The following is a 236,634-nucleotide window of genomic DNA, read 5'->3' as shown; positions in this document are numbered from 1 at the left end:
ACTAGTTGCCTCCCAAAATATACGAATTGCCTCCCGTCCTTATCGTAAATAAAAAGGTTACTTTACACTAGTTGCCTCCGATGACCAGATTGTTCATAATTATATACGAGTTGCCTCCCAAAAAGTTTCACACTAATTGCCTCCCATATAGAATTAAGTAGTGGTTCATAAACTTCACCAAACAGTTCCACATAAATAGATAATGTTTATACTTTATTCATTATTAAAAATATCAGACTTGGTTAAAACAATAATAATATAAAAATAATCAATACAAATAAAACATATTTTACTACTTATTAAAAATATATAGTGCAGTTAAAAAACATCAGTCAAATAATAAATCAATAATTTAAACAAAATAGTAAGTAGTACCTATTATTAGTCAATAAAATAAATGTATGGTAATAATAATATAATATAATATGCATATAATGGTAAAAAATTATTTATAACATTGTTTAGGCTTGTATTTTTTAGCCAATATTTGTAAGTACTCAAAATTTGATATTTTTTTTTTCATTTAGCTTTTTTATTTGGGTATTAATGAAAATTATTTTGTTTCTAATTTGTAATCGTCCATGTAGTTTAGGCTTATGAGAACTTTGTATTAAAATTACAGTCTCAGTCTAAATTAGTTTTAAAATGTCAATAAATTTGATTATATTAGGATGCGGAGACTCAAAATAACTATTACATTTGCTATGAAAGGATTCGCATGCATTGGTTGTGCGATGAATGCTGGAACTTTTTTCTGCCCATACATGATGTTTGAAAATGTTTGGAACCACTTATATATTTATTACCTGACTAATGGGATGCAACTAGTACTAGACCCTTTTCGTTTATGATAAAATTTAGGGTACGTCAGGAGGCAACTCGTATATAGCCGGGAGGCAATTCGTATACAAATTATGGGCCTTTTTGACTTCGGGAGGCAACTAGTGTGCGCCCCTGCCGTCGTCGTCTACGCATCGTCAACGGACGTGCCAAATTAAAATGAAAGGCGTGAAGATCTCCCCACTGCCGCCTGCCATCAAAGATATACAAACTTACTTAATTATTACAATTAAATTAAACAACGGCTTCCGATTGCGAAAGCCTTCAGTGGTTGTTTTAAAAGTCTCCCTGCCAGTCACCTCCCCCTCTCATTATTGGGCTTAATTCTACGAAATTGATTATTGTGATTTTTATCTACGGACAGTTGAACATAGGCGCTCGTGGTGAGGTCAGGGGTTGGGTTAAAGTCTCTCTGCTCTTGCAGTATTGTCTGAAATTCTCCCGACCACAATTTTTTTGGTAAGTACCTACCGCCTACCAATTTGACAAATAGACCTGTGAAAGTACTTATATAGCTTATTTTGCATTTTATAGAATAAATAGATTCAATTTTCTATTAGAACCCACTGTCAAAATTGATGATCAAATTACTTTTTCCACCGTATGAAATGTACACTATAAATAATACCATAAGTCCATAACACAAAAAAAATCTATCCGTACATAATAATCTAAATAACAATACTTCACTTAAAACGAGTATGTCAGCATAATATACAAATCGAAATCTGAGTACTCATTAACATATTATAATATTTTACCTACACGTACCTATGCACCTAATATTATGATTTATCAACTGCCATATTATAAAATGGTCATTGCGGTCTTCAGAAAGGAAGCCAGAAAATCCTATTACCGCATGCCGATCGATTATAAAATGATGAACGTATGGTACTGGCTGGCTCCGTCGTTTGGAAGTAATTTATTAATTTGTTCGGTGTCGGACGAATGCTGAACATTCGTTCGTTTGCAATTATTATTCAACATCACACATACTACGAGACGCACTGTTATGTCAAACGAAGATATCGAAAATCGAAATACCATCGAGAAGGTACTCGAAGAAGTCATCACTGCTGTGACTTCTGACTACTGACTCTTGCAAAGATATCGACAAGGCCGCCGAGGAGGTTCGGGAAGACGTCGACAGGTGGTGTCAAATTCCAGCAACCAAATCGAAACGATCGTCCAGGGGGTGCTCCAGGACATCATAGCTACCACGGATTTAGGCAGAAACCATCAACTGACCAACATCGTTATAAATAACGACGTTATATACGAATGATGGTCGACTACATCGTCGATTTACCGGTTGCAGTAACCCAACCTTTTTTGTAATTAATGTTGACAGTACTTTTGATATTGATTGCGAATATGAAAATTGAATAATATGCGATTACAACTAACAAGTATTTTAAAAGTTACAATAAAAATTACGCGAGGAGTCATGAGCACTTCTATACGTAATACGTGCATGTCCGTTGGACGTACACATATCCCTCAGGGGCTATACACAAATTGTAATTTCAGGACTTCTAATGGGGGGGGGGGGGGTAGTTAGTCATCTAAAATAGGCGGGCGACGTTTTGACGGGTGCATAACCGTGCTGATTAAAGTATAGCAACCGACAAGTAGTCACTGCCTACGCCCGTTCTCCACTACTATGATGCGGATTTCTCTCTCTGGGTGAGGATTCGACCGCCAAACCCTCCGGGGATCAAAATAGCATACATAAAGAGGGTCACCCCCTTAATATTCCCAAAAAGGGTGAAATTAAAATGCTTTTTGGTGCGTAATTTTCATCATAAAATAGCCGGTTTAAGTGGTTATGGGTATGTATGTTCATAATTTTATACTATTAATACGGGTTACCTTTATTATGTATTCATTATCATATGTTATATCTTATCATCCGGTGACCACCAGCAAAACTGCTTTACTAAATTGGCTTATGAACTGTTGAAGTACCTATACCTGGTTGCTGGTAAATTTAATTTCTTAATTTGTCTCGGAAAATTAACTCCATCGACTTTGTGAAAAATGACAGTAAAAACCTAGGTCATTTTAGAAAAGAAAGCTACACGTCGCACTCCCATCTCGTGCGTATACACTATACAGCTATTTATAAAATGGAGTATGGACATAAAGCATGTTCATGTTATTGTAGGTATAATGTATTTTTTTTTTTAATTTTGTCAGTAATTTGTATGTATTGTAATGCGGTTTCAAACAAATGATAACAATTTTGTAACTTTGCATATTTTGACAACATTTTGTATTTATTGGACACCTATTGAAGTAAAAAATATACCTATACTGTATTTGAAACCTAATATATTTGTAAAATAATATTTTGTAGAGTGAAAAATTCTAATAATAATAATTTTATTAATTTTCCGGGTATGCGGTCGATCGTTTTTGGGTGAACTAACATAAATTATAGTTGGTAGGTACATCGTTTTCTGAAGTTAACTATGTCTTGCCTGTAATTTGGTGAGGCGATTCACTAAAAAAATATTATTTGTCCATTATCTATAATTATAAGATAAACGATTTAATTATGTACATTTTATTAAAAATTGTTTTGTTTATTTTCACGACTCTTACTGCATATTGTGATTATTTTTAGTGAATAAAAACCCGCGCTCAAGAGTCTAGATGACAAATATGGACTTCAGATATTTGTGAAAAGTCAATAATGAAGAAGATGTAGATAAAAATGTATCCTATAGTTATGATTGAATCAAACAAATGTTAAACTTAATGTCATTGGAAGATAATGACTATTGAACAAACTTACGTACGAACTTCATTCGTTGGACCTACAGCGTCCGTCAACCGAAATAATTAATGATTAATGAGTAATGATGACCAATGTTTGTCACACCTAAGTTACTATGTTGCTGAACCATTTATGACATATTTTCTTGCCATGTGATAATGCAACTAAATTTTTAACTTCTTTGAAATCGTTTTTGAATACAATAAACTTGTTAGTCCAAGTACCCAAATTATATTCTCATTTTGAGTTATCGATTTAATTTATGTTTGTAGATCGTACTTAATACTTCTACTGCAATTTCTGTAACTATAAAGTTTTTTTTTTTTAATTAGCTTTTGTTTATCATCATAGCTTTGCAACAATAAATTACATTAACTATTTAGTTATTAACTTATTATTGTTCACAATACATAGTATGCATATTGTATATAATATTTTGTCTGTACCCACAAGGTTTTATAAGTGGACAAATACAATAATATCATTAATATCAATAACTTAACATATTTTATTTATACTCACAATGATTAAGTAACTAATATTTTAAATACAAATTTAATTAAATTGAACGGACTTTGAAATAAAAAACACGATGAGAATAATACAAATTTATAATTATAATGAATATAAATAACTAAAAATCATTTAATATAATATATTATGCGTAACATATACATTATACATATATATATATATAAAGTTTATATTTATCTATATATTATTCACATAGTATAACAAAAACATTGTTGATTTTCTAAAACTATAATAAATCACTTTGAGTCAGTCTTAATAACAACTATAAAGGTATAAATGTCAATATCTAATACTACGGTAATAATAATATTATGGTAGGTAAAGTAAAAATGCCATAAATATCGTCACAGCTTTCTGACGTTCAAAAGCACCGAAAACAATACTTAATCGTAGTTTTAACAATAATAATATTATATTAAACAGGTGTTTGCGACACGTGCACGTATTGCAACGGGACACGATGTCAAATCGTTACAAATAGTAAAAAAAATTTAAAAAAAAAATATATATAATATTTTCAAAGGAACTAATCGATGGCGATATTTCCTCATCATCGGGGTGTTGGGTTTAACACAACCGTCGCGTCGTCGAGTCTTCACACGATCACACTGGCCTTGCGTTTCGGCAGATTGAAGACGATATCGGGAAACGCTAATTTTTTGTTGTTGTTGCATTGAACTGAGGCTGTGCAGTCTGTGGCGTTAACGTTGAGGACGACGGGTCTTTTCAGTTTCTTCTTATTGTGGAACGACTCCTCGATCTCCTGTAGGGTCTTGTTTTTGGTCTCCGGGCAGAAGTAGTAGAAGAATATGGTGCTAAGTATAGACACGACACCGTACACCGCGAACGTACCCGGCTTGCTGACCAGCTCCTGGAGCAGAGGGTACGTCTGGAGCACGATGAATATGGAGAAATGGCCGACGCACGTGGCCACACCACCGAGCATGCCCCGGATCTGTCTGGGAAACACCTCGCCGATCATCACCCACGGCACGATTAGATAGCCGATCGTCGAACAGGCGTAGAACACGAACAGGCTCATGATCGGGAACCACGTGGCCGAGGCGGACTGCCCGGCCGCCTTCCAAGCTACGTTCTGGTACATGTATCCGGCAAAACACAGCATAGATATGCCGCACCCAACACCTGTAAATAAAAACATATAACATACACTGTATACCGTTACCGTGGTTCAAGCATAGACGGATTCTCAAAGCCGTGTTTCTTGGCGGAGTACCAGTTTAAGGACTCGATAATATGTGAGAGGAACTATTATAAATCGGTTATTAATCACGACTTGGAGAAACATAAAATATGGAAAAAACAACAGGGATTTGACACGGGACTGCGGGCTCGGCTCGACTCGATAGATCGTATACGTACTGGATATGTAGGAGAGAGGCTTCCGGCCCAGTCGCCACATCATCATGCAACCAATCACGGTGAATACCAACCGAATGATTCCCAGTACGACGGTGGCCACGTACTTGTCGATAGTTGAACCCGAATCCTGCGGAACAGTGATTAAAGTCAAGACGAATACATTAAAATAAAAAGGCACCTCTAATCATGGTGCAAAAACACGAACCCGTATTACGTCGACCGCGTAAAACGTGACCACGTTCAGTCCCGAAAACTGGCTCAGCAGGAAATAGATGGAGACGATCACGAACGGCTTGTACGCAGACGGCCGGCAGATGAGTCGGACCTTCTCCTTGAACGAAGTCGACTCGTCTGCTCTGGAGAACATGAGCAAGTCGTTGACTTCGGTGTCCACGTCGCACTTACTGTCCCGTACCCGTCTCAGGCTGGCCCGGCACCGGTTCTCGTCGTTTTTGGACGATATCAGCCACGACGGCGATTCCGGTATGAAGAAAGCCAAGACCAGCGCGATCGCGGGCATCGTGGCGTTGAAGAACGCCAACGTGTCCCAGTCTAATACTGAACCGATCAAATACTCCAACATGACGCCTGCACCGGTTTCACGACGAAGTCATTAAATGCAGGGCCGTGTACGGGAAAATTCATAGACGAAAATAAAAACTAAACCGTTGCTCACCCAAAGACGTGCCCACGGATGCGAACGCGGACAACACTCCACGAAGGTGTGGCTGTGACACTTCCGACGTGTACACTCGAGACGGCGAGCCGATCATGCCGGAACTCAGGCCCACCAGGAGTCTTCCCACGTAAATCCACTGGACTGTGGTCGCGGAACCCACCATCAGCCATCCGACGATGGCGGGTAACTGCAAGGCGATTAAGGTCTTCTTGCGGCCCAACAAGTCGGTGAAGTAGCTGGCCAGTATGCATCCGCACGGCGTTCCGATGGTCGACACGCTAGCTAAATGTGACGAAGATAACGTTAATGTTGTTAATCGACATCAGCGTTAACGTTATGTCATCGTCATCATTATTATACAATCGATGATGCGACCACCCCTCAAATATTGACCTATTCGGAACTCACCTATCCAAGAGGCTTGGTGCCTGTCGATCGGGATCCTGGACGTGGCCAACATAAGTTGGGGTAAGCTGACGGCGGTGTAACCGAACACCAACCCAGTGTTTATGGTTCCCCAATTTGCTGATAAGGCGACGAGGATCTGAAATAACGATTTTTATCATCAAGTGTGATGTGCCACAGCCGGCAATTAGTTATAGTTCGTATATGGATACGCAGTAATCAACTAATTACGTCATCGAGCATGAGATATTAAACTGTGCAATTATGTTATGTTTTTAGTTTAATTTTTTTACTCTACTCTACTATTGTAAAGGCCAAGTTTTAGTTTCCGAATTTCCAGCTAATTACAGTAAATGTTTGTGCGATGCACGAGACTTGCAAAATTACGATTGTAAGTCACAATATTTCATCGATTCTATGGCTATAATAATAATATATAATAATATAATAATAAATATAATTTATACTATGTATATTGTATATATATATATATTGCATATAAAAAACTATAAGTAACTTAATTATTGCATTACATAAGCTATTTATTCTTATAGGTGCTCTGAACAATTTACGCGGTATAAATTATAATTACTTTTATAATAAATGAGATTCGAGTCATTAATACCACGCCGATAGTTCTTATCGAGTTTTTATAACCGATATAATTATATTTTTATTGTTTTGGCAATCGTTACTATAGTTAGTGTTAACGTTATAACGTTATTGTCATTTTAGGTTTTGTATTTTGAAGGTGATTTCCTATAGTGACTTAGATTTTTATAGCATATAAGAATTGTATTGAACACAACAACTCTATAAGCACTCATAGGAAATGTTTTTTTTTATTATTATTATTTATTTCACTAATGTTCGTACCTATATATATGTCAACATTCAATGTACGTACAGCGTTCGTAATGAAATTATCATCAATCGTTCATCATTTATTGTTATTTGTAAAATAGTGTCGGGCCTTTTTTTTTTAAAAAATACAAGTTTACGCTCATTTAATTGAACTGCTAGATGCCATAAAAAAACAATATTATTCTTATCTTTGTCTCGTGTCATTTATGTAAAAATATTATTCTTCGTTATTTATTCATTCAGATAATATTATTTGATATAGTGGTTAAATACTGAATAGGTAGTAAACATGACAAATTTGTTTCAAATTAGATGTGAAAATAATTTATAATGTTTATACATATAACTTAATAGAACAAAAAAAAATATATTTATGTAAGTAAAATTATGACGAGTCTTAAACGTTGTCGTTGCTGCATAAATTGAAGTTTTAATTTTTTAAATTTTTTTTTCGTTTAATTGTCACAATACTTTTGTTGAATCGTGGTACGTGATTGAAGAGAGAGAAAGTAAGAGACAGACAAAAAGAGAAGTCTCAAACACAAAGGTCGTAGTTTGCGTTTTTGAATTTTGCACTTAAATTACGATCAAATTGAATACCTAATGATAAAAATGAAAAAAACACCTGTTTAAGCGAACTGCCTTTAGTCTGTTTCGATGGTTCAGGTGTGTCTTCTTTCAACAACGGCTCGTCCTTGCTCGGCATTTTTACGGCAATCATCAACTTGGAGCCCATGATATTCTCGGCGCTGCACATTTCCGAGCTGCAACAACGATGACACGTGACAACGGGGGATGATGGTAAAAATGGGACGAATTAAAATATACGCGACAGTCGTCGTGTGCACGCTTCTTTTGTTTTGTTATATACTATTAAATACTTACATCGCCATCGCTGTTCTTTATATTAAAAATCAAACGCTTTATTATAGTATTGTGTGTGGACGGTCGCTAATTCGAATGTAACTTTTTCAAAAAATTCGGTCGACCATTTCATAAAAAAAAAAAAATCGAAAAAATCAACAGATCATATGCAGGTACACGACGACGCGCCTGTTGCAGAAGCGAAAACCAATGTCTCGAAATCGATATAATTTCGAAAAAATCTGTTTTCTACCGGAGCTGCAACGTTGCGCATCGGAGGCGTTCGACACACTGTCGTAAGTAATCGCCGCGGCGCGCACTTAAACTCGACTGCCGTAGTGCCGTCCCGAAGTACGACGTTGAGGCTGGTCTTGACGCCGCCACCGGTGGCAACGCGCACACATTATTATTATTATTATTATTATTTTTATTGCTACAGAACTATCAGTCGTCGCAACCGCCGCCGCCGTCGCCGAAGCCGCGGAGGTGGAGGCTGATAGAGAGACGGACGTGCGGAGTGTGTGTGTGTGTATAATGTATATATGTATATTATGTATATATATTTATAATATAATATATATACGAGAGTGTGTGTATTGTCTTATGTGCGTCACACGTGCAACGCTAACGCCGTTATAATAATAATATATACCCGATCGTTGTCCAAACGTTTGTTTTTCAGTCACAGTAGACGGTGTCAACGTTTTAGTTTTGACCATCCTGGGAGATGGAATTTCGCGAATTCGACCCGAATCCAATTTTTTTTTCTCTAGGTGTTTAAACTCCATCTCCAATATCTGGTTCCAACTATTTTCATACTTGAATAAAAATGTTCAAATAAAATGCTGGCACCTATAAAATTTCAATTTTCAAATTTATAAATATTGACGGATTGAAACTGGCTTTGTCCACGATTGGAATGATAATTGGAAAAATATACTGCTGTCGTGGGTACTCGAACTGCCTACTGAAACTATTCGAGTTACATTTTTTTCAAAGTTCTTAAAGTTTGAGTCGCTTCAGAATCAATTGCAATAATTTTCCACAACGTTGGTAACATCCGCTAAGTTGAGTATGAAATTAACGAAAGTCAATTGATGAAATGTTAATTTTCCGTTAGGTTCCTATTCGAAAGTAGTTTAGTGGTCAGAAGTGGGCGGGTTCGCCTTGGCGAAATGGTCAAACTGATGGTCAACTTTTGCTCAAAATGAATAGAAAATTCAAAACTTACATCGTACAAAATACATATGTCTTAATTTAAAAATTATGGTAATAATATCTAAACATTTTGTTATGTTCATATTGACAATATTTTGTGAATTTATATCATTTTTTATTATTTATAAATTCTATGTATAGTTTTCTCGTTTGTTCAAAAATTATTGGAGCTCATATATAGTTAGAGGTGAAGGCGCGTGAAATGTGTGATTGAATTTAGGGGATCAACTTCTGCACTGAAATATTAATAATTATTCTATTAAATTAAAAATGTTAAGCATATGGTTTATACATTATACATAAAGTTTAAATAATCATAAAGTGCAGTGCGGTAAGATATGTCTTTCCGATCCCCTCGCCGAAGATATAGGTCATGCTGGCTGCTGGATAATAATATGGCCTTTCGCTGCTCTCACGAGTGGTTTTGATTGTAGATTGTATTTTTGTGATACCTTGAAAGTTGAGCCCTTAGTAAAATAGACCGATTTACGCCCTTGAAGTGATTGACACCCCGATTTCATCAATCCTAGCCCATGGCGACGATCTACAGATTAAATATTGATGTTTAAATTTAATTATCTGTATCTCAATGTTTAATACCTATATACTTGCTTTTATAGTGTAACATGGAAAACAATAAATAGGTATGCGTCAATCCAAAAAAACCATTTAATACACGTTTGAGTATGATTCATATAATTTTTATCTTTACCTACACATATTATAATATTTAAATATTTAAAGATAAAAATAATAGAAACTGATATTATATTTTACCTACCAATACCTACACGGCTACACTCTTGTATACAAACACTATATGTGTACATGTACATTGTACATAATATAGTATTATATATTATATCAGAAAATAATACATTTAAACTGAAAAAAATTCTTGTAGTACCTAGAACTTCTTTGGTAGGTATAAAATAAATAGCAAAATTATTTAATTTTATATCACAACATCATAGTAATGCATAAATTAAACTAATTCGCTTAACTATGTCGTAATGATATGTTTACACGATATAGTTCGAAAATAAGTATACTTACCTATATAATTAAATAAAAATGTTTTATCTGTATCGTTCATAATATGCTGTATTGTTGTTAAAGCAATTATTTACAATTTAATTATTTTAAATTACATCATAATGTATGTATTATGGGCGATTTGTTTTAAACACCGAAGGACTATTATAATTTACATATTTTTGAAATATTAGACAAAATAGGTTTATTATTAATCGTTTGATATGCAAATATTAATTAGTATATCGCACATATAATGGATATATTTGAGTACATTATACAGATACACACTGCGCGCGCATTACAATGGTTTAACTACATATTTAGGTCGCTCATACTCAAATAACGTATGCATGGTGACATAGATAGGTTTTTGGTCAACAATTTTCCACACTAGTTGACTGTTTTTCAAAATAACCGTTTGATTTTTATTATTTAGAGTTTAAAGTATTTTATTATCAATAAATACATACATTTGTGCTATGGGTGAAAACATACCATAAACCAACCATTTTACTATATTACAAGTTTATAGTGAAGCTATAATGCTTTATAGGCTCCCTTTCATAACAAATTAAATCTCTTCACAGTTATATTAGGTATGTATTTTGCGTATAAGTTATTACCTGTTTTAAAATTTTAAATATGTTGATTCGAGACACTATAAAGACTCATCATATTCGGTACATAAAATTATATTTGTTCATATTTTGTAATGCAAATTATAAAGTACATTGTTATCATTCTTGAAAATAATATTTCCGTCTTATTTTATTTAGAACTTGAAGCAAACTCTCAATCAATAGCTGGGCATTAATGAGTTTAAAAATTATACCAGTTTCAAAAATCTGTTAACCTGATTAGTCATTCTCAAATTTCAATATGCGCAAACTAATAAACTTAAGAATACAAAACAAATTATTTTTCCACAATTTACAAAATAATTATACAATATGTATAATAATGGGTATAACAATATGTACATTAAATACCAAATAGTAAATACCTAGGTATATGTTATTATATTATGAAAATTGTACAACGCTTAATAAATGCTCTTAACTCACTTTTAAGTTAAAATACCGGAAGAAATTTTGAGAGAACACAGATAGTTTTGTTATCATTAAATTTAATAATATGTTAATCCACATTGATATTAAAACCAAACGAGAACTGTTGAATGTAAATTTGGTATATTATGCGCTTGGGTGTCACTAGACAACAATTTAAATCCTCTATTCGATTTTTTTTTCTATAATTTAACTTTAAACATTTAATGACATTTTAACTTGAATAAACACTTAACGTAATTTTACCTTTTATTATAAATACAATAAATCTTATTATTTATTGGTTACCTATTAGGCAAACGTGACATATTTATTTATTTTAAGTTGGCTAAGGTAGGAATAACTGATTTAAATAATACATATTTTAAACATACCATTGGGCTTGATTTAAATCAAAGCTTAGCTTCAATTAAAAAATATTGAACGTAGCCTGAGGAATAAAATTGCTAATAATAACTACACGCTGAAAAATATTGCTTATCATTTTCACAGTTCAACAATTAAAAATGATTATATCTAGTTAAAAATTACTTATAATTTATAATTATTATTATTTATAGAACAGACATTTATTTATAATTAACAATTTCAATGCATTTACTATATATTTCATACTATTTATTATATAATAATTGTACCTAATCTCTAAATTAGGTTTGGTATGAATTTGAATAAAACTAGTGATTAACAAATTATATTCACTCGATATTTATATAACATTTGAATTTGAGCACTAGCTAGATACTTCATAAAAAAAAAATCATAATATGTGTACCAAAAATCATAGTAATAGGTTTTAAAGGTTTATTTCAATAGTATTTTACTTAAAATATAACCTAGTATACTACAATAGTCCTACGGGTGACAAATACTATGGTATATTAGTATTTTTAATGATAAAATTAATAATTATTTTTTTACAATAAATTCGACTGTTTAAGACTAAGTGGAGTAAGAAATCCCTATTGGTTTAATAATGGATTTTTTTTATCCATATTGATAAGCAATTTTTTAAGTGAAAATGTAGTGCTCGAAAGTTTTGTGTTACTCTTAGTAATATCAAACTGCAACTGCTGAAAGTTTTAAAGAAAATTAAATAACCTTGTTTAGGTAAAATAAGCAAGAGCAGATTTTACTTTTTTGAGAGCTCTTTTGAATGCATTCATATATAATATTATTTACATTTTTTTATAAAGATATCTCAAAACCTTAAATTACTAGAAAATATTTAATATATACAATATACATATTATGAGTACCTATGCATAATGCATTATATTTAATTAGTTCCTATACCATAATTACATCACCGAAATATAACATGAAATCTTAAAGTATAAGCATGACAACTAGAGGCGATATATAGTCTATCACGCGATACTTGGAAAGAGTTGAAATTACATCATGTATATTGATTTTTAGAGTTTATAAATTTATTTTATCTTTTTACCACTCTATTTTCTCCATTTAAATATTTCATAAGCTATAATAGCTTCCGCAAAAATATTGAAGAATTATCAACATTTATGTATGAAACAAATGTTTTTTTTGATATTTCTTATAGGTAATTATGTAGGTACTGATGTAAAAACGTATCACATATCGATAAAGTAATTGTAAAGAATTTTCAAAACATTTTTAACACGTGATTTATTAACGAGCCCTTTATGTACATATTACATTAAATAGTTGCTATACAGTATTGTGTAAAACTGTAACTCATTTTTTGTCCTCAACATTTCTAATACATACATTGTTAATGCTAGATTTTGGTCGGATTTATATACCTCGAATGTTCGACAGTAACACTCCACTGAAACGACATTTACGAATTAAATAAAAAAAAAATACAGTTTACTATAAACTTTCAAATTTACCTGTTAAACTTCATAATATATAAGTTATATAATACCATTTAATTTATATGAAGAGATAAAGAAATAATATTTTTAATGAAACAATTGACATAGAAGATAGCATTATAACGCCGAAACATTTAATTACAGAATAATAATTTTAATTAATGATTTATAAATGCGCGATTTATACGTTTGTATAGAATCTATTTCAAATACCCGATCTTGCTTAGGTATACGCAAATAAATTGGAAATTCTTATCAATACTTTAGTGAACATAATTTTGTTATACTGACTGTCAAATCACGAAACCTAAGTACGTCCCATGTTCTACAAACGATGTTCTCTTTCTTCAAACGATACAATAAGCGCTATAATTAATATATTTCAACCTGAGTATCTGTATTCCATTGCGATGTGTCACACATTTCGTTGCTGACCAATCTGCCATCCGGCAATTATGATAATATAACACATAAAAAAATTATAATATGGCATATTATAATATTATGTGACTATAAAACAAATACAAGTACGATATTGTACACACACTATAAACAGTCATATTAGTCATAATCAATCTGCAGAATAAACGCTAATTTTACAGCGTTGGTTGCCGTAAATTGGTGTTATAATTACTGAACATCATGCGTGTACACGTTTATAGGTATTGATAAAGCAATTTATTATAAACTATTTTTAAACATTTTTTATCACGTGATTTACTAACGAGCCCTTTACGTACATGTATATTATATTATATAGTTGCTATAGTATAGTGTTCAATATTATCGACACAATATTATCATGATAACGACGATAAAAAATTAACAAAATCAAGGCCAAGCCGTGTAGAAACCAATCCCATAATGATACCTACGTGAATATGGATAATATTTTAAAACAAATATTTTGTTGCACCAATAATTGCAGCTGTTTAACGATAAAATAATTGTTCCCAATAGTCCTGATGTTCCGTTGTCCTAAACATAGTATGAATTATGATATCTCAAAAATCACAATACTTAAAATTGCATGTATTTATCTGAGTGCGAGGTAAGTGTAAGGTTTTCTGGAGGATATGAACGCCAAATTTTAGCTAATGCATAACATGTATAGATACTATATTATTATGATGCAGGTAACCACAAAATAAAAACATATTATTTCAAAATGATATAATAATATGTCTATCAAAACGTGACGAACGCAGAAACAGAATATTATTTTCCTCGCGGAAGATTGCGTCCAACGTCAATATTGTTCAAACGAAAGATTAAATTTTAAAAAAATATGATAATAATATTACAAAATACGTCATACCTAATAAGAAAATGTTAATAAGAATAATTTAATAAAAATAAAGAGAAAACCGTTGTTTGAGCACGTATGGTCGTCTTGATTGTTGATATATTACCAGGAAAATACGATCGTATACGAACAATAATACGGGTGTATGCAAGGGCACTCATCAATCAGAACCTAGGTGGGTGACAATATCGTAAAAAAAAAACTAAGAACCAACAAAATTGTTTTTATTCAATAACAGAAAATATATAACACGGTTAAACGATGTACCCACGGAGTATAATAATATATCATCAGTAAAAAAAGCTATTTCACCCCCTTGCACCCCCTGATATGCGACCTCAGGTATGCGGGACACTCGAAAAACGTGCATGTGAGGTGATGCAAAAGTGATTGTTAGTAAAAACAAGTCACAAGTAAAATAATATTATTATAACATCGTTTGGGCCAGAGGCCGAGTGCAATAAAACGTCAGATGATTGCACTGATAGAATTGCAATACAAATATATTTGATAAATCTTCTGATGTTATAAATTAATTATATTTCGTATAGACTAAATGAGTGATTGAACATAATATTTTCCTTGACCCGAAGCGGTCGCTAATCGAGTTCAATGACGGTTTTATATTTTAATATTAATATAATATAATATGAGCTATATGGGTACCTACTTACCCAAAGTACGATTTTATTCCAAACTTACTCGAACTTTATTTACTATACACAATTATACTGACGTACATGTGCCATCGATAAGTTGACGTTTGACAAATAAAAATTATGAAAACTTGATTTGTGATCGATGATAAAACAAAAAAACTAATAACAATATAATATTTAATACCGATTATTTTGTTATCTAATAATATGTACAATTCAGCTACGTTGGCAATTTACACTCTAATTATAAATGATACGGTGTTCTTATTAAATATTCGTAGTAATTATCACTGAATTCAAATCGACGTATGCATCGAAAAATTTTAACTAGTATAAATCATTGATTACTCCTAATAATTGTAATTATTTGCTGTCACAAAACTTAATATTTTCTTCTACGTCACATATATATATATTGGATCAGATGTCAATGACCCAGTGGTGTACTTAGAATTTTTTTCATGGGGGAAGATATTGAAAACAACAATTTAGAGCTTCTCTTGAAATTTGCATTTGTAACTGTTACTACCTACCTACAAATTCCTATAAGCTATACAATTCAATATTTCAATATATATTATACAGGTATATTATTCGATATTCGATGTGGCTATAAATAATGTTTTTTTTTCACAAACAGATTATGTATACTTTGTAATTTACATAAATCAATAATAATAAATATTTTGTATGAGAAACCTACGTATAGATTTAATCACCTTAAACCAAATTAGAACGTTTGAAAAATAGTGTAACCGAGGTAGATACATCATAATAATATCCGCTTGTCGAGGTGCCACTACAATGTTCACAACAAAATTTTAACAAATTTATAACAACTAACGTTTTCCAAAATTTTTTTTACGAATCTCGATGTTCTTTTAAATACAGCAAGCTCCGAAGGATTACATAAAAACAATAACATTTAAACTAATGAATTAATATCTTCCATTAATGACCTCAAATAGTGAGTGTTGTTTATAGTTAAATGAATGCACAACCATACAATACCAACTCATGTAATTCACATAAAATATATAATACAGTATAGTATTATGACACAACGCACACCTCTAAATAAAAAAGAGGTATAAATATTGTGTACAGGTATGATTACAGTTGAAACGCCAAAACAGACTAAACAAAAGTATAAATAGATACCTTATCTCATCGTAATAATATGGCTGGTGGCTATACTATATTATGTACCAAGACGAAATGCGTGTGCAGAGAAAACGAATAAAAACATAAAAACAATAATTATTATTTGATATTAAATAAATGTATTTTATGGAATAGATTATGTGTTATGGTCATTGAGTTTACTCAAACGTATAATTCACTTAAAGGATAAACAGTCTGCAAACAGAGTTCATAGATACATTAAATGCATTAATTAAATGCATTATCATCGTGTACATATACGTATATATCAAATACCAGGACATCACGATGTCTGTAAGTGTTAATAATGAAAACAATTATTTGTCTTATTGACAAAGGGGCTAATGAAATATCGCGAATAGATATTCATTGCGGGCCCGATCTCTTACGTATTCACATTAGGGGGTCATTGTTGAGTATAATTGTTTTACTTGAACAACGGAATTCGCGTATACAACTATTTTTAAGTAATAACAAAATAATCGATCGAACTTATTACGCTTTATTTATAGTAATATTATTAACTGATTCACCTCGAGTAAAATCAAAATAGTTCTATCGCCATCTTAATCACCTTATATTAAGTCAAGAAGATGCTACCCACGCGTTTGTCGTCTCCGTCTTATCAACTTGCGACATAGCAAATTTTTCTTTCACTAGTTTGAATAATGTGCCGCCAGTTTTGATATTAGAGTGAATTTAAGTATTATCAAAGTTTTAGGTAAGAATCTATGGGGAGATTCAAGCGAGATATGAGCATTTTTGATTTGTGTTATTTCACATACTCGTATCTCGCTTGAAATTGAAAATATCCAAAAATCTGCCGACGGTTAAGCATAGACAATGTTCTTACCTAAAACTTTGATAATAGGTCAATTCACTCTAATATCAAAAGTAACGGCACACTATTCAAACTAGTGAACGAATATTTGCTATGTTGTACGTGTGTAGACGGAGACAACAAATGCATGGGTAGGGTCCTCTTTAGTATACGGTAGGTAGGTAATTGGTACACAATACACAAATAGTCGTAAAGATGTAAAAACAATAATTAGACTTCTTTGCTATCGCAATACATTTAATTCAATATGGATTTAATAAGCGTTTTGTTAAAAATGAAAATATATTAAATTAAATAACCATTAAAACGCTATACTCCGGTACCATTATAATAGGTATTTGTTGGAGAAAAAAAAACTACGTTAATGTCTTAACCTAAAAAAAATTGACCGGATGGAATATCAATTAACGTTATCCGTATTGCCCCAGGACACACGTATAACCAGACAGTGGGTCGCCATTCGCCAGTATGAATTACATTCACTTATAAGTTATGCTGGATGCTTGTAATTTAATATTAGCAGACACATTGTACTTTTTAAATTATGATTAGTTACACAGTATCGTAGAAATTACTAATTATTAGGTTAAGCTCAAATTGTTCAAACCCGAATATCTGGTACAGTAACACCACCCTCCTGGACTTTCTACGAAATCAAGGTTACTAAAAGTATAATTTATTATTAAATCTACAATGTTAGGATAAAGCCACAGAGGTATATTATTTAAAAAAAATACAGTATAAAAGTATAAAACACACACGTGTTCCGTGACCCTAGTCCCAAAACCCCACAGTACCACAACCTGCAGCAAATGGCCTCAGTTGCCGAAGCTTAAAAAAAAATACAAATATAATATTTTCAATAAATAATTGTATCCCTCGTCGTGGTGTTAATTTAATTTAAATAATTGTTTTTTAGTTGAGGGTATAAAATATCCAACTATATAACCTGGCATACTATCATGGATTGATTTTTTATGTTACCTATCGTTTTATTTGTAAAAATAACAATTATAGTAATAATGAAGTCCTAAATATTACTATTGACTTTTTTGTTATTTATTAGTGCGACATTGCTATGCCATTTTTGTTTCATTTACCAATCAATTGATATGCTTGGTATTATAATGATTTACCGTGATAAAGTCTTTCACTTAAAGAGCTTCAACGTGACTTCAAAGATAAACAGTACACACATACTACCTAGGTACCTATTAATATTTAAAACGTTTATCAAATCGGTGTTATGCATAAATATGTTTGCAAAAACAACAAACTACAAAGGCTTTCGACTCCATTCCACTCTATATTTACAAAACCTTATTTTTTTTTTGCGTGTCATCCTTGCGCAGAGGCCATGCTAATCTTCTCTATATCGTTCCAATTTTAGTATATGTACTGCCGAAGCAAGTACAAAGAAATTTTATTGATTAGTATCTGAACATATTATGCAAGCATTCTGGTAGAAAATAAAATAAACATTGTAAACATAAAATAAAACAAATATTGTAAGAGAATCCTATGCTAAATTAGTTGTTTTAAAATAACATGGGACACTTAAAAATTAAAATATTTAGTTTGAAAACCAATAAACAAATTTCTCGTCATAAATCGAGTCCATTATATAGGTAGGCAGGTACGAATTGTTTATAAAGTCAATTCAGCCAACTTCCGTTGACTGTAATACTAAACAAATACAGTCAAGAGATAATTATAAAACCTACCAAGCAACAGAATTTTATCATTGACTATAATTATAGTTTCCGCTATTAGATTTGTACTTTATTAAAAATTATACCAATAGACTTTAATTAAAATTATTTCAATACTATTATCTAACGATTCAGACAAGTCTGGTTTAAAACGTTACGTCATAGGTACTGTAACGCTATAATATTATGATAATCATATTTGTCTATGATTACAAATGTGATCAAATAGTTAAAAGATCCACACAGTATAAAAAATAAAAAATATATTCACTGATACAAGCGTATATAGTCACTTTCGGCAACGAACTTTTGGATAGGTATATTTATAGCTCATACACCGTATATATTATTATATTTATATTAGTATGTTGAGCACAGAGCGAAATTAAAAATATTCTTAATGATGGCATAATAATAATACCAACATATAGTCAACTTTCTTTGACATTGCCAATTCATATCTCACAAATTATTGGACTGAATCCGGAAGAAAATATATAGGTAGGTAGTTACTCGAAATTCCTTGGCTCATCCGTAATGCATAATATACATTATATACAGGCTGGTCAAAATGTCACATAAGTTGTGTCATGCATACTTTTACATTTAGCCAACCATCAAAAGTAGTACAAATTTTGATTTTTCAAGTATATTTTATTCGTAGCTGCATTTCAATTATGCCCTATATTTGGGGACCGGAACCGTACCGAAGAGAATTGGTTCTACGACGGAAAATCCTACGAAAATATTGCAACTCAAACCTCATTAGAATTTGGAACCGATATTGTGAGAGTACTTACTATATAAAGACATATATTTCCATGTTGAAGGCTTTGGTTGTTTGGATTTGTTGTTTTTTTTTTATTGAATTATGTACAAATTTTATTGAGACTGATAAAAATCTAGAATTTTAAAGACATTTGAGTTTTTTCTAAGAATCACACTGAACACTAAAAAAACCATCGATCCAGACCGCATTGACTCCATGCTTTGAATGCTCTTTTTATGCATTATTTCGAAAACCATTTTATAAATTGGAATAGTTCTACACTAATATACCACATACAATTCAGACAATTCAGTTTATCTTTAATGAAAGTGTTAAGTCTCGGTACAAAAAATGACATTTTAGATAAAAAAAAAACGAAAGTTATAAATTTAAAAATTAAGTTTTTGCAAAAATGTAAGCCATACAAATTATAAAAAATAGGTGTAGGATTTAATTTTTAAATCTTAAGTATCTTGAAGTATGAATACTAAAAACTTGAGGAATTTTCAACTGCAAAATAATATAAACATTTTCGTGATTTTGATAAATTTCCTCAAAATTCTATTTTCAAATGCTCATAAAAAATACTTTGGATTTACACTCAATTATCATTTTTAACTAGTAATAACAATTTATAAGATCCTTATATCGAATTGCTAAACTTTTTGACTGGATGACATATCTATGAATATCTTTAATTATGAAACTATAACTAGTTAATCTATCCAAAGACTAAGAAAAAATATTTAAACATAATGTCATAGAACTCGTACACATTATAATGTTATCATGTTCAAAAATCGTTATTACATTTTTGCATTTTTAAAACGAGCATACCTAGTGCCTACATATTTTCATTCGAATGACAACAATGACAACCGTCAACAATAGTGTTAAACAATTTACAAAAGATACTATTGGCTATTCAATCACCTAGGACTTGGGAGACCATATTATTATGGAACTCGTCCAAAACTATTTCGATTTCAAAACACAAAATCTATTTTAGTCCACCATTAGCCTAATCATTTCACTTAACAAACGGTAAAAACAATTAAGTACTATTCGAAGTTGAAAACAATTTAATTTCTCAATATTTTAAATTTTGTTCCTATACATTTCTTTAATGAGTAATGATTTTCAGTTTTCACCATAAGTATTTCTAACATCAGTGGATCTATTTCATAATAGAATATGACAGTGTGAAATAAATAGTGTGTTTGTTTCTCATGATATTTTTTGTGAAAATTGAATTATTTTAACCATAATTTTACATTTTTACCGTTAAAATAAATATGAAACAAAAAACTAAGTACAAAAAACAAGTTACGACTTTTTAAATAATGAATTTCAAAAAGTTTTTATATACTTTCATTTATCCACTAAAAGCGTATACGTATGCATGTACATTGCACAGTGTACCTACTGTACCTATTAGACTGGTAGGTAAGTCGCATGTATAACATGAAATATACGAATTTGCTCAAATAAACTATAATTGTATATTTGTGCAAGTATATATATATATATATATATAGTATATAGTAGGTATTTAAGTCTTTTGTACGATGAAAAAATCCTTGATTCAAGCAGTTAAAACAAAAGTTGTACATCATTTGTGTCATTACATCAGTTTTTCTTTTTATTATATTTTAATCTTAGGCACCTTTTTAACTAAAAAGTGATTTTCATAATCACTTTTTATTTTGAATAGTGAAATTTAGTTTTAAATCAGTATGAAATGCGAGCACTTATACGTGTGTGTGCGTGTGTGTGCTAGGGAGAGTATCATAGTAACATATTATGTAGGTAATAACAATGTGTCGCGTAATATATTATGTGATATTTATTATGCTACTGTATATTATTAAGTATTAACAGTGCAAAATCCTCAATCAAGACTGGTGACCGCGTTGAATGCAACTCTAAAATCAATCGACTGCAGTGCTAGTCAAATTAATCATTATTTTTTTTTTCTTTATCAAGGTCCTTTTACCTGCGTTGAATGTTACATAACGAAAATGTGACGTTTACGTCACATTAATAAATTCACGAACAATGTTGGAAATGCAGTAAACTATAATTACAATGTGTCGTATATATACTCGTGTTAGACAAGGTCAATAATATTATGAACAACAATAACAAGTATAAGACCATCTGGCTGGTCGCGTTTTTGCACGAGCACGCGTGATAATGTCAGACCAATTTCCATCAATTAAAAAAGAAAAAATATTAATAATGTATTCACCACTTCAGGGAGACCGCTAACATTTGAAAAAAATCTTCACCAACACGTATTAAGTTACCACCTATTATAGACCTATTGTAGACGTATAGAGATAGCTCATGTAATCTGGTGATCGTATAATATAAGGGTTATCCAGGATTAATGGTCGCTATTGCGTAGGTTTTGGGATTGACTATTAAATAATAGGTAATTAAAATAAAAGACTTATCAAATTTTCACAAGTGGGAAGACACGTTTTGTTTCAATTCAATTGTTATTGATACTGTTAAGGTTGTTAGTACGTAATTATAACTTACACACATTGAATAACATACCGCAATAGTAGGTAATAAAATAATAAATATTTCAATAATAACTGTTTACAATACATTGACAATAAATACCGTTTATAAAATATTTGACAAGATGAAAAAAGTCGCAACAAGTACTTACACATACAATATGTAAATTGTTTTTTAGAGGAAGGTTTGACATTTTATAACATTCGGATATTCTGCAGGAAAGGTTTATTTTGTTATTATCAATTGGCTTGGGTGTATTGTAATTCAGTTCGAAAAATGAAACTTATTATTTTAAATAAACATTTCCCCGCCCCCCTTTATTTGTCCAACCTTTTAATCATGACTTTTCGAGTTACTGGACTCCTGCAGCTCCTTCATGGAACAAATTTGAAATTTATAATTTTTAGTTTTTATTATAACAACTAATGATTGAATTAGATTACTCCTCTGAATTATGTATTTATATGCATAACGCATATTTATTATTTATAAATATTAATAAAGCTTATACTAAACTGTAAATTGTTTACAGATAAAAAAATTCATTTAAATTTGAATTATTTTTTAAAGAATTTTTAATAATTTATATGATTATGTATATTTGTTTGTGTATAGGTGAACAAAGTAATATACAAGTTAAATGTTAATATGTAAAAGTGTTAATATAAAAATGTAATAGTACATGCGTATTAAGTAGGACATTAAAAATTAATATTGGATTTTTTTACCGGACTTTTACTATTCCATATGAATTTTTTTACCGGTCATTTAAGTATATAATAACTGTGTCAATAGATAGTGTGATACTGTGATAAATGATACGAGATATAAGACACGAAATCGATAATTTTCCGAGGACCATTAAGTAGTCAGTAATAAATTATTATAAATTAATTCATAAACAGACTTCTAATTATAAAAAAGTAGTAAATATAATATAAATATTTTTTCAAACAAACTTAAACAAAGTAGTTAATAATCAAATAATAATAATATAAATAAATCATATTTAATTAGTATACAAAAAATATCATAATTTAAAATATATGTAATTACAATGTAAATTAATGGCCTAGTAGCTGATGTAACTATGATCAATAAAAAAAATATATTTGCATTTTAAAATTATGTGCAATAATTTCTGTAAATAATTTTCTGTAGGTATACTTCTATTATTATTGCCACATACTTTTTTAAGTATTTTGCTGAATAATTTTATACTTTTTTTGATGGTGATAAATGTCATCGACCTTTGGTCGATATGTTACTTGACTTTGGTTATGAGGTAAAAAAAAAAAGTCGTATCGAGTGGATAATGGTTTTAAGGATAATCTTGTTCATTTTTGTGCTATTTAAATTGAAAAAATAAAAAGTTATACAATTTCGATATTAATACTTACTTATAATTAATAAACTCGAAATAACTGAGCTACCGTTTCGAGGACTGAGTGTGTTGGTAAAGGTACTTCTAGCTTTTACTTTCATCTCATTGACCTTGATTTGAGCTTCAATTTTTGATTCAATTCTTTAATTTCTAACGAGATTACTGTTTAAGTGCTTTAAGTCTACCTATGTATTTCATTTTTTCACCATTAAATTAACGAACTCAGCTCCTAAATTTTTTTTTTACCGCCAAATATTTTTTCAGTTACACTTTGTTACCTACATGTAACCATGTTACTGTAATTACTAATTACACTGCCTTTAACTCTTTATAAATCGTAAATTTTTAATGTCATATTTACAATGAAGTAAAGGGGATTCGTACCGCGCGTGATTTTCCGTCTTTGTCTAACACACGCTTGATATAGGATTTTATACATGTTTTTTGCCAAACGTATCAATTGATCTAATGAAGTGATACGATTTTTAACAACAGATTTGAATTTGTCGTCAAGACTTCTTGAGATCAACTTCCCTACAGTTTTGATATTATTGCTATATTAAAAAATTGTAATTGAAAAATTATCATATTTTGATTTTTGGAGAAGTTAAAATCAAAAACGTGGGAAAGTCGATCCCAAGTAGACTTGACGGCAAATTCAAATTTGTCTTCAGAATTCTTATCGCTTCACTATTTGAATTGGTTTGTTTGGCAAAAAACACGTCCAAAATCCTATACCACGAGTCTGTTAGACAAAGACAGAAAATCATGGTATCCAATTCCCTTGACTAAAATTATAAACATAAAATAATTAATCAATTGAAAACAATTATAAATTTTAATTTATGAAAATACAATAGTATACCAATATGAAAATATCACATCCTATCAGTTGTCGTAACCTATAAATATTGCCGGACACAAAAAAATTGCCATCACTAAATGTATTGACTTCTATCTACTGTCGCGCTATCAACTAACCACAAGCTATTTTTTGAAGGTACCTATAGAGTTTTTTAGGGACATCGATATCTATTGCAATAATCCGGAGACCCGGAATCGGAAAAAAATATGTGCTAATATTTCATAATTACATTTTTCTCTTTACGTTTCAAGGAACCTAATTAATAATTTATATAGGTGATATATTTTATTATATTTATAATAGCGTTTTTATAGTGTTGTTTATGTAGGTATTTAAATGTATAATAACCGACGACCGAAGCTTATAAAGAAAATAATAACTCAAATGCTAGTAATTGGTAGCCTATATAATAATATATGAAACGTACGTACCTATATTATAATGCTGAACGTTTTTTTATATTATAATATTGTATTATGTATAAGGTACGGTCTAAGTAATACAGGTACACACATGAAGGAATAATGTTATGTAAAATCCCAACACGGCAACACCTATTACAATTATTATTGGCTTGACCCGATTTCAATTCATATTTTAAACATGCCATAGAGTAACATTAATGTTCATACAATATTCGGAAATATTACGACTCGTTATGTGAGGTTTTAATTCATTGTGTAGGTACTTATTTAGTATTTATTATGATATATGGACACGATTTATTCGTGACAAGCTAATAATATGAACGATTACAAATAATTAACAATAATTACAATAACAAAAAGATATGTGTATAATTGGTATATTATATATATACAATATAAATAAATGTAAAAAAATATGTTGCACGCTAATCTGAAAGGAAAACCTTGTTGTATTGATTAACGACAGTGTTCTGAGAATCGATACAATTTATTATTATAGAATACATATAGGAAATCAGAGTTGTTTGATAGTAAAATATTATTACAGCTTATAGACAGAAAATCCATTTCTACATGGGTAGAAAATAGTATTAATTATAATTAGTTTAGATAACTAATGAAATAAAGTAATGAGATTAGAATAAGTTGAATTTATTTTGGAAATCATACGCATAAATGCTAAATATGTTTTTTTAAATTGTTATAGTACCATTATAAATTTGTTGATTTGATATAATTTATAATAATTTTCAGTTGGATAAATGTTTGCTTAATGGTATATAAACATTAAACATGACATAATGATAACTATAATATAAATTTTAATCGTTTTGATTAAGCGAACGACAAAAATATTGTTAACTAATCGGTATCTACAAAGTGTAATAAAATTTAATACCTATGTCCTATACAATATAGTTTTTACACTACTTTAAAACAAATTAGTATTAATACATAGGTATTACATAGTATTACACTATTACTTAATAATTATTACTTATTACGTGTATATACTTAAGCAGTTTTGTACTACAGTATAAGTCACTTACCTAATGATATTTGTATGCATGGCAAAGCCATTGTTATCATAATCAACTTGTTGTTCTAAAAACAAATGTATGTTAATTTATGCTTGTCAAAAAGTATCAAAATTAAACATTCAAATATCTAATATATATTTTACTTTTTATTCAATTAATTACCTATTAATACATTTAACAAAATAAAAAAAAGTTGAAGTTATCAAAACATGCGGTAAAAAATAAAATGAAATAATTAGATAATGATCAGACAATGTATTTAGTATTTGTATATTCATATTACATCACATTACTCAATTTACTTTATTTAAAAATTCACGATCTATTTCTATACCTAACTGTTTTATTTATGTTAATTTATTAAATATTGATATGATGCACAATATAGACAAAAATATAATTTTAAATGTATCTGTGTGTATATAATCAACTATAGGTATCTATCAAAATATGTAAAAAAATATAAACTTTATATGAAAAAGAAATACTTCATTAAAAGAAATTTAATTAAATGCACACAAGTATCCAGAACGATAAATCTCCCTTAAGTTTGGGGGATCATTGGAGGATCCAAAATCTCTGTACGAAGGGGGCAATTTAATTAAAAACATTAATACCATGCTGATTTTTAATAATTATCTAGTGAAAAATCATATAATATTTTTTTTGTGTGAACGGCAAAAGGCACTTGCAGCAAATGCCCCCCTGGATCCACCCTTGTTGGGGATTCGAAAACATGAATGAATTGTATTTTTCCCCTCATAATATAAGTAGCGTTATGGCACAGCAATTATGTGATTTTAATTTTACAATGTATTAAAATTGATAGACAGTTTAACAAAAGTAATTCATAGAGCTGATTCAAACATTAATACATCATATTATATCTATAAGTGTCTGCAGCTGCAGACAAATCTATTTATCTGACCATGACATTTAAATACTAATTAACCAAAAATGAACAAATTGTTATTATTAAGCATTTTTTAAAAGAAATCACGTATAACTCCAAACAATGCCGTATTTACAACAGATTTTATTTTATTATTCTAAAGAATAATACCGAGAATAATAAACTTTGCATTCATATCTTCCATTATTTTCTAGTGATACCGCTGCTAAACGTGACACACGACTTTCGTGATTGTAATAATTCTCAATGGATCACATAATTACTGGACGACAAGCTTAGATAAGGGATGTATTCACACGGCGGTAAAGTATACTAAAACAAAACATAATAAGGATATTTTAGATATTGTTCTGTAGACTAATAAAATAAAAATAAAAACTGCAGCAAATATTATGAAGTTATTTGGAGTTATAGGCGATTTCCTTTCAAAAATGCTAATTTTTGCCAACTTTTTTCCTTTTTTAAATTTAATAAAATAATTTGTACATTTCTGGTTTGCTCGCGTATATTAGACGTTATTTGACAGTAAGTACAACAAAATAGCTTTAAAATAAAAAATAAAATCACAAGAACGATTTAAAAGCATTGTCTGTACATCTAAAATGTGCAGTAGGTTCCGTTTTGTTAAACTCGAATGCCCATAGCTAAAAAAAGAATAAAAATGTTAGAACCACTATTTAAAGGTGTTTTTTCATAACTTGAGGTATACTACCGCGTGAAAAAATAGTTTATTTAAATGAAAAATAATGGTTTTGTAAATAAGAGTTTAGTCAAAAATTGTTTATGAGCGTTTAAAGTTAAAATGTCATTGGTTCATCAAACGATTAAAATAAATAATAACAATTTCTCCTCAAACGATTTTAGTTATTTTGTTTTAATTTGAAAAATATTAATCGTAGAGACTTGGAACGTATTACGTAGATTATTATTCTTTTATAAACACTTAAATTTTCAAATATTTAAAATAATTTTGAGCTATTTATATTTTATACCACGAACGACAAACCTATTTATGCCATTCACTGTACCGCTGGTATTGACTTATAACGTAGGTATACGCAATGTTTTAAGAAAAATAATTTCAATCTACTGAATAAATAAAATACTAATAACAACATAAAATATACTACGCATATTTGAAATTTACTCGGAAGACAAACTTTATCCTAAATAGACGCTGATCCATCCACTTCCTTAGCTCAGATTTGTTTCGTATACAATGATTTATCATTGAATTCAAATTCAACATATCTATGATTACAGAAACCGACAGTATGAGGAGGTGCACTCAAAAATTACCAAGTAAGCGTGTTCCCAGTTTTTAAGTTTATTAGTCAAGTGACGTACCTAGTTAAAATTACAGATCTGATGTAATCGAGAGCATAAAACGTAAAACGGGGGAAAATGAAGAAAATACTCGTAAAATAAAAATAAATGTTACATATATAACTATTAAACTTTTTTAATAATTACCTACGAGGCAAAATACGGTGTTTTTTAAATGCAAGATGTCAATAACCGGTTTCACTTGATAACATTTGAATATAAAATTTACATTATATAATTATTGACATGTTGACTCCCTAACAATTTCCTAAAAATCACATCTGACCTTCAGATGTTGTTGGTGTTTAAATTCTTACAGTAATCTTCAATATTACGGGGTATTTTAATTTTTAATGTGACTGGACATATTGATGATTTATCATGGTGTTTTGAAACTACGACGCACCAGACGAATTCAGTTTCTTAGTATTAGTAGCCAAAATCGCCGAAGGAAAATAAACCGTATAAGAATTTCAAATATAACAAAACCGTGTAATCTTTGGTTTCTCATAATTATTTATTAACTTTTTACATTAAACTTCCCCTGAATTACGTCTCCCGTCATATTTAGGTATTATCATCACTATGTTACAACTTTTATTTTTGTTTTTGACTAAGAAAATGAATAACTTTGATAAACATAAAATATTATTGTAACTAAAAAATTATATCCATTTATAAAATGTATTATTATACCTATAATATAACAATTAAACTAAGTGGTCGATTGCCATACAGCCATACAAGCACTCACAATAAAATAGACGAAATATATTATTAATACAAATAAATATATCGATGTGTATGGTATACAGGGTGATTCATATTTATTCTATTTTTTAAAAAATAAAGCATTTAATGTTAAGATGAGCAAATTTGTAATAGACCAACAATTTGTTTGGTCCCTACTCCTGTGCCACTCAAGTCAGTTCATCTGAGATTTAAATGCCTACTTATACACTTGTGACTCAAAATATTACATTTTTAATTTAAGTTATTGTGTGGGTGTTTATTTTTAAAATAATTACCCAGTATGTTATTGTATACGTAGGTATAGTCATTAAATACTTGATTTGGTTATAACCTAATAAGTTAAATAACAAAATATATTTACAAAAGAAAAGGGGTATACAATTGTTAAGCTCGATTTTAAAAAAATATATAATTTATATTATGCATATTCACACAAATTAAATAAAATATTAACAAATTAATAATTGTTTAAGGCCAAAAAAATATTATTGGAACCTTTGCTCAAACAAAATTAGATACAGCTTCTGCATAGTGGATTGAAATCAAACCATAATAATACAATAATGTAGTATTAATTTACCTTGTTTATATGTTGTACAAAGGATGAAGAATTACGTTGTCTTTTAAAAAACTGGATTTATATAGTATTCGTGTAGGTACTTAGTTACTAAAACCTAGTAAACATAAATATTCATATTTCTATTACATTAAATATATTGAAACTCTGCCAAGACGCCACCGGTTTATTTTAAGTTGTTGCAGGTGATTAATCACATTCAAAAACACAATAATAATAATTTAATAATAATAATAATATATAAACACTATCCCTACCGTTGGTTAAGATATTAGATTGGTTAAACCTTAAACCTACGTAATATTGAAACATAGTTTTTACAATTATAACTGTTTTCGTTATGGATAGAAATCAAAACTTTTAAATTTATTATAGCTATCCATTTTGTAATTTGTTAAAAAACATTTCAACCAATTCATCAATGTATTACAATTTGTATTAAGTAATAATAATAATATTACTCAATGAATTATATTATACAATTTTTTAACTATTCAAGCAAGGCAATATAATATTATACTATTAGTGACATATCACGAAGAATTAAAACATTTGCTGTAAAATCTAAACCTATTGGTGGGCTAGGACTCGGAAATTGTTGCATTTGTATATTTTTTTTGAGCTATTACATTAATGATATGTAAGCTAGAGATTAGTTTCAAATATTAAAAATGTGTAATGCATATTTTATGGTTTCTAGTTTTAACTTTTTAAGGTTATTTTATTCTTTAATTTTACTATTTTTTAAAGTATTTTTGATGAATAATGATAATATAATTTAGAAATTTGTAAATTCATGTACATACTAGGTATGCATTAGTTTTAAGAGATTTAGGTTTTCACCTTGCATAGTAATATTAAATATAGTAGGTATAGAATTTTTCAAACACCAAGTTGGTATAAAAAAGCATAAAAATATAAAATATTGTAGAGTTAAGTTTTGTATGGATTATACTCTAATAAATGTTTCCCTTTGTTCAATTTCAAGATGAGAACTTTTTTAAAGCAACTTAATAGTAGGATTTTGCTGATTTTCTGTTTTTAAAATTTATTGTGAAAATGATCAACAAAAATTAACTGAACTTTTTTTTGTGATTTGTGGTATTTGGCTTAAGTTATTTTACCATATTATTAATATTGCTGTTAAAATATTATAATCTTTGGATTTAATTAATTCATTGAATGCGTCATGTATACATTTTGTAGAGAAATATTATTAACAATTATCAGTTTAGTAAAAACAGATATGCTTAAACTTGATTTAGTTTTTAAATATATCCACGCATATTGGCTTACGGTATACTTTATAACAAAGTAACAATATGCAATAATAAAAATTTATCAGCTAAAAAAAAAATTTACGATAATGTGTATAATTAAGTTTATTATTGTGATTATTTACTAATATCATTGATTATAAATACTAGTACTTATTTACAACCAATGATAATAACATATATAGCATACAAATTTCAAATTATGATAATATGATATAATAATTCACGTTATTAAACATTATACTAACTTTACTATATCAATTATAGACAATATTATAAAGCGAATTACAGTGATTTTTGTATTAAACAAATACATAATATGGGTACCCATGGACCATAGGTATATTTAAATGTTATTGTATAACTGCTATTCTCCATAATTGTTGAGCTATATTACTATAATTATACTTACAAAAAGCTAGTGAAAAAAAAAACCCATGGGTATTATATAATGTCCTTATCAAGTGTGATTTTAATATCATTAAGAAATATGAATGACGAAAAAAAATAATTGTTGACGGAAAAAAACTGCTGCATTTAATTATAACAGGTTTGTAGTTCGTACTAGTATGAAATGTTCATAAGTCACCTTATTTCTTATCGCTAAAGAAAATAACGAATTTTTTTTTTCTCTAAGGTTCTGTCGAAAATTTACTAATTTACCATTATAATTTTACATTTATTTAAAATATAATAAGTTCCAATAGTAATAAATTGACAGTTGATATTATATTGTATTGTAGTTCGTTTGACTATTTGGTGGCTCCTAGGCGAATATGCTTATATACTTTTATACTTTATAATTATAATAATAATAATAATAATAACCGATAATGCATTAAACCCAAAAATAAAATTATTTTTACAATTAAGAAATGAATAAACAAATTTTCCCTGTCATCCCCACACTTATTAAAAAAAAATGTTGAATGTCTTTATTTTGTAATGAGCACTAATTTTATTTAGACATTGTGGTATTTTTCAACAGTGAAATAGTGTCAACTTATTTATTTTCAATCATTCTATAAACATTTGTATTAAAATGTGTACTTTATTATTTATTAATCTGGAATAAAATTATAGAAATCAAATAAACTACTATACCAGTATAATATCTATATATTTTATAGCAGAATAAACAGGCACCTAATCATTAAACAGTTACCATCAAAGTGGATAATTTAATGATATTAACCTGGTTTAAAATATAATTAATTAAATGATAATAATATAATCATTATTCGTTAATCATTGGCTGTGTACAAAGATGTCTACTTTGGCATATTTGTGCCTCTATACGTTACACTAAATTGTTCCAAAATGTAAACAAGTTTAGAATACTTATAAATTTAGGGCTCGGAAGTTGTATAAGCATGTTTTTTTTGGACCGTTAGATTTATTGCTAAGTGAGCTAGAAATTCATTCTAAGACACTACGAAATAGTGTCATTTCAAAAGTGTATAGTGCATATTTTTGCATATTTAATGATTTTTAGAGTTTAGAGCATATTCCTTAATTTTACATTTTTTTAGAGTATATTTTATAAATTATAATACATGAAGATTCGTAGATAAAAAAATTAATAGATTCATATTGAAAAAATTTATTAGACATTCTTGTTTCGTATTTTTTAAATTTCCATTTGGCATTAAAAACAATGTTTTTCCTCTATTGATTAATATAATGTATAAATATTTATAAATTATAACTACAGCTTGATTTATCTAAAATAGAATATTATATAAATATAAAATAGAAACAGCTGCAATAGAAATACGATGATTTTCTTATAAATACTTTTCTAGGGAAAGAATTCAATAATTATTGTTGATGGGCTGATGGCATTAATAGACTTACTGCCGAGATATTATTGTCAGTTCCGACTTATACGTATTCATTTTATTCAAGGAACATTTTGGAGGCATTTTTATATAATTTTTTTTTGTTTAAATTATGATTAAAAAATAAAAATAATTTTTATTACTTTGCTTTTTCCATATTCATAATATAAAATATTTCTGCAAATTAAAATTTTGTTTAAAAAAATAAAATATAAGTGCATATTTTTAGAGCATATTTGTACTTTTTTAAGCGCATAAGAGCATGCATATATTTAGTACTTTTTAAGTGCATTAAGTTCCGAGCCCTACGGCTATAATATTTGAAAAAAAAAACAGGTAATTATAATTTTATTTTAACACATAAATTGTCAAATAAATATCGTTACGTACAAAGATATGGACTACGAACTGATAATAGAGAGAAGATGTCCGGGGCCAAAATTGTTAGAATAAGATACGATACAAGGTATAACTTAAAGTCCTATGGCCGATTCACACCGTTACTAAAAACCTAGATAACGACAATTTTAGAAAAAGCTAACACATTACATTTTAGGTATTATGCACGTGTATTGACTATAATATTATCTTTCTAACAATGTTGGGCGTTGGCTCTCGGAAAACTATAGCAGATTATGAGGGTGTTAACAGTCAACATGTCTATGCCTGCTAAGGATTCGATTTCATTGCAACATTTAAATATAGGAAATTGTAAATTTTTTTAACTTTAAAATTTTTAATTAGATCAACTGAATAATATTGTTTTATCTTAAATTTAAACATTGGTCGGACATGCATAACAAATTGTGTAGATGTTAGGTATTGTTGTATAGTAATAACTACTAATAACGTGTTTCAACTTACAACTGGCTATCTGTGCATACTATTTTATATCAACTATATAAACTGTCTATAATGATACGCGATAAAATATAAATTTTGTCTTCGACATAACCTTTGGTTTTTGATAACAAATTAAAAATAAACACAGCCATATCTACATATTTACACCGGAGATTTAATTAGACTTAGATCACTATAGTTTAGAACACTATATAAAATAATGTACGATATGATAAAATAAATTAATATTAGGTACTTAAATTGTACAATTGACCTTTGCGTTAGTATGAGAACGAGAAATGCTTGTGTTGTTCTCGTAGGTATTTGTATTTTTTTTTTAAATATTAATCGATCAAAAATGTAGGTTGAATTGATAAAATGTATATCGTATAGTAAACTTTTAAATCACTTAGTAAAAAAACCTATACATAAATCATATTCCTGGTCATAATATTTCAAAAACAGAATTATTATGTTCCTACATAGGTAGTGATCGGTTTTAAAAATTAATAATACCATACAACATTAGAACCCAAAAATTATATATTGGGGAATGGTGTATCTACATTCAGAGCTTACACCCTCCTTAGACCCAAACCTGGAGCGTTTTGATCTGTATGACTATAAAAATATAAAATGTCCGTGATCATTATATTTTAATGGATTTCAATTGCATAGTTGTCATTTACATGCATGTTAAAGAAATAAAATGCAGGAGTTGGGTGAAACACTGAATGTATTTAAAATAGGCATATAATTGTATATCCAACTTTTAAAATTTAAAATATGACCAAGTGGAACTCAGACAGCCCTATATGATATATATGATCAATGATTTGTCCCTAATTGGATGATTGGACTTTATACTGTGTATTATATCTTCAATGAAAAATCAATTTGAAAAAATGTATAATTTGTGATCTAGATAGGAGCATTATAAAATATAAATTGCATTGACATTTTTAATAGCTCTCAAAAAAGGCTCATTGATGAAAACGTTCTTCGTTTTCATAAAATCAATAAGTTCACTCAACATAAAAAAAAATTGTAACGATATTAGTATACATGTATATAGTCTATAATTCTATAGGTAACTGTCTCTTTCTTAAAAGCATTGTGCACAGACAAGGCTGCACTCAGACCAAAGTGCCAATTTACTGAATGTCAAAATAATTGTAAATATACGATAAAATAATTAAATTAAAATAATAACATAAAAATAATTTTATTTTCCAGATGTAAATCAATACCAATAGGTAATTAACGTTATTTTATAACTTCTAACAATGATTTGTTAATTTGCATATAGAGGCATATGTAGGTTTTCCCAATAATAATATTCCCAGTATCCATTATTATTTATTAATGATATAAAATTGACAAGAATTTTTATGTTGCTATCACAAATTAGTTATAAAATAATTAATTCAAACATAATAATATGCAATTATTCTTTACAACTACTTTTTATTGAGAAATTCAAAAAAGATAATTTATTTTATGAAAGTTCTTATAACCCTGAAGTAATATTATGACAACATGACATCATTGACTATATTATCAGACATTAATACATTATACACTTTTCAAATGGTATTAATCGCACAAGAATCGAATTAAAGTTTAATTACCCTATAATAATATAATATCATCATTATTATTTAACTTAAGGGAATATTATGAGAACGAACAACGAACATACCAACAAGAGATTATTACATTTTTCTTGAAATTATGTTTTAATATTTATTATTATTTATTAATGATTATAAACTTGGACTAACTATACTGAACATAGCATATTTTACATTACATACCTATTTTAATATTTGATATTACTAAATAGTGGCTGAATATACGAATCCAGTTACACACTCCCATAGTCCCAATACAACATTTTTAGACAAATTAAATCTCGGATCGATTTAGGTATGTAACTAAAAAATACTAATTGATTCCAAGTTCAAATACGCATCCATACGATTACCTATGTAGAGTTTGTTTTTCGAATATTATAATTTAAGTATTAAAAAATGTTAAAAATAAGTACTGCAGTGCTGAAAATATGCCCACTCGGACGCAACATAGCCTTTGCAGCTTTCCTCTGACGTAAATCACCTACGAGGCAAAACTGCAAAAGCCGCTCCGTCTGGGCGCCCCTTTTAATAGGGGCAAGTAGAGGGGGCTTTAGGGAATATGGCTAAGCTCCCCTCCCCCCAATATCAAACGTTATTTGTAACTATGATTATTGTATTATGTTCTCGAAAAGTGAAATAGCTTGTACAATTGTACCTATATCAGTTAATAGTTGTATACGTAAATTTGACAACATTTTTGTATCATAATATTATTGTTATAGTCATCAATAGGGCCCGGATATTGAAGCCCCGAAAAGTCTATAAGACGAATAAAAAATGCATCTATGACATAAAAACACATAAGAAATGTAAGTGGTAATGACTTAAATATAACGGTCATAAAATTGTTAGTTATAATTTATAATCATAAGTAAAGTTGTGGTTTTTTAAGATTTATGGAAATTATAAAATCTATATAATAATGACAAATAATTAACTAGTAGTTTTTCTTTCAATTGTTAAGATTTTGCTGCATTTTAATTAGAAAATATACAATAAAGCTTATTGAAAGAAATATTTTAAGACAAACTTCAAAACACTCTACTACCTTAGAAGATTGGAATCGATATATCCCAATATAATTGTATCTGTGTGGGCATGTACAAAAATAATACACAGACAACTTTTATTGATTCATCTAATTATTTAACACTTATTCGATCGATACGTCATTATAAATTCAACTATATAGGTCACACGTCATGAGTTAGGGGTATCGTAAATTAATTTTTTTTGCGTAACCATCACGATGCACAATTTTAACGATATGCAGATACAATATACAGACATTATATTTTATTGTAAGCGCCATCGTATAATATTTATATTGGTCGTTAGATTTTTTCAAGTGTATATATCAGATACATATACCGTTCTATGAGATTAAGTGAGCTTTTAAGTGGATTTATACCTGATAAACTTTTTTTGGAAAGCATTTGATCTTTTTAAGACGTATTGTGTTTATTTAGTTTATTATTCTATTCACATATTACTTACGATCGTGTATCAAATGATTATTCCTCGTGAAAACCGCCGTCTTATAACAAACCTATATTGAAGTGAATAATGAACAGCGTGTTATTTATTGGAATATCCAAAAAATATATTTAAAAAAATCCATACTTATATACTTGTGCATACATAGAAATCTTTAAATATCATACATTAAAATTAAACAAATAATAGTGAAATGTTTATTTAAAGGTTTAAACTATTAAGACAAATTAATACAGTGCACTGTGTTTTATGTGCATTATGTATTTAGTTATTTTATTGTGTATGACTTGTTTATACATTTTTGTACATAACGTGAAATTTATTTACCAACTTCACAAATCTTATCTTTGAGCAATAATATATACAATATATTGAAGGGTTTTTTGTTTGTTAATACAAACATTTTGGCTTGGTCAAAAATCTTGAAAATTAAATACAATGTTCCTTATACATTTCTCATATAATAATTTAAATATATATATAAAATACATATTACTTATGCGATTTTTTTTTAGCATTTCAAGTAGGAATTCTGACGAACTTCGTCAAAATCACGAACATTTTCAAATTATTTTGTAGTTAAAAACTTATAAAATATAATAATATTCATTTCCAAGTTTTGAAAATGTAATACGAATTTCCTCATAAGTTTTTATCATTGGAATTAAAAAAAACAGTTGAGCATAATCCCAAAAATATATTTTATGAGCGTCTGTTGTCTGAAGTTAAAATATTGACGAAATTGGATATTCAAGGGTAAAATATTTTGTTTTAATTCAAAAACGAATAACCGTAGATATATCATACATAATATCACACCCTAATTTTGATTGTTGATTCTTGAGTTTGAGAGTATATGAATTACATTTAATATAATATGAAATAATCTTATTTCTACTCATCGTATATTTTCACAACATAGGTACCTTGCTTATAACATGTATTTAATATTTAACACAAAACGCGCATAACAAAACGTGATGATAACGAAAATGGAGAGTTATAGTATATTTTATTATGGGTACATAATACATATAAGTTATTTGCTTATTGTAAATTTATTCGAGACAAATAAACGTACTAATTGAATTAAATCCTTTTTTGACCCAATAAAATATTTAATACTTTAACCTAATTAAAATCCGTTTGTGTTAATTTCATAACACGCACCATATTATGCAAGTAGTAAACCCGTCAGTAAACACTAAGTAGTAAGTACGCGTATTTAAATACATTTTAAGACGAATTATAACACAATGTCGTGCATTTTTAGAATAAATGATCCTAATTTGAATTTATTATCGATATTGGCCCAAAATCATATAAAACATTGAAAACATTTTAATCTTATTTCTTTATATTCCATATTATTATAATCATAATATCATTCAGACCAATACCAATAATCATAGGTGATATTGGTAGGTACAAAGCAGTTATTATAATAGTAAAACTCTTCAACCCAAAAATGACTAACTTCAGGTGGTGTGTTAATCTTTTGATAATAAATTATTTATATAATTATATAATTTGATGTCGTTACATGACAATATTCCTAAAATAATGTTTAGTCTTTATTATTTTTTTAATACGTATCCTTACTTTTTTAAGGGGAGAATAAATTTTTTATTTCACATTCCAAAACAAAATAATTTTCAGAAAATGTCAAAGTATAAAAATTGAATTTCGGACTAGTAAGTAATGAATTAGTTATTATTTATAATTTATAAAGTATTTAATGTTTAGAAGTGAGGTGTGGTACAACATGGTACACACGGATGTTACCGTGGTGACACACAAAATGTTTGTCTACTACTTTAAACTGACTAAACTTTACAATTAATGTATACAATGAGTTACAAGTTTACAACGAATTAACTACTCCTATGAAATTAGAATTTTATAGATAACATTCTGTTTAGGGCTGTTTCTAAAAATAAAAAAAGTGCATGATGTCATTCACAAAAGTAATAAAACTTGTTTTAATATAATGCGTGTTAGCTCTTAAAATAATTACCTTAGGTAGCTTATAATTAAGGTACAACCATTAGAATATAAGATTAAATGATTACCATAATATCTTAATAATTGCTGTTGGTTTTAATATTATAAAATAACATAATACCTATAAAAGGTTGAAAACAAATAAATACACGTAAGTGGCAAAATAATAGTAATTATTTAAATAATTAATATATTATGTAGGTATCTTATTTGGAAAGAAAATGAAAACGTAAACTATTTTAAAAAATGTATTGGTTTACGTTGATTTAAAAAAAATTAATATTAAAGCTCAATTCAACAAAAGCTTTAAAAGCAATATATTCACTTCTTTCCCTTGGTAAAAAATTGAAATTAATTGTTTTTAGTATGTTGAGGTATTAAATTTGAAAGCCGAGTAATAACCTCGGGTTACTTAAATTTATTCTTTTCTGCAACACTTCTGTCCATTATTTTCAAGCTTTTCTTTATTATTCATCTATTGTTAGCTTATAAAAAAAAAATTTTGGTTACTACCATTTCATTCACGTCCACTTAGAGAAAACAATGAGGAAATAGAAAAATTATCTTTTCAATCTATCAAAGTACCAAAAACTCGATTTCTAATGCACGAAAAAGTATTCAAGGGTAAATAAAAGTAAAATTGTTTTAATAATATCTGTGTGACAGAATTGAATTGTATGTTAAAATTTTAAAATTTTATATTAAATTTACAAAATATGTATTAGGTATTTAAATAGGTAGGTTCTGTAATTTTATAAATGCTACATGGGAGCAAGTATTGCGAAAACAAAACTACAGCCGAAGATTGATTTTTATCATAGAATATTTCTTCAAAATATTTAATTAAATGTTATTACTTTATTAGATTGTATTTTTATACCACTACTACCGCGAGTATGGATCATCGTTCCTCTATGAATTAAAAATATATTTGGTGAACAATAAATGCTACAAAAATACATGTTTATTTGACAACCTTCTGTGAACAGTCAAAAAATAATGAGTAAATAGAAAAGAAATTAAAACAAAATACCCTTTGACTATAGTTGCAAACTTGTCTATTGTGTGATCAGTATACCCGAGGTAACTTCTTTATCTCGATTGACCGTTGTCTGTTTAAATGTATTTCAATGGTAATGCGTAACTTATAAGTTTATATTTGTTAATTTTATTGACATTCTATGTAGTACAAATTACATTTGTAATTTATCCCTGTGCTTAATACAACTTTCAAAATCACCGAAAACCTAAATGCATTACGAAAATATTTGATCGGTAATTATAATGGCAATTTAATATCATATTATACTTGGCAGTACTTCAGAGGTTTATACACGTCATATTATTATCATAACCTCTAAGTACCTTTTGGATATTTAAGTATTTTTTCAATATTTAACACTGCTTAAAATTTGATTATAAATCAATATTTTTTAGAAAAAATAATATCTATTTGATGGTTTAGCTGCTTATTTAGGCACGTTTTCTTGACAATTCAGAGAATGGACCTATAATAATTAATAAACTATATAATATATAGTTAAATTTATAAATGACGAACAATAATGCCAGGTACATAAATTATACATAGCAATTTATGCATAAGTGATTAGTACCTACATTCTATATGTGCAAATAGGGAGGTAGACCGATCAATTTGTGAATCAAATTTTTTTTTCGCTTTGCTTGAAAACTGTTAAGTTTATATAAACAATATGTGCAGGTAAATTTAGCATTATACAGCTGCCAATTCTTTATATTTTTGTGCTGCTCATGTGAAGATAAATATTCATAATTTATCATAATTTTACAGCATCCACGCACGATGCTTTTGCCCAAATTAAAATCAAAATTCTAATTTCAAGAGCGCACAAACAATTAGATGAGTACATTAAAAAGGCTATAACTTTAAATTAACAATTTTCCAAACTAAAAAAAAAGCGTTTGAAAAGGTGTGTATACTGTATAAAGACTCTTAACAAAACAATTTTTTTTAATTTTTAAAAATTACTTATCCTCAATTATTAAAATAAAACTAATAAAACTCAAAATTGTTTTATGCTTATAAATATCTCAAAATGAATCAAAATATTTTGAATATTGTAAGGTGTAAAGACAATTCAAATCTTAACTCATTCGGTGAAAATTTCACCGGATTTATGGTAATTTTTTTAGTTATACCGTAATTGTTTTTTTGTTTTTGTCTTGACACTTCACAATGTCTGACAGTTACCGAGTTAATAAAAAAATTATCTTAAACGTATTAAACAGTTATGAAGTAATAAAGTAAGCTTTAAATTATGTCCGCAAGTTCACCAATGGTCTTTTCAGTTTTCATACAGGACCAATGAGTCAATACTAAGTCACTATAACGAGAAAAAAATTTAAAATGAATTTTGTTTTTAACTTTGAACAGGAACAATAGTCGATCATGCAAACTACAGACTACAGGTCACAGTTGTCACCTGCGGGCTGTGTAATCTAACCATACATAATTTTTTTATAATATATAGTATAATATTGACATAATATAATAGTAATAGTGCAGTCCACGCAATCGTGCAGCTATGCAGTCGTCGATACAGATAGGAGATACAAGTCCCAACAAATATTAGGACCATTTTTAGTTATTACAATCGGATTGCCTTCTGCAAAAATAAATATAAAATTATTTGACGAACGCCTAGAATTTTTAATTTTGACCTTCCCCGAATGCACCAACTAGATTCACTTACCCAGTGGAAAAGATACTTGTTGAAAATCGAAGCGTTATTTCGACTACTTATCAGTTATCATGTACACAGACACAAATAAAAAAAAATCACTACTCACTTTAGTAATTGTTTATACTTTGAATTGAATAAATAGTCTTTTCAACTACTATCAAAAATATAAAATTCTTATTATTTGACATTCTTCATACAAATGGAGAACACTTTTAATGGTGATTGGTAATCAATAATTACGAAATGGCTACAACGATGATATTAGATTTTTTTTAATTTTTTCAAAAGAAAAATCATCTGACTGATGAAATTATTTGATTAATTAGTATCACAAACAAATACCTAAACAAAAAATATTTTAATCCAAGAACGGTTGTCTTATTTCTAAACTTGGGAATATATTAGAATTAGGTTGAATTGATTAAATAAAAACCAGACTGTTTCAATTCACACCGAAGTTTCAAGTCACTATCAGGTTGGCGGTATTAAAATATTGTAAAATTAATATTGAACAATTTATAAAAACCAATAGAAAGGTATAATTATTACCTTGTTTGCGTTATTTTATTATACCTATTATAATCCTATATAATAACTTGTAAGTAATAAGTGTCAAGTGATCCAAGTAGATATTTTACATGCGAAAGTGCTGTAGATGGGATTTTCTTTTTTTATTCTAACTATATAACATAGTAAATATTGACTAGTTAGACTTTTATTCATGTTAATTGATCGTAAGTATCTACCTTTTTAATTACTAGATGGGCTGAAGATTATGCAAATCAACCATGGATAAAACGTGTATTATTGTATTAATAGAGCTTATGAGATATATTATGAGCTATAATTGTGATATATGACTATATGAGCTTAATTAAGCAGGTAGGTACTTGATCAAAAATATATTGTTAATATTTTAAACAAATTAACAAAGCTTAGTGGTTGAGTGCGCAATGGAATGATTTGCGGATATTCGCAAAAAAAAAATTAATAAATAAAAATCTATTAATTTAATCAGATTGTAGAATGTTAAAAATTGTATATATATAACCTTGAAAGGAGTGGTTAAAATGAGTGTAAATTGAGAAAAGTGGGTCAGAATCTCAGTGATTACGAGTTTGATCTTCTAATCAATTAATTCATACGCTCGAGGCATTTATTTGTCATTTATTTTTGCAAATCAAAGCGGTAAATGCATTTTCATAAATTTAACTTTATCTTAACTATATCTGGAGTCAATTAGATTCTATACAGAGTTAGTTGGAGCATTGATTACAAATAGTAAAGTTTTTAATACGTTTAGTGGGTAGGTTTATAATTAATGGTAATCGCCATCAGATATTTACACCAAAAAAGACCAGTATGTTGACGACTTTATACAGGGAAAATTTAAAGAACGATTTATACATACCATAAAGACCGGCGACGAGGCCTGCGGGCCCTTTAAACAATTTTGTGCAGCCCTCGTTAAAACGGAATTTCACATTCTAAAATACAACATTCTGCAGTTATTATATTACCTGGGAAATAAAATAGTTATTATGATTGGATATATCTATGTATAATTTTAGATCTGTATTTTATGTTTGATCAAAACTACCCAAACAGTATACATATTAGTGTACTTGTCTATGGACCCAAATGACAGAGTTAAAAATCTGTATAGCTTACATTTAATAGTTCAAAAAGGGATAAATCCACTGGTATTTTTTAATTTATCTCGTGTAACGCCGTGCACTGCTCGGGATCAGCTTTCAGCTGTAGTAAATTATAAAATGTTTGAATAGATAATATATTACGACATAGTCTGTGTGTTAAGTGTTTGTTCATCAATTCATCATTCATCATTGTAAATGTTTTCAGTGTAATCCGATAAGAGTACCTACTTGTTAGCATTCGCTTTTAAGGTCTACCTTGTATAGCAGCCGGGGCCATAGGCGTCTCGTTTTTTATTTTGGATGTATGTCCGTAGGACCGAGCTCCCGTACATTTGTCACACTTCCTAAATAACACAATAACTGCAATACTGCATATTCTATTGCCTATATTTACCTTTAAAAGGGTTCTTATAAACATATTTTTCAGATATGATTCAAGAATTCAAATAGATAAATAATAATTATTATTATTGAGTTTATACTATATTAAGTATTAATCACTATCAGTAATTATCATAAAACGATATTTATTTTTCTATTAAATAGAATAAAGCCGGTATGATAAAATATTAATCTATAGTTATTAATGTATTATCATTGAGTATAATTATAGGTAGTATATAATATTATACTTATTACTCAATGGTATTATTTTTATATAATGTTTCAAATTATAATTGTTTATAAATTATTTAGTCCGAACTATGCATAATGAAGTATAATTTTAAAAAAAATACGAATACATGTTATTCATTGTTGTAAAAAATGTAGATAGTTGGTTTTAACTTTAAAAATTATTAAGATGAAAAACATTGATATTTTAAAACGCGTTGTTGGAGTAATTCATTGTCACGAGGTCTTTTATTTCGACTTTCGAAGTACTTGTGAAATAATTGGAGTACAGACAAAATATAAACGATGGTAATCATTTGGAAATATTAAAATTGCTTCATTGCTTAATTTAGAGCTGAATTCGACCTTGTGTTGCAAGCAAATATTGAAAATTATGGTGACAAAAGAAAAGGTAAAATGCATCTTACTTATTGAAAACAATTTTTGAGGAACTAATTGTTGTCATATGTCTTTAAAAGTGTTCGACGAAATTATTAAATCAAATTATTTTGATGTTCGCACTGATGAACTACCCTAAATATTACAGTGATTCTAGTGTACTACCACTACTAGTACAATTTCTCAAATCGAGAAGCATCAAGAGCGGACTGACCTAGCGGGACGACGGGAGATTTCTGTGTCGCTTGGCCCGATATTTATATTCATGGCCTGACTGACTCAGTTTTTTGGTAAAATCTTCCAAGCCTGCCCAATAATATCCTAAAATACGTCCCTGAGTAGCATTGATACTCCTAATAATTGTTAAGCCCAAACTATCAAACTTATGATAGTAATTGGTAGATAATTAATAAGCATATTACATACTGGCTACTGCCACATATCTGGTAGAAATCGAGGACTACTGACTCAAATTATAGAACTCAATAAATTCCCATTTTATGGACGTATTTTATTTAACTTATGACAATATAACAAACTTTTTTAGTTTTAACTAAATTGGATGATAGTGATGATAATTTATATAATACAAATTCTACAACTAGTCGTTAATCACTGATTGTCAGCTATTTTTAAATTGTATTCAGTTTTAATAATGAATACATGTTTTAAAAATTATCAATTATAATTTGAATGAATTATTTTTATTTATATCTCTGTTATCTAAATTGTGAAGTGTGCGTCAAGATAACGGTTTAGATAGGTTATAGCTGGTACCTATATATTGTATGTATCTTATATCATATATATCTGTACTGAATTGAGATGAAAATGTGAAATTATAAATATAATTGCATGTATCATTGAGCACCAGGCCTAGGACTGACACTGTGGTTTGCCAGATCGGGTGATTGTAGCCTTGAACAGCCGCGTGGCAGTAAATGTTTCCACTAAATAAAGTGATTTGCTGATCGAATGTCATTTTTATATTATTCTATGATCTACAATTGCACCGGTGAGCACCAGTATAATTACAGTGAAAACTGTCTAAAGCGGACCCTGAATAATACGGAAAACTACCCAATACGGAATTTGTCCATGGTCCCGGCACGTTCATATAATTTTATATAGACGCTCGACCTCAATAAAACGGAACCTTCATAACGCGGAGACGGAACGATTTCGTAAGTCCCATGCAAGTAAAAGCCTTGCATAAACCGGAAAAATGACACTTGAGTATCAAATCTAAACCAAAAATAAGGTATGAAATATAGATATGCCGATATGAGTATGTATAATGTACATCGTTAAATAGTGATCGACAAAGAAGATAAAATTGTTCTATAGGTACATATTCGTACAATATATTATTATGTACATTGTACATACAATGCATTATCGCATTATTATTATGTATTATTACATCTTAAACGATACGAAATTTTTTCTTTGTAACTGTGAAACAGTCGTACGTACACTTTTAATTTTATTTCATCTCCCGTTCATCGCATTAAATATTAAAATGCCAAAATATAAGTGTCTTTCATTAAATAAAAAATATCAACTGATCGATATACAAAAGGTCATTCAGTAAAACGATTACAAAATATATTTAATTGTGGAAAAACTCAGGTTTACCATACTCTTAAAAATCAAAATAGAATTAAAGAAGAATGGTTAAAAGGTTATTTTAGTTTAAATTTAATGAATTATAAAACCTATATTTTAGTTTAATTTTAATGAATTACATTATTTAAAACAATAATTTGAAAAATATTCTTTGGTATTAATTTGAATTGATTAATCCGAAATTTTTCCGTTTTATTGAATAAAGCGGAAAACTGCTTAAAGCGGAATTTTTTGTTGGTCCCATGCGATTCCGCTTTAGACAGTTTTCACTGTATTAACTGTTTGAATGCGTCCTGGGTGCAATGTGCAATTCTGCGTTACTGCAACAGTGCAATTATTGTGAAAAGTCAAAGTGTTAGAAAATCAACGCTATAGATACGATATATAGTATCTTATATAGTTGTATCAATGTTTCAATAGCCGCGACGCCGTGTGTGGAAATAGGAGATTAATATTTCGACATTACTTATATATATTTATTATATTACTTCATAATGTTATGTTAACATCATAATATTGTTCTTGTGTTATCCATTCAATAACACATTTTCATAGCCGGTACTGATAACCATATTTTAGCTCGAAATCTTATAATTTGCCATATAAAAAGCTTGTTACTTAATTACAAAAACAATGCAGATGAACATGAACTATACGATTTAATATTGACTACATTTAAAGGAGAAAAAAGGGAAAACTTTTTATCAAAAGATTCATATAATCCTAAGCGTAATGCTCATATCATAATTTAATGAGCACGTTACAAATAAAAGCCCAGGGAAATATAGCAAAATGTTTTTAAAAAAATATCAAAAACCGATAGGTGGACGCCCATAAAATACAACTTCAACTTTTTTCTACGAAACCTAAAAACAAATCTAAAATTACTAACGCTGGGCCCAACGAGATCCATGGGAACGTTTCGAAATCTTAACTCAACACATTTAACAATTAAAGAAAAAGAAATAATTTTTTTTAAAACTTCAACTTAAGATAATTTTTAAAAAAAATGTTTGTTTCAATTATTATATTATATAACACCATGATTGTATCTATAATCTTTATGTTATTATATGCATGTGTATTTCTTTAAACTTTATATAGGTCAATACTATCTGTTGACTGTACTTGGTAAATTATGTTAATTGCGTAAATGCATTTCACGAGACAAAGTCGATAAGGAACTAATGTTTGGGACTATCAGCAAACAGCAGCAATACTGCCACCAGGTAAAGTAACCAGCACGAAGACATGGCCTAAGAGCAACTAGAAAAAGACAAAAAGTTATTGCGAAAAATTAAAAAAGTGTAGGTTAGATCATATTCAATCATTTTTGCCAAATCAGCATCTCCTGATGGCCTAGTCATTAATGTTTTAGTCAGAATTAAATATCCAGTATCAGCGAAAAGTATTAGCCCACAAGACGGAATCGCTGCAAAAAAAAAATAGTTGGGGAATAAAACACGGACAGCTGCATCTCAAATGTAATCACAGCTACTATTGCCAAGTGCAAGGATAAATGAGCAATTATTGCACATTTCGAGTGAATTATACCTACAGATATTTTTGCATTTAGCAGCCTAAAGGTTTGTGAATATATTTTATGTGTGGATACTCATATGTTAAATATTTAAATTAATAATTATGTATATTTATATAATTACCTATAAATGTTTGATAAAATAAAACACGACGACAGTTTTTGGATTAACAAAATGAAAATTCAATCATAATAATTTGCATAGTTATTGAAGAAATGAACTAATTATTACAGTCAAACCTCTAAATACAGGACAGTCGGTCGCTGAAATTTTGTCCGCTATTCGAAGGTGTCCATTACCGTAGGTTTCACTGTATAATATAATATTCATAAGGTACTTAATTTGTTTGTGTCATAATAAGGTTGTAAAATATTTTACTATAAAAAATAAATGTAACAAACTAATGGACTTATCGTTTTTATTTTATGTAAATTATTTTTTTTATGGTGTGGGCCAATATAATATATATATGGGCATGGGACGAATATACTATGAATGAATATTTATAGAATATAGAAAAATAGTACCAAATACTATAGGAGTGTTTAAAATATACCATGTCATCGTACATCAAGGGGCCCCTCATCATCTCACCCATGTTTTAATTTAATCATCAGATGCAAATCAAAGCACCTACATGGCTACATATAGATAATTCAATGTTTAATCATTTATTTTTTCTGTATGTAGTACCCTACAATACCTTACGGTGCCCCCTCCCATTTAAAAAAACCTACTATGAGATGTCATAGATAAATAAAGTGATCCGCTAAGTTGTTTGGTATATGCATTATTCAACTTATACAATGTATAAACATTAACATAAACTGTATTCATACAGATTTAATAACAACAAAAAACGTCAAGAAATGAAAAAACTTACCTTCAAATTTATCTCCACCCGATGTGTCACTGTCTGAATTCGAACTACTAGCATAACTTACTACTCTATAACAATTGCTTCAGTATAGGATAGTAAATTTTTATCGTCAGTCGTCAGTAGGAATGTAAAACGTTGCACAGCTAAAAGTAAGAATAGATAGATGTATAATAAGTTACTTAGAGAATATTGAAAATGTCCTATAATAACAAACTGACATAATATATTGATCATTGCTAATTTTATGTTATTAACAATGAATAATTTGAGTCGATTACTTTCAATGAGAAGTTGAACAAAGTTTGCAGAGTTTATTACATCAAGTTCGAGGTTCGATTGTGTTAGTGCTCCATTGCTGGGTATTCCACAATTAAACAAAAAATGAATGGTTATAACTTATAATATTATTTGTACGAACACCGATATAAAATATAATTAGTATGAAAAAAACTTACTCTGCTTTCTGCTTCAGCTTCACAAATAACGAATACATTACGAGTTACGACTGTCGAAAGATTCAATTTATAAATAGCACGTTGGGTACTTGGATTTTACCTAAAATTAATTTTATAATATACTAATATCAGTTATATTATACAGTTATATAATAATTAATTAATGTAACGTTGTGAACCAAATAGATTAAAATGTACAATTAGGTACCATGAACGACGTACAATGAAACAAAAATTATTCAGAAATCAGAATTTCAGAAAATAATAAATACGAGTAATCAGCACGGATATAGATACTATAATAGATTCTGTGCAATAGAACGTATACCACATTTCCACGGCCACAGAAGTGCACTAAAGACTAAACTATACTAGAAAGTAGAGAGCCTAGATAATATTTTTTTTAAAATTAAATTATAATTAAATAATTGTCTATGGTCTCTACTTTGTTATATACTATGCAGAATTAGATTCTATCTTAAACCGTGATCTGTGCTGATCAGTAATGTGGTCAATTCGTGTAAGAATACGAAGACCATACCACCCAATAAATCGAGGAATAAGTTATACCTACTGGCTACTACAACTACTGTCCACGTTTTAAGAGTTTCAAGACAACCGTAAATCGTGCAATCACAGAATCATGAACATTAGAGCACTGAGCAACTCAAAATCTCTAATGTTCATGAGCAAAATAATAATAAACGATTTTCATATATTCTGTGGTTCTACGTCTAACACGCCACCACGGACATAGACACTATATTATATCTGTGCATGGTACTATTCTTGTTGTTCCTTCCTTATTGTTCTATTCTATAATTCAACTTTCAAGTACTGATAATTGATAGTACGGGCACAGAACGATACGGTACGGAACGGTACGGTACGGTTACGTCCATCGAACTAGGAGGGTGAATGTCGCGCGCCTGGTGGCCGTTTTCATGTAGACTAGGGGTTCTAAAAGTTGTATTCATAGAACTCAGCCGCCATGTTCTCTCGGCTGGCAAAAGATTTCATTCATTACATAAAATGAATTAGGACTTACAATAGGTATAGAAATAATAAAATATAATACCACATAATTACATAAATAATATTATTACTATATAGAAATCTGTGGTTCAATAACCACGATTTAAGATAAATATTATCTTAAATCATATTCGATATTAACACAATATCATGATAGTCGGTACTGAATAATGATAACAATGTGGACTACCGTCATTCAACACTGATTAGATAGTACTCACAATTTACAAATATTATGCTAGAGTACTAGACCGACCGACTGATAGTCATAATATGGAATTTTAAATATGAATAGTTAAAAACGTAAGACATTTAAAATTTAAAGATTTCAAATGTTTGTTTAGTTTTAAATCAATAAACAAATTCGCACCTCAATATGGAGTCTAGTTTTAATATTAATGGATCAAACAGGGATAATAATATTTATATTAGTAAGATTGTTCATGAAGTAAGTAGCTTTTATATTTAAAAGTACTTGATTTTTAAATTTTAGTAAATTGTATCATAATTTTATAGCACCCAATATTAAAATCATTTATTGCCGGTTCTGCATCTGGATTATTCTCTACAGTTTTATTTCAACCATTTGATGTTGTTAAAACAGTCTTACAAAACCCTAGAAAGTAACTGAAACTAAACTGTTTGAAAAAAATATGTTTGCATTTTAATTTAACTAACATTGTATTATTAGTGACAATAAATTAGGAATAATCAATGCCACAAAGTCAGTTTGGCAGCAAGAATCGTATTATGGATTTTGGAGAGGACTGTCTCCGGTGAGTACCTACCTAATTATATTTTATATTTTATTAAATGCTTCTATATTTTACTTTGTCTACTTATATTTAAAATACTCTACTCTGTAGAAATTAACCATACAATTGTTGTATTCTTTAATAATTTTTGGTGATTTAATTGAACTATAAAATAAATAATACATAATAATAATACCAAAGTAACAATTTTCAATCAATAACAAACAGTTATAAATTTTGGTAAGTAAAAACTAAATATTTTAGAAATGATCAATTTAAAATCAGGTTTGGAAGCTGCATCGAATATTTGACATCAAATTCAGATCATTAGAGAAAATGCTAATGAAAAATTTCACAAATTATTTGCTATCATTAATTTTTTTAGTAAAAATTATTATAAGACAAAAGTCAACATACCTAGTAGACAAAATTATAATTAAACAATACGCGATCCAGAACATTTTGATAAAATGTATCTTCCCCTTTTGCTTCTATTCTTGCATCATGCAAATATACAATACGACATAATACATTTATTGTTTTTTATTTTTGGATATTTCATGTTAATAATATCTTTTTGGTACATGGTTTATACCTTTACCAAAACTTGTGTCGCGTACTCGCGTGTGATTAAATCCAAGTGATAGTACTTAGTTGTTCTAATTACGGCAATCGGTCAAAACATCCAAATTTAGAAATTTAGATAAACTTTTTTATAGATTATTACAAACATAAAAACATTTCATTATATAGCCAAATGTTATAAGTTAAAATATATAATAATACAATTACGTAAACTACACTATTTTCTAATACAATTAGCAATAGCATATTATTTTAAACAACTCGGAATATCCCTAAATTATATAGATTAGTGGTATATGGATATTTTAACCTAGATTTCTTGTTAATAGGTCACTATTGACTTGTTAGATCTCACATTCTTACCAATTATGCACATTCCCCATCAGAGGGAAAAAAGGGTGAGAAGCGGAAACGCCAATAATTGTGTTTGTCGCCAAATGTCGTATTATTAATAGCGTAATCAATTTTCGTAAAATATTTCGTTTTATTACATTTTATTTCGTATCTACGTCTGTGTTTTATGATAAAACCTTATCCATCACCAAAAGCCTCTTAAAAATTAAAATTATTTAGTTTTTAACTATTTTTATTACCCAAGGTCCTAATTACAACCAATTTACTACCTTCCTAAAAGTTGAAAATCGAAAATTGTTTACTGCTCCAAAAGGCAAAAAAAAATGACAAACTAAAAAAACCGCATACCATTGTAAAATCATGCCGCTCTAAATCTAACACAATTATAAATGTATAAATTATGAATATACATTATACCTACTTAAAATAATAATCATATAGTAGTTATAGCTTTTTATTCTATACACTTTGAATTGCTAAATTTTTATATTTTTAGTCTCTTGTACGCAATATTCCAGGAATTGCCATTCATATATCACTCACACAGCTAATATATTCATATCTAACAAAAAACAATCAAACTTCAATGGTGAAGTCTGGGATAGCTGGATTCAGTGCACGATGTATTACTGTTTCTGTTCTAATGCCTTTCACTGTTTTAAAAACTAGAGTAGAAGTAAGTAAGTAATTGCGTACATATATCCATTTTAATTACATTTTTCGATCATACTTCTTACTTAAGAAGATACCTAACTATGACATTTATTTTCAGAGTGGTCAGTATAGCTATACGACTTTAATCCGTGGCCTATCTGATATTTATAGGTTGGAAGGTTGGAAGGTATTGTGTCGTGGATGGACACCAACTATTTTACGAGATGCTCCATTTTCTGCATTATATTTTATGATTTTTATCAAATTAAAAAATATACCGTTATTAGAAGGCAAGTATTACAAAATTAAATGAAGTGAGAAATTTGTTTTAAATTTTTTTATGTGTATTAAAAATGTTTGAAATAATATTTATCAAACAGTGGCTTCGCGAACTTTATTTTTCTATGAAGCAGCTACCTTTAATAAGTACCCACCTACCAATTTTTCACACATTTTATACGCATGTCTTATATGACTATGTGTGTATAAATTATAAACTAGTATAGCCCAGTGGCGGATTTACGGGAGGGGGCGGTCCATGGGGTCTGCCCCTCCCTAAACGCTGATATATACATTTATATATATTGTTTAATTTATACAATGCACTATACACAGGGTCTAACCCAGTAGGTATACCTTGTATAATATATTTATATTATTTCAAAATTTTAAATAAAAGTAAGTAGAATCTACCGAAATAATAATAATAATATTTTACCATCGTATTTTTATAGTTTTGATAAAATCGTCCGTCGTAACTTGAATTCCGCGATGTTCGGCTGTATTGCGATAGTGAGTTTATTTGCGTATTCTCCCATAATATTACAACGCTATTTCTGTTATTTCTTACCTACTATTAAAATGTATTGATTAGTCGACCGCCGAAAAATGACACTGACACTATTTTTTTATAGAATACTACAATAGGAAATAGGCGATAGCATTTATCTAAGACGAAAAATTATAAGTGAGTACGAATTTATTTTTCAATAAAATGCCGTCTAAAAACAAATCGTCGATCTGAAAATTTTTTTTTAAAATCTATTCAAACGTCAAATATTAATCAAACTTATACCTTAAAAATACCTAAGTATGGTTTAGCAACTTCGTCTTCATCCTTAATTCATAATAGTTATGATATTAGTTTATAGTGCAACAAAAGCCTTTCACAAAATGAAATTTATGACACACTCAATAAATTCTGGACACCGGCTAATCACTTATAAATTTAAGATATCATCAATTACTTCTAGAAAAGACCAAAAAGTAAAAAATCTTAAATTTCAATATTCATGATTTGTGTGATTTTCTTGATTGTCGTATTCAGCAATATAAGATAGGGTCGCCATAAAAGTTCAAGTACTGACCGGGACATTTACAAAAATAATTTGAACCTTTTTTTTTTTTAATATTAAAATTTAGAACGCAGTGTAATGAATATATATATATAATATAGAATAAAACAATAATAGTATTGAATTATGAAAGACATTAAAATTAGAAGATACATTTGATTAACGAAATATTATTTATTTATTCTGAAATATTATATTTTTCTGACTTTTTCCCCTGTTTCAATAGCTCTGGTTTTCCCATAGCGTACGTATGAAATTCGACGTGAAATTCTTGGTTTTAGAATACAAATATAATTTTTATAAAAACATAATTTATTATAATTATTGGTACTAATATTATTTACACATAACCGGGACTTTTGTAGGGTCTAGTGGGACGACCGGGACAGAAGTCATGAACTGGTGACATGTCCCGGTGTACCGGGACGTATGGCAACCCTAATATAAGATGATGCATTTTGCAAATTTCTAGTAGTGTTTTCGAAATCTCATGGACCATGGTGATTGGTGGACACGATTCTTAATTGTTATGTAGTCTTGTGTTAAAAATTTTTTTTATCTGGAAACACGCGGTTGAAATACTTACAAAACACACATCTCTAGAATATCACCAAAAATATTTTCTTGATGCTACTTAATCTAAATATAAATAATAATATTTAGGTCCACATAAAATACATAAATACAATATGATATAATACATGGATTAAAATTCAGTTAAACCTTGTTTTTTTTTTTAATAAAAATAATACATTTGAAATACATATTATTTTTTAGGATTCCACCCAAAAAATTTTTGAAAATCCGCCACTGGCATAGCTGTCTAGGTCTTGGCGACTGGAGTCATTGTGATACCCATCCCCACTTTAACATGAGGCAGCCGTCTCAAAAATAGCTATTCACACCGACACTTCCTGTATATACCATGTTTAGATGCATCATAAATAATGTATTGAGTGTTTCATAAACATGGACAAAAATTATTTAGAAATCAGTATTAAAGCAGTTATTTTACAAAAATATATACATAATATATTAATGTCTTGTATATTGCCCGCCTTTGCTCTAGTGCGAAGCATGAATGAGTGAACGACACATTTCCTGGACTTATAATGCGATTTAATTGCTGAAATGCATTGCTCGACAATAAGATGTAGCATTAATACGATTCACCAAATCTCGTAAACCATTAAAAATCTCAAATCAAAAGGATGTAATAGATAAGAATAAAAATAAAATCAGAGCTGCCATAAAAAAAAAAAAATATTATTCATTTAAACTTCGTCCATGTTTATGAAACACCCAATACAAATGTTAAAATTATAAGACCACTGGCATAGAGTTGAGTAAGAGGAACATGCTCTCCCTCCTTATTTTATATACTTTAAAGTTCGTTGAATGATAAGTAATAACTCTTAAATTCTACAATCAAAAATGACTCAAAAAACTAACTCAATGAATGGCTTCAATAAATATAAACAAATCTCAAAACTAGAAAGTTTTCAAGTTTATTGAAAGTATAAGATATTTGTTATTTTGACAGATTTTTCAACATTTAAACTTAAAACGCTCATTAAAAAAATTGGGTCTATGTGTTTTAGATAATTTTTAATTATTATAATAAAAGCTTATGATTTACCTGGAATACCTTGAATTACATTTTCAATCATTTTTATCAGGAATATATTGTAGTCCGTCCCCTCACAAACATACATATAGAATTTCAAAATTCTGGACCTACCCCTTTATTGTGCTGCTTCTTAAACAAAAATCAAAAATTAATATATAATAATATAAATAATTAATCAAATATTGTAATTGTTTTTTTTTTCAATTAGAATTAGACAACAAACAACCATTTTATATTTTTGGATGTGGTCTTCTAGCTGGAGGATTAGCATCCTGTATAACTCAACCATTTGATGTAATAAAAACTAGTCAGCAAGTATCAAAAGAAAAACTTTTTTTAATTGATGCTATTATTTTAATTAAACAAGTAGGTACATACTATTATTGGAATTAATTACAAAAAATTCAAACTATTTACTTGTTTTCAGAAATATGGAATACTTGGCTATTTTAAAGGACTGTCTCTTCGAGTTTTAAGACGATCTTTAATGGCTGCAATGACTTGGACTGTGTACGAAAAATTATCTTAGATGATATAGATTATAATATTTCTCATTTAAGTTATAATGCGTCTTAAATTTTTACCTATTATCTTGTTGAATAAATATCACAATTCTTTAAAAATAGGTGTCCAATATTATCATATCTTACTTTTTTAGGATTCAATTAAGAAAGCAATACAATAAAGACTAGAAACTTGAACTTTATTCTTTAAAATTGTTTTTAATGTATAATTGCAATATTATTATTAAGATTTAATTAGACTGAAATATTTTAGCAACATAATATATAGAGTGTTCCTTGAAAATTTACCCATTGCAATATATTTTGTGAGATAATAAATATATAATAAATCTGTTTTTTTATTAAAACACAGAGACAAGATTTTTTTCTTTTAAAGAAAATTTATTTTCTTAAAGTTAAAAACTTAATTTTTTTATTTTTAAACAATTAAAGAAATATTTATAGTTAATTTTTCTGAAAATGTTAACCTTTCAACATTTTATTTTCATTAAAACCCGTGTTTTTGTCCTGGCCTCTACGACTAATGTGTATATCCTCAAGGGACACCCTGTATAGAATAGTACATTTTTATTTTAAGTTCTCTAGTCGCCATAGCAGTAGATTTTTAAATTGTATTCATAATTTGGTAGGCTTATTAATTTGTGCACTGTGGTTTTTTTATTATTTATATTATATATGAGGTATTAGTTATATAAATCATTTGTTTTTCATCTAAATGTTGAATTATAAAATAATTTTTGGTAACCAATTATAGTTTTTAATATGTATACCACTGTAACTCATATTAATACTTGAAAAATTGTTTATTCAATAAACTAAATGTATAAAAAAAAACTTAAACTAGTTTTGATTCAACTAATTGTAAAGAAGACAGTGACAATAAAAAACTTTATTCATTTTATAACAAATGTCATAGTATTAAGTACTATTATTCCATCAGATACTGGCGTACTGTTACAGTTAAGTACCACCTTACCCATGGTTGACTATTATAATAATAGTAGTTGATTGTATTAAAGGAAGTGTACGTAGACAATTTATTAGGTATCTTTTTTTTTGATAAATTGTCTTTATCAACTACTCTGTTATGACTTCGATTTAAGGTATCTTACATTGTGGTAGCAATGTTTAAAATAAAATTTCTTGTTTTCATATATAAAAATCAGATGTTTAACACGTATCACCTAAAATTATTAAGGTTTAAAGGTAAATGATAAACATTTGAAAATATTGTCCACACTTCTTTCATTTTTTTATATACCTACTTATTCACTTATTATTTTTTTTTCTTAGAAATCAAAATGTGGGTACATTTTTTTTTGTTGGAAGTTGCTCAGTTTCACTTTGACATAATTTTACTAATTAATAAAAATCAATAAACCAATTTATGTTGTTCTTTTATTCCACTTCGATAATCTCATTTTTTTGATACTCAATAATTTAAGTATTTTACTTGGAAAATTTTTAATTTGGACATTCTCATCGCATATATTTTAGCATAGAGCAATCATTTTACATTACCTAAACAAAGTCAACAATACCTAATTTTGTCATATATATATCTGTGTGGTCTGGGTTGATCATATGTTTTTTTTTATCAATTCATGTTATCGCTTAAAATTTCGAAATATAACAACAAATAACGAAGACTAATTATTAAGGTCTTTCTAATTAAACAGCCAAAAAACTATTTTGAATTTTCTTCGAACAATTTCGACATTGACGTAGGTTAATGGGATTATTTTGTTATAGATTTTCGAAATGTTTTCCAGACATATTTCTGCAGTTGTTGGTATTTCAAGTTTTTGTCTTGGAATATGGATGGATAGAAAATATAGGGAATTAAATGCGTTGCATAGTATACCAGGATTTAAAATATTTGATGCAGTGTACGCTGATGGCCTTGTGGCCAATAATCAGGAACTAATTGTTAATAACGAACAGCGAATATCTCAGGTAAAATATGCATATTTGATTACGTTTAATTATAATTCTTTTTATCTACCATCTAGTATTTAAATTATGTTTTTTTTTTGTTATATTATAAATTTAATTACCTGTGCACATTTTGTATACATATGTATATATTTTAAGATCATGAAATATGGATTTCCGAGTTTGGATAATGTACGTTCGTATAAGAATTTTGTTCTTTCTTATGATCAAAGGAATCGTATACCCCATTGGGTTCTAGAACATCTCACACCAGAAAGCGTACAATATAATCCTAATGTAGATAGATCGTCATGTGAATTTTATGAAGATAACTCATTTCATGAGTTTTTTCGGTTATTTTTATCTTAATATTATCTTATAACATAAAGTATTAATTTAAAAAATATATATATTTTAGAGCTACAAATAAAGATTATAAAAATAGTGGTTTTGACCGTGGGCATTTAGCAGCAGCTGGAAATCATAAATCAAGTCTAGAGTTAATAAAACAAACATTTGTCTTGTCAAATATTGCTCCACAAGTTGGTAAAGGATTCAACCGTTCAGCGTGGAATAATTTAGAAAAATATGTTAGAAAAAAAGCAAAACATAATAAAAATGTTTATATTTGTTCAGGTCCACTTTTCTTGCCTAAGTAAGATAATATTATGTGATTTAAAATTTAAAATAATTATACTAATCTGCCCATAAATAGGTATTAAGTATACACTTAATTAATACAAAAATATTTTTAGAAAAGGAGAGGATGGAAAATTATGGATCAAATATCAAGTAATTGGTGACAACCACGTTGCTGTACCTACTCATTTTTATAAAATTGTTGTGACTGAAAGTACAGAATCTAAATTTTATTTAGAATGTTATTTAATGCCAAATCAAGTGATTCCTGACGACATACCGTTAAAAGACTTTCAAGTAATTTATACATTTAAATTAAATTTAGTGTTTGAAAATAAGTTAATAGCAGTGTTGGGTAATACTCATCTACAAATTTGAATCATATTACGAGGAACTAATGTCTATTGAAGAGTGCATTACAAGTTTATTATTTTGATGTTTTTCAGATGCCTTTGGAAGTAATTGAACGTGCATCAGGATTACAATTTTTTAAGCGTTTGACCCTTGATAAATTTACAAAACTTAATTAATTATTAGAATCAACATCACTTAGTATTTAACACTTAAAATTATGTGTGGCTTAAATATAGTAATTGTATGAATCATAATAAAATTATATTTTTACCTATTTTTCTTCTATGAGTTTCTATCCACTTCAAAAGTTAGATATTAAATTAGCAATGACTTTCCTGTCAAGTGATGCCCAAAATAAATTTTTTGTTTACTACTAAGTACTAATTATAATTTTATACCCTGTTGTAACCTCTAAAATAACTTGAAAACAAAACAACTTTTTTTTGTACAGATCTAGTTGTCGCCCTCCAAGAAAGTATCGTCCCACCACTCAGGTTTAGTTGACGCTTGCGACTTATACCTCTTGTATTTTCAATGTTCCAATCATTTTTTATAAAATGTTTATACTACAAATAAAAAAGGTACGATAACTATAATATATGTTAAGTATATGTGTAAAATTATTGGATATTTCATTTATGTTTGTTGATATCTGTATAGTAAAATTAATGATATAAGATAGGTTAGTATTTGGGGGTATATGGGAGGTACCGAAGGAAGTATATGTCTCCTTTTTGACAGAAGACTAACGTGAGCTAACCACATTAAAGCAAAAAAGAATATCGCATAACCTGATTAAAATTTATCTAAGGCTTGTCCAGGGTGATTTTTCAGGCATGTTTAACCAATTCTATGGTTAAATTATACATATATTCAAATTTTGATTTTTTGAATTTTCAAATACTTTTGAACACCATATTTTTCAATAATTTTTAGATTTGTAAGTGATACACTTGAGGATGATATTATTATTAAGCAGATATTTTTTTGGAAAATTTTGAAGTTTTTAATTCAAAATTTTAGCTAATAGTTTTTGAATTATATAACTTTGTATTAGTTTACTAAGGATAATGTGTCTGTGGTAATGAGTTAAGTAGATATGGATATTTACATAGGCCTTTAAATTAGTTTATACTTTATACATACATGTCTGTCTAGCTATTTACAGACACTTTTAATGTAAATATAATATATATAAATAATTTACCATGAATTACATAAGTTGTAAATATGTTATTTTTTTAAATTAAGATATTCAGTATTTTAGTCTTTTTCCCATGGACGTTTTACTTCTATGACTATAGTAGCACAACCAGTTTCGTTATTATGTCCATCATCTGTAAAATAAAATCGTGTTTTGTAAGTTCCGTAGAAAAATGTTTTTGGAAAATTGGAACGTTGTACAGCGTTTGTTAGGTCATAGCCGTTTGACACGTAAACTCCCTGAAAATAAATAAATAATTTTTATTTTGTATTATAATAAAACCATAAAAGATAATTTATAATTTATACGTATATAATATACTAATTTACAGAGTACCTACACAAAATAATAAAAGTGTAACCCTAAATATTTTTGTGGAAAACCTTAAAATTAAATCATGGGCTTTGTACAAGGTTGTTATGAAAAGGTATATTGTTTTACGAAATTACGTTTTTTATTTTTTAAACAAATATAAATAATGAAAAACACCAAGTTCTTATACCTAATAGAAAAACAAGAACATGATACATGAATATATATTTTAATTTTTTACACCACTGGTTTTATTTAACACTTTTTCATTAATTAAGGGGAATTAAACCCCTTAAAGGCTTAAAAACCTTAATTTTTCATATACATGATATTCACTGATTTTATTGTTTGGATCAAAATAATATTATGTAGTTAATGCAAATATTAAATACAGTACCTATATAAAATATGTACAGTATGCCCAAAAGAGGAATATATTTTGTAATTTTAATACTCGATTTAAAGTCTAATAAAAAAATATGTAAAAATAATTACCGGAGCTAGTGGACAATTAAAATTACGCATTCCAAAAGATTTTAAATATGGACGCCACTCCGTTCCTAAGATATTCTTCAACGAAGAGCAAGCCTTTGAAGTTTTTAACAAGTGAGCATTATCTTTCCAGCCGCCAATCGAGTCTTTAATAGCCATATTCATATGCAACTAAATAAAATAATCGATCTTAATAAAATGGTAATAATAACTTCTTAACACGATTGAGGTTTTGAATTCACAAGTCACAATATCAATACATAATCAATATATAATTTTGAAAACCAACGATTTTTTTCTACTGTAAAATGTGTCAAGGTACACATATCTATACACACAAAAAAAACATACACACACACACTGATTACCTATTTTTTTTTAACTTACTGTCAAATCGTCCCTCATTGGTCTCATTAGTGTGATGTTTCCTCTTAATTCAGCTGTGTTACTAGATGTTTTACTCAGATAAAAATTATTTTGCAAACCACCATCTACCATGTTCTTACATTTTACGATAGCTTTGAAGTTTACTCTATATTTACCCTAGAAACATAGTTAAGTATTTATTATTTTTTTAAAATTACATGATAGCAATAGTATTGTGTTTATACTATAAAATATATAATATTATAGTACCTATAATTGTAATTAAGGTCCATACAGGAATTTTCAAGTGGGAGTCTTATATTAAAAAATATATCCCCGAGCGTATTTAATAAAAAATAATCATACGTAGATAGCTAAATATAGGTAAAGAAATATAAATCAAATATAAGTTCAGTTTAATTATCCCAGGACATATCGAACACATGTAAATTGTGTCGTGGCTCAATTCTCACAGATCTCTTTATGTGTATCACTTTAACTCATGAAAATACATTATTTTCAATTTATCTTTCACCACACTTAAATTTAAATCACTACAAAATTGTGGTTCTACGAACGCGTTCAGACGCTCAATGATCTGCCCCTTGCCCAGACACGCACTGAGAATTTTTATTTGTTAGTTGTTGCTGTTGTTGGTGAGGGGGGGGGGTAGGCTTACAAATTTTCCTACTTTTCTTACACATAAGTAAACAATTCTAAAAAAAAATTCAACGAAATAATCGATCGGCGATTGACACAAACCTTATATCATATTATGTATCAAGGTACAACTATATTAATGAGTAAATCTAACAGAATAATCGAATCTGAAAAAAAAACATGATTCATGATTCATCATCATTATAATATATTTTTGACAACAGAATGTGGTATAATAGTAATTAATGAATAATCTTATACATTTTCTTCTTTTTTTGTGGGGGGGGGGGGGGAGAGGCTCAGCTCCAAAGTCGAGACACCTGGGTGGACAATTGGTCCCTGCTAAATTTGACACCGTTTTTTGTAGCACCACAATTGTACTGTTTCTGTTAAAAATGTTACAGTTAGTGTCTTCGCAAAGATCACGACAAAAAAACCACTGTACCACATTAAATAAATACTGTGTATGATTTGAGTAAATAAAATCCATCACTCAACAGTCAACACCATGAAATCCCATCAATGAATGGTTTCTTCGATCAAAATTGATTCAAGATTCCTGACTACCTACTTGGCTACTTATTATAATTTATCGCTTGTGTTTATTTTACAATAAAATTACTAGCCTCGACGAAGAATCCATCACAAACATAATTTTATTTATGAAAGACAGTTGAATTTAAATTATTCAAGAACATATTATTGGCATGTAAAAAAACAGGTCAATGGTCACGCTATCGAGGCTTTTTCTTTAATAAAATAAATAAAATAAAATTACTGCTTATAGATTTAGTGTACCTACAATAATGAATAACAACAGTTAATATCATTACTTAATACTTGAGTCAAATTAAATTTAATAATAATAAAAAATCAATACAATAAATCAGAACTTACTACGGGTAGGTTTGGAAAAAACGTATTACCATTCATTTCAGAACTGACAACAAATACAAATTTAGTAATAACAATATACAAATTTAAATGTTTCATTATTTTTTTTTTTTCCAAATTTGGTTTACGTAGGTTTTAAAAATTACTATTATTGATTAGCTATACCAAGTATATTATTTGTATAAAATTTGAAAAGTTAGTTTGAAGCTATTGAAACGAAAGCATGTAATGATGTTTTTATATAGTATTGATTTGTTAATAAATTATTTGGTATGCACCTTGGTAGTTACTAGTTTGTACTATATAATAAACTTGAACAATGCTGTATTGTTACATGATCAAATTATTCAAATTCAAAATCATTATTATTTTGTATATTTCTACATTGCACAGTTGCACTTTTTTATTGTTTTGGTTTTTCAATTCTAAGCACCATAACAGTATAATATAACAAATAGTATTAGGTAGGTATACCTAGCCGAATTACAATTAATGATATTAAACAAAATTACCTATAATTGATATGATCAGTATTTTTATGTTCAAGGATGATTTTTGTATTATTTTCATTGAGGCTTTTAACAAATTATTCAGACATAGATATTTTACAAGACTAATTGATACACACCGTATTAAATCCATTGTCCATTGATATTAAACTAATATTCAATATTTTTATCTTAGATGATAAAATAATAATATGTTATATTGTTATACAATTATATGTAAACACGCGCGTATAATTGTATAAATGAATAATAAAAATAAACAATAACGCTATGACCATTGATTACCTATATTATATATTATTTACGGTGACCTACAGCACATCCGAATTTTGGCAGAATAATTATATATATGTACAATGGCCTCGGCGCTTATATAAATATATATACCTATACATAATGATATTTGGAATGTTTCTATTTTGTTAGTATTTTCGCACAACACCGCATAGTTGGATGTTATAAGACCTGGTTTTAGCAGGGTTTTGTTTAGTGAACTCCCTGAAAATAAATAAATAGTTTTTATTTTGTAATATACTATTATATAGAATATACCTAAACTAAACAAAACATTAACAATTTAACCCTATCGCAGATTGTTTTTTCGAAGGAGTGCTGTCCTAAATAGCTAAAAGTGGGTAAAGACTTATACGTCTGGAGTTTAACAGGAGGCATTTTTTTGTATAATATGTACCTCCCGGTGCCGGGATAGTCGAATTGCACTTATTACCTACAAATGAATGGTCGAATTGCACTTGGATTGAAAAAATGTAATGGTCGAACTGCACTCGTTCAAAAACAAAAATTAAAATGGAAAACCCGTTAAAAATATTGTGAATCGAAAAGAACGCTACGGTGTACACTGTACTTATTTAATAGCATTATATATTAGTTCGTGCCATTTAGATAACGCATATAAGATTAATACTTTTATTGTATACCGTATGGCGTGAACTATGTGTTTATGTAGACCTATGCAAAATACAATTAGTACACACTTTTACGTCGCTGTGTAAATATGAACAGTTTAAAAATTATTAAAAGTGAACGGGGCCGTGACTTAATCGTGTATCAAAATTATACATTTTAAAAAGAAAAACATGTAAATGATGGTGTTAGATGGCGTTGTACCCATCGTGGTTGTCTTTCAAAACTATATCTAGATGAATTTTCTAAAGTAATTTTTCGGTCTGAATTGATACATATTCATGAAGAACCACTTAATTTACCTCGGAGAATGATTTCAAATTCAGCAAAGAAACAAGCCCTTCAAATGCATGATAATTTTATTAAAATACTTTTTTGAGCCCAAGTGCAGTTCGATCATACCCCCCGGTGCGACCAGGTGAGTCGTAAATCAGCCTACTCGTTGTCTAATGTCAAACTTAAATATCAAACACTGCAGGTAAAATAGTTGATTGAATAATTGCATTTTATAGAAAAACTGCAATAACTATACCTAGTTTGAGCCAAAAGTTGATGTTTGAATACTTGGGTTGTATAAATCCGTAATTCTATATAATTGCCATTTAAATTATTTTGTATAAGCGTCGCAGGCTGGCTAACATTTTTTTTACTATAATTTATAAACCGTGCAGCATACACATAGTAATATTATATTGATATATTATATATAAATTATATTCACAAAAATAACATGCATAATTATAAAATCGATATATTTATCGCTCCACTCAGAATCTAAAAGTTATGCCTCGAGTTTTAATAAAATGTTATAATAATGAAAGACCAGTCAAACATTTTCCGAATGCTATTGCCAATGTTATCCGTGTATATTATTTTACGTTTTGCTGAACTTTTGTACTTTATTGAGTGTTTTGTTTTATTTAATACAAATTTAAATTGTTACACGTTTTATGCATTATGCTGTTACGTGATATGTTATGGTAGGTGACTTATACTTTAGTTACTAACTATCAAGACGTTGTAAGTATATGCACTCTCATATGATTTTGGCAATTTATTGTTTTGTTCATATAAAGCGTGAACATGTTACCATTAATGTGCATCGTCAAAAGTAATGATAAATTAAATTATTTATTAGGAGTTCTATTTAAGACTATAAGTTATTATTACGTTGTACTTACTTTTGTTGTATACACATACTCGTATTTTATCATTTCACACAAGAGTCGAGCAACAACATTTTTCAAAGTGTATAAGTTACAGTAAGACTTCGGAAGACGGAAACCCCGGTAACACTGACAATTTCTTTGGTCCTGATTTAAAAACATAATGAATGTGAACATCCACAATTCAGAAACTCCGTTGGGCCGGTGTCATACTTGCGGAATATCCGCAGCGGACGTTCCACAGCGGAATTTTCGCAGTATCGAAATTCATATGTTTAAATTTATACTACTGGACATATAACAGTGGAATTTTCTTAAAACCGCTACCATTCGTGGGAATTCCTCCTCGGAACGTCCGCTGCTGATATTCCGCAAGTATGACACCGGCCTAGAATACAATTATTTGCGCTGGTAACAGTTAAGGTCCTAACTCCTAAGACCCCAGACATTTGAGAGCCGTCCTTCACCAAGACGATGTCGGTTCATTATACCCTTGGCTAACGGCTAAATTTTTACTCATGTAGACCGGTCAAAACTTTGCCCCCCTTTCTCTATTGAAAACTGAAATTACGCCACTGAGTCTCAGAGAACTCTGAGCATAAAGTCTATGGTGGAACACACCATGGTTGTATTTAGTCCAAATAGGAGTCCGTGATTCACGTACAGTCGTACAGAATAAATATGAGTCTATGACTATTATGTCATTGTGTGGTTCATGTTCGTACCAGCTCAACAGTTTCAACTGCACCTATGCACGCTTTAATTAAGTTACATTATTCGTGTTAAAATCGGCTCAATAACAGTTCCTTTAGTTTATATACTTCTTCAAAATAAAACAAAACAAACTAGTATCAAAATGCTTTCTGTTATTTGTGAATAATGTCTAAATTGTGAAGTGGTACAAATAAAAATAGACTTCGAGAAAGCTGTCGTTCTCGCAATTAAAAAATACTACCAAAAGTAAAAATTCACTGTTGCTATTTTCACCTATATGTCAATCAGTATGGCGCAAAATCCAAGAGTGTGGGCTAATCAAAAAATATAAAAAGAAGACAAACAATTTCAACGAGATGTCGCAATGATAATTGGTCAGTGGTATCGTATTTTTACCTGTCAATTATTTCAAAAAAGGTATGTATATTATCAGTGGTCAAAGTGAGGGGGGGGGGGGTGGGAATCGGTGGGATGGCATCCCTCCACTTTTCATAATTCATATTGTCCATCCCTATTCCCTACACTTATTTTGTACGACTGTTTAAGCAATATATGAGAATTATATAAATTATGAAAGGCATCCCTCCACTTATTTTGAGCCCCTTCGACCACCGTATATTATGAGTAATAACTATTTTTGTTCATAAATAGGTAGATGCATATTGTGGTTGTGTTTTAGGTAGGTATAGCAATTTTATACGAACAATTTCATAACCAAGATGTTGAACAAATTCTTACGTTCTTTGATACAACTTACGTTAACGGTCGTTATGGAAATAAAAAAAAACATAGAATTAAAATAGGTACATACTTATAATACCTCCGTTATTTCCACCTTTCATATTATGGTGTTCTGACACGCGGAACGTGTTTGGCTTAACTAAAGCTGGTAGCACAGACAATATTTCGGAAGGATATGGAATAATAAATTTGCAACACTAGTGCGAATTAATCGTCCAAATATTTGACATTTTATTGAAGCTTTACAGATGAGCAACTCAAATTCTTCAATAAAAACCTTAAATTATAGAGTAGGAACTTTTCGTAATAATGTATAGGTAGGTAAAGACGAAAGGCTAAAAGAGGTACGCAAAAGTTTTTCGAATGAAGATATTTTAATTTTTTTAATTTTCGTATGCTATAGGTATAACCAGAATAAAAGATATTATTTACCCTTTTTGACGTGTATTATTTAATTTTGTATTTTAATATCAATGATATTATGACGACATGACGTTATATCTTACCAGAATAAAAAATATTAGTTAAGTTTTTTTTGCCTTTATTATTTAATTATATCACATTCATATAAGTATTTATAATTTGTAAATTGTATTTGTTTAGTGTTTAATGTTTTTAATATTTATATTTTTTGTGAGTTTTGTATTGGCATTTGGCAAATAGTAATAGTGTTTTTATGAAGTATTATTGAATTATATTTATACATTAATTGAATAAAATTATATTGAGCAAATTTATTTGCATTGTATATTATTATAATTGTTTAATATTTTTATTTTTGGTCCGGGGGGAATTTGCCTCCGTTCAGCGGGGAAACGTAAAACGTTCTGGGGGGGGGGGGACGCCCTTGGGCCTAGATTCATTAGTCACAGATATTGGTATTTGGGACCAGCTGCTCACGACGATAAATTGATAAATATTGTTGTCTGTTAACAGTTTCATGGGATATAGACTATGACAAAGGCAGAGGTGCAACCGGGGAGGGGGTTCGGGGCTTAAAACATCCTCGAAATTTTGTGTTTTCGCTTCCAGCATGTTACCTTATGTGAAATGTGAATATATTATAATATATTGTTACAATGTAAACCCCCCTGCCGGGAAATTCTTTCCAAGTTGCGCCACTGACGGTAATAATAATAACGTAACGATAAACAATAATATTATCAAAATCGACAATGTAATAAACATATCCACCACGGCTATAGATACTATGGTTGCACGACGATGAAAATTTTTTGACCGTGCAATGTTCTTATCAAAAACCTCGTGACTGCTAGCGCTTTCAGCGGAACTTGTAGTCTACCTAATCAATCAACTCGGTTCACCTTCACTTCACTTGAATGAGTTGAATTACTAATCTCAATTCTCAATTCTTTTAACGATTCTCAATTACCTATAATATACCTATATATACCTATAATTATGGCTATATAGTATATAGTTCCACCGAGGCACTAAATCATATTAAATCATAGCTCTCGCAAAGTTTCATATGAATATCATTATACTATAAGATACAATATGCATAAGTCATTTTTCGTAGAATTGTAAATTAATTTGTGTCAATTCTGAATTATTTGAAATTAACTGTGGAACACTAGTCAAAGTCATGTGAGTTGCCGATTTGGCTCACTCTGATTTAACTCATTCAGCTCATCTTTGATATTCAACTCTTTGAATCAAATAGTTCATGAACTACACACCTCTATGCAAATTGCAACGTACTCTGGAATTGTGCACTGGAACTGTGCAGTGTGCTGGGTGCGGGTGCCCACACATACTACATTGTACATAGTACATAATATGACTTATAGCAGGACACAGAGATTATAAAGTTATTGATTTTGTGATTAGTAATAACAGTTAATAGGTAGGTAATTATTAATATTTTGTATTTAATAAAACAACTATTATTATACACCTATATAATATTTAATAGTAATTAGACTGCATTAAATATTAATATTCACACAAAATAGGTTAAATGTAATCAAATAAATGTATATTATAATAGGTACATAATATATAAATATATTTATGTATGAACCAACTTTTATTTGAAAAAAAACCCGGGATTTGAAAAATAATATGACAACTTAATGGTACACCACAAATTCCGCTAAAAGCGCTAGTAATCTAGAGGTTTTTGATAAGAACATATAACGCCGTTTTCTTCTGCAACACGCTATATGCCGTCGCGCAACCATTCATATCTATAGCCGTGATATCCACTCACTGTGTTATCCACGGTTAAAGATATCTTTAATATTATTTTGGTTTTGTCTGATAGTAGTATTCTTATCATAGACCAAGTTCTTACTCTATGATTCTTATTTCTAGTTTCGTTGCATTTATTTGATACGCAACAGTTTACATATTTTGTATTGCATTACATCAATAATTACAACATTGTGGATTTACGGTATTCGGTGTATACTTCGAAAGAAATGATCAACAATGATAAAAGGTAGGAAATATTAACTTTTGTACAGGTTTTAATTGATTTATTGTCGATTCTCGCGAATAAATGTCAATAATAATATATTTACAATATATGTTACAGAAAATACTGAAGCTATAAAACCAACTGAAAAAGTTGATGACTTTTTGCTGTCACTGTTTAAGGCACTGGACAGGCAGAAATCTAAAGATGATCGAAAAATAGTGGAAAAAAAAGTAATCATTTTTTTATAATAATTGTATTTTGTTCTTTTATATAACATAATCAATTGACAATTACTAAAAAAATACAAACATAACAATACTATATATTGCTTTTTAAATTAAAATATTGATTGTTCATCCAGATTTAAACTAAAAATTAAAATGAATTATTTTTTACTAAAAATATTATTTTATCTAAAAACCTACTTTAATACAACTTGAGTTATTTATATCATGTGATAATTTTACTTGAAGCATAGTTGTTTGGACAATTATAACAGGAGATTCATATTCTGCACCAGAACCTATTTTTAATCTATGGCCACCAATTATAAAACATTGGACTGTAAACAATCTCTTAATAACTAAATATTTTTTGTTTGTGTATTAGATTATCCATTAGGTTTTAAGTAAAATATTTATTTTATTTAGATTATTTTACCCTACAACATTATCATACTTTTCAAAACAAATTAATTCTATAAAATTATTCTTATTGTGAGTCTCAATGTCTAACATAAAATAAAGAAAGTGTAGATATAAGCTGGTTTTGGTTAGGAAAAATTAGAAAACAGTCTGTTGTTATACTATATATATCCAAAACTAAAGTCTGTGCTTGCCCTTGATTTTTAGCAAATATTTAAAAATAGCTCTAAAAACTTAAATGTATATTGTATATGTAGTACTTTAGGATTTGAATAATTACAAACATACTGCAATTGTTTTATGTTTGTTTATACAACTAATATATTTGAAAATAAATTTTAACTAGTCTTAATGTTGGATTCTAAAAGTATTATCATATTATATTAAAATATATTTAAACAATTCAATGTAATTATCATGATTGGCTTTCTTGTAATCTTGTCGTATGCATCTACTGAGTCGACGGTGGCGACAATTAAACTTTATTGTAATCAAAGTTGTTAAATATATTAATTGTTATTTAATTGTTCAGTCAGAGCCCAGAAGAAGATACTTTAATACATTTAAAAAAAAATGGACTTCTTCAAATTGATATCTTCTTGTGGATACTATGGCTCTCAACAAAAAATATACCCACTTGGAAAGCTTATGAGATTTTAAACATTGTATAGATAAAAAATAATTCATCGTATGTCACCATCTTTGCTGCCGTCATAATTAGCAGTAACTACAAAATAATTTGTAAATTTTATGATTTTGACAAATGTTGTCAAAGTATGAACTTCTAATGCTTCTAAAAAAAAAATCGTACCTTTGCATGTTTAATATTTTTGAACTACTATTACAACAACTTTTGAGGAATCTTGTATTAAATATTCAAGTTTTTTAGATGAGTTAACAATTTATAAATGTATTAGTATTTTAATAAAATATAAAATACACTTGGTAAACCGCATATGACCTGCCGGAACGTGGGGTAGACCGCATACAACAAGAATACTTTATAATTTTCTATAAAGGTGGTTGTTCGGAGATTGCCTCCGACTATGACTGAAGAAAGATTTCTCAATGAAGTGTCTCCTCTGCCTGAATTCAATTACATGTATTTTATACCCGGTGATCCACATGCAGCACCATTCCATCATTCAAGGGTGTATATAAATTTTCTTAAAGAAGACGATATGTATATGTTTACTGACAAATTTGATGGCTACGTATTTGTTGACGACACTGGTAATAAATGCTTTTTTTATTATGAGTGATGAAATTAACTTTTAATACTTTTGTAGGTGACGAGTATCCAGCTACTGTTGAACTAGCACCTTACCAGAGGATACCAAAAAAAAAATTAGATAGAGATGCAAATTGGGGTAAGATACACGAGAACCCAGTGTTTTTAGAGTTTAAACGTAATTTTGAACAGAAGACTATCGATACCACTTTAAAAACTACACAACACTTTTTTGAATCTGTTGAAGGTAAAGTAAAACGATTATTTTATGTTTTTATATGTTTATTGAATAATGTATTATATTTGTTAATTTTGAGAATAATTTTACTTTCTTAGATAAATCTCAAGAACAGGACTTGAGTACACCATTACTTGAATATTTAGCAAAGCAGAATGATAGGCAACGTGTACGAGTAAATCAAAAGGATGAACGTCGTAAAAAAGTATTTATTAGAAAACAGGAAAAAGAAGAAGTTTGGAGAAACAAAAAAGTGGAAAAAGAAATTTTCATTAAACCCAAACCAATCACCAAAAGCAACATAATCAGTAAAAGAGTAATTGATGAAAAACCAGTGAAAGATACAATCCAAAAGTATGTAGATTGAATTTTTAAGTCAAATTATTTTTTTTATTGGATAAAAACAGTGGCATCAAATTTATACTTAAGGAGTGACATTAAATGATAATTCAAATCTTGTATCAAGTTGAACGAAAAAAAAAATTATTCTCTGTTTTCTGAATGCTAAGTGTAAAATACCCTCTAAAATATTTAGTGTTCAATGGCAGAATATAACTGTTGATACTTCTGCACTATATTCTGTCTCAAAAGAGAATAACCAGTCATTTGACCTATTTTTGTCAGTTCTGCAGATCTCCCATCAACAATGCCCGGTTAGCATGATCCATGGTTCTCAACTCGCTAATCGGATTAAAAAATGATTGTTCTTTTTTGAGACGAGAGTATAGTAGGCATTTCCATTCATTAACTTGTACACCATACTATCATATTTAAACTCGATGGTGGTCCTGGTAAATAACTAAAAAATGTTAAAACTAACAAATGCAAAATTGTATGTCAACGGGGGATTTGAAAATGCAATAAAATAATACCTAGGGAAAACTCTTAAAACAAATATACATTATTATGTATTTATTATATAATTGCCAAATTTTCAAATTGTATTATATACTTAATAGTTAATATTAATCATCAAATATACTCTAGATTTAAATATCACTTTTAGTGGTTGGTTTATTAAACTGGTCACCTAAGTTTGTTCATACTCCATCCTCATGAGTCATGGGTTATCACTTACCTATAGAACTTTTTATTTTGTGGCTCAAACATTATTAAACAAATTAATGAATAAAAGTCGTACAAATAACCACAAGGACTGCACTCCCCGATGTCTATGCATCTAACTTTACCTTTGTTTAAAATATGAATGATGAATTTATTGTTAGTTAAAAAACTTTTGCCAAGTCAGAGATGTAATATTATTAATTTTCTTGATTATTAATTTTTAAAATTGTATTAACTGTAGGTAATATTTTGGTATTTTATTATAAAATGATTGAACCGAAATTGTACTTTAAGGAAATTATTAATTGCAAATTAATTTTTAAGAAGTTATTAAACTATAGTAGAATAGGAATACAGTAGGTTGAATATAACTAGTTTGAATTTAAGAAGCATTAAAGCCATTTTGCTTGTTTTATTAATTAAATACTATTTAAAAAATTGTTAACAAATAGTGTATTTAATATGAATATTTTTTGAAATCACACTCAAGCGGTATAACAATTTGAATCCAGAAAAACATTAGTGTGCACAGCCAAACAAAAAAAAAAATTTCATCTTTAATTAGTGAGATAGATTTCCGAAACTGGAGAGTGGACTTTGTTGTTTGGGCTCTTGAGAAATTCACATTGACTAGGAGAAGTTTAGTGAAGATTTTCAGAACTTTATCTTTAATAGTTACTTCACAACAGAACTTTAAAAAACATGAAAACAAATCTTATTGGGTGTTTTTTGTATGTTTTTCAGTTTTAAAGCTTTGTAGTGAATTACTGAATTAACAAATCCGTTTTCCAGTTTCGGAAATCTACTCTACTAAATGAAAATCTAGCTAAAAATAACTTTTTTAACTCTGAAAAATTAAACAATTGTTTTTAAAAAAATTTTATTTCATATTTTGTATTTACTTGATAATCCCTTGAGCTATATAATTATTTTATTAGAGCTATCATCAACCAACTTTCTAACTATTATAGTTTAGGAGAAAAGTTAAAAAATAGATATTTTGGAACTGTTCATGCCAACGTTTTTGTGGATTCAAATTGTTATACCGCTCAGGTGTGATATCGGATCCCTCTCATTAATATTTTATATTAAAGCTAGCTTAACCCACCTGCTCATTATTACTGAGTTAAATTTTTATTATTTTCCTATTTAATACAAATTCTTGAAGTTTTCAAAATTCATGCTTTTCATTTCAATCACAATACTTGATCAAAAATCAAGAAAGTAATATGTAGTTAATCTTGGGAAAATACAATGTTTAAAATATAATATTTATATTTTATTATAACAAGATTATATTATTACTCTATTAATTGATATTATTTGTTTTTTCTAGAAAAATTATTAAAAGTCATAAAGATGATATAGGATTAACTGTTCAAAAAAACAAATACTGTGATGAAAGTCATAAAGTTAAGAGTGAAGATACAACTAAAGTCGATGAAGTAAAAAAAATAGAGATTAAAATTAAATCGGCCAAGCTGAATAGTTCACACAAATGTTTTGATAATGATTTAAAAGAAGATATTACCTCTAAACCCGAAAACATTAATATAGATATGCCCAAAGAAGATAATGATATTAAAAAGAAATCAGAAACATTGAAACCAGGACATTCAGAAAATAAAACTAGTGTATCATCAAAACATAGTAAATGGCATGATGATAAGGAAACAGTTGAAAGTGGTGAAACTGAGAACTATAAAAAACATCGATCTGATACAGATAAAAGGTTTGCTTACAATAAACGAGTAGATAATCGCCGTCAAGAATCCAAGACTGATCGTCGTATTAGAAATAAGGATCGCCCAGCTATAGAAATTTATAGGCCAGGCATGGGCAGATTGAGTAAGTTAAAAGCAGAGAATGATAGTATTGAACCAGAAGCTCAAAAGTAACAGTTCAAAATTGAAATTATACTTAACAAAAAAATAATGTACTAGTATTTGATTTTTAAGTTATTTTTCATATAACTAAATTTTGTAACATACATTTTTTAGTAATATTAAACATTTATGAATCATGGTAAATCATGTTCGGTTTGTTTTATTAACTAATGAATAACGAGTATTATATTTAGAAGTTATGGAACAAGAGATGGTGCATAAGTTTTAATTATAATATTAATTTCACATAGTGATGAAGAAAAATTGATTACATACTTATTATGAATAAGTAGTTTTAATTGTACAACAATATTTTGTATTTACTCAAATCTAAATTTGTAGGTTGTCCATTATGGTTTCATCTTTCCTTTTTGTGTCTAGTTTGCATCATATTATGATATCAATTTATATTAAATTAAATTTTGTGATTAGGTTTCCATCTATTGAGATTTGGATATGTTGTTTCCTGTTATAGGCTGTACAAATTGTATTTAATAATTTTGGTTTAATCTCAAAGCATAATACAATAGTAATAATAATACATAAGTGAATATAATATTATCCTTAATCCTACTGTATCTAACTAATGTAATTAAGTAGGTTCTAATTGTATAGTATATAGTGATCTATCATTTTACTACAACTTGTTGATTAATTTGCTGTTGGCACATTCATTTTGAACAAATCAATAGATGATATTGGAGGATATTACTGTTTTAATTTTTTATATACTAATACATTTGCTACCGGAGTGATTGAAATATTTGCTATAATGTAAAAATGCATGCTAATTAGCTCAGTAAGAAAAAACTGACAAAGCTGAATATTTTTTTTAAAAAGAGACATGCCATAGGTACAGTATAACAAATTAAAAAAAAAACAGATAAATATATGATTTGTTGGACCAAAAATAAGTTGTATATTATAGGGTGATGCATATTTAATTAAAATTATTATTAATTATTCTAGGTTTTAATTTATAGAAATTTAAATATTATGGAATGGAATTCTCGTTGGATGGTAGCTCAGAACCCGGGGTTGGAAATAAAGCACCTAAAAGGGAAATATAAATTAAAGTGTACCTGTTTTCGCAAATGACAAAATGAAGAAGTGATAAATTCTGACAAAGGAATTATAAAATATTTATTTTACGTATATTTGGAAAAAAAATCAAGTGTGAAGCTGTGTCTAATCTGCAGTGAGTATTTAAATATTTTATGAATGTCGTATTTTAATATGTATTCTAACTATGAATTAAGATCTATGTCAATTCGTGATTCAAACAAATAAACCTTAATATTATTACTCAATAACTGTACTTAAGTGCGCTTCAAAATATTAAACTTACAACATGGAACTATTAACTATTGAGTTCAATTAATGGCGTTGTGAATTTCATAAGTACACAACTAAATAGATTTCTTTCTTTTTAGAGTTTGCACTTGGCATTATGTAGCTATGCTAATGTACATTAAAATCAAGGTGAATTTATGAACAATTCAATGTGAATTTATAATCATATACTTTTGAATTTATTTAAAAGCTTATGGTTAAAATAGACCAATTGGATACGTACAAATGATTATTAATTTTATCAGTGATAGTCGGAGATGTAAGCGTGATAACTGATAAGAATTCTGTTTTTTTTTCTGTAGACTGTAGTTCACCTGCTGTCAGGCTACTGGTAAACGGTAATTCACCGATTCTGTTATTTCAAAATCCTCAAAATTCTGAGACATATAATTCCTCACTGTTTGCAGTAAATATTTAATAAAGTTCTAATTAATTTGAACTTGAAATAATCTTTTAAAAAGAGAAATGTCAAAAAAATTACCATCTCCTGTTTACACGTTGAAATGTGAAAAATATACTCCGTACTGCATGAAATTTTATTTAGATGGTGATGTTCTCTATGTCGGCACTCTAAGCGGAGAAATACTTGTCTGGAACATGGAGGTAAGAATTTTGGTATTCAAATCTTTCTGTTTAATAGACATATTTTTGAGATTTTATTAAGAGTTTCAATAATAATAATAATATTTATTTATCATTAAATAAAATATTATACAAAATGAAAATAACAGAAAGTTAAAATGATACCACTCCAATAAGCATAGTTTGTGTTTGGAGTGAGTACAATTAAAATATATATTTTTCGTTGAAACCTTTTCTAAAATATATCCATTTTAATTTGTGTTATAAGACATACAGTTATTATATGGTATGTTCATATTTTTGTTTTTATGTTTTCAGTCTAACCGTTTGAAAAATGAAATTAAAGCTGGTACAGTGTGTATAATGACTCTTGAGGTGTTGACCAGACAAAATCAATTAGTGTCGCAAAACAAAGTTGGCGAAATAAAATGTTGGCTGATAGATGGTGTAGAACTCAAGCTCCATCATACACTATCAACCCAAATAATTGGCTTTTGTAAATTGGCCTTGTACAAAACAAACATGTTATTGTGCAAAGGAGAAAAGTCTACAATGTGTTGTTACTCCACCGACACTTATGATAAAATAACTGATTTTAATCCACACCAAGACGACAGTTTGGGAGATTTGATGGTTGTAAAATCAATTGGTAATTATGTGTTTTGTGGTTATGAAGCAAATACGGTTGTTGTATGGCAGGAAGATCATATTGTTAATCAGTATAGCTTTCCTGAACTTGAATGTTTGATGGCTCTGGATGTGGATCATAAAGTGACCAAAGGTATTTGTGCTGGTAGTTCAAATGTGATAAACACATTTTATATTACAGAGGGTAATCTAAGTTTGGATAGAAACATTAAGATTACAAATCCCGGGGTTAATGTTTTGCTGCTAAGACCTGACGATAAAATAGTCGCTGCTGCTTGCTGGGATCTAACTGTAAGACTATTTTCTTGGAAGACCATGAAACTGTTAGCTGTTTTGGATTCCCATTCCACTGGAGTCATGAATATTGTGTATTCTGAATTGTCAGTAACATTTTGGAAAGCCAGGTACATGCTGGCTGTCGCCAATAAAGATAACAAAATCACTCTTTGGGATGTCTACAATGGAAAGGATAACGATTAATACATATTTTATTAATACTTGCATGTTAAAGTGATCTCGATTTCATAGTCAAGTGAAGGTTATCAAAACAAACTACATTCTCAATCGTCAACAGAATGTTTTAGAAAATTGAAAATGAAGTAATGTGATTATACATTTCAATACCTAGCAAAGGGTGCTAAAATATTTTTAAACTAGAGGTTGATTTAAGATTCACATTTTATTAATTGTGAACAAATCAAAAGAAATTAGCTTCAAAAATGTGTTTCACTATTAAAACGTGGAAAATAAGTTAATGGACTGATTAATAAAAGCTGGTTTCTTTAATTCGAGTGTTTCATGTATATATCTGTTTTCCACAAAAAAAAGACCACAATAAACATAATATGTACTAAGATTTTTAGAAAGTTATTTATAATTCAGAAAGTTCTCACTTAACTGTACCTCTGTATTTAGTAAGTACTGATTACTATTGAATTCAACTTCTTTAATTTTTAATTTATATTTTAATTGTTTTATAAATGTGTTAATAAATTTTGTGTTTACTAAAATTCAAAACAATTTTTTACTGTCAAACATTTTTTTCTGGGATTGCCGAATGCAATGGATACCTCTATTGCATTCTTTCCAATTTCGAAAATTCAAACCTGTGTAAATACTCGAATGTAAAAAAAGTAAAACCGTGTATAATGAAATGTGAAAAATATATCAATATTTTATATTAAACAGTAATCAATTGTTGTTATAATTTTTAAATTTTTAAACTAAAATCCTGGAACCAGCTCTGCTCTGTAAGCTGATGTTGAGTGTATTTTGTCGACAAGTGTCTAGGTCACTATAAATTATAATTGATGTAAAATCTAAATCATTAAAAACGATTCCGAACGAAGATGATAGTCACTGTGTCGAACTATGTCTAAGGACATTTTTTAAGTTATTTTTATTACCTATTATTGGTTATTTATTTTTCTATTACCTTGTAATATTGTATATTGAACTAATATTTGAAAAAAACGAATAACAATTCTTAGATACATCATAATTATACCGAGGATTATAATAATATACTCAATTGCTATAAATATTAACTCAAAAGTCAAAACTTATAAGTGGGGATCGGATGTTTATGTCTTATCATATTTTTTTCGCATACCCAAAATTAAACCGGATTGTGGTGTAAATTTGATTCACGAAGTCTATATCACAAATAGACAAACCTTTTTTGCATATTTGACATTTTCGGGCATATATATGCATATATTGATAATTTCCAGATTTAGTGGCATATTTATAATATTATTTTTAAATGTAATATAAACGGACGGCTAAAATTCGTTGGAAAATAAAAACTCGGTAAATAATTTTAGATCTCAAGAGTTTTTAGAGGAGCATACTCCCAGAAAATATCCCAGACGAATCGTCGACCCGAAGGAAAAATTGTGTAGATGATATTTATAAAAAAAACTTTGACTAGAATGCAAGTCGAGGTTTTTAATTGTAAAACGTGGGTATCGATCGATGTAGACGGCCGCCATATAGTCAATGTTATTGTGATCGTACTTGATTCTGAGGTGCCTGATGGTAAAGTCATGCTTGTTAACAGTGGACATTAAGCAAAAAACAAATAGTACGACAATAGCTCAACTCCTCGATAGATCTATGCATTTTATTTGACCTCGAGGAGCAGAACACAAAAATGCTGTATTGTTAGTTAGCGACGGGGCACCGTACCCGGTAAAGGCCGGTATAGCGGTCCAAACATTTTCCCCAAAAACGCTTCGTGTAACTTGTCTCGCTCACCCTTTACATCGTGTAGCCGAGCGAATCCGCAGTGGTTTTCCGTTGGTCGACAAGCTTTTATTTCGTCTGTCAAAAAAATCCTTCTTGAATGTCCAGCAAGGACAGACATATTTAAAGATGAAGCACCAGAACCAGTGATTACACGTTGGAGCACGTGGTTCGACGAGGATATTTATTGCTGCGAACCATGTTATAAGACAATTAAAAAAATTATAGAACAATTTGATCCCGACGATGCTTTGCCTATGAAAACATCTCAAGAAGTTATAAGCGAAAGTAGAGTTGAAGCCAATTTGAAAATCCATTCAAAGTCATTGTTACGTAGTGTAATCTTGATGATGTTTAAATTATATTTTAACTTACTTGACATGTATTTTACTTTATATATTTATATTTATAGTATTTAGTTTCTATTATGTATTTTGCGATGACTTTATTTTAAAATCATTTACAAAACACAAATTATTCTGAATTACTACATTATTTTTGTAATTGTTTAAAATAGATATAATATTTAGTACACATTAATAGCGTTTATAATTTATTTTGAATTAATATTAACACCTTGTTGAGTATGTTTTTTCACATATATTTGTTGTAAATAGGTTTATTTGATATATTTGCATAATATTAAATTTTTCAACGCATATTCTAATGAAATTTTGGTCATAAACATTCGAGCTCTACTCATATAAGACAAAATGCAATACCGAAATACCATACAACGTGGTATTAATAGGTTTATGATGTAAACTATAAATAACTTAAAATTAGTCTATATATTTTGAAAATGTCATTGTGAATAGAAAATAGTCATATTATGCTTAAAGTCAAAAAGTGTCACGTCTATGATTAATATTTTTTAATTTGCAACAAAATAGGTTGGTAACTAAATTGAGGATTTTAGCAAAATAACACACTAACACACATTGTTTTGTTTTCTCTCTCTGACCTTAAAGTTAAGACTTAAGGACGTTATCTGTGTATGTTGCTTGGCTTTTTTTACGGCAGGTTCTACAATTTGTATGCAAGTTATGAGTACCTACATGAGACTATGCAATTTAGAAAAACAAATTAATCTTCTACCTATGTAATATACCTATTATACATATCATAAAAAGTTCAACGTACAAAAACTGATTGGTAGGTAATATTCTTAATAATCTGCTTTACTAAGTATAACATTTTTCTTGTAGAGTGCCCAATGTCAAAAAAAAACCCAAACGAATTATTTGATATTACTTAGTAGGTACGTCTTTGATATGATGATCTGACGAATGGGACGCTGTTTTATTCGAAAAATATATTAAAAACGGAAATAATAATAATAAGTACCTACACGCATGATGGCGGTATTCACTACTTCAATTTTTTTACTTACTTTTTACTACTTCAATTCATAATTTTATTTGAAACTAGCTAAAATACCCGTCGTTGCCGGGTTACAATAAAAAAAATCAAATAGTTGAATAATAATTGTGTATATATAAATAAATATAAAGGATGTATCATGTATACATCGTTAGAATAGTATGCAATTAATAAAAAACATAAAATGGAAAATAATTTAATTTTTTAAGCTTTAATTACTTTTATAGATACTATAGATAGGTATACGCAAGATATATTTTTATTTTATTAATGGGAAAATTATACATACTTCACCCAAAACAAAAGAAATGTATAAACACTATAAACAAATGAATTTCAACAAATTTGTTTATTATTATTATGGAATTTGTTTATTAACTATATTCATTGTATTTTTTTTGTTGTTTGGTATTATTTGGATTTTTTACTTTTCTAAAGATCTAACTCTGGACATGGTAACACAAAGTTGACAATGGTCCATGACTAAACACAGGTTGGGGTAAATATAAACCTACTTTATCCAATGTTTTACCCTGTGCAAAAGCTATTCGAAAATTGACGTCTGGTAAATGAAAAGGGAAGAGTAGAAACTGTCGGGGTTAAATCAATTATAGGCTATAAAATACGCTGACCAGTCAAGGGACCAGTTATAGATTCCAAGTCTAAAGAATGATCGTACATATTTCGTACTATAAATCTTGTGCCATTCATTAGATTGGAGATTACATTTAAATTTCTCAAGGGTATTACAATAGCACCTTTCTTTAGTACCAAACTGTATTGTAGGTAAACCACTTAAATGTAAACTATCTAAAAATTCTGTAGGAAACAAAAAATCGTCACATTCTTTTGACACTATACTTAAACTTAAATACCTTTTTCCTGGCCCTGGCAACATAGTGACAATTGCATTATTCATCTCATCACAATGTTCATTTTTAGATGTAAGAATAGCAAATTGTGAAAAAGTAGACACATTTTCTAAACTAAAAATAATATCTTCAAAAACGTCTTTTATTATATTACTTGATAATAGCGATGGTTTTATTTCAATTGAATATTCGTCCGAATAATGATTTATTAGTGGGTATTTGCAATTTCCAATATGTAACAAAAACTTGTAAGTGGCTCGGCGTGGCGAGTTGGCTGCTACCAGTCGCGGAATGCGACTGGGAGTAAGCAACGGCCACAGCTACTAATTCCCGGATGGGTGACCACCCGGGTTCATAGTAGTAAAAAACCTTGCCATACATACACGTGTTTGCTATCTACCGTAACAATCGTAAAAAAAAAAAACAAAAACCAACCAACCAACCTTACCCCCTGCCACAGTTTATGACCCCTACAACAGCTAATGGACCTAGTCGCCGGGCTTAAGTTCAATAAAAAAAAAACTTGTAAAATTCAATTTCACTTTGGTGTACTCGCCTATTTCTAAAGAGTTTAAGAATTTTAAAATTTGGCCAAATCGGAGAATATTTTATACAGTTTTGTATTGTAAGCTGTCTAGATCCATGTGAGACAACTGGTAAAACTTGTCGTTAACTTTACACTTCTAATAACTATTTAAATAATTATTTTTTTGGGCGTTACTCTTTTGATGGCTCCGAGTACTTGGGTTAGAAAAAATAAGATGTATAACTGTCATAAGAAACACAAATAAACAATAGATACAAAAAAAAAACGGACGAAGACACAATATTACAGCACTGCTCTGTAGTTGTATTATGTGTGCGAGATAATTTTTGTTGATCAACTTTTCGGAACAATTCATATCTACAAGTCGATATAAAAAGGCCAGGTTACAGCCTTACAGGTAGCTATGGAAACCCTAGGGCCGCCGCCTATATATAGGTGTAAATAATACAACAAACTTTATACTTCTAATTACTATTAAAATAATTAACTTTTTGGACTTTTCTCTTTTGATGGCTCATCTACACACCGAGTACTTTCGTTTAAAAAAAAAATTGTGAAAATCGGCCCGGTAGAACTTCAGATATAACTGTCACAAGAAATCGCCTCACGTTTTAATAATATATAAAGATGATATTATATATACCTGCTGGTGTGCATATAACCGTGTAGCCGTATAGAGGGCGATGGGGCAAATCCCGCCCCCTCCCCCTGCCACAATGGGGTAAAACGTTTTAGCTCTCCCAAGTTGAAGACTGAATGTGCGCCTATGGGCATGTCCCGTACTTTCACCTATATGGTATTGAATATTTATCTAGTTTTAAGTTTTCCTTTTTTTTTTGTCCCACAAACTAAAGAAGATACGTACTTATAACTCGGCGATTTAAAAAGTATTTTAATCGAAAAAAGTTATTGTGAGTAGGTACTTAAATATGGGATATAAAAATGATAAAAAAATATAGAATTGGGAGTAATAACAATAGTATAAACAAAACACACACACACATGTATAGTAATAAAATTATTGTTATGTATTAATTACACAAAATCATATACTTATCGCGTAGTATAGTATACATATATAGGTACCTACTATATATTTTATGTATATATATAATAGGTAATAATAATAATATTTCGTTTATGTCTATTATATATAATAACGCGTGTCCGACGCACGATGATAATCGTAATAATCATAATTCATAATAATAATAATACGCTTTTTCCGTCGTCTCGCTGAAAAATTCGTCGCCATACGTAAAATAATACAATAATATTATAACATAATCATAATAATAATAATAATAATAATAATAATATAACTGTACCGAGCACCGAGCAGAGACATCACTGCTATGCGATACCTAAATACATCATCATTTGTAGCCAACTCGTACGACGGCCGTACTCTTTTATCGTATTATTATAATCGTTTTTGTCAATATTATTATCATGGTATAATTGGTCGTCACTCGTCGTAGTACTCGTCGGCGTACTCGTAGACCGGCCGCATGGGCCTTCTGTTGGCCCCAGACGTCGCCCTCACGTGCTTGTTGTTGTTGTTGTTGTTGTTGTTGTTGTTGTTGTTGTACTGCGCGTGCGGACGGTCGGCCTGCTGTTGTTGCTGCGGCCTCTGCCTGTTGCCGTGCGGAGCGGCCATCACCTGTCTGACGCTCACGCGCTGTGGCTGCCTGGCCTGGTGCTGGTACACCGTCTCCGCGGCCGCCGCCGATTCGTCCACACCGTCGTCTTCGTCGACCGGCGGCGATCTGACTTTGGTCGGTTTCGAGGGCCGCATCAGGAACGGGCCGGACGCTCGTTGCTTGGTCGCGGCGTTGATGGACTGCCGTGTGGCCGCCACCGGTAGTTCGTCCTCGTAATCGTCGGCCACGCGGTCCGCCGCCGGCCTCTTCCTCGGCGCCGCGGGCTGCTGTGGTGGCGGCGCGACGGTCGCGGGTGCCCTGCCCGGCTTCGACCTGGCCGCTGTCGACGGGCGCCTTACGCGGTCCGCGTCGTAATCGACCACCACGGCCGTCCTAGCAGCGGCCGCCTTCACAGGCTTGACGACCTGGTCGGGTTTTGAGGCGGCTGCGGTGGACGCCACTGCGGATTTCACCGCAGCGGGTACATCCGGTTCCGCGGCGTACTCGTCGTCGGCCACCACTTCCTCGTCGTCGTCGTAATACTCGACCGGATCTTCGGTCGTGGCCGGCTTTGGCAACGGCTCTCTGCCCTTGGAACCCGACTTTGTCGTCGGCGCGGCTTCTGTGGTGGTGCTGGTGGTGCTTGCGGCCGTGGTGGTGGTGGGCGCGGGAGCGGCGTCCGCCGACGGACCTGGTTGTGGGCCAGACTTCGAAACGTAATCGTATCGATCGCGTTCGTTGATGGGTACGGGGCGCCGGATCTTGGGCGGGGCCCTGGGCTTGTCGTACACCGAAGATATCTGATTGGACACGTTCTTCGTCACTGCGGTGGACGACGGCTGTTGCTGTTGCCGTGGCTGCTGCTGTTGCTGTTGCTGCTGGTGTTGCTGCTGCTGCGCGTGTTGTCCCCTGTGCTGCTTGAAGTTACCGCTGGGCGGCGCGTCAGACTCAGAACTGCTTTCCTGGTAATCGGCTTCTAGGTCGGCCTGCTTGTAATCTGAAACGTTAAGGGGCCGGTTAAGTATAAGCTTTTTTTAATAATATTTTGCACTAAAAACAACTACGTGGTATCCGAAATCATTTTATACGAGATCTGCAGCAGACTTTCTGCGGTCGAAATAGGAGTCTACGTATATGGTGGATGTCAATGTGAAATTTTCCACCTATAAATTACTAATTTAGAAGAAGGCAATCTCCGTGGGGAATTACAATGTTTTACAGAAATCAAGCATTTCGTTTGTATATTTGCAGGACGTATAATATATTTTCTATACCAGTAAATTGCATACAAGACGTAATTGTATTTGTCCACAATCGATTGGATTCTAAGTCGTAACATGGGAAACAACCAAAGTTGAAATATATTATTATATACATGCGATGCCATTAACAAATAACGATACAGAAAAATTACTAGTGTGTGTGTGTGACTGCACGGCGAGTAACAACACCATGTGTCCATGTTCATGTTAAAAAGTTCCTATACTTATTAATAATTATATGATGTATTAATGCGTTATTATTGAATCATTAAAATAACGTGAATCACGATTTTAAATAAAATCCAGATCTGGTTAAATCAATATTAAAGTATTAAACACAACTATTTTGATTTTTTTTTCGTAACTTATAATAACACAACATACGAGACTTTCTAAAATAATAAATGTATCTATGTATTCGAAAATATATTAAATTCGATTTCAGCGAAAGGCGATGTATAACATCATAATATAATATTTATATAATAATAGAAAATTATTGGAAATGTTAAAAAATAAATTTATAATTTATAAAACGCGCACGACTTGTGTCGACGAACATTAAACACTGTATACATATGCGAAAGACATACGAGCTAGTATAGTGCGTTTGCCTTTGATGTGCATATACTCTATGCATCAATTAAAAAACTTCATTGGACGTGCTCGCAACGGTGGTAGACCACCAGACGTATAGTTTTCATATTATACAATAGGACAAAATCCGTGATTGTTTTTAATCATTACGCCGCCGCTGTTGAAAATATGTTCAACACAATATATTGTGTGAAATTGTTCGTAGTAATATATTATATTCGATCAACGACTTTGTAACGAGAAATATGAAATATATTCAGAGGTCTCGATTGGGGAGGAATGAGCGCCGAGCCCCCTCCCCTCGAAAAGCTAAGCAAAAATCGACGTCGGATACGTATAGGCTATAATAGGTACGTGGCTATAGATTTTTAGTTGTAAAATCCAGGTGGAGTACATTATATTTAGTTACAGTTATAACCCGAAATCAGTCAAAATTAGTCTTAACTAGTCAATATACTGGTTTTCACTACCCCCTTTCGTCAAAACAGATTTTAATAAGTTCAAACTACAATAATTAACGACTTAGAAATTAGTTTTGACTTATTTTTCAAGTGAAACTAGTTGTGTCTGAAATATAATGGTGAAAACTAAAACTATCTAGTAAAAATCGATTTTCAGAATTTTCTCGAATATTAATTTCACTCATAGTTATTATTAAAAATATTGTTAAATATTACTGAAAAACTTTCCAACTAAGAAAAATGAACTGTTAATAACTAACCGAACGATATTCACTCAAAGACTACTTCATAGCTATTGATGTACACATACCTACGGCTAGTGGCTACCACAGATATACCTTTAACCATTGATTTTATAATAATATATACAGAGTATTATAAAATCAATGCTGTAACTATTATATCTTAATCGATTTCATAGCCAATTGGTCGATGTTACCTTAATTTATTTGATAGCTGGCTGGTCCATTGCGTTCGCCCATGATCGTGCACGATTTAGGTTTTTTTTTTTAATACCTATGCCAGGTATAGTATACGTATACATTTTAGTAAAAACTAGTTTTTTAATTAAGACATTTAAACTTGGAGGTAATTCTAGTCTTAACTAGTTTAAATCAGTTTTGACGAAAGGGGGTTGTGAAAACTAGTGTTGACAGATTTCGGGCATTAATTGTAACATATATATTATGTGCAACTGTGTAAGTACAGTACTTATTATATAGCTTTCCTCGACTTGCACGTAAATAACAATGCAAATCAATAACCACAGCCATATTAAGTATTGATATACCAAAATCTGTCGAAATATTGATTACCACTACAAGTCGGTAATGACAATAATTATAATAACAATAACAATAACAATGTAGTATTGCACTTACTGTTGAACCTAGAATGTTTTCTTATGGGTTTTTTGGCCACCGGCATTTGCTCGACGCTATCGTCGTAGTACTCCTGTTGGTCGTCGTAGTCGTCTACGTAATAATATTCGTACACGGGCCTTCGCCTCCGGTAGGAGGGCCTGCGCTTCCGGCCCTGCGCGTAACCCGGTGGCATGGCCCTGCGACCTTCATACGGCATCTGTTGCTGTTGGTATTGCGGGTAGAACGGTTGTTGTTGCTGCTGTTGCTGTTGCTGTTGCTGCTGTTGCTGTTGCTGTTGCTGTGGCGCGGCCGTCGTGGACGTGGTGGTCGTCGGCAGCGTCGTCGTCTCGGCGGCTTTGTACAGCGCATCATTTCTGCGCACAAATTAATTTTCATAGTAAGGTTTTAAAATCGGAATCGTAACGATTATATATTAGAAATGTAAAACGTATGATAAAAGATAGGTACCACACTACTTCCTCCGATAATGAATATTGTCACACTAACTTTGTAGAAGATTTTGGACATTCCCGATAAAATCATTACCTATACTTAATATAACAATACGTAATCGCCGCTTTGGCATTGGAAATTTGGAAATAGAAAACAGAAATACATAACGTGTTGAGTGAACTCCAGTTTCCTCCGAGCTCCTTTAACCGTCATATTACTTTTGTGCAAGGTCCACTGCTCATATAGGCTATGTTTTTAGTAACGAACTTATTACTAATGAAAACTCATTGAAATTGAATAAAAAATAAAATAAAAACCTCTGGCCTGATAGGGGTGGTAAATACGCCACTAACGATTGGGTGCAACACACACTCCATCACATCATTCACTACCATTACATCTGTACGGCCAGCTTTTGATTTTGTCTTTTGAAAGAACGATTTTTTTCAAAAGATATGCGTTTTCTTTATGGTTACATGATCCTAAACACGATTAACAGAAGAAAAAAAACCATCCAGTTCGACGTTGGTTTTTATCGCAAAAAGTATTTCGTAATTGATACAATACTGTTTGGATGCGCGAGGTACGTGCAGTGTTTTACACTGCGAAAACTCTATCCGCATAGCCATAGTATATAATTTGTATGATGATATACCTAATTCACTGTGGCAAAGTGCACGCCTTACATTAACTCGGTGTCTTGATAGGTAACCGCAGCCAGACAATAACCCGAAACTACATAATACCGTCCTACGCATTAGACTTATTATTATTATTATTATGTTGATACACATAATAATATTATGTACGTATATAACATTATAATACGCATAATACAGCTACTGCCAAGCGCCAATATCCGCAACGCGGACGTCACGTCGGTATATGGTAGTTATAAAATATAATATGTACGTCGTGACTTCGTCATTACCTGCTAAAGTACTTGGCCGAGTTTGGGCAGTCCACCTGGGACACGAAATGGCAAATGAACGTCTTTTGATCGAACGCTGTGTAGTTGGCGCACAGGAAGTCGAACCTCGTGCCGAACAGACAGTGATGGTAGAGCTGCAATCGCATACACATAATCAATGTTTAATATTACAAATTACAATTCATATAGTATTATATATTATAGGACTTTGGGCTAAATTAATTTTGTACAGTCGGGTACTAGATATATGTTATGTAATCCGTTGTGTATAGGTACTGGCGTACTCCGTCCAGCGTGTAATGACAACGATTGCATTAACTAAGTTTGACGTCAGAGGCCAGTAGGCCACAGACAAAATAAACATTACATTTTTTCCGGAACTATATAGTGTTTGATATTTAACGTGTACTTCAATGTGTATACGTTTAGATGCGGCGATTGCAACCGAGAAACTCAAAAAGGACCCAACCTCCCCTTCCCATACACATAGACGTAAATAGTGGGGGCTTAGCCCACCCTTCAGCCTCTCGAGCCCACCTAAATGAAATATGAATTGAAAACAATCAAGTAATTGAAATAATACATTTTTGTTTACCTACCTTTACTTATATCACAATAGAACACAATCATATTGTGTGACACAAAAAATAAGTGATAATAAATATCGAATATTGTGATAATGGTATGGAACAAGTTACGGCTACAGGTTGTGGGACAGGTTGTAGTAGGTGTATCTTTTATCAGTGATTTAAGTAAAATTATTTTATAAATAGAATATTGCAGTATTTTCCTTGTTCTGAAGAATATGAGGTTATCCTGATGATTTTTGTAACCAATGTTTTCTTTTTTCATTTGCCCTAATTAAAGTGTATTACCGATCACCATCGCATTTAATTTCGTAATTGATTGAGGAGTATTGATGTGTTTTATTGTTTTTGTAATTACTGTAATAAATTCGTAGTTTACTTTAAGAAACCAATATTCAATTTATTTCACGGTCATTATGTTTAGTATATTTAATAATAAAAAACAATCTGCTAAAGAAAAATGCAATCTCATTGTTGGTAAAATAGGTATTAATCACCCTCAAGAACCAGAAAAAGAGTTGGAATCGAATTCGCAAATGGTAATTTCATTTACAATTGAAAAATATTAAGTGTAGCCTGTAGGTATATTATTAACTTATCTTATTCAAATCTTGTACTAGATGCAAATTAAGTCAGTTTTTCCTCAAGCTACTGATTCAGATCCAGATGATCCTGATATAAATGATACTAATAATCATGCTCAAATAATTGAAAGCTCAATTCAAGACTTAGGACATTTAGAACCAAATTTGGTAAAAGATTTAGGTGACTTGAACACAGGCCCCGCACAACCTATTTTGTCAGTAAGTCTAAATAAAATTCTTGTAATGATTCTTATCTAGGTATACATGTTAAAGTCATTTCTTATTAAATTTTATGTTCTTATTTATAGTTTTGAACTGTTGAAAAGACTTATAACCAATACCTATGTGCAATAAATAAAATTTACTATTTATACTATTTTGTAATAAATGTACTTTGCTTGTGGATATTTAAAGTTGTATTTCTTTATTGAAAATGTTGGTATTCATAATTGTATTATAATATTTTCTTATTTATTAAGGGTAAGGGACAAGGTTATAGTCCTACAACCCCTCTCCTCTGTTAAACATTTTAACTAAGGGCTCGAGCCCACTCAATTTAATGGCTCTAGTTACGTCTATGCCCATACAAGAAACCAAACCACGTTTACTTAGTTCGTAAAAACATAATAATAACATATAAATACCAAATTCTATATAATATTTTAACTGAATTATATCATGATAATATTGCCTATTTTCCTAGGTAAAATAACATAATGAGCTTGGCTTAATATTCATGTATAAATAATCTTTTCGTTTACCATTACCATATTAGGTAGACACGACATTAAACTATTTGTAATTTAATTAGGTACTTAAATATGGTAAGTTACTGTCCGTTCAAAATTGGTAGGTAGGTAGAAATACATTGATAAGATTATAAAAATCAGGTTTGGAAAGGAGTAGAATATTATGTACCTATAATGTTAATATGAAATCCACCCGGTCCCCCTTATTCAGATGATGACTCCTTGCAACCCAATGGAAATATTAAATAATAAATACTTATTGCCCATATGGGTTTAAGCTTAGGCTCAATAGGAATAACCCATTGAAATAGATAGAAATTAATAAAAAATTAAAATTAACACACAAGATCGACTCACCTGACATTTATGAGGCATGCTCGCGTAGAAACCATCATGCAATCCGTCGCATTTGAATTCGATATCTGCGGGCACCGAGTTTAGGAACGGATATTCCGATAAGTTGTAACCGTTCAGCTCCCGGGGCAAATTTGGATCGTGCACGTAGTCGATCTGTGGTATGCCTGTCAACGTGGGTTTTGTGGTCGTGGTTACGTTCAACTCGACTGCTTGTTCCCCATTTTCGTCCACGTCGATTGCTTCATCCGGGTCCTGTTGGTTAAACAAAATGTATGTTTATCATCGATTTATTGTGTAGATTTTCCAAAATTACATAAAACTATAACATTCAAGCTAACTTAAGAGATATTTGCACCTCCCAAAAGAGAGGGTTGATTCCGCCAAAGGCGTTAGCGCAATTGTGTAATATTTTATTTCGATATTTTAACAGGCGTGCAATTCTCTTCCAGCGGTACGCTTATGACATCGCTCATTATGCATGTGGATTTATAATATTAGGTGTAAGTTATGGTTTTTAACTTTTATTCGGCCGAGAGTAGAAACCGTTTCTTTTTTTGAACGATAGTTGTGTAGTGATATAATAATATAGATACATTATGACAGTATGTTATACTGATAATTACGAAATGCCCTTGTAATAATTTAAATTATAGACCTGTCTTTTCTTATAAAAAAAGTTACGACCGAAATTACATAAATATAAATGTACGATCGGGTTTATTTTTAAAAGTCAGTACTCCCATCGCATATAATATAATCAATTACATATTATAAAGAATTTTTTTATTCGGCGCTTATAGACGAGGACACGAGGTAGAATAATGGTAGATGTTCCTAAAAAAATAAGTAGGTAAGATAATTTGCATTTTATATTATTTTATCCAAATAATAAAACAACAATATTTGGATTTCTATTATACACAAACTACCAAATTATTAAACACATTTAAGATTTTCAACTACTGTGTGTCTGAGAGTTTAAATTTAACAGGGGTTGCTAACCAGACATATATTTTCCTCAGAACCGTATTTTAACAAAAAAAATATTAGTAAATAATCAATACATATAGGTTTGGTATTATTATAACAATATTTCATATTTTGTATATTTTATTCGATTCTCTTATACATGGCTTGATATATAAATATGAAAACATGGTATAGTTAATTAATTTAAATCTGACATAGATTGCACGATTGCACAAAGTACGTACCTTAATATTATTATTATTGTACACATTACTATAAGTACATGTATAAGTTATAACAGATTAGTATGAATTATAAAAAAGGAACAATAAAATATGTTATAAGATTATAATATATTGACGTATTGCTAATACTAATATACTATATAATCTCAATAAAGGGGAAAAATATATTATAATGAGTAATGATAAAAATATACTGTTCTCTTTCGGCACCTATTACACTGTGTAGGTATTTAACGTTTTAGTTTAAATTTAGATCAAGCAAAAATAACAAAATGTACAAGGCTGTCTTCGAATACAGAGCACGATTGAATTTCATCTATACATCTGTATAATATTATTATATAGGTGACAGGTGCCTTTATAAATATATGATATAATACATACTGTCAAATGAGGTTTTGATGGTAATATTTTTTATTCTAATAATAGCAATACCAACGAAATAACCTCGACATTTATTGACTGACACTGTACGTACCGAAATTTTTTTGTCCGCTTTCGCTCTCGCTTGAAGTACAACAGCAGAACCTCGTAGCGCATCTAACTCCGCTACAAATACGGACCATGTCAGTAAACCTGTAATTAAAATATGCAAACGTCAATTGATTCACCTTCATTGTATAGGTAACTGTGTTTTACATAAAATGTACATTTATTATATGCGTCATCTGAAGTGACTTTCAGTAATTTCACATACTTAATATATTTTGTTGTATTAAAATAATAATTAGTACATCAAAATAATTTTTAAAATCTATTACATTGTAATAATCGGTAGGTACTTATATGTATAATGTGTTACTGCATTTATTTGCATGCACAGAGTAAAGAAACTTCAGACTTAAATATGTTATAATTAAATAAATATTGTAAATAACATTTGTTTTTCACATATGTACAAAATACAGATAGTAGCCTGTATATTATAGATTAGAGTCTTCGGCATTTTTATTCTCACTTATCATGTTCACTAAGAACGTACGGAAAAAATTATATTAATTACAAATCGTCCATGTAAAGAATGTTACAAGTTCCTGTAGGCGAGAGGATTTGCAGCTCTAAAAACGGACTACGGGTATGAACTTAATCTCTTAAAAACAAAGAATAAGCAAAACAAAATGTTTGATAAATAATTTGATTCGATAATTAATTTTTTTGTAATTGGATGAACCAAATAATCATAATTCAAGCGAATAAATTATACAATAGATCGATACATCGTTTTTAAATGTACTTGATCTAATATCATATAATAGCCTCGGGCATAGTGGTTTGAACAATAAAATAACAAAAAAAATGTTTTTCAACTGAAAATATTATTTCGATTTCACTAAATCATTATTAATATTCATCTAATAGCCAGTTGTAATTTCACCATGTAGTTTATTTGAGACACGACTACACGAGTACAGGTATTATATTATTGTATAATATATAAAATTAACGAAACCAAGTGTGCAGCCAATAAATCGATAAATCGATATCTCCGTTGAGAAGACGAAATTGTGTCATCGGAGCCATTCGATGATTACTAAATAAAAAATATTCATTACGATATGAACACATATTTAATATTATATTACTATATACGTGTCTACTTTTAATCATTTACTATATGGTTACAGAATATTCGCGAAAAAAAAAATTATAAGTCTATGCTCTATACAGGCTCTGAAAAATTGCGTCCGATAACTGCAGATACCAATATAATAATGTAGTATTATAGTATATCATATTATATAGGTACCTTCAAAGTACTATACACTATAATGAAGTACCTATATAGTTCGATTTGTTCCCGATGCATTTTTAATCAGGTATAATTTACGACGTGTAAACTGTTCGCTGTGCATTGTGTAACAGTGGCATACATTTTCGATTGTCAATATTATGAATTAATGCGATAGGTATAGCATTGCAACGAACCAGTTTTAAAAACTCATAAACTCGGTAACGCCCAGAGATATACACTCGCAAGCACACACGAGCACATATGCGCCACAGCCCATGGGACCCATTGCGTTTCCTGGACAAACGTGACAGTGGCATTGCAACATAAGTACCGATAAACACGTAATTAGGCGCCGAAAAACACTATCCGTCTATACGTATTCGACCAAGTGGTGACGTAATTCTTTTATGTACATACCTAGACGTTTAAGACAGACAGCAGTCCCTATAAGAGGACATAAACAAACTGTATAATTGTTACATTCTGTGGTAAAGCTGGTATACGTTTATAAAACGTTTATAATATAATACATTATCTATATTACATAGAATATTATATTATAATATAAATTATAGGACACCGCAGCGTCCCAAGTTTGAGTTATATTCTCTCGCCGAAATCGACCATTACGCAGCAACTATATAGATAATAAATACATAACGATATTGAGATCAACTGTAGTATATTATGTATATTGTGGTGATAAAAAAATGAATAGTGAGCAAAAAACATAAATCCTTGATCTTCGATCAATGTGAATGCACTTGAAACGCGCCTATAATGTGTATAATATAGATACTCCACACAGCGTACGCTGTGCACATACCAATTTATTATTATAATATAATATTATTATTATCTATATAATATTCGTCGAATCACCTACACGGTATTTTTTCTGAATTGCGCGTTAAGACTACCATAAAATCTGGCCAATTTTCGGTCATTAACCTTCATGGCAGATTGTCATAATAAAATAAAATAATGTTATATAAAATATTTATTGTTTTTATTTTACCTCCGACTTTACCCTCCTATCTTGGTTATAAAAACTATTCACCAAAGCCCAAAGGCGTATTTTTATTTGAAGTGGCACATGGGTCATTTAATAATAAGTTATGAATATTATGATAGTGAGTACCCGAATTATTTACCAAAAACTATACGTACACATTTTCTATTGAGGTGGTTAAGAAATTGATGTTATAATTTTATGGCGCATAAAGTTTGAATTGTGTATAACATGTGGAAAACAAACCGTTTACATTTTTAACTCGATAAATTAAACATATATATATGCTGACTGCTGATGAATTTCAGGATTTAAATAAAAAATAAGTAATGAGTTCCATAACATTGTAAACAAATTTGTATTCATCTTTTTTCTATACCTATCAATATTTATTAATATATTATTTAAGAATTATAAGTATCGTTCTTACAAACAAATTAATTTAATGATTAGCTAAAGAACTATTTTTTACAACATTGGAATTAAACTCGAATACTATTTACGTTTTTTTTGTTCCGTTTGCTCCCGCTCGTTAGTTTATTTTTAATTTCAATTTTAAATAAATATTTAATTAATATTTAATATATTATTTTCACTCTGTGTGACTCTTGCCAAATAAAAATCGTAATCGCTTATCAATATCAATATGTAACGTCAATGGAAAGTTACTAATAGATTGACTTTCATAAGGTAGTAATATCGATGAACGCATGTAATCGTGGGTGTTAACTGCTAGTTGCTACAGGTATACCATATATTATACTCGTGTATCGGTATAAATATTATGAATTATGATTACAATAGCTCCAACATTATAAGTGAACCAGCAAATAATTTAATGTGTTAAGACGAAACTAAAATACTCAATGGCTGCATTATTTTCACAATATATATATAAACTTACTTGTGGGTACCTACATAGATTTTAACATGAAAACAATTTGTATTATTTGTAAGATATCCAGTATTTATTACAACAATTAGCATTTGGAACAAAATATCACAATTTTCACTTTTTTTTAATAAATTATGTTATTTTTAAATTATTGATTGTATCATGTTTAGGATAATTGATAAGGATGTTTGATTTTTACCATGATTTTGCATTGATTTTAATGCACGAAACAATAAAAATGGAACACTGAATGCTTCAATAATATTTCATCAATCAATATAAAATATAATAAATAGTTTCCAATATTCATAAATTTTATACCAGAAACAGGATGTAATTTAGTACTGTAAATGTATTCAGTACATATCTTTTAATAACCTTCCGCATTTAAACATATTATGTTTTTAATTTTAATATTTTTTTAAAAGCTACAAATAGTTTAATTATACAGTAATAAATAATAATACGACTTGTGCAATATAGTTACTGGTATCATAAAGCAGTTAAGAGCAACAACTTAATAGTTAATTGTTAATGATTATAAAACTAGATCTGAACAATTTTTGAATAAATTAGAAATGTAACAAAATATTTCATGATGAATAAAATATTTCTCTATCCAATCACTATTATTATTATTGTTATTGTATTGGTGTTAAATATATAAAATGATTACAAGAGTCATGCATGCTTTGTAAAATATTAAATGAACATTTTATTCAAGGACGCTTTTTTTATTATTATTATTTAAGTTATTGATTTTTTTTTATTACTATGTATTTTTTATTTTGTATATAAATATATTTACGAGTAAATATTACGTATACAACTACTATACAGTTTTTTTACCGATGTTTTGCAACATGTCATTTTTGTACTACAATTTTTATACATGTCGAATAATATAGTGAATATAACGTAATATAATTAAATTTCTACTTTTATAGTTCTAAGAAATGTCTACTTTTTCAAAAATAGTATTCCTATATTATTAAACTATGAGTCGTTGCTCCCAAGTCTCAAGTTATTAGAATTTTAATTTCAAATAACAATAATCATATAAAAAAATCGATTGATTGTTAATTTAAAACTGATAAAAAACAAAATAAAAATCCATTGATAGTTAATTTAAAACTGATAAAATACAAAATATAGTTCAATAAATATTAAAAATGAAACCATTGGGTACATTGCAGTACAAAATTCGATCGAATCACTAAGAATTGTTTATACTTGACTAACTAATTAGAATATTTTTTTGCACTTGATTGTAGATTTTTAGTTTAATGTTTTTTGAAAAAAAATTGGATAATGTTTTGTACTTGAATTTGTTTCACTTAATACGCGTATCTAGAGGTGCTTGCAAGTGGGGTCCTAGCTCGGGGGCCTGTTAGACTTGTAGTCTACCAAATGTTCAGTCCATCTAAATTATAAAAATTGTGTAGTCCCCAAAACCACCTATAGGTAATAAAAGGTATATGATTGCGTTTATAGCCTCCCTCCTACAATATTTGATCACCCTACGTCTATATATGCTCCACAGAATAAACCTCGCATTTATACGAGGACAATGGCCTGCGGTGTCTTTTCGGTATTGCGTCAACATGTTCATAATAATATAATATATAACTTATAGTCACGAGCGTATTTGTGATTTATAAACCAGATCATTGATTACAAACATAATACAATATGTAGATTTAATCAATGACCATAATACGATAGAATGATTCGCAAAGTACTTGTTAAATAAATAACTATAGTTTGTTATATAAATTAAATATTTCAATCATAAATATAAAACAAATTTGAAATTATTAAATATCTATAATGAATCAATAATAGTTATGACTTATGATATAACAACATGAAGACAAATTAAACTGCTCCAAATATTGGTCGAGTGTGTAAAATAAGACTTACCAAATATCAGCTTATAATTATACCCTCTTTGTTTCAAGCAGTATAAAATTTAATATTCAAGATATAAAGAAAAATATATAAAACTCGACGTTGCTCAATATTTCATACGATTCCTACTTTTCAGATCGATATAAAAAATAACTTAAAAACAGACAACGCCCTCAAATGACTTTCACAAACATATTAATAATGTTTTCAAGGTTCTTCCTATTAGTAACTGCAGAGGCCTTTAAGAAATATGATACATTTAAAATGCACGGAGACTACAATATTTTGAAACCATTTGGTAAATTGTTACGAAATTTTTATGACTTGAATTCCTAATGATTTTAAATTTCTATACATAACACAATACGTCTTCATAACAAACAAGTCTGATCAAAAGCCATTATAATTTAAAAGACTTGTACATTTTTGATTTAAATAGTTATTTTAATTTTTAAAGAAAGCTATTGATTAACATTTGGCCTATATAATATTATGTACACTTAAATTTTAAATAAAAAGTCATTAAAACAAATAATTATTAAACGTATAAAGTATCCTGCAACAATATATTTTTGTAGGTACATCGTACATAATTATATAATATGCATTATTATCTATGGGTCATATATTATAAATCAGGTACATAATATAATAATGAAAAGTAATAATGATATTTTTTAATTCACTTACATATCGTCAGCTTACAAATGAATATAATTTTGAGCCGTCTCATTTCAGTCTGAAACAAATGAAAAAAATAATTAATAAATCTGATTATTACAAAGAAAATTTAATTTCATAAAGCCATATGAGTAAGTAGGAAATAAAATCATATATTCTAATTAATTCATGTCATATATTTATCAGAACGTAATTAAAATTAATAATACGTCCCAAGTATATTTTATGTTTACAATATCCTCCTTTTGTCATCATTTAGTCAAATTCTGATTTTTTTAAAAACCATATTTTCAAATACCATCTAATGAATATCGTGTGGTACAAGCTATAGCCATACTTATAAGTATGTGAAATAATAATACTTAAAACCTCAGAACTCTCTTTAAAATTAAAATAACTAAAAAAGGATAGAATCATAGAACATTGGTTATATTGGTATCTATAAATTTAATGATAAGTCAATTTGCTATAATATTAAAACCCAAAATAACTAATTTTCCACACAAACTAGCATAAAAAAAAACTTATGTAAGAATATTATCAGTATTTGTACATCGGATTTTTGAAGTATTTAAATTGTTAAGGAAGTTATGAGCATTTTTAAATTGAAATATTTTACATACCTACTCATAACTTGCTTAAAAATCAAAATATCGTAAAATCCATGATGTCTACAAACATAATACAGCTCATAACGTTCTTATGCATTTAAATAAATACATACTATCATAGGTGCATAGAATAATATAAGCGCATAAAAATAGTATAATTCCTTTAACAACTCAATTTATTTTTACTTAAATAATGACTTATAACACCGGTATTATAATTAAATTGCGTATATAATGCAAATCAGAGCTATGTATGCGGATGGAGAGGAGGGGAGGGGAATATTCTAACCAAAATATGTTGAAATTGTATAATAACCTTGCTTGACAAACAATATTGTACATAAACTACCTGTGCGTATTATGAATTTATCGATTTGCCTACCTAAATCTAACGTAAACAATACAAGTCTACCTGCCCAATAGCCTCAACTCATACGAAAAAAATACTGTCGACGTAATTATGACAGTAATAGCCGCTGGCGTGTAAGTTTCCCGGCATTGAAAAACCACGAAAACGTACTGTACCCAGCGGTTGGATACCTAATTGTTTCTCGGCGCAGGACCCAAATAATATTAGGTAGCAATTATAGCCTGCACCTATACGACAGTTGTAATAATATTGAAATTATGTTATAATAATAAATACGAGACACTGTTAAAATAATACACCCTAATATTATAAACTATAATAATGTATTGTAGTGATTAAATAATTACTAATGACGTTAACAATGTCCAAAATCAAAAAAAAAAACAAAAAACAAATCTGTAACAAGCGCCTGTTTTAATCGACGTGGTCGGGAAACCTGTTTTTATTATTATCATAATATAGGTACCTACGTGATTATTATTGCATTTGCAATATCATATACTTGGGTGTGACCATTACAACCTTGACTGGTCTGACCACATATATATATAATATGTATGTATTTATACACTATACGATAGCATATACCTATATAATATATAAAGTATACTATAATATCGGAATCGAACCGCGAGAAGGAGCGACGGTGACGGTGAACGGAGGACGGGGCAGACCGCAAAGAGACAACTGTTAAAAGGGAGAGAGAGAGAAAAGACGATGACGGGGGAGAACAAAAAAAAAAAAAAAACGCTACCAGTTTCCAGCGCGAGCACGGCACCGCCGTAGCCCAAATATTACCACATATTTTTATTTGTACAATACGCAGACCCGTCGCCTGTGTGTGTGTGTGAATGTGTGTATAGTATACATAATATGTATAATAATACACTAACCGTACAGTCGCGACTTTGATCTCGTTTTGTGAAACACGCGCCTATACACGTTCACGAGTGCGCTATGTAGGCATTATAATATTATTTTATTTTATACGCGTATAGGTATTGTATATCGCAGCGCGGCCGCACACCGTTATGGTCCGTTGCGGAAAATTCGAACGGTTTTTCGCGAGTTATTATGAAATTGATGTCTATTGCGATAATTACTCCACGTCTATATAATAATAGACACATAATAATATATTGATATTATTGTGTAGTGTGTGTGTGCGTATGTGTATGTGCGTGTGTGTGTAATACCTTCGCGAACGGCGTATTGCAGTCTTAGGTACAAGCTGCCATATAATATTACAGAATTTGCTTGTGTGTACTGCGAGGCGAATAGTACGAGCGCGTATGCAAAGGCCCCGAAACAAATTTCTAGTCGTAAAAAACGGGTTGGCACCCGCCCGTAGCATGGCCGCACCAGCGTGGTTCAGAGATAATGTTATTAAAATATTATTAAGTTTTTATTAAAACACCGCTTACTCGACGTTACAAACCGCTTACATTATATGTTTAATATATTGTGTGTGAGTAAATATATACAGCCGTCTGCATGTTATATGGGCGAGTGTACCTATATTATTATATACACGACCGTACGATATGTATGCGCATAATAGATAATATTGTAATTTATAATAATCTTATATAACAAAATATATTATAAATATTTATAATATCGTTGATGGTTCGTGGAAAAATCGGTATGATACAATCCTCGTTAGTCGTTTTGCTGAAAACCTTCGGATCAAATATTCAAATATGTAGGTACACGTAAACGTTTATTATTATATTTTTTAATAAACGTATCATTAAAAAGTAGTTTATTTATTTTCCAAGAATAAGTTCACTAAGAGAACGCATTTATTTGTAGCTATCGAAAAGTTCAACAAAGGACGTCATCGAATAAAAATAAATAAAAATAAATGACGTGAGACAAAAATAGGTACTATATGTACATTTTAAACATTATACGTCATTATTACACAATACTAATTACAAATAAATAGATAATATATAATTAAATATTCACACAGTATAGAAGTCTCTTTACATAAAAAGTGTTTGAAATGTATTGATTAAAAATCTTTATGTTATTACAGAGGGCGCAGGTATTTGTCTTACAAGTCCATATCAAAATAAATGTATACATCAAGTGTTCGTAAGTCACGTTAAGCTTTGTTAGTTTAAAAATTAGATTGAATCGACCTATTCTAAAACTTGATAGTAAGAATATTATCTGCTGTGTTTGTATGTGGGTTTTTTTACTTTAATTTTTAAGTTTCACGTAAGTATATAATATAGTGGAAATTAAAAAAGATCATAATTCACTTAAAAATTAAATTTGAAAAAACCACACTTAAACACAGATAATGTTCTTACCTCAAGTTTCATTATAGGTCGATTCACTCTAATTTTTTTAATTTAAGAAGCTAAACATGATCTCCTGAGAGTAAATTTGGTATGTTACCCACTTTTAAGACGGATACAACAAATGTCTCTGTAGTGTCTTCTTAATTGTTTATCTATTAGCTGGTAATTATTATTAGTCGTATATATTATTAAAGGACTGTAGACACAAGGGGGAGAGGGTTCAAACCCCCTTAAAAGTTTTAACATGGAAAGTATTTAAATGTATTTATTAACTGTTATATGATACCCCCCCCTTCTTATAAATTCCTGTCTACTGCACTGTTTAGTTAAACATTATAAATTATAACAGATGAATGAATGTCGAATGATGATTGTTTCATTTTAATCAGATCTCTTTCGAGTACAATTATTCACAATATAGAATAAAAAATGTCATTTATACTTTTTCTACAAATAGATCATAACTCAAAATGTCTTCTATTGTATAATATTAGATATTAGTTATAATATATTGATCGTTTTACTATCAATAGAAGTACAATTATATCACTGTTTTGTTTTTAAATTACATCCTCATTAGTTTTTGATTATATTTTTCATAAATTAGACATATACTAATTATTAGGCATTCGTTAAATTGAAGCTAATAATATTTTAAGTAATGATGTTGTCATCAAAGAATTTGCTAACAATTAAGATACCTAGTTTTCAACAATAACATGTGTTTGACATATTTTATTTTATAGATGTCACATTCTCACTTAAGTAGCTACTGTTAACAGTTCATATTAGCATTAACAATTTAACAGCACATAATTAATGTACTTTTTCCTCGCAAAATAAATGTGATTGTGTACTTAAATACGTTTAAATACGTAGTTAATATATACTTAATACTTATATTTACAGATAACAATAATTTTAGTATAATGTTTTAAATGTTTTAAGTGTAGTACCTAATACATATACAATTAATTCGAAACAAATTGTTTCAAATACATTTATTAAGCATAAAAAACAATATACGGTTATCCTATACAATGTAGATAAGTTCATGATATCATGTCAAATTAAAATAACTTCATCTTCACTATAACTAATTCATTTTTGTAAAATATATATGAATTATTGATTATACAATAAATTATGATTTTATATTTAAGTACTTTCTTATTTCTGTACCTGCAGAATCATTGAACTGTCCATAAAAATATTCAATATTTATTAAACAGAGTTTATGAATAAAGTTGAGATAAATAAACACGTATACAATGTGATTTAATAATATTTGTACATAGTTGATAGTTGTTACTTTATGTCTACTGGCTACTAGATTCACCTATAACTCAGGCCTATGATTTGATTGCCTTTAAAAACATTATTATGCTTATAGTTTTATAGTTTATACAAATCAAACATTCAAACGTACACCCGTCACCGTATAAATCGTGTTACGTTGCACCCCTAATGAGATGAAAAAATAGTACGTTGATCAATGAGTTAGAGGAGTTTAAATGATTTATGATCACTTATGAATGATCAAATGATGCTTTCACACATGGACATTTTACGTATAGAAATAACCAGTCTACTTTTGATTATTATGAGTCGTAGAAGAGTAGTAGAAGAGTTGTAAGTATGTTGGTACCTAATAAAATACAGTTTTTTTTACTAAAAAAAAAAAATAATATTGTTATTTTCAGGCTCTCTGATTTATTCACCTACCTATAAGACATAGTTATTGATGGGTCATTGTCAATCTTAAATTATTTATAATTATATTCAGTAAGGACATATTATATGGATATAAATAATTTATTTATGACATTATTTATTTAATAAACTCATTAACCATTTAGAAAAGAAAGTGAGAGCACTTTCAGTATTTAGAAGTTATACAAACACTAAACAGCATTCTTCGCATCCTAAACATATTAATTACCATGTGTGCAATGCATAACATAATATGGGTTATTTATGTAAAATTATCATAAAACGATGATTCGTCATAATTAACCACGTGATGTGTTTTTTTTTCATAATAGTATTATGTTTTATCAGACAACAAATTCCAAAAGATCAAAGAAATTAGTACAACATTATTAGAGTATAAGACTATATCAAACTTGATGGTTTCCAAGCAAGTACAATAAGTAATAAATATATAATATAATGTATAGAATATACAAAATATATATATCAATAAATGGACATACATTTTTTTTATCAATGTTATAATAATGTACCTACGTTAATAATTTTCACTTTTTGCCTTTCTGTCAGTTTCAACTATAGTTTCGTTATAATCATATTTTACTCTTTAATTTAAAACAAAAGACTTTCACATTTGGGTAATGGTATTTTAACTCATTTAAGTAACAAAATGTCATTTATTTTAAATGTTAATTCTATATTCTTAGACATCATTACTATTTAGTGTTTACAATAATTATTAATTTGTAATATAGGTATACCGTGGTTTAACATTAACTGAACCATTTCTTATTCCTGCACTTCCAATATTCGATTTATTTAAATTGTAGGCTCAAAATAGTAAATATTATTCGTAATATTATAATAGTAATTAGTAAAGTTTTTTATAATACAGTTAAATGATAAAAAAAATGATAACTTAAGTGTTTATCATCCCAATTATTAATGTATGAGAGACATTTGTAATAAAAAATTTAAATCAAAACTTCATCAGGTTATGTTTAGGTGCCAGGTGGTACCTAAATACGATTGTAAATTATTTATTAAATATAGACTTACCTATTATACATAGACACATAATAAAAGCGATAATTGACCTTCGTAAAAACTATTATTTGATTAGAGGGTGGAGAGAGAGTTGTTTATCTAATAAAAAAAATATATAATGTTAAAGACAATATAGTTAATACATTTTTACCATAAAAGCAAATTTATAAAAATGTCTGGGTAAAAGGTTAAGTTAATTTCAGAAAAAATTAATATATTATTGTAATAAGTTGTAATAGATACTATGCACCTATACCTGTAGTCTTATTGAATAAATAAGTCTATATAGTATTAGACTATAGCTACAGCTATGAAGGTAGTTAAAGAAAAATAAATCATCCTAACATTAATTCCGACATTCTCTAATCTTTGCATTAATTAATATACATATTATTTAACACAAGTATTGTATACACCTGTTATGCGTACATAAATATTGGGTACGATACTAAACTTAATCGATTTCTATAATAATCTGGTTTTTTGAGAAATTACATTCCATTATTCATAATATTATCGGTATGATTCGAAACTGTACATATAATAATTTATATTCACAACAACATTAAGTTGGAATAATAAAAATTTCTATTTTACGATTTGAGCCTGTAACTGAATCAATAAAAATACAACTTTAGAAAAACGTTTTTCTTGGTTTATATAGTTGATGAGAAGTACAGTTAAACTAAACCATCACAGGTTTTTTTATATAACAGCATGAGAAATTTTAGCACACGAGTAAAATATATAGTTGTTGATGACCACAAACTTCACGAATCGATGAAGATTCTACAGAAATATGGTTACACTTTCACACACACGCTGGTATATAATGCATAAATAACACTCACTATCAAACATAAGTGTATAACACCTGTTATACTTAACACATTGAATCATGATATATATATATATACGATAAATTATAATAGTATAGTAATATATCATTCCATTCTATAGAGATACCTAACTAAAATGTGGTTTATAAACTTTTAAGTTTAAAATATAATATTTTGATAACACTCATCCAATTTGACTTATGCAGTTATCCTAGTTAGAATAAATTATTATTTATTATTATACACTTGTAGACTTTAAGTTAAGTTATACGATATCATCAACAGGACAACATTTTCCACCAATAAATAACAACTACTTATATTAATCACATTCATAACTTTTTGTTACATTCGTTAAAATCTCCAACAATAATGGAATTTTGTTATTTTTATTAAATTTACTGAATAGTAAATGTATGTAATGTATATTCTATACATTTTACAATACATCGAATATTGATAGAATAAGTTTATTATAATTTTATTAAAAACACAAATTTAATAACCTATAGAACATCCATATAAACCAAATATTCAACATTTAAAAAATTAAAACACTTGAGTTTTCTTATGAAACTATCTCTTTGAAATCGGATTTTTAACATTATTCATTTTTATATTGTACGGATATACATTGTAATTAAGTGCTTATACTTATTATGCACTAACTTCTCTGTCTATAAAAACGCTCATACATGAATACAATAACACTTATGTTACGATATAGAGTCTTAAAAGTGCCTAATTAAATATGTATTCGAATGAATAATTCTTGTGTTACTACAGAATATTGATTTTCCACAACCATCAACCGATTTTGTTTTAAATACTTTCAAAAACATGTACATATATGAACTCTGCAACAATGGAATGTAATGCAAAGATATTGTAGGTATCGTAATACGTTATATGTAAACCTATAGTCAACACTCAATAAAAAAATAATCATTTTTTAATCACAACATAATAATTAATATAAAAAAAATTTTAAAAAGTACATAAATTATATATACCAAGGATACACGGTTTTACGCAAAGAATAAAGTTGACGGTTTTGGGTGCAACGCCGATAACGACAATATAGTTGTGAAACGATCCGTATTCCCCATTAAAACGACGATAATAATATGACACAGCACTATACAGCAGCAGACGAGTCGACAAATCGTATTGTCCGCACTCGAAATTTATTATCTATATATATATATGTATATTGGATAAGAAGTGCGGTGGCATTGAGAAAGTACCTAATATTGTTATTATTATATTTTTTTCAAACGAAAGTGGTATATAATATTATATATTTATATACAATATACCGGCATATACCTATAATACGTACGTTGCCGCGAGATGATTACATCAGGAACGCTGAACAATAGTGTTACGCGTCAGCTATCACGCGTGCCATTCTGGTCTTGATCGGAATGATTCCATATAGTTCGCGCTCGACGTGTGTGAGTATGTGTATATACTGTATAGCCGAGTGTGTGTACGGTATGCTTGGTGTAGTGGTGTACGTCTGTGTGTGGGTATTTATGTATTATAAGGACCAGAGGACGAAACTTTCACTGTGAGCTGATTTTTTTCTCTCCTTCCCTCCCCCTTGTCAATATCATATTATTTCTCTCTTATTTCCCTCTCTATAAGTCTATTTCTCTCCCTCTCTATCTCTAATTTTGTACACATTATAAAGATGACCACGTAGGTACCTAAATTACAATAATATACTCTAGAAATATTACGTGCACGTCATCGCATGTTCTACATCTAGAAGATTATGAGCATCGCGGGCCTATCTGTCCATCCACCTATAACGATGGTAGTCCCAACCACAATTTCTTTTAAGAGGAATCGTGCGCGTAACATGCGTAACACGTTATTAAACATTTGTTTACATAAAACGAATCGTCGCTTTGGATTTTAAAACGTGATCGGCTTAATAATAAATTATTATTCCGATAAAATGTGCAACACATGTGCATGCTGTGTTTAATAATATAATAATATTTACTACAATACTATACTGCTAATGAGGTTGTTAGATTTAGATAGTAAATGGTATTGACTTATCGTGTAATCCAATACAAATATCCCAATCAATACATTTAAAAGTTTACGATACTAAAGTTCTGAAAATAACAGTAAATTAGGCATATACTACAGTTTAAAATGTCAAAAATTAAAACACTGCTGATGATAAAAATATGTATACATGACTATCTGTGTACCAATTAAAATAGTAAATATCACAGTTATGTCTTAGGTGTATGTAATTGTATGAACTGTTGGTTACTTGATTATACTAATTAATGACACAATTATTAACATAACATTAAAACGGTGAGTTTATGTTATATACAGTTACAACACATGTCTTAAATCTTTATTGTTGTTTGTAAAACGTGTTTTTATTTTAAAGACGACGCGTTAAATAATATTGAAATTTGAAAGTGAAACAACTCTATGTACTCGACCAGATAGGTATTATTTTACATTTCCTCTTTGGTGTATATAATACAAGCCAAGGTTACGAAGAATTAGCTAACACCGGTAGGACTACATCAAAACGTGCGAATAACATAATATGCATTGTTGCCTGTTGGATCTTGAATGCATTCTATTCTGAGTAGTTTTCTCAATGTTCATAGTTAGTAGTTATAAATATGTGTTACAATAAAAATGAAACGCAAAATAAACAATAATAATAAAGTCTTTGCAATGCAGTAATACAATATAGACAATTTTTTAAAAATGTATATTGATTTTTAAGGTTACGAAATAATACAAGTATTTTTTATGATAATGAATAGAGTTTAAGAGTGTAAGAATGTATTTTTCCTAGTTCTTAAACCATAATATAATAAAATACAGGATATATTATTTATTATACACATTTTTTTCTTCTATAATGCAATTATTAAAAATCTGATTTTTAGAACTTTTTTATAAGTCTAACCTACTTAAAGACCACATTTTTAAATTCTTGAGATTTCTATACTACCCAAGAAAAATCCTGGGGGGATACAAACTTCTGTTTTCAAATGAGAACTCTTCTTTTCTATAGTAAATTATTTAGTGTTCATTTTTCAAAAATTCAAAAATTTTAATTTGTCAGAATCAAAATTTGTAAGAGTAGTTGGTGTATTAAGGATTATATAGGTACATAATTATGGGTTTGTATAAGATATGGTAAGGGGAGACTATACTGATTTGAAAATTTTAGTGATTAATATGTATCTATCAGCATTAATAATTTGTAAAAATTGCCTAAGTACAATAAAATAAAAACTAGATCTACTGTTACATATATTTTAAGTTTTTGTTTGTAAAAACATTTACCCTTAGCAAAAACATTTTAATAACTGTGAAACTATCAGTTTGAATTTTGAGTTAGGTAAGTACATCAACATTTTCAAATAAATTATCCACTAGAGGGTTTACAGTAAAAATAGGGAGTTAGGTTCTCATTCAAAAAACAGGGGTTTGTATTTCTACAGAAAACTTCTTAAGTAATACAAAAAAAATTTAAGAGTTTAAAATATTGTTTGTATACGTGTATTTAAAAATTCCAAAAATTATAATTTGAATTATTATTAATAGATAAAATGGGGGTGTGCATTCTCTGTGAACTAATCTGTATATTTTTCCAAGTTCTGTGAATAATTTTTGATAAATCTATAAAACTATACTTTTTATTAAAATGATTTATAATTTAACTTGTATTTGACCAACATCAGTTAGTGGCCGAAAAATTTCAAAACCGCAAAAAAATGTATGATTTAATATATAACCCATATTATAATAATATAGGTATCGAAGAGAATAGTTGAATGACGAATAGGTAGTGTATGTGACATAACTACAATAACTACATAAGAATTAGTAATTTTTCAAGGATAGTTATCATTGTTATTAATTAACATATACGATGGGTTGCTTATAGACAAATAGTTTTAGTAAAACTTAATAATATTTAAAAAATACAATGTGATGTTTAGGTATTCATAAAAATATTGTCATTAATTAAAATTGTTTTTATTTTGAAAGCTACACCACATTAATAGAGAAGAACCCTGTCGATAAAGTACATTAATAGCACTTCTACTATGTATAATTATGTATTGTAGCCGTATAGGTACTACTAAGTACTAAACAAGATCTAGAGAAAATGATCCAAGCGAGTCACGCGCATTTGAAGGCGGCTGGAGTTATCCGTTCTACCTATTGTGCTTCCGACTGTAGACGGATCTGGTGAGTGATGATATATTTTTTCTCTCCTTTCTTCATATCTACAGTGATCGCTTAAGGTTATATAACTGATTTGATGGCCAATATTATAACTGCCACTTCCATCAATACATGCGAGATGCAACGGCACAAAGTATAAAACAAACACAGATGATGTATATCGTGTCAAAAACATTACATCATACCGGTAACATAAGTACAGGATTCTAATTCAGATCAAGGATACGTTTTTATCTTTTTATGCCACACCTAGAAGGCCACTATACCATTATATTATGTAGGTACGTAAAATTTCTTCGAACTCGGGACTGTGTGTGTTCATATTATCAATATCGTTCATATATAAAACATGGTGGTGTTTTCGTGTGAATAAATCAAATCAAATAATATATATGTGAGTATTTATTATTCCCTGGACAAATTATACGAGTAGTTTTATTTGTTGACTTCGTGTAAAAATAAAGGAAATAGTAGCCTAATTGAATTACGCATTATTCGATAAAAAAATAACAGCAATTCTCGTACAATCGAAAAATTAAAAACTTAATAAAACAATAAAATCTAAATAATTACAAAAGCATTCAAATAATATTTTTTATTTACTTACTGTACCTAACAAAAAATCTAATTATTTGGTTCATCGAACAAAACATGATTATATAGACTTGTATGTTGCCATTTATAGTAAATGTTTCTAAGACTACGTTATAATTAGAATACTTACTGCAAAATTTAATTTATTCGTTAATTGCTATATGAGAGCTCATTGATTCTATAATTTGAACCCGAATCATTCAAAATAGGTACATCCATGGAATTATTAATAAGTATTATTACTAACCAGTAATATTGCATAGCTCTGGACTAATTGCAGTGGACCACTTGACCACTACGTTATTGTGACGTGCGCACTCGACAACATGTATTTAAAAGAATCTGCAATCTGTATTAGTTGTTAGAAAGACAATATTTCAATGAAATAAATATTTTTAAATGCTATAGTAACCTACACCGGCGCGGAAATAGTAAATGTACACACTACACGATGTATGATTCGACGACCGATGGGTACGATGTGTAACGCAGTCTGATTAGATTTGGCGGACACGGCCGTGGCGATCGAAAGCGTAAAATCATAGCGTGTGAGACACGACTGCTGCACAGCTCTAATCGTTAATAAATTCAGATTGAAATTCTCAAAACATAATGTTAACGTGGTTTTCCCAGGCCGATTATGAACACCGGGAGAATCGTCTCTGACGATCACAATATAGGTATCCTCGATGGGTAAGGTTGATCGCCGGCCTTCGACCCGATTGTATAATGGCGAGTCTTGAATAATACATCGACAAATTCTGACATCTGGAGATCCGTTACTTAAATACTATTATAAGATTTTATAAGATTTTAATCTTTTCAAATTTAACAAAATTTAACTATTGCCATTTGAATTAAGCATTGCTTGACATTTGCAATCACATGTTACCAACCCAATTTGGAAAAAGCTAAGAATGGTGGTCTATTCAAAGTCTGAACTTCAGACAACGATTCCAGAAACCCTTCCGAGTTCCAGGCAGCCACAATCTTCTTCGGGAGGGGGTCTTATTATTTCTGTTAACAGCCAGAACAAAAAATTCAACAACAGTCTATATATTATAATCGTGCAGCACATGAAGGAGACAAATTCAGAGCCATATGTGGGAAAGCGTGAAGAGGATTAGGTTTAAGTAGGTAAAATTGTGAATTGTTTTACTTTTTATCTTCTACAGCTCTATGTAGGTTTATATCTACTATTTTATTCCATAGGCATAGGGATTCCTACCCGAGTATGCAACTAATGTTAAAATGCATGGTTTGCAGATCAAGAAGTGAAGGTTCGGGATTTTATTCAGGCGCAGGATACATTTGCACTAAATTTTTCTTTCATTACACGTTATATGTAAAATACACGAGTAATGAGTGTGTAGACGCCAATTGTCAAACCGAATCTGTACGAGGGAAAAATATAATTATGTAGATACTATTCTATGCATCTGTGATCAACTTAAAAAACCCGGCGGCTTGTTTTACAACGAAGCACTAATTAAAAATACCTGTTTTTAACTATATATCGATGTTATTAAATTTAATAATAATATTATGATAAACCAGCAAATCAATATAATGGCAGTCGAAATTCAAGGATGTTGACATCGAAAACCTCACTGAAAGTTATTTAATACATAGGTAATATAATGTATTATATTATTTTATAGTTCATTTTCAATTTATTATTTGTCTATACTATCAATCGTAATTCAAACCAACATAATGATCATTAATTACACATATATGGATTTAACTCAAAGACTATCAACTAAAATATTAAATACCAATACATTTGAAAAATCTTTGAGGTTACTTAAATATTTATGAATTATCCATTAAGTACATGTATATATTGTATAGTACCTCACAACTTACGGTTGGTGCATTTAAATCACTTCATGATATAAAAATTTTAAAAAAAGATAAAAATATTATTTATCAGAATTTAAAGTGTTAAAACCGGCTAGTTAGAAAAATATACATAGAAAGTAAAAGTTGTAACGATTGCTAACAAATAGGTCACCAAAAAAAAACGAGCTCAAAAATGATAGTAAATACATGTGAAATGTTTACATCATAGCATTATACTCGATACAAAAATAATTACATATAACAATATAACAATATAACTATAAAAAAAAAATGTATAATAATAAATGAGAATAGCATTGGCTTATAGAAATATATCGTTAAAAAAAGCTAATTTTCATTTAGACTTATACACTAATTACTTTTTTTGGTGACGGCAATTCTAAAAGTACATCAATATAGATGGTTGCCATAATTAAAATGATAGTTATCAAATTGCCATCAGTAATGTGAAATTAGTCATATTACTGAGAATAAAATATAATATACGAGGCTGACTATAATATTTGCAATTAAAATTAATTTCAAAGCAAAAAACTATTATTTTTCCAGACTATAATAAAAATGCACATCAAATAGTTTCTTTGGAATGTGAATGTTTTGAATTTTGTGTATGCGCAATAGATATAGTAATTTGTAAATTTGTAAGTGTGTTGGAGACTTGGAGACAAAGAAAATCGCATAGCGTTTAACCAAATACAATCTCATAAAACTATAGATAATGTCAGATATTTAAACAAAAATTAATTCATTGTTAAGGAATAGTAAATGTATTTATAGTTTATACTTTATAGTAATATTCATAAACGAGTCTTAATGTTTTTCTTTCCCGAAACTTAATAAAAATGAATTTAAAATCCCAAGGTAATACAGTCTAGATATTGATTCACCTGATTATAAAAAATATATATGAATAATTAATGAATATTATTAAATAATAAAAATCTAAATGTATGATTTTTTTAAAAAAATTGTATACTTATTAATTATTGAAAATATTCTATCAGACTTAAATACACTACATATTTTATATTTTTTCTAAAAAATAATGATTATTGAAGTACAATTAATTATTAACTTATATAATATTCCTTTCGCTTTTTTAATATTCAATTTGTCTGTTTGAAGTGGAGCCATATTTTAAATAATTGTTCACTCGAGTATTTTTTTAACAAAACCTTCACCTTTTCCAGGTCAAAATATATGCTTAACACAAAAACTACGATTAGAGTCATTAAATTAAAATTATAAAGTTAAAACAAACCATTAAAATGGTATATAAATCTGGAATTTCGAACCACATATTTCAACTGTAATTAATATGAAAGAAAATGAACTATGAATGTCTAAGTCATGTTTTCAGACAATTATAAGTTGTTCGTAGATAATCCAATTAGAGGATTTAACTTTTACTTAAATGGTTGACCGAACATCAAAACGAAACATATAAATATGAATCACTTTCTTAAGACTGTACAGAAAAAAGAAAACTAACTACTGACTATTCATTTCAATCACACAATAAACAAAAATTAATTAATTATTAAGTACTTGATGTAATATTATGAAGCATCAAGTCTATTTCAGAAATTTTTTCTATAAGAATAATACAAAAAAACTTTTTAAAAGAAAAAAACGACGGAACTCATTAAGCATATTCAAACAAATATAATATTATTATTTATTATTCTATTATATTAGTTTAAATTTAAAAACGATTATTGCTATTGGGGGACGAGGTGACCGAGTGGTCTGACGCGTCCGCTGCGACGCAGCCGATCGCGGTTCGATCCTCGGCCACCGGGCGGCATTTTTCTCTGGACAAGTCGCGGTGACCGGAGAACAAGTGCCGCCATCCCCCAACCGGGCATGGCAGAAACCTACGGGTGCCCAATAGAAATTCTGCCAAAACAAAAACACACACGTGTTCCCCCCCCCCCACAGTCCCAAAACTCTACAGTACCACACAACCTACAGCTAATGGCTTCAGTTGCCGAAGCTTAAATCAAAAAAAAAAAAAAAAAGATTATTGCTATTAATTGGCAAAATGTTTGTCCATTATTAGATATCAACATTTTTACTAAAAAAATATTCTATACTAGAGTAATAAATAAAATATTTTAGTAGAGATATATTAAATCCAAACATTTAAAAGTCTATAGGATTCATAATATTTATACAAAAAAAGTCATATGGCATGCATCAAGATGCATCTTAAATATTATGTGAAAAATATGAAAGTACAAATAATTATAATTTTATAACTAATAGTTCTTGTAATATAAATTTTGCAATCAAAGCTGCATATAGATAGTCACATACAGAGTTATAAATTATGTATTATAATATAATATTATTTGTAAAATGAATGACGATTATTATAATTGAGTATACGAGTACGTAATAATTAATAGGACTCGTAAGTTGATGACCTAAAAAACGCATATATGACCCAAAAATGTTAAAAGAAATGTCCACAAAGAAATTAAAAGCCATCCTTTTTAAAAATAATTTTAATGAATTTAATTTTATAAACAACAAAATTTACAACAAAATGTATACTATAATAAATTCTATTTTTTTGAAAAAGTATTTTAAGTAATGTGAGGTAATATTTATTTGTGAAGATTAAAAATTTTTTTTTATCAAATTAATTTTTCTATAGTTAAATCGAAATATTTTTCATTTTAATTGAAAAAATTCGATATAAATCACGAAAAAAAATCATAATTATATTTTACATATCAGTGCCTGAGTTTAAGCCATTAAGTTAAATATTTGGACACCAATTTACACAGTTTACGACATACTAAACCCTACGGGGTTATAACCTCAACCACTTTGTTATAGTCATTGCTTCGATGATTTGAAGCAGTAAACATTAAATAACAAAAAAGAACAGTTAAAAATGATGAAGAAACAGCAGTTTTTCTGGAGTACCATAGAATAGTGTTACGTATTTTTAAGTGTAATAAACAAACACTATGAGTTTAATTAAAATGTTTATGTCTTTGTAATTTTCTGATGGTAGTTGTCTTTTCAAAGAATTACTTTTTAGAATACGATTTGCACTAGAAACAGTACTCTTTAAGTCGACGGAGAACGTTACGATAATCAATAACATCCAAGAATTTTATTTTTATTTTCTATAAATATTGTAATAATGTCCGTGTCTTCAAGATAAGATCAAAGTGCAACTTGAGTTGATTTACATCTAAAGCCATGTTACATAGTGTGATTAGGTAATATTTATGCAATGGAAATTCTTGTAGTTGTACAATAAAAACAGTAATATAATCTTATGTTCTTATAAACTACGTGGGTTCCTCTCAAAAATTTGACTGTATTCATATTGTGTATAGGTACGCGTAGGTTTCTTCCGACTACAAATACTTGCTGGTTTATAGAACTCGTCTGCAAGCACAATTATAAGTGACAAATTTAAGTGTTTTATAGCGTGTTCAATGTTTATATACTAATCATAGTAATCGGTAAACGCAGATATATTCAACCTTTTTAATTTGTTGATATGAAATCTGTGGCCAATTGCCAGGTAAAAATATTCATATCAGTCAATTGATCGGATTATTTTTATAGAAAACGTATGGATATTATGTGATTTGATATGCATTTGCATTAAACAACAACGATATAGTACACTATATTATAAATCATTATACATATATACACAATAATGTAGACAGTAAAATAACCTTTTATTTAAAGATGATTCATTTTGAAAGCGCCAAATAGTTATATTAATATAGGTAGGTACTTAAAATTACATAATGTCATACAGGCATACAGCCATAATGATTGAGCAGTATTTTCTTTAAGTTAATACGTTTCAACATTTGATCTGAGTATAGGTACCTAAATCTATCATTTATTATACATCTTTAATTTTTGTTTTAAACATTGTACATGAAATATTACATAAGAAAACTTCATTTTTAATTCCATACAGGTATCCATTACCTAGTAGTTAAGTCAAAATGAATATCATATATTCATGTCTTTGCAATCTTCTATATAATCAATTCAATGATATAAATAATACTTTGTCAAAAGTAATAGTAATGGCTAACTAGCTGATTTTTTATACATTTAAGATAAGGCTTTTTGATACCACTATCGATTATGTAATATATTCACTATTATTTTAAAGGCATATTTTTTTACTTTTAATATGATGTGACTATTTTGGAATATAAATAATTATTTATTAGTTGTACAATTTTCATCTTAAGTTTTCATCTATTTAATATAAATAAAACAATACATGGTTTAATATTTATGTTTATAAAATAAATATATTTATTAGTTTACAGCCATTTTAGAGTAATACAGTTAAAAAATTGTTGAAGTACTCCTGTTTTTCATAATTTTTTCGATAAATACAGACATTTAAAAATTAATTTTTGTATTTGTTGTTCAATCGGAGTTTACAATATTTGTAATATAATCATAACTTAACCTAACCTATATACTGGTTATACTGGAATATTGTCTGCATTGTGTCAAATTGTTGAACTTTTCAATTAGAGGCCCTAAAAAGCGTAATCCGAAAAAATGCATGATTACAAAATAAAAGACGTCTGCTTAGAGTCTAAAATACACAACAATATTTAAGAATTATAATGGTAGGTAAACTAAGCTACTAATTATAGAAATCATTTCACAAACTTTTGAGTTTTATTTAGTAAAAGTAATTTAGGACACATTTTAATAGTTCACATTGACCCGACTTGATCCTTTGTATAGACGGTGCTGAATACCAATAAACTGTTAAACTTTTTTGTAACTCGTTCAATGCCATTTAAAATTAAATTAAGTTCGTTTTATCTAGTGATATGCCTATGTGTATTATATAGTTTCACTATCATTTTGATTACAGTGTTTAAAAATTGAAATTGATTCTTGTTGCACAATATATACCACACGGTGGCGGTATCCGTTGCCATCGGGTGACTTCATAATAACGGCACCGTTAACTCGCTTCAATACACTCTGAGGGCGACCAGTCATGAAATCTAATGAGTTGATTTATAACGGATAGACGGCTCTAGTGCGTTGCATTGAATTCTAATTAACGTTAATAGTTAATACTAACCATGACACGACAGAGGAAAAATAACAATAATTGCTATAGTTCATTTTGACATTATAAGCCTCATTATCAAACTTAAGCGTCATCAAATACAGACCAGTAATCATGAAATATTCATTAAGTATTTTCATAACGGTTTATTATTAAAAATACGATAGGTCTATGTATATTTTTGAATATATAATAATATAATTTAACACACATGATATAGTGTGTTATAATTTTTCTACAGTAAGCGTAATGACTTTTTAAACAAATCCTTTATTTTTCAGAGTACCTAGGTAATTATTATTATCCAATATACTGCAAGGACATCACAAGTAATAAAAAAATTAATCTCTCTAATACACATCACATGTATAGGTATCTACAGGTTGATTAATGGAATATTGTTAGGTCATATTATTATACAAGATATTATCATGAACAATATAAATTGTATAGTTGGGACCTTCTTTTAACATGGTGTTATAGAAGAAATTTACATTTCGGACAATGTCCAGATTAAACAGATGGTTAAAAATAATAACCCGTTTTAAACCAATTTGGATTTAATTAATTAAACACTAATCAAATTTCAATCATTTTACCTTCAGACCGTTGTATTAAAAAATGTAATCTATTATTAGGTATAATATATATTATTATATATTTTCAAGTAACGATACGCTAATATATAACCTGTTCCGTGAACCGAGGGAATGACCTCTGCAGAGGACTATGGTTGTCTATGTATTATGATACGAAATTCTAAAGTCTATGATTGTGACATTCATCTCGGGTGTAAATATTATGGCAACTCGGTGAATTTCCCTAGTCACGTGTAGAGGTATATTATGAGTAAGTGCATTATGTATACATTTTATGTATAAGTTAGACTTGTTCGAGTGTTCACGCATGTCTGTCCACCGCTGTTGTACTCGTAGATGGTTAATTTCACGCAAACCAGACCGACCGAACCGATAAGTTGCACGAGCGAAAAACCAATATCTACCTACTCGCTGCAGGATCCCGAACCGACCGTTCGCGGGGAAAATATGGAATGCGCCACCGCCGTGCATATTATAATAAATTATAATATAATATTGTAAAAGAAATAATATATACCAACGAATAAAACATATAATATGATTAACTGGTGTTTTTTTCTCGGAGAAAATAAAATAGTTTCACGCGGATCCATTATTTGCAGTGATGGTAGGAGAGAGTTTTTGTGGCGTAACTGCAGCGTGTTCTGATTATCGTCCACACTATAACGTCACTATAATATTATAATTTATAATATGGTCAGGCGGATGCCATTGCCATGGCTCGATAACACTGTGATTAACGGGTGATTTATTAAGACACGCGCTCGCAGGGAGGTGCCGATTTATGAGCGATCGATTGATTTGTAATGGTATCTGTCGCTGCAATTGAGATATTCGTCTACGGGGGCGAGTCGCATAATCAGTACCAAAATTATGGTGGAGGTGGGGGCAAAGGTGGTGGACCGGGCATAAAAACATTTAGAGGCACCATTATATTTGTTCCAAACTTATAATATAGGTATTAAGGCTTAAGGATATAAACCAGTAAACTACAGGAGTATTTTTCTAAGTAAACTCGTTATAAAACCACTAGATTCGACAATTACAGTTTTAAATATATTTTAAACAAATTAATACATAGGCATTAAACTATTACAAAAACAGTTAAATTTTAAATATTGAATTCAGACTGATGCAGAGTGGATTGAGTGTGGACAAAATAACTAAGTGAGAATTAGAGGAAAGAATGGACCGAGGGTTAACTGGGATATTTAGAGAATTCACTGAAGCGAGAAAACTTTTCAATTAGGAAAAAATAAATGGACATTTGAAAAGATTGTGAGGGATGTCGTAGACGCCAAGAGAATGGTGAAGAGTGCAGAGGAGTAATCGTAATTTTAAAGTCCTGAAAATCCTATAGTGAGGTTCCAGTATTACAATAGTACGGTTTTTTTTTTGACCATTTACCCATTACCGATATAATAATAATGTACAATATCATTATGCATGTAGGACGTAGGTGTATGACTTCGGTACCTATCTATTATATTACATAATACCTACATGTATAATATTACATACACGTGATAAAACCACATTTATAGATACCTATATGTCATCGGTCTCGCCAGCCAAATGATGGTTGTGATTATGTATTCTACACCTACACTTAGATCGAGCGTATTGTTACTTACGAGATCCTGGTCGTGCTGCGGACAGTGGACGTTCGGAGCGGCGCGTGCAAGAGGGTCGCATGGACCTCGGCGGTCAACAGGATCGTCGTGCGGGGCTGCGTTCTCCACGGACGTAATCTAGGTACATATGAATGTGTGGGCACTTCGCGCGAGTGGTCACGAGTTCGCAGTGCGCATTACTCGCGAAGATTACGACGAGTGTGCAACACCCGCGTGGTGTACGCGAACGACTCGGCGGCTGTGGAACCGAAACGTCGCGGTTTTCGTCGGCTGATCAACGCAGTAGAAACAGAATTAATAACAGCAGTCTCGCAAATATCGCGTGGATGTACCGCGGGAGTGAAAAGCAACAGTGTAGACACACCCCGAACGAGCGTCGCTAAATATTAAGCTCTTCCGTCAAACAAACAAACGACGTCGTGCGGTGTCGTCTCGCCTATACGAGTCGCGCTATTGTACAGCCAAGTCGTACGATAATATTATATATTTCAAACAGAACGATAGTAACAATCACGGGCGACGGGTAAAACGACGGTTGCGATATTATAATTACGATTGATAATCAATATTATTATTATTATTATTGTTAATGGTATTGGTTGAACAGCCGACGACCGCGGTGTGTGCGTCGTATATTGCGTGTGATCGACGAACCGACACTGAGAGAGCACTGCCGCGGCGGATTTGGCGGCGGGACGACGACGGTGCGCGCGTAACGCGGTCGGCGGCGATCGCCGGGGGACCGGCCGAAAGACTCGGCGCGTCCTCCACCATGCAGCCCGAACCCGGGCCACTTCCACCGGCCGCAGCGGTCGTCGCCACTCGTCGCCGCCGCCTCCGCCACTACCATTTCGCGCGCGTTCTTCTCCGCGGCGGCCGGTGCAACGCCCCCGTGGACGATCGCTGCGGGTCGACGACGCGGGTTTTTTCACACGGCCGGAACAAAGAGACGCGCGCGCGGCGTCTGCAGGCGGATCCGTCGTTCGGTCACCGCCACCGTGTAGAGAAGATTCTACGCCTTCGTCGTGGTCGTCGCAAAGGGCACACACCCGGGGCGGCGAGTTCCGTGGCCGGGTCACCTGGACCGGCTGGACCGCGGTCGCGGTGAAGGATAAAAATATCGACCGAGGTACGTTGTAGGCACGTGTAATAGACCGCCATCGCATATTAACGCGCATTACCATTTTATTATGTCCTGATACGCAGGTCTGAAAAATCCCCAATACTATTATCTGGAATAAATGTAATTGTTATCGTCATGCCTTTTTTTCAACATTAACGTGTCAGACAATGATACAATTAAATCGCAACTTCCTATTACAATATTACCTATTGTGAAAAAAACGCATTTAAATCTACCGGATTTCGAGATCAAATACAATATGATCTAAGATGTCACAGCGATACTTATGAATTTATGATGATACAGGACTTTTTTGACATGCTGAAGGTATTTCGAAAAGCTCGTACGCCGAGCCCAGCCCCCATGCTATACACGTTAACTTTGCAGAGTTGTTTCAGTGATTGATATTGATGAATTACTATCAATGGGATTTTGATGAATTTGCATTTTATTCCTTGTAACAAACACTCTGTTACTAGCTAGGAGTATCTTCAAATGTGCACCCCATATATTCCTTGTTATAGATGTATATTTCTCTATATATTAGCAAATAAGTCGTCTCATATAAGTATTACGACCGGCGGCTCTTGTTTTATGTATTTAATATATTATATTTTTGGTGGGAGTTTTAATTTGTGCACGTCCGCCTGCTGCAGTTCCGCAGTATCCTATAGAGATGATCTGAGGCAATCTCGAGTGGGATTCGGCTGGGAAATATCTTAATTTTCAATCGTAAAAGTACCAATACTGTATCAACTGCGATTGCCAACAGTCTGACGACGACAAAAGCAACACCGGTTGCAGTCAACAGGAAATCGCAGAGATTCCTCAAACACGCTTACACACATATAATATATACGCTATTATAGTATACCTCTATAGTCTATACCAATACACATATTATTATGACTCATTGTTTGGTATCTGTAAATCCATCACGTCCCGATTGGTATACAACACTCGTTATTGCTTGGCCATCGATACTTCTTTTTCAAGCTCTGTAACCAGTTGTTCGGTCTACTTAAATTTTCCGAGGTTCGCTCTAACTACGAACTTCGTCCGTAAACGGATAACTAAGCGTGAGATGTAAAAAACTAAAGACGTATTATGCAATGCCATGGTATTGACTATTGAGTGTATTACTCATAAAACTATAAAAGCAATTAATTATCATTATAGGGACGACTGTACGAGGAACGAGCTATAAATCATTATTCCAGTGATTGATTATATTATTACATGGTAAAAGTATACACAATTCGTACAAACTTTTTACTATAAAAATACTTACCAAACTTTTATTTGTATAACTAATTAATAACACAATTACATATTTACACAACTAAACAATATTTTTTATTGCATAATCGTTAGTTAAAGGAACAATAATTGTACATAATTTGAATTATTGTAAGTTATAGTTATAACATAGGCTATTCAAAATATATGTGTATAGGTATGACAAAATAACCTTTTAGCTATGTTTGTATTGTAACAGTCATATACTGATTATCAGATTATATACACAATTATAAGTTATAATATTAAACAGTATAAATTTCATTAAGCTCTAAATAATATTTAACTCTTCCGTAAATAATTATTTAATTTCGCTTATATTTATTTATATTTGCATCATAAGTTCTACCCATACATTTGAAATGCCTTAATATGACAAGTACCTATGCAGTAAGTATCTAACTCTTGATAATTAAATAAAAACTGTTTTCAGTAATACCTGTGTAAAGCTAATTAGTTAAATACTTCTAGGTCTGTAAAAATATTTGGCCATTAATTCAGCGAATCCACTGCTTGAAAGTCCTGAAGTGTCTTTTTTAATATCGTTTAACATTTTAACCCAAAACTTCTTCTCCTCCGCTGAGTTCGCCTGTGGAATAGGTAATTAGGTAATGCGTTTCAATAAGTACACGTATATAATGATGTTATCATTGATACTTAAATAAGTTTGATGATTGCTGATCAGAACTTCATATTTGTAAGATTGATAAATGTTAGATAATACAGAACCAAGACAAAAAATGTAATGTTTCAATTTATCTAACAATATCTACCAGAACATTAAACTTGTTCAAATAATAATACGTTTAATTAAACAAAACAAGAGAGTCATTAAACTGAGTGACCTAGTATTTCAGTATTTGTAGTACTTATGGTCATTAATTTATTTAAAAAAGTTAAGAGGAGACAGAAAAAATAACGCTAGGTACATAAGGTGTGAACAATATTTTTTTTATAAATCTATCTTCCATACATTATAGTACCTACCTACATGGCTGCATACCATTACTATCTACTATGTCTCACCGTGTTGTGTCGTCGTACATTCCCACCCACCCACCTACCTACTAAATATTTATAAATTTATGATTCTCATCTTCCCGTTCAATGCCAAAATGAAATTAATAATTAAACTTAAAATGTAAACATTAATGCCCAACTACATACAAACCTAACTATTAACCATACAAATCCTTAGAAACTTTTTAGTAAAAATTAAAAATTCAATTTACTGACTCCAAAATATTGTCAACTGTTTCATTTTAAACTTCGGATAAATCAAAAAATCAATTATAGATACTCAGTATTTTAATTAACGTCTTTAATATACCAATAGAAATAATTTGCAAAAATCATATTTATAAAATATTAGAAGAAACTAAATGTATTGGTCAAGTAATAACAAATAAATGATATTAACTTATACACATTTTTACTTTTATCAAATAACATAATAATAATACTGAAATAATCAATAAGTAATAAGTAATAACTAATATTAAAATTTATAAAATTCCATGAGTATTTAAATAATATTTTATTATCAACGAAACCGACGATAGTGGTCCAAATAATGAAGATTTCATTAATTTGTTCATTCAAATATTTTTTCAACCTCAAAATGTTTAGGAAAAAATACTCCATTGTAATATATAAATGTCAAACTATATAAGCAGTGTAAAACAATATATTATATATAATTATTAAGTATTTATTTTCAAGATTTTAAATAGATTTATTTCAAAAATAAAAGTAATAACTTTTATTCATTATTATAGATATATTATACCCGTAGCAAATCTTAAGACAACAACTGCAAATTAAATCCTGATCAGCTTTTAAATAGTTAATTTTATTTATCACAGATTAATATGATAATAAATTTACTTGCAATGTAAACGAATATTTAGATCCAGCATTGGATACTACACGAAAACCCAATGGATATCCTTTCACATGTTCAATAATGGTGAGATTCTTACTCTAAAATCAAAAAAATTAAAATTTTAATATAATGACATTGCTAAGAGTTAAAAACTTACCAATATATGAGCTTTGTATTCCAACAGTCCGCATTTTTGTTCTTTGACAATCAACAACATATTGTTCAATATAATCACATGAAGTTTCTTCTTCGTTCCCGCTATCATTAAATCGCCTTCAGCATGTAATTCAAAACAATTGTTGGATAGATCGACCTGTAGATAACAATACATTTTTACAGTTGATTTAAATCGTATTATAATTTTGTATTATTATGGTTAACGAAACACGAATTATTATAAGGATAAATAATTATTATTTGAATATAATGACAATCTATTATGCTGCTGCTGCAGAGTGCAGATGGCTGTTATTACATTTGTTTTATCCTTCAAATGTAGAATCATTAATCGTATATCCTTAATACGGACTTCTTTTTCATATTTATTTTTCGTTTCATTAATAATTTTAGCTAAAAGAGCCATTTTATCATAAGCTTTTACGACTAAAGAGTGATCAGTTTCGTTACATGAAGTATATGCAGCCAATTTCTGTAAAAAAAAAAAACTGTAAACAATGATTGAAATATTTCGAGTAGGTAATAATTTATATAAAGCTTGATTAATCGTAATTTTAACTCAATAAACAGTGGAACTAAAAACTATTCATTACATAATTGCTATTTGTTTTTTTTTTAATTTATAAGCTACCCCGGTGATTTGAGTTGCAGGAATCTCAGCTTTATTTCAATTATTGAGGAATCATTTTTCAATATTAAAATTTAGAGAAAACAATGAACATAATGTACCTAATACTAAAACGTCTAAAGCAAAACAAAGAACATAAATGCATATTATAGATAAATACAATGATTAATATACCTACAATACAATTCTAAATTGTTTTGTGTAGTTCCGTATATCCTTTGAGAATTTTTGTACGTTAAGGTTACCTGAACATAGATTTTCAGATTTTTTCATTTTGTTTTTTACTTAACATTCAAAAATTGTTATTAGAAAAACAATTTTGTTTTAATAAATAATAAAATAATTAAGTTTAATTGACTGGCGAAATCTATTGTAAAATGATTTTCCTGACTTGGTGACGAAAATTATTACTAAATAGGTCTGTTGTTTTCCTGCTCCCCTCGATAATGTTTGTAATCAATTATTGTTAATTGATAATTTTGTTGGTTAAGTATACTTATTAACTAACTTAAAAATTGTGTGTTAAACTGGTTGATCGAGAAAAAGCAGTACAATCTTTTCCATAAAAATTATACAAAAAATATTTGTCTTTGTTTAAGTAAAATAAAATATGAGGAACTTTGTATATTGAATTGCGAATCCTTATCGCAAGTACCTGTGAAAATTGAAAAATTGATTAATTTTGAGCAACAAAAAATTTTGAAAATGTTCGTCACTATGTCGAATTTTGTCAATATTTGAACTTTAGAAACTAATGACAAAAAAACATACCTATATAATTTTAAATTACAATAAGAAAAACTAATTTTGTTCGATTTTTTGATTAAACCAAAACATTGCTATCGACGCTTTAAAATGAAAAATATATTTTTTAAATGATAATTTAGGCAAAACTATAATATTTCAAGTTTCTACGATCAATATTTTTTAAAGGATCTCAAAATAATAAAAATCATTAAAGAATAAATCATTATTACACGTTTGAGTAACAAGTATCGTTAAAATCTAAACTTCAGTCACTCGTAAAAAATGTATGCAACTTTAAGCTAAACCATTTTATTGAAGTTAATGAGACTGAGTATTTAATTTTAAAACATAAGAGGTTAAAATTAAAATTTTTATGAATTTTTTCTTACAAAAGCGCATATGCAAAATTTTTCTTGACTTGTAGGAATTTATAGTCTAAACTTTGTGACTTTGAATATATTATATTTATTAAATGGGGTATGACAGGTATGTGAAATTTATGAGGAACCTTATATTATATTTATTTTTCAAGATATTACGTTTACAAAAATTGTATAATACCTGTATGACTGTATTAATCTAAAAAGGGGGAAAATTTAACATACCCATAAAAAGCACCAATTCTTAAATATTTTGAAAATTATATCATACTAGTAAATTTCAATGTGAATATGTTGTGAACATTTCAAGTCACTATAGTTACTCATTCTTCAGTTACAGACTGCAGCACAAAAACAAAACTGATTTTGCAGAAAACTGATTTTGCTTAATAATTATTCCCTTATTCCCTAATTGTTTGTTGTTGTTAGACATAATTTAGTTTAAACTGGTATGATTAAAAAAATAATCTGAATTTACGTGTTCAGATATTGTTATTAACTTAAAACATAACAATAAGTAAATAATAAATTCACTCTAACATTATAGAACTATAACAACAATAATGGGTTATTCAAACTCAAATTTACTATGTTGCTCGTGGGTCGGTTAGAAAAAGCAAATAGTGTACTGACATCATTTTTAAATTGCAGTTCATTCAAACGATTGGTTAATCTCTCACCCAAATGATGTAAATTCATGATGTAATTCACCCCAATAATATATTAGGTCCAATCAATATTTAATATAACAATAATGGTCACAAAATACCCGAACATCGGTCAATTTTACAGAATAAATATTGATCGTTAAATATGAGTGATTATAAAAATTATATCTGTAAATAAATTACATTTACACAATTCTTATTTTCATTCTGTAATTAATAGATTTTAAATTATATTGACCTTATTTGCTATAAGAGTTTAGAAATTTAGAATAGTATTATATTATTACCACAAGTCCAGGCTTGGATGTAGTGCACAGATCTGGGGGGGGGCTACATTTTTTTAATAATTCAAATACAATATATCTACATTGATTATAATTTATAAATACAGTATTAATTATAGTACCTATTTATAAATTCTAAACAATGGTAGTATCTATTAGTAGGCGTTCGTATTTCTTAGAAGGGGGGGGCAAGGCTCCCCTGGATTCGTCTTTGAGTTCACAACTACCCTATTATAGCATAATATGTAATATAAAAAAAATATTGTCTCTTATTTTTAACAAAATTATGTAATGACTGTACAAAATGAATACGAAAAACGCAAATTATCTGCAGGCTAATTTGCACATTACTAGACTTTGTATATACAGAAGCACATGCCACAATGCACCCAATATATTGTATACATCAACATCAACATAATACCTTAAGTAATAAATGGTATCTTAAAATACGCTGTACTGGCAAAACCAAATAAGATCCAAGTGGAAGACGATGTCCTAATTCATTTTGCCTTTGATGTATGATGTTGGTTGGCAGTTGACTTTGAGTTATTTCTGATATTATGGCATCAGAACTAAACATTAATAAGAACATTTACTTTATATTTTATCGTTTTTAGTGATTATTATTTTATAACAAGATAATATTTACCTATTGTAACTTACTTTTGAAAATTGATGCAGTATGTGGAGTAAATAATAAATCTAAGATGGTTATTTAAAAAACAGTGAGCAATTTGTGGTACGTTATTATTTGCCAATCCTAATTCGTTTAAAAATATTCTGTAATTAATAAATACATTTATGTTTAGAATAATATATGTTTATTAGATCAATTTTATTAACCATTTTTGACGTTCCATTAATATAATATATTCATAAACATATTACCTATACTTATTAACTGAAGCCTCTTACGATTTTTTCAATGTGGCCCGGTATACCTATTACCTACTAGTATTATCATTATTGTTATGAAGTTATGAAATAAAAAAAATAAAAAATATATATATTAATTTAATAAAAGCGCTCTTCTATCATTGATAGTGGATATTGACCAGAACTATCCTATAAAATAAACAATAACATGTAAAAATCACCATGCTTATGTTACTGCAGTCCGTCTTCTATAGACAAGCAATATTACTGTATAGAAAAAGTAACAACATAGAAGGCAATTTTTGATTACTCGATTACTTGTACGCAGGTTGGTTTAGCACAGAAGTGCGAGGTAATAGGGAAAGATTAATATATACTTAAATTATTGTATATTAAGTAGAGACAACCTAGTGCATCCCTGTGAGATGTTATTATGCCACTCGTAATGCTGTTGTTATACACAATTCTTGTCTAGTAGTTAAAGGTTTATGACCCTACCTGGGCCATTTATAGCTGATCTAGCAATTCCTATAGCTGATAAAATGACCTATGGCTTTTGTACATTTATATTTTTTTTATAAACATTACCTAAATGACCAAATAATAAAATTGACAATCCTGGACCAACCAACTATAGTTGGGTATATATAACGCGATATAAGTATTAAGAATAAGGTATAGCAGCATAAGATGCTTGCATTTCCTCTAGATCAATAACATTTTTATATTCATATTCATGTCATCTAAACTTAACGTATATTATAGAATAAAAATAAAGAGATACCTACCTCGAAAATTCATAAATTTCCTTGATATTTCCAAATAATTGATTGCAATGTTCTTTTGACAATATTTGTTTATGTTTCCAATACTCCAAATACTCCTATTATATCATGTTAAATATAAATATTTATTTTAGACAAAAAAATATTTTTCTAGATGGTTATACTGCTTAGTGCTAATACATATTAGTATATTACCTACAATAATTAATAATTTAAAGTTCAAATGAACAGACTATTATTACATTACAAATGTCAGGGGTACCTCTACAGTTCTACCACCCACTGCGACACTTATTCAAACTATATATAATAGTTTATTATAATAACCAGGGTTTGGAGCTTAAAGCATTTGTTTATTTTTTGGCTTTACATTCAATCTAGCAGAATGCTATGAGCATCTATGTCATATTACTATGATATTATCTGTTATTATTATTTACGGCTTTTGTTGTTAAATAAATATGAAATTTTGAAGTGCTTATTTTTCTTTTTGCCGAGTTTTTATTTTTAACCTCTTATTTGATTGCTTAATATGAAGTTTTCAAATACTTGTTTAAGTGCTTATTTTTTCATTTTATTTAAATTAAATCCCGAATCCTGTCGGTAATAACTATAAATATATAGTTTATTATTTAGAACATTTGATAGGTGTATATCAACATTATTATTATACTTGTTGGTACGATAAAAAATTAGATTTTATCGCTAAAACTGTAAATTAAATGCTTACAAATGGCAAATGTGAAATGATATACACATCAACCCACTTCAAGCTGTATAATATAGGTTTATATAAATTTGCATTTCTCTAATTTTAAGAACAATAATACTTTTTTATCAGCGTTAATAGTTAATACTAATTATTCTTCAACAAATAAAGACAAATAGGTATAGAACTGTATCCACTGCACAGTGCTTATGATAAAAGTATAGTCTATAGACATACATCAATAAATGTTTTGAATATTTAGCCTATTTAGGTATAATGAGTAATATTCAGTATTATATAATATGCTAAAAATGTTTGTACTTTTTATAACATAATTTTGTATTCAAATATTTAATATAGAAGAGTAATATTTTAAATATGTATATAATATTAATATTAAACTTACCACTACTATTTCTTTCAAATGATTTACGTATGATTCTTCGGTTTCCAAAATCTCAGTAATCACCAAATTCTTTTTGTAAGTTATATCGCAATAATTATTCATTACGTCTAAAGCATAACTACATTACCAATTACAACATCACATCACATCCTGTTTCATATACGAGTAAGTAAACGACTGTTTTCATGCAGTACCACAATCAGTTAAATCTTTGAAAAATAATATTATAATATGCACTTAAGCATACAAAAGGTAAATAATTATGCATTTTCAATATTACGTAATTGTTTGTTTCCTCTAATAAATGTTTTAATTTTTTAATGAGTACATATATGAGTAATACATTTAGAAATTACACAGGTTTGAATAACATTGTTATAACAATCATAAAAAAATAATGTAGTTAACCTCCTATATGTAAGTCATTGCAAGTAATTTTTTTTATGTCAATAATTAAAAAGTAAAATCGATTAAAAGTATACCATGACATCGCACCACTATATCAATAATATACCTACTCAACTTTATTTAATTATTTGTTCAGAGAATGGGAAAATATACCTCTTCGGCTATATTTTAGCTACTCCTCTCGAAACAATACCCATAATTACTAAAAAAAAATATAGCAAAAATAGTATGTAAAATATTACTTTTTATAGTTAATTATTGTTGGACAGTGTTGATAGTTGATATGTATTATAATTACAATTTATAATATGATCGTCTATCGAGTCTCAACTGCATTGACGCGATGTATTTATTCGAATTTAGCTTAATTAGATAATTAGATCTCTGGAGCCATAAGGCATAAGTTTTATTACTATTAAAAATACCTATATAGGTACGTATAATATTTTAAATAATACTAAAACATTTTAACATTTATAAAATTTCAAATCACTGATGGAAAAATTAATTTAGTACAATAAAACTTAAAAATGTTATACAAATCTATAATCTAGGTATATTAATGCAGCCTATAAAATGTTTTAAAATTTTGACACCGGGGGTAAATGCCCCTATGATGCCCTCCGTTAAACACGTATCTGGACCCAAGAACGCTAGGTGATAATTAAAAAAAAGTTAACTTTATTTAACTGAGTTAAGATAGTAGGTAATAGTATCCATACTAACTTCAAATTGTATAGAAATTTAAAGTACCTATTTATGTATTAAATGTTAACTAAATTAACTTATTTATTAGGTATAAGGGTATTAATATTTATTAACTTATAACATTGGTATCGCCCATATGCTGACTAACTTACACAATAGTATTAAATATATTATAGGTACTCATCTTAATTCATAAGTAGGAATATACTTTGCATATTGTTTTCTAAAATTACATAATACTTGTTCTATAACATACAAGTTTGACGTTTCGTGTTTTTTAACCAAGAATAAGACATTTTTTATTTTATTTTTTTAACAATTTTCAATTAAATTTATGATTTTGAAGGCATTTACACTAAAGCGCGTTTTTTTAAATTTTATTTTATGATTTTTACTTCAAACAGTGACTTTGAAACTTGCCTCAACATTGTTTTTACCTAATCGAATAATATATCGTACCTAATCTTAATTTTTGTGAGAGTGCGAGCGACGGAAAATAAACTAGAATAATTATTTTTTCAGATTAAAAATCCTCGTTAAAGACTTGATGACTAATGTTGTGAAGTCCTGTGATACTTTTTTTGGTTCAACACTTATTTAAAATAAAAAAAATTAAGTGAGTTTAATAGTTGTATTATTTTGAATTTGATAATATCTCTGGATTTTTAGGGCATTACATTCCACCTAATCATAGGTATACTCAAGAGTCAAGACTCAAGACCTATAAATTCATTGATTACTCATAGACAAAAGTACAAAACGGTAGGTAACAAAACATGGGAATAAGTTATTAGTCTCATTTATTTTTTTAAAAACCAAAAATCTTCAATATCAACATTTTTACAAAATTAAAAAAAAATTCAATTGGATATTGCTACGATCATACATTTTACTTCAGTAGAAACAACTTGTTCACCATCAAGAAAACGATAATAAAAATAGAAAAATTTTAATTTAAATATCTTATTTACGAGTTTCGTAAGCGAAAAGGATAATAATATAATATAGGGCAATAAACAGTGAAGGTAAGAGGTAACATTGATCTTCGTTGTAGTGACGCGCATGCCGAAATCCATAGGTATGAGATAAAAAAAAGATATTATGGTTGGCCCTTCAGCGCTTCCGTATTTAGTGATTAGTAGTGATAATAATAAGTGATTATAAAACACCATAAATATTAAGCTGAAAATAGCTGAATGCCAAAGTACTAAATAGTGAGTACATACACATTATACAATACGCACATCATCGCTAAGTTGTAAAGGTAAAACATTAGATTCTGTGGCTTTACGCCAATAACTTAAAATAATTGAGACTAATAATTTTGTTATCTTAGAAAATACTAAATTTTGTAATACATTATAGTTGGTATAATAATGTTTTTGGGATGTGTCAATATTAAGCATTTAGTAATTATTAGCATTAAAATAATTTTATTTGCAGAACAGAACCAGTCGTAATACTTACTTACAAATTGTAATCTCTCATCATGAAAATCCCACGACTAAATATCCAAATTCGTATGATCTACACTAGCATTCGTATGCAAATGAAACCATCTGAACTCTATGATCAACGGGTGAGTGATGGTCAATTGATCAATGATGATCACCAACGTCAGATCGTCAAACAGCTAGATGAAGTGTACAAATCATTAAAAAGTTATTCGCCACCATCACAAAATGTTATTTCAAAATTGTTTGGTGGACTGAAAGTGCCTTTAAATGGTGTTTACATGCATGGATCAGTTGGATGTGGTAAAACCATGTTAATGGATTTATTTTTTTCTTGCTGCGAAGTAATTATTATATTTTGTTACTATTAATTGGTACTAATTTATTTATATAGATTTAATGGTTAAATATTATCTTCAATTACTTATACCAAAAATAACTAATGGAAAAATAGTGCACAAACTTTCAAAATTAGTGTACAAGATTACTACTCAACACAGTTATTAATAATTGCCCAATATTCATATTTTTATTATTTTCACATTTTCCAATTTTATAGGTGGAAAAAAAACGAAGAGTCCATTTTGATGAGTTCATGTTGGATATTCATAATAGAGTACATAATTTAAGATTGAGCACTAAAGACAATTTTGATGCTATCCCTATGGTTGCTGATACAATATTAGAACAATCATGGTTACTCTGTTTTGATGAATTTCAGGTAATTTTTAAAAAATATTTTATTTTTCTATTGTAGATAGATATTACATTTTTAATTGTAGGACTATCATGAACTCTTGCTAGGTGACTGACATAGCAAATGCAATGATATTGAAACGACTTTTCACTGAGCTTTTTGATAAAGGTATGGTTATGGTAGCGACCAGCAATCGTAAACCGGATGATCTATATAAAAATGGACTACAAAGATTTTTGTTTTTACCATTTATACCAGTGTTAAAGCAACATTCTATAGTCGTCAATTTGGATTCTGGTATTGATTATAGAGTTATAAGATCAAAAAGTGGATACAAATCATATTTTATGTAAGTGTACTGTACAGATTATAAATATGTTATTATTATAAAAACAGTAACTCGTGGTACTATCACCCTATTACTGTGTTCGACATTTTCTTGTTATTCACCAAATAAAATAGTATTGCATAATAGAGATAAAATGATTTTAACAGTCGTTAATAACATAAACATATTTGATAACCACCTGAAGTATCTTATATTTTCAATTTTGTGTTATATAATGCTAACATAATATTAACTGTAATATAGTATTGACAGTGTTAAAGTACCTCAGCTTATAGCATTCCAATTTGTATTGAAAAAAAAACACCTGACAAACATTGTAGCTTTATGATACTTAATTATAAATGTATTGTGTGAATTTTTCCATAGACGTAATGTTGATACCTTAAAAGATTTTGAAAACTCCATTAAAAGATTTACAAATAGTGAAAATGATACTGTTAGGCCAAGAACATTAATTATTATGCAAAGGAATCTTACATTCCAAAGAGTGTGTGGACAAATCTTGGATGCTTCTTTTGAAGAACTATGTGATCGGGTAATATTTTATTTCACTTAATAAACTTTATAAATTAACAATAAAAATGTTTCAGCCTCTCGGAGCTGTAGATTACTTATATTTAGCTCAAATGTTTCACACAATAGCTATTAGAGATGTTCCTCAACTTGATTTGGATTCACTATCGCCATTGAGACGTTTTATTACTTTGATTGATACACTTTATGATCATAAGGTAATCTTATAGATTTAATGTATTGATTAAGTATTAGTAATATAAAATATTTTTTTAGATATGTGTTCTAATATACGCAGATAAACCAGTAAAAGAATTATTTGTAGCTAAAAAAACAGGTGGATTAGATGATGATCAGAAAGTTCTAATGGACGATTTAGATTTGCAACCTGATTCGGTAAAGTATTATAACGTCTTTTCAGTTTCTAATATATTAAAAATAGTAAACACCATAGATAGAAGCTACTATTTCAACTAGTTTTTACATAAATAACTCAAGAAATTGCTTACTGAATTGAAAATTTCTTTGATAGCTGTTTATTATTATTATTCTTACAAATATGATTTTAAAAAAGACATAGTATTATGAAATACAGTTTAAAACTATGAATTAGTGTACCGCGGTTGAATGTTAATTTATGTTCTATATTAGCCTAAAAAGTATGTTATACCCGAGAATGTGTTGTCTCCATCTCAAGGACAGGTCTAGAATCTTTGTACAGAGGGCATTTAAATTAAAAACATTTTTACGATGCTGATTTTTAATAATGAAAAATTATATATATTTTTTCGTGTACGAGAGGAACTTGCCTTTAGTCCCCCCCCCCACTTTGGATCTGCCCTTGCTCCATCATTTTATATACAGAAGATGATCTTTAAATATTATCTTTGGCCCCAGTTAAGTTGCCTTTCATTATTATTTTAATTTTGAAGTATGTTATTACTTTATTAGCATTTCAAATAGACGTATAACAACCACTTAAGCACAAACAGTTCAGTCGCAAAATTAAATTTTGGTGTACTTACATATTCTTTTAGTTTTTACTTACTTTTAAATAGCCTCCAAACAGCAGTAGATAACCTAACCTAATGGCACAATGTTACAAAGTTGATACCCTCTTAATAACATACAATACAGTATTAAGTAGGCACACATTTTTATGTATTAAAATAAGGTGTTTCAATCTATTAATTTAATCACCAGCCTAATTATATTACTTTAAATTTAGTACTAACTTAAACTCTTACAGTAACCCAATCAAACATCTGTTTTCCATCTCACTTTCCGGTCATGTATTGAAAGAAGACCAGTACCTTAAAGACCAACTAAGATGAAAAAAAAAAATAATAATAATGGGTACTTAAAAAGTACCAGGTCTGGTGGTACTGCTGAGCACCTGCCCATAAATGCTAACCTTTAATTTTCCAATATTGGTGATTTAATGATAAAAATTACTTATTATATTATTTATACTAATAACTGTATAAATTGTAAATTGTTTAAATAATAAAAAAAAATACAAGAAATATTTCCTAACAAACAAATGAAGACTTTGAGGTCGTTTGAGTGCTAGTATTGCTAACTAATATCAAAAGTTATTTACCTATCTGATATATTACGACATTCTCAAATGCAAATTTAAGACAAATAGAATATATTTAACGAACAGTAATAGAATAATTAATCATGATTATTTTCAGTATAATGTTTTGGATATGTAAATATAAAAATGCAAAATATGTATTGATAAAATATTTAAAACTGAAAATGTTAAGTGTAAAACTAAATTTGAAAATTGGAAACATGATTTAGTTTAGGTTTTTCTTTTTTAATTCCAATATCTTCATATTGTATTTTAATATTATAACCAGTAATAACAGTAATAACAAATTATAATTATTTGACATTATATTATTTTCTAAAAACAATGTTTTAATGTATTGACCTTTTTTAGGTCAATGCTAAAGCCAACGTCTTTACTGGGGATGAAGAAATGTTTGCATTTGATAGAACAATATCAAGGCTCATAGAAATGCAATCGATTGACTATTGGAAAAATAATCGCTCAAAAGTATAATCCTAATATAATTAATGTTAATATGATCAATTGGTTACCATTTTTATAAATCTGTTGTTTGGTGTTGTTATTTGTTGATTTATGATTAGTTTAATTTTGATATGTTTTAGACGTATATTATGTTATTATGATTAATAACTAAGAAAAAACTCAACTATTTTCTACAGTATATTATTAGATACCTCCAGTGGCGCCAAGTATTTAATTATATACTATTGCATCGCACATTAAGGGGCCCCCTCACCATCCTCCCCTTTTTTTAAATTTAACAATTGAATGCAAATCAAAGCGCACACTTTTATAATTTATGATCCTCAAAGATTTTATGAATGTATTGATTTAAAACCTCCCTCCCCCAATCTAAGTAATCTAATGACATGTTCTAGATAAATTAGGTGAGTGGCGCTACTGGATGCCTATTAGATACAATTTGTTTGGTTGTTAGGTTAGGTTAATTTCAGGAAATCATAACATATCTTTAGAGTTAGAAAATGCAATAACACTGTTAACTACCTAAGAAAGTATCTTAAATCTATTGAATGTACAACTGTAAGCTTTAAAAGTATTTGAATAATAAATTAAAAATGTAGTGATGAAACCAATAAAATATGTATTACTATTTTCAAAAAAACCACTAAATAACTTAAATTAGTAATTATTATTATCATATTTAGTTGTTTTTTTTTTATCCTTTAAGCTTTATTTCCCTATTTTAAGCATAGAAAATAAACCATCCGGAATAGATACGCTAAACACTCTACACCAAAATACCAAATACGATATAAAATACCTTGAATTAAATAAATATTATCTTTATTTTGTTGAGAAACTCATCAAGTATCATCAGAACACTTCATAAGCAATAAATTATTAATCAGTATTTATTATTTTTTGTTCACTGTATACAACAAATAGTGTGTGTACTGGAATTTAATATTGTGAGGGGGAGCGTTAATTATAGTGAAAAAAAAATATTTTAGTAGTTTCAATTCTAAATATTTATTAATACATATATATACTTTCCACGTGTAAGGGGGTTTGAACCCCAACCCCCGACCCGCTGTTTCTAAAGCCCTGGTAACATGCCAACACTACACAGGTAAAGGGTTCGATTAGAACATTTATTATTGAGACTGCGTTTGAATTTATTTACAACCAATAATTAACTAATAGTCATAGTACTTAAAGTACCTTTATATATTATGCTTGTGTATTTGACCTAATTTTACACAAATTTATTTGAATAAATTTAAGAAGATTTAAGGCAAAAAGTTGTTTTTTTTTCTGAAATAAGATTTTCCTAACTCATTTTCTATACATGTCGATAACTGTAAGTTTAATTGTTTTTTTTTAACTTTTATATAATATTACTAGTGCTTAAGAATTTTGACCAACAAAATGTTTGCATCAAACCTTCATAAATGTTCCTATGGTAAAAATAATTTTCTATATGTCTATGACATTAGAATTAAAAGTGTATTAATAATATTACCACCTCTTGAACACAAAATATAAAATTTTATATGTATGTCTTAGATTCCATCATAAATTATGATTCATAATACATTGCCCCAACATTCCAGGAACTTTTCCTTTGTATCGGGATGGGCAACTTTAACTTACTAATCTACTTCAAAATAAATTCTGCCGATAGAAAGTTATTTTTAAAATTTCTTCATTTAGATAATTATTATAAAAATATCAATTTCAAACAGTTTGGCTGGTTAAATAGGTAAATATATAAAGTACATAAATACACAGGACACAAGTTGCCCATCCATGTTGCACGACATAAATAAATACATTTTCTGTGTTGTAAAATTATAAAAATAGAATTGGATTAGATAATGAGTTTAATTTTGAACATTGCATTATCCACTTAGATAAGTTAATTTTAGAATTCAAAAGACGATTTCAAGAAGTTGAACTTCTGCTTCCCCAAATAAATTTGTTTGATAATTCTATGGCACTGTAAATTGAAAAGCAAGATGCTTCACTTCAATTAGAATTATGTGGATGGCAAACAGATCCATTTTTATCAACAAAAGAGATTGATTTATTGTTTTGGAAAACATTACCTTTTGAAAAATATCGACTTACAAGATTTTGCATTGAAAATGTTAACTATGTTTGGAATGGCTTACTGTATGTTTTCTTACATGAAGCATATCAAATCAAAAGAAATGAAATGTGTTACAGATACAAGAAATATACTTACTTCAGAAATAGAAGTTTATTTTTCTTGCGTTATCGTTTGCAGCTACATACCATAGCTCAAAATGCTCATAATACAGGATTGTAAAAATTATAAAAAATAAATGCTGGTTATTAATAGTTATTTTGAATGACCTTTTTTTTAAGCTCTGGCTTGCTAAATTTTTAAGTTCTAAAAATTGGCCATCTAAAATTAAAGGTCCAGGAAAAACCCTATTTTCAATGATTGCTATGACACTTATAATGACCATGTACAGATGTAATGATGATTATAATTGGGGAATTTAAACTAATATTTTATCTATAGACTATATGATATCAAACCATGCTAATAACCTAAAATTTAAAATAAAAGACATAAAATCATGCATATCCATTAATTAGTTTTATGTTGATTTGCAAAAATGCTTTTATATAACATGTGTAAAATTAAAATAGGTAAATTGTGATTTGTTAGCAATACGCCAATACATACCCCAGTAATATAATAAATGTTAACACACCTTTACCCATTCAACATACAATTTTGATAAAATGAATATAAGATCATAACATAGGATTAGGTTAGTATATAAACCAGTTTGAAAATCTAATATCTCTATAAACTTAACAATTTATCGCATAAAATGTCAAAATAGTTTATGAAAAGTTTGTGGAGAGACAAACTATGTAACTATATAACTTGTTCTTTAACGTCAGTAATAGCATTGATTATAGAATAATTTATTCAATAATCAATGATAATAGGTTTTATAAATTTTTATTGTTGTGTATAATGTGTTGACTTTGTATGGTGAAAAACAACATGAATATAGCATATATTTGGATTGAAGATTTTGAGTTACTGATCATTCGCCTAATTATCAACAATACGTTGCTAAATAAATTTTTCAAATAATATAGGTGACTCAATTCTTTTATTTTTAAAGTCAAAAACGTATTTTATACGCATGAAATAATAACTTTTCAATAAAAAAATATAAAATAAAAAAGAATAATGTATTTTCAAGTTGTAAGAGTTTTCAGAATCCAAGAGTTCAGTTAATTAGAAATCAAATATTGATTTATATTTTAGACAGAAAAAAAAAGTTATATAAATCCACAATAGAAATTAAACGAATATTGCTGATAAATGTATAATAAATAATATATCTACTTGGGTTCTTCTCTTTTGTTATACTTGACTTAATAAATTATAATAATTTTATTTCAACTCCCTTGATCACAGCATAACTTTATTGTGGCTGTGGAGCTGCAGCAGTAGCAGCAGCTGGTTTGCTCCGATGGGTTGTTGGTGTGGATGAAACTTGTTGAGAAGCTGTGTCTTTTACAAATTTTTCCACCTAAAACATTTTCAATTATCACCAAATAAATTATTTTAATTGAATCATAGTTAAAAAATTATAAAATGGTAGCCATAATTTAAATTTAACATATAAATCATCATATTTAGTAGCAAATCTATCCACTTAATGAAATAAAAAGTTTAAAATTGGTTATTATACTTTGGCTCATTGAGAGTAACTTTGGGACGTGATAAACGTGAGCAGTAGGTCACTCTCACAAATATAAATTTATTATTTGAACAACCACCTAGTTTACATTTTACTAAAGTTAAGACTGTGGAGCAAAATGTAAGGACATAGCCTATTATCATAAACAAAATCTGACAATCAAAATGAATAAAAATCATTAATTTATCAAGCGGGTGTGATCTGAGTGAACAAGATAAAAATCTGTTGCTGCTTGAGGCATTTCATATATGTGACAAAGCACATTTGTTGTATAAATATCCAATTATTACATTTATTTTTTATTCATGATCAAAAAGAAATTGTAAACAAACACAAAAACATAATATCATTGACTTTAATACAACTAAATTACGAGTACAAGATATTTTAACTAAACAACTATACAATGTTAACTAAAGATTAAAAAAAGACATTAAGTTTACTTACAATATTCTTTATGTACAAAATAGCTTTATCCTCTTGGTTTCCAGTGCCTTTGACATTATCAGCCTTGTATGGTGGGCTAATTATCACATGATCATATACGACAATATTCTGCCCTTGCCAAGTTACTTCTGGAATCCTAAGTATCAAATAGACAAATATTATTTATTTATTCATCTTCAAATAGTTTAATAAAGTATTGTCAAAAGTTTACGTTTTAGTTATAGTCAAATACAATTTTTGTGCCTCAGGAGAAACATTGGCAGACATAGCTGATATTTGACGTTTCTTATCTTGTATTTGAGTTTTTATCCTATTATTTAACTGTAATGGGCAAATTTTTAGACATGTGTTATTGATTATTATGTAGACAGGGGTAATTGATAACATACCCTATTTAAATTTAACGAAGGCAAAGGTGGTGGATTGAAACTGGACTCCTTTTTGACTTGTACATCTTTGGCAAACGCTAAGTTCACTATGTTGATGTTGTTTAACAATGGGTTACTACTAGTTGATGGACATTCTGGTAGTTTATATTAAGGAAATAAACAATTAAGTGATAGAGTAATACAGTATTTAAGTAATAAGGTGAAAAGTTATAAGAATTGCCCCGATGACCAAGTGCACATGATACATGCAAAAAATGTGACATTAATATTACGCATTGGCGTCCAAGTGAGTCTCAAACCAAAAAAATACGCCAAACGTATCTGAGAATCATATATAGGACACAGGTGTGTACAATAATCTTTCCATGCAGTCCCAATGTATCAACAAAATCATTATAGGTTTATAAAAACGTGTTCAGGAGTGGTCAATATCTGTAGTTTGGGTTAAATGACAGTGGGACATCAGTGTAGAGGACGGGATTGGAAAATTGGATCCCAGAAAAAATGTTAGTATAACACGTTAATCCCATTTTTCAAATATAGGTACAATCATCTTTTTTGGAAAGCAAATTTTATAATTATGCTATAATTAAAAATGTTTTTAATAATATTATGCTCTTGGTAAAAACTTAAATAATAAGGAATTAACAATATCAAATCTAACATCGTATTAATAGTGAAGTTTTCCAGGACCCAACTTACGGCTTTCAAAATGTATACAAATTATCGCGGACTCTATATACAAAGCCCATTAGGGGGAAAAAGGGGCGACCTCGAGATGCATAGTCCACTGCGATAGCCACTTCGAGTATAGGGGAACTCCACGAGGTGGCGATGGCATATTCTGCGAACTCAAGACGATCAGCGAAACAGCGAGCGAGCATGTCTCTGACAGCAACTCGAGGACGGCTCGAACACAGCGGGGGCTACCGGTGTGCTGATAACGATGCCGTGCCACACGCACCGGGGAGCACCCCCCGTAGAGAATCGCTTAACCCAGTTGACCCACCTACCCACTAAATGTGCTGAAAACTACCGGTGGAAATTGTGTTTCCGGCGGAAAAGGATACTCAGTATTAGCATTTTCGTGGTAGGCTCGAACCCGAGAACCTCGCCCTCGATCTCCTCGTCGAAGCAGTTGGTGCACATGACGACGCTGCCGATGGAGAAACACTCGTTGACACCGGCCATTTTGTGTTTCCCATAAAAGTTTATCGCCATCTAACGCTTGACAAACGGGCGCGGGCACCGGACGCACCGATTCCGGAACTGACCGGGACGACGGGCAGCAACGGCGCGAGCGACTTACCGCACACGGTGACGAAGACGACGGCGGTGGGTATGCGACGGCCGACGGACGTGCCGTGGTTGTAAGTATTACAATTATTAACTATTTAACTTTCGCAGTTTCGCGTTCGACTGTTCGAGTGATAGCGACGGTTCTGTGTGACTGTGTGTGTGTGTGTGTGTGTGTGTGTGTGTCGTGTTATGTCGCGTGAGTGTGCGTGTGAGCCGTACTGCCGTGTGATAGACACGAGACGGCGAGACCGACGCTGGTACAAAACACTCGCGTGGTTTACCGGAAATTAATTTTCGTCGCCGGCTAAAAATAGTATACGAATATCGTACGTACTCCGCAAACTTTACGTGCGCAGCGACACGAGATAATGATAATAATAATAATAAAAAAAAAAAAAAAAATACTACACTTACGGCAATAATGCCGTGTGTCTGAGAGACCTGAATGTTCGTGCGTGCGTGCCACGGACCACGGTCCGTGAACGCGCGTGCGTGTATACTACCACAGTGTGCGGTGCGTTTGTGCGCTTGCGCAAGCGTTATCGTACCGGTGCGGGGAGACTGCGGGGGGCGTGTTGAGCGAACGGCAGTGGCGAATATTGATAACGGGCCGCCGCCGCGCCGCGCCGGGAACGGGTCGGCGGCGGTCACCGCGGTGACGTCACGCATGCAGTTAACGACCAATGACTATTATAATAGTATTCTATTCGACATCACGTGACAATAACACATTCCCTTATAATAATAAATATAAAATATTGGATTCTTTAGATGAACCCGAAGAGAGTACCTAGTACAAAAAGAGGCCACAATAAAACTGTCAACATCCGACTAAAAGACAGAATGAAAATAACCTAATTATTGGAGATTTTATTAACAGCTGTGGCCTGTAATAACCAAGCGAACTGATTAACTTGGAAAATATGTTCGAAGGTCTAATGTTTTTTATTTTATGCGGAACTGAGGTCTGTACTTTATAATTTTATAATAATTATCATTCAAATTTTATATATTTTTATTATTATTTATTATTTTTTTCAACAGCCGTATCCAACATTTAGGTATAACTTCGGGGATTTTTTCAGATTACCGATAGCTAGAGAATAGAGCATTGACATGTTCAAGGTATTTTCCTGCCACCGTGTAAGGATGCACTAGCGAAGGATTTTCCAAAATTCTCATTTTAAAAAGGTGTTCACGCAAAGTTTTTAAGATTCACAATGGATATCATATTTGTTTTCCTTTTAAATGGTTACCATTCGTTTTTCGGGCAGGTGAGGTAAAATAATGCATCAAATCGTCGCATTTGCTTGGTCTCTATTAAAGAAACTATATCTTAAAAACAAATGTTTTTACTTTTTAGCTTATAATATATTATATTCAAAAACAATTACTTAGACTGATTCTTACGAAAATCTCAGATTCTTCTCAAAGATATAAAAGTTTGAAGGGTAGTTTGAATCACGTTAAAAATATAACAAGTGACAAGTTCTAAATCGAATCAGCGACTTGTGGTTGCCCTTAAACCTATAGTCGACATTTGCCGAATTATTTCACAATGTGAGGTACACCAACGCGTGACGCCCACGCAGATTTGTTCTTGAATTGAGGACCTCAATTTGAGGTATAACATACACTAAACCCGAGGTTCATCTGATAATCAGGTTATACAACTATACAAGTAACAAGTATAATTGTTAGTTCATAAATATGGAAACATTTTGAAAGTTATGATTCACAGAAAAACAATTTAAATTCAATATTTCAGTTAAAATAAAGTTGATTTAAAATTAGATTAAACGTTATGATAATACGTAATAATATGTTGTACTCGTAAACTCATCTATAACCTGATCTACATACATTTCAGATAAACAGAAAATAATCATAAATTTATTGTTCTAAACTGTCCCGAGAAATTTTAGTTCTCAATGATTTTTGAAAATTTTTAATTTTGAGAGTGGCTGCTCTAGTAAGGCGCTATTGTACTAAATACTGGTTGAACATAGACGATTTCAAAAACCGTAGGGAAAGTTCCTCTGTAATCCGAAATTTTTTTCCCCATTTTGACCAAAGTTAAATGATCACACTTAATTATTTCACTGTTATAGAAATTCTTTTAGGTGTGCAGTGTCACTAATATGGTAATAGTGCAATACTAAATACAACTATGAATTACCTAAATAATACTTAACTGGTAAGTAAGCACCTAGTCCTAGTAGCTAGTACCTACTTTATTAATAGACAAAAGTAATAATTATTATGTACATACTTTGTGTCACTGGTGACAACTGCGGGGGCCATGTCGCTGTAACGCTGTTGGTTTATTGGTTGGGAGGGGGAGGTCCTGGAGGTTGCTTATAGACTTCAGTTTTTATGATTTTAATTTTTGACAACCATCGGAAATTCAATTTAATTTAATTAAAATTCTTTGTTAATATGTCTCGTATTAATTACATATAATTCGTTGACAGTTGCAATAGTTAATATTAGGTGATAATTCTTTGAGGTGATGGCTATGTTCCTAAATAAATATTAAATTAATCTTCATGTGATTATATGTTAAATCCTTAAATGTAATTAAATACTACCTATAATGTCATAATGCAGAGGTTCTCATTTCTCAACCTTTTTGTATAGGTTACACCTACATAGTTTGAACATTTTCATGTACCACTTGATCAAATAACCTTATTTTTCCTTATCAAAACAGTAGGTATACGTTATTTTACATGCATTTTATATATACCTAACCCCTAACTTGCCTAAATCTGACCCCTTAAAAATGGTTCACTTTCAACGGTCTTAAAGATGTTGTTAAATGCACACTTTTCTATCCTTCAGAAATGAACCTTCAGGGCTGCAGCCACATATCGGTGAATCCCTTCCAAATAATATACAGTGTTTGTGATTAATAAGAACACAAAGTCCCTCGACATCCATTCAAGTGCCCATTACATTTGTGTGTTTGATTTTCATTTAGTAAAATTAGTTTTCAGTATTTAAAATAAATTTATATTTGCTTCTTATATGGCTAGTTCAATTAAAAACATGGCTACTACATACAAGAAGAAACCTTTTAAATATATTCCACCATGGTAGATGCATCTACGACTGCAAATCTTATAGAGTGCAGTAATTTAATTATAGACTTTTGAAAAGTGCCTCCTAAATTTAAAAATGCCTCATTAATTTTTAGGACATTTATAAAAAATTGATAATTTATATATATTATTGTGGTATGGTTTTATTGATACTCAAGTTCGGTAGTTAATGCTATAAAGAATAGTATTGTTTCAACATCAAATATTAATTGATAAATAGCTCTTCTAATGTTGGTTTATAAATAAAAAAATTGTATATGAAAATATTCTACAAGCTCTTATACGAGTATAACATTAATTCAATCTCTAAGAGTTTGATAACAATACATTCATCGCTCCGCTCAGAATGTAAAAGAAGATTGTAAATAATAAAAATGTGGGTTCTCTTTCTATTACATGACAATCCGTAATATATTTAAATATTTTTTATTGATTTTTAAAATCTATGGGTAAAAAAACCAAAAATGACAGGAACATAATTTCATAAGAAATTTCTCAAAAAAGTGGGGCCCATAAATAACAATAAAATATGTCATATACATATAGGTATACGTATACACTATACATACCAAATGTTAGAACTAATTTTCCATATTTTGTTGATGAATTATGATAATCAATAATTAATTATATCTATATGAAACTTATTTTAAGTTTTTTTTTTTATTAGTTTTGAAGGGAAGCACATCGAAGATTATGGTCATTACTCATTAGCATTTTGTGGGGGTTCACAGCTGGTTTTGAGCCACAAGTGAGTATATGGGACGAGGATTCGTCGGCTCGTCGCTAAAACTCTGGTGGTAGCTCATCCAGGAGCGATAGTCGGACAATACTTGATGATATACGTTAACGACTGCCAACCGCGGCACACCTGCAGGCCCCGAAAATAATTATAAAAACTGAAAATCTTAAAAGTTATTTTTTGAAAAAATTTAATGAACCTTCGGATGATCATTGTCTCACTCGAATTGTGAGATATTTAGGTTAATAAGGCCGATCAAAATATAGATTTCTCCAGCTTAAATATTTCTCCATTCTTGTATCTAATAGTCTAATGTATGATCATCGAACAACTTGATACACAGTCGTCAATATAGTTGTTAATGTTGTATTACTTGTTACTAAAATAATCATATATCAAATATATATGTTCTTAATATTAATGGTAAGTAAAAAATTACATGCGATTTATAATTAAAATTGTTGAAAGTGGGTCGTTATTTCGTCGTTTTTTCGTGCATTTAGACCAATAAGCCGAAGAAAAAATATATATTTCAAGAATTATAATTTTGAAAACATATGAGAATTCCTTATTCTTTTTTCTAGGTTATATAGGGGAAATGAATTTTCGATTTTGTTTTTAGTAACACTAAAGTAAAGGTGACTTTATTGAAAAAAAATCATTTCGTACTATACTATAATTAAACAATACAAAAAAATCGAAAATCAATTCTTACATAATCTAGAAAAGACAATAAATAATTCAAATATGCTTTCAAAATTAAATTCGGGCATTTGGTTGTGGGTGAATTTTTCTCTCACTTTTTGGAACTTTCATGATGACATTTTTTTTATCGCAGAATATGGTGACATCGTAACTGCGCGTATGTATACGTAGGCGATTTCTTCTCTGAAAAATCTTAGCCGTAGTTTATCTTTAATTATTACATAAAGCGTCCAGGGGACTCACGTACACAAATGATCAGTTGCCCAAATCTCACCCCTTAAAAATGGTTCACTTTTACAGCCTTAAAATATAAATTTATTATTTAGAATAATGACTGACACACAGCTATATTTTATACTTTTATAGATTATAATATTATAAAATATTATTTTGATCTATTATCAGTGTTAGCTCGTCGACATCTACCATATTGTAATAACTATGGAACAGTTAGGTCAGGACATTAGTTTATCGGTTTAGATTAACTAAATAGTTCAAAATTATTGAAAATGGGCATAGTAGAAGTAAAGCAGTAAAGCTAAAGGACATTTTTCTAAATATTTAGACAGTTGATCCTTTAGCTTTTACTTTACTTCTACTATGTTCATTTTCAATAATTATGAAAATTTAGACAGTTGATCCTTTTCAGAAAAATACTATTTTACAGTTTCCAAACCTAAATTTATAAATAAATCGTACGTTCATGACTGTGATGTTCGCTTATACAGTAGAGCCTCGATAATCCGGACTCCCGATAATCCGGAGAAGGCGGTAATCCGGACGGCAAAATTCCATTTGTTGAAAATTAAAAGTATTGTTCAGAAAAAAATTACCGATTACTATACTTAAGTTCTACATACATATTATTATAGACATTTTTTTTTTTTGTAATTCATTAGTTTAGTTTTAATTTAATTATTATTCTTGTAATTTAAAATGCAATAAATATAAAGATGGTGAAATTAAAGTTAAATCTTAGTCATTTGAGTAGATAATTTTGAAAAACCTCCGGTAATCTGGAAAATCGATAATCCGGACGATGCTCGGTCTGAATTCGTCCGGACTATCGAGGCTCTACTGTACTTCAAAAGACGTATCGTTGGTCGTGTTGGCTATTTGGAGATCGCACGTCCATGGCAAGACATGTAGTATGTACATTATAAATAACTTAGTAACTATACATTTAGGTATAGGTGCACAGTGTTACTTATTATCAACGTTAAAAAATAGCTTCAAACTTCAAAGACCTTAGTATACATATAATCAATAGACAATAGTATCCATTTATAGAATAGGTACTAATAATTTTTACGAGTTCTCAGGGCGAAAATTAATAATATAAATTATAAGAAGGTACCTCGTACCTACTTCTCTGCCTAACATCATATTGTTATTTCGTTTTCTCATAAAATTATTTTTAACGTATACTACGACTAACGTAAATGACTACGATAAAAATGTTTACCTATATACATTATGTAAGACTAATAAGTAATGGTACATAATATTATAATTTAGCTGCTACTAAGCTAGTAAAGTGATTAGGTAAGGTACCTAACGCTTATAATATTATTATTTATTGGTAACGAGAACGACATTTTGACAATAAAAATGTACTTTCATAGTTTCATCGTTAGCACATTTTTATATTTTTATTGCTTATGAAAAGAAAATACAATTACAAAATACTCTGCAGTTAATCAGTTAATCATATTCTCATATTTATTAATCGTATTACCATTATTTCGTTTCTACTTTCGTCTTTCTTCTAATATATCTTTTTGACGTAAGACGTTTCAGGTTACAGAGTATCTGAGTATTTCATGGCAATATGATAAATTCATCTTAGCAGGGCCGTAACTGGAAACTAATTTCGGGCAGGGGTGAATCCAGAAATGTATCAAGGGAGGGGGGGATAATTAAAATATATCCAACTGATAATATTCATACTTAATAACATACTTTTTAATATCACATTAATAACCATTCTTTTGGGTAGCGGGTATAGTTATTATCGTTATAACGATAGGTACGTAACGTTGAATATAACTAGTATTTCTCACAAGTCACAATGTAATAAATTTGAATATAACAAGCTAAAGGGGAGTAATTTCTATAGAGTAACACTTTATTTTCCATGTTCTTAAATATTAAGTTAGGTATGCATGTATAGATTGTATGACAAAACCTGGGGGATAGGCCTCTAGGATATTCAAGAAAAATTAAAAACCAGTTTAATTTATTTACGAACTGAAAGTTTTAGATAGTAACCAACAATATATTATTTAAGATCATCTCCGCTAAAAGTTAAGGATCATCCAAATATTAAAAAAAAATCAGGTGCTAAATAATTATTACATATACAATGTCATGTTGAGGATTTGGTAAATTATTCAAGCATTATTATTGGGTATGGGTATATGGTGGAAAAGTTTTTAAATCTCTAAATTATTTAGATTTTGATACTCATCTAGGACGTGATATGTAACCTATGGCTAAAATGTCATTAAATGGGGGAGAGATTATATTTCACCAAGTCTGAATGTATAATAATTGTTAATAAAATATATATTACATCAAATTTTTTTGGTAAACGAGGGGGAGGAGGCAAGTGCCTCCATTGCCCGCTTCTCTGTATCCGCCTTTGCTGTATTTTACTTTATCAAATGCCTTTCAGTAATCAGTACACATTGAATATAACAGGCCATTGGGTTATAAGTAATTCAGTAAGAATCTTAAACTGATAAAGTATGAAAATGGTTGAAAACTGACATTTTTGGTCTAAATCAATGCTACATATGATATGTAAGGTTCGTAAAGAGGCATTATTTGGCTATTTTTTTCGTAACTCTATAATGTATAAAATGAAAAGAAAATATCAAGTTAACAGAAAATGTATACATATTTAGCTCCAAAATAGATAAGTGATAGACCTAACTACCTATATGATGTCTACAATATTTTTAAATCGTAATAAACGTTTACGAACGAGTATTACTACTTCAGTCACCAATATTATTAAATTATAAGTTATCAATTACAACTATAGTTTCAAATTAAAGTTTGGTGTTAGTCACGGACTAAGATTTTATATCTTAGTCCTTGGTTTTTATATACAGATAACCTTATAAAGTATAAACATATCTATATCAGACCACATGTCCACATCTATTATCTATAAAATATCTATAAACAGCTTACTCATATAATATAAACGATAAACCACAGTTATTACTTATTTACTACCTACTGGTAATTGCCAATAATATTGGTATAATATAATAGTGTCTAATATAGCTGCATCCATCTACTAGTTGATATCAGTGATTTAATGTATGATATTATCATTTTAATAGCCTGAATTTATTGTTCGTACATTAATATAATATTATTTATTATTTATATTTTATTTCAATTTTAAACATCAGTATTCGATTAATATTTCATTTCAAAATTGTTTTTAAAAATAAAAACATAAACAAGTAGTTTATATTCAATAGGCACAAATATGAAACAATAATATTATAGTCCCGTATGAAATGAAATAATGCATCACTGATTACTAAACGTCTATACTAACTAAACAAAAGAGGTCATGGGAGAAGATAGAAGATTCAGCCAGTGTTTAGAACATATTTTATTTTAAAAGCAAGCCCCTATGCTGACTATGCTGAGAAATACATTCTTTCTAGTTGAAAAAAGAATTAATTTCTATTCACTATTCATTAGCATTTAGTCCCTACGTGTACGATTGCATTCATATTCAAGTTTTTCTCAAAATCGAATAGGAAGGTAAGTACGTGAAAATGTAACAAATTCATTTAAAACATGTTGACGATGACATAATATCTTTTCATATCATGACTTGTATAAAATAGTTATTGGTTAACCGAAAACTCATAATTGTTTTTCAAAAGAACCTTAGCATATTTTAACCTATGTAAGAATTTTATCTTAAGACTAGGTTTTTATTATTTTTTTTGAAAAATTTACAACCTGTATAAAATAAAACAATTTATTAGGATGAGTAACACGATTTAAGGAAAAGACCCATTGGAATTAGAATTAGCTAGGTACTTATCCATTACCATATTATTACCGCATTGTTCTATGGCATAGAATTTATGCTATTACAAGCTGTAACAAATAATTCGTAATTTGTGTAGTTGTTTGGAGCCATAACGATTACATTGATTACAAAGAAATTAGTTATTATAATATTATAAATATTATAAGTTCTATCGAAGTATCGTTTGAATAACCTTCTGATAAAACATATGTATGATAGCGTTGGTACTGTAGAGAAGATATAGGTAAAGGTAAATATATGTTCTCGTCAATGTTTAGAGATAATTTAGTCGTTTACTGAAACAACAAAATATTATCTAACTAATATCATATCTGTGCTAATATAGTATCATAGTAGGTACACGATACGCACGTAGCTGTTCATTCTGAAATCTATTCGAAAACCGAAATGAAAAAAACTATCACATGACTACGTCCTATCACTTACATACTACAAATATTATATAGTATTATGATTAGAATGTGTGTTAACGTGTTTAAGATAATAATATGTATATTATTATATTGTACGCTAGTACACTATTATGTATTATGTCGTATCTATACAAAATATGTATAAATAATATAATTAATATATAATATTATGTAGTAGGTATAAAATGTACGATCGAACGATTGAACACACAAACACAGGCACACTACACACAGCTTATAGGTAATCGTATTTCGTTGTGTTGTAAGTGGGAAATTCACAAAATAAAGCGTATATAGAGATAATCTTAACGACACTATTCGGGCGTGTGGCACTGCTTATACCGAATTACGGTTATTGAGCCGAATATGGAACATTGAACAATCGTTTTTAATAATTGTTTAAATATTTGCACTTTGCCGTTAACACGTGTGCACATGTCGTCCCCTCAGCGGTGTAGATACAAATATACAATAATATTATTGGTCGAGTGTCAAGTGCGATGTTAGTAATAATAATTATTACTTACTTATACTGTATATCTGCATGCAGTACATGTATAATTGTGTTTTATATTTCGCATTGTGTCTTTTAAGTTTTAACCGTAATTTGATGGTACCTATCCATAATATTATATTAAAATAAAAAAACCTTTCACGCATTTTACCTATACTTTATAGGTACGATAAAGATTATTTCCAGGCTAGTCACAAGTAGTTTTATTCTATGCGAAATAATGATTATAGGTATATAGGTGTATTTATATTACCCACTGGTAGTCGCTGAACAATTGCAAAAGTTAATTATAGTTTATTACTTGGGATCGCCAACACATTAGTACATAACTATTATATATGAGACATAACATGCATTATGCAATATGCGTGTACACAAGGAAAATCATTTTAAGTGTTGCAAAAAAATTGAGTACCAAATTTGCGGGTCAATACTTTAAAAAGGTTGAGAATCACTATTGTCTCGTCAGTCTGCATACAAATATACAATATGAGTACCAGACGATACGTCGTGCGATCAGTGTAGGTCAGAATCGATTTGCTTTTTAAGTTCTAACCTATACGGATTACAGCATACGAAATACAAATCTATAAAAAGCCCTCTCCTAAACTCTCCATCATACGCATTACTATAGTCAAGTAGTCACAGATAGAATTTTGTTAGACCAAAGATAGAAATTGAAGATAAATCACAGAGTAAAAGCGTCCTCTCCCGCGCACTCCTCATAATTCATTAAAAATAAAATAAGAATAATTCATATAAACCGGTACATGGTACATCCAAAATATTAATACATTATTATTTATTAATTAACTTTACACATTGAACCCATGAGAGATTTTTTTTCTGTGCAATGATTCGGATTTTAACTAGAATAGGCTAAAAACCTTCTATGGGGGTTACTGCAGGTCACCGAGCACCAACCCCGAGCCCCTGCTAGTTAGGCTGGCGTGTAAGCTCACGCTAAGTGGCAGTTTCGGTGGCCAGTCGGCAGGTGATGTACTCATGTGGTTGACGCGAAACTGCGGAAAGGAACCCGGACTCACCCGTTCGAATCGCATATGTCTGTGGTTCGAATGGCGCCCTCGCGAAACGCCGAACATCCGTGCGAACTCGCGGTGACGTCACGCGTTCGCGCGCGCCGGCCCGTCGTCGTACCCGGGTCTCTATAACCGCGGGCCCCGCCCCCCACGCGCGTGTTCCGATAATTCCGATGCCAAGCTGCTGCCCGCAGGCTGCTCTCGCGCACGGCGCACCGCACATTATCCTATCGGGCACCGCGCATATGTTCCTAATCGCGCGTCGCGTTTGTGTACTCTTTGCTTTTATTATTTTATATTTATTCGTTTATTATTATTATTTATATTGGTTTTTTCACACACACACACACACACACACACACACACACACCCATACACAGTACACACTTCAGACGCAATCACGCGCGCGCGCACACCCCACAGATACCCTTCTTCACTCCCGAACGTGTTTTCTTCTTTTTTTCCTTCATTCTTTCACTGATTATAATTAAATCCGTTTGTTAGTCGTACGCTTTTTTTTTTTTTGTTTTTTTTTTCCGTCCGATCATAATATTTATTTATACATTTTTTTCACACACACACACACACACATACACACACACACACACACACTCGCATAACACACGCACATCATTTCGTCGTGTACGCCCGCCGCCGTATTTGCCATAATATCTTATTATTAGGACATTAGGTACAATACCGTCGATTTATTATTTTCTACTATCGCGTTTTGCACGCAGAAGCAGAACGCTCAGTTCCCTCGCGCGTGCCGCGACTGACAGACATCGTTGCACTCAACACCACAGAAAAGTCTGAAAGACGACACACACGCTTCACTGCCGCCAGTTTCTTCTTCTCTTCTACTTTTTCTTCTTCTTCTACTATCACTTTTCACCGCTGTCGCTATCGGTCTTCGCCGCCGCCGCTGTTCGATTTTAACATCGCTGGCCGATTGCTGCAAGTTTCGACGAGATGACCGACACCAACGGTAAGACGGATCGTTGGGCAGTTTGTTGCATCAACAGGACCCGATTGGGATCGAATCGCATTTTTAATGTTAATTTGCAAATGTTTTGACTTTTATTTCGTGTGTTTGTAGCCGACCGTTTCGTGTGAACACGTCCGGAGTCCGGTCGTACGAGAGCTGACCAGCGGGGACTTGGAGGCAGACGGCTTTCGAAAGAGCTTTCCAGGCTAAACACAATATTTTTACAAAGTGAGTATTTCGTGTTAGTTCATCGAATAGGTATTATTTATTGCTTTTACGATCTACTTATGGCGACCGCAGGACCGTTCTCTTTAAATGTATTATTTGGTCAAGTTGTAATTTATTTGGCGCTAGATAGATTTGTGTGCACTGGACGTGGGTAAAGCCTGAAATCGAAAACCCATGAAAAATGTGTAATTAACATGTCGTCTGTTATTTTTGGAGTTATGATTCGTGATTAGAATGGCCGAGATGGCGGGACGTTATCGAGGTGATTATCAGCTATTCTCTGGTATGTAAGCAGTCGTTACTGGTTTTATGGCGCGGTGATCATTTATCATGTTTCACCAAATCTCACCACCGGGCAGTTTCTTATCATACATCGGGGAATACCCATTCGGTCGGCAATGTCTTCTCGCTAATTTAATAACAATGTAGATTTATCTCGTTCTTTCTCAATTCTCTCTGTATCTCTCCGTCTTTATTTCTATCCGTCCGTCTATCTATGAGTTTGAGATATCGTTAGAATTTATTTTATTTTGTTGCATAAAACTGTTGTTACCGTGTATTGTGTTTACGAGTTTTCCAGGACAACGAATTCGTGTTATCGTTGTTCACCGAATTGTTCGTTTCTGAATTTACAATCTTGTCTGTGTACACGGCAATGCAGTTTCTTGGATATTTAAGTTCGCGTAGCACAGTCGTATCATAGTTCGTACTAGGTTTGTACGCACTGCCCAGTAGTCAATAGCCACCGTCGACGTTATTTAGGAAAAAAAAAAATTAATATTTAGTTTTCTATATTTTTATAGATAGGTACGTAGTGTTTGTTGTACTACACGTTTTTTACGCGACTCGTTTTGAATTGTTTATTTTTGCCTACTCCATTCGTCATTATTTCCACAATTATTTATTGATTTCAGTTTATACGTGTGTTATCTGTGGTTCACTAGGCAATACACCGTAGTATAGTAAAGTATTACAAAAATTTTAAATCTTTTATTTTGCATTCTATAAACATTTTTTTCTGAGGGTTTCATTCATTTTTTCTCTTTCATATATATAGGTATATATTATATGAATAAAACAATCTTCAAATGTTAACTTTGTTAAGTAGATACAATTCATCAGGATCTGAAAATGTCTTGCGGGAAAGTGGTTATGGAGAAGTGTTCAAGAATCTACTTTATAATATAATTAAAAATTATAGTAATTCACAAAATAAGAAAACAATACCTTACCTAACCTAAGATACCTTCTTATTATTAATGTTGATTTATTTCAAACCGTTTCCCTGCATTTATATTCCTCCTTACCTTTTTAAACTCTGTTTAAAAAATACATTTTTAATTAAATTAGTTGTGTATACCTAATTTTTTTAATTTTTCATAAAATATATTTAAATTGACTTGCCTGTAGGCATTATTTATTTCGGGTTGAATTATGATGATGGTTGTGAGATGTAAAATATACTTGTCATATCTTTTAAATTTAGATTTAAGTTTTTAATTTTATTTGCTAATTTTGTCATTTTCCTTCAAATAGGTTTCCTTTGTATATTCTCATCCTTCTTTCCTGCATTACTGCCAAACTATTATGTCACAAATGAAACGAGGCCGCAAGGTATTTACTAAAATAGCAAAATTTATATAGAATAAACAATTTTAAAAATTAAACTATTGTTTCATAACCTAATTCATAACTTGTTACAATACAGATAACGTATACTAGCATTGAGGAGAGATACCAACACTTGGAACTGTCTACTTTGCAACAACAAACATATAGATATAATAACCACAACGTGGCGGATAAACGTGTTGGATCTACTATGGTGCCAAACCGAATATTTGTCGGTGGTTTATCCAGTGGCACTTCAGAACAAGAATTGCGAAATTTCTTTTCAATTTATGGAGAGGTTAAAGTTGTAAAAATTGTCAAAGATAAAGCTGGTGCTCTTAAAGGATTTGGTTTTATTACTTTTGGCTCTGACGAAGAAGTTAAAAAAATTATTGATGCTGTAAGTTAACTTAAATTTTTGAATGAATCCGTCAAATATATTTGAAACTTAACATACTTTCTGTAATTCAGTTGGTATTATTTCACTTACTTATGTTTGGTCATTTCTAAATTTTATTTGCTACATTCACTCTTTTCTCAATTTTTACTTTAATTTTGTTAACAGCATTTTTTTTTTTTAGGGGCCCGTTCTGATGTTTAAAGACAAACGTATCAACATAGCTCCTGCTTATGAGAAAGTATGTGTTACATTGTTATTTTATTTTAATTTTTTTTTTTATGATGAAAAAGTTCATAGTTAATTTTTATCGAGCGTGTACCTATATTTAAAAAAGAGACATTATACAACAAAATAAACTGAGTACCTAAATTGATATCAATTATAACTCTTGCAGTTAGCTGTATCCATATGTATGTTCTTAGTCCAGAGGCGTTAGCTATGTTTGTAATGCTAAGTTTCTAATTTTAATCATAACATTTTTTTTTATTGGTGTCATTTGATAACTATTTTATGTTTGTATTTGTATGTGTTTGTAATTAGTTTTATTGATACCTTATCTAAGAATTTTAGAGATAAACATAGTCCATAAAATTGGTGAAAATGATCAATTCATTATTTGATTACTTAACATTTAACAACACATCTTTTAAATAGGATTCCAGCTTAATTTTAAGTGGAATTAGAGCAGGTAATATTTATTACTATACAATAAGAAAGTTCTATAATTGGTCATTTGTATAAATTTGAGTATTTTTATTGTAGGCGCTTGCTTAAGTTCTAAAAATGAGAAGTTTTAACTCAAAATAGTATATAAGAAAAAAATGTATTTATAAATATTCTATATACTTAGGTCTTTATCATTATTCAATGCTAATTAAGTTGACGCCAATAATTTTAATGTTTGAAGTAATATTTAATATCTAGATCATGACTTATCCAAACAAAAGATTGATTTTTTTTTGGTTTAGTGCCAATTAGGCATGATTGATAAAAGTTTTAACTAAGTATGTAAATAAATGTTTATATGTCAATAAGTATTGTATAAGTATACTTTTTAAATATGGTGTGTTCATTAAACATGTTTTTTAAGCTATTTTAATTATTATTTTTAGGATACCAAAAGCAATTATGATTCTAACAACTCTCCTCAACAACAATCACACTTAATGTCATATAGTAGTCAAGTTCAGCAGTATTCAGTTCCTCCATTGCCAACTCCGGCTCAACCAATGTTAGCACCAGTTATGTATACTTATCAAAATGGAATGGCTTTTTTTAATATGCCAATGAATGGGAATACTTCTGTAACACCTCAACCTCCTGGTCAACAAAACTCGTCATCGACAGAATCCCTCCCTAATGTATATGCAGGTAACTAATTAAAGATAACTATGATTATATTAAACTATCAGTTATTTTGTAATTGTGTATTTAGCTCCTTATGGAACACAAAGTGCTACTAGCATGCAAGGTTATAGTGGTCAACCTATATTCTATCCAAATCCAGTACCTCAAGTTCTGGTACAACAAGCTTACCCTAACTTACCAGTGAGCTCGGTGAGTTTATCAAGTGCAAAAATTCTTTATTTGTAATTAATTAGCATATATTTTTTTTTTTCCAAAGAGAATGTCGGTAAACCATTTGTTTTCCATCTCTCACCCCACATACAACATTGCTTTCATTAGAATCAATTTTGTATTGTTAAATATTTGAGTGAACCGACCTTATATCAAACTCAAAAGTATAAACATGATCTTAATTTTTTTAGTTAATATTCCAATTTTAAGGTAAAATATGAGTATTAAACATGTACAATATTGTACTTTAAATATTTTCATACCCATTTCACTGAAAAATTAATGTATTGTAAAAACACGAAACACGTCAATATTCTTAATTTAAATTCAATAATAGGTTGTCAACTTATTCAATATTAAAACTAACAATACAAGATTGTTTCTGCTGAAATCTAATTTGGTATTTTGCGTGTGGGTCAAAGATTTATAACAAGTAATCCTCTTGACATCCTCTAAAAGCTATATTTTTCATATCCTCATAGTTCTTAGTGGGAGTAGAGTAGAGTATGAGCTAGATCTGATACAATTATTTGGCTAGCTCAACCCAGCCAGACTCAGAATATATTTTAGACATTGATGAAATTCTGAGTATGTTATATAAATTCAAAATTTTTCAACACTGGTGATAAACTGCTAAAAATGATTATAACTATTTATTTTTTAATGGATATATAAGTTAGGGTCCTTATGGTCCATCCTATTAATATTGTCCTCATACTCAAACTCCATGCAGTTCAAATTTAATTTACCCATAAGAGACAATTATATAGTATGAAAACTAGTCAAATTTTGATTTTGAAAAAAATGAGTTTTTTGCTAAATTTATAGTTGCTAAGTTTTCCTTATAAAATAACCAATTATTAAAAATAATAGTGATCCATTTTTGTATCTACATAGACAAATTAAAAATGTATTCTTCAGAAAATTAAATTGAAAATATGGGTTATTATTAGAAAAACCAAAATATTGCTAAAAAACAATGTTGATTAATTACATTTTTTTTGCAAAAGTAACTGAGTTTTTACTTCTAATTATTTAAAAAATTGATCAGAAAAACTAATATAATTTGAAATCACTTTTATAATTTTATTTTTTTCAATTAATGTAATTTAAATCTTATTATTTTAGGTTTGTAACAGTACTCAAGGATCAAAGGTTCTTTTTTCAATGCCTTGTGATACACCATATTATCCGGGAACTCAAATGTCTAGTATGGTACCTACTCCTGATATGGCCTATCCAATGCCAATCATGTCACCATATATGCCTTATATGGTTGCAACTTCTGATGGTGGTTATCCGTATTACGATCCAGTCATGGAAAATATTCAACTTGTTCATCAACCAGTATTTACTGAACAGTGCGCAAATCCTAGGCCACCTTCATCAGATGCTTCGGTAATTAAGTAATTTAATTCCAATAATTTTACTTTGGGACTGAGCGAGTTAATAGGCAATAGATTTTGGTGATATGAATTAAATTTTATTTTCTTAAGCAAAGTTAGAAAATAAAATAATATAGTTCACTTTTTTTTTTACTTAGGATCAAAATAATTTTCTCAAAATCATAATAGTTTTCTCGAATATATTTGAATTGGCCGAGATAAATGAATTGTTTACTTAAAATGTATATGTTATGAAGAAGATTTACTTAAGTCTTATAACTTAAACTAATAGACTGAGTATGGTAGTAGTTCCTCACTGAATTTCGCTGATTACTACACTTCAGTTGACCACACTAGTTGGTGTGTAGTTGACAGTGTAAATAGGTAATAATCATTATCATATCACACTATTTATTTATACCACGATTCATCAATATTTCAATATTCCTTATGAATAAGTAGTGAATTCCCAGTAATAATTATAATATAAGGACTATTAGTGAAAAATTGTTGAAAAATTTATTGGATGAAAAATGTGTGTGAAGAATTATTTATACTATTTGTAATGGCATCAGCGGTAAAGCAATTTAACGTCACCACACTACTCAACTCTGCCATGCTCCATCTATTAGTATAATGGATATGGTTTAAGTTCTTTTATTTGCCGACCCATTTGGTATGGACAATTTCTTAAGCAACATCTTGTCAAAATTTATAATTTTATATATTTTATTTTTTAAGTAATAAATATAATAATTTTAACATGCTATTCCTACTTTCCTCATAGTTATCTTATAGTAAATTTTATTTACATTTAATTGATAAAGAAAAATATTGTAATTTAAAGTATAGTAATGAGTCAAATTGTTAAAAACAAAAACCCTGTTTACCAGGAAAATAGTGTGAGCAACATTTATGTATAAATTTTAGTATATTTTTATGTTTGTTGAGTAAAAATTATTTCTATAAGACTTTATTTTCTCGCTCAGCTCTTTTTAAAGTGTGCGTTATGTTGAAATATTGAATCTCTGGCTTTAGGTAGGACAAGCGCAAGTAATTACCACAAATCAGTTTGTATCACTGATGTCCGTAGTTAGAAATGACGAGGAAAAACCTCCGACATATACACCTGAACCTCAGCAGTTACACCTAACTCCGGTCATAAGTTTAGCAGAGCCTCCTCCACAAACAGTCTCTCAACCAATTGTTTCTAAGCCTACCACATCGTCTACACCGGATCCTGAAAAATCTGACCAATCACCCAATCAATTACTTATGACCCAAATTCAGTATAATATTAGACATCCCCCACCTTCCATAAATATGCGTCCAGAACAAAAGGACTGTGCTAAGCAACGTGGTGACGCTCATCAATATCAGGGCAACAACAATAATTTATCTATTAAGAATAACAACGACTACATGAAAAATGGACCCAAAAAGTATTTGGAGGCTCGCACATTTTATAAAACTGGGCCAACTACTATATCTCATCCCAGACATACTAATACTACTGGTCCTATGGTCAACTCATCTTTTACCAGCCCATTTTTTGTTCCTAATTCAAATTTCCGTCACCGATTTCCTAAAATGCACTATCCTGCTGTTCCTCAGGTGATGTTAAATCCAAATTATCCTTATCACAATCAGGGAAACGTACGCCCCTCTAATGGTCATCAGATGTTCAACAACAGAGGAGCCAGGTATGGCGGCAACAACTACCAAAGCAACAAGAAAAACTACAGTGTAAGAAAAAATATTGTATTGATTGATTCATTTATTTTTAATTCATCTCTTTCTTTATTTAATTAATTTTAGTCTTACAAGGGAAACAGAATCAATCGATACACATCTGACCAAGGTGATACTCCTGAAGTTTCAAGCAGTGAAGATAGTCGTACAGAGCAGATAACTAGTGTTGATATGGGCCCCCCTCAGGTAGAAGGCATGTGTTCGGACATGAGGTCAATGGCCATTTAAAAATAAAACAAAATTGCCGCTTTCTTATATGATCAAAGTTAAATAGCTCCAACAAGACTGGCCAGCTCCTAATATTTTTGATTTTTTATAGTATTATTTAACTTAATTCCCCCTCCTCAAAATCCAAAAATGGCAACGATCTTGGTCGATAAAAAAAATATATTTATATTTATACTTGCAAAATATTTTGCCCTCTGTGTTCAAAATTGTTATTTATTGATAATTCATAAACACTTAAAATAGTAGGTAGATATACAAATTGTGGCGACCCTTTATGACAAAAAAAGGCTGTTTTACTGTGATAAAAAATTATTTAAAGAAAATAAATATCCATTGTTAAGGCACCTTAAGTACTTAATCCAAAAGTCTTAATGATTTTTGCTCAATAGTGCTCGAAAGAAATTTAGGTCTTATATATCATATGTATATATATAAATATATTTATATATATTATATGTATTTTATATATTTTATCATTGTTAACATGTACTATTAATGCCGAATGTTATAGATAAATAACAATAAATTTATTAAGGACACAAAATACATTTACATTCTTAAATGTAAAATAAAACAGTTGAAATAAATATATTAAATTAAATTAATGTTTAGTAATATGTAGTCTAATACAATATTAATATATTCACTATTTACAAAAAACAAAGGACACCATAAATACTAAATATGGTAGGGAACATTGTACATGTGTTGTCATCAGTTGGTTAGTGTTAACATGAAAAACACTAAAGCATTAAAAAATACTTGGTAATAGTAACTCTATATAAATGATTTTTATTTTGTTTAGTGTTAAATTTTATCGATTGTGCAATACTTATTTAATGTGTTATATTTTTTTATACAATATAACTTTAAATTATTCAATATTTTATTGTCTTACTGAATCATTTTTAAATTAAAATTTAATTTTGAATTTATTAGACTTGCAATGATAATGTTTGACACTTACTCAAAAATATAATACAGTTAAATATAAATATGATTTCTATTATGCGTTACGAAAATGTGTTTTGGACATATAGTTTAAAACAAAATATTTCTATCATAGAGTTACTAATTACTTATTTTAAAGCTATACAAGTGTTCATTGTTCAGTTCTTCAATCTACCTTTATTTATGCGGTGTAAAATCAGTCTGAATCAAATCTGAAAATTATTTATTACAGTTTATTTAATTTTGAAGTTCTGATTTCAAGGCTAGTATTTTTTCTAAATTAATATGATTTAATTTCTCAAATATTAATCAATACCAAATTTTAAACCTGAATTACCCAAATAAAATCTTAAGATTGTATGTTATTTTAATTTTAAAGTTCAATATGATAAAGTACTGCTGTAAATGTAATACTATATATATTCTAAGATGACAATGATGAAATGCAACACAAATGACTGAAAGTTATTTTGTTTTAACATATTATGTGAACAACAGTAGTTTTATTGTGAGCCTTTGAGATTCTCGCTACTGCCAACTGAAACTTTGTTAAAATAAATTTATAATTATTAGTGGCAGGAGGGAGGAAGGGGAGATATTATTAAAGCGGTATTTTTTGTGAACAATTAGTGATCTCTGAATTACTGGTATTCATCTTTTGTATCCTATTGTAAATATAAAAAGTATGTTAGTGATGAGTTAATTAGTTTTTAAGATTGTTCAGTAGTTATTAAGTTTGTTAAGTTGCAATTATATTTATAGTTTATACTTACTATATTTATAGTTATCTAATAAGTAAATTAAAATAAATCGTTTATAGCAAAGTGAATAAAATGTTGTGTATTTGTATTCCTTTTAAAACCTTTCTTCAAATTTACTTTTGTACTTCGATACTTTTATCAACGTTTCTGGTTTAAGGTTTGTTTGCCAATTTCCCTGCCGAGGTGGGCAGTGAATAGTGCAGCAAGTTAGAATGTATCTTGCATTGCTTAAAAAATTATAACAACCTGATGTACAAACATAGTTATTTACTTGACATACAGTATCATAAGTTTGAGTCATCAGACTACAAGCAAAATAAAAATATTAAATTAATTTACTGACTGTAACAATTAAAATGATAATCATTAGGTAGTAAGTACTCACAATGTATACAGTCAGTATACTAGAAGATGGGTTAAATGGAAAAACAAAATAAAATGTACTCTCCTGGTGTCATGTTTTGGATTATTTTAAATAATCATCTTATGTCTTGAGTCCAGATTTTCAGGTAGTACATATTATTACTGAGTATAATATGCAGTTTTATAAGAATAGATAATATGGATGATTCGTTCAACACAGGAGCTTACAAGAAGTTTTTTTGTAATATTCCAGAATATTTTAGGTGTTTGGGAATATTAAGTTTCTTTAGCATATATCTTGGAATATTTTGTAAATTGAGAGAAAAGAAATACCTATTATTTTAATTCTTAATTTTGAGACCTATCTCTATACATTTATTTTATCATTTACCTATTGAATAAATTGAGTTAAAATAATTGTTGGTTTTTTTCATTTTATAATCATTTGGCAAGACTCTTAACAATAAGTGTATATTTTTGGTGAGAGAAAAAAATTGCAGACTAAAGCATACTTAAATTTTACATTTTTTTTTAATTTTAAGAGAATATTAGCATAATATTTTAACTTTTTTTAACCTAAAAACCCGGACCATAGACATCTATAAACAAATTTATTGTGCTTAGATCTAAAACAAATTGGTGAGTATAAAATCTCGTTTATTGAAAAAAACTATTGGTTACACAAATTTAACAATTATTAATGTACTAGATGTGTTATTTATTAGCGATATTACACATTTACATGATGTATATATGTTTTTGCGTTATTAAAAAGAAAAGTAGTTGATAGTAGTTTTAAATGGACTTAAAATTTTAGGAAAATAAACTTGAATTTCACGCGCTTATTGTTTCTTAATTCAGGCGAGTAATCCTCGTGTGTCATACGCCTGTCTATTATTGTATTTGGTACGCTCATACGACGTGGGTGTAGTACGTTGTAAACTACTCTACCGAAAAGACGTGTGTAGTAGAATCAAATTTGATTTTTATCAATATTTAGGGCACGTTCTCTGGCCCATCGCGAGTTAAGTGTTTAAATTTCGTTTTCAACTGCAGTAGATGGTACGTTAATTTTTTCTTAATTTATTATAATATCTTATTTATTTATATTAGTAGGTACTAAGTCAATGATATCTATGTAGTCTGTGAGTACCTATACACTTCACTGTTCGGCTTTCATAGTTTCTTATCCGGTTACTCGTACTACTTCGAAGTAGAATATTCTTATTCTATAGTAAGTTATAATTGGTACCTAACGGAGATGGTTATACTGTGATAACAAATTAGGTAATTTAAGACTTGCGAGTTGCGAGCAAACTAAGTAGGGGACACAGATTTTTTTAAGTTAAGCCGTGGAGTAGTCAAGTTTACTCTCACCTCACGCCCCTTTGTTTAAATCATATTCTAAGAGACCAAACAATTTTTTAACATGTAATTTAATATTTATTAAACGATTATAGAGAGACCATAGTGCAAATATAACGATACCGACAATACCTACCTTCAAATATCATACACCAGGGGTGGCCAAACCGTGAATCGCGTCTTATCGCAAGCCGAAAAACATTTTTACTTATAGGCAATATAATCCATACCACCTTTATAGGTATAATTAAATGAAGACAATATTATTCCATTGGTGCACAATTCAATCTGAAATTGTTGAACGTTATTATTTTTGAATTTTGTTTCGCGTTCTGCACATTTTAGTATTTTACTACTTTTGATATCTTATCTTAGGTATTAACGATGGGTAATCTAGAACCTGTTTTCCCTGGCTCATACATTTTTTTCATCATATTATAACCTCGACTCTTTTTTATCGCTGACAAGTGCAACCCCAGTTACACAGTATCCATCCAGTTGCCGGTTTGACACGACATTTTACCTTATATTATTGATATGATTTTAAAGAATCTCAGTAATAGTTTATATTTTATAAACGTCGTGTGTTATATCGTAACATAGATGTACACATTTTGTACGGACATTACTTATACAAATGGTTAATATTAATACGACTGAATAAATGGAGACCAATTTTGAGAAATACAGTGGGTACCTACCTACCTATAAAATATACTAATCAATCTTGCAAATACATCAAAATACCAAAGTGATCAGTATATAAATACACTGCAGTCTACGAGTAGGTATATTTATTAATTTGAAAAAATATAAAATTCTATCAAATGTAGACAGTTTTTAAGGCAAAAAATATAAATAAATGTAATTCATAACATTTTTGTAGGCAAATAGTATTAATTGACGGAAACAATTTCAAAATAAAAGTTTCAAAATTTAATTCATATCGTTTCAAATTTAAATTGTGTGTTAAGTAAGCTATCATATGTATGTTATACAGTAAGCTAAAAATGATGAATTTTCGTACAAATTCATAACCTTAGTATTAAATAATAATGTGCATATTTATTGTAAGTTATAACTATGTTAATGTATGTAATTTTAAAGTGCACAACAACAGGAATATAATACGAATGCGGAATGGGAATGGCAATGCATTGTATTATTTTGTACATTTTAAAAAAAATTCTTTTATTCGGTGTTTTATCACTCTGGACGACTAAACGGGGGAAGCTATGTATATTTTTAAAACAAATTTTAGTTCATTCCTGTGACCCTGTGGGGCAATATTATAATTGTTCTGCCTATCTACCAGGGATATTATAATATGCAAGTTATATTGTGGCGTAGGTGTTCAACAGCGGCCTAGCTGTAACTTGTAGATTTTTTTTAGCTATAGAGGAGTAAAAGTGTTCTAATTTTTTAGTTTCGAGTGGCTTTATGTACACGTACATTGAGATTTTATTCCAAGTATTTTTTTGTTTATATTCAGTAGCTCCTCTAGGGGCTAAAATTTCTAAATATTTGTACTGCACAGGCCACAGTTTGTATATGACGTACGAAGCCGGAAATATAATCTGCATCGTCTGCATAAAGGTATACGTATATTTGTCAAATACATAACACATAAACACATTATATTATAGGTGAGGTCCAACTATTAAACTTTTATAGATATTAGCTAGGTTATAGTGTTATACCCATTTATATATACATAAAATTAACTTTCAACCTAGTAAAAATCGTTAAAACTCAACTCAAAGTGTATTTATATACCTATAAAATAAACACCTTAACTCAACTGGTAAAACTATTATCATTTATGTGATTTTTTCAAAGCCGTAATTTAATTGCACCTATTCTTTGACTTGACCTAAGTATATTATTAAATATTATTACTCGTATTTATATTACTAGTTATATTTTATATTTTTGTATCACATTTAAACATTTTAAAATATCTTATAATTTATAACTTCTTATAACATTGTCTTATATTTAGTGTAGGTGTTACGTTTTGTTTGTACACGGTTCTTAAATAATATTCAGCTGAAATGTCTTTTTACAGGATTACATTTTGGCAGAAATGAAAATCTTATAATTTTCAGTTTTGGCGGAAAAGGGCTATAATATTATGCGTAAATCAGAAAAAAAATGTTATTTTAGCTATCTTATTCCATCAATTGTTCTTATTGCTCTTTTTTTTTGCAATAAATTGAATAAAAAACTTATGAACCAAAAAAAAAAAATCAGAAAATGGGATTTTTGCCGACTTGTCGTAATAGGTCCATGCCTAGAATTTTCAAACGCTTCTGAAAAGACTCTCCGAAACCATAATGAAAATAAATATAATAATTGTTCATAACTTTATCAGCACTTCGTTCACTAAAATTTCCTTTTTTGTTTATTTACCACTTATCCAATATCCATTACAATGTAGAAATAATTATTAATTGTAGGTACTTACAGACCACAATCTACAGAATAAAATTAAATGTATAAATCAACCTATCTATTTAAATTTTAAGCAAATGAAAAGGAGTGGTCATATTGTAGTCTATATGGATACTTCATTATAACTAGGTACCTATATCTATCAATATTCAATATTGATGTGTACATAAATGTTAGTGTTAAAAGTCATAAATCACAACATTCAGTTATATAATAATGTATTTTATTATGGACGTGAACACTAAATTTTTGAAATTTGTGGTTTTTTTCTATAATTACACATCAGGTTTATTTTTATTATCAAAACCTTGGTAAATCTCCGTGTTATTAAAAAAAAAAACGTTTATAAACTTTTTTTCAATTACTAAAACCTGTAGATATTATTTTCAGATTTTGGTTGGTTATCAATTTATCATCTATAACTTGTTGTATTGAAATTAAAGGTAACGTAATACCATTACATTTTCAAAATCTGATAATATGAGATAATTATTTTTATGGACATATGGATGTTGTGACTTACAGATAAACTAATCAATAATCAATATAACTAACTATAAGGTATTTACAATTAAATAATATACAGCTATTTGCCCTTTGTTTTTTTTCCTTTATTTATTAATGGTTTCTTGATACTCTTCTTTCTAGGCCCCGATAGGTGTTTATATGGACCTAGGCGACGCCTGACCATTGTACCTCTCCACCATGCTTGAATTTTTGTGGCCATTTTTTCCATGTGATCGTTAAGTTTTTTCTCTTCTTCTACTCTTTGCTTATTTTCGGCATGCTCCTCGATAATAGTTTGCCTCTCGTTGAACTATAATTTCACATTATAATTGTATAGAAATACTATATGTGGTTTACATGCATTAAAAAATCTACTAGGTATTTAAATCTAACTGTACGTCAATGCCACTACGGTATACCGCCTTATTACTTGCAAATTACTAACACAAGTGAAGTATAGAATAAAAATGCTCTTACTGTTTTTTTTAAACTTTCTATTTCTTTGGTTTTTTCCTCCAATGTTATAATAAGGTTTTCTAGTTTTTCGTCAATTTCCTTAGTATCAGTTTTATATTTACATTCCCAATACTCGATTTGCTTTTCTAATTCCTTGGAAAACAAAATAATTGTTTATTTGTTTGTTGATTTACATTTTTTCCGAAACTTCTTATTCGACCATGTTGACTCACCTTTATAGTATAGTCCAAAAATTGCTCGTTCTCTTCGTCTACGATTTGATCTGTTTTCATTTTGGTCTGTAACTCTGCCATATATTTCTGTAATTCTAGTTCTTCAGATTTAAATTTAAATTTGAAATTCTCTATTCTAGCCTTTTCCCATTTGTCTACATAGTTTTTTTCTGTTTCTCTGCGTATCGCTGTATGTTCTCCATCGGCCTATTTATGGATATAGTTTAAATACAAATAAAAATTGTAATAACATTTTAAGTTGAATTTTTATTTCTACTCGATCTCGGTTGGTAAGTTTGTTACTTGCCTTTTTTAGCTCACAAGATTTGAGGGGCCACCAGGACACTTTATAATAAATAACTTTTTTATATTTACTATTTTTAAATCCAAATAATGAAATAAATCACTAATTCTATAGTTAGGTTGTAAATGTTATATTGTGAAACTGTAGATAATTACTAATAAATGAGTATAAAATACATGATAAATCAAAGCACGGATTTTAACATAATATGTATATATTTTTGACCCGTCAACGATCTGATATTTTCTTACATCGATTAAATTATTCAAATTTTAAACGCATAAATTAAAAACTACTTTTGTTCTTCTTGTTTTACAATGATTGCTTAACATGTTGTTCGTTTATAAATGTGTAGTCATACATACCCAAACTTACACTTTGTGGATGGGTTATCTTATACCAAGAGGTGTGTTTGGTGCGAAACGCCAGTCCTTATGCATTATTATAATCAGAAGTAACTACTCGCTAATCATAGTTCGTGGCTAATCATAATAAGAAACAACGTAATACTATTTATGGTCACTTGAACGTTGAAAGTGACAAACAACTAGCAATAATATACAGATTAATGATTGTAGGTGCATTGAACGTCTGGATCGAGTTGTTCTCATAACATAAGTTATGTCTGTTTTATTCGTACCACTAAATTCATTAAAGTATTTATTATAATATTAATTGTTATTTATTAACTACCATAAATTTGTAATTGAACAAAAAAAAAATTAATCAACATTTTGATTTTTTTCTTCATTTCTTTTTGACTTTATATGCGTACAGATACAACACAGTCTATCTAATAAAGTAAGGATTAATTCATTGATAAAAAAAAATTATTGTGTAATATGAAATGAATACCTGTTTTATAAAATGTTAAAAATCTTATTAAAATACTATACGTGCATCATCTTCCATCTACGTTGTGTCTCTGTCTTACTTGCACTTAACATAGCAAAGTTTTTGTCCAGAATAATCAATTTTTCGAAGTTCCTCCTACGGGAGGATTCTTCACTTTTATATCTCATCGCATTTATATTTTATTTTATTTTAAAATTTAAATTAAAAAAATAGATAGGTAATCTATTTTACCCGGTAATTTTTGATGTTTGGGTGAATTAACAAATTTAAAGGAACGAATATTATTCACTTGGGATTTTTTTAAATATTTTAATTTTATATCAAGTTTTGAGCATTTATCATTTTACAAAAAAAAAAAATGAAAAACTTTTAAAGTGCTTATAACTTATTTTGAAAATAATATGTAAAACAAATATTACGTAGTGGTTCTGGATTCTTTAAATATTTATAACATTTATAATTATTTATTTATAAAACTTTTTGTTATGAGTGTACCTAATAATCTGCGATAAATATATTTATTTTTGGTGTTATGAATTTGGATGGTACATACCATGATATTTGACATTGTGATATGACTTTAATATATTAGTGAATACTATATTTATCAGCTATATCCAATGATAACGATACCAAAAACAAAAATCGCATTGCAACATACACTATAGCTAGTATGATATTAGCACTTGTAGACTTATAGCTTGTAATTGTTAATTTGTGTGGAAGTCTCAAAGATATTCTAATGAAAAGTTGTATGTAATCTGGGCATAATTTATACAGTTCCGGTTGGGTTCAACTGACAACAAACTTACTTACCGTACACTTCTCGATAATCGAATCAATTTCTTCTTCTTTTTTTTTGAACATTTGTATTTTTTTTTCCAACGATACGTATTCCTGTGCAAATTGTTCGTCATTGCTTGGTTTTCGTTCATCTTTTTGTAATCGAAACCGTAGTTGTTCTTTCTTTTGTTCGCTGTCATCGCGTTTACGATTATTGTCCTCGACTATAGCGTGCAAGGTTTTTAACGTTCCAAAATTATGCAAGTCGTCGATAGATGCCTGGAAAACATATTTAACATATTCGCTTATGCTACTACTGCCGTAGAGTGAATCGAGTATAGAGATTTCAAGTAATGTTTTTTTAAAAACTTCCGATAAAAGCTTATTTGCTTGGATTATCGAAGCGGAGTTTAACTTGTCTGGATTTTCATTTACTTCCATACCAAACACTTATACTTATTAATATTATAATTAAAATGTATAGGTTATTCGCATAATATATTATAATTTAATGTTAAAAATATACAATAACACGTTAACACATAATGCGTATGTTATCAATAAAAGTAAAGTCTTATCGTCATGTTATACTATATACCTAATATCCGTAATGTATTTGGCAGGATTGTAGCATTATATAATAAAATATATATTATATAGAAAACAAACACGTAATTTTTGTCTTAGCAACAAACGTGGTTTTATTGTGCCTATACAATATATAGGAGGTGCAACTTTGCAAGTATGTATAATCGATATCCTGTTGAAATTCATTGTACTATGTATGTAGTGGTATAATATGGTACTATGGTAATTGTTAATTTGCAGGTATAGGTACCAGCTATTATCTACCAATATAATATTATATAAATATACAAAGCTAGGTATAAGCGTATAACTAACTCATTCATATGCCACTTTAATTATGACGCCATATAATATTAACCATAATTTTTGTTATTTTGACGACGTCTTTGAAGACGAGTGCACCCACGATTGGTCCGATCCAAAAAATGATGAAATGGTCCCTATTGATTTGTCCGGGACAACCGTACGTTAAGGCTGTTGCGTAAGTCGGGTTCATCAGCACGCCGGTGTATCGGAACACTATATTTGAATCAATAAACATTAAACGTCAATGTATAATGCATATTTAAATTGCATAAGGTGCAGCATATAGTAGTTTTCACCTTATATCAGACTATGTACGTAGTAATTATTAGTGTTGAGGACTTTTCGATCCCTATAGGCTATAGGTAGGTACTACTGCGCTACCTTACGGCTTACTTTCAACTTTTTAAGTGTACCTATACAATTTTTATATTTAACTATAAGAATTAGACATTTTATAAAATGTATTTTGATATTATAGTGTAATGATTCATGAAAAAATTGGAATTAATAAATTTCGTATTGTAATTTATATGTGCCTAATTATAATTTGTCTTTAAATAACAAACAAACGTTGGATTGATAGGTTTTTAAGATTGAGGAGTACCTACATTTTACCTACACCTATAGTTTGAATACAGTAGAATTTCGTGTAGTAATATAAATGCTTGGAATGTTTTCGTAGAAACTAGAATTTACAATTTTATTAAATACAATTTGAACAAAAACGCTGCAGTACCTAGGTGTGTGTGTTAGATAGGTTAAAGTAATAAACCTAGTCCAGAGATGATTTAATTTAGTAGAAAATTAGAATATACTATGCCATTTATAGAACTCGGAGAGTAAATAATAATATAATCTGTATGATAATGGATGTTGGCTATTTGTTCTCAAATATCATTATTTTCAATACGATTTACAACGGATGATAAATGTTATATCAATAATATAAATTAATTTCGACGAAACGTGGGAATGTTTCACTTTTTCACACACAACTACACAAATATAATGTACCTATAACACCTCGTGTTCGGTAGTTATAGGTTAGGTTGAAGCCATATATTATTGTTTTCCACGTTCTTCTTTTCCGCTTACGCATCATTTAATGATAACAATAATACGCTTTCAACAATAATTATGACCTGTGCAATTACCGGTCATATTTATGAACATTAGCACAAACGACGTCAATAGATTTTTGGACACCCGAAAACAAGTGCACGCCTTCCGCAAACCCAACTGCATGGCCAAGTATGCGAAAGTGATGACGGCTTCCCCGGTGGCCGCGTTCAACGTGTCAGCATGCTTAAGATTGAAAACATGACAAAAACAAGACGTTTAATATAATAGTGATATTATAGTTGGACCACGCAGGTATACACATATTTTAATATACGGAATCCGCGCGCGCCATTCACTTTCAAATTCCTAGAGCACCGGGTCTTGAAGAATGTTCTCTTCGTGTCCAGCACGTTTACGGACCACAGAGCCCAAATGCACCTAAAATGTGAAGCAAAAACGGTTCATCCTCATCGACTAATTTGCCATAATTGGTAAGTTTTTTTTCCCCATCATCCCGGGACGGATCTATAGACTATAGGTTATATTATGTTGAGCAATAATTACTTCATAATTAATTTAACAATGGAAGTGACAACTATTCATATTACCATGACATAAGGGGTGTAATATATTTAGACGATACATGTAGGTAGCCAGGTAGGTACCTAAAACGTAGGTGCAGTGTTATAAATATGCAGTTTGCGAGTGCCGTAGTCAGGATTTTTTTCGAAGGGGGGCTACAATATTTTATTGTCAGGGTACTTTCCGGCATATTAACATAAAACTTTAGTGATGTTAAAATACAACCTTTTTTATTCCTAATTGTTGTCAATTGAAACTTGTGTTTTTGAAAAAAAAACTCATGTCTTTTATGTTTAATGTTTAGGTATTTTATTTCTTATGTTTTATACTTTATGTATTTCAATAATACAAGATTGTAATATTTTAAAGCCGATTCGTTTTAATTCTTATGTCCTATGTATTTTATTGTTACCGGATTGTAATATGTTCAAGTCTGATTCGTGCCTACGAATTATGAAGAGGAATATCCAGCTAACAATTTGATTTTTCTGGAAGAGGCTTAAGACTTAAAGCCCCCCTCCCAGCTATGGCACTGCAGCTTACATTGTACTATTTGTACTATAATATATTATGAATGGTCAATGGATATAAACTAAATTAGCTGTATCAAAAAATCAAAAAATCACATTATTACTTTTTAAGCTCCTTAAAAACCATGCAGCAACAAAATCCCCCCCCCCCCCCCCAATCATCTTACTAACAGGTAATTAATAATAATAGTTATTTATTATCGTTCAGCCTTTCATAGTTGAATTGTTTCACGACGGAGATAATAATAAATAATACGTCAGATAAATATCATTAATAACACGTCAGTACAATACCTGTTGCTAATGTAACTTGATGCGATTAATGCCACTATACTTCTTAAAACGTTTACGCCTTGATACAAATCTTTTATAACAATGTTTCGTAACGTCTTAGTGCAGTTGTAGGTAATATGACCATCCGGACTCGTCGTCGTATATTTTCCTCGTCTGTACAATATCAGTTATCGAATGAGTTGATATTTTTTTATATTATTTATATAATAATGTATGTTTAAACAGTGTACCTATGATGTTTGAGTTGAATTATAAATTTGCCCAATTTAGTCACGACAGACAATGCCAACGGACTGGTGTGATAGACTACGAACACTAAATTTGTACGAAATACGTAATATGCACACGAGTTTGTTGTTAGTTTTATCAAATAGTTACAAAATAATTTTAACAATATCACCACTGCCATATTTCCGGATAAAATATACAACTGCAACACTGAAAAATTAAGTATAGTAAAAATACTTTTACTTTTTGATAAGGGCATACATTTGTCATAAAGCTGATTGGATTTTATTTATCTTAAGTCATAGTATTTTATCTATAAGTTTAATTTAAAATATTAAGGCTATTTATAAGGTACATCTTTAAAATTTATAAAATTTATATTATACTATATAGCTATTTGCATATGGTAGTAATAAGAATGAGATACCTATTGCCTATTGGTAACATCTAAGAGTCCGCTAAAAATTTGAAATAACTAATTTTTATAGCGAAAATATTATACCTATGATTGTATGCCGTATGGGACTACCAAGTATTACAATATATATGTATATAATATATTGAAACGATTTATGAGCATCGGTGGTTCGCGGAATACTAAAATAGGGTATACAAATGTTTTATAATTCAATACATTTAAATAACGTAAATAATACGAACTATTTAACTATTATTATAAAATTTAATTCACATCATTAGATAAAGTAAAATAAATGAAAAGTTTTTACTCGCAGCATTGTTTTACTAGTATCTATGTTGCTATTATTTAAATAAATATCTACTCATGATTTATAGAAAATGTCTAATGATATTATTAAGTCCAAGAATTGTCTCTATAATTACATGTGCACGACGGATATTTTTAATGATTTAATATAATCGATACACGTCGTATCGCGGCCGTGTCGGAAGTTTATATTTTGATAAGACAGGTATAGGTTACGCATGAGTACATTGCATAGTAGACTAGGATATTAATTGAGCGAACAAAAATTATCATACTTCCTATTTTACTATTTTACCATTTTACTATTTAGAAATTGTCAAGACTTGATACCGTCGAATTATATGTTATATGAAGCCATTCTTTAGATAAAACTCAGGAAACATAATTTTCGGAATTGTTTTCATGTTTTCCGGGATACAAAGTATAAAAATAAGTGTGACACAATTTGAAAATTATAAGGATACGAAAAATAGTAACTATACGAATTATACTAATTATATACCTATCTATACAGTTTTAATTTTTATCAAACAATAACGCATATGACATGCCATAGCTACCTACTATTTCCGTATTTTTTTATAGTAGGTATACGTATAATCTATTCACAATGTCATATTTTCGATTATCAAATGAGTTATGTCTTATCTGTCTAAAATGTATACTAAGGCTATTCTGTAGTGCCTCTTTACCTATACGGAGTTTGTTTAAATTAAGAAATTCAAAAAGTACCGGGATTTTATTTTAAACAAATACAAACATTACGTGGCATATTATTTAAAAGTATCTCTTTTAAAATACTCTCCTCCAGTCGAAATGCAATGGTTCAATAATTCACATTCAGTTATTGTTTTGGAACCGTTCTAAAGTTAAGGCTTTACATTTTGTCGTATTTATTTTCAATTCCTTTAAATTTTGAAATTGTTGTTCTTTTAGCTACGAATTTAGTTTTAGAAAAAGAAAAAAATTCTGATGTGGCCAGATTAGGATAATAGAGATGACTTAAGGTTCTCACAGGACAGCAAGAACAATCAATTCTGGAATCGACACTGTCCATTAGACAGCGCTGCGTGAAGTGCAAAAACCAGGTTCCTGTTGGACATTTTTCGTGTGGTGGTTGGCTAATCTCGTTAACGTATTTATACGCCTTTATAGAAACCAGGTCGAATAATTGATATCTGTTAATAGTTTAAAGCGATATAATAATATCTAAATAATAGTCATAGTGACTTTTTTCTCGGTATATTTTAAACAGACTTTTCATATGAAATTTTCAAACTGCTGAAAAAAAATACTCTCGGTATTGAACCTACCTACTTATTTAAGTACAATTAAATGAATATTTTCCTCGCCACAGATGCGCGTGTCTAAGTCACTATTAATGATGAATATTCATTTTTATTTTACAAGGTTATTATTAATTTTTTTTTAATACTTATTCCGATGTTCATGGTGTAACAATACTGTTCGGTGATTTCAACGATTTCCATGAACAACGATGTCAGATGATATTTTGCATCGTCTGCTTGGTTTACGAACGTCAATCTATCTTGGCACGTCCTTAACGATAGTTTAATCACCAGCGATACGATAAAAACAGCCGACATATAAGTAATACAGCTAATTAGTACATTAGTTACCAGTGCAGTGTCGCCACTCAGATTAGATTCCACTGAAAATGATTAGAATATTTTTTTGAGTTGTAAAATCTGAATAATATGCCGATTATAATAATTTATTATCAAACGGGTAAAAAAAATATGTACATTAAAATATTATGTATATGTATCATTACATTGTACCCACTTTCAACGAACACAATACAGTAACGATTTCGTGGAAATAGTTAAAAGGATTTAACTATAATTGATGATAAAAACAATGATTTTATTACAAACTTCCAAACAAATGGAATTTATACTAATAATAATCATCCGGTAAAAATTATTCGATCGCGTCTTACGGAAAACTGCAGCAGCCAGCAGTACTACGACGTCGTATGCATTAGGTATTCTACAGCCACATAGGTTTAAAGTGAAATGTCTTTAATTTGGTAAACGCAAATACACGTGAGTGAATTTAATTATCAATATGTACAATTATTGCAAGCGGCTGACTCAACTCACAAGTATTAATACCTACCTTACCCGCGTATGCGTCATATTATTAACATTACAGTTCGTATGAGTAGTAGGAGATTTTGTGTAACTGGTTTTTTGTATTCTCTGCTTGCTTTAGAAACTCTTTTAATAATATTTTTCAATATTAAGACGTGGACAACCGTCACTATCATTGATCGGCAAACACGTGAAATGGACGCATATTTATACGATATCGATCTGGCAATGACGACTAAATTGTACCGGCTTCATATTATTATAGGTACGTGAATTTGATTTTTATTTTAAATTGTAATTCGAAAATAGTTCACTCTTTATATGTAGATAGCTGATAATATGGACGTAGACATTTTAAAAACCAAAAGACTTTACACACAGAATTTGTCGTTGCATACAAGACTCGAAGGTGACAAAAATGATGAGGGGAATTGTGACTTTTAAGAAACGTTGAGCATTCAATGTCTTAGTACTTTTTTATGATTACATAATATCACTGATTATAAATACTTGTACTATATTATAATATTTGTATTCAATGGTGTTATGTATAATGTATATGAATAATTCAATACCTATCTATTTTAAAATATTTTATGTTTAGGTACCTTATAACATTATAATAGCTGTAATATTAGGTACATACTGTAACTAATAATTTGTTTGGCATAATTATATATTTACACTACCACTACTACTACTATTACTATTACTATTACTACTACTACTACTACTACTACTACTACTACTACTACTACTACTACTACTACTACTACTACTAATACACTACTCATAATAATAATAATAATAATAATAAAATAATTAGTACATTTTTAACCACAATTAATAGAAAAAGAATATTTTTTTAAATATTTTCATTATATGGAACTTGTTTTGGTTTTTGGAGAATGATAATGGTTTCAAAAAATATCAGCTATCGCCTATCATCAAGTATTCAACGTATAGGTATCATAAAATAAATTACTATAGATCTATACGATATTTATACCTACCAAGTTGCAAATATTATTTTACCAAAACCTAAAATTTAATTTGACATAAAAGTTATTCAAGATAGGTACCCAATATTTGCTTTTGGCAGATTGATAGAGGCAATGTATTTAATATACCTTAACTTTAAGGGTTCCTATAATATTAAAAGAGGACGCTTTTTAAGGGTTGCCGGAGGTTAAGGGCCGAGATCCTAGCGTCCCCCACTTTAAGCCTTAGTTGCATGTACAAATGCTTTCTGTATTTTATAAAAATGTTTAGGTACTCACTTTTAAAACCTGTTGTGTCTGGTAAACGTCGAATGGAATGAACGAAAACAATGTTTGTTTTTGTCTCAATTTGCATGATACTATTGACAACCGTGTGACATCGAGGATTATAAACATATTTTAAATATATTTTAACCAATTGTTTAATTGCAGTTTAGATGCAGAATTTAGTATTTACCATCTTGTTTTATAAGGGTCATGACCATGGTTAATTGATGATAATTAATAACTGCCATTTAACTTTTGCCTAAATGACATGAGTAATGAAATGCACTACATGATGAAAAACTATACACACGAAGTAAATTTGTATTAATTATTAACGTTACTAACAATTCATTTGTTACCGCGAATGTGAATGTGAATGTGAAAAATATTGAGGACATACAATTTTTTTTTTTAATTTTCACTCAAATACTGAACGGCAAACATAGTTAACAGCTGATTTATAATTTGCGTGTACTAATTTGCTGAATGGCAAATCCACTGTTATACGATATTACGGTGTACGATTGTTATTTTAGCACAAATAAAATACTATCGTCTATCATTTTAATAGTATTGTTATATTGATATAATATATATTAATGACCATAGCAATACTTTTTTGTTTTTTGTTTTGAACTCCAGAATTGTGGCAGACTTTATTGCTCAAGATCAATTTTGTAACTATAGAAAACCATGCATTATGCAGGTGTTATGTATTTTCACTTAAGTAGTAAACCTCAGGTACACTTGTTTAAAATTCTGTTTTAATTTCTGTATTCTAAGTTAAATAAATTCAACAACAATGAAATATGACACGTGCATTGTTCCTATGTATATAATAAATCACTCTGTCTGATATCATATAATCTTCGGATATTTGAATTATATATACATAAATACATATTTTTTTTATAAACACAATACTAATATCAAAAGTAATCGCTTTATAAGATTCATTTTAAAATATATTTTAATAGATATACAGTTAAACTTATTATTATTTATTACATACTTATTATAGTTAAGTTATTTAATAAGATTCATATGTATATCTACTCGTTAACAAAAATGTCATCCCTATATTATAAAGAATAATTTTCTAAAAAATATTGATTCATAAATACCGAATATTGAATGAATAGAATTGTATTAATAAACATTAAGTTATTTAGGTTAAATAGGCAACAGTTATATGCTTATGACAAATTCCAAACTACTAAACTCACCGTGGTCACTTATAGAATGTGATAACCCTGCGTGGATCTAGATAAAATCAGTAATCTGGTTACATTTTTTTTAAAGAAAAGATACAAATACAATTTTAGTGCTTATAATTAATATGTTGCATTTATCTATCATGTAAAAAATCCCTTTAACGATCTTCTGATCTGTGTATGGAGATAGTATGCTAGGCACGACTAGAGATTTACAATAAAATGTAACAGTACAACAATAACAATAATAACCATCAAATTAATATTTTCGTTAGTATCATTTGTAATCCCGATAAGTCACTACGAATTATTTGTTTCTAAAATGTGTAGGTCTATACGGTTTAGATTACTTTTATAATCCGTTTTACGTTCAACGCTGTACTGATAATAACTATAGTAAATTATTATTCAAAATTTCAAACAAATTATGGATTTTACATTTACGTATGCCGGTTTGTCAATACTTAATCCTTTTAAATGACACCTGACACCTATAGATACGTACGTATATTTTGAATTTTAATACATTAATGATAATATAATAACCCCTTGTGGTCTGTAAAAAATGTACAACTACGTTATTGATGGACTTTAAGCCTTGTAAAAATAATTATAAATGTCTACTGACGTATATTTGTTGAATAAACCCTAAATAATCGCTACGATAGAAAAAATTGTTAAAACATTTGCTTGTGTTAAAATATCGTGATCAACTTTTATTCAAATACTCAATGATAAATTTTGAAAATTAAAGAAACACGAAATAAATGGTACGCTCTGTATATGTGTGACTTTGATGTGTATTGAACCTATTTAACCAGAATATATGATTTGAAAACAATAATTTAATTTTTTTTTTTTAGCACAATGGTTGTGACATTTTTACAAATCAAAAATATTCTTATATAAGACTAGTCTCTATAAGGTAAGTCAAAATAAATTCAAGTTTGCCCTTGATTTGACTGACTTGATGAGAAAACAACCACTGAAGATCGTTAATAGCTTTAATTACTACTCATTGAGCATCTACGCATAAGCCTAGTATAGATGTACAATAGCATGCAAATTTTATTGAACTGAAACACAAACCAAGATATCAAACTACTGACCCTCGGAACGTCGCGTTCAGTATCCGCCTAGTGTCGAATATAAAGTGAAGTATCCGAACATACAGTTAGGATATTTTCTACTCCTACCTTAAGCGTGAGTAAATATTTAAATTCTTTGTCGTATATTAATTTTAACTGCAATTACTAAAATTATTATTTTTTTTTAAATTTAAAACTGCTTATTATTTTTAGTTATTCATAAAATAATTATTTAATATCTACGCATACTACAGTAGTACCTATACTGTACATTATATTGTGTACCCTGCATTACTCATTATACAATACATGCAATCACTTAAACAATACATTATAAATAATATAGTACCTTACTTTATTAATCGAACATGATTGTATGTTGTATTATATATATAGTTTTTATAACACAAAATAATAATTATTATACCTACTCCACTACTCTAGTGTTTTAATTATGAGTTGATGTAGCTTAATGTACATTAAATTATTTAATGTGCACATACAAAGTAATACATCCAGGTGTCATTATATTCAATATTAAGAAAAGTTTCAACTTTTTTTAAAATACGTTTTTTACTTATTTTGATGTCATTGTAAAACAATACTGATAAATTTTTTTTCTATTTGTTATTGTTATTGCTGCTTATTTTTATTTGGTTTGCATGGATTATTGTTGAAAGTTGATCTGTTATTGTGATATTGTATATAATATTTTATTAAGTTTATTATAACTGTTTTTTTAAACTATTTAGGTAGATTATGTTTATCATTATTTAAAAAGATTTAAACAATTAATATATTCGTTTACATACTTACTTAGATTAAATAACTAAAAAATTCCGACTTAAGTTTAACATAAAAATTATTAAATATAAAAACTAGCTTAACACAAGCAGGGGCGTGCCCAGGATTTCTTTTTGGGGATGGTTTAGTTTAACCTTAAAGTTTTAAAGTTAAACTTCAATACTTAGAACAATATAATTCAAATAAATGTAAATATATACTGTATTAATAAAAAAAAATTTAATATTTCATGTAAATTTGTTTAGTCAAAAATAAAATAAAAATCAATAAATTAGTTATCTATAAAATAAAGTCCATTCTTCTTGATACTGATGCTAATGGAAAGTAACTGGCCATAAGTACTTAGGAAAACATTTTTAAATATATAAAATATGCAGGGCTCGTAAGTTCATGCACTAAAAAAAGCACAAATAAGCATGCATTCATGCACTAAAAATTGGCAAAATATGCACTAAAAAGTTCGAAAATGTGCATTTAAATGCCCTTACATTTTTAAATTATGCACTCAAAATATGCATTATGTAAAATATTAATGAGCAAATTTTAAAATAATAAGAATATATCCATTAATTTTAAAAGTATTTTATTCCTTTTAATTTTTATATATTTAACAACCAAAATTAATAAAATGAATACTTGTGAAGTTCATATAATCATATGGATTTGTCATCTTTATTGATTTTAATTAGGTAGTCATTTTTTGTCTAATTTTTGTACACCGTTATCGTGCACCTACAATGAAAATATTTGGAATGAAATATTAGTTATTTGACATTTTCACGACTCGTACAGTTAAACAACTCATCGGCGACTGGCGTGTGCAAGAACACTACATACCTGACACCTGTACATGCTTGCACAGGTATCATTTCGACGACGGAATTGTTTCCGCGGTACTAAGTAAAACGCATAAAATCTAAATAGGGAAATACTAGAAAAGTCAGTAGTCACATGAAAATCAAAATAAATCAAAACACTATCATTCAGTAAACGGGAAAGTAAATAAGAAACAAGAAACATTTCAAATATTTTTCCAAACAATTTTTTTATGAAATAATATAATGGGCTATAAACTCTAAAAAAACGATTATATGCCAAATATGCCTTTACACCTAAAACATGCAAAAACATGCATTATTAAACTTCATATTATTATTAGTTATTACTATTGTTATGAAACGGATTTGTATCTCAGTTAATATATTTTTCTGTGTAGCAAAAAAACATGCAAATGCATGAACTTACGAGTCCTGATAATATGTAACTATAACTTTATTTATAAAAATATGTTTGACGAATTATTTTTTATTATTTTTTCTACGCTTAATTTTTTTTAAAACAATAATTATACATTTTGTATTTAAATTTTTTTCAGTTAAAATAAATTTTCACTAACCTTTTTTTTAAATTCGTTGTTTATCTCTTCACAATTTAATGTACAATTATGTTGGCGAATTTTAGATATTAATAACTGTATGAAAATAAATTTCAAAATAATAAAACGTAAGAGTACAACAGATCACCAATCGTGGTAAACACTAACTAAATAAAAGATTATACACAAAGTAAGAGTAGGTTTATTTTACCGTTCATAACGACACAATTAAATTTAAAATACTGTATCGGTACTCGGTATTGTCAGTTACAGAAATGATGTGAAAGATTACAAATATTTATGATTTGCTTTCGTTGTAATAAAATTATTATTATTTCATCGATAAGACCCATATGGCAACGAGAAAACTGATTTCATTCAATTTAACGTAATACCCAAAAACAGCGTTAAGAACCTGCCGTTGTACCACGAATATAAAATACGCAGAAATGTACTAAAGGGAATAAAAACTAAAGATCGTCAAATATTGTATTATTTTTATATTAATTATTATATTATCGGATTTCCCCATAATATTATGTTAATGTTATTTTTTATTTTGTAAATATCACGAAGTTGAAAAAAATAAGCCAGTCAATTTGGGGGTGGTTTGAACCCCCAAAACCACCACCTCGGCACGCCCCTGAACACAAGTGTGAAAAAAGTTGTAGAACGTATAAAAATAAAAAAATCTTGTACGCGCTTTTTAATAGATATTTGAAAATGTCTGAATCATGAATACTTCGTACCATTTGCAGTGAGTTTACTTTGTACGACTGTACGTCATAATATCATACTTTCATCGTTTAAACTATGATTAGTTTAGGAACGTCTATTTATTTATTTTAATATAATAACCGACACGTGAACAGAATTAGGATTTTTAATTCATTAGGTAAACATAATGGATGTTAAATCTATAAGCTGATACGTAGGTACTTGATTCAATGACAAAATTATAAAATAAATCAAATTATTATCATATAATGTAATAATTGATCTATCTAAAACGATCGTTGAAGTGCATATATATAACCGCAATTCATATAAATATATAATGTTCATTAAAACTATATTTAGTACATAAACTTTAGTTTACCTATTATATCTAATATCTATGTGTGCATACAGTGTCAAGTGAATTATTTAATTTATTATTCAGAAAAGTTAACGATCATATTATTATATTATTATGTTACTCTAATATTCTTAATTAGGTAATAATTTGTATTTTTCATATTTTAACTGATAAAATGAGTGCAGTGATACATAGTATTTTAAGTAAAAATTTAATATAAAACTATATAGATAGTTTTTAAAATGCTGTATATAGGTATATTTTTAAATATAGCCTACAGCTTATGCTTCCAAAAAGAGGTTAATCAGTGATAAAAAGTGGTGGTTGACGGGAAGTGGTCTTGAAACCCTACAGATCCTCACAGGGCTTGTGTGAATAATTAGTACATTTTAATAATGATTATAAATTATAAATACCCATTTACTTACGAACGGATTGAAAGTGTAACCGTTTTTATTCACACAATTTTTGTGTTTACATTTCGTTAATTTTAATATTAAGTTTAAAAAGTTTTTTATTTTTTATTTATTGGTACACATTTTGTGTTAAATGTGCCAAATGTGTATTTAACAATATTTAAAGTATTAACAACTGTGATTTCCTCTTCGCCCATAAATAATTGAAAGAAGAAATTTTACTGTGTGAGAGAAAGACTGAAGAAGAAAGATGTAGACGTATAAATAAACCGACATATGAGATAAATACACATTTGATAGGAGTAAAATAATTACAGCGTATTCTATTCAGTATTCACTAATAATTCCACTATCTCTCGTTTATAATGTCAATATTATAATAATTATATCTACCGATTTTATTCAAAGTATTGTGACAAGTGTCTACTATTGTTAGTAAATATGTCCTATAAAATAATAATTTCGAAATCTCTTTTATATTATATAAGTTTGATATAATATTGATTTAGCCGCTGTTCTTCTAAACGATAAACGCTTATGCAAACTGTATACATGTTAATTTCTTGAACCATTTTACTCAAAAGTCACGAAAAACGTGTCAAGTGTATATTAGCTGTCTGAACCGCAACTATTAAGGTATACATATTACTATATTAGTATATTACATTTATCTGTTTAATCGAGGATGATTTTTTGTACATCACTGGAGCCAAAATCATTGTCCTGGGCTGTATATAATTTGTAACTATTATACGATATGATTTATCTATGCCAATGAATTATAGGTGTTATTCGAGTTCCTCTCTTTGGTCTTGAGGATCTAAATTTCTTATCTTCGGCTAAAAATGTGTTTTAGAGCTATAAAAATAATTATTTGGGCAATTATTATATTGACTAAGTTGATTAAGAAATATTGTTAACCTAACCTGTATTTTAAAGATATAAAAAATTTAAGATAACAGACTACTTTTACTAATATGTTATAGCGATCACCTATAATAAGAAATGTAGCATTATCAATCACCATCTATACATTTTATTTTGTATTTTGTATTATTGTTTATACTGTTTATAGAGAATAAGAAACATAAAAACCAATCTAGGTATTGTAAAAGCTTCTCTACCCAGTAGTTGTAACAACATGTAATTATAAAATACTTTTAAACTTTCAAAGTATTAATATATTATTTATAGATATTTGGTATAAAAATATCTATTATGTAGTAAACGGCCTTACTTAGGTGTAGTTATAATTTTTTTTCATCCAAATAGATAAGTACTTAATGCTCAATATCATACGATATCAATATTTATAATCAATGGTTATATATTATAGAATGAGCTTAAGAAAGTTTTTTGGAAAATTTTTGTCTAGGTACCTACTTAAAAATTAATGATTTTTTTTCTCATTGCATTTATATTATGTTAACATCTGGTATTTACTATTTATATCATTGACATTTATATATTTATACATAATTTTTAAATTATAGCGGTCTTACAAGTAGGCCAAATTCAGGCGGTTTCTGAACGGCTCGTGAATGCCTGTACGTTCGTCGGTTAACAATCGCAGATTATTACGATCGTTAGGAATTTTAAAATTTCCTGACTATGGCATCAAATGAAAACTGCCCTACAGGTAAATTGCCCAGAGCTACATTCAAGTAGTAAAGGAGAAGAAATAAAAAAAAAGTAAAAATTAAATAATTTTTTTTTAATGCTAAGTAGATACAGGGGCAGTTTTTAAACATAATGGCTTCAATTCAAATTCGAAGAAAGAACCAATTGTTAGTGATAATGCTTTGCTCAACGTTGGAGAAGACGATGAAATGGTCAGTCCAAAATAGAAATTTACTAATTATAATTTTTACATCTTAGAATTATTTATTTTATATTTTTGAATTAATATGAAGAAATTGAAAAACTGAATAATTTACTAAGTAGGTACATATAAACCTATATCATAATTCATACGCTTAACTCCCGTTAATATGACCTAACATAGGCCCAAATAAGGTATATTATACAATTTTAGTATTTAAAATAATAGTATCAAGAAGACATCAAAATATAAATAACATTGTAACTAATTTCTAATATTATAGGTACATGCAATTTTTATAAATTCTAGGAGATTTATGGATACAAGCGAAGTGGACCAATGGCTGTCATTATATGGATTCTTATATTTTTGACTTTGGGATTTATACGTTTATTATTTCATTGGTGGCCTCATTGGGTATTGTACGCTATGTACAAAAGATGTCCACTTAATAAAGCAGAACGTGTTCTCATAGTCGTAAGTTTTTAATAATTAGTTACCCACTTATTGAAAAACATGTATACATGTATACCTACCTGTCACAATGAATAACTATTTTATTTTTCAGGAAAGTTATGAAGGGATGTACAAATCGTATTTTGTGAGACCAGTAAAAAACGTGTCTATCAAAAAGATCAAGTGAGTTTTACTATGTATTATTGGTATTTACTACAGTAAACGGGTGTGGGTACGATTGTATAATTGTACAATTGATTGCACAATCAATAAAAAAAATTAAAAACAAAATACGTCAGTATAAGTTGTCCCACTGTACGATATACTTATAAGGACGTGGAAACACTTTGCGATAACGATATCACCTCATGAATATGATTTTTAAAATAACCAATAAATGTATAGATAAGTTATGCAATGATGTATGTTTTTGTTTGTGTGTCTAAAGACACTTTTTATACAAGTAACAATGTTTCAATCTACGAGGGCGTTCAACCTCTCTCTCCCCATGGTCATTTGACAAATAAATATGTACTTACTACTTGCATATAATTATAATTTAAATTCATAATGGATATTGATTATACTTATTATATTCAAAAAGTTGAACCCCTCTTCTCATTCAAAATTCCTGAGTATGCCTCTGAACCTACATTATTGCGGGTGATTTCTGGTGGAAAATTGGATCTAGTTATAAAAAAGTATACTATAATATTCACAGTCAAAAATAGAAGAAAAATATTTATGAAACACCAGCTTTTAACAAAATATTCTATTTCGGTATTTTTGGTTTTATTCAAAAAGAAATGCCTGATCGTTGAAACTTGAAATGTCACCAAATATTTATATAAGTATTTTATAGTAGGTACATGATGTCATTTTGAATTTTTAAAATATTTGTTATAATATAATATATTATGCTATTCGTAGATTCGTAATTTTTACTTTTTTAGTTTTTCATTAGGTTCCAAAAATACAGTTACATTTGTTTTTTTATAAGTGTCAGAACTCATAGGGTATTACCACTGGGTACTGGCCACTGGGTATCCTCCCTAATCTCACGATTCATGTTAACTACTTATTTAATCACTTATCAAACCTATTTATTGTACAAAAATGTATAGATTGCAGATTTATTTCAATAAAAAAAAAACGGTCAGAATAGTTTAGACAACATTTTTAAAATTACGAAAATTTTCTAAAACTATTTTTTTAGTTAACATTTTCATTTTTTATAGCTAAGGATAAATAATGTAGTACAAGGTTCATCGTTCGTTGATTTTATAGAAGATTAATATATATGCGATTTTGAGGTTAAAATAACTTGACGAAATTGGATATTTGACAATAACGGCCTCTCCTTTAACAAACTTTCTTATTTAATTGGTTGTAAATCAAAAAAATATTAATTGTAGGGTCTTTGTTTTGTCTGTTAATTCGTCATTGTAATATAATTAAAAGTTAAAATAAAGATAAAGCTTCCCAGTTTAAATTGGTTTTTTTCAGAGTACTCTATCTAATAAATATTGTTTTTCTTATTATAATTGTAAAACTTTATTTTTTCATTAAAAGTTTATTAGGTTTTGGTACAAACGCATTTAGTTAATCAGTCATCCAAATCAAAAGTTTTATTGATAAATAAACTAGTTACAAAATTCATAATTTTGCCAATTTATCTTTTCTTTTACTAACGTAATATTATATTTTATTTATGTTCGACATCTGACTTTTTTTAAATCATCTAAAACTGTTAAATTTCTGGTACTATTTAAAAGTCAAAAATAAAAATAAATGATTGAGGTGTTTTATGTGTTCTATGTTTGATCCAAGCGATGTCATAATAATTATTCATGCATGGAGTACAATTGTAGCAACTATTATTTAACTCTTGCGAAAGTCGCATTCAAATATACACACATAAATAAATGATTTCTTTTAATTTATTGACTAAAAAATTTTACCGATGGGTGATTTGTTTAAATTTTGTTAGATATAAATCTGATCTTGAAAAATGTAATTGTACTCAGTTTAGAAGTCTCCTCTAATTAGTACCTAGTAATAGGAATAATAGTCTTATAAATAATTAATAAAACGTTTGTATATATTTTAAATTTTAGCAAAGAAGAACTTTTGTTAGCCAATAACATTAGCAATTTGGATTCTATTGCAATTGAAGAAAACCACATAGCATTAGAAATAAAATCCATTAGGATACATTTAAATGATGGATCATGTCAAGGCTTGTTTCACTTTGATATTTAAAAAAAATGAAGATGTATATTAATCTTTATTTTTTTTATTAGATGTAAGTCAAATAAGAGCAGTAGAAATAAAAAAGATCTGCTACGTTTGGTGCGATATTCAAGGGAAATTCCAAAAACTTGTCGGTTTGGATCGAGGTTTAACAACGGCACAACTGCATACATATAAAGGTTATTCTGTGCAAGAACAATTAATCAGGTATCACATTGTTTGAAAGCGTTTAATATCTCATGACAACATTACATTTAAGCTTATGTTGATTTTATGGAATTACAGAAAATGCATTTATGGAGAAAACAAAATCAATGTACCTACTCAAAATATATTATCACTGATATGGCTAGAAGTTCTTAATCCTCTATATATTTTCCAAGCTTTTTCTCTTGTAGTATGGTTTTCAGAAGGTTATGTGTATTATTTAGGAGCCATAGTTATCATGTCAGTTTTTGGAATAACATCATCAGTTATACAAACTCGTGCGGTAATTAATTAATATTTTAATTTATTATGTGCGAAGTGATAGGTAACCTTACTGTCTCGACGAATAACATTTTTACAGAAGAAACATACTAATAATTCCCAAAACTTAGTAAAAACGACGAGTATCTTTTTTGTTTCAGAACCAAAGGACTTTATTAGAAACTGTAAATACCCTAGATAAAGTGACAGTATGCCGTGATATGGGTGGAGCTAATTCTGCAGCTATTTATGAAGATATTCCCACAACAGATTTGGTACCGGGTGACATAATTGTTGTACCTAGAATTGGATTTGAAGTACCATGTGATATAGCTTTACTTTGTGGAACATGTGTCGTTAATGAAAGTATGCTAACAGGTAATCATGATTAATTATTTTAATTATTTTTAAAAAAAGTCAAATTTTATATCGATAAATTATTTGAAATTAATAGGAATTAAATTTTCAATTGGAATTTTTTATTTTTAGGTGAAAGTGTACCAGTGCTCAAGACTGCATTACCTAATATAAATCTTTTGTACAATGAACGTGAAGATGCAAATCATACTTTATTTTCTGGAACGAAAGTTTTGCAAGCACGATATTTTTCTGATAGAAAGGTTCACGGAGTAGTCTTAAGAACGGGATACTTGACAGCAAAAGGATCATTGGTAAGATCAATTCTATATCCCCCACCGGCTGACTTTAGGTTTGATAAGGATACATATCGTTTTATTTGGATTTTGGCTGCGGTGGCGACTTCTGGTTCAATTTATACAGCAGTGTCAAAAGTAAGTAATATAATATGTTTAGGTTTAAATCTTTATACTAACATTTTTTATTAATGGACACTGTATAGGCATCTAGAGGGTTGACAGTTTTTGACATCCTAGTTAAGTCTTTAGATCTGTTTACAATAGTTATTCCACCAGCACTTCCAGCTGCAATGACGGTTGGAAGACTATATGCATTACGAAGACTTCAAAAACATCAACTTTCTTGCATGAATACGAGAGTTATAAATGTTTGTGGATCAATTGATTGCATATGCTTTGATAAAGTACGATTTTTTACTATGAAAACAACACTTATAAATTTAAATTTAAATATTTGTTTCAATACAGACAGGAACATTGACAGAAGATGGTTTGGACATGTGGGGGGTAGTACCAGTCGAAAATAACCATGAACTAGGTTCACCTATTAGAGATGTAACAACATTGTCAAACGACCATTCGTTAAAATTGGGTATGGTGACTTGTCATTCATTGACACTACTAAATTCAACCGTTTCAGGAGATCCACTTGACATAAAAGTATAATAACAATCGATAATTTTGATTTTAAACTATAGTATGTATTAGATAAATAACTTATATTATTCAGATGTTTGAGTCAACGGCTTGGTGTCTTGAAGAATTAGAAGTTTCAGATGCTTCGAAGTTCGATGTACTAATACCCTCAATTGTGCGAAATCCAACCACTTCAAATGATGGCAAACAAATAGAAATCGGTCTTATACATCAATTTCATTTTTCCTCATCACTGCAAAGAATGAGTATGATTACAAAAACTATTGGTGATCCACGTTTTATTGTTTATACAAAAGGGTCACCAGAAATGATTCAGTCATTATGTATTCCTAGTACTGGTGAGAAAAATAGTCTTAATATTTTTTGAAAGAAAATAAATGTAATACAATTTATTTTAACCGTCATAGTGCCTAGCATGACTAATACTGTATTACGGGAGTATACTGAAGAAGGATATAGAGTTATTGCTCTTGCTCATAAAGTACTTCAAAATTGTAACTTTGTTCAAATTCCAAAATTAAGACGAGAAGAAGTCGAGTGCGACCTAATTTTTTCTGGCTTAGTCATTTTAGAAAATCGCCTAAAGGATCAAACTACCCCTGTTATTGAAGAACTTCAAGGGGCGAATATGAAAATCATTATGGTTACAGGTAGAGTATATAATAAGATTACGAAAAACAGTTTTAATAAATTATTCAAAATAACTATTTTAGGTGATAACATCCTAACGGCTGTTAGTGTAGCTAAAGAATGTGGAATTGTATTGCCATCAAAGACAGTAGTTGACGTAACAGCTGATGAAAGTCAAGGATGTAGTCCAAAAATATACTATACAGCTAGTGGTATTACATCACCAATGGTACGGATTAAATTAATGTCAAAAACTTTTAATAGTGGCTTATATACTATTTTTATTTTGATAGAGAGCTACATCCACATTCGAAAACTTTCATTCGAATAAAAACGATTTAGAGCTAGAAGCTCGAGTGAACGGAGATTACAGCTTTGCGATGACTGGTCGGACATGGGCTATTATTAGGGATAAATTTCCTGTTCTTCTCCCTAGGATACTAGTTAAGGGAGCTATTTTTGCTAGAATGACATCCGAACAAAAGCAACAATTAATACAAGAACTACAGTACATTGGTTATCATGTCGGTGAGATAGCAAATATTATTGTTTACTTTCTTATAGTAGTTAATTTTGTGTCATAAACATATGAAAATATAATTTTTAGCCATGTGTGGCGATGGTGCAAATGATTGCGGAGCGTTACGAGCTGCACATGTTGGAGTTTCATTATCAGAAGCAGAATCGTCAGTGGCATCACCATTTACATCACACATAGCAAATATTTCTTGTATGCCTCGTATCATTCGAGAAGGACGAGCGGCACTTGTGACATCATTTGGAATTTTTAAATTTATGGTTCTCTATAGTTTGTTGGAGTTTACTTCAACGTTTATTTTGTATAACATAGACAGTAACTTGACGGATTTCGAGTACTTGTTTATTGATATTGGTTTAGTGGTAAACTTTATGTTCTTTTTCGGCAGAAATGAAGCTTTTCAGGGATCATTATTTAAAAAGCCTCCGTTAACAAGACTATTATCATTTATCCCTATGTTTTCGATGGTTGCAAACTTACTTGTAATGGTATCAACACAAGTTTTATCTTTTTACTTAGTGCATAATTTTTCTTGGTTCAAACCATTCGACTATACTCATCCAAAAGAGTATAGATGTTATGAAAATTATGCAGTTTATTCTGTTTCTCAGTTTCAATACATAATATTGGCTCTAATATTTTCGTATGGGAAACCATACCGAGGACCAATTTACAAAAATACAGTCTTTTTCTCTAGTTTACTGACTATGACGGCTGTTTGTTCATATATAACGTTGTTCCCAGCCGATTGGATTAAGGAATTATTACAATTGCAATTTCCTCCGTTCATGGAATTCCCAATAATTGTGGTTACATTAGCTGTAGTTGATTGTATCTTATGTCTGGGTATAGAGTATTTTATAGTTGATTATTTGCTAACAAAAAAATTGAAATTGGGATCATATGATTCTAGTAATGACCACCTATATCATTCAGTGAAAGTCGAACTAGATTCTTCTCCTGGATGGCCACCTATTTGCAAACATCAACCAATGATTACATCTTCGTCTTTAGAATGTATGCGCAAGACTGAAATTGACACAGAACAGTTTGAACGTCAAGAACGAGTTAAAACAATGAGCACTAATTTATGAATTGTAATGGCATGATCAATCTTTAGTTTAGGATTGATAAATCAAAGGAAATAAAATGCTTTAAAGTATACATTTCGCATATTATATAAAACGGATAACGATTTTCAAGGTTTACAAATGCACTATAATACTTGTAGTCCAATGTACCAGTTACCACTACTAAGTAATTTCCTCATAGATATTTTTAAGAAAATAATTGTAACGGTTCATTTTTTTTTTTTGAACCATCACTACGAATATTGTTAATTAATATGGCATGTTTTATAAATGATTGACTTATGATGCTAATAATATTATTGGGCATAGTAGTTTTACATCGAACAGCTTCAAAATGTCTTATAAATGTATAAAAGTGTGACACTATTAAATCATAAAATATTTATATTTATATTTAATGTTTATTTTTTTAGTCGTGTTATTTATTTATAGACTTTATAGTTTCCTAAAATATGTTGCTTTATATTTGTATTTAAAACGAACAATAACCTCGATAGCCCATATGCCATTACTCATTAGTCATTAATCATTATATGAGTAAATCTTTAGACTATACTATTATGTAGACTTAAGTCTTATATTTGGCTAAATCAACAAGCATCTCAGCAAAATGATTTATTTTCCCTATCACTGTGTATATGCTCCAGTCTAACAGATCGGAATATTTATTAAGATATTAGGTACAGAGCCCACAGTTAAAATACAAAATTACAAAAATGCGAGGTAACACCCTACCTATATAAAATTTGAACAAGTGTGCCATTTCATGGTTAGGTAGGTACCTATTTTTTTAGATTCTGAGTGGAACAGAGAATTTTTTGGTTCTACAATAATGACGTGTTAATGAATTTTGATCCAACTAATATCACTTTAACGGTGTTTTAAAAACTTTTAAACTGCATGAACCTATACATTTTTCTTTTAGAATAATATAAAACCATTTATTTGTATTCATTATTTGATTTTTTGATGCAATAATAATTGTAATACGTTGGATGGTTATTCTGCATATGTTTATTCATTCGATTCGGTACCTATTTTTGTTGTTTGTAATCGAGTTTTCTTGATTAAATCAGGCCATGTTTATTATGTGTAATTTTATTATGAATTGAACTTTTTAATATTCGGTGTTGCACTGTTGCTGGGTTGAGTCTAAATTTGCTAGTTCGTACAATTCCAACATTTGCTAGATTCCTAGTCGGTGGCTGATTGTTATTAGCCAAAATATACCAATATTTACTGATCGACCTAGTAATGTGGTAATACATTTTAAAACTGATTTGAATTTGTCACTATATGTCTACTTGATTGGTCATCTTTAACGTGCGCAATGTCGTGACGGAGACTCGTACCTGCGCGTGCGGGAGTGACCCGCTATTTCGCTAACACGCAGTCACATACACAAAATATTATGATTACTTACTGCGCATACATTTACAAGACCCACGTATATGGTATATGCAATTTGAAAATTAAATAGGCTGTACAATTTCAAAGGTGATTAAAGTAAATAAAATAGAATTTTATGAAGTAATTTTTTATTCAGTACAGTTTCAAAATTCAAATTCAAATTAAGCATAATTTTATTTCAATTTTGGTAAAAATGTGGAAATTACCTAAGTACCTATACAGGAGGTTCTAATACCTTTAAAGAGCAATAGATAAAAACAAAAAAAGTTGACCAGCTAGCTTATTTACCGATGAATAATGACTGACCTACTCTCTGCAAACATAGTTTAGAAGATAAACATCGTTTTATAAAAAAACATTTTTGTTAATTATTAGCTTTTACAGTATCAACAATCTTTATAACATATTAGTTATTACATATTCAGATATTCTTATTAATCTTATAGAATTTAGAAAATATTTCAATTAAAATGTTTAAAAAAATAGTGGTGTTTGAAGTTTTTTTCAATGTTGTGCCTTTTAATTGGAGTATTTTTGAAACCGAAACTGTAATAGGTGTTTTTGGTAATTTCAAGAATAGAAATCCGTCACATCAGTCGTTGCCGCCAATTTTTTATCCAGATACAGTGTTGCCGGCCGCCCGGTGACCGGGGGAAAACACATGTTCAACCGCGGACAGCTGACGGCGCTCGTCCCGCAGAGGTGAACACACTGCGCCCTACACCGGGACGGTTGCGCGGGGGACACGGGCAGCATAGGCGTAGGTCGTCCATTTTGTCCGGTCTCACCAGCAGCCACTCGTCTTGCTCACGACACATTTCACCTCGGCCGTTCGCTCAACTCGTTTCCGTGCAATATAATTTTTTTTCCACCGTCGCCGCATCCTAATCATGTTGAACGCGTTGTCCAGGGCGGCCATTGGGGCCCTGAAGGCCAGCAAGAGCAACCTCACTCCGAAAATCGTCCAAAATGAGCTACCAAAAGCCATGGTCGCCACCTCGTCAAATTGTGAGTATGACGTCTGGCGCGGCGTTTTCTCTTATCTTACTGGCCGGCTAGCGGGGGAAACTCGGCCGACTCGTCAATTTTTTGGACTTACTATCGGCCGTTTTCCGTCTCTTTTTCGGCGTTTCTGGGTCAACGCGATCGGGGCCGTTTCGGTTTTCGGTGTGTACGTAGGTCCATCGTTCGCCTTAATGGCCCCGCCGCCGCCGCCTTTATCGTTTTGGGGTTATACCTATCAGCGATTCTGCTGTACTTTGGATACAGGTCGAAAACGGAAAACTGTTCCGCTAAGTGTCCTTCATGTTTTTCACGTGAAAATCCTGTTTCCTTAAATACTTGACAAATGACCTTTTTTTGACCTTGGATGATTTTTCTTTGAAAACCATATAGTTACAAGTGCCCAATGACCCTTTATTTTTTTGTCGTCCTTATGACCTATTCGTCCTGATTAATTCATCCATGTTACTCTAACATTACATAATTGTGCTACAATATAGTTTTGTACAATTTTAATCGATCACTGATTACTACGATGCTCAAATCGATTTATATATATTTATAGTATCAGATTAAGTATTTCACGTATAATTGAACACCTCCATTTTCAATTGACATAAATATATAGTTAAATGAATAAATAACTTTTTTACAAATAAATAAAGTACCCAAATTTTCATATATTGTGAATGTATTATAAGCCGTCTTTTCAGTTATGAACTTGAAGCTAGTACAAAAATTAATGAAATCTAATTTGTTCAATTTGGTAGGTAGTATAAAACTGTTATTATTAATAATAATTTCTTGATAATAAATTGCCGGTATTACTTTTATCAAATCCCTAATTGTTTTTACTTCATTGTATGCTATAAATTACTTTTCTTCTTGTTCTGTATGTAGTAATATTCATAAATAACCTGCAATAAAATTGTTAACAATCTTTTTATTAAAATACCATTGACCTATTACATATTTTACAATATTTTGTTTTGAAACTCTTTGATAAATATGTTTTATTACATTTAGCTAACAACAAAGCTGCTGCCAAGCCAATGGCTGGTACATCACAAGGCCGTATTGTTGCTGTTATTGGTGCCGTTGTTGATGTACAATTCGATGAAGAACTACCACCCATCCTCAATGCTCTTGAAGTACAAAACAGGTCTCCACGTCTTGTACTTGAAGTTGCCCAGCATTTGGGTAATTATATTTTGTTATTATTATCAAATACTAAAAAACATCTGCAACCTCGCTATTTATTCTAATATAGGTGAGAATACTGTCAGAACTATTGCTATGGATGGTACTGAAGGTCTTGTCAGAGGACAAGGAGTACTTGACTGTGGATCTCCAATCAGAATTCCAGTTGGTGCTGAAACTTTAGGCCGCATTATCAATGTCATTGGTAAATATATTTTTTTTTCTATTCGATTATAATTGAAATATTTAAGATTCTCACTATTCAAATAATTATATATTTTTAAGGTGAACCAATTGATGAGAGGGGCCCCATTGAAACTGATAAGACCGCACCCATTCATGCTGAAGCACCTCCTTTTGTTGAAATGAGTGTTGAACAGGAAATTTTGGTTACTGGAATCAAAGTTGTAGATTTATTAGCCCCTTACGTAAAGGGAGGAAAAATTGGTAATTATAAAATTACTTGTCCATTGAAGTTTATATTTATAAATATGTCTGTATGTAGGTTTGTTCGGAGGTGCTGGAGTAGGAAAAACTGTATTGATTATGGAACTGATCAACAATGTTGCTAAGGCTCATGGTGGTTACTCAGTATTTGCTGGTGTAGGAGAAAGAACACGTGAAGGTAATGACTTGTACCATGAAATGATTGAGTCCGGTGTAATTTCCCTCAAGGACAAAACCTCAAAGGTATATTATTTTTGTAATTATGTAGGTGTAATGGGTATTAGACAAAATATTAAAATTGTTGTATTATTACAGGTAGCGTTGGTATATGGTCAGATGAACGAACCTCCTGGCGCTCGTGCCCGTGTTGCTCTTACTGGTCTGACCGTTGCTGAATACTTCAGAGATCAAGAAGGACAAGATGTATTGCTTTTCATCGACAATATTTTCCGTTTTACACAAGCCGGTTCTGAAGTATCTGCTTTGTTGGGTCGTATCCCATCTGCTGTAGGTTATCAACCAACTTTGGCCACTGACATGGGTACTATGCAGGAAAGAATTACCACTACCAGCAAAGGATCCATTACCTCAGTACAGGTAAATAGTTTTGTATTTTTATTAAATTGTGATAATTATTTCACAAATAATGTTTTTATAGGCTATCTACGTACCTGCTGACGATTTAACTGATCCTGCTCCAGCTACAACTTTCGCCCATTTAGATGCTACCACTGTATTGTCTCGTGCCATCGCTGAGTTGGGTATCTACCCAGCTGTAGATCCATTGGATTCTACATCCCGTATTATGGACCCCAACGTAATTGGTGATGAACATTACAATGTTGCTCGTGGTGTACAGAAAATCTTACAAGACTACAAATCACTTCAAGATATCATTGCTATCTTGGGTATGGATGAACTTTCAGAAGAAGACAAATTGACCGTCGCCAGGGCCAGGAAAATCCAGAGGTTCTTGTCCCAACCTTTCCAAGTAGCTGAGGTCTTTACTGGACATCCAGGAAAATTGGTACCACTTGAAGAAACAATCAAAGTAAATTGAATTACTTATAGTTAATGGTTTTTAATAAGTTATTTAATTATATTTATTTTCCTATCAATTTTAGGGATTCTCAAAAATCTTAGCTGGTGAATACGATCATTTGCCAGAAATTGCGTTCTACATGGTTGGTCCCATTGAAGAAGTAGTTGCTAAAGCTGAAACTTTGGCCAAAAATACATAATTTATATAAATGATACTAAATGCATTCACACAAGAAGTTGTCCTCGTAAACATTTTGTATTCTTTAAAAGTAAACATTGTTGTTCGTGTTTCAGCGAATAAATTAAGTAGAGTTATGTAAATACTATTTGTTAAACGGCAAACATCAAAAACAAATGACCTAGTGCATCTTCAATGACATGTAAGCATGTTGTATCACAATAAAAACTGTTTTTTTTTAATGCTGCCAGTTTTCGCCATTTAGATCATTTTTCTGTAACAATTACAATATAAATTTTACAGTTTATGTGTATAATATACTGTTGTTATTGCAAACCATATACCTGATTTGTAATAAAATTATACTATAAAAACAATTTAAAATTTTTAGGATTCAACTTTTTACCTCAGAATATCCTTTAGGTCTGTGTAAATGTATTTTGTCGAAATAAATTACCTTTGAGGTTTTTGTTCTCTATAATAGAATGAATACTTAAGTTGTATTGTATTTTTATTTGTACACAACTATAATGTAACTTTTGGATCCAGTTTTTCGTATGAGTTGTGTTTGATGTTTCCAAAATATTGATCACGATAATGTACAAGCAAATTCAAAGTTATTCTGGAAGTCTAGACCGAAAATAGCAATTATGTTAATTGTTATAAGTGGTCAACAAATAAATTTTATGATTTGGTATTTAATTGGAATATCATAATATTGAAATGCTACTTAATATGATTAAGCCATTATTATGATCTAACTGTTATTCAGAATTCTACTAGAAAAAAAAAATAATACCTAAATGCAAGTTACCTACTATTGAGCAACTATTAAATGAGTTAAAAGTTACAATTTGACCAATATTAAGTATTAGGGCCAGTTGTACAATCTACGGTTACACTTCGATGTTGATAACAGATTTTATAACCGGCCAAAATTGGCCGATTAAACTTTTAATCAGAGATGGTAATATAGTAATATACCTTAATAAATAATAAACCTAATATACCTTTTTAATTTTTTTATTTTCGTAAAGAATCATTCAAGTTCAGTTTTTTAAAGTGCTTACAACCTATGGATATATTGTTAGTGCTTACGCATGATTAGGTATTTTGTGCAATCAATCATGGTCTTATACATATTATTACATCGCCTTCTACTAAAAATGATAACATAATATTATCATGCTCCTACCTACAATCATTAAATTATATGGACTTTTTTGTTTAGGTCGTAGTCAAAACTCAAAAGATAACAATTTGATTCGGTGCCATATAAATATTTTTTTTTATTTTTCGACTAATTTATATTAAGATCACATTTTTTTATAAGGTAATATTATTGGTACTATTAATTCAACAGAAGTACAGTACTATTATTAGTCTATTCGATAATAAGTTAATTGGAGCTATTACCTATTGACCTACTTCATATACAACAAATTAGTGAAATAAAATCGCAACAATTAAATCTGTCTTATTTATATATGACCGCTGCTGGTTACTGACTACTGTGATAGCATGCACTACATGGCGATGAATACAGCCGAATATCTACAGTTATTTATTCTTAATGATTTTAGATTCGTTGGCCTATAGGTTTATAGAGATTTAAAATGTTGGCATAGTTTTTTATAAATTTACTAACAGTGATGGCAAACTAATCTTCAAAGACGATGATACTTATTGGTAACTTCTTTTACAATAGCATAGTGTTCTATGATAGTAGTATACAACAACGGCATTTGAATTGCAGCACTGTGTTCCGCCCAGGCGTCGAAAGGTGAAACATGGCAATTTTATTTTTGATTAATTTCATTGTTCGACAATAATAGAAATATGAAAAACTACTAAAGGAAACTCTATCGTTGATCGATTAATATTTAGTACTTTTATATTGTAACACCATTGGAACTGCTTAATAAAGCAGTATTTTTATAAATTGTAATTTAACATTTTCGGTGAATATTTATCGATATACTTGAGGACCCATGATTCTGTTCAAAAACTAACCTAACGTTATGACTTCCCATGTAGTATCAAACTTGCGATTTGAATGCAGTTAAAATGTTTTTAAATAGTCATATTAATTCAGATTTTTCCTTTAAAATTGACGATTGTTCACCAGAGGCATAACAATTTTGACTCATTTTTAACTATTTTTATGTGAAATGTAATTTAATATAGTATTATAATTTCAAAAAATGATGAGAAGAACATGTCAAAACATCGATAACTTTGAGAACAACTTTTTTATTAAAATGTCCTCAATTTGGTGTAATATATAGGTATCGAATTTACCACTAAAAAATAAAAATTAACCAGTATAATACATAAAAATAATTTAAAAATTAACCAGTATAATACATAAAAATAATTTAAAAATAAAATGTACAACGTAAATATTGAGCACTAATATTGTTTTAGTAATTTATTCTTAAAGATACATTTCCGCTGAATACGATGGTGTAATTATAGTTTAAATACGATTTTTAGTTTTTTAATTATAATTTTTTAAAGGTAATAAAGTCGAGTAGGTCTCTATCTCTATCTCGAGTCAGCCTCGGATTTGACCGCCACGCAGTCTGGTGGAGAATTGAGTGTGCGATGTTTTGCAGAACCAATTTTTGTGCAGGCGGCTAGCAGTGTTTGACCTCCTTATCTCTAGCCTTCATGGACATTACCATGATTAAAAATTTAAAACCACAGATTTCTATAAGAAATTATAGAAATAGAAGTAGAAGCATAGACCTTATATTTGATATGAGCCTGCTGGTCTATGACTAGAAGAAGAAATATTATAGAACATAGATTATTATACTATAGAAGAAGTTAAGTATAATCATAGAACAATAAATAATATAGAAGCACAGAATAAATTCTGTGATAGAAGTCTGTGATTAGAGCACGGATATAGATACTATGGTTGCACAACGAGCACGGATATGACGGCTCTGAATGTTCTTATCAAGAATTTAAAAAAAGTCGCGTGATACTAGCGCCCTCTATGACCTGGTATATCATATACCCGCGATTATATAAATTATAAATATGTTTGTAAAGTTATGGTAACATGGTATAAGAGTTCTTACTGTAGAGGGCGCTAGTAAAACGCGACTTTTCGTCAGATTTGATAAGAACATTCGGCGCCACTCAACGCTGTGATCCAATATAGGCCGACGTGCAACCATAGTATCTATATGCGTGGATTAGAGCACATAATTATTGATAACATTATCACGGCCGTATCTATCTATCACGGACTAAGATGGTACTAAATTAATAATATTATATTATTATGTTTTTCAGTTTCACACGATCAAAGAAATTTCAAACCTCTACTAACTTTACTACTAACTAGTATTGAGTAGTAAACAATAAGTATTTCTTTAATCATGTCTTCGTGCTATCGCCATGCCCTATGGTAGCGGATGTGTACTTATTACTTACTATTTACTACGTGTAGATTGCCGCCGAAATTTAAGGTACAACCACTAATGTGCAATAGCGAAAGTACCTATCTACATTTTTGTACTTGGATAACAAACTAAAAAATAATAATTCCAGTTTACTATAAGATATTAAATCAAATAAAGGATGGCGTCGATTTCCAGTGATGAAGATCACAAGGTAAAAGTCCAACATTTTAATATTTATGCATGTTCATTTGTAATAAGTAAATAATAATTGTTGTTTGAAAAAAATTGTGTCTTATTATTATTCTAAGCCCATCATGGGTTAGTGTCACAGACTAATATATACCTACTATGTTGTATATCTTAGATGTGTGGTTAATGGTAAAATTCTCTTATTTTCTTTAGCCTTTGATGTTTTTGGGCAAAGATGTCTCAAAAATCCCTTGTTTTCGTAACAGTTTCCTGTATGGCATAGTCGGAGGATTTACTATGGGAGTCGGCTGTTTCTTGTGTACAAGTAGAACATTAAGATCTACGCACTTCGGTTTTGGTTCTTTTGTTACGATATCTTCTGTGTATTGGTAAGCATCTCTACATAATAAACTATTTGAGTATTAACTGTTTATAAAATCTATAAATAGATAAATATCTTAAAATTTAAGCAAGACGGTTTATATGGTTTAATTATACGATGATAATATCCATCTTAATATTACAACTCTTTTTATTGCTTAAATCAAGTATCTATTTTATATATTTTTTTAAGAGGACTTAATTCTCTGAACATGGATTTAATACATTTTTCTTATTCATTTCTTATTTATTTTTTTACCATCATTATTTATTAAGTTAATACTGGCAATATTATATAGTGCATGCAGTAGTAAACATATTATTATATATACAATATACATATTATATTATTGCCAAAAATATACCAGTGTTAGCAGTAGGGTGGTAAAAACTTGATATTTTCCAGAGGTTAGTCTAATATTACACCTACCCAAAACCTAATAAAGGTATATATTTATAGTTGACTCATATTTTAAATACACGTCATAGTAATACTAGTTAACACTAAATTATTAAGCATTGGCGATTTTTCACCCATCACTCCTTAAAAAATTTAAAAGGTAACGTCTTGATTACCCTCTTTGCTTTACCACAAGTTCCATAAAATGAGTACAAGAACCATTTTTATATTGTAATTTCAAGTTGAACTTGTATCTAAATTTTCTTTTATTAACTTATTGTTAATAAGTAAGTTTTTCACTATCTATATTGTATACTAGGTACTTATGTATATTTTATGATACAAACTTAAAAATTTCACCAATAAAAATCATTTAATTTCCTTTTATAAAATGTACCATCCATATTTATTGAAAACCATGCAATAAATATTTTACATGTATAACCTTGTTCATTAATAACATATTATAATTTATTAGTTATTGATTTCTTTATTAGTTTTAGCGATGGGGACTGTAGAAACTTCACTACCCTACTATCTAGAAAAAGTCAGAAATTCATACCATATCTTTTTTTATAGTATACATGTTCACAATTATACCATTGATTTTAAAATATATAGATAAGCTACCCTATCGTTAATATTGAAATCCGGGCTAATTGCATTTAAGTGTTAGGTTCGGTGTATCCATTTGCATTGCATAAGATGGCTTATCTGTATATTATTAAATCAATGATTATATTAAACATCTTATTTATTATTGAAGTATTCTTCTTTTTCACATTTGACCTTTTCTTCCAAAGAAATGAGAACACAACATTGTTGTTGATGCAAACGAAGACTAAAATGTCATCCAAAAATAGTTTAATAAATAAATAAATAATTTCTACCAATAAACTATGTATAATATAATGTATTTACAATTTTATATTTATTAGTTTATTACCTATATAAAGGGTATATAAATTAAACCTGTCACTGAACTATATTATAATTATTAATTATTGATAAATTGTTGGCAGGATTGCATGCAGATACAACTATGATAATACAGAGGAAAGACTGAATGAACTGAAGGGTATTATCAAAGATAAGAAGAGTGGCACTGATGTCAAATAGCTGAACATCACCAAAGACAAAAACCGCATTCGCCGGCACCTACTAAAATCCATCTGATTACTTCGGTACATTAGTGCATTTAATTCGGTTTCAAAATTGATTTGTTTCCGTGTGAATATAAAAATATCAGGGAAAGGTTGTGTAGTTGTGTACCGGCCACATAAAATACTTACACAAAATATACAATCAAAGAAGGTTGGATATCAAAACAACAGAGCTTACTGTAGTTATTATAATGTAGAAATTGTTTTCTGTTTTTTGTTCAGTTATTGTAATAGACAAATACATGTTAAATGGTTATTAAGCTATTGTATTTTATTAACGATGGTTTAAAACAAAAAGTATTTACATAATATTGGTTAAAGACGTAAGTACGAATAGGAATCCAGGCAACAATAAGGAATACATAATAATCATAATTATATATATATATATATATCGAAGGTTTGTACACATAATAATATTGTATTTTTAGGGACGAAGTCAGTCGACAGAATATAACTTAACGTTTATGGTCGTATAGTTAAAATTAATATTTATAATAGTAATAATAATAATAATAGTAGGTAGTAATAGTAATTATTGTAGTAATAATAGTAATGTAATAATGTTTTAATAATTAGAGAAATGTATATTATAATATTATAATGGCTGTATAGTTTATAATAATGCGTTCGCATAAAGGGACGGGGACAGAATATTGATAATAATAATAATAATAATAATAATAATTATAATATGTTCTTATAATGTACTCGTATGAATTTTATAATATTATTAATCATTATAATTATAATAGTAATACGTCGTGGGGTGCTCGGAGTGCGCCGTCCCGGCCTTCTTAAAGCAGCGAATCGGCGTAGCTGTTCTTCTCCGTCGATATGCCCATGCGGTCTAAGACAGGAGCCCTGACCACCGAGTGTACGTGCACGGTGGCGTTCCGCAGCAGAGACGTGTTCACCTGTCGATTAGACGATGTTAGTGTTTCCGTGTAGCTCAATTGCTCTTGTGTTCCGTTCCGGCAACACAACAACCATCTGAACGGCGGGACTTGCCTGAAAATATTTTGAAAAACGCAAAATGTTGTAGCGATGTTATGACGGATGTGGAGCGGCGCCTAAACGTTCACGGTGAGGATAGACTGTGGGTTGGAGAGGGATAGGGAGTTTTTGACTAATTTTTAACTTGCACAGTACAAGGTTTTATATTTATACACCTGATGATACAAATCCACGAATGCCTAGTTTAATCTTTGAAAATAAAATAAAAATTATTAATCATTAGAATTTATAATCATAAAGAAAAACTCTAAACCCAACCCCGATGGGTCCAAAAACACTTATGAGAATATGTGCATACGTGACGTATCATTGTTTCTATCTTTTATTTCATAACACATCAACATTGACATTATAGGTACTTATTCATTTTCAATAAAGTTTATGTTGTTTTTTAATACTGGAGTGAATTTACCTATTGCAGAACTTAAGGATAACACGAATACTCACAACGCTTTGTAATCATTCACGTTTTCATATTATGAATATAATCGTGCTCTTTTGTCAATTTTTTTTCGATGTTTTGATTTTAAAAAGAGTTAGGCAAGTTTATAAGTAGTTAAAATACTTAAACACTTAATTTATTGTATGCTTTTAAGTTAAAATATCGTAAACATGTGACTAGGGATCTCGAATAATCAGTGTGGAGAGATACGACTGTCGAAAATTTAAAAATCAGACGAGTCAGTGTTTTTTCACGCGATAATATTTTATAACGAGGAAAAAATAGGAATCGTTCCAATTCCAAATCTCAAATATCGAGTCGTTTAATGTGTGCTGTTGATGTAAATAAACGAAACGTAGCGAAAAGTATGATGAGTATATTCGTTTATAATGCATTAGGTAGGTATATTATGGTATATCGTATATGACTTATAATAAAATGTATTATACTCAGTAATATAGAGAAAAAGTTTTTATCGGACAGTTTTTTGTTGTATATTATAGGTATACTTAAAAAATAGATTTAGATTTGTATTTTTGGTCGTATCTAATCTTTAAGTTACCATTTATCATAACATGATAATATATTTCGTAATGATGATGTGGTTTTTAGATTTCGGGATCTCGTTCTGACGAAATTACATACTGATGTCACGCATTGGTCGAGACAGTGGTGTATTTATGATTTTTCCAATGGGATGGAGAAGAATTTTATTTCCAACAGTGATAAAAGTACAGCCATTGTGTGCATAATATTATGTTTATAAACTCGGTCCAAGGGTGTAGAGGTAGACTGTAGTAAAGACAAATCTACTCTGATACAGGTAGCAGGTTGTATAGTATTTTTTTGTTTTGTTTACTTATAAAAGGTCAAAGTGGTGTGTTGGGTACTTATAGTAATATCTTTTAAGTAAAATTGGTCATTAACTATTTAAAAATTAAAATTAACTTTAAGTTACGAGGTTACATCGTAAGTTACCTACGTCATAACGGTGTGGATACCTATTTTGTTTTTTAATTAACTTCTTTAACTTACTTTTTTACTATAATATGCAACTTAAAACTATAGGTTTAATGTTTACAGAAGGTACATTTCATAGGTGGCCAATTCACTGGGTACTATCTATAATAAATGTAATCACCTATTTTTAAAAAACGTATCTTTTTGCATGATTGAAACCCGAGCCAATATATTAATACAATATTAATATTTATTATACCGTATACTATGGTCATTGCTACTTCTTTTCTATATTTAATATTACTTTTGAGGTCAAAAAATTGTTTATTTTACTCAGCCTATATAATTATTAGGAATGTTTATTGATGCGATACGACAGCATATATTTATAAACTACTATTATCCATTTATATACTATTTGGTGGTATTTTGTCGATTAATCGCAGGAGTCGTAATATTAAGTATGAATTCGACTTCGCGCACCGTCGACGTGATATAATCATTGTCTTTGAGACGTAGGCATTTCATGTTATACTTTATACCTGAGAGATCTGCAAATGTGAGTGGAGAACAAGCAGTATATGATGGGATTGGCGGCAGAATTCAACGGCGCCAGGCTCTGTATGAAAGTTGCGAGGGCCACGCTCGATTGCGTTTTTGGTATGTAGCCGTACACTTGCAGCAGGTCGAACACTATGTACGGGCTCCAGCACAGGATGAATACTGAAAAAAGACAACGAAAAGAAAAACCATTCGTGTTTTATATATAGGTATACGGTCATCGTCTGCGGCGTGAAATACAAGTCTGTTAGAGGCCGGCGGAGGACGGATACACGAGGGTTCCCGACAACGGAAGAGAGAAAAATTAAAGCCCTGTTTTAGGCATATGAACATTTTCTTAACATTGGAGTAGGCAGGTAAAAACCTAATAGCATTAATAATTAAACACCTATATTGATTTTACGGTCATTGTTAAAAATTGCTTATAAATTATACAGCAATACAAATGTATTAGATATCTTCCTTTGTATTACAAAATATATGAAATAAAATAATAACAAACTGAAATTTACTTATCGATAAACTATACAAGAATCGCTTAAACTAAAGTAATTATATTGATTGTTGGGTTTAGATTTATTCAATTTATCCGTCTGAAATCGTTAAACACAAATGAAAAAACTTATGTGTTAAGTTAATTAATGAATATATATGGCAGTCCGTCGCGATTTAATATTTTGAATAAAAGAATAAGGATAAAATGGATGGTCTGTGATGAGCACATAGAGTGCCTATTTGTATCGTATCGATTGTGTTTGTATTAGATAGGTATTATTTATTGCACGATAATTATTCGATTGAATAATATGATTATTGCATTTATTTATACGCTTGTAAGAAGAATAATAATAAGTGTATTTGTAAGTAGTGTGTATACTGACCGAACACAATAACGAATGTCATTTTTACGGTCTTGATTTTCGCTTTCGGTATGATGCCTCGTGAACTGGACCTTCTGATATCGTGCTCTTCAGGTTCTGTAACGAGTGGTTAACGTCCCAAAACGACATTATTATATATTGTTTTAAAATAATGCAACCTGAATTACATTTTTGCATTCGTTATTGTTGTGTTATAACATTGATATGATCTATTTAAGTTGCTAACTAATATTTTTTGGTAAATTATGTGTTCATATTTAAAAATAAAATGATTTTACACACCTGTATCTAGTCTGAACTTTAAAGCACCACATGTGTAATATCTTATTTTCAAAAACAAGCAATTACAATTTTTTATGCTGGTGATTTTTGAAAGTTTTTTTTTTAATAAATGTTGTTATTTATAAAAAAACTGTTCAATACTTGATATTTAAATATCCATATTTTTTATACAAGTTAAATTAATTATTAAACATGATGTTTTATTGTTTATTATCTGTTAACTTTAAGTAGGTTAAGTGTTGGCTATGAAGGTTAGGCTAATGTATTCTTTTAAAATACAGTACAGTAAAAAGTAATCGGTTTTCGATTATAAGATGAAAAAATATTTAACATCAAATATTGTAAAAAAAATAGAGATGGGTATAAATATTAGATTTTTCTTATAATAGGTAAACCAAATGTGAAAATATATTTTTTTTTAAATACAAAATTTGACTAAAAAATGTAGTGTAGTCACCTAAATCAGAGATGGCGAACCTATAACACGCGTGTCACAGAGTGACACGCGCACACTATTTTAGTGACACTCACGAATGTGTATACGTTTGATAATATTAAAAATTCTAAAAAAATTAATTGAAGGGTTATCGAATTAGTTGACACGCAGGGAAAACAAAATCTAACCAACATTTTTATTTGACACGCTGGTACAAAAAGGTTCGCCATCCCTGACCTAAATCGGCTAAATCATCTCAATAATGTAGTATGTGTTTATATTTTTATAATAATTTTAAATGTACACTGTGTACACTATACTAATAGTATACTAACCATGTACACTACTGTACACAAAGGTGATCGAAAGGCTGGGGGTATTTGCCCCCTGGCTTTTTAGAATTTTTTTTTAAATTGGATGTTTTAAAATGATGTACTATAAAACAAATTTAAAGTGGTTATATGAATAAAAGGTCACCATTATAAAAACATTATATTAGAATATTAGGTTATCGGACTCTCAAATCCTCACATTACTGCCCCCTAGAAAAATTTCCGAGGGAGTCTATGGACTCTGTCTACGTCGGGCGCAATATTAGATTTATATTTTTGGAATTTTTTGGATATTTTTTTTTTCAAATATTTTGAATATGTTTGATCTATTTGAATCACCCAATGTTCGTGCGATAACACAGTAAAGTCCATTCAACAGAATAAGATTATAAATCTAAAAAAACCAAAGCAGAGGATAGTATATTAAAACATTTTTTTTTTTTGGTGGGTGGGGGTGATAAGTAATGATTTCCTGAATCTTTTCTCGTAAAGCACTCCCCATCACAATTCTCTTGTGACATATCTACCAATTTGCGCCCGCGAACGGAGGTTAAAATGTGCGTGGAACGTTTAGGTTAGTATACTTTAGGTCTAGCTACCACCTACATGGTTACCTATATCATAATATATTATATAAAATAATTCACTTTTGGTTCCACGTTGTAGTGTGTTGTTTTTAGCCGGTGATAGAAGTTTGCTTTTGGACCAAATCGTGTACACGATAATGGCGTAACATCCACTGATGACTATTGCCGGCACTACGAACACCGTCGTAGCCACTATGCTTATGTACAATTTCCATTGCCAAGGCGACATTTCGATCCAACACTGAGTGCGTCCTGTGGGCCAAGAAAAAAATCGCTTGAAATTCGTTACAATTATTGAGTTATGAGAAGGATATTCATTCGTGTAGTACGATGACTCGCGTCCCGGCGATTCGCGGAAAATCCCCGGTCTACTTTACTGTTCCACTATCCCTATCCGAGATTCTATTCATTATCAGTTTTTTATTTTTCATCTCTATTGTGAAATATTATATAGGTAATTAATATGAATACATTTCAAAAAAAATATAGGTACCTAGAACCTAACACGAGGAGCTTTTATTACTTTTATTTTCTAGTCAATATTTTTGAAATGTGATTTTTCATTAGGTACATAATTTATCATAAATGTATATTTATATTATAGAGTTGCTTCTGCTAATAGGTATAAATGGTATAATATATAAATATACGAAATGGGAATTTCCTAATTCCCATTAAGTTTTCTAATATTTACGATGGTTTTAAAGTTGATGGCAGAGGAGTATATTAGTATATTTCTTAATTCGTAGTACTACTGGTACTGACTATTGGTCGATGGACAAATACGATGAGACTAAGATAACATTTATAATGGTAACGAAATAATACATTTGTGAATGGTTTTTTTTTGTGTCTGCTTTATTTTGTGAACTAGTAAAAGTTAACAATCACCAATGTTCACTACAACTATGTGTAGCGTCGCAAGCGAAAATTATATTGAAACGACGAGGAGGTACGATTTAAAATTCTACTCGGACGTCAGCGCGTGTATAATATAGTTTAGTGGAATTGTCTACGCCAATAATGGACGATGACATTATGCGTTTATACCAAACGATATTGAAACCACTCGCTGCAACACTATACATGATAATATTATGATTATTAAAGTAACACGACTATGCCGTGGAGGGGGGGGGGGTCGATTCCGAAGTCTGCGTTCTGCATCTCTCGACGATCCGAAATGTTCGTGAAATTAAAAGTACAAATGAAAAAACAAACCATAATATTATGTTCGGGAAAACAAGAATTGTAAACGATTATATGATTCGTGATATTTTGTTTTTCGTAAAATCTAATAATGTGTTATATAATAGAAAAACAGAAGAGACGACGCCGTGGTGACTGTAGGTTTATAATATAGGTAGTAGTTCCAATGGATGGAATGTATTCAGTAATTTAAAAAAATCAGTATGAAGATAGTATATAAGTATAGAACAAACACACGATAAAACGCATAATAAGATGGTATGCTGCGCCATAATGTATGTATAGTTACGAGTTTTTCAGCGAGGCCCATCTTTTTGATATTAATTTAAATAAAAATGAATTGTCAATAATATGTGTTATGTGTTGTACTTGGGGTCTAACGGCGTTTGTCTTCGAACATAGCCGGACTACCACTCTTCTTACCCTCCTCCAGCCTAAACTATAAAACCTAAATCTCTATTTGAGAACCTACTTATATAAGTGATGAAAATCAATATAGTTCGACTGTTAAAATATTTTCATCAATATATTAGTTCCAAAAAAAACGAGTACAATAATATTTAATTTTTAATATTAAGTTTTGCAGAGTGCATCAGAAACAGATAGTACCTAATTATGTAGGTATTACTATGCATAATTGTGTGATTATTGGCACTATCGCTTCACATGCTATTTATGAGCTCAGCGCCACTGGATACAGTAATTAATTTCCAAAATCGTGTTAAAATTTTTTTCTCTGAGGGACTAACTATAAATCTGTACAAATATACGATGATAATATATATCTAGGTAGTATTATGATTGAAGGGCTATCGATTTCAACACATACGACTAATCGCTCTTTGTGTACAATATCGTTAATAGAACTTTTTTGAACCATAAATTGCCTCGTCTACAATAGTTAAATGCTATGAACGTAATATATTGTATTATGCAACAAAACACCCCTTTAATGAGTTAACATAAATTTCAATTTTTCTTCGTTTATATAATTAAAGTTGTATTCCCGATGCTAGCTGTACACGTGTACAAATATACAATTTCTCTATTTTTTGTAATATCGGAGTGTTATACAAATTGTGTGAGTGCTCATTATTTATTATAATATACAAGTAGGGACTTAGTCAATGGCAAATCTATAACTTAATAATTTCCAATAACCACGTCGATAATTTAACCTAACTAAAAGTTCAGACTTATATCAGCCCTTATTTTTCACAATTGTTCTTTTATAACAATTCGTACTACAGACTATATGTTTTGAACATTATAAGATTATTTATAGTGAGGGCGGGGGGAGTCAGTGTCCATCATAAACCCCTTTGTACAAACTCCAAATCATTATAATGAGAAAAAATTGACCTAAGTTATTTTAGTAATAATCTTTTTAATTTATTTTTATGAAATTGTGGTTTAGTATGTATGGTATTATGTCAAGTGTTCGAAAATCATTTGTTAGAAAGTCGAGTGTTATAAATTTATATTTTTTTTTATTTTACAAACTTGGAAAATATACTTTTGAAGTACAAAACAATATTGATGAATACTTGATTTTGTATAGGATATTTAATTAAAACAATTTTTGATTCGATACTTGATTTCTTATTATCCTCTTTGCTTGGATGACTCGCCTCAAAGGAAAACATCTTTATATCATTGTTGTTTTATGGCAAATAAATTAACTTTATCATACTTAATTCTTATGGATATATACTTATTTACCTGTGCGCACTTTGCATTTCAGACTTTACACTTTGTGCTGTGTCTTACTTAAATATGTATTGTGTACATATCATATTATACTACATACGTCATGGTATTTATTTTATTTATATGGTGCAAAGCTCGACAACTCTGAAAATTGTGTACAAGGTCAGCGTCAAGTTGTTATTAGGTCGGTCGCAGAAGTTCTCAGAGAACGAAACAATGGAAATATTTGATAATAAATTAATATCAATTAAATAATATTTATTCTTATTTTCAAAAGTATAAGTTGTTTATATTTATATTTTTATAGATTTTTATGTAGGTACTAAAAACTTGAAACTGCCGACAATATTACAAACAATTGTATAATAAATATTAACATCATAATGTTATAATAATTATAATAAAATATTATAAATATTTCTGTTTATTTTTCTAAAGGAATCGCTACAGATACGGTCGGTATATACTATATACCTTCTATTATCGTCTCTTCGTTAATAAATACGCTGGGTACGGCAAAAACGAAACTCAAAATCCAAGCGCATCCGATTAATGCTCTGGCCCGACGCCCTGAAAAAAGTGTGAAAATAAAAAAATAATTTTTTATTAAAAATTCCGTTTTCGTTGTTTTTTGCTCCGCTTACAGCTACTGGAGAAGTTCATCGGGTGTGTGATGGCGTCGTATCTGTCGATGCTGAGCGCGACCAGGACATATGTAGACGAATACGTGACGACCACCTGAAATGCACGTATAAATATATAATATTAATTAAGCTTTAAACTGGTAGCTGCGGTCGCTCGGCCGCGGTTAAAAGTTAGAAAGTTCAGTCGAAAGTTTTTCGAGCTTGTTTATCCTCTCCATACCAATTCTGCAAATCCTCCAGTCTATTATTTATGAAAGTATTTATATTTTATAATGACAGTTAAACTATAAATTATAATATAACATTTTAATATGAAATATGTATACGGGTAATCGTTCGCTTATTTAAAAATTCAAATAACTATTTTAATGTAAAATTTAATTTACCAAACATCTTTTTACATAGATTATCCCTTAAGTTGGTTATGAATTCAAATATTTTATATTTTTATTGTGAGTTGGTATAAGTTAGTAAGTAAGACGAATAATACTATAACATACATAATCTTATAATTTATATTGGAATAAATATGTTTGTCATAATATTATAAACTATAGTGAACACTTATTACTGATAGACAATAACATAGTGATACAATCTCACCCAGATATATTATTTAATATTTATACATATTATGTACAACCACTTACACAAAATTGTGAACTAAACCCTTTCAGTCGTTCAATTTTATTGCTCAAACCTTATTATATAAAATATTATTTATGCTAGTGTCCCATAATTTCAAATAATTTCGATACATTGTAAAATCTATAGTGAATCTTGAATGGCATAAATTCTTTATACAAAAATATAAACTTCAACAATACAATGCCAATGGTAGAATTTTGCAGAGGTTTTATAAATAAATAAAATTAACTATTTGCTACTTTCTAACAGAAAATTTTTTAGATGGTTGGGCTGATCTTAAAATACTATAATATTAATCGTTAATAAACGTAAGTTATAAAAAGCTTACGCGTTATACTAATAAAACTAATTTGATAAGCTATAAAGTAAAATTTAATGACCAATAAACTGTAAAATATAACCATAGTTTCTACCTGCAAAGACGGAAGATTATAAAAATCAAATGTCTATGTGTTAACCTGACGTTTAAGTAAATACTTTTAGTGATCTTGTTTTTCCCCTCCATTCTAACTTCGACCCCCCCCCACCGAAATACATTTATCAAAATTGAATCATTAAGTGTACGTACACTCAAACAGCGGTCAGCAAGACGTACCGAGTTAACCACACCATTCTCTGCTATGGCCTATTGCATACAGAATAGGCTACGGAGTGTTAATGTTTTCTCGTATAAAGCTAGCCAACAGTCTTAAGACGGAGAATTAAGAAAACGCGGAGGCTCACTGTGTACTTTAATGTTGAGTAAGAGATGGAAAAAATCTCATCATACGTTTACGGTTTACGAATAATAAATCTGCTGCGGTATAGTTATGGCAACGACTGACACGCGCGCACGACGGATTGACGAAACTCCCATAATATTATTATTATGCAGTTGCGTTATAATATATATTATTATTATAAATTAAATTTACACTAACGAACAACACGAGGTCGTTTACGTATACTTGTACCATGCATTCGCGTTTATTTAATTTGTTTTTCCCTTCTTGCTCAGGACGCACGCGTGGTTCGCAATTTCAGAAAGATCAATACCGTGGGAAATCACTTATACTCTGCAGTGGTGCCGATCGCGAGTGAGATAATTACACCTCTGTTGTACTGCAGGGAATGTAGTTATGGGTGCATAATATCAACTATGTATATATCTTAGTATGAGCTTGGATCAACAGCGTTACTCCATGACAGTAGTAAAACGTGTTTCTGCAGTAGCTCTAGCTGTATAATATATAACAGCATAATATGTAGCAGAGTACATAGTGTGGTTGAATATTGGCAAAGTTGGACAAGTTGTTTTTGTAATTTAAATACTTACGATTTAGAATTTAAAAAAAAATTATCTACTCATCATTATTATTTAATTTTTATTTACATTCTTCTTCATTTATTTATTTAATTAATTGTTTAACAAGTAACTATTATTGTATATTTATAAAGTTGAAGTGAGTGATCATGCGACATGACATGTTACAAAAATTGCAATATTATTAAAATGTGTTTCTTATCACATACTGATAATGATAATATACAGATACAACGTGTTGTAACATAGACGCACATTTAAGTTTAAAGATTTTAAAATCACAAGTAACTTAAATTTAATTCATAAGTTAAATGTGTATTAGTATTGTTGATTTTTGGTTAGCTGTATACCTATACGGCTATACTCGTGTGTGATTCATTGTGCATTGCAGTTTTTTCGAAAACCATAGAATATATCTTAAGTAAATAATATAAAAATAATACATATTATTATACGATACGAGATAACTGCCGCCATACTCGATCCGTGGAGCGTTAAAGTCTCCAAAAATTACTGTAATATAATAATATTATATAGCCTTCCCCAAACGTCCCTTAGTCGAATGAACACGCAATGTTTTAATCCGAGGTAAACATAATGATGTTTGTAAAATATACGTAAATACGTTACCTGTAAGTACTTGACCACTTTGCAAGCAATCGGACCGGCTGACCAGGTTACAGTTGTTCTCCAAATCATGTCGATCATAACGCTCACTAGTCCCACCAACAAGTCTGTTCGGAAACACAAATATGTTATCGTTATTATTAAGGTACAATATAATAAATTGTATTTACGCTTTCGCCACAAACGGTAGAATTGAGTTATAAGACATTTCGGAAGTGTAATTATGTTATAAGTACTTGATGGTTTTGCAGAGATTATCAGAAATCTCTGTTACTCAGGTTTGTATGAGGTTATATATTTCCAACAGTGTACAAGTTCATACAAACAATATTAAAAGATTTAGTGTATTAAATTTCATGAAATCCTGTTCTGATAGGCGTTCAGAATTCGCAGTCAAATAGCAAGAGGCTTATTATATATTAGGCGTGGAATAGCTAAAGATGATTCGTATATAATATATAATACCACGTGGTTTGTGATCAAAATCGAAAGAAAAAAATGGTTTGCGGTGATAGCTGCGCCACGTCGTATAGTATAATTTATGATGTATATTATATGTACGTATTTGAACTTATTTATAGCATGCTTGCATACCTAAACGTGCGAATTATATTTTATTCGATACTATTAATTATTATTAATATTGTTATGTGTGTAGATATAATGGGTATGGGTGTATACTTAAACCGTTTCGGGTTTCGGTGAAGTAAATTTTTATGGTTATCTGCACGCTGAGAATTAATAATGATATTGTAATAGTAATAATAATAATAATAATAGTAATAGTAATAGGTACCTAATGATAATGACGAACGATCGAGTACCCATGTAACACGCGTTAAAAATTAAAATCGTCATCGTCGTAAAACATGGCACGTCTGGGCGGCGCAAGCGTGTAACAGCATTTCATGCGTCCGCATATGAGTAATTGCATATAATACACAGGTACATCTTGTACATCTCACATTATTATATTATTATGGCCACGGTAGTTCAAGTACCCACCTATGCGTAATATATTTACAAGTACCTATGCATCTCATACGTGTATATTACGCCTCGATTGTCGGCCGCGTGCGTGTAGTGTAATGTATTACATTGTATAGGATATAGTGGCACGGCTCGTTTCGACTTTGGTTTATATAGGTATAGGTACCTGGGTATATGTTTAGCGGTAGGTAATATATGCGCCAACGACACGACGCAGCCGCCGCATAATGTAATAATAATAAATCGACAAGCGAAATATATATAATTTCCTATTCGTTTATAACTCACTCTTCGCCGCGTGTACATAAATTACGTGTACCTTATATTAATACAAGTATACACTTTGTACCTGTACAAACATACAGGTACAGCGCGTAATACGTATTTCTAGGCATTGGCTCTGTGGAAACCGAGACTGACGCATCGTCGCGATAATTTGAATACAGCGAGTAAATTACATTACTATGCAGAGTGATTTTTATTTGACGTTCAACACACTCATCGTCGTTATTACAACGAATATACTCGCACACTCAGATAGTATTTTATATTGTCATTATTTTGTTTTTATTACTCGATATAATAATAACAGCGCAACTGCTGGAACATTAAATTTTTTAGCGGCTACATATTATATTTTAAATTCCTTTATATTATATATCAATTAGCAACAAAATACCAATCTAAATATTTTGAAGTATAATTAATATAATACAAATAACTTGTTTTTCATTAATAAACTTTTTATGGTCAGATAAGTCTTCAATGATTATAGCTGCTCTTCGCTCGTAAATAAATGACTGTAAATTAAAACTATTCTTACAGCATATATATTTCATATTTAATAGGTACACATTTTCTTGAATATACATTGCTTTAGATTGCATGGAATTACAAATACTTGTTGCCATTTAGTTATTGTTAAGTGGATAGTGATTTAATACCACAACAAATATGAGCGTGGAAATAACGGTAATGTAAAATGGTAGAATTAAAAGTTGTGTATAATTTAATATTTCTCATGAAGAAAATGCCAAAAAAATCAATACTCTTCCAAACAAACAGTAATATTGTTGAATATTAAAATAATATTAGCCTGTAATTCTGTATTATAGTTGTTTGTGATATTGTGAGATTTTCCAAAAAATAAATTAATAAACAAACAAACAAACAAACAGAAACAACACAGATGCGTCGCACAATCGTTATGCATTATGTAATATATAATATTAATATAATGTCGATTTGTACGTATTATTGTTGTACTATAGAGATGATCAGACATTTTATTTAAAAAAAGGAAACTAAATAATACAAGTATTGCATTAATATGTAAAAAAAATTATACTTGCCAGCCAGTGCCAGGTGCATGATAAAAAAGTTCATTCGGTTCTTGCGGGCCTTATTGAACGACAGGGCCACCAGTACGGCTCCGTTACCAAGTACGATCGACAAGAACAATATCCACAAGACTGTGAACTGGATGGTCTGTAAAACATAATAGTGCCTTTAAAAGGGTAACTGATAAATACTGTAATAACGATTTTTAATTATTTAATAATTTACTAATATGTAAATTCATAGTATTTAATGTATTATGTCTTGATCACGCGGCGTTTCGGATAGGCTATTTAGCTACACTAATGTTGTTCATTATTAAAAACAATTTTTAATATATTTAAATAAAATTAAAAACAATAAATGTAAAATAACAACAAGACCTTGAACTCTTATAATTTATTCGGGTTTTGGGTGCTGGATGTAACTAATATGTACCAGAGTCCTGTGTCCAGCATATTTTTTTTTTTTTTTTGAAAAAATATTTATTGTAAAGAAAACATTTATAATACAAATAAATAATAACAATAAGATTACATTTTACAATAAATTATCTACCTCCTTTAAGCATATGCTTGTGATGGAGGTAGAGAGTTACATTATAGACACAAATAAATATAGGTACACTATTAAATGTTTACATTAAATCTAAGATTGATATATTTTGAACAAGAAAAGTATGAGAAATAAATTTGAAAAAATAAATGTTGCATTTTAGTCTTTATACACTTAATAAAGAAAATAACCATAAGTCAATTTGCTCTTTTATACTTGCTATTTTAAGATTCCCAGTATTAGTGAAAATGAGTTTTTTTAAATTTAGTGGCATTAAATTAAAATATTTCGGACCTAAATAATTAATAAATTTTTGTCCAAATGCTTTTTTGTAGTAAATTATATTCACATCAAAAGCTCTTACTTCTCTTTTTTTCCCTATAATTTCCATATCTACAAATGTTTCATAATTTTGTATTACATATAGAATAGTTACCTTCTTATACACACTCTCGAATGGTAGCACTCTAAACAGTTTAAAATTTTCTCTCGTAGATCCTACTAAGTTATTTTTGCATAAACAGATCCTATTATCCTAATAATCTTTCTTTGTAAAATTTTTAAAGGTCTAACCGCACACTCATTCAGACCTCCCCAGACCAATAAACCATATTGGAATATTGATTGGAATAAAGATAAATAAATTATACGCATAGTTTGCACAGGTAAATAGTTCCGTAGCTTGGAAAAAACTAAAAGTTAAAGTACGCATACGCATTATAATATTATTGGCGTGTAATTTCCATTTCATGTGTTTGTCAAAAGTTATACCCAAATACCTGATACTAGAGACCTTATATATTGTTTGGCAAAAAGTTGTATTACAACTATCTTCATTCTCACAGAAACAGATTTTTAATTCATCATAATGGTTCTGATCTTTATTAATTGAAAAGTTTATATAATTTGTTTTTTGATAATTTATAGAGAGTTTCCTATGATTGAGATACTTAATTACTTTTTTAAGTTCTTTTGTTGCTATTGAGCGAACTTCATCCCATGAATCACCTTAAAACAGAAGACAAGTATCATCAGCATAAGTCACAATCTGTCCATCTATTTTTAAATCACATATAGAGTTTATGTATAATATGAACAGTATAGGGCCTAAGACGCTACCTTGCGGTACACCACATTGAATTTTCATTTCATCGCCTTTACTGTCATTGATTTGAACTAATTGTTTTCTGTTTTCTAAATAATTTTTAAACCATTTAAAACTGTTATTCTTTAGACCAAAACTTGGTAAGATGTTGCAAAGCTCATTATGATTAACAGTATCAAATGCTTTCGCTAAGTCTAAAAATATAGCCATTGTTTTTTTACTACTGTCAAGTGCATTATAAATAAAATTACTGGCACTGTACAAAGCATTTTCAGTGCTCAACCCAGGTCTAAAACCAAACTGGTTTTTAGACAACAATTTATTTTTTTCTAAGTAAACTACCAATCTCAACTTTATTATTTTTTCTAGTATTTTTGCAAAATTGCTTATCATAGAAATCGGCCTATAATTATTTATATTAGTAGCATCTCCGTGTTTGAATAGTGGTTTAATAATTGCTATTTTAAGTTTGTCTGGAAAAGTACATTTGGAAATACTTAAGTTATAAATATATATTAATGGTTCAATAATATTCACAGGCCACAGCTATAGACTTTATTGTTTTCACCGATATTCCGTCAAAACCTGCTGCAGTGTCATCTTTTAAATTATTTATAATTTTTATAATTTCAGGCTTGTTAATTTCCTCATTAAAATATATATCAAAATCTACATCTGTATTAGTTTCAACAAACTGTTGATTAGAATTTTTTATTTTATTTGCAAGGTTAATACCAATATTTGTAAAAAACATATTAAAAACATTTGATGCTCTGACTGGATCCTCTGAAGGAATTATATGTTCATTATTGTGCATTAATGATTTAATGTTATTACTATTTTTATTTTTTGATAAAGTGAGCTCTGTTATTAATTTCCAAGTTAATTTTGGACTGTAAGAGATATCATTAAATTTTTTTTATAATAATTGTTTTTAGTAATTCTTAAAATTGAAGTGAAAATATTTTTGTATTTAACATAATATGAACGTAGTTGATCATTATTGGGGTGTTTTTTTACTTTTAAAGATAAAGCCTGTTTTTTACGCACTGAACATAGCAGACCCATTGTCATCCACTCTTGTATATGCTTATTTTTCGCATTGGCCTTTTTAAATGTCGTAGATGAGTTAATCGCATGCAAAATTGTATGAATAAAAATATCAAAGACTACTACTGTTATATGTATGCCTATGTTGTTTAATAATTAATATTTATTTAATTTATTTTTAAGGAACTAGGCATATATATATAAATTAAACTAATATTCTCATGAAATTTGTAAAATAAAAAACGATCGGGTTTCGGGTCCACTGAAAAGTTTTTTCGGGTTGCAGTTAATACTGATGTTTTGGAAAAAAAATCATTTGGGTTTCGGGTGTTTCATTTTCTATGGGTTTTCTGGAGTGTTACCCGTTCGGGTTAGTTCTGATGCAAAACCCCGAATAACAACATTGATACGTCTATCAAATATACCAGTCGTGAGAACCTGTCTTTATTTATGTATGCAATTTTATTCCATCGGATCCCTAGTGGATTATCATTCTGTGTACTTGATAGCGATCAAAAGCATATATTTTATCGGTGTTTTTATTCATCGCCAAGAGCTACGGAAAACGAGAATTTAAATAAATATTTTGCCTTCGGAAATAAAAGTCGAGTAATTGAAACCTACTTAAAAAAAAAATACATGTAAGAGAAATATTTTTAAATGTAAAGCAGATAAACATTATGCAGTAATGTGCTCAAAACCTCAAACACTCAAAATTAATGTACCGTATAATACGTACCAACGCAGCGTCCACATTGCAATCAATAATCGTTATCATATAATTTTTTAGAAACATATAAAGTGAAACGATAGGTGTACACGATCATTTGCCTATATATGTTATAATATGCAGTTTTGTATTTACACGAGTAGACGGACGCTGGTCACTTTAAATACATTTATGGGCACATGCAGACCTGCTACTATTAACCTATTATTAAATTGTATTGTACACTCGTAACGGTTATGGTATAAGTATCGTGGGCAGTTCGCAAATCGTTGCACTTAAAATTTTGATTTGTAAAAAATAATAGATTGTACGTCTGTACGGAGAATAATGTGTTTTTGTCACCAAATATTGCACACATATTCCTGAAGACTTTCTGGGGTCTTTGAGCGTTCATAACTTTGTTTTTCAACAACTATATAGGCTATCATTGGTTGGCTCACACATGGACATCGTTTTGTTCACGAAATTTGAATATTTGAATATTTTTTTGCCTATACGGTTGCCATTGGCTATAGAAATATAAGATAGACTTTTATACAATGTAATATTTATATGTAAAATATATAAATGCATGCTTGTAGCTTATATTATTATGCAGCGTGGATATGCTGGATGTACTCAAAAATTACTCGGACGACAGACCAAACACATTTGAAATTGTTGTTAGAGACATCAGTGAAGTTTAGACGGTAGTTTGGACCAAGTTCGAAAATATACCAAGTATTTCCCGCATCTCCGTCAAATTAGTTTACAAAGCGAGGTAGGTTCCTAAGTTTACCGACGTTAAAACCGATATACGCCTGTATACAATAATATATTGCACCGTATTATTTTCGTCGGGTTAGGTATGGCTGGTATTTTTTAAACATAAATAGTATTGTAAAATCAACGGTTCGCGTCATAAATATACAAACCTTAATACGTTTATGTAGGTACAGATAATATTATACACACCTATGTTATTATCATCGATCTATATATTTCTATATAATATAAATGATATGTCATATCTGTACCTACTCCGAAACACCCCGGCCTCCCAATAACGGCGGCGTACGATTTTTATACGTTCGACGACCTGACGTTTATTATTATAATTATAATTTTATACACTGCTATTACCACACGACTCTGGCGCTGCGCTAAATAGTCCGTTCGTGCACACACTATTAACGACGACGACGATATTTCCCCGCCTAGTTGTGACAAGACAAATTTATATTGTGAGCTCACACACACACACACACACACACACGCGCGCGCGCGAGTTGAGTTCGCGTACGTAATATATTGTATTATTATTATTATTATTATTTTTTTTTTGTTGCTTCTAGTAAGTTTTTCGCGTAGTCGTCTTCCGTTTTAAGCCGGTTATACCGCCGATTCCGCGGTTTTGGTTTCCGCGTCACGTACGACTTTGTGCCGTTTTTAATGATTGCTATTATTATTATTTCTCACATATACGCGTATTTTTTTCTTCTTCTCTCCGTCCGCGTTTTAAACGACTATCACAACACACACAAACACACACTCGCAGGCGCAAATCGCACTCCTTTCTATCGCTTTTTTTTTTCCACATATATTTTTATGTACACAGCTCGCGACGTTGACCGCGTTACAGCCGCGATCGCAGAGTATACAGCGCTTCTTATGTACACAGTTTTTAACGGTGCACGTTTGCTGTTCCGATACGTATAATAATAATAATAATAATAATAATAATGAGCTTATTCGTGGAACGATATACCTGGGTAGGTATACCCGGGGTACACATTCTCACGCGGTCGGCTGGAAGATGGCGGGCGGCACGACGATCGCGAACGCAGCTCGTCGTCTACAAGTGTCCGTTTACACAATATATTGTATCGCTACGGAGGCGGATGCATCGTAGATACCGAATTAATTACAAATTAAAACACTGTAAAATATGTGCATGTGCACGGCGAACGCCGAGCGCTGTTTTCAAATGTTCCATTCTATATACTCCAAAGTTTTGTAATATATAATTTCCTTATTTGTTTCACCCCCTTGTCTTACCCCCTTGTCAGTTGGAAAACCTGAACCGTCTCTACTTAAGAGGACGGCTGCACAGACATTTGTTGTCTCCGTCTTACGAGTACGTAACATAGCGAATTTAGCTTCGTTATTAGCTTATAAATTATAACTGAGAATCGACTTATATTATGAAACTTGATGATACGAGAACACTATCTGTATTTGTATGTGGATTTTTTTACGATGGTTCAATTTTTTAACGAGTTTCGCGTGTATGATATAGTGCAAATTAAAAATGCTCATAACTCATTTAAAAACTGTGTAGAGTCGTTTTTAAATATTTTTAAGCTGTAAAACAGAGATATATTATATATATATATATCTCGTGTGGGTCTTTCAACTTCGGATCAAAATGTTATGATCACTATAATCAATAATAGGCAATGGCTGCAGTTGAGTGTATCAAATTTAATAATTATTTTACTACAAACTTTTTAATTTTGTATTGCTTACTAAACTCGTACTGCACAGTGCATACAATAAGATTACTTTACACTACATTTTTTTTTAGTCCCTACTGAAAAGTACATTTTTGATTTCATTTTGTAATGTCCCGAATAATTGGAATATTTTTAAAAAAATGTTGTTTTATATAAAATCTATTGAATGATATTGAACAAACAGTTTTTTTTAAAATTTAAATAAAATATCCCTATGTTAACGCGTATGTTACATAATATGACAGATTTTATAAGGTAACACGCCTTAATGGTATATTACAATTCAGAGTGTTTTATACCCCCCCTCCTTTCCCAAATCTCATGAATCTCATTACCCAGCCATGACAAGGGTTTGGGCCATGCCTGTTTGGCTGGGAGTGGGTACTCTCAGCTTTTCACCACTAATAGTTGGATTTAAATATTATTGCAATACAATAATAGTAAAATTTAATGTCAAATTTACGAAATATTCTATTCTATCTTCTATCTATATTCTATTATGAATATTTCTATATGCCTAATAATATTAATATTTAATATTAATAATATTATATTAGGAGATGTATTTTTAAAGATCAGTTTTTATCCGACTAGTGACTACTCGCATAATTCATTGGACTTTGCAGACTGTGAAGTCATTAAGAAAAGACATAATATATACTAGACCACATTGAAATATTAATACCGTCCGAGTAATATTATGTGTCGAATACTTATTATTACTGTCGTACTCACTATAATAGTAACAACAATTATGCGTCTGCCCAGACGCACTATTTTTGGAGTCTCTTTTGTTTAAAAACATGTCAGAAAACGCCATGTAGTATTCTGTTAACCTTTACGCTAATATTTCGTATTAGAAAACCGTTCGTCGTCGCTAATGAATTGCTTATGCCTATATAGTGTCTACTATGCGTATGATATTTCCATTGTATTATAATCGGTCACCACTCATCGCAAATACAATACGATATTATACTTCGACGATATATCGAAAACGTAATTATAATTATTTATAATGAAATTATTACAGCTGTACGTGCCAAATGCCATTAAAACATCATCGCCGTATACGATAATATGTTAAAATACGTATATAATATAATATGCGAATCCCGTATGCGGCGATATAATGTCATTATCGTTTTACTTATATTTATTAATATTATTAATATGATATTTGGCGATCGTCCGAGACTCGTTAATTGTATTCTGTGGTGGTTCGCACGTGCGAACGTGTGGGCGATGTGTGCCTAAGTCGGTTGCAGAAGTCGGAGAAGCACACGGCGATGACGTCGTCAAACTGTCATATGCGCCCGCGAATCGTGATTTCCGTCTGAATATATAATTCGATGGTTAGGTTTGCGAGGTAATATCATGTAGGTAGTACCTACTATAGCCATTATAGGTACGATGAATACACTTTTCAACAAAATGTTTTTAGTGGTTACATCTGGATTCGTAGCTGTTATAATGTAACATAATAATTTTGTTATTTAATTACTAATATTTATGGACTATGTTTATAAAGTATAAAATGATATTAATTTGAAGACATTTCTGATGAGAATTAATGTCTACAATTCAACAGCTTAAAAATAATTATTTTAAAAGAAACCGAAACATGCACATTTTTCATTGAAACCTTACATTGTATGGTTTGTTAAATCTGTACGTTTAATCTATTGTTTGTCTTTTTGGTAATGTCTGACAGTCAAACACTTACCACTAAGTTGATACATAGAAAATGTTTTTATTTGTATTTTTGATATACAATCAATGATGGGAAAGTTACTGGATTGGTTGTGACTCATTAAAAGTCACAGTTACAGTTGCTGCTTGTTAGTAACATAGTAACTTAGTTATTTTTGTTTATGTCTTCGAGAAAATAATTGATTTTGTAAATATTTGTTAATTGTTTGAATGCGGGGTTAAGAGAAAATGTATTTTGTAGATTATAATATAGACTCATAACTAAAATTTAAAACTATCAACACTGAGATTTCTTGAAACATAATTGGTTACAAAATATTAAGTAATAGCTTATACGAATGGCACGAAATATGGATAAAACCCTTACATTTGGTTAGTAACTTGTACACCAGTACAATTACCTCAGAAATGTTGGTTGAAAAAAAGGAGCGTACTTATTGTAATACTTAAAATGTTTCTCTGATAACCATGCTCAATCGTATTTTACTGAAAGAAAATGGGTAAACATTTATTTCGGGATTGACGAAAACAGTGTGATAATGCGTGAGTGATGAATATATACATTTTTTTTTTGACCATAGAAAATATTTATATGATCTTATTTACAATATTATGTCGATTTTCGATAAATTTATCTCATTCAAGCATCAAGAGAATATGGTCGATAAAGGTGGAGTGTTACTGTATTTTTATCAATTAAGATTAAAACTTAATACAATATAATATTATAATAGTGCGATTAAGATTGTTGTTAGTAACGTTAAACGTATGTGAACACTATTTTATATTGTTTTATAATCTCATGTGATTTTTTTTTATATTTCTAATTTAAACCTGATATCTGGTACTATTTAAACTGTACATAACGACGAACCCGTGACCTATATAATATATATTATTTATAAACATAGCTGGTACATGTATATACTATACCCAATAGGTATGCACCTATAGACGCACATACCGTGATATTTGACACAATCCAATACTATAATAATAATGTATGGTACTCGTGTAGGTTCATATTATTATATTATGTGTCAAATGATTAATGTTTAGCCCAGTATGCAATCATAATATGATAGTCTTCGTTATATTATGGAATAATATACACTTCACCGTCCATGATACTCAGCGCGTTTGATTTAAAAGATAATAATAATATATAACAAAGCAGCCATGACAGTGGTATTATGACTCGAGCATATTATTATTACTACACACCAGGCGTAAAATAATAATATATTTAGCAGAGGCGCGATTCGTCTGTATTATTATTATATGTGTAAGATATAGACATTTCCGGTTACAGGTGGCGTGCTGGCCGTTTACGTGAAATTTACCCTTCGGCAGGGTGATAAATCGGGGGTGAAACGCACCAGCGGACTACGCTATCACGACCGATAGGGCGGAAAAACCGCAAAATGGAAATCCTCGACCTGCTAACGCAATTAAAGCAGTGGACCTGCGGTATGTAATACCTCGTGGCCTTGTACCGTAATACCAAGCATTAACCTACCCGCCGTACCCGGGGTATCTAACCCCCACTATCATTGATTTATTTGTATTTTCAGATTTTCGAGTATCTTCACTTAAAGACCGCACTTTCAAATACCCAGATTTTTCATTAATGATTCTACCATATTTTCAAATACTCAAATTGTTCATTCTCCTTTGATTTTTCTCTAAACCAGTAAAACGTTCTGTACATCACAAACGTATACAGAACCTCGGCAGTACCAGCGGTGACGAATATTGTTGTTTTGGGGGCTATCGGAACAACCGTCGGAGGTATTATGTTCGTCTGTTCTACGAACACCAATACCGGTCTATGATAAATTGTTATAATACCTCGTAAAAAGTGTGATATTTATTTCAATTTAATCATGAAGGAAAAACCTATCCACGCGAAAAGTGTCTATTTTCGTCCGAGGACATATTATACTATGACAGTATACACGACTGACGGATGTATGATCTTGTTACGCGTTGTACGTCATATTAAAAGTGGCGGCAGGGCTTGCAGAGAGTCGTATTACGCAGGGCTTGAAACCGATATCTTTAAATATCAAAACCGGTCCGTAAAAAACGAAAATCGGTAATCAAAACCGAAACTGCTACCGGAAAAAAAAACCGCCAAAAGATGGACACAGATTCCGGTGGACGCCTATGTAAAAATCAAAACTTCAATTCCAATCTCTCAGAAACCGGCGTCGGAAAATCGAGTTCGAAATCGAAAGAATTAAAAATCAGCAGGCGAACGAAAACGGAAATCTATCGGTCTAGGTACTGCAGTCTCGCAGGACTCGTATAATATCGGAGTGTGCGTGGTATCAGCCGAAGCGCAGCTGCGGTAGCAAGAATAACAAGCATCGATGAAGGCGGTACGCGTATGCTTTTAAAGATTATATCTCACGAATTCGGTTTCCGTCTTAAAATTTATATCGTAATATACACATCGAACTCGGAGCGCGGTTTGGAACGTATACCGCGTGGTAGGTATATATTATGTATGGTCGCACGTGTAAAGACACTCTGGAGAGCTCGATCGTTTTAACGCAAATACCGTACGCGCCATCCGTTTGTTCGTTTAATTCTTATACCATATAAATAATCCGACGCACTCTCTAATGTCTACTGTATATTATATATATATATATATGTTCTATACACACATAATATACGGGGTCTCGCGAGGATTTACTGTTTTCGGTGTCCGCTCCCGCCGCCGCTAAGAATCAATAGTAGTAGTTATCCGTGTCGGGACACCGGTGCCTGCCCACTCGCAGTGCCCAATAGTATAATAGATATGGGTATGTGTATAATTAGTGAGTATAATATTATAATAATACATGTACTCAACGTCAACGATTTCGTGTACCATAATACAGTTTGATATATAGACGTATTTATTGTTTTGTGTGCGGGGGAGGAAGGTCATTTTTTTATTTGCATATTAGAACGCACAATAAACCCGCGTAATACGCCTGACTGGTAATGATTTATAACGTATTTGTTTTCAAATCAAAACGTAATGAAATAGCCGATTTTGATCGCCACCAATACTCACTTCGTAAAAAAAAAATGAGTTTATCTCTTCGACCGTAAACTCGGTCGTCGCGTTGACGTACTTCATAGTGGTCAGCTCTTCTTCGGCAACAGTGACGGTCTCCATGTCGCGTTTATTGGGCTCGACTTTGATTAATGTACTGTTATATACTTTTTTCTCTCTTAATACCTGAGAACTGCACTCAGTGTCGTCACGGTTGTGTAGTCGTCACTCGTCGCTGTCGTTTACTAAGACGATTGGCCCAAGTTATCGGCCTGTCCATGGTGTGGATCCACCGGCCCCCGTCTGCCATTTTCCGCATTGCATTCCAGCGACTGATGCATTTCTAGAAAATAAAAGAAAGTAGCAACAATTAAGAATAAAAAAATTACAAGTCGTTTGAAAAAGTCCGTCCATCCATTGACTATAGTCGTATTATGGTCTTATCAGATAATAAATGAGTAAGTACATTTTTAAATGCAAATAATAACATAATAATGGTACAATATTGGTACTATAATACTATTATGTAATAGGTGTGCAATATTACAATACGCCAATAAATCATAAAAATAACTATAATAAGTGGTAAAAATAATTGCACCTTATCTGACACATATAAACATAATATAATATTATCATACTATCAATATTGTCAGTTGCAAATATTAGTAGAGAATCACGAAAAAAAATCTTTGACATTACTAATACATGATTATTTTTTAGCTATATATGAACGATACAATTATTGGTACAATCATTTTGTACACAATGCCCTGGGTGTAAAATATTTTTATGTGACTAACGTGACACGTTCGACTCTTGTCTGTGTCCAATTTAATTTTTAATTCTGTGTTTATAATAGTATATAATATATAATACAAATGAAGCAGTGGAATTACACATAAACCCCTCCTCCAAATCAGATTTCAGTTAAACGATTTATTATTAATTTTCAATGAATACCTAATTTAGCCTTGTTCGATAATCGCACTCCAAAAAAAAAAAAAAAACAAATTACAAATCGCAATCGAAAGTTAAACACGATAGAATACATAACAATCCCCTGCAGGCTAATGTGCTAAAAAATTTGCTCGGTCTAAGCCCACCTAAAAGTAAAAACTCGAGTCTGCTGATGTAAACTCGAACTAAAGTATTATAAACTTTTTGAAACTTTTCTCCTCTGGAAAGTAAATATATACAATGTTAGACATATTACCTCGTACCTATATAGATACTAACATTTTAGTCACACATTACTGGTCAGTGGTTAATGTACTGAATTAATAGCCGATGTAACCGATTGCGGCTCCAGCGAACCAACAGTAGCCCTGGGTGAGCACATTTGACTTGTACACAGTGACTCTGTACAAGTCAGAGTGTAACGAAATGTAGTCAGATGTGGTCAACTATGTAACTGTGTAAGTCAGGTTAAATTACATGTTAATTGTATTCATCAGTTATACTCAATTTATGTTTAATACGTACACTACACACGCACGTATGCAGAGTAATATATATATATATTATTCTAGTTTTATACGGATAAGTTGAAATGCTGAATATTAAATGTGCATAACATAATATATTATATGGAATCGTAAATTCGCGACTCGCTTAGAAACCGTTTTCCACTATCGGAACCGCACATCAGCAGTGTATTACGACCTACGATAACACTTGCAGCGCGTTCCCTCGACCGTCGTATACTTCGTATTATATACTCGTATGTATACTGCACATAATATAATACAATATTATACGCGCACGTACCCAATATTAATAATACTGTTGTACATGTATATTATAGGACAAGTCGCGTCTCGTTACCATCGGTTCATACGAATATAATAATATATAATATAAAATATAATTGTGTACACCCATTATATTATAGTGTGCGGGCACCTATGTGTATGTATACGACGACGACGACGACGACGACGACGACGACGTGCAGGAGTCTCCGCGTGTACGCGAACACTATTTATAATACAACATGATACCTGTACACAATATTGTTGTATTATAAACTCAGGTGCAGAGGAAACCTGCGACAGGAAAGGGCGCGACACGGCCGAAGATAGAGCTGCAGCAGTGGTCGAGGAATATAACGCGTGCAGCGTAATGGCGGCGCGTGTATGTAGGTACGTTGTTGTTTTGCTTAATATTTATAGGTACTTATATACCTCCACGAATACCTGTGTAAACGCATATATATATATATATGTACATTACTATAATACTTTGGACGCCACGTCGTTGGATTATTAGGTTAGGTCCTATTGTATGCACCGCGATTGCAGTTCAGCAATAATGCATACGAGCCACACGGACACATGGCGTGTGGAGGTAACGATTCGGCGACCGCGAAGGCGCAAAGACAATTTTATACGGTCTGAGGGACGACTTTAAAAAAATATTCATGTCGTTCATTATAATATTGTGCGCACACTATACCTACCTACTGACAATATTACGCTCTTTAAACATAAAGTTATATTAAATATATATAATATCATATATATGCGCAATACCCTACGAACAATATTGTGTATGAATGTATGGTGTGTGCACTCGGTCTCTCCTCGTTCTGTTTTCAGAGGGGGGGAGGGGTTGAATCTAGTATTATACTATACTATACTATAGTATTCTCCAGGGGTACATTATATCATATTATACGAATCGAGTTATATTTTATTTCAAAATTAAACCTTGTTGTGTGTAATTATACAAGAACTTTTTCCGGCATGTAAATCATTGAGAAGTTCAAATTTAAACGTTTGTGTGGTGGTCGAAAAACTTACCTATGCAAAATTATAACTGTACGGGTCCCATGAGTTTTAACCTAAAACATGTATTGAATTCTTTCGGACAAACACCGATTATTACTAAAATCGGGAAGAATAGGTGTCGCAGTAGTCCTGTCTCCTGAGTACTGCAACTGCCAGGAGACCCGGGTGGCCGACGCCACACAACTGGTGGTAGGCATGAGTACTAACGGTAGTGACTAAATCGTGTACCGCTGAAAATACAATTTACTGCCATATTTAGATACTTTTGTCTTTTTTAAAACTTTAAAATCATTGATTTGTGTTACGTGTTAAATACAATCAGATTTTTAAATGTGTAATCCGTAGTAAGTGAGGTTCGATTTTTCCAATACAGTGAATAATAATCAAACGAACAATGTTACAATTGTATTCATTGTTCTTACGCGTTCTGGTGTAGGTACTAATATTGTACATTTATCAAATAAAATAATATCAACTTAAATGTATTTAATGAATCAAAAAGAAATTATAAGGAAATCTTTGAATATCAAACGAGTAGGAAATAATGTGAAAATATTTATTTTGAATATCATAAAAGTATTCTTGGCGTTAAAAAAAAATGTGTCAGTTTAGATTCAGACGACAGTATTTCATTATCCTGTTCATAAAAAATACTCGAGGACGATAACTCGAATACTCGAGGATAACATGAAAAGTATTCTGCAAAAGTAGTCTCTTCATCGATGTGTATGAATGAATGAATGTACGTATCAGATAACAATAACAATAAAATTATGGTTTAAGACAAAAGTACGAACTACCCAAGACCGTAGCCAGAAAAATATTTAAGGGGGGGGGGGTTAGAGTATAAATATGTTATATTATATTATAAAATATGAAAATATAAAAATATTATTTAAAAAATAATTAAATCTTATTTCAAAAAAAATTCGAGGGGGGGGGGGGTCGAACCCCCCGCTACGGCCTTGGTACTACCGTAAGTGCATTATTGACTTACCTAGCTAACTCAGTGAGTATTATACCTAATAAATTATCATACACGATCTTCTATGTATTTTACTTCGGTGTGACGCAATCGAGACGAGCCGGAAAAACGACTTTGTTCGATATCTTAATTCATTAAAATATTCTCGTCGGCGTCATCGCAGGTGATCTATATTATCCCTGATTCGGAAAACAAATTAACAGCGTCAACGATAATAGAAGCTTTGTTTTTCCTCACAATTCAACACAATCAGCAAACAGCAGTCGCGTATTCTAATAATAACTGTGTGCATATATATAATAATGTACGTACTACATGCACACACACACGTACGTAAAATATTATATACTCGCAACTGTATATACATACGCGTATAATATTATATAATATAGGGTCTTTGCAAAATTTCATCGGCGACTATAATAATATAACCCGCTGTGGTTGTAAATATAAATCTCGACGAAAGAGGTCACGCGAGCGTATGAAAAAAATTAAACTATTCTCTGGGTATACAATATATATACACAATACGTACCCTGAAATAGTTAAGTTTTCATATGCACTCCACGAATATAGACTGTGCGTACTTTGTTCTCTGCGCGTCATTCGCAAGAACATCCTCGTCGTGTATATAATAATAATAATAATAATAATAATAATAATAATAATAATAATAACGATGATAATAATAATATATTATTATTTTATGTTTGCGGCAATACGAACAAACGGTCACCAACCGTCGTCGCCGGATCGACAGCTGAAAAAAATAAAAAAGATATAGTCGTGCGGCGGCGGCTGCGGAGGCTACGAAGAAGGATTTTTTTTTCGCTTAGCTCGTGATCGAAAGTCATCTTCGAGACGTCATCGCCCCCGGTCGAATGCCGCCGCGTGGCTACCGCAGTGATCGCATTGAAGTGACGAAATTCTATTATACAAGACTGTGGCAGAACTCGTTCTTCATGTAGAGTACATAATATATTAAAATGTTTCCACTATACAGCGGTTCGGGTCGCCGACGGTTAATACAACATAATATAGATGAACGCGTTAGGTTACCCAGGTATACAACTGCAGAAGGTATACGGCTTGTGAACGATTACGAGGACGGCGTGAGTGACCGATAGTGATACGCATTCAGTTGGTCGACGGCGGAGCACAGTGTTATGATATTGTATTGTATCAGATCGATATTATACTTGAATTATTTTCGGTAAAATATATTTTTGAATATCTACGATGAGAATCAGAGAATCATAGAATGACGATTAATCACTAAGAAAAATTGATTGTTTTCGAGTTTGAGTAGGTACCTATAAATTGTGTGGGTGTTGTATATTACACTGCTCGAGAAACAAATATTTCAAGAGAGAACTCTCACACTTGCGTATGTGTGTTCAATGTTCATAGATATCAGCTATTGAACAATTATTTTTCAGTCTTATCTCACCACAGTATTCCAACGTGGTTTCAATTCAGATATACTTCAAAATGTCAGAAAAAATGTTCAGAAGATTTAACGCGAAATTACTCTAAATCTTATGATAAATACAGTGATTTGTCTACACGTAGACAGGAACATCGCCACTATAATTTACACACATCCTGTATAGCTTGTCCTTAAGTAATTTATTGAGGCTACGACGGTGGATAACCGTAAGCGTTTTTGATTAAGAGCTCACGATTAAAATACGTGGTATCTAGATCTAAATCTTATCATATACAAAGTTTAATTTAATAAAAGAAATATGATTATGAAATATAAAAAAAAACGTATCCACAGAAACGATCTTGTACCAACAATGATTAAATAATTAATTATACCGGATTTGATAACAATATTATAATAACCATTATAAATCATTTTTTGTATGTCCCCGAAAATGTCTATCGAATTTTTTTTTATAATTAATTGTTTGCGAAATTTCATTATTTCAATGGAAAACATGATCCTTTATCATCGTCCGTGATTAAATAGATTTAAGTTGACCGACGTACACACATAGTGACAAGTTTACTCGAGTAACTAAATATTATGTCAATATTTTCAGCCGACACCTACCTATAGTAAAATTATAAATCTAATTTCTTGAAATAAAAGTGTGCCTATACAGATATGTATCTTGTATTACGTTTCTAATGTATTAGTTTTATTTTTAATTATTTTGAAGTGATTTGAATTGAGTAATATTATTTAATTTTGGATAATATACTACGATAGATTGATTTTCTAGAAATGTTATTATTTCAGAAGAGCCTAACATTATGTAAGTCTAACAGATAATAATATTAACTCAATAAGATGAAAAAAAAATGATTTTGTTTTTATTCCTATTTGCGAGTGATAACTGAAAAATGTCGAGATAAAAATGTTTAGGTGTCATAGCTGAGCTAGCTTTTTTTGAAGTTCATACTTCCAAAAATATTACGAAGAACGATTTGGACCAGTGAGAAACGAGGAAGGTCAATACGAAATAGGTCAAATATAGAACTTGTAATACATTCAAACGACACCAATATAGACTATAGTTACCACACTCAAGAACCAGAGATTAAAATGGGCCGGACATATATGGAGGGCTGGCGACCAATTTATACTGACGATTACGAAACGGAAACTCAACAAAAGCCGACCCTGCAAGGGAAGACCAAGAAAACGATGAAAAGACCGTGTCAAGGAAGACCTAAAGCTACTGGGTGTGTTCAACGGAGAAGAGATGACGCACATACAGAAACGCGGAGGAAGACTGTGGAAGGGGCAACCGACGTAAATGTCATAGAATAAGCACAAAAACAAAAATAATATAAATTCTTCTAAATTATAACGAATAAAGAAAATGTTTTTCAGCTTACGACTGCAATTCAAAATTATTTTCAATCCGGCAACTGCTCAAATTGTACCCCGCCGAGTACACAGTACACCACAGGTGTAGTACCTATTGTAATAATGTCCTACCTGTACTTGTAGTGTGCGAACCGCTGGCGCTGTTTATCATAATCATATTCAAACGGTCACCGCGCGGGCCGCCGCGAACGTCACTATAATAATATATATTATTATACAATAAGAGAGACCCGTTCGTGTCGTCGGTAATTTCGCCATTATTATTCGCAGCCGCCTTTCCTATTATTGGAGATATATACGTGCAGAATTTTAACGAGATTTATTCATTTTTACTTTTCGTTTCGTCGTCTCCTTCTCTGTCACACTCGCCCGCTAGGCACTATACGCGTTCATTTTTATTTATTTATTTAATTTTTTTTTGGTGCCGCTATTTTTTCTTTTATTCTTTTATCGCGTGCGGCCTCTTCCTTTTCATACGTGCGCCAAAAACTAAATAAATAGTTTCAAAAAACCGCCGAGGATGCAAACCTAAAAAAGAAATCGACTCGTATGTCGGCCCACTATCTGAGTCTTCGGCGCAGTGTCGCACTGTCCCACCGTTTGTCTGAGGTAGTTACTCTCGTCATTTTTGCATTATTTTTTCCATCACAGCTTCGTCTGTGAACTGTCTCCAACTGTTACGAGAAGACGACTACGTCAGCTGGAAGACACGCGGAATCCATCATATTATTGCATTTCATCAGACGACGGTTGCGAAAAATCATGATCTCGCCAATAACGCATATAATATATGGGTACAATTTTTTAAACAGTATACATAACTCGATATAATAATAAATAATTAATGAGCACGCGTTACCACGCCCCCTCCGGCCGCCGTAGACGAAATCCAAAAAAAGACTCGAGCAATTAATCGTACCGCCGTTTAAACAGATTTTTTTCACAAAGTATTTTTTTTTCCGTCCGGCGACTTACATACATAATACTATAACGATTCGACGTCGTCGTCGTCGTTTACAATTATTATTATTATTATTATTATTATTGTATGCGTGTGCGTTTGCAGTGTATAAGCGTATAATATATTATATGCAATATAAATCATACCGTAAATCATTTTACGTATAATTTGGCCGCGAGTGCGATTCTTCGCGGACACGCCCGAGCCGAAAACAAAACAAAAAAATAAAATCACACGAACGAACCCGCAAGCCCGAGTATTATTATAGTTGTCTGACGAAAGCGTTCGATGCACATATTATTATTATAATATTCTTATATGGCGGCGGCGCGGACGAGTCCTCGTCGACGAAAACTTTTGCGCGAGTCTTCGGCGGCGGCGGTATCGCCGAGGCACACGATCCCCCCCCCCCGACCGCGCACCGACATCCGGCCCTTAATCGAATTCGGAACTATTCGCCGGGAAAATAATTGGTTACGAAACGAGTCATCCGCAATGTTCGCAGCTACACGCGTATCGGATTGTTTGTATTACTATTATATATTATAATACGTTTGTATTATTGTATATTATTATATTCACCGCACGCGCACACACACACACACATATTGTATACAGTAACAACGACGACGACGACGATAATAATATAACATAATATAACTTCTTAACGGGAAACTTTCGTTTTGACTCGACGAGAGTAACACGCGCAAACTTACCGTACACTTTAAGAGCGAGTGCGCGTGGGTGCGTGTGAGCGTGTGTGGGCCCGCGCAGTACGTCGTGAAGCTACTGGAGCGGCCGTATCACGTTTCCCTCGAAAAAGTATATTATGAGGACGCTAATCCGCGTCTTAACGTCACGCGCGCGATAATTACGCGAGCGGTTTTAAGTCGTCTTATTTTGTGAGACTTGTATGATATTATTACGCTGTACATTAGACGCGTACGTCCGTAGATATAGTTAGCGTACGCGGTAATATATAATAATATGATAATAAACTAATCATAATGCAATACTAACTGTATAGCTGATGTTGCACCGCGGCGTCGCCGGCGAATTTACACCCCTTCTCAAAAATTCGGTTAAAAAATGTGCTGCGGGTCTTGTATATTCATTTTATACTCGAGTGGTTTCAACCAAAAAATGTAAAATACATCCTACCTACAATTATATTCCAATCGTGATGACTATTTTATTTTCATCGATCAACGGCATCCGCTTATAGTCTATATATTATACAAACAAAAAACTATTAATGAACCAAGAAATCCCTGTGCGAGCCCCTCTTTTAAATTCTAAATTATGAAATTTAGCTTCGTGGCGCACATACTTGTAGCGGATTACCCGTCTACCGGGTAACGTATTATTCAGGTTAGCGAGTGCGGTAGATATGGCTTTGAATCGCATGCGCTCCACACAGACACGTCGCCTTTTATTAAAGTAGATTATACATAATGTATATGTGCAATTTTATGTAATATATATAATATTTTAGTCTTTGATATCGAATAAGTAAGCATCTGAAACCTCATACAATATACTTTTATATTTTATACCTGTATGTATACACACGATGATACACCACAATGTACATACAATTTTCTTAAAATTTAAAATCGAATAATTTTCGGGTTTTCGCAGAAGAAATATTATCAGACTAGTGTATTATTGGCACCTCGCGGTTGTTGAATGGCCCCACCCCGTTGACAGTTTGGGCTTGGCTTAATACTTTAAGTACCTACATAACTATCATAAGGTATGCCATATGTGTCTATTTGTGGTTATAAGTCATAATTTATAGTGAAAAGCAGCCGTATTACATGGAACTGACTTTACAAATTCATCAAAATAAATAGTTAAAAATGTGTTGCCATATAGCTTAGACTATAATATTTTATCAAAAATTAACACCCTGTGGACATTTTTATTTTTTACTTCGACGCCCTTATTTAAAATGTTTTTGGTTTTAACGAAAATGAAATATAAGCCACCCCATTGTTATTGAACACATGAATCCAAGTAATTTTAAATATACAATTTTATCGACGAATGTATATCTAATGCAGATGATATTGTTGATATATTTGTGATTATACCTTATGGAAACAAATTTGATGTGAGTAAAAAAATTAACTTATAATCTATATGTATTTTTTTTTTATTGTGCTGAATAAAATATACTTTTAAATATAATATTGCCGTGGGTATATAAAGTCATGGATCTGTTGAAACAACTTTAATTTCAATAACCAGCTAAAGGTCCACGAGAAGAAATTTTTGTCTCGTAGCCCTAAACGGGTTTGCCAGTAAGCTTTTAAATAATATTTAGTCACAATTTTGTTATTTATTTATGTAAATGTATAATTTTTTGAAATTTAATAAAACAATAGTTCGATGAGAGTCGAAACTACCGCAATGACGGTAAAAAAATTTAAACTGTAGTATTCATAAGTATACTATGTTATATTTATGTACCGCGGCCAGTCGTAAATGTTCTTTAAAAAAATAACATTTGTAGAAAAAAACCACCGTGATCTTCTGTAGCGCTTTTAATCTGCTGCTAGATCGTATGTAATATCCATGCAAGGCTTATCTCAATCAGCTTATGAGTTAGCAGAAACACGGAATGGCTTCGTGTGAAAAGGCAATAAGACGTGTTACTAGATGTCCTAGATGTCCTATACAGATTTTAAAACGAATAAATAATTTTCAAAACAGAATGCTTAGTAGTTGCTGAACTTTAACTTGTCCACTTACGTCGAATCGCGGCCGAAATTGCCCAACGATTAGGTTCGAACTCATCTGATTGTGTTAGGTTACCAGACGAAAACTGGTTG

The 236,634-nt window shown here is 30.0% G+C and overlaps 17 protein-coding genes across 37 annotated transcripts; 10 read left to right on the top strand and 7 right to left on the bottom strand.

Annotated features, from left to right (window-relative positions):
• Positions 1–4,442: 4,442 nt before the first annotated feature.
• Positions 4,443–8,703, bottom strand: LOC111029741 (facilitated trehalose transporter Tret1-2 homolog). Its single transcript, XM_022308888.1, has 7 exons — positions 8,376–8,703; positions 8,116–8,254; positions 6,630–6,765; positions 6,219–6,503; positions 5,748–6,130; positions 5,543–5,669; positions 4,443–5,305 (listed from the first exon to the last, which is right to left on the bottom strand). Exons 1-7 carry the CDS (start codon positions 8,381–8,383, stop codon positions 4,755–4,757), a joined length of 1,629 nt encoding a protein of 542 aa, XP_022164580.1. The 5' UTR covers positions 8,384–8,703; the 3' UTR covers positions 4,443–4,754.
• Positions 8,704–50,041: 41,338 nt separating this feature from the next.
• Positions 50,042–55,763, top strand: LOC111029893 (solute carrier family 25 member 38-B-like). Its single transcript, XM_022309134.1, has 7 exons — positions 50,042–50,290; positions 50,359–50,465; positions 50,534–50,618; positions 52,033–52,212; positions 52,309–52,480; positions 55,384–55,541; positions 55,603–55,763. Exons 1-7 carry the CDS (start codon positions 50,219–50,221, stop codon positions 55,702–55,704), a joined length of 876 nt encoding a protein of 291 aa, XP_022164826.1. The 5' UTR covers positions 50,042–50,218; the 3' UTR covers positions 55,705–55,763.
• Positions 55,764–57,311: 1,548 nt separating this feature from the next.
• On the top strand, positions 57,312–59,223 carry LOC111029902 (endonuclease G, mitochondrial-like). Its single transcript, XM_022309147.1, has 5 exons — positions 57,312–57,655; positions 57,794–57,987; positions 58,053–58,289; positions 58,390–58,570; positions 58,720–59,223. Exons 1-5 carry the CDS (start codon positions 57,461–57,463, stop codon positions 58,801–58,803), a joined length of 891 nt encoding a protein of 296 aa, XP_022164839.1. The 5' UTR covers positions 57,312–57,460; the 3' UTR covers positions 58,804–59,223.
• Positions 59,224–59,579: 356 nt separating this feature from the next.
• Positions 59,580–62,669, bottom strand: LOC111029908. The gene is made up of 4 exons (XM_022309157.1): positions 62,559–62,669; positions 61,023–61,178; positions 60,639–60,806; positions 59,580–60,070 (listed from the first exon to the last, which is right to left on the bottom strand). The coding sequence occupies exons 1-4, from the start codon at positions 62,652–62,654 to the stop codon at positions 59,891–59,893; spliced, it is 600 nt and encodes a 199-aa protein (XP_022164849.1). The 5' UTR covers positions 62,655–62,669; the 3' UTR covers positions 59,580–59,890.
• A 6,216-nt stretch (positions 62,670–68,885) lies between these two features.
• On the top strand, positions 68,886–74,825 carry LOC111029513 (regulator of nonsense transcripts 3B). Of its 2 annotated transcripts, XM_022308530.1 has the most exons (6): positions 68,886–69,076; positions 69,173–69,285; positions 70,719–70,932; positions 70,989–71,177; positions 71,267–71,522; positions 73,570–74,825. In XM_022308530.1, exons 1-6 carry the CDS (start codon positions 69,067–69,069, stop codon positions 74,129–74,131), a joined length of 1,344 nt encoding a protein of 447 aa, XP_022164222.1. In that variant the 5' UTR covers positions 68,886–69,066; the 3' UTR covers positions 74,132–74,825. The 2 variants fall into 2 exon arrangements, with proteins under 2 accessions (XP_022164222.1, XP_022164230.1); XM_022308538.1 differs by lacking the exon at positions 68,886–69,076 and having other exon boundaries at positions 69,172–69,285; positions 70,232–70,932.
• Positions 74,826–75,937: 1,112 nt separating this feature from the next.
• On the top strand, positions 75,938–77,182 carry LOC111029431 (guanine nucleotide-binding protein subunit beta-like protein 1). The gene is made up of 2 exons (XM_022308429.1): positions 75,938–76,075; positions 76,373–77,182. The coding sequence occupies exons 1-2, from the start codon at positions 75,938–75,940 to the stop codon at positions 77,180–77,182; spliced, it is 948 nt and encodes a 315-aa protein (XP_022164121.1).
• Positions 77,183–83,062: 5,880 nt separating this feature from the next.
• On the bottom strand, positions 83,063–119,355 carry LOC111029527 (ataxin-2 homolog). 2 transcript variants are annotated; one of them, XM_022308548.1, is made up of 7 exons: positions 118,621–119,355; positions 97,693–97,741; positions 91,931–92,028; positions 90,239–90,490; positions 87,962–88,095; positions 86,596–86,951; positions 83,063–84,391 (listed from the first exon to the last, which is right to left on the bottom strand). In XM_022308548.1, the coding sequence occupies exons 2-7, from the start codon at positions 97,733–97,735 to the stop codon at positions 83,220–83,222; spliced, it is 2,055 nt and encodes a 684-aa protein (XP_022164240.1). In that variant the 5' UTR covers positions 97,736–97,741; positions 118,621–119,355; the 3' UTR covers positions 83,063–83,219. The 2 variants fall into 2 exon arrangements, with proteins under 2 accessions (XP_022164240.1, XP_022164246.1); XM_022308554.1 differs by lacking the exon at positions 118,621–119,355 and adding an exon at positions 105,921–106,087.
• Positions 88,477–89,465, top strand: LOC111029540. Its single transcript, XM_022308567.1, has 2 exons — positions 88,477–89,087; positions 89,169–89,465. Exons 1-2 carry the CDS (start codon positions 88,965–88,967, stop codon positions 89,388–89,390), a joined length of 345 nt encoding a protein of 114 aa, XP_022164259.1. The 5' UTR covers positions 88,477–88,964; the 3' UTR covers positions 89,391–89,465.
• Positions 119,356–121,159: 1,804 nt separating the features above from the next.
• On the bottom strand, positions 121,160–129,418 carry LOC111030001 (pleckstrin homology domain-containing family G member 1-like). Of its 2 annotated transcripts, none has more exons than XM_022309285.1 (8): positions 128,591–129,418; positions 127,479–127,573; positions 126,478–126,594; positions 126,236–126,386; positions 123,403–123,576; positions 123,085–123,240; positions 122,930–123,025; positions 121,160–121,631 (listed from the first exon to the last, which is right to left on the bottom strand). In XM_022309285.1, exons 1-8 carry the CDS (start codon positions 128,690–128,692, stop codon positions 121,500–121,502), a joined length of 1,023 nt encoding a protein of 340 aa, XP_022164977.1. In that variant the 5' UTR covers positions 128,693–129,418; the 3' UTR covers positions 121,160–121,499. The 2 variants fall into 2 exon arrangements, with proteins under 2 accessions (XP_022164977.1, XP_022164986.1); XM_022309294.1 differs by having other exon boundaries at positions 121,488–121,631; positions 122,934–123,025.
• Positions 129,419–130,817: 1,399 nt separating this feature from the next.
• LOC111029870 (putative ATPase N2B) lies at positions 130,818–135,403 on the top strand. Of its 3 annotated transcripts, none has more exons than XM_022309112.1 (8): positions 130,818–130,920; positions 131,150–131,504; positions 131,720–131,881; positions 131,965–132,206; positions 132,573–132,741; positions 132,797–132,937; positions 132,996–133,115; positions 134,674–135,403. In XM_022309112.1, the coding sequence occupies exons 2-8, from the start codon at positions 131,196–131,198 to the stop codon at positions 134,794–134,796; spliced, it is 1,266 nt and encodes a 421-aa protein (XP_022164804.1). In that variant the 5' UTR covers positions 130,818–130,920; positions 131,150–131,195; the 3' UTR covers positions 134,797–135,403. The 3 variants fall into 3 exon arrangements, with proteins under 3 accessions (XP_022164804.1, XP_022164786.1, XP_022164795.1); XM_022309094.1 differs by having other exon boundaries at positions 130,836–130,970; XM_022309103.1 differs by having other exon boundaries at positions 130,841–130,970; positions 131,155–131,504.
• Positions 135,404–137,988: 2,585 nt separating this feature from the next.
• LOC111029764 (protein LSM12 homolog A-like) lies at positions 137,989–140,976 on the bottom strand. Its single transcript, XM_022308919.1, has 5 exons — positions 140,431–140,976; positions 139,361–139,494; positions 139,183–139,292; positions 138,972–139,107; positions 137,989–138,353 (listed from the first exon to the last, which is right to left on the bottom strand). The coding sequence occupies exons 1-5, from the start codon at positions 140,579–140,581 to the stop codon at positions 138,246–138,248; spliced, it is 639 nt and encodes a 212-aa protein (XP_022164611.1). The 5' UTR covers positions 140,582–140,976; the 3' UTR covers positions 137,989–138,245.
• A 10,499-nt stretch (positions 140,977–151,475) lies between these two features.
• Positions 151,476–160,975, top strand: LOC111029586 (integrator complex subunit 3 homolog). 3 transcript variants are annotated; one of them, XM_022308641.1, is made up of 10 exons: positions 151,476–152,255; positions 152,367–152,483; positions 154,020–154,097; positions 154,192–154,494; positions 154,676–154,732; positions 155,607–155,865; positions 155,930–156,051; positions 157,201–157,470; positions 158,496–159,203; positions 159,276–160,975. In XM_022308641.1, exons 3-10 carry the CDS (start codon positions 154,071–154,073, stop codon positions 159,435–159,437), a joined length of 1,908 nt encoding a protein of 635 aa, XP_022164333.1. In that variant the 5' UTR covers positions 151,476–152,255; positions 152,367–152,483; positions 154,020–154,070; the 3' UTR covers positions 159,438–160,975. The 3 variants fall into 3 exon arrangements, with proteins under 3 accessions (XP_022164333.1, XP_022164351.1, XP_022164343.1); XM_022308659.1 differs by lacking the exon at positions 154,020–154,097 and having other exon boundaries at positions 151,477–152,255; XM_022308651.1 differs by lacking the exons at positions 151,476–152,255; positions 152,367–152,483 and adding an exon at positions 152,841–153,290.
• Positions 160,976–162,474: 1,499 nt separating this feature from the next.
• Positions 162,475–191,110, top strand: LOC111029602 (probable cation-transporting ATPase 13A3). Of its 8 annotated transcripts, none has more exons than XM_022308676.1 (19): positions 174,724–174,855; positions 175,025–175,168; positions 178,249–178,588; positions 183,640–183,785; positions 183,872–183,978; positions 184,278–184,445; positions 184,537–184,607; positions 186,542–186,663; positions 186,728–186,884; positions 186,963–187,167; positions 187,307–187,523; positions 187,635–187,936; positions 188,005–188,205; positions 188,270–188,461; positions 188,532–188,796; positions 188,866–189,108; positions 189,172–189,317; positions 189,382–189,616; positions 189,696–191,110. In XM_022308676.1, the coding sequence occupies exons 4-19, from the start codon at positions 183,758–183,760 to the stop codon at positions 190,718–190,720; spliced, it is 3,684 nt and encodes a 1,227-aa protein (XP_022164368.1). In that variant the 5' UTR covers positions 174,724–174,855; positions 175,025–175,168; positions 178,249–178,588; positions 183,640–183,757; the 3' UTR covers positions 190,721–191,110. The 8 variants fall into 8 exon arrangements, with proteins under 8 accessions (XP_022164385.1, XP_022164375.1, XP_022164368.1 ...); XM_022308668.1 differs by having other exon boundaries at positions 174,789–174,937; XM_022308693.1 differs by lacking the exons at positions 174,724–174,855; positions 175,025–175,168 and adding an exon at positions 162,475–162,574.
• LOC111029640 lies at positions 165,738–181,722 on the bottom strand. 7 transcript variants are annotated; one of them, XM_022308774.1, is made up of 11 exons: positions 180,674–181,722; positions 174,222–174,458; positions 172,062–172,269; positions 171,832–171,984; positions 170,782–170,863; positions 170,518–170,668; positions 169,416–169,576; positions 168,503–168,748; positions 166,528–166,734; positions 166,316–166,447; positions 165,738–166,148 (listed from the first exon to the last, which is right to left on the bottom strand). In XM_022308774.1, the coding sequence occupies exons 2-11, from the start codon at positions 174,391–174,393 to the stop codon at positions 165,918–165,920; spliced, it is 1,743 nt and encodes a 580-aa protein (XP_022164466.1). In that variant the 5' UTR covers positions 174,394–174,458; positions 180,674–181,722; the 3' UTR covers positions 165,738–165,917. The 7 variants fall into 7 exon arrangements, with proteins under 7 accessions (XP_022164466.1, XP_022164433.1, XP_022164439.1 ...); XM_022308741.1 differs by lacking the exon at positions 180,674–181,722 and adding an exon at positions 176,184–178,242; XM_022308747.1 differs by lacking the exon at positions 180,674–181,722 and adding an exon at positions 174,593–174,705.
• A 1,775-nt stretch (positions 191,111–192,885) lies between the features above and the next one.
• Positions 192,886–196,473, top strand: LOC111029680 (ATP synthase subunit beta, mitochondrial). Its single transcript, XM_022308800.1, has 8 exons — positions 192,886–193,135; positions 194,156–194,329; positions 194,400–194,534; positions 194,615–194,776; positions 194,835–195,019; positions 195,092–195,373; positions 195,435–195,827; positions 195,901–196,473. Exons 1-8 carry the CDS (start codon positions 193,018–193,020, stop codon positions 196,015–196,017), a joined length of 1,566 nt encoding a protein of 521 aa, XP_022164492.1. The 5' UTR covers positions 192,886–193,017; the 3' UTR covers positions 196,018–196,473.
• A 2,753-nt stretch (positions 196,474–199,226) lies between these two features.
• LOC111029555 (cytochrome c oxidase protein 20 homolog) lies at positions 199,227–201,807 on the top strand. Its single transcript, XM_022308591.1, has 4 exons — positions 199,227–199,480; positions 199,563–199,625; positions 199,817–199,992; positions 201,407–201,807. Exons 2-4 carry the CDS (start codon positions 199,593–199,595, stop codon positions 201,501–201,503), a joined length of 306 nt encoding a protein of 101 aa, XP_022164283.1. The 5' UTR covers positions 199,227–199,480; positions 199,563–199,592; the 3' UTR covers positions 201,504–201,807.
• LOC111029547 (cardioacceleratory peptide receptor) lies at positions 201,804–226,337 on the bottom strand. The gene is made up of 9 exons (XM_022308579.1): positions 226,233–226,337; positions 215,529–215,664; positions 213,190–213,293; positions 210,609–210,702; positions 210,439–210,534; positions 207,106–207,297; positions 205,409–205,504; positions 204,509–204,689; positions 201,804–202,558 (listed from the first exon to the last, which is right to left on the bottom strand). The coding sequence occupies exons 1-9, from the start codon at positions 226,335–226,337 to the stop codon at positions 202,345–202,347; spliced, it is 1,218 nt and encodes a 405-aa protein (XP_022164271.1). The 3' UTR covers positions 201,804–202,344.
• Between the last annotated feature and the right edge of the window lie 10,297 nt (positions 226,338–236,634).

Source organism: Myzus persicae, unplaced genomic scaffold (assembly GCF_001856785.1).
Source record: "Myzus persicae strain clone G006 unplaced genomic scaffold, MPER_G0061.0, whole genome shotgun sequence".
Lineage (NCBI taxonomy): Eukaryota > Metazoa > Arthropoda > Insecta > Hemiptera > Aphididae > Myzus > Myzus persicae.
Note: the sequence above shows the minus strand (reverse complement) of the source record. Positions and strands in the feature narration are given on the sequence as shown.

Coding starts and splice junctions, on each gene's coding strand:
- LOC111029640 (XM_022308741.1), bottom strand. CDS start 176,259: ATGCAAATTGAGACAAAAACAAACATTGTTTTCGTTCATTCCATTCGA. Junction 169,577..170,517: donor AATGTTCATAAATATGACCG/GTAATTGCACAG, acceptor ATTCAAATATAG/TGTTCCGATACACCGGCGTG. Junction 166,735..168,502: donor CGATTATCGAGAAGTGTACG/GTAAGTAAGTTT, acceptor ATCCATAAATAG/GCCGATGGAGAACATACAGC.
- LOC111029680 (XM_022308800.1), top strand. CDS start 193,018: ATGTTGAACGCGTTGTCCAGGGCGGCCATTGGGGCCCTGAAGGCCAGC. Junction 194,330..194,399: donor TGAAGTTGCCCAGCATTTGG/GTAATTATATTT, acceptor ATTCTAATATAG/GTGAGAATACTGTCAGAACT. Junction 194,777..194,834: donor CGTAAAGGGAGGAAAAATTG/GTAATTATAAAA, acceptor GTCTGTATGTAG/GTTTGTTCGGAGGTGCTGGA.
- LOC111029893 (XM_022309134.1), top strand. CDS start 50,219: ATGGAGTCTAGTTTTAATATTAATGGATCAAACAGGGATAATAATATT. Junction 52,213..52,308: donor TTTTAAAAACTAGAGTAGAA/GTAAGTAAGTAA, acceptor ATTTATTTTCAG/AGTGGTCAGTATAGCTATAC. Junction 52,481..55,383: donor AAATATACCGTTATTAGAAG/GCAAGTATTACA, acceptor TTTTTCAATTAG/AATTAGACAACAAACAACCA.
- LOC111029431 (XM_022308429.1), top strand. CDS start 75,938: ATGTCAAAAAAATTACCATCTCCTGTTTACACGTTGAAATGTGAAAAA. Junction 76,076..76,372: donor TACTTGTCTGGAACATGGAG/GTAAGAATTTTG, acceptor TTATGTTTTCAG/TCTAACCGTTTGAAAAATGA.
- LOC111029555 (XM_022308591.1), top strand. CDS start 199,593: ATGGCGTCGATTTCCAGTGATGAAGATCACAAG. Junction 199,626..199,816: donor CCAGTGATGAAGATCACAAG/GTAAAAGTCCAA, acceptor TATTTTCTTTAG/CCTTTGATGTTTTTGGGCAA. Junction 199,993..201,406: donor ACGATATCTTCTGTGTATTG/GTAAGCATCTCT, acceptor AATTGTTGGCAG/GATTGCATGCAGATACAACT.
- LOC111029764 (XM_022308919.1), bottom strand. CDS start 140,581: ATGGCGATAAACTTTTATGGGAAACACAAAATGGCCGGTGTCAACGAG. Junction 139,293..139,360: donor CTTCGTTAAATTTAAATAGG/GTATGTTATCAA, acceptor TGCCCATTACAG/TTAAATAATAGGATAAAAAC. Junction 139,108..139,182: donor TATTTGACTATAACTAAAAC/GTAAACTTTTGA, acceptor TTTGATACTTAG/GATTCCAGAAGTAACTTGGC.
- LOC111030001 (XM_022309285.1), bottom strand. CDS start 128,692: ATGAATAATTATTGCGATATAACTTACAAAAAGAATTTGGTGATTACT. Junction 127,574..128,590: donor ATTTGAAAGAAATAGTAGTG/GTAAGTTTAATA, acceptor ATGATATAATAG/GAGTATTTGGAGTATTGGAA. Junction 126,387..126,477: donor TACTGCATCAATTTTCAAAA/GTAAGTTACAAT, acceptor ATTAATGTTTAG/TTCTGATGCCATAATATCAG.
- LOC111029547 (XM_022308579.1), bottom strand. CDS start 226,337: ATGGAGACCGTCACTGTTGCCGAAGAAGAGCTGACCACTATGAAGTAC. Junction 215,665..226,232: donor ACTCATTTTTTTTTTACGAA/GTGAGTATTGGT, acceptor TATGTTTTACAG/ACCATCCAGTTCACAGTCTT. Junction 210,703..213,189: donor AAGTGGTCAAGTACTTACAG/GTAACGTATTTA, acceptor CGTGCATTTCAG/GTGGTCGTCACGTATTCGTC.
- LOC111029602 (XM_022308693.1), top strand. CDS start 183,758: ATGGCATCAAATGAAAACTGCCCTACAG. Junction 188,797..188,865: donor ATTATGTATTCCTAGTACTG/GTGAGAAAAATA, acceptor TAACCGTCATAG/TGCCTAGCATGACTAATACT. Junction 189,109..189,171: donor GAAAATCATTATGGTTACAG/GTAGAGTATATA, acceptor TAACTATTTTAG/GTGATAACATCCTAACGGCT.
- LOC111029908 (XM_022309157.1), bottom strand. CDS start 62,654: ATGAAACATTTAAATTTGTATATTGTTATTACTAAATTTGTATTTGTT. Junction 61,179..62,558: donor TTTTTCCAAACCTACCCGTA/GTAAGTTCTGAT, acceptor CTATGTTTCTAG/GGTAAATATAGAGTAAACTT. Junction 60,807..61,022: donor CAATGAGGGACGATTTGACA/GTAAGTTAAAAA, acceptor TATTTTATTTAG/TTGCATATGAATATGGCTAT.
- LOC111029870 (XM_022309112.1), top strand. CDS start 131,196: ATGAAAATCCCACGACTAAATATCCAAATTCGTATGATCTACACTAGC. Junction 132,207..132,572: donor GGATACAAATCATATTTTAT/GTAAGTGTACTG, acceptor ATTTTTCCATAG/ACGTAATGTTGATACCTTAA. Junction 132,938..132,995: donor ATACACTTTATGATCATAAG/GTAATCTTATAG, acceptor ATATTTTTTTAG/ATATGTGTTCTAATATACGC.
- LOC111029586 (XM_022308641.1), top strand. CDS start 154,071: ATGTCACAAATGAAACGAGGCCGCAAG. Junction 156,052..157,200: donor CTAACTTACCAGTGAGCTCG/GTGAGTTTATCA, acceptor TTATTATTTTAG/GTTTGTAACAGTACTCAAGG. Junction 159,204..159,275: donor GCAACAAGAAAAACTACAGT/GTAAGAAAAAAT, acceptor AATTAATTTTAG/TCTTACAAGGGAAACAGAAT.
- LOC111029527 (XM_022308548.1), bottom strand. CDS start 97,735: ATGAGACGGCTCAAAATTATATTCATTTGTAAGCTGACGATAT. Junction 90,491..91,930: donor AAGCGGACAAAAAAATTTCG/GTACGTACAGTG, acceptor TTTAACCAACAG/GACCCGGATGAAGCAATCGA. Junction 84,392..86,595: donor AAAACATTCTAGGTTCAACA/GTAAGTGCAATA, acceptor TTAACGTTTCAG/ATTACAAGCAGGCCGACCTA.
- LOC111029741 (XM_022308888.1), bottom strand. Junction 6,766..8,115: donor AAGGCAGTTCGCTTAAACAG/GTGTTTTTTTCA, acceptor TCGTTATTTCAG/ATCCTCGTCGCCTTATCAGC. Junction 6,131..6,218: donor ATCCGTGGGCACGTCTTTGG/GTGAGCAACGGT, acceptor AAACCGGTGCAG/GCGTCATGTTGGAGTATTTG.
- LOC111029902 (XM_022309147.1), top strand. CDS start 57,461: ATGTTTTCCAGACATATTTCTGCAGTTGTTGGTATTTCAAGTTTTTGT. Junction 58,290..58,389: donor GGTCCACTTTTCTTGCCTAA/GTAAGATAATAT, acceptor AAATATTTTTAG/AAAAGGAGAGGATGGAAAAT. Junction 58,571..58,719: donor TACCGTTAAAAGACTTTCAA/GTAATTTATACA, acceptor GATGTTTTTCAG/ATGCCTTTGGAAGTAATTGA.
- LOC111029540 (XM_022308567.1), top strand. CDS start 88,965: ATGTTTAGTATATTTAATAATAAAAAACAATCTGCTAAAGAAAAATGC. Junction 89,088..89,168: donor TGGAATCGAATTCGCAAATG/GTAATTTCATTT, acceptor ATCTTGTACTAG/ATGCAAATTAAGTCAGTTTT.
- LOC111029513 (XM_022308530.1), top strand. Junction 69,286..70,718: donor GAAAAATAGTGGAAAAAAAA/GTAATCATTTTT, acceptor TTTTCTATAAAG/GTGGTTGTTCGGAGATTGCC. Junction 70,933..70,988: donor CGTATTTGTTGACGACACTG/GTAATAAATGCT, acceptor ATACTTTTGTAG/GTGACGAGTATCCAGCTACT.